This window comes from Hemicordylus capensis, chromosome 2, assembly GCF_027244095.1.
Source record: "Hemicordylus capensis ecotype Gifberg chromosome 2, rHemCap1.1.pri, whole genome shotgun sequence".
Lineage (NCBI taxonomy): Eukaryota > Metazoa > Chordata > Lepidosauria > Squamata > Cordylidae > Hemicordylus > Hemicordylus capensis.
Genome location: NC_069658.1, coordinates 155,163,722 through 155,389,673, shown reverse-complemented (window position 1 = coordinate 155,389,673; position 225,952 = coordinate 155,163,722). Strand labels below are relative to the sequence as shown.

The 225,952-nt window shown below is 46.0% G+C and overlaps 4 protein-coding genes and 4 long non-coding RNA genes across 23 annotated transcripts; 3 read left to right on the top strand and 5 right to left on the bottom strand.

Annotated features, from left to right (window-relative positions):
* The first annotated feature begins 22,508 nt into the window (after nt 1–22,508).
* On the top strand, nt 22,509–55,738 carry ZYX (zyxin). Of its 7 annotated transcripts, none has more exons than XM_053301950.1 (10): nt 22,509–22,848; nt 33,905–34,183; nt 48,426–48,613; nt 49,267–49,359; nt 50,047–50,559; nt 51,850–52,000; nt 52,418–52,587; nt 54,062–54,240; nt 54,410–54,530; nt 54,632–55,738. In XM_053301950.1, the coding sequence occupies exons 2-10, from the start codon at nt 33,928–33,930 to the stop codon at nt 54,740–54,742; spliced, it is 1,782 nt and encodes a 593-aa protein (XP_053157925.1). In that variant the 5' UTR covers nt 22,509–22,848; nt 33,905–33,927; the 3' UTR covers nt 54,743–55,738. The 7 variants fall into 7 exon arrangements, with proteins under 7 accessions (XP_053157925.1, XP_053157919.1, XP_053157926.1 ...); XM_053301944.1 differs by having other exon boundaries at nt 49,261–49,359; XM_053301947.1 differs by lacking the exon at nt 22,509–22,848 and adding an exon at nt 22,971–23,150 and having other exon boundaries at nt 49,261–49,359.
* Nucleotides 25,409–28,772, bottom strand: LOC128347394 (uncharacterized). Its single transcript, XR_008317548.1, has 2 exons — nt 28,641–28,772; nt 25,409–26,603 (listed from the first exon to the last, which is right to left on the bottom strand). It is a non-coding gene; the product is annotated as an uncharacterized LOC128347394 (long non-coding RNA).
* Nucleotides 55,739–61,970: 6,232 nt separating the features above from the next.
* On the bottom strand, nt 61,971–176,718 carry EPHA1 (EPH receptor A1). 8 transcript variants are annotated; one of them, XM_053296145.1, is made up of 18 exons: nt 176,700–176,718; nt 164,558–164,625; nt 111,873–112,148; nt 99,687–100,077; nt 85,380–85,535; nt 84,380–84,715; nt 77,958–78,076; nt 77,690–77,849; nt 74,289–74,385; nt 74,007–74,062; nt 72,797–72,919; nt 72,521–72,706; nt 71,943–72,016; nt 69,317–69,526; nt 66,793–66,942; nt 65,924–66,117; nt 64,973–65,128; nt 61,971–62,905 (listed from the first exon to the last, which is right to left on the bottom strand). In XM_053296145.1, the coding sequence occupies exons 3-18, from the start codon at nt 112,128–112,130 to the stop codon at nt 62,827–62,829; spliced, it is 2,745 nt and encodes a 914-aa protein (XP_053152120.1). In that variant the 5' UTR covers nt 112,131–112,148; nt 164,558–164,625; nt 176,700–176,718; the 3' UTR covers nt 61,971–62,826. The 8 variants fall into 8 exon arrangements, with proteins under 8 accessions (XP_053152120.1, XP_053152117.1, XP_053152118.1 ...); XM_053296142.1 differs by lacking the exon at nt 176,700–176,718 and adding an exon at nt 176,286–176,675; XM_053296143.1 differs by lacking the exon at nt 176,700–176,718 and adding an exon at nt 176,286–176,674 and having other exon boundaries at nt 71,955–72,016.
* Nucleotides 66,686–80,394, top strand: LOC128344971 (uncharacterized). Of its 3 annotated transcripts, XR_008316151.1 has the most exons (7): nt 66,686–66,985; nt 67,142–67,316; nt 69,264–69,325; nt 72,438–72,617; nt 73,437–73,542; nt 73,900–74,545; nt 80,239–80,394. It is a non-coding gene; the product is annotated as an uncharacterized LOC128344971 (long non-coding RNA). The 3 variants fall into 3 exon arrangements; XR_008316152.1 differs by having other exon boundaries at nt 66,686–67,316; nt 74,273–74,545; XR_008316150.1 differs by having other exon boundaries at nt 66,686–67,316.
* Nucleotides 176,719–177,452: 734 nt separating the features above from the next.
* Nucleotides 177,453–179,761, bottom strand: LOC128344972 (uncharacterized). The gene is made up of 2 exons (XR_008316153.1): nt 179,675–179,761; nt 177,453–178,097 (listed from the first exon to the last, which is right to left on the bottom strand). It is a non-coding gene; the product is annotated as an uncharacterized LOC128344972 (long non-coding RNA).
* Nucleotides 179,762–180,621: 860 nt separating this feature from the next.
* Nucleotides 180,622–187,617, top strand: LOC128344973 (uncharacterized). The gene is made up of 3 exons (XR_008316154.1): nt 180,622–182,590; nt 183,559–183,850; nt 186,780–187,617. It is a non-coding gene; the product is annotated as an uncharacterized LOC128344973 (long non-coding RNA).
* Nucleotides 187,618–200,754: 13,137 nt separating this feature from the next.
* On the bottom strand, nt 200,755–201,762 carry LOC128343684 (olfactory receptor 10AC1-like). The gene has a single exon (XM_053293118.1). The coding sequence runs from the start codon at nt 201,760–201,762 to the stop codon at nt 200,755–200,757; it is 1,008 nt and encodes a 335-aa protein (XP_053149093.1).
* Nucleotides 201,763–224,494: 22,732 nt separating this feature from the next.
* Nucleotides 224,495–225,461, bottom strand: LOC128347205 (olfactory receptor 6V1-like). The gene has a single exon (XM_053301486.1). The coding sequence runs from the start codon at nt 225,459–225,461 to the stop codon at nt 224,502–224,504; it is 960 nt and encodes a 319-aa protein (XP_053157461.1). The 3' UTR covers nt 224,495–224,501.
* Nucleotides 225,462–225,952: the final 491 nt, after the last annotated feature.

Below are 225,952 nucleotides of genomic sequence, written 5' to 3'. Positions count from 1 at the left end.
AGGAAGGGAAGAGAAGGGAGAGAGCAAGTAAGTGACAAGGCAGGCAGGAAGGAAGTGACCCTGAGATTAGCAATCTACATTCCAAAGGGATAGTGTCAGAGCAGTAGAGAAGGGATGACCAGTGTCTTGACCCTCTAACCCTCTGACTCACTAGTCTGTCCTCCTATGTCATTGAGACAAGAGACAGCACAAAGTCCTTCACTTCCAACACTCCTGATGATCTCAATGGGCGGTGGGGTTCATGACCAAGAAGATGTTATCTTAAATACCCGGTGCAAGTGTGTTATGCTGAAACCACAGGTGCATTTTTAAGTGCTTAAATTATCACTTAGGAATTTCCCCCCACTCTAGTTAATTTGTTCCTTTAGTTCCCATAGTTACTCTTTCCCCAATTAAAATGGCACAAGTACAACCCCACCTCCAGTTAGTGTGGGAGAAGACACAATCTCAATGTGAGAATGCCACAGAGAGTAGCCCATACGTACTGAGCTCGAACTAGACTTAGATGCAGTTTGAAACATATTGTTCTAGTCTATCTTACCACTATTTATTTTTTCAACTTCTCTGCATCACTCTCCAGTGATATCAACAGGGTTAGGGGGAAGCATTGTCATTTTCACAGGAGAGCAAAGAAGGGGAAGGGGCAAAGAAACCAGCATCTATGAAATTAGCTAGGCTTTCCTGCCAACTTGTCAGTTTTCCCTAGAGAACAGAGAAGGGGGATAGTGGTAGGAATCAGTACTGGTGAAAGTGGCAAAGTTGAAGGGAAAACCTTGCTAGTTGCACAGATGCCAATTGAAGAGCAATTAAAATGGGGGGGGGGGACTGTTCCCAAGAGTGTACAATTCTATGGAAAAAGCTGCAGGTGGATTTAGAATAAATTTCAAATACAAGCACATTTGCTCACACTGGTGAAACAAAGAATGCAGGAGCTTTCAAATACAACTGTAAATCCATCTGCCTGGATGGTCATCAATTAATTCCAAAACATGATGCATTGGAGACTGCTTTTCTGTCTTTCACTTATGCCAGGGGTTCTCAGACTTGGGTCCCCAGATGGCAAGGGCCATTGGGGCTGGGAATGATGGGAGTTGTAGTCCAATGACATCTGGGGACCCATATTGGAGAATCCCTGGCAAATGCACACCAACAGAGGACACTCGAATGCACTTTAAATAGAATTTGTAAAATGTATCTTTCTCACATCAGGGACCAACTAAATGTGATGCAGGCAGTGCTTGAATTGGGGGAGGCTATGCTTGACTAACAAGCAGAAGGTTGCCGGTTTGAACCCCCGCTGGTACTATATTGGGCAGCAGTGATATAGGAAGATGCTGAAAGGCATCATCTCATACTGGAGGAGGCAATGGTAAACTCCTCCTGTATTCTACCAAAGAAAACCACAGGGCTCAGGAGTCGAGATTGACTTGATGGCATACTTTACCTTGCTAATGAAATGCACATGCTTCACCCCAGGCCCAGTTTTAATCTGATTATGGTCATAGGTTTAATCCTATGGTCTTCCAAAACCACTAGCAATGGGAGGTTCCACAGAATGGCAGTAGCAGGAGCTGCCTGGTCTCTTGTAATTCTAGAAATGGACATTGTGCGGTGCTTGGATGTTTTCATCTATGGAGGTGGGGGGTGGATAAGGGAAACCGCATAAGAGGAAAGGGTGCTGAACCCACTTCCTTAGCACCATATGTTCAAAGCCACATTTTGGGACTGCTGATTAGTAAAAGAAACTGGGAGATCTGTGATCACAGATCTCCTGTGTCATGTCTACTTCCTTTGACCCTCAGACCTAATTACAAAACTCTTGTTTCAGAAACAAAACACACTGACCACCAGCAGGGGGCTACAGACTATTGCAATGATTTATCTGCATAAGTAGAATACTGTATGTCTTTTTAACCCTTTACCTAATGCCAACAACAAGTGAGTGTTTTTATTTCTAATCCTAGGCACACCCTTTCCAGGTGTTGAAAAGATTAGGGCAGGAGGCAAAAGTTCAAAAAAGGAGTAGCTAGACTTTAAGAAATGCTTATCTATATAGGCGATAAAAATAGTTTATCTATACTAATTTTCTGGGCAATGCAAGCTCTAAGGCTGCTTATGTTTTAAGGAAATAATTGTCATGGAGATGTTTCATGGCACTGAAGCTGGGGGCGTAGGGAGCGTGTCCCGCTGCTGGAGGACAAAGTCCTCCGGCAGTTTCCCCGCCCCCTAGGATTTCCAATCCCACCTGCAAAGCACATGCCATGAATCACACCTCCTGCATCTGATGTCAGAGGCAAGTGGTGGGGCCAGTACCAGGGATGGGGCCGGTCAGCCCCTGCAGAGCTTCCTCAGTCAGCAGTTTGTGGAATCGATGACTGGGAGCTCCTTTCTCTGCCTCGGGGAGTTCCAGGACTGGTACACTACTTAGATCAGGGTTTCTTAACTTTGGGCCCCCAGATGTTGTTGGACGACAACTCCCAGAATCCCGAGCCACAAAGGCCATGTCTGAGAATTCTGGGAGTTTATTTTATTTTATTTTATTTTTACATTTATATCCCGCTCTTCCTCCAAGGAGCCCAGAATGGTGTACTACATACTTAAGTTTCCCCTCACAACAATCCTGTGAAGTAGGTTAGGCTGAGAGAGATGTGACTGGCCCAGAGTCACCCAGCTAGTATCATGGCTGAGTGGGGATTTGAACTCAGGTCTCCCTGGTCCTAGTCCAGCACTCTAACCACTACACCACGCAGGTTGTTGTAGTCCAACAACATCTGGGGGCCCAAGGTTAAGAAACCCTGACTTAGATTCCAGTTTTCCTTGGAGCAGAGAGGGAAATGATGTCTTTTTAATATTTAGTTTTACAAACAACAAATTGAGCATTAGATGGAACTGAAATAGCAGAGCACTCCTATAAGCACATCAACAGGTTACATTAAATCCCAGAGAGCAGACCCTGCACCCCGGGGTGCCTTCACTTCCTTGCAAGCTTGTATATTGCAGGCTCTCCCAAAATCCCATCTGTCTAGTTCTTTAGCTGCAGTTTTCTTCAAAACCTGCAGTTTTCTGGAACTGACAAAAACACAGACCCACTCACTGAAGAGAGGGAGGGAATCACCTTGCCTTATTGCATCAGCCTCTCCCATCAGGTGAAGGATCAGTGACTCACAGGACAGGCCTTCTCATAATTTCCTCTCAGGCTGAGAGCCATGGCTGTCAGCCTAACAAAGGCTAGTGAGCTTCAAAATCATAATCTCGCTTATTATACCACATTCTATGATGGGACAGATTTCTGATAGCGGAGAACCGCTTTTCTTCTGAGTTAAAAGTGAAGACACACTTCTTTTTTTAATTTTTTAAAAAAAGTTTTTTGACATTTTGCATTTTACATGCATCTTTCCCCATCCCACCTCTCCCTTTCCCCCACCCACCCTGCCCCAACCCCGAGCCCAGACTTCCCTCCTCTAGCCAGCCTTTTTGCACTGAGCTGGCTGGGGGGGAGGTGGAAAAAGAAAGGAGACACAGAGGGAAAGAGAGAGAAGAAGAGGGGGAGCAGCAGGGGAAGGAGAGAAGAAGAGAAGGAGATATACACCATTGCGCCAATAGATGTGGGTAAATCAGAAAGGGTGTTTGGGGTTGTTTTTTTGTTTGTGTGTTTTAATTATTCTAAGAATAGTTCAATAAAGTTGTCCCAGATTTCTGACCATTTATGCAGTTTATCTACTTTTATGAGGGCCCATTTTTCACGTGCCGCTAACTCGAGCAAGTCCTGCACCCACACTTCATTCTTGAAAGGCAAGAAGAGGTTTGCTTTTAAAGGGTGTACTCCCTGCCCACAGAGAACTTTTCCCTGCCCACAGAGAAACTTTGGAATGCCTGTGCTGCATGAATCACTGAAGCAGTGACTTGGGGAAGAAAGCATGTCCAGTGCAGTGATTCATTCCGAGATGCAATATGCAGCTTCTCCTGTGGGACAGTAATTCTGCTGTGTTTTTGCACGAGGAACGATTCAGTTATTGAATTGCAATCTGATACAGAGCTATGGCAGAATTACCTGCCCCCTGCAGACTGGAAAGAGGCAAGGTCAAAAATCAGGAATTCATGCAGGGAATTAGCCTCCTCAGTGGATGGGTGTTTTCAGTGGTGTAGTGCTACAGAAACAAGCAGGGATGCAGTGCTGGTAATTTCCCCCCTCCACAGTTTCAGCAGGGATGCAAAGCCCTTGGCTTCCTACATGGAAATACATGTCCTGATCTTGCTATCCCAACAGTTTGTTACATCAATGAATATTTACCATTGATTTTATTACCGTTCTTCCTATCTTAGAAACATAGGAAGCTACCTTATACTGAGTCAGAGTCTTGGTCTACCTAGCTTAGTATTGTCTATCCTGCCTGGCAGTGGCTTGCCAAGGTTTTAGGCAGGAGATGCTGCCAGGGATTGAACCTGGGAGCATCAGCATGCAAATTCTGGTGGACTAGTGTTAGGGCATCCTGAAATGAATGACTGGGAATGCCCACGGAAAGGCCATTCGGAAATTCCATGCATTCCTATGGCCATTTGGAAGGAACTAGTGCATTTCAGTGGGCATTCCCAGTCATTCATTTTTGTACATTCCCTAGCGGCTACATGATCCTTGATTTCTTGTAACAGAACCCCCAACATTGCATATATCTAGGTGGGGTGTGTGGCCATTGGAGCTGGCATGGCTTTGGGGCATGGCTGTCATGGTTGGTGTGGCAAGGGGGTATGTTATGGAGAGCGCCTGCACTTCTGAATTTGCAACTACATCACTGGGTATTTTGAGCTCATTTGGAGCCTTCATTTATTTCTCATGGTCCATAAGTGGTTCTCTCTGTTTACTGCTCATTTGATAGTACGCTGTCTGTTACTCATGGCACACTAGTTACTTTTTTGCAATGCCCTGGTGTGCCCTGGTACACAGTTTGGAAATTTCAGCCAAGGCTGGCGCTAGGGGTGTGCGACCCATTTAACTGAACAAAGCACTACACTTCGGGGTGCATCTCCCATCCTAGCTTTCACACTGATTACACTGACATCGTGTTGACCTCTGCAAAGCTCCACAATGACCATGTAAGAAGCAGCTGCTGGCAGAAGGTTGGCCATAGTTTGAGGACAAGAAAATGTAGATAGGACTTGGCTAGATTCACTCTCCTCCCCATGTATGGAGGGAGGACAATCTGACCCCTTGTGCATAATAAGCATGAAGAACGTGGAAGGCAGGTAAGCTGACTGCCTTGATATGATGGCTCCTCATTGCTGGAGTCAAAAAAGGAGAGTAACACGCCTGGTAGGGATGTGCACAAAACCGGTTTGCCCGGTTCGGTTCGAATTTGAACCAGGTTAGAACCAGGAGGGGGTGGTTCGGTTTTGGTTCTGCTCGTACCTCCCCCTGGTTCGGTTAGAATTTGAACCGTTTTGAACCGTTTCAAACTGGTTTGGAAATCCAAAAATTGGTAGGATGGTAGCTGGCACCCAGGGGTACCTGCCACCCAAACCCCAAAGCAATCGGACACTCGTACAATTTTTTAATGAATTTTTGAAAAAAAAAAATTTCTTGGTAGGAGGAGTTTACCATTGCCTTCTCCTGCGCAGTATGCGATGATGCCTTTCAGCACTTCCCTATATCGTTGCGGCCTGATATAGGAGTTTCCCATATTTTGGGAAACACACCAGTGGGGTGTGTTTGAACCAACAGCCTCCTGCTCTCTAGGCAGGTTGCTTCCCCGCTGCACTATATGTGAAACAGGACCAGAGCCCAGGAAGGCTTGGAGGAGATCCGTTCTCCGAATGTACAGTTTTTATTAAGAACAGCAACAACTCCACATACCTCTGACCCTTAACAGAGTGAGTCAGAGTATTAACTTTTACTGACCTGCGGATGGTATTTTACCTAATAGTTCAGCAAAAAGTAAATTTGCTCCTGGCTTCACTTGCCGTTGTTATGATCTAGTGACAAACATTTTTTAATTTTTTTACTAAAATGTATTTTTATTTCATTAGGATTATTTAATACATCTCCATAATAAAAGCACAATTTAAACATATTGGGCTTCTTGTATTGTAAGTTTTGCTATTGGGCATTCTCTTTATTTAGCAGAGGGAGAGTAACTGGCCCCATCCACATCCAAGTGCAGTTATGGGGCTGCTGAAACCTGCATTCTTCCCTATGGAGAAAAACCTTAAAGCCACTTGTGGGGTGCTGGGGTGGCCCAGAGTGAGTGGTGGTCTAGTGCAAAGAGGGTGCCAACCACCCCCATGGGTTGCTAACCCATGGAGTACTGGGTTTTGTTGTTTCTGAAGTGTTCTGAGTGTAGATTCTTTGGTAGCATATAAGATTTTCAATGACAAACCATGAATCCACACTCTTCTGCTAACCTTAAAGACACATAAACTTCAACAATCACTTCAAAATCAAGTCCCATTATACCCTATGAGAAAAAAATAATCCCCCCCCAATTCATAAAAAATCGTACGAGTGTCCGATTGCTTTGGGGTTTGGGTGGCAGGTACCCCTGGATGCCAGCTACCATCCTACAAATTTTTGGATTTCTGAACCAGTTCAAACCGGTTTGAATCGAACCACCCCCTGGTTTGGTTCGAATTCGAACCTGCAGCTCGAACCTGATGGCTGGTTCGGTTCGAATTCGAACCTTTGAACCACCCTGGTTTGAATTCGAACCGGTTCGCACATCCCTAACGCCTGGCACTTTAGTGCTGGAGAGTAACATGCTTGGCACTTTATTACACAAAATAATGAATATGTCCATTACACACAGACTATATAATGGACATGCTTTGTTTTATGCCAGGGGTTCCCAACCTGAAATCCTCTAGACGTTGCTGAACTACAACTCCCAGCACCCACTGCCGCAATTGTTGTAGTTGTAGTTCAGCAACATCTGGAGGACCACAGGTTGGGAACCCCAGTTTTATGTAAGAAAATGCATTTAAAGGAGTGAGGGAAAGTATTCTTTTAAAAAGCCTACAAATTATATTTGTATTTTTCATGGGGTGTATGTGTGCCAATTTCAGTTTTCACATGGTCAGCTTAGAACAAACCCAGATTATAGTCATAGGATTAGCATGCAAATGCTTCATTTCATTCTGAAGTATAGCCCACAGGGCATGTTGCCCCTATAATCCACTTCTAAAGATTAATGTGGAATGTTTCTTGAAGCCACAGCCAGAAGCATCATGGTGGACATCTGGTAGGAGGGGAATAGTCATAATCAAAGAATTTATTTATTTATTTATTTATTTAATTCAATTTCTATACCGCCCTTCCAAAAATGGATCAGGGCGGTTTACATAGAGAAATAATAAATAAATAAGATGGATCCCTGTCCCCAAAGGGCTCACAATCTAAAATGAAACACAAGATAGACACCAGCAACAGTCACTGGAAGTACTGTGCTGGGGGTGGATGGGGCCAGTTACTCTCCCTCTGCTAAATAAAGAGAATGCCCAATAGCAAAACTTACAATACAAGAAGCCCAATATGTTTAAATTGTGCTTTTATTATGGAGATGTATTAAATAATCCTAATGAAATAAAAATACATTTTAGTAAAAAAAATTAAAAAGTGTTTGTCACTAAAAAGTGTTTGTCACCATTGTCAACAACGGCAAGTGAAGCCAGGAGCAAATTTACTTTTTGCTGAACTATTAGGTAAAATACCATCCGCAGGTCAGTAAAAGTTAATACTCTGACTCACTCTGTTAAGGGTCAGAGGTATGTGGAGTTGTTGCTGTTCTTAATAAAAACTGTACATTCGGAGAACGAATCTCCTCCAAGCCTTCCTGGGCTCTGGTCCTGGTTCACATATGGTGCAGCGGGGAAGCAACCTGCCTAGAGAGCAGGAGGCTGTTGGTTCAAACACACCCCACTGGTGTGTTTCCCAAAATATGGGAAACTCCTATATCAGGCCGCAACAATATAGGAAAGTGCTGAAAGGCATCATCGCATACTGCGCAGGAGAAGGCAATGGTAAACTCCTCCTACCAAGAAAACCACAGGGCTCTGTGGTCAACACCAACTTGACTGCACATCCTTTCCTTTTAAAATAAACCTTACTGATCTTAAACAAAGAAAGAGATGGACTGCCCAAGATTGATGATAATATCTTGTGTAATAATGTCTTACACTTCTTCAAGTTTGTTCTGAATTGCTGGTGCAGATAGAAAGGTACCATCATGCTGAGAGAAGAAGAATAGGGTAATAAGACAGTTTGGGTATTGTAACCCTCCTTATTGGAGAACAGTTCCCCCACTCCCACCCACCCCCCACACCTTTCCTTTAGGAACTAAAAGGAGAAAATTACTGCTTTCAAGAACTATTCATGTCTTTGTGACATCTGCAGCAGTGGCGTAACTAGGGAAAACGGCGCCCAGGGCAAGCACTGAAATTGCGCCACCCCCCGCCACCCCCCCAACATACATCTGACTGACACACATGTTTCAGAAAACTTTTATTTTAAAAATTTTAAAAAATACAAAACTTACCAATAACATACATGTGGTCAAGCTCCTATCTATTGCTTCAGATTTATTTTTTAAAACTATCCAAATTGTGGGGCTATCATTAATTTGTTTGGATAGCTCAGGTTAAAATGCTGGAAAATGACAAATTTCAGGATGCTGGGGCTCATGAAATCCCCAAATATTATGCGGAGTTGTACTTGGAAAAACTAAAAGAAGTGCCTGTCTAATTCTCTGCTATGCATTATAGCATCACGATTACATAAGTTTTAAAAATAAATGGAGAATTTGACTTTTCCCAGATACTCTAAAAATAATTAAATGATATGCAGAGTAAACTGTGTCACTGCTTGGAATATATTCTAGTATTTCAGAAAGACAGTAAAAATGAGAGAAAGAGCAAGAAACTCCCAGTGGGCCTTAATACTAAGGATTTCACATTGATTCAAAGACAAACTGACCATTAATAGCCATATTATTAAGACATCACATTTAACTCACTTATCATAAGAAGCAAAGTTAGAGCAAATGGATACAATCTTAGCTCATAAACTTCAGCTCAGTATTCACAAGCCCTTATTCTCTGTACATAGTGCCAAACTGAATATGTGTACAGTGACATATTATATTAATTAAAAAAAAATTACCTGTAGCCCCTTCGGGGGACATCTTAAAGGCTGTGGGGGGTCTGCAAAGTTTCCCCCTCCTCCCACTGGCCTCTAGGGCCTCACAGGCACCATTTGAGCATGTGCGGTGGTCATTTTTTAGAATATATATATTTTTTAAAAATGGCAGCTGAAAACAAAATGGCCACTGTGCATGCTCAAATGGCCTCTGTGAGGCGTGGCATGCCCTAGGGCCTCACAGAGGCCATTTGAGCATGCCCAGTGGCCATTTTGTTTTTGGTGGCCATTTAAAAAAATTATTTAATTTTGAGAAATTGCACCCCCCCTTCAAGTGGCACCCGGGACACGTGCCCCCCTGCCCCCCCATAGATACGCCCTTGATCTGCAGACATTTCTCCAGTCTCCACACTCATTTCAACACTATTTGCATGTCTAACAACCAACATACCGCACACTAGAAAAAAGGCAGAGATTGCAATTTATTATAGGCCTGAAAGAAAAGATCAAGACCAAATGTGGGCATATAGAGTGGTGGGCAAAACCTAGTGCTACTATTCCTTAAACATTCCCACCATTCAATGAGCACTTCACCAGTGATAATGAAATTGAAAGCTGAAGTTGAACTTAAAGGACTCTGCATGAGTTTCTGGAGAATCTAGGAACTAACAGGAGCATGTTATTTGCTGGTCAAAGGTTACTCCTCTTCCTCTTAGTACTTCTGTAGGTACACACTGAATCATTTCTGTTTCGTGTTATGCAGATTACAACTAGCACAGACTTTTGTTTTCTAGGTGGAGTCAGTCTTCTGTCTCAGACATTTCCTCTCTGATTCTCAGCTTTGAGGAGTATTGAATCAGGCTGAGGATATCCAATGAAAGCAGCCTGGTTCATACCATTCATTCAGCTCAAAGAGAATGATGTTGTGTGTGTGTGTGTGTGTGTGTGTGTGTGTGTGTGTGTAGGTGGTAGACCAAGGGTGAAGGAGGTTTCCATCAATTTTAGCAAAGAAGAAAGAAGCCATGAAGGACATTCCAATACAGGGGTGGGGTGGGGTGGGGGTGTCCTAACAAAGAAGCCCAGAGCACAATCCAGTTAAAGATAAGTCCATTTAATTCCATTGACAGGAGAATGTGCTTGGAGGAATGAGGCCTAGACAGGGGTGTAGCTATAATGGAGTGAAAGGGTTCAAAGAACCCGGGCCCCCAGCTCCTGAGGGCCCCCAGATCCACCCTTCCCTATTTTCTTCATTATCTCCCTCACTCTGCGGGGCCGCCAGGGAGAGGGGCGAACACGGGCCCTCTTTTTTCCCCAGCTATGCCGCTGGGCCTAGACCTCTTGGGTTTCTGTAAACAAGCCCCTGTGTTGTTAATATTCCCAAGCTTTTTGGGGGGTAAATAGCCCTTGTATTATGCATGAATTATAATTGTATTATCTCCCCAAAACTGCATTATTGTAAATAGGATTTTGTGGTTACAAATCCCTGTGCATGGAGAAGGCTGGCAGGGCCAAAAGTTCAAATTTGTTTTTCTGTAGTTTAACTGTTGGTTTTTGGAGGGAAAAGAGATCTTTTTAAAAATGGAGGGAAATTTTGTTTGTTCCAATTGGATAGCTTAAAAAACTGTTTGGTCCGAGAAACTGTATATACATATATATAGAGAGAGAGAGGGGAGAGAGAGAGAGTGTGTCCTGGAAGTCAGAGTTAAGACAAGTCTGCTGGAGAGAGTGAGAGCTGGAGGTTGCAGAAGAAGGAAGAGAGTCTGGAAGTCTGCTAGGGTGAGTCCAGCAAAGCAGAGAGTGAGCAGCCAGCAAGAAGAGAAGCCTAGCTGAAAGAACTAGAAGAAAAGGAAGAACCAGGCTGGATTTTCTCTATTTATTTATTTATCACATTTTTATACCACCCAAAACGTGAGTTCTCTCACGAGTGAGCCCCAGACCTGTGCTGTAATGAGAACAAGAGACCACCCAGCAAGCCAGAAGCTGGAAAGAAAGCACAGAGGACTCTGAGTGGGGACCAGCATAGTCAGGTAGTGATTGTACTTTTCCAGTTTATATTTTCCCCACACCTGCTCTGTTAATAACTGTTTTGAATTTGTATTTTTTGCTACAAAAGTAATGTTTTAATTGAACCAATTTTTTCTAAAAGTAAACTTCCTTATTATAAAAAAATTAGAAGCTTGTTGATTCGTCTCCACCCCATGCCTGTAAGCCTTTCCACACTACTGAGGTGTTTTGTTTTTTGGTAATTTTTGATAAAGGTGAAGGGCTATTGTAGTGGACCCAGCCATACCAAAAGTCCGCTTGGTGGCAGCAATAAAAAGATTAGGAGGAATAGAGGGCAGTTCCACCACACGTAGTGCCAGTGGTGGGATCTGGCAGCACAGCGAGGCGGTTCCTCCGCATGTGGTGGCAGTGGTAGGATAGCTTTTCCTCCATGTGGTTCCTCCACAGTGCTTAGCTCTCCTATTGAAATAAATGGGCTTAAAAATGCTTATGTTTGGCTGGATTGTGCCTCCAAACGAAAGAATGATGATGATGATCCACAGGGCCCCACACATTAAGCACTGCAAACACTCTAAAGTACTGTATAAATGCTAACAGAGGCGTATCTAGGGAAAATAGCGCCTAGGGCAAGCACTGAAATTGCGCCCCCTATCCAAACATCCAACACCCATCTTTCAGATAACTTTACCATCATATCAGCTCAAAAATACAAATCAAGCTCGTTAATCTTTTCATATTTCAAAAACTATTTAGTAATGGATGTAGCCAGACCAAAAAAATGCTGGAAAACTACAAATTTCAGTATGCTGGGGCTCATGAAATACCCAAATACTATGTGGAGGTGTACTTGGAAAACCAAAGAGAAGTACCTGTCTAATTCTCTACTATGCATTGTAGCATCACTATTACGTAAGTTTTAAAAATAAATGGAAAATTTGGCTTTTCTCAGCTACTCTGAAAATAGTTAAAGGATATGCAGAGTAAACTGCGTCACTGCTTGGAATATATTCTAGTATTTTGGAAAGACAGTTAAAATGAGAGAAAGAGAGCACGAAACTCCCAGTGGGCCTTAATACTAAGGATTTCAGACTGATTCAAAGACAAACTCACCATTAATAGCCATATTATTAAGACATCACATTTAACTCATTTATCACAAGACGCAAAGTAAGAGCAAATGAATACAATCCTAGCTCATAAGCTTCAGCTCAGTATTCCAAGCCCTGATTCTCTGTACATAGTTCCAAACTAAATATGTGTACAGTGACTTATATTATATTATTTTTATTTTTACCTGTAGCCCCTTTGGGGTGCTTCCTAAAGGCTCGGGGGGGGGGGGGTTTCTGCAAAGATTCCCCCTCCCCGCGCTGGCCTCTAGGGCCATTTGAGCATGTGCAGTGGCCATTTTGTTTTCGGTGACCATTTTTAATTTTTTTTTTAATTTTAGAGAATGGCGCCCTCCTTCAAGTGGTGCCTGGGGCACGTGCCCTGCCTGCCCTACCCTAGATACGCCCCTGAATGCTAAGCATGTTTATCTTCGCAACACTTTCCACAAGCCTGTATACTAGGTTGGTATAATCCTCATACCTGTATTGCAAATGGGCCTGAAAAATTAAGGCCAACTAGTGAGCTTGTGGATAATGCAAGATTTGAACTGAGACATTTCTGACTCATAATCCGCACTTTTCCAGGGCTGGCTCTAGGCTTTTTGGCATCCAAGTGAAGTATGACTTTGGTGCCCCCTCACATTCACTTAAAATGATATTCTGTAATGTACAGACCATAATTTTAACTGAATGTGGGGAGGCCCACTGAAGTCATACTTGGCAGCTGGTACTGGCAGAGGGGGCAGAGAGGAAAGCGGATCAGACTTTTAAAAATCCATTGGATGTTCCAATGCTGCCTGCCACCCCACACCACTGGCTAGCTCTGTGCGGAGTCTGGGCCCACTGCATGCCCTACTGATCATGCCTATGCATGGCACCGATTTGAGGGATCAGCCTGCCTCAAAACAGAAACAGCCTGCCCCAGTAAGTTTCTTACCAGGCTGATCCCTCAAAGGGCACCTGTCTATTGGTCAGGTGAGCTGCAGCCACAGGTTGCATGGCAAGCTGGTCTCCACACAGACATTCTCACTGCCCACACAATCAAGTACTGGGAGCGTGCTCTCCTCTCCTCCCCTCCCCCTCCCAGATTTGGTGGCACTTGACCATGAACCAGTCCCTTGTATCTGACTGGCCAATACTCAAGGAGCAGTATCCAGGTGAAGTAACCCATGACTTTCCCTTTGAAATTAATGAGATTTAAGTTCATCATGAGTAACATGTCTCATTTATTTCAGTGGTGCTTAGTCATAGGGTTGCCAACTGTCCCTCATTACATGGGACGTCCCTCATTTCAGGAATGAAATGTTGGTCCCTATAGGGACAGCATTTGTCCCTCATTTTGGTGGTGGGGTGAGCAACTTCTTATTTTGAGAAATTTTTGGTTGAGAAGTGGTATAACTTGAATATGTTCTAAATAATAACAATGCTGGCACTATTCAATAGTATATAATTAATATGCTTAGCCAGCAAGCATGTCCTGGATTTGGCGGCGGAACTCTCGTGAGAGTTCCTGGCATTGGGTGAGAGTTCAAGGCAGAAAATGGTGGTGGATGGTGGTGGTGGGCCACAAAATGGCCTGAGAAAGCAGCCTTTGCTGGCTGCTGGCGGCGGGACGACCTGGCCTGGCCAGGCCAGGCCATCCCTGGTATGGGAGAGGTGGTGGCAGAAAAGCACAGAGAAGCAGCAGAGGGACTGGAAAGGGGGTGAGTGGGAAAGAGAGAGTGGGGCAGGAGGGGGGCAGGAGAGTGGAGCAGAAGGGAGGGAGGGAGAGTGGGGCAGGAAGGAGGGGAGAACAGCCAGCCCCAAATAGCGCACATATGCTCTGTGTGGGTCAGCTATAGCATATAATTCAATTACATATATGTCAATGATACTCAGGCTCTTGATTACCACTGCATATACCTCCCGCCCCCACACCAAGCCCCCCCCCCAACTTCTGTCCTTCATTCTGGCAATGAAATGTTGGCAACCCTACATAGCCATGACTAAATAGTCTGGAACATTTGCTAACAAGAGTTAGGGCACAATTCAATCTGTCTGTGCACCCTCCCCATCCCATTTTAGGGCCTGATGTCCTGCATACAGGGAGTTTCCGACTGCTGACTCCTCACCCCATCAGGAGCCTTCCTCCTGCAAGTGGAGAGCAAGACAACTGTGCGTGCCTACTGGCACATATATGGGACCAACTGGACTGGGCCCTGAAGCATTGCATCCCATGCATGTTTACTCATAAGTAAGCCCCACTGAGTTCAGTTGGATTTAATCCCAAGAAAATGTGCATATTTATGCTCCAGTGAGTGCTATGTAGAAGGGTCCGGTGGTATGATTTTGCCTCAGTACTTGTATGCATTTATGTCAAGGAATAGGATTAGGAATCCAATAAGAAATGGAGGGTTTCCAGCCCTAGCCCCGCCATGAGACCATAATTCTTTCTTGTCCTTTACACCAGCTCCCAACTTTTTATCGTGACCAAAGGTATATCCAGTTGGAGAATTATTTTAACATCATCACTGATTCTCACAGCTATGTCATGGGCTGCCCAGATGACACCCAGCACATCCTGTAATGTCCTTGGGCAATCTGCCTGCCAATTCATGAAATGTGGTCTTTTCATCACCACATTTTTGCTAACTTCCTCGTGGAAGGGGGAAATATTGTGCAAGGAGGAAAAGTGTGGACAGGCCAGAGCACAACCTGTAGAGGAGTTACCTGCACAGGCAGTGACATATGGGAGGGTTGGCTCCCAGTGGTAAACACCCTCCTCCACCCATGCCCCCTCACTCCCACACCTGAGTTCACATTTCTTCCATTCTTGCCTTTTGCAGTCTCCCCCTCCCCTCCACAAAAGCCTGGTGACCAACGTTATAATCATTTGCTCCCTTTTTATTATTATTATTTTTAGCCTACTTTCCTTAAGGAAAGTAAGCTTATGATATCATCCAGCTTTCTCTCTCTGTGTGTGCCCTTATCAACTTCACAATGCCTGGACTGATTTGAACCAAATTTGGTACAGTTGTAGGGACGCATAGGGACACCTCAACAGCATAGTTTGTGATGATGTCATCCCCCCAATTCAAGATGGCAGACATGTGAACATTGAAGCCGGAAGTAGGCTAACTTGTGAACCGCCTTACTGATTTGAACCAAATTTGGAACAGTTGTAGGGACTATATACGGTGTAATTTGCATTTATGTCATCTACCCCAATTCAAGATGGTGGATGCATGAATGTGTGAGGCAGAAGTGGGTTAACTTGTAAACAGAGGCGTAGCTAAGTGAGAAGGTCTGTGTTCACCCCTCGGAGGGAGGGATATAATGAAGAAAATAGGGAGGGGTGGAAGTGGGGGTGCTCAGGAGCTGCACGGCCTGGGTTCTTTGAATTATACCTATGCCCCTGCTTGTGAAGATGGTAAAATTAAGATTGTAGTGAAAGGAAAGTAGGCAGACTAGTCCTTACCAGAACTTTTTGTTTATTGATGCTGTTGTGCTTTTTAGCACTCTTCTTTAGCCTTTGGGGAAAGAAGCTTCCTTCCTTCCCCTTCCTTCGTCTGACCCAAGCAACTCACCTGCTCCCCATCCTCATCCCTCTCTCATCATTTACAGCAATATATAATAGAAGTAGGAGCTATTCAAAGCATGCATTTGCAACTTTATTTCTTCTCACTCCTCTAAGATCATAAAGATTGAGAAGATTTAGCTATTTAAATGGGCAGAAGTCAAGTCTGAAAAACTTTTAAAAGTGCCCCAATATAAACTCTTTGAGCTATTTGGCTCAATTATGGATGGTATAATGGCCTCACAAGGGGTTACTATGCAGCTAGCATTTAACCTGTTGTGACAAGGAACAACCCAGTTATAAGCACGTTTGTGATCTTCCATCATAGCTAAAGGCTGAAGTATTGGAAAAGAGGGAAAACTTCCAAATGTAGGAGTAGCAGCAGTATCCTCTGTGCCTCCCTACTCAGGCTCAAAAAACCAAAGTGATCCACCTCCTTTGCCTCCTCTGCTCCCATAGAGTGTTGCTCCACCCGCCCCATTATTTTTTTTCCAAATACTTTTTTTTTTTTAAAGGAGTGTCTGTGCAATATCATCTCCCTTGGTAATGTGAAGAGCACAGGAGCAGCAGTGTAAAAAAGAGGAAATGGTGTTCTCAGCAGGAGAACAGATACATGTTTACTCAGTACGTCCCACTAAGTTAAATGGAACTTACTCCCAGGAAATCATGCATAGGACTGTGGCCAAGTCAGATGATTGGGCAGGAGGAAAGGGGAACAATTCGGCCCAATTTCAGGAAATGATTAAATTCTGTTTTCTGATAACACTTTCAGCCAATGCTTTACAGGATCTCCATGAGAGTTTCAACAGGAACGGGGTGGGAGGGTGGGCGGATTCTGTGGAAGTGCACTCTTGCACAACAAGAAGTTTAAATACAGTAAAATTGTATACTTTCTGCACATGCACACATCAAACATGTTAGAGAGCTATGAAAGTGGGAGGGATCCAAATCCTGCAATATCTGCTCAGTTGTCTTCAGAAAATAGTGCAAGAATATAGCACAAGGACTGGTATGTCCACCCAACCATAGCTCCTGCAAGCAGCTGAGTTCTGGAGCAAGTCTGCTGAACCTTCGGCAAAAAAGACTCCTCTGGAAACATTCCAAGAAAAAGAATTCAAGAGGGGGATCTACTCTAGTAGGCTTGACTCTCCATGGCACTAAAGGCATAGAATTCTAACCCTCGTGGTGTTCCTCAATGCACTCCTTTGCCCACTTAAGAGAATGGCTGTAATTCATAAGGAGAAGTGAAGGCTTGCACTTGGGGACAAAGTTTTGGCAGGAACAAAAGCAGTCCACTTCCCTGATACTGGGTATGGCTGAGCATCCCATTGACAGGAACATTAGCGCAGGGAAGCAATGTCCATCTTCCTTCTGAAGACAACTCCATGGTTGTGGAGAAGGGGATAATCTATATAATCAATTCTCTTAGCCGGTGCGTGTCCAGGATTTGGCGGTGGAACTCTCGCGATATGCTGCGAGAGTTCCAGCGGAGTGAGGAGGAGAGGGGCAAGAAAGTGCTGGCGGTGGCCAGCCGGCCTGCCGGCCAGAGAACAAAGGAAAAGAAAAGTGGTGGCGGGGAGAGAAAAGCGGCAGTGGGGAGAGAAAGGTGACGGCGGGCAGGCAGGCGAGAGAAAAGCAGTGGCGGGCGAGCGGAGTAGGGGGAGAGAAAAGCCGCGGCAGGCGGACATGAGGGAGAAAAAAACACGGTGGTGGGGCCCTTCTTGGCTGCCTGCCAAGGCTCTGTGTGTGGGGAGGAACGGGAGGGGAGGAGGGATGGAGAGCGTGGGGCCAGAGGGAAGGGGAAGAGAGGAGAGACCAGGGCAGGAGGAAGAGGGAGGGGGTAACAGCCGGCCCCAAAGCGCCGCAGAGATGCTCTGTGCGGGGTCGGCTAGTATGTTTCTAAACTCTTGAAAACTCCTAGGGATGAGATGAAGGCAATATACTCCTTCCTCTCCATCCCAGATGCAGTGTCTGTTGAGGGGAGGTGGGGGAGAAGCATGCCTTACCTCCTCCTTAGAGCCTAGAGTTCATAGTCAGATAGGAATAACAGGAGGAAGATCCTTTGCCCATGGCAATGGCCTCAGTGAAGGACAGGTGGGCAAGGAAGAGGTAGAAAAAGAACTATGTAATGATTTAAAGATAATTTGTGCCTGTGCTATTGAGTTGGTGTCTACTCCTGGTGACCACAGAGCCATGTGGTTGTCTTTGGTAGAATACAGGAGGGGTTTACCATTGCCATCTCCTGCGCAGTGTGAGAGGATGCCTTTCAGCATCTTCCTATATCACTGCTGCCTGATACAGGAGTTTCCCATATTTTGGGGCAAATATCAGTGGGGATTTGAACCGGCAACTTCTGGCTTGCTAGTCAAGTCATTTCCCCACTGCGCCATTAGGTGGCTTAACCATCCCATTAATCATTAAAGCCAGTGGGATGATTCTGACCAGGGGCGGAGCCACCATTGGGCCAATGGGTTCAAAGAACCCGGGCCGGTGACCAATCAGGAGCTGCGAGAGCGGCCCCGACACGCCCCCTGCGTCTGACGTCAGACGTGGGGGCGGTAGTTTAGCTCCCGAGCGGCAGCCGCGCGGCCCCTTCGGGAACTAAACTAAGGCTGGTGCTGCGTTTGCAGTGCCAGCCAGGAGCAGCTCTTCCTTGCAAAGGCAGGGAAGAGTCACTCCTGGCTGCGAACTGCAAACGCAGGGCCAGCCTAACTAGCTCCTGAAGGGGCCACGCGGCCCCTTCAGGAGCTAAGACTGGTGCTGCGTTCACAATGAAAGCAGCACCAGCTGGTGCGAAGCCTGGTGCGAAAGCAGCACCAGCCTTCTTCTAACTGCTGAAGGGGCCGCGTGGCCCCTTCAGCAGTTACAACTGAGCTGACTCCTGAAAGTCCCGAATGGAGCCTCAAGGCTCCGTTCGGGAGCCAGGCCACACCCCCCACATCTGATGTCAGACGCAGGGGGCGTGACTATCCCCTGCGTATGAAATCAGACGCAGGGGGTGGGGCTATCGGGATGCCCACCGCAGCCGCACACGGGCCGCCAGCGGGCTAGCTACGCCCCAGATTCTGACAATCATTGGCCTCATCATGTGACCAGGAAAGGGTCACGCTAAGAGCACATCTGCCCTGATATGACTGAAGGGCATCTCAACATGCTGTCAGGGCATCAGCAGAATCACCCTTCTATATACACTCTAAAACATGTCTCTTGGTTTGACCCCATCCTGGTTGTGTGATTGTCTGAACTGGCCCAGAATTGTGAATAGACCAAAGGGTGGGACCAGGCCAGCTTCTCTGAGTATGTGAGAGTAAAAATGAGATAGGTTGAGAGAACGTTCTGAAACTCATATTCTGCCTTCTCTTTCCATTAAATTCAGTTGCCCTTTAAAATTATCCATCTATTCACCCATCCCTTCAGTTTCATTGCACTCAAAAGGACTCCGAAGGGGACTCCAAGGAGGATTTATGCAGTTTAAGAAGTGGGTTGTACAGAGAGGGATGAGCTCAGTTTTTAATGGCTCCCACTACAGGACAAAATGAATAGGTTGGGATACAGTTAGGAGGGCTAAGCTTGATCTTTGCCATAAGCAACCAATGTTTAGACAAGTATTTCCTCTTCCTGTGGATGGTTCAGCCCTGAACATAGAGAAAAACTGTGCTCTCTTCGCCCCCTAAGTCTCTTGCAGTACTACTGTGGTAATGATGAACTGTTTGCTACTTGAAATGGTCAGGGCCAGTGCGGATGTTTAGGTAGGCACAAGTGGCATCAAATCCTCATACTAATTTTAGGGGTACCAGAAGCAACACCCCACCTACACAAATTCTTCTGTGTGGTTTGGTAATATTGACCCTCAACAATCAAGCTATATGTAGCTGAAGAGACTATACCTTCTTCAACTCAAGCCTTCTAATAAATAGAAGCTAGATTTCTTTATCTAGGAAATTTAGGACCAGCAAACGGAGGTACTTTTTCACACAACGCATAATCCACTTGTGGAATTCTCTGCCACAAGATGTGGTGACAGCCAACAACCTGGATGGCTTTAAGAGAGGTTTGGATAACTTCATGGAGGAGAACTCTATCAAGGGCTACTAGTCGAAGGGCTATAGACCACCTCCAACCTCAGAAGCAGGATGCCTCTGAGTACCAGTTGCAGGAGAGTAACAGCAGGAGAGAGGGCATGCCTTCGACTCCTGCCTGTGGGCTTCCAGCGGCATCTGGTGGGCCACTGTGTGAAACAGGATTCTGGACTAGATGGGCTTCCTTGGGCCTGATACAGCAGGGCTGTTCTTATGTTCTTTGGAGCATTGCACTGATTAATAATCCACTGGAATGTAGCCTCAGCAGGCATACAAAGTGAAATCTGGGGACACTTTCCCTGATGGTGATAGAGGTGTATACATCTGCATCCTCTAGCCCAGGGCTTTTCACAGTATGACAGGTGGTTCTTTGCCCTACTGCCATTAGAACTGCATTGACACTGCTCTACAACACAACACAACACAACAAATATCTATATATTGCTTTTCAACAGAAATTCCCAAAGCGGTTTACATAGATAGAAATCAATATATAAAATGGCTCCATTTCCCCAAAGGGCTCACAATCTTAAAAGAAAGAAGGAAAAGAAACATAAGGTAGACACCAGCAACAGCCACTGGAGGGATGCTCTGCTGGGGCTGGATAGGGCCAGGTGCTCTCCGCCTGCTAAATAAAGAGAATTACCACTTTAAAAAGGCGCCTCTTTGCTCAGTCAGCAGGGGACCTGGCCTAACCCTGCTGGAAACTGATGCTAGGGCGATGTGCACTGCTGGCATGGGCTGGTTGTGAAGCAGCCCTTCCAAAAAGCATGGGCCAGGCAAGTGGGGGAGAAGGGTGCAGAGCTGAGGAGAGATCAAGAGGCAGCAACAACTAGAGAAGATCCTCCCATGCTGCAGGAAAAACGGTGTGGGAGGAAGCTGCCCATTCCTGTACACAACCACCATCCCTGGAGGCAGCGGTACTCACAAAAGCAGTACTAGGGAGTGTGCACTTGCGCAGACACATACAGTCGAAAAGCCTTGCTGTAGGGAATACTCCATTTTCCAGATTCCTGAGCCCCGTATCTACTTCATGGATTTCTAGGCGTCTCATTTCCGAATGGGACAGATTAAACTCTGCATTTTCCACTAAGCTAAGAACTGAATACTGCAAGGAGGACAACAAGGCGATAGCGAAGGAGGCCTTCAAACGAAACTATACCAAGTAACACTACAGGGATGAGAGACAAAGACCCCATGAATTATTTACGGGGGGAGATGTAATATATACATAAGGAAGACCCCAATGCAAACCACAGATCGCCTTTGGGGTACAGGCAAGAGCTGTGGCTGCAACCCAGGACCTATACATCAGACAACTGTGTTGTTGTTTTCTTCCCCTACTGCTGGGTGAATTTCTTCTGTTACGTACATGCTGGAGAGCTACATCACTCTGGATCATTTGAATAGTGCCATTCACACTCGGGTATGGATGGAGGCTCATTATACCATAAGCTTATACCATTATCATTATACCATAAGACAAGGAGCACAAACCCATTTCGGGTTGGGCAGGGTGGCGGTGGGGTTTCTGTATGTCGAAGAAAGTTCCTCACTATTTTTTAAAAGGAAATTCTGAGTCAGAGACTGTTGCAGCTGGTCCGGGGAGGGGAGTGGAGAGGAGGCCAAGGCAGACCCTGACTCATCAAGAGCAGCTTCTTTGAAGGACCTGGGGGGCTCCACAGGAAATTAAGTCACTCCGGAGAGGGAGAAAGGGGGTGAGGGTCCTTGGGCTTCAGGAGCTAAACTCAAGATGTTAAGGACATGATATATATCAAGGTGTTGTGGGATGGGGGCTTAGCAGAAGCATGAAGGAATCCATAAACCTCAAGGCCTTGGGCCAAGGGGAAGGTGGGGTGGGGGGGCCTTGCGAGGGGTGGGGAAACAGCCAAGCCTGGGCAGAAAACTGCAGAGGTAGTCCTTGACCAGCGAGCTGCGAACTTTCCTTCTCCTTTAGCCTTCAATCCTCTGCACTCTGTGTCCTTACTTAAGAGTAAGCTGAGCTCTACCAACGTACTTCCGAATCAACGCTCTTGGAAGACTTGGGACTCTAAAATAGCAATCTTACTTGGAAGTAACAAGCCCTAAAAGAACTCAGTTGGGCATTTCTGAATAAACACCAGGCTGGAATCCTCTGCCCCGTATTTACTCGGGAGTAGAAGTCCCACTGAATTCGGCAGAACCTTCCGAGGAAACGTGCATGCTTTGCGGCTATAAAGTCGCAGTCTTATGTTCATGTGGGTAGACAAGGCCCATTCCCCCAGAACTCCACGCGAGCCTTGTTTTTCTGAGAAAACGTGCAGAGGATCGGGCTGCGATCTTAAGTCCACCGAACTCTGCGGCATTACTTTTGATTAAACCCAACGAGGAGGATGGCGCTGCACACAGTTACTGAGGAGGAAGCCGCGTCGCAATGGGAATTACTCTAGAGTAAATATGCACAGCGTCCTGCGAGGACTGGCCGCGAGACAGACTTTTTGCAAGAGCGGAAGCCTGCCTGCCGCCCCAGCGCCTCCTCCTGCGTCGCCGGCCTCCCCTCAATTGCCACATTCCCCGATGAGTGAGCTCAGCTGTTCGTTCAGAGCAGCCTCTCTCCTTTTATGGTCAAACAGCTTGGGCAGGGCGAGGCCTCCCCCCCCCCCGCTTAAAAAAAAAAAAAAAAAGCAAAAGCCAAGCGATCAGCTAGGAAGTGTTGGGGCTACAACAGCTTCTCTTTCCCCTCCCCTACTCTCCGCCCCCTCTGGTCTCGTCCAACACCCCTCTTGGTTGGCAAACGAGTCAGCTCAGAAAGTTGTGCGCGGGCCAGGCAGGCAAAGCCCTCCTGGCCGCTGGGAGGAGTCGCTAGGGGCTGCGATCCACCGCCTCTGGAGAGAAGCCGCCACCGCCGCAGCACGCTTCTCAGTTAGTCCCTCCCTAAGAGAAGCCTTGCTTTCCTCCGCTCTCGGAGGCTGCTGTTGCCGCCACCTCTGGAACACCCCAACGGTAAGTCTGCGCCTTTCCACCTCCCTCCCCCAGAGAACAGCTTCGCCTTGGGAGGAAGCCGGCTTGTTACAACTCCACCCCCAGTTTGAAGAAAGCTGGAATCCCCGGCTTGGGTCGGAATGGAGGGAACCCTCCCCACCCCCCGGATCCCCACGCGCCGCCCTTGGCACGAGTTGGTTCCTTGCCCTGGCTGGCGGCAGTCTCTTCTGGGCCAAGTTGGCGAGCCACCCAATCGTGGCGTGCCCCTCCGTGTGCTTGCTCGTGAGTGAGCCCCGGCCGAGTTCAGTAGGACTCCCTCCCAGGTGAGTGTGTGTGTGTGTGTCCAGCACTGCAGCTCTCGAGGGACCTTAAAAAAGACAAGAGCAAAAGGCTGCGAACGAGCCCGCTGACTGGGGAATCCGTGTATCCCCACTCGGCGGGGCTTCCTCTTTTTGACTGGGCTGCCTGCAAGTTCTCCGTTGGGTGGCAGAAGGAGGCGATGCTCCCTGAGAGCGCGTCCGCCTTGGGGACGCCTTGACAAACCGCGGTGCGCCGCCGTCCTCTCGCTTGCCTCGCAAACCCAACCCAACCCCGTTTAAAGGAAAGACTTCCAGCAGTCTCCTCCTTTCTCTTGTAAAGGGCTGGCAGTTGGTGAAAGCTGAGATGCGGACTGGGAGTTGTTGGCTGCTCTGAGCTCAAACAAGCTGTGGTGGGTGTGTGTGTCTGGGCCGCCCCCACCCCCGAGCATTTCCCCAGATGTATGCCTTGAGGTAGCGGAAAGAATCTGCAAGTCCTTGTGAGAAGGCAACTGTTGCGTTGCTCCTCCTGTGGCCTCCCCAAGAAGAGGCTTGGAGCTGCTGCTTGCTCAGTCTGCTAGTCCACTTCTTGTCGTGGGGCAAGGGGAGGAGAGAGGCGTGATTTTCTCTTTTCTTGCAGTGGAAAGGAATAAAGGGATGTGTGTATGACCTGCTTGTGAAAAAATGCTAGGCCGATTGCAGAGCTCACTCTTGCTTCTGCCACCTCCTCTCTAGCTTAGTCCCAGGAAAGTACTTTTTTTGCCGGAGCTTTGCAATCCCCCACCCTCACCCCCTTTTGTGCCAAGGAAGAAAATGGTGCAAGATTAGCCAGCAGTAACTTGGAACATATGAACATAGGAAGCTGCCGTATACTGAGTCAGACCATAGGTCCCTCTAACTCAGTATTGTCTACACAGACTGGCAGCGGCTTCTCCAAGGTTGCAGGCAGGAATCTCTCTCAGCTTATACCATCAAGTACTACCACTTAATGCGGCTAAGCCATGGCTCCCAGAGGACCAGCAAGAGTGCCCTAAAATCACCTGCAAACAGAAAGCTAGTGAGCTAGGCAAAACATTCAGGGAAACCCACTCACATTTCTTAAAAGAGTGTGTGGTAGCCAAAAGTGTGTGGCAGGGAGTAAGCAAGCTGTTGGAGTGGCCTGATTTGGAAAAACAGACTTGGGAAGAACTAACCTCGGGTTTGAGCGATAGAACCTCCTTTCTAGGTCCCAGAAAGAAACCTTCAAGGAAATGGGACGGAACGGGTGCCCCCATACTAGGGAATTGGAACGTTCCCCTTCTCGTAATCAGGTTAGTAAACCTGTATGTCATTTATGCAGTGCTCCTGCATAGGAATAGGGAGGGAAGTCGCGACCAAGAGGTTCATGCAGATGAGACAGTAAATCTCTTCTGGAGAAGTTTGTATGGTTATGTGCAAAAAGACAAGAGTATCTCTTCTAAACAGCAATGGGACAAATTGTGGAAATGGACTTCGGATGTAAACCCCCACCCCCCCAATTACCTGATGTGCCTTGAAATCCCCCACCCCTGAGTTACAGTACTACCTGCATATACTTCATAACCTTGTGGGTTTCCAAATCCTTGTGTGTAAATCTTTGTAGATATATCATGTACAAACAACCACTTTGTATATAATTGTGTTTTGGCAACGTACTGTATGCTTTGGTAGTTTGTTGGTTCAATAAAAAAAAATCTTGTCCTATTAAAAATAAATAAATCTTGTCCTATTTTGGAGATGCCAGGGAGGGAACTTGGAACCTACATGCTCTTCCCAGAACAGCTCCATCCCCTCAGGGGCATATCTGACAGTGCTCACACATCAAGTCTCCCATTCATATGCAACCAGGGCAGACCCTGCTTAGCTAAGGGGACAAGTTATGCTTGCTGCTACCTCAAGACCAGCTCTCTTCCTGATGGGGGAGGAAGTGAATGTTTCAAAGGGAATTGTGCAGCTTGTTTCTCCAACTTCTGAAACTGCCAAGTCAATAAAACAGAGCCTCTGTGTTCAGAGACAGTATATCTCTCAATACTAGGGCATCACTTTCATACCCTGCTTATGAGCTACTTCTCATAGCACCCAGCTGGCCTTTTGTAAACAGAATGGTTTAAAACAGTTATTCTTGATCCAGCAAAATAATTATTTGGCTTTTGTTACGTGACATAGATGCTAACCCATCCTGTTTTGTTGCAGGCTTAAAAGGTCCTCTGTTTAAAAGTCAACCAGTGAGGTCACTCATAGTAGGAAAAGGACCTGGACTCCTCTCCTGCAGCCCTCACAAAATAATTACAAGCTTTATTTCGATCAATGACCAGGACAAACACAAGCAAAAAGGAAAAAGAGAATAAAACATCATAAAATAGTAGTACGCAACTTACATGCAACGTAGCAAAACTTGGCCACAGAGTTAGTACTCATACTATCAAATTTAGTCAGTAATAAATCAAGATAAAAGTCATCAATATTTACTCTGTTCTTGTATTTCGGTAGAATAGTTTATGGTGTTGACAGTTTGCTTTGTGATTTTCTCCTTAAAGCTCTGTTATGCCCACAGTATAAAAGCAACCTAGGCGTTATATTTCACACACACACACACACACACACACACACACACACACACACACACACACACCAGTGGAAGGTGACTAGCCTGCTGCTGCAGAAATTGTGGCAGAAAACCAGCAGCCCTTCTCCTTGCATAGATTCGATGGGTGCTAGTTTAGCCTGCAAAGGAACTGGACCCTAACATCACACAGCTGCAGGAAGGGGTGTGGCCCAGAGTTGAGCCACAGACCATAAGCTCCCATTTTAAAGCCAGGACCTCTGTTTGGCCTTACTAGTTTCACTTCCCTACTTGTAGTAGTAGTTTGTGGGCTATGACTCAAGAGCTAGAATGGTGGGCAGTTTGCGTAACTGACCTGCTCAATTCAGGAAGTGTAGGCAAATTGAGTTGCTGTCGTCGTCTTAATAGACAGCAAATATTAAGTTGCTTAATAAGAATATGCACCGCGTACCTGGGCTGACTTGTCCAGTTCAGTGTCTGTTTCTGGGCAGGTTCGCACAACTTGTGACCCACTAATGGCTGCACATCAACCATTATTGTGGTCTGCTCTGTGTGTCAGAAGATCAGCAGAGTTGAGTGATAAATTTGATTATTTGTCCGGGCTGTATCATTTCAGATATTAAGATTGCATTTCTGACTTCTCTGTCCACCTTGCTTACAGAAGACTAGTATGTAAGTAGAAAGATCGGCTCAGCACTGGAATGGAGTGTATACATAAATCCGCAAGAGATGAATTGCAGGGTTACAGTTACCTGTGGAAATCCTAGTGGACCATGAGCTTGTCAGACCTATGGAATTCCATAAAGAAAGCACCACCACAGAGAAGGCTCTGCTCCTTGTAGCTGTCATTTGTCTCTGATAGCAAAGAGATCTGAAGTGCTTCTCTTGATCTTCATGCACTAGGAGAGGGGGACAAGTTCATTAGAGGAAGCACCTCCCAAACCAAGACAGTTAAAACTAGCAATTCCCTAGAACATGTGTCTTGCTAAATCCACCCGCCGCCCCGCCCCCTTCTCAATGGGCATGACCTGGAGTTTTAATTTCTAGTTCACTCGAAAGCATGGGGTACTCATTGTTCTTGAATTGTCTGCCCTCCCAAATAGCTGCAACCTGAGATGGAGCCAGAGCTGTCCTGGAGCCTTCTGGTGTTTTGCAACAGTATATGGGGAACGTCTTCTCTGAGGGCAGGCTTGATTACGCGTTTGGGCCTGCCTGGTTGATGGTGCCTGCCTGTTCTTCGCCCAGATGAACTTTGGAGCCTGGCTCTGTGTTGGTTCTCAGCTGTCTGTTGTATGGTGCATGTGTTTTGAGTTGAGTTGCAGGGTTTGTTTGTGGCTACTGTGCCTGGAATCTTCAACCACATTCGTCTCCTTTTTCATCAGCCAACAGCGTTGTTATTTCAAGCTTCGCTTCAGGGGCTGATTGCAAGTTGCAAGAGGTGGAGTTGACTTGTCTTGGGGTGCAAGGTCACTGGTAAGGCAACTGAGGGATAAGATGAGCAGGGCAGCTGTGAGTGGGAAGCTGCTGAGAGCATGTGAGAAGGGAGGTTGTCCTGGGGTCTTTTAGAGGACAACAGCTGCTCATGCTATGACACCAGTATCTTTATGGGGAAGCTGACTGCCCAGCCTCTGTCTCTGTGTGCTCTTCAAGTTTATATAATCCAATTCTGCCATCCTTTGTTTGAGTTAAGAAGCAACCAAAATCTTGGCTCTGGTAAAGAAGCTGGTGGAGGCGGGGAGGAGGGAAAAGCTTGGTGGTGAGACTCCTGAGTCATAAAACTCCATTGGCAGGGTTCCACACATTTTGGCTGGCCTTGGTAGCAAAGCCAAAATTTGTGGTCAGTTGGAACGCTACCCCTCTTTGGTGCAACTCCATGCATGTTTATTTTGAAGTCAGCCTCGCTGTGTTCATTGGGGCTTAATCCCGGGTGAGCATACACAGCATTGGCGCTACCAATTGTGCCGGGGCATGTCCCTGCAATTGGGCTGTGGAGGGGCCTACAGAACCCAGTGCAACGACAGGGGCAGTCCCCATTCCCTCCAGCTTCAAACTTGGGAGCCAGAGGGTAGCTCCGCCCTCTTATGGTGGTGAGTGGAAGCAGGGGCGTAGCAAGGTTGCAGTGGGCCCAGAGACAAGATTTTAAAATGCCCCCCCCCCCAAAGTCCAGGGTCTCCGCACACCCCAGGCCCCCAAGGATTTAAGTCTGATATTCCAAAATAAGTATGCTGCCTGCAAATACATTTCACTGAATACACACACACACATCACAATATATAGTGATATACATTGAGTACTATACATTTGTATTACTTTTAATGCCTAGAACACACTAGAAAGATGAATTATTAAAATGGGCCCCTCGCTGCAGATTAGCAAAGGAGACTTTCAACCATGCAGGGTGAACCTATGTTTGTTTTCTCAGAATTCTGAACAAATTCAGTCAAATTTGATTGCAGGAGGTTTTTCACAGGAGGCTTTTAAAGCCCTTTAAGACACATCTCCTCTGGAATGGAGGTGCTGCATTCACATGTTGGCCAGATTTACCCTGAAGTCCCTGCAAGTTATTGGGGAGCAGTTCACACACAAGAAAAATAAAATAAAATAAAAGCACAAGACATGCTTCAGAGTTCTCACTCAGACCTTCTGGGTTGCAAAACAACTTGAACATAAGTGCATTTATAAATGAATGAATGAATAAATAAAATTAATAAAATACTGTTCCAGAAGTTTTTGCAATTTTCTGCCATGAAACAAGCCACTTATAGGACTTTTTAGATAGTTTTTTTTAAGTCAGCAAATTTTCCAAGCTGTTTCAAAATAAATATTCAGAGACTTCTCGGTCCCCCCCCCCATATCCAAGCCCTATGGCAAGCAGATCCCTATATATTGGGGGGGGGGGCGGGAAAGGTAACCACAAAAAGGAGTTCACACTCTACCTGGCAAATGCTGGTCTGGGTTAAGCAGGGCAGCAAGGGGTCTTCTGCTGCAGAGAGCAGGGGTGGCCACTCTGGCTGCCTCCTCCTTCCTGGCTGGCTTGGGCCCTACTCGAGTTCAGGCTTCACTGCGGCCTACACGGAGGCCTCCCTGGAAGCCCCGCCCACCCACCAATCAGCTGAGAGGCGGGAGAAAAGGAGCTCTTTGCCGCTTGCCTGCTGCTTCGATTTCGGCCAGGAGAACAAGCTGGAGAGACGGCGAAGAGGGCAAGTGGCTGAGGGGCCTTGGGGCTGGGCAGGGGGCAATGGGGAGTCACATGAGGTGCCCCTGGGGTGCCCCTCCAGGCAGTGGGGCCCCCAGACAACTGTCTCCCCTTGCCCGATCGTTGTTACGCGCCTGAGTGGAAGCCATGCCATGAGTGCCACAGCCAGCTCTAGCCTTTCTCTCCAGCTTGGAGCAGTAGGAGATGAGGATCCCAGGGCCAGCCCTGGGGTCAATATTGCCCTGGGCAAGGAGTGCCTTTAGTCTCCTCCCTCCAAATAGCTTATCAGTATTGCCAAGTTGTGTGGCTTGTGTGCAGCATTTCAAAATTTAGTAGGGTAACAGGCCCTGCCACTGTTCCAGGGTTTCCCCAGTCCAGAACCACCTCTCAGTAATTTGCTGCTTTGCTGTTGCTACTGCTCTGTTCCAAGATTCCACTGAACTCTCATGGACCTTCTGCCGCTTCTTCTGTCATCTTCCACTTTCTCCCTCGCTCATTGCAGATGGTACACTCGGATAAGTGCCCTGAACGACCGTCCAGCTCACCTACCCCTAATGCGGGTCCTCCGCCTTCCCAGTTCCCAGCTAAAGAGAGGAAGGTTTGGACTCCTCTAGTCACCACCTCAGCAGGTGATGGGATGCTCGCCATGATGAGGATGGTGAGTGGAAGTCTAGTGTGGGAACAACTTCATCTAATATATTTCTTGGACATTGGCACAAACTGCCAGGATTCACCTTGAAAAGATCTGGCAGACTCTGCATTGAGTTCCAGTTTGTCAAACACAGGAGAGGACTGTGGAATCATCAGTGGATTCTGCAATCTACTCCAGGCTTTGGAATGGCCTCCATGTGTGTACTGGGGCTTTGGGTGTGGCACGGGTGATGTCATTAATCCTGTGCTGGAGGCCTTGGAGCACACGAGGCAGGGCCTTGCATTATATTGGGAGCCTAGTGCAATTACAGGACACTCTGGTGGGTGTGGGTGGATATGGATGTATGGTAGCCCTGCTCTCACACATGTATGCTACATATGTGCGCACTGGTGCTTTGGGGCTAACTTGGAGGAATTTGCTCAAAACTGACATTGCAAACATGAATAACAAATAGACCATAGTGTAGACCAGGCCTGTTCAGCTTTGGCCCTGCTGCAAATGTTGGCCTACAACTCCCATAATCCCTGGCTGTTGGCCACTGTGGCAGGGGATTATGGGAGTTGTAGTCCAAAAACAGCTGGGGATGGGGTCCAAGTTGAGCAGGCCTGATCTAGACAGAGGCTGGGCAACACTGAGGTACCCCAGAGGTGCAACAGACTCGGAGGCAAGGCTTTTGAAAAGAGAGATGACATTTACTTGTACATTGCAGAAGCACAGTGTGTAATGTGCTTGGCAACCTTGGTACAGTCAGAGTTGCACAGGGAGTGCAGGTAATTCCCAGGATGAGATAAGGAGCGGGGGTGGGGAAGAACAAGGGAGTGAAGGCTCTAATAGCCTGGTTGTTGGCTGGTATTGAAATGTGGCTGGAAAGTGGGGAAGAAAGGGACAGAGGGGAAGACAGAGAACCGAGAGCAGCTTTGATACCTGTCCTCAACCGGATGTTTTGATCATTATTCTCTCCCCCCCCCCGCAAAGGGTGACTTTTCCACTAGGGAAGATTGAGGGGTCCTACCCACAAGTGGTCCTATCAAAGCAGCAGGCAAGGAGAGGCAGCAGGGTGCTAGCTTGGCACGGGACTCCAAGGCCTGTGGCACATGGTGTCCCCATAGCTAAGAAAGGGGAGTGCTGGATGGCCAAGGCAGGTGGGGAACAGGAGTTAGCCCATGGCAAGCGTGGGGGGCAGCCTGGCCTCAGTGGCTCAGGGATTTCACTGTGATGCCCAGAGGACTCTCTCGGGCATCCAGCCACAGGTTTTAGCAAGTGGCAGGCCTGTGCAGAGAAGTGTGTCCAGGGCAGGCCCCTGGAAGGAATGCACAAGGACAGCCGTCTCAGCTCACCCCAGCAATTCTGCACCTTGTGTTCCAGCTTAGTCCAGTGATTCAGCATGGGCCGGGGGGGGGGGGAGGATTGGAGTACACAGGTGGGTACAGGTGGCCAGGCAGACCTCTGGGCAGTAAAAGGCAGCATGGGCCACCAACCTCCCACGACAGGGCTTCGGCAAAGTGCTCTCATTGAATCCTCTTGGAAACCACACACACATCTAGGAGAAAAGGCTTTTTAAAACGGGCACTTCCTCTGCAGGGTTCCAGAACTGGGAGAAGGCAAAAAAAATAAAAGGGGCAAAGGGATGGTTTTATTAGGCTCTGGAGTTTGGAGAAGGCTTGAGTGTGGTAGTAGCCTGCTGCTCAGGTGGCGCCTAGAACAAATGGCCTCTGTTGTGTCAGATCTGTGCAACTGGTTTGGGACTTGACCTTGGTTATGTTCCAGGGTATACTTTCCCTCTTTCTCATGGGTAGTCTTTAAAGACTTTTTGCTATATCAGGAACTTTGGCTTCATTAAGAATGCACAGGATTTGGGGTGTGTGTGTAACACCTTTAGCTTCTGCACTGATTCAGGACTTGTGTGACACAGCTGTTTGAACAAAATTATTACTATTATTTCTTGTTTACACAGTCAGACAGGTGTTATTGACTGGTTTGTTTTATCCAGACATCGAGTCCTTCCCAAGGACCTGGGATGGCTGAATTTTATTGTCAATGGTTATAGATATCGTCGCAGAATATAGGCTGTTCCCAGTAAAGCTGCTTTTTGTAATTGGCTGATGGATTATTATTATTATTATTTAACATTTTATATCCTGCTCTTCCTCCAAGGAGCCCTGAGCGCTGTACTACATACTTAAGTTTCTCTTTCACAACAACCCTGTGAAGTAGGTTCGGCTGAGAGAGAATAGCAATAGCAATAGCAATAGCACTTACATTTATATACCGCTCTATAGCTGGAAGCTCTCTAAGCGGTTTACAATGATTTAGCATATGGCCCCCCAACATTCTGGGTACTCATTTTACCAACCTCGGAAGGATGGAAGGCTGAGTCAACCTTGAGCCCCTGGTCAGGATCGAACTTGCAACCTTCTGGTTACAGGGCGGCCGTTTTACCACTGCGCCACCAGGGGCTGGGTGACTGGCCCAGAGTCACCCAGCTAGTCTCATGGCTGAATGTGGATTTGAACTCGGCTCTCCCCAGTCGTAGTCCAGCACTCTAACCACTACACCACGCTGGCTCAAAAGAGAGGCCAGTTTCCCTTCCTGGAACCATTGTCCAGGCGTCGTTTCACCTTGCTTTCTACTAGACGCCAGAGAGTTCAGAGAGGAGGAGTGAGGGAAGAGGCTGTCTGGCAACGGGGTCTGGTTGGGAAACTAATCTGGCTCAATCAAAACTTGGGAACTTGGTCTAGATTAATTTGGTTGGGGTGGGATGTGGTGGCATAGCTAGCATCTCTCCCTAATCCTACTGTGGGAGGTGATCTCTTATTATTTGGGAGGTAGCATCTTAAGAGGATGTCACGAGGATTGTCTTGTTGAGAGTGGGCTGCTCTCTGAATCTTAGTATAGCCTTTTTGTGATCAATAAACTGTAGATTTTAAAGGTGTGGGGAGGGCAGGGCTGGCTTTCTAGCAAGTCTGAGTTCTGAATGATGTTGGTGACCGTCAAAACCTAACATTCTAAATTATTACCATTAAAAACATTTGCATGTTGATGTGCTTGCCTTTAAAGATGCATGTGTACATACTGCTGTAATTTTTCAGCTGTTAATAAAGTCTTGTATCTAGCAGGGCTCGTTTAAATTTTTTTTAAAAACACAACCCTGTTCTTGTAACACTAGCCTTTTAACAATTTGTGAAAATCTGGGAATGATTGGTTGGTTCTCCCCGAGCTGGCTGCTCCTCCAGTAAGATGCCCTTGTCAGGGTTGTGGCTGGGCTAATGTGCTCCACGCGCTCCCTCGCTCCGGAGAGCCCTGCTTCCTGTGCTTTCCCTCCGCTCTTGCCAGCAAAAAGACCAACAGCGGGATGGGCGGGCTTTAGGGCAGCGTCTGTGGAGCTTGGGCTGGGAAAGGAGGCGTGTGACTCCAGGAACGTGTCAGGGAGGCTGGCTGGGTCTAGGAGCTGCTTCCTGCTGGCGGAGTGGGGTGGGCGGGGGAGCAGGAGGAGATGCTGTGCAGGAACGCCCCGTCTCTGGCCACAGTGACAGGAAGGACCAGCAGGACAGAGCTGCTGCTGCCTGTTGGAGAGGAGGGCGGGCTGTGTGTGTGTGTGTGAGAGAGAGAGAGGAATGCCAGGGGGCTCCTTTGCAGATGACACCACCATGGAATCTGCCCGCTTTCCTTTTGTTCTGCTTCTGCTGCAGCTGTCTGCGCCTCTCTGTTGACTGGCCGGGGCCAAGGGCCTTGAGGTAACAGGAAGCAGAGGGGGGCAGGCAGAGAGTTATTGAAGAGACAGGGGGGGTGATTGTGGGGGCAAAGGGTAGCCATGCTGAAAGCTCTATGGAACTTAGCCCCCGCCCCCCGCTTTAAATCAGAAAGGAATGCTGCTGAGTTGGGCAGTTCCTGCGAAGCTGGCTCCCCCCCCCACTTTTATCTGTATTTTAAAAATAAGATATGTGCAATTGCTGAATTCACTCCCAGGCTTCTCCTCCTCCTCCTCCTTCTCCTCTCCACTGTCTTCTGTGCTGTGAACTTGGTGTCTCCTGTCTGTTCAATTCCCTCTCTCTCTCCTTTCCCCCGTTCCCCAAAGTGCAGCTTCTCTCTTCTCCAGTGGAGAAGTTGAGGCCTGGCTGCTCTTTTGCTGTAGCTGCCCTAAAGAGTCTTTTTGGATCTGGCACTTTAATACTTGCTCTTTGCATTCTGGTTGTCTTTGCCCCGTTTTGATGGTTTCCCCTCTGTCCTCCCCTCCCCACTTTAAATGCCCTCCATATGGTAGTAGCCTGCCCCCTCTTCTGGCACAAGAGCCTGTGCTGCCTCCACTTTCCCCCAATGCTTGATTTTGTCTGATGGCATGTTTCTCTCTTTAGGTGCTGAGCCACTCTGCAGCAAGATGGCCTCCCCTGGTACCCCAGGAACCCGGATGACCTCAACAGTCAGTATCAACATCTCCACTCCAAGTTTCTATAGCCCTCAGAAAAAGTTTGCGCCCGTTGTTGCTCCCAAGCCCAAAGTGAACCCCTTCAAGGCTGGTGGTGCTGTGTCTGGAAATGCCTCGGAGCATACACTCCCTCCCCCTCCTGGAGCCTGTGCTCAGATCGGGAAAGTGGGGGAGATCCCGACAGCAGTGGCACTTCCTCTTGCTGAAGGTGAGTCATATACTGTTTGGAAACCAAAGAGGGTTCTTCCAAAGGTGACGCTGTGCACAGAGCTACGTAGAATTACGAGTGTGCACGGAGCAGTTTGGCTGGTTCAGTTCGAATCCAAAGCGGATTCAAACTGGCCTGGTTCCGTGTCCGCCCAAACTGAATCTGGTTCAGGGGATGTACTTGTAAAGGGGAATCCAGTGAGGAATCCTCTTTATAAGTATGGGGGGGGGTGAGGGACCCTTCCAGGGGTAAGGGGTGGCTGGGCAGGGCTAGCTAGCCAGTAAGGAAGCTGCTTACCTGGTTGGTGCACCTGCCAGCACTGCTGCTCGCCGCCGCTCTCGTGTCCACACAAATGGTGTGGCCACGCATGAGTGGACGTGATGAATATTATTATTATTATTATTATTATTATTATTATTATTATTATTACATTTATATTCCGCTCTTCCTCCAAGGAGCCCAGAGCAGTGTACTACATACTTGAGTGTCTCTTTCACAACAACCCTGTGAAGTAGGTTAGGCTGGGAGAGAAGTGACTGGCCCAGAGTCACCCAGCTAGTTAATGGCTGAATGGGAATTTGAACTCGGGTCTCCCCGGTCCTAGTCCAGAACTCTAACCACTATACCAAGTCGCCACCAAGCAAGCAGCTCGGTCAAAGTGGGGAGCGTGCTGCTTGGGGCCATTGGGAGGGCGAGCAGTGGTGCCGGCAGCCATGCCAGCCATGCAACGTAGCTCGCTTGCTGACTCACTCACGAGGCCCCCTTATTATGCTGAACCTGGGTCACCCAAACTGAGCCTGGTTCGGTTCGTTCACGAACCGACAGACCGCCACTGGTTCGAGGTGAACCGTTTTGGCACAAACCATTTGTGCACACCCCTACACAGGGAAGGGTATTCCAAAGCATTGCTTATTCTCTTCATAGCTGGCTGATGTTTGCAAGGAGGTGTAGGTATTCTGGACTGAGTCAAAATAACGATGGGATAATCGTCTCCATGTGAGGCATGGTTGTCAGAATTATTTTGCCCAGTGAAGAAGTCAAAGGAGCTTTATAAGGTCTTTCTCTCCATGGTGTATTGCTGAACCTTCTGGAATGCTATGTGGCTCATGTGAGCAATGCTAGATTTGTGTGAGGAACAGCTGAGCTGCATAAGATAGCTGTCCAGCTGGGAAGGAAAACGGATCCTTGACTAGAAACATGCTCAGGAGCCTTAAGCAAACCACACTCGCTGGCCTAAGGGCCTCACTTTCTGAATCTGCAGTAGGAGGATAATAGAAGTCGGGTCAGTTATAAGAAATATTAAGATTATATGAAGAGCTCTGAACTTTGGAATGCATTACAGAAATATGAAGTGTTTTTTCTCTGTCTGTACCAATTCAAAAGTTTACAAGTATTTTTAGACTCTGAATGCTGTTAAGGGAGCTGTGAATCCTGCCTAATTTTTTGTTTTGTTTTAATGGGATTGGTGCCAGGGCTGAGGCTGGGTATGACCCAGGGCCAGATTATGACATGCTGAGGCCCTCAGCTAGGTCAAATTTAAAAGGCCCCATAAGATTACAAAATGGTCAGAGGTCCTGCCCTGGCATGTTGCTCACCCGCACGCTGGGCACAGTTACAGCAGCATTCGTCTGTAGAGGTGTACACTGCCTGTAACCATGATGGCGGGCGTCGGTCTAAACTGGTCTAATAACATTTCGACATAATTATTTCAGCACAGATTTATCAACTCAATGATGATAAATGACTACGTAGTCATAAAGGTAAAGTTGTGCCGTTGAGTCGGTGTCGACTCCTGGCGCCCACAGAGCCCTGTGGTTGTCTTTGGTAGCATACAGGAGGGGTTTACCATTGCCATCTCCCGCGCAGTATGAGACGATGCCTTTCAGCATCTTCCTATATCGCTGCCGCCTGATATAGGTGTTCCCCATAGTCTGGGAAACATACCAGCGCGGATTTGAACCGGCAACCTCATGCTCGCTAGGCAAGTCGTTTCCCGCTGTAGCCATAGAAGTATATGTTTGTCTTGTCAGAATGGTAATGTCTGTGTCAATAGTATTGTTTTCCCTTTCTCCTTTGTTTTTCAACCAATTATGTAAAACTTGAAATTGAGTCATTTGTGGGGATTCATAGGCCCCTCATAATGTGAGGCCCTGAGCTGTTGCTTGCTTAGCTTGTGCCTGAATTTGGCACTGGTTGGCTCCCTCTGCCAACTGCCTTGGAAGGAAGTCCTACTACTGTAAGCCATGCTGAGGGTGGCAGGCACTGTCTGTGCTCAGAGACTACTTATGGCCTTTGTTTTAGTTTGTGTGGACCTGGTTAAAGGAGTGGTTCAAGTCCAAGACTAAGAGTAAAAGAGAGGTTTTTCAACTTACTTCTGCTTCTCTGGATGGAAAGAGACAGTTGTCGTGCTATGCAGGGGGGGAAAAAACTAGCAGATAATCTGTCTTGGTTCTCTCTCTCTCTCCCTCCCTCCCTCCCTCCTATTTTAAGGCTGTTTGGCAGCATCAGTGGTGGTCCACTTCACTCTCTTACCATTTCTCTTAGTCGGAGAGTCATCTTCGTTCTTGAGTCCACAGGCCTCCTAGAAATTGAGTTCCCATATTTTCCTCCTGATACATTTGGCAGCTGTCCAAGGATATGTCCTTGACTTCACAAGGGCTGCTATAATGTTACAATGCTTCTCTCTTAAGATATCGAGAGGAAGTGTGTGTACACTTTTTAATCTCCTCTGAGGTAAACCCAAAAACATGTGTGTTGGAAAAAAGCCATGTTTCTCCACCCACTGAACTGTAGGGAAATCACTGGAGGCACTTGCAAACCTAGATCTGACTTTGCATTATACAAATGTAACATCTGGGTGAAATTGCCTTGGCTCAACAGTGGGAATTAATAAGGGAATGATTAGAATGAATTGTGCATTAAGCAATGTGAGGAACTGCTTGCTTGTTCTGAACTGGATCTTACCATTCAGTTGTTAATCTAAACAGGTACTGGTATTGGCTTTCTCACTTACAAAAAAGGCAATTCCTCTCTCTTTAGTTGCTAGTACCCTGTTTCTTGTGATGCAGACTTGCCAGCAGTAACTTCAGGTCTGGAGTAGGTCAGTATGTCTTACCTTGGATGGATTTCTGAAACACTGGCACTCCATAGAAGACTGTGTGGTGTAGCCTTACAAACTGGAGAAAAGAAAATGGCACAAGCCTTTGAATATACTGAGATCAATAATAAGGGAGGGCATGCTTTTGCTCCCCAACCCCTGTGATGAGCCAATGGTGAACTGGATCTTGGCTTGTCTGCACAAACAGCATTCACTTGGTTGAGGACTCTGTGGTTGGGTGCCCTCTGCATGCAGATTATGAGCACATTAAGGGGAAAAGTCTAGCTCAGGGCTGCACAACTTCAGCCCTCCAGCTGTTTTTGGATGCCAACTCCCATAATCCCTAGCCATAGTGGCCAATAGTCTGGGATGATAGGAGGCCAGCATCTGCAGGAGGATGAAGCTGTGCTACTCTGGTCTAGCGTCTTCCCTGAACACAGATTTATGGTTTGTTTGTTTTAACATATTTGTATACCACCCAAAACTCCAGTCTCTCTCCTACTGACAGGAAGCATCTACACTTGTGACTCCTCCGCAGTCCAAAGTGGCCCCATCCAAGAAACAGTTTTTGACCCGCTGTTTTGTATAGGCCTGCCCTCTCTGTTCACTGTATGAGGGACTGAAGGAGTGTCTGTTTTCCCCATGCCTCAGAAAGGATTATATGAGTAAAATGGCAACGTGCATGTAGTGCTTTGCCATTCAGATCTGAGGCTGCAGTACTCCAAGTGCACTTGAGTGTAAGTTCCTTTGAACTTGCTGGGATTTGCTTTTGGGTTGATGTACACAGTGGAATGTGTGGAAGATCTGCTTTAAGCAGTTCCTAAACCATTTAGCACCCACGGTAGGCAAATTAGCTGTTCCTGTTTCTCTGCTCCTCTGTCCTCCACCACCCACCCGTCCCCAAGGGAAACACTCACCCAACAGCTTCACTGCTTCCTGTATTTACATACATTGCTTGTGTGCTCCTGTTCAAGGGTTTACTAGAGCACAGAATAGCCTTTTCTCCTTGGCCAGCTCCTTATTTGGACAATGGTTTTGTGGGCCTCAAGAGAACACTGTTCCCAGCTAATCTTATAAATTTTCAATCTCTTTAAATCTTTCATATTTTCAGTCACCCAAATGCTGGATACAGCAGGGCGGTTCACGAGAAGCTCAGCTGAACTCCTGATTCTTCTCTAGTTCTGTATGGCACAGGGTTTCTCGGTCCAAGTGTCTGCAGAGTTGGTCAGGACTGAGAATAGTGTATGCTTTCTGCCTGGTTCTCCCTGAAGTGGTAAACCTGTGTCTTAAGTTGCACCTCCGTAGGTGGAGGCTCTCACTACTGAATGATTAATATAAGAAATTCCCTCCATGTGGACAGTTAGATATTCTAGTCTAGCCTTATCCTTAGCATGCTAGTTTTCTATGTGAATATTGATATCCTGCCTTTCTACTTGAAAACACACAAGCTGACTAAAAAAATAACCAAAGCAATAAAGCTACAACATCTGGAGAAAAGAGATCAGCTAAAATCAGTAGCAGGAAGCACCCCCCCCCCCATAATTCCAGCTGAATAAAATTGTCTGCCACTGGAAACAGAGGAGAGGAGTCAAATTAACTTTTCTAGGGAGGGAACTTTGAGTCTAGGTGCCACCTGTCTCTAGGTGTTGGGGTCACCAGCATGTCTACTCTTCCAGAATATGCATGAGGCAGCAATATCCATCTTACTGTAGGATAACCTTGTATATTTAACAGTATATAATGGTCTCTTTGACTTGATTTAATTTTTTTTGCTAAGGCCAGATGTGACCTCCATAGGTTCAGGCTGAACCCCCCCCCATGAAAATGTATAGAGGTCCCCAATCCAAGCACTGTAATTTTATTTTTTTGTAGTTCAGACCATTGCTCCCACTAACAGGGGTTGCCAGATGTTGATGACAACTCCCAGAATCCCCAGCTGCAATGGCTTTTCTTTGGGGATTATGGGAGTTGTCGTCAACATCCGGGAATCCCTGTTAGCAGGAACACTGGTACAGGCCCCGGCTGTCAGTATGGCCATCTGCTTTCCAGTGCGCCAAGGGTTGAGGTGGCCTCTAAGAGTTTCTCACCGGGGGAGCTTTTCAGGCTTATGGGCAGGGCTTCTTACATTCACCAGCCCTGCCCTCGCTTAGCTACCCCCACTGCTCAGCCAGAGTCCCAGGGCTCCTTCTGCTCCTAGTCCTCCTCCAGAACTGGCCCCTCATCACTGGCCAGTCTTCCATTATATAGTTCCTGACAGCTGGTGCAAGTCTTGCGAGATCCCATCCCAAGATCTCGGGATCCTGTGAGGCCTCATTGTCTTGCAAGAGAGACCATACCTCCCTGCTGGGGCCAGTGACAACGCCTCTGTGTGGCTGTTTTGGTGTCCATTGCACATCCCTGCGAGACTTGGGTGGGGGAAGCCCCTCCCTTGAGCTCCACCAGTTCTGCCTCTGGGATTCCCTGACATGGGCATGCTTTCTCCTGAACTCTCTCTCCCCCCCGCCCCCCGGCATTGGAGAAGTACTTGAAGGTAAAGTGGCAGCACGATGGCCACTTGGTCTCTGAACTTGGAATTGTCCAATAACTCCTGCTTTGCAAAGTGGAAACTGTGCCCGTATCAGTTGGTGATACTTAAACTTTATGAAGCATTTGGGAGTTTTTTGTTGTCTATCTTACAAAAAAGGAGTGTACACCGGCGAAGTGGAACTTGAAGATTCCTAGCTCTCCGAGGCCACTGACCGCCTGAGTCTCTGAAAGTGTAGGGCAGTCGGCCCTGTGTCATAGGAACATAGGAAGCTGCCATATACTGAGTCAGACCATTGGTCTATCTAGCTCAGTATTGTCTACACAGACTGGCAGTGGCTTCTGCAAGGTTGCAGGCAGGAATCTCTCTCAGCCCTATCTTGGAGATGCCAGGGAGGGAACCTAGAACCCAGATACCCTTCCCAGAGTGGCTCCATCCTCTAAGGGGAACATCTTACAGTGCTCACACATGTACTCTCCCATTCATATGCAATCAGGGTGGACCCTGCTTCGCTAAGGGGTCACGCTTGCTACCCCAAGACCAGCTCTCCTCTCCTATCTCTCTGCTCTCAAGCCAATTGTCAGGTTGTGGGATAGTAAAGGTTTTTGCCAGTGTGCCACACCCAGAGCAAACATGTCACACCTCAGCTCCATCAAATAAGGCTGGGGAGTTCCATTGGGCTGGATGCACGAACCGCCTTAAGCTTCCTACACACGCAGCAGCAGGAAGGGCAGATGCCAGCCTGATCATTGCCTTGATCTCTTCCCAAGGCGGTAGAAGATACTCAGCCTTCTGCCACAGCACTCCTGCTGCTTACTGCAATATCCACCTCCCCCAAATGGAGGGATAGGCAGCTGGCAGCCCAGGTCCTCAATCCAGCCCTCAGGCACTTTCTGTCTGCATTCCAGCATAGCCTCTGATCCCAAGGACTCCCCCCAACACCACACCCCCCCCCATGTGCACCTCGGCTGCTTTCTCCTTGGGAGCTGAAGCACAAAGGCTGCTCTTGTTGGTTCTCTTACTTGGGCCTTAACTCACAACAGGGCATGTGTGGCCATGCCACGGTGCATAAGAGGCGGGGATCTTCCAAAGACAGGAGGAGGCTGAAGAGCCCTGTGCACATGTCTCTGCTTGCATGAGTGAGTATGACGTCTACCAGAGCTGACTCCAGATTTGGGGCAAGATGTCCTCAGTGGGCCCACCTCCTACTTGCTGCTGTCGCCACTACCTGTCTGATTGCTCTTGCACTCTGGGTCCAGTCTGTGCCAGCCCAGTGCCCAAAGGGAGAGGGCACGACGAGTTTATTATTTATTTTCCCCCCTATGTGAACTGGTTGAACAGCATGTAAAATATTCATAGTCAAGTGTAGGCGGCGGCTGCTGCTGCTCTTTCTCTTCTTCCTTGTCACTGCCTTTCTGGGAAGAAGGGAGCCTTTCCATTATTATTAAATGAATGGTTAGCATTTAATCAGTGGTGAAGATCCTCTTGTGCTTCGTTTGTAGATTGTCTCAATGGCCAAAGAATGCATTTCAAGGACAAGTGGTCTTGTGTAGGCCCCCTGTAAAGCAAAACAAACCCTTCACAGATGGGCTCTCATGATCCACCCAGAACACTGTGTGCAAGAATTGGGTATACTACAGATGGTGCCAATCAGGCTAATAGTGCCAGATTACTCATGCAAATTAGCGAAGCCACATGACTGCAGGGGAAGCAAAATACTCATCTTAAAATTCCTTTAGAGTTTCTAAACAGGTGAAGACGACTCTGTTCTCCATTGCTTTTATGTCTTGTCTCCTTTTACCTAAGAAGAAAAATTAAAGGCAGCTGGTCAGAAAGATGCCTTGTAAACTGGTTTTAGGAGATGGTGACCTCAGGCTAGCTGAAAGCCATGGGCAAGGTAGGGCGTGGGAGGAGGGTTTCAGTCCTTCCTTCTCTCTCTTTCCCCTTCTCCCCCCACTCTGCATTTGCCTTGGGCAAAGCAAAGGACAGAGCCAGGCCTGTGTTTGCAAACCTGGTTTGTCCACCCAAACTGCCCTTAGGCTCTGAGCAGTAAAAATACTTCCTCTTCTCCCAACCCAGAAGCTGAATTCAGTTTGAGGATGGGGAGAGGAAGTATTGCCTGCTGCAATGTTGTCCCTCAAGTACGATGCTTGCTTGCTTCCCCCACATAGTCTTCAATGGCAGGTATTTACTTCTGTGGATGCCATTAGGGACACCGCTGGCTGGGAGCTGAACCCGTTGCCTGCCCCGGGCTTGGTGCCCCCTAGGTTTTGAGAACCTGGCTCAGTGTGCAGAGCTCTATCCCAGCGTTGACCTCTTGGCCATGCTGAAGGGTGAGTGCCTGCCTGCCTTTTGGCAACTGGTGCATGCATAGCAGATGTGTCTACAATGAGCAAAAAATCCTCCTTCTCCTGTCCTATAAGTTTATGGGGAAATAAAGGAGTGCGTGGGTGGTGGTGGTTTGAAGAAACATGATGAAGCAACTGTAACTGAGCTGTGTTGCATCCTGGTTATTGTGGTTCACTCTAGAACTTGCATAAGAACATAAAAACAGCCCTGCTGGATCAGGCCCAAGGCAGCCCATCTCGTGCAGCATCCTGTTTCACACAGTGGCCCACCAGATGCCGCTGGAAGCCTACTGGCAGGAGTTGAGGGCATGCCCTCTCTCCTGCTGTCACTCCCCTGGAACTGGTACTCAGGGGCATCCTGCCTCTGAGGCTGGAAGTGGCCTATAGCCCTCTGACTATGCATGATTTTATAGACCTCTATCATGTCTCCCCGCAGTTGTCTTCCCCCCCTAAACTAAATAGCCCCAGGTGTTGTAGCCTCGCCTCCTAAGAAAGGTGATCTAGGTCCCTAATCATCTTGGTTGCCCTCTTCTGCACCTTTTCTAGTTCTACAATGCTCTTTTTTAAGATGTGATGACCACAATTGTACACAATATTCAGGTGTGGCTGCACCATAGTTTTGTATAATGGCATTATAATATTAGCAGTTTTATTTTCAAACCCCTTCCTAATGATCCCTAGCATGGAATTGGTCTTCTTCACAGCTGCTGCACATTGAGTCGACACTTTCAATGAGCTGTCCACCACAACCCCAAGATCCCTCTCCTGATCAGTTCAGATCCCATCAACTCAGATCCCATCAACGTATACTTGGAGTTGGGGTGTTTTATCCCAGTGTGCATCACTTTACACTTGCCAACATTGAACTGCATCTGCCACTTTGTCACCCACTCACCCAGTTTGGAGAGATTCTTTTGGAGCTCCTCACAATCAGTTTTGGATTTCACTACCCAAAAGAGTTTGGTATCATCTGCAAATTTGGCCACCTTGCTGCTTACCCCCACTGGTCTTGTGGTAGCAAGCATGACTTGTCCCCATAGCTAAGCAGGGTCTGCCCTGGTTGCATGTGAATGGGAGACTTGATGTGTGAGCACTGCAAGATATTCCCCTCAGGGGATGCAGCCGCTCTGGGAAGAGCAGAAGGTTTCAAGTTCCCTCCCTGGCTTCTCCAAGATAGGGCTGAGAGAGATTCCTGCCTGCAACCTTGGAGAAGCCGCTGCCAGTCTGTGAAGACAATACTGAGCAAGATAGACCAATGGTCTGACTCACTATATGGCAGTTTCCTATGTTCCTATTTATGAATAAATTAAAGAGCACCGATCCCAGTACAGATCCCTGGGGGACCCCACTTCTTACTTCCCTCCATTTTGAAAACTCTCCATTTATACCTACCCCCTGTTTCCTGTCCTTCAACCATTTAGCAATCCACACATGTACTTGTCCCCTTATTCCATGACCGCTAAGTTTCCTCAGGAGTCTTTGATGAGCAACTTTGTCAAAAGCTTTTTGGAAGTCCAGGTATACTATGTCAACTGGATCACCTTGATCCACACACTCTCAAAGAACTCCAAAAGGTTTGTGAGGCAAGATTTACCTTTTCAGAAGTCATGCTGGTTCTCTCCCAGCAGGGCCTGTTGTTCTATGTGCTTTACAATTTTAACTTTGAGGATGCTTTTCATCAATTTGCCAGGAACTGATGTTAAGCTAACCGGCCTGTAATTTCCCGGATCACCCCGGATCCTTTTTTGAAAATCGGTGTTACATTTGCTACTTTCCAGTCCTCTGGTACAGAGCCTTATTGCAGGGATAAGTTCTATATTTTAGCAAGGAGGTTGGCAATTTCACATTTTAATTCTCTGAGGACTCTTGGATGGATGCCACCCGGCTCTGGCGATTTGCCAGTTTTCAGTTTTTCCAGACAGTTTAGAACATCATCTCTTGTCACTTCTATCTGACTCAGTTCTTTAGCCTCCATCCCCGAAAAGCCTGTTTCAGGAACAGGTATATGCTCAGTATCCTCTGCCGTGAAGACAGATGCAAAGAACTCATTTAGCTTCTCTGCAATCTCCATATCCTCCTTAATAATCCCTTTCACTTCCTCATTATCTAATGGTCCAACTGCCTCCCTGGCAGGTTTCTTGCATCCGATGTATTTAAGGAAGCTTTTGTTATTCCTCTTTATGCTTTTAGCTAAATGTTCCTCAAACACTCTTTTTGCCTCCCTTATTGTCACCTTGCATTTCTTTTGCCAGAGTTTGTGTTCTTTCTGTTCTCCTCATTTGGGCAGACCTTCCAATTATTGCAAAAGCAAAAAATGATGTTAATCTGCTTATAACAGGAAGGAATTTTAACAACTCTCAGACTGGCTGCCCATACTTGGCACAAGCCATAAAATGTTACTTTAAAAAATTATTAATTGATTAAAGATTTTGATACATAGAACAGCAAAAATAATTTTAAAAAACACATTGCCAATACAGAATAATTGCTAGAATGCATGTACCATTCACAAGAATCCCTTCCATATCTCCCCTCTACTCCAATAAGCACGTTAAATACAAGATGCAATTAAACAAACATTAATATGGAGAGCTTCAGCATAGGTGGAGTAATGTCATACAGACTTACTTTGCTTATCTTCAGACCTGAAGTGGAACTATTGATGTTGTTGGACTATAACTCCCATTATGGTGGAAGATGATGGCCATTGTAGTCAAACAACATCTGGAAGCCCAAGGCTGAAAAATTTACAGGGCTGTTATAAAACTGCTTAACAAGAGAATGTGAAGCATGCTTGACACACAGTGAGGCTATGCACATGATATGAGCCGCCTGGGGTAACCCTTGGCTCCCAGCTGCTCCAGAATGTTTTAGCCCCACTTTAACCTGCGGTTGGTTTAACCTTGGCAGGCAATCATGTGCACTGTCGCTGCCAAGTTAAAAAGCTTCTCCCCAGTCCACCGCCATTTCCGGCAACGAGCCAGAGGAAAGGAGCCGCTGCACATGCCAGGGGTAGGGGAGTCCTCCTGCTCCCAGCTCCTGCCGTTAGGAGTGTGCACGGACTGGTCCATGGCCATACAAAAGGCCTCCGGACTGATCCGGAATTCGGCCAGTTTGGCGGTGGTGGGGAGTGAGTCTTTAAGGGGGGGTAGTACTTCCCCCTCCGGTGCTGGACATTCCAAAAATGTTCTTGGGGCGGCAGAGTCCCTCGCTGCTGCCCCTGTCCCTGTTGTCGTCTTCAAAGAGTTAACAAGTAGAAAAAGCTGGCGCCACGCATGCACCCTTCGCAGCGCGCATGCTCATCTTCACTGCTGGCGCACGTGCACCGCAACGGGCGCATGTGTGGCGCCAGCTTTTTCTACTTGTTAACTCTTTGAAGACGACAACGGGGGCAGGGGCGGCAGGGAGGAACTCTGCTGCCCCAAGAACGTTTTTGGAAAGTCCAGCGCTGGAGAGGGAAGAGCGGTGGTGGTGGGGTAAGTACTACCCCCCTTAAAGACACACTCTCCCCAGTGCCGGACCACGCCTCTGTGGTTCCGTGCACATCTCTACCTGCTGTTGCCGTGCCGCTGTTCGTGGAGGGGAGAGTGGCCACTGCTCGTCTGCTGGGGATGGCAGGCAAGCTCCTGCCTTCCCCGCAGCCATTAGCAGTGGCTGTCGGAGGTCATGTGCACAACCTCAGTATGTAAATGCTACATTTTTGGAGGGAGGGGGTAGCTGCAGCATGAGAATATAGCTACCATTGCTCTCTAGAGTCTTGTCCAGGAGAAGAGTACCCAGCTGTCCTGGCCTCTTCCTCTCTCCCTTTTGGTTTCTGATTGCTGTGGTTATAATCTGTCTTGATCTTTTGAGAATAGACAGGGTCAGTATTTGTCCCCACTGTCAAGCCTGCTCTTCCTCCCAAGACAATAAGGAATGTAGCAGGCCTTGTTCTGCTACAAAATCTCACTGGGTGGGTGGGTTGAATGATGCATTCTGGGGGCGTGCAGTGGATTTCTAGGACATCCGGGTGCACCTTGCTTTGCTCATTCAGATTCTTTTGTATGAAACGCTGCATAGTTGTGTTCACTGTTCCCTCTAACATGGATTCCTAGATGTTGTTGACTACAACTCCCAGAATCCCCAGCTTCAAGGGCTTTTGCTTGGGATTCTGGGAGTTGTAGTCGGCAACATCTGGGAATCCCTGTTGGAGGGAACACTGGTTGTGTTGCCTGGTGCATGGTCCAGTTAAGACCTCCTCTATACAAGTTTGCTGCCTTCAATATGCCACATCACTACACTTTTAAAATGTTAGGTTCTCCAATTACACGATTAGATTGGAATTCAGTATTTTGTAAAACTAGGGTAGCATAATCTATGCAGACTTTAAAGAGAATCACTACAAGATATTATATTGCTGGTATTTGATTCCAAACAGGATTTATGAAAGTACTTGCTGCCAGTGTTCTCTCTAATTTTTTTTCATCTGTGTGCAGAATGAGTTTTGTTCTGGGCAGCAGTATCAAGGTAGTGCGTGCGTGCGTGCATTCAGAGTGGGGCTTTTTTGATTCCACCTGAGCGGGATCTAAAATTAACTCAGCAGACATCAGAAAATGTGTGAGCATGCACACACTTTAGAGGGAACAGTGCTTGCTACAGCAGCTGGAGATGCGCATTTTCCTTTGACTTTCTGTGTGTGTAGTGGGTCTGTCTCACTATTAAGTCTTTTGGACTGAAATGGTAGAAGAAATAATTGGTCACTCCATTTTTCAGGAGTACCTAAAGATCTACTTCTTGGACTTGTAAGTGATTTTGTACCAAAAGGGCACTATCCATCTACTTTCAGAATTATTGGCATCTGTAAACAGGTTATTGTTTTTTAAAAACCTGCAATTAAGGGGCAGATTGCCAGGTTATGGCAAATGGAGCAGTCTTCCAAACCGAGTGGAATTCTGAAGCATAAGAGACCCTAGACAAAGCAAGAAAAACTTGATAAGACTTGGCATCTGTCTGTGTATTTATAGTGTTGATGTATGCAACTGCGTTTTGATATTTTAATTTTTCATGAGGCTTACGTGTTTGAAGGCATAGCTGCATATGCCTCTGTTTGTACATAAATGCACTTTTAAAAACAACAACAATACTCCCCCTTCCATGAGGTGCAAGTTGCTTCCTTGTTGCATGCTGTAAAGCTGAACCACATTTGCAACATGGGCAGAAGCCTTTCCACGGTTCCCAGAACAATATGGGAGCAATAGTGGAGGAGGAAGCAGCACCCAGTGTGGTGAGAGTGTTGAGCTTAGGCTTGGCTGTAGCGGAATGGTAGGCAGAGCAGATCCTTTGCATGCAAAAGGTCCTCAGCAGTGTTCCCTCTAACAGGGATCCACAGATGTTGTTGACTACAACTCCCAGAATCCCCAGCTGCAAGGGCTTTTGCTTGGGATTCTGGGAGTTGTAGTCAACATCTGGGAATCCTTGTTAGAGGGAACACTGGTCCTCAGCATCTTCTGGTAGGGCTAGGAAAGACCCCCACCTAAAAACCCAGAGAACTGCCGCCAACTGGAGGTGACAATATTGCTCTGGAATGGACCAATGACTCAGTATAAGGTCGCTTCCTGTGTTCCAAAGCAGGGGCTCCCAGCTTGTGGTGGTCCTGATGTTGCTGACCTAAAACTCCAAGCATCCCCAGCCACAATCAATTCAGCACCGTCTGGAGGACCACAGGCTGTGAGCCCCCTGTCCTAATGGGGCTAAATGCATGCAGTGGGGATTGGCCCTGGAGGAGATGCAAATAAGTGGTTCAGGTCTCTGGATAACACACTAGATATATTAAATGAAGGTGCAATATTTTAATCAACTTTCATTAAAAAAAAAAACCAACCACCCCCTTCTTTTCATTAAGAGGCCCTTGATGAATTGGGCACTGGATGTCTTAAGAAAATATATTAATACACATGCTGAAAAAAGCTGCAGATGGCAGACACCATCTGGAGGCCTTTCCTTCGAAGACGATACCTCCTACACACATGCATGTCATACCTGAAAGCAAAACAAGTCTTCTGCTTGCTTCAGAACTGTCATGTTCACCTCTGTGCAAATCTGCAATCGATGGATTGATTAAGATCCCTTTAACTCGGACGACAGCCCTAGTTAAAAACCTGTGGGGGCGTTCTCTCTGCTGCCATAGGAAAAATAAAACTCTTCCTAGTTTACATGGAGCGAAAGGGTCTTTGCGGTTGATAGGAGGAGCATAGCCTAATGATCAGCATCTCTGTCCTTGTTGCTCTCTTGCAGAGTTTCCACTGCCACCCCCGCCCCCTCCAGGTGAAGAGATGGTTCTCTCCCCAAACAGTGCGTTTCCTCCCCCACCACCTCCCTTTGAGGAGCCGTTTCCTCCAGCTCCAGAAGAGGTCTTCCCTTCCCCTCCACCTCCTGTGGTGGAGGAGCCACCTGTGGCCCTGAGTGGGCTGCCTGCCCCCCAGGTGAGTCCTAGGCACAAGACAGAGTGTATGTGTGTTCAAGGTTTATTGGAGTGGGTCTAGCGTCTCACTGCTTTCCTGCTACCCTGCTACCTTACATGTAGACTTCAGTGATGCCCTGCTATCTAGCCTTTGGGCACAATCCTTACTGGAAAGCAAGCAGTAAGGCAGTCCTAAGAGTGAAATGGGAGGTGCAGTGAGAATGACACTGCCATCTTCTGGGGTGACCGGTGATTGTGTGTGCTCTGCTCTGCCTTTTTAAAAGATAAGTGGAAGTTTGCATAATGTACTCTATGTGTGTGGTTGTTTTTTTTAATAAAACGGTCTGTTTCTGTGATTCATGGGGAGGAGCAATGGCAATCGGACTCTCGCTCCTCCTGATTTTTGAGTCTTCATCACTGTCATCCACATACTTTCAAGCATATCTTGACAACCTGAAGAGCTACAAACTTATTTTTTTAAAATGAAAGCTGAAGCGCTCTCAGGAAATAGTACAGTGCAACCATCACTCTCTGATTAAGTGTCGCTGCCATATGACCGAGCTTCGCTGATGGGTAAGGTTGGGGTTGACTGACCATAGTGGCTTGCAGCCTAAGACAGGCAGTGTGACCTCTCTAACATGTGACTTCCTTTCTCCTCCATGGTGGAAGGGGCAGGCCCGTGGGAAGATGAGCAGTATTGATTTGGAGATTGATTCTTTGTCCTCAATGCTGGATGACATGCAGAAGAATGATCCCTTCAAGTCCCGGGTGAGCTGTGATACAGGATAGCCATTCCAAGGCCTAGGTCCCACGGAAGCTGGAAGTTCCCACTCTGCTGTTCTGTCTGGGCTATACCACTTCTACTGCAAGCAAAAGCCCACATGATGGATTGCTCCTAGACACACACAAACCCGGTATATACATTAAAAGCTAGCATGTTGGGGAGAGGGCTAGGCTAGAATCCTCCTCCCTGGTGTGATAGTTCACGATGTGAAGGGAACTGTGTGTTGTATGAAGCACTGTTCGGTCCTGTGAGCTCCCACTTGCAGTCTGGAGTGGTACAGCCCAGGCCTAGGTTTGTCCCCTTCAGTGAGAACTAGGTCCAAGCCTTGGGGTTTGAGGAAAGAGAACTGGACCAGGCTCACTGTTCTTGCACTTTTGATTGATAGTGGCTTTTATTGAGGACGGAGGAGGGCCGGTACAGATGACCAAACTACTCCTTGGTGAGCGTTTTCATTCCAGGGTAGCTGGACATCTGCATCTGCTTGCCCAGTGATGAGGAGGATTTCATTACGTTTGGGTGCAGGTGCGGGGCCTAACTGCCCCCACCTCTCCATTCCGGCTCTACCCCGAGGGCAGATTGGACCAGTATCATCTGGCATTGGATGGCTGCTGTGACTCTTGGCTTTCCCTCTCCCACCACCTCCTTTCTGATAACCACCTCTGCTCTTGCAGGTGTCTCCAGGTTCCATGGCACCTGCCGGTGTCGGTCCTGGCTCCAAAGGTTCCCCAGAAGCCATGGCTCCACCTAAAGATGTTCCAGCTCCTGCTTCTTTCCCCTCCAATTCCATCTCCAGCCCTAGTGGAAGTTTCGTGCCCAAACCCCAGAGAGAAACATCTCCTGTTCCTCCCCCATGGGTAACCGCCAAGCAGCGCAGAGACTCGCCATCGACACAGCTTCCAGTGCCGCCACCTGCTCCTGCGCCTCCTCCCCCTTCAACTGCACCGGCCCCGAAGTACACTCCACCTCCTGTTGCCCCTGCCCCCAAATTTGTACCTAAGCCAGCTTCAAGTTTTCCGAAACAGGCTACCCCAGCCCCTGCTCAGCCGCGCTTCCCAGCACCTTCCAGTGCAGGCTCGTTCCAGAAGCCACAGCCTCCCACTTTCACCTATGCACAACAGCGGGAAAAGCCCCAGGTTCAGGAGAAGCTGCGCCCTGCTGGACAGCCGCCTGCCCAGCGAGATATGGTGAGGGGATCTATCTAAGTATGGGGGAGGGGCAGGTGGGGCTGGACTAATTGGGCCTTGTCACCATCTTTGGAATCCATTTTAAAGCAGAGAAGGCAGGAACATAGAACATAGGAAGCTGCCATATACTGAGTCAGACTACTGATCTATCTAGCTCAGTATGGTCTTCACAGACTGGCGGCGGCTTCTCCAAGGTTGCAGGCAGGAATCTCTCTCAGCCCTGTCTTGGAGATGCCAGGGAGGGAACTTGGAACCTTCTGCTCTTCCCAGAGCGGCTCCATCCCCTGAGGGGAATATCTTGCAGTGTTCACACTTCTAGTCTCCCATTCATATGCATCCAGGGTGGACCCTGCTTAGCTGAGGGGACAAGTCATGCTTGCTACCACAAGACCTGCTCTCCACTGGAGGACGGTGGTGAAAGAGCTCCACACTCAAGCCCGGCTTACTCGCAAATGACACAGAGCAAGCAATTTTAGGGCTGTGTGCATGCAGAGGCCCATAATTGCCCGCTCTGTGTCATTTGCAAGTAAGCTGGGCTTGAGTGAGGACCTCTTTTGCCACCATCCTCCAGTGCCCAACCTCACCTCCTGTGATGGTTTCGGAGGTGGGCGGAGCCTCTGCCGCTACACAGCGGCATTTTTAAAGGTTGGTGGGGGGAGGATTAAGTTTCACTCCAAGATGCTGCTCCCCAAGATTTGCCGCCATAGGCAGCTGTCTATACTGCCTATGCAGTAATCTGCCATTGAGCACACATCTCATCCCCCCCTCCTCCCGACTACTGTTAGAGAGATGTCTTCTCTTCTGCCTTGGTCTTGTATTGTTAAATCCATGTTGTGCTTAGGGGCCAGGTGCAAAAGGGAAGATAAGCCCTTGTACCATTTAATAGTTCTGTGGAAAAGGGAACGTCAAGGCAAGCACTTAAAAATAAAAAATTAAAACAAACAAACAAAAACCAGGGGCAAAACTGCAGGCTGAAACTTTCTCTTCACCACACTTGCTGAAAGATGAAATGGGCTCCTTTTACCTTTTTCAATAGCCTCTAAGGAGCCCTGGCCTCCTTGTGCATCTGGCCACTCCAGCTGTAGGATGGGGGTTCCAAAGAAGAGGGTGCTGCAGGCCGGGTAGCTTGGGGAGAGGGAGCATTTGTGGGTGTGGCTGGAGGAATCCCTCCAATGCAGAATAACCGAGACTAGTCCACATTATGTCGTCTTGTGGGCATCCTGGAATCCGTGGTGCTTGGGAGGTGGAAGTTCTGTGCTGGTCTCAGTGTGTCCCCATTTGTTCGTCCAGCGCAACCCTGTCGTGCTTGCAAACACTGGACCGGATCCTCCCAGAGGAAACTCTGCTTTGACCATGAAGGAAGTGGAGGAGCTGGAGATGCTAACCCAGAAGCTCATGAAGGACATGGACCACCCACCCCATGCAGAAGCCTCCACTTCCGGTATGTGTGGAGGGGCTGCAGAAATGGGATTTCACTGTGGAGCTGCCATCAGTTTAGGTTTAGTTTATAGAGCAACCTGCTCTGTGTCTTTAGCCGCCATCTGACATGCAACGACTTCGCAGAGGAAGCTTCCCCCACTAGTCCTCCTGTGCCAGTGAAACCTTCAGTGAAAGCTTACACTTTGTGTACCAGATGCAGGGACAGGAAAGGGGCAGCAATCCTATTTCCGTGCAGAAGATCTATCTATCTATCTATCTATCTATCTATCTATCTATCTATCTGATATACTGCCCTTCCAAAATGGCTCAGGGCGGTTTGGGTATTACCGTGCTAATGGGTGTTACTGTGGGGGAGATATGCTAGTTGCCTCGTGGTCTAACATGCCTTCCTCTTTCTTCTTCCCTCCTGCCTTTGAAGAACTCTGTGGCCTGTGCCATAAGGCCTTGTCACGGACACAGCCGGCAGTCCGGGCCCTGGACAAGCTCTTCCATGTGGAGTGTTTCACCTGCTTCAAGTGTGAGAGGCAGCTGCAGGGGCAGCAGTTCTACAATGTGGACGAAAAGCCCTTCTGTGAGGATTGCTATGCTGTGAGTGGAATGAGAGGTGGAGCAAGGGTCATGACTTGGGCATGTAGAGGGAGGCCATGTTGGAGAAGCTGCTGCCAGTCTGCCGCCTCCTGCTGATGTTGGCCTACACTTCCCATAATCCTTGGCTATTGACTGCTGTGGCTGGGGATTATGGGAGTTGTCGTCCAAAAACAGCTGGAGGGCCAAAGTTGAGCAGCCCTGTAGACAGTACTGAGCTAGATGGACCAATGGTCTGACTCTGTATATTTATTTATTTATTATTTATTTATTCGATTTTTAGACCACCCTTACAAAATCGCTCAGGGCGGTTCACATATGAACAGCTTCCTATGTCCATATGCAGCCTTAACTCGCCCATTGCCTTGGCAACACAAGCGTCTATGTCTCTGAATGGTCCAGTTGTTGTGCTACCCTGGAAATATTTGAAAGCACCTGGGACAGGTGCAACTACGGGCTATGTAGGCTAGCCAACCATCCAGAGTCTTATTGGCTTGGTCAGAATTTCCTCCTCTTGGCCAACTGGCAGAACCCAAGTTGGGTATTCATTGTCTTATAACGATACTTTAAAAACACACACAACTGCACACCCTCCGGAGACAGCTACTCTGCATGTTTAGAGGGGCTTTGTTGAAAGGAAGCAACTTCCATTTAAAAAGAAAATATTCAGACATGCTTTATTTGTGCTAGCTTTAACTAGTTAATGTGCGGAGAAGTGATTCAGATAAACATCTCTCCCCCATGTGATAAAGGAACACACCAGGAGAATGTTATGAGATGTCCATGAAAGATAGTGGGATAGGCATGCTTTCAGTGTGTTCGCATTTTAATCATGTGGGCTGGAAGTGCAGCATCCAAACTGGCCTTGTATTTAACTGGGCTCCATAGGAAATACTTCATATGCATTTCAGAAATTCAAAATGCTTCATATTATTTCTGCAGTTCTTAAATTGACCTTGTAAGGTAGGCCAGTATCACAGATTACAGCTGTGAAGGCCATCTTATTAATTTGGGGCTCAGGGGAGACTTGAACCAGGGTTGTCTGGCTTTCAACTCTGGGTTGGGCACCAAGTTACCCTAACTCAGTTGGCTAAAAAATGTTAAAGTCTGACTGATGCATGCTAAAGAGATCTTTACTCTTGTTCCTGGGAATGGAGTTGTGTTCTCTTTTCAAAGTTGGAAGAGAATTCCCTCAGACAGTGTTCTTTCCCCACCCTCTTCTTTCAGTATATGCCTGCTCCTTCCAGCTATATGCAGGGCTAGTTTATACATCTATTAATGTGTATGCTAGCCACTTTCTATGTGGAAAATGGTACCATAGGTTCAAGTGGAGGGGTGGAAAATGACCAAAGGGAAATATCTGGCCCACAGATCAGGTAGCATGCAGACCATTCCATAGGCCTTTCCTCCGACACCGTCCCTGCAGTTTTTATACCTAGAAAGCAGATCCTCTAACTTACAACTTGTTGCTCTTCAGGGCACCCTAGAGAAGTGTTGTGTGTGCAAGCAAACTATCACGGACCGGATGCTGCGGGCCACTGGCAATTCCTACCACCCTCACTGTTTCACCTGTGTGGTATGCCATAAACCTCTTGAGGGAGCCTCCTTCATTGTGGACAAAGCCAACCAGCCACATTGTGTGGACGATTATCACAGGTATAGAGCCTCCCTCCTCATTTCCTGCGTCCCTTTCCCAGCTGCAGTTGTGACCTTCATGCTTGACCAAGGCAGCTCTCGGTTCCCTGAAGCTCTCATCTGACTGGTCTGCTGCTGACACGGAAGGTTCTGAGTCACCCACGCTTCCTTCTGTTCTGTGCTTTTACAGAAAATATGCCCCCCGCTGTTCTGTGTGTGCCGAGCCCATCATGCCAGAGCCTGGGAAGGATGAGACTGTTCGTGTGGTGGCCCTGGAGAAGAATTTCCACATGAAATGCTACAAGTGTGAGGTGAGCAAATTCCCTTCTGTTCTTTCTGCACCCAGGTTCTCCTTGACACCACAACCTTGTCAGCATGGTTGAGCCTCGCTCTCTCCGCTCTTGTCTTTCAGGACTGTGGGAAGCCCCTCTCCATTGAGGCAGATGATAATGGCTGCTTCCCTCTGGATGGCCATGTGCTGTGTCGGAATTGTCACACCACACGTGTCAAAGCTGCCGCCTGAGGGCCTTGGATCAGAATGTCCCCTCCGTGTACTCCTTCCTTCTCCCTCACCCCCACCCTGACTCCCAGCCAGTGGACCTGATGATCTCTGTGGTCTCCTGTGATCCCCCGAGTTCCCTCCTTGGTATCCTGTGCATTTCTACCTAAAAAGTGTGTCCAGCAACGTCTCTTCCTTCCCATCCAAGGGATTTCCCCCCCCCCCCTTTTATATATATAAATTGCCCTTCCAAGATGGGATCTTCCTTAACTCCTCACTTACTGTGGCTGCAATATATTCTTCTAGATGCAGTGGAAAGTGACTTGGAGGCATATCTTGCTGTAAGCCCTGCAATACTCCTTCCTTCCTTACTGAGTAATAAAGTAATCCTGGAGAAAAAGGCCTCCCAACCTGCTGTTTTCTCCTGACCCTGCCAAGTAAAGGCACAGATTGTTTCTGCTGTCCTGTGTGCAGGTTTGGAACATGAAACTGTTCAGCTGGTGGCTTCTTTTCTCAGTTTGGGAGAACAAAGTCTTTGCTCTACAGAGTGATGCTATTAATCCATCTGTTAGGGTCTTCAGTTGTGGGCCTACTTGCCTGCGTGGAGCTCCTCTTGGCTCCTGGGTTTTATGGACCATTTGCCCTTTTTCTGTCCCCCAGAGTTCCATGTGGTCCCAGTTTTTTGTCCTGTGTGGTGCATAGGCGTCACCATTTCCACACAGCAAACTATCCAAAGGACTTGCCTGTTTGAGGGGCTTGTAAGGGTTCGTTGTGGAGTAGTCCTGCTTGGTGCTGAGAGAGGTGTCCTCATCAGGGCTTGTTTTGTTCACAGCCTCTGTATGGTGGGTGCCTTCCACGTCCTGTTAAGCCACTCCCTTCATAGTCTGTGGGACTGTTTCATATGACTGTTCTGGAGTTCTGTTTGACACAGTTGGTCGCTGGGCTGGGCTGAACATTTTGGATATTGTCCTGCCTCAGCCACTGTTTGCATCTAATAAAACTATGTGAGGTTTTGTTTTTGTCCATTGTAACTTCGGCTTCTTAATGGGTGTGTGTGTGTGTGTGTGTGTGTGTGTATGGGTGTGTATGGGTGTGTGTGTGTGTGTGATTAAACGGTCTAGAACTCATCCACTATCCAGTCTTCTCCTACCTTTAAAGCTCAGGGAGATGGTTCTCTCTTTGTGTCTCTACCTTTGCTGTTGGCACTGGAAACGGGGCCCCTCAAGGCTTTCTAGAACTAAATCGCCCATCCACATGACTTGCATCTTTCCAGTCTGAATGGGTATCTAGTTAGAGCAGGGCTGCACAACTTCGGCCCTTTAGCAGTTGGACTACAACCCCCGTCATCCCTTACTCTTGGCCACTGTGGCTGGGAATGATGGGAGCTGTGGTCCAGCCACAGCAGGAAGGCCCAAGTTGTTCAGCCCTGAATTATTAGAGGCATTGTTTTGCTGAGAGAAAATGGCTGCCTTTTTGTGAGCCTTTTCTTTTCTTGCTTCTTGGATTCTTGGCAACATTCTCTGTAGTGTTTCCTGTCTAAAAATGTTACTTTGACTCAATACCATCTGGGGATGGAATCTTTCTCCTTCCTCATTTGCTCCTTACCCTCTCCAAGTAACAAAGCTTTAACCTGTCAGGACCTCAGATAGCTGGCACTTTGGAACCCAGCTGGCTTCTTTCTGTCTCACTTCACTGTTTGCCAATAGCATCAAAGATGTCAAAGGGTCTTCAAGGCACGTGAAATGTATTGGTTCCCCATTGCTGTGGCTGACGGATTCCAGCCTTCTACTGCATTACAGGATCAAAAAATGGTGAAAGTGGGATCCTGATGCGTGTGCAGTTTCATGACCACTCCCTCCTCTGGCCAGAGAAAGGCCCACTAGACCTTCCCCCTAAAGGTATTGAAGGTAAAGTTGTGCCGTTGAGTCGGTGTTGACTCCTGGCACCCACAGAGCCCTGTGGTTGTCTTTGATAGAATACAGGAGGGGTTTACCATTGCCTTCTCCCGCACAGTGTGAGATGATGCCTTTCAGCACCTCCCTATATTGCTGCTGCCCAATATAAGTGTTTCTCATAGTCTGGGAAACATACCAGCAGGGATTCGAACCGGCAACCTCTTGCTCCCTAGGCAAGTTACTTCCCCTGAAGGTATTACTGTTCACCAGATTTGAAAAATCTGTTCTTGCTGTGTGTGTCTCTTTCCTAAGGCACCTTTACTTGCCTTCTCCATATGAAAGGTCCACTAGGGGCCTTGTCATAGTACATGTTTAACAGCTTTAGAATCTTACAGCTGTGTGTTGTCCTATTTGTTTGCAGTTGGGCAGAATGTTTCTCAATGTGTACAAGTGCAGAAAGCCCACAGAATGTGATACTGGGTGCAGAATTCAGCTTTCTAAAAAATTTCTGCTTTTTTTTTTTTAAAAAAAAAGAGTAGGCTTCTAGCTTTCTTGAAATGTCATATAGACTGGCACAGGACAATGCTTGGTGAAATATTAGAATCCAGAGAGTAGATTAATCAGATTTGCAGAGGTTATGGGAAGGACTTTAGTGTCTCTAAGCTTCCTGCTCCTTGGCAGAAACAGCAGAGATATCAAAACCCTGTAAACCACATTAATATGCTTATAGATTGTGGAGCTTGGCTTTTTGTGGTTAACTTTTTATTTTTTATTTTTTTTACAGCCTTGCATCTTAACACATTTATGCTTTCAGGTATTGGATGTGGGTTCAAGAAGCTAAAGTTAAGTTAAAGTGTGCTCTGCCCAAAGCCTGCCTCCCACATATGCTTAGTGTATTATGAATAGCCAAGGTTCAAAGCAGAGCAGGTTACCAAATGTTTGCCTAGTTCTAAGCTTGTTTATTCAGGCGAAGTGGAGTTTCGCTCAACAGCCCTTTGATCTCTTTGCTACTTTTAAGCATGCTGTTGGGAGGTGGGGAGAACATTGGGTTAGCCAGCTGTGTCTCACTGCTGTAATGCTATCAGGGGCTCTGTCCTCACTTGAAGCAGCTGAATGAGACTGTCCTAAAGGTAAGTGTGCCGTCAAGTCGATTTCAACTCTTGGCACCCACAGAGCCCTGTGGGTTTTTTTTGGTAGAATACAGGAGGGGTTTACCATTGCCTTCTCCCACGCAGTATAAGATGATGTCGTTTAGCATCTTCCTATCTTGGTGCTGCCCGATATAGATGTTTCCAATAGTCTGGGGAACATACTAGTGGGGATTTGAACCAGCAACCTCTGGCTTGCTAGTCAAGTCATTTCCCCGCTGTGCCATTAGGTGGCTCTGTGAGACGATCCTACAGGTGCAGAATTTCTGCTCTCTCCCGGCAGCCTTTTTGGGCACCTCGGCTTGTGCCATATGCCACAAAGATCTTCCAAGTGGTTTGCTTTTGAGCAGGAACTTTCTCTAATGCTCTTGTCCTTTTTGAATAGCTTGTTGTCTCTGCTTAATCTGGAGTCCTTCAGCTTAGACAAGAGAAACCATATAGCCATTTCTAAGAAATGTGGTTTCGAGGGAAACAAATGTTCCTTTTGAAGGACAAACTTCACATTTGTGGAGACTGGGGAATGGGCTGGTAACAAAGTCAGAACAGGTCACAGTGTTCCTTTATGCAGCATAGGCAATTGCTTGCCCTGGACACAGGCCTGACTTTCCAAGCTTGGGTCAGGTCCTCTGCCCTTTATCCAGTGTGGGGGTGGATGGGCTGGCACAGACTCCCTACCTTTTTAAAAATAGAAATATATTTGTTAGCATTCTTACTTCTGATTTGGTTATGTTAAAAGATTTGCAGAAACCAGATCAATCTGCAACATTTGTCAATGGCAGAACATCCATCAAGAATGTTTCCAACTTGTTCAACTCACAGGGGATCCTGCTGTTGAAACTCACACGTTTGTGGTGGAGCTAGATATGTGGGTGGCCATTTTTGAGGGACATTGTGTTGAGATGAAAGAAACTGGCCCTTGAATATGAAATAGAGTACTCTTAAAGTGTGCCGTCAAGTCGATTTTGACTCCTGGCGATCACAGAGCCCTGTGGTTGTCTTTGGTAGAATACAGGAGGGGTTTACCATTGCCTCCTCCCGTGCAGTATGAGATGATGTCTTTCAGCATCTTCCTATATTGCTGCTGCCTGATATAGTACCAGTGGGGATTCTTAGTGGCTACTTAACAGCAAATGCAGTACCATCATCTTCCAATGAGGTCCTATGCATTTTTGCCACGAAGTAACTCTCACTTAGTTCAGTGAAATTTACCTGGAGTAAATATGCACAAGTGCCTCTGTCTTAAAACACACATCACCTTCTGCCGAAGTACTGATTCTTGACACACTCTTGCATAGAAGATTTGCTTTGTCTCTATGCAAGGACAAGAGATCTTGCAGAATCTGGAGCAATTCCTCTAGCTTGGAAACATGGTTCTCATATTTTCTTTTGTTCTAAATGGCATCAGTCTAGCTGTAAAACCAATCTTTGATTTATTGTGGCATGTGCTTTCATGGCAAAGATCTTTCTGTTCTAAGGTTGGAGACTGATGGAGGTGTTAAGTGCATATACAAATTTGGAGGCAAAGAAGAAAGCAAGTAAATATGGCCATCCAACCCCCCCGCCCCCCCCCAAAACCAACTACACTACTGGCCATCTCTTAATCCAGTCAATGAAAATTGCAGAGCTACTGGAGCATAGGCAGGGCTGCCATATTCTGGCTTTCCAAATCTGGGTGCCTAATTTGCATATTATGGTAAACTGGCTTGAAAATAATTTTTGAGCCTGCACGTTTTGTGACTGCACGTGTTGCTCCATCACTCCGCTTCTACAAGGGATAGAGCTTAGCTTGCTTTCTTTAAAGCTGAAATCTGGTCGAATCTGGGTGAGATACTTAAAATCCAGGTAAAACCTGAAATTCCGGGGGGCATGGCAACTCTAGGCATAGGCAACTCCCCCACTGCCAGATTAGTTGTTTGTTTGTAACACCACATTAGTGAAGTGGTGCAGCAGGGAAATGCTTGATTAACAAGCACAAGGTTGCTGGTTCGAATTCCCACTGGTGCTATATCGGGCAGCAGCAATATAAGAAGATGCTGAAAGGCATCATATTGCACTGAGCAGAAGGAGGCAATGGTAAACGCCTCCTGTATTCTGCCAAAAACCCCCACAGGTCTCTGTGGGCACCAGGAGGTGAAATCGACTTGACGGCACACTTTACTTGCATTTTGTAGTAAAGAAATAGTCCTAGATCAAGGGGATGCAGTAGCAAGTTTTGTCAAACTCCAGTGCAAGACTTCTGAAGTCACTTTCTCACCCATCTATGTAGGTTTATTTATACCACCCCCCTTTCTGTCTTTTCAGTGCGTCTTGGGAAGAAGTTTGTATTGCAATTAAGTCAGGATACTTGAAGGGTCTTGTTTTACTTCATTTACTGTAAAAGCTTAGTGTTGCTGTTCTGGCATCATTGCAGCCATGATTTGTTGCCTGTGCCCAAAGTGTCACAAGCATCTGTTTCTGTTGGAAAATTCTTAACACCTTTTAATGAAGAGGAACACAGGTAGCTATTTACTATGGCTGTCATACAATTCCATGAAAAGCTGCTCTGGTGTCTTGCGAGAAATCTTCTTTGACTTGTTCACAAACCAGGAGAAGCAAGGGTGTGAGAAACGATTTTCTACCACCCTGTAGGCATATGCTTCAGGCAAGGTTGGTTGTACACTCATTGCAAGAAGCTCCCACTTGGTAAACAATTGCCTATAATCCTCCTAAAATGGCTGTAGACACTGATTAGGTAGTGTTACTATGCCTGCCCCAGGATCCTCTGTCTACCATAGAAATGAGGATCATTTTCTTTCTCAAGCAAAGAGACGGGCTTTCTCAGCATGACTTTACTGAATTTGATCCCACAAGTTTGGAAACGTGCTCTTGTACATAAAGAGCATACAGATCCTTCCCAAGTAAGGCCTTCCTGAATAATCTCCCTCTGCAAGCATCTTGATACTACACTGTTCCTTCTTGTTCATACTAAAATCCCTTTCTGTCTCCTGTACCTGGAGCTTCATGCCAAGGCTGGTGCTAGCCTATGCCTGTTAAATTTCCTCCTTGCATTTGGATCTGGCTGTAGGCTTCTAGGCTAGATGAGGTTTTGGGCTGTCTAATGCTCTTTATGTTCCCAGTCTCTCTTCTCCCCCACCTCAAGTTACTGTTGTCTTGCATATCAGTGGCTCTGCTTAAAAGCACTGAGTTCCTTTTTAACCAGCCCTTTTCTTTGACAGCCCCAGGCACAGGAGACAGACAGAGTTGCTTGCTCATATTCTGCTGGTTCTGCATAACCTTGCCCAGAGCAGTTTATTCCTGGGCCTTTTATGTTGCCTACCTTGGCAAATTTAGGGTCTGTTCACATGATTCCTTTATCTCTCTGTCCTTCTTTCCTAGAATTGACAGAGAGAGGAAGAGGTACCTGAGCCAAGAGTATAGGAAGGCTGAAGGCAGATTTAGAGTACTGTCATGCCAAGTTCTTCACCCTTGTGGTGAACCTGGATTTGCAACTTGCCAGCATCAGTTTTAAGAGGGATGCTGTTCCTGATTACAAGGCAGGATGTAATGAAGGAGATTCAGAATGAGGATCTCCCCCAGTGTTTGCATGTTAATTTGCCCCCCATGATGGCTTTAAAGAGCTGGGAAGTAGCACACTGGGAGAGGGCTTTGAGCCCCACCTCATAATCAACCAGCCTCTCCCAGCATGCCTTTTAATAGCCCATGTGGCTACTTCAAAGATTTTGGGAAAGTGGCATGGTAGAAGAGATGTTGGAGGGATTAGTGCCGTCTCCCAGAGTGCACCTTTCTGTAGCTTTCAATCAGCCATCTGGATCTGCTAACTGGTATAGGAGTGTTAAAAGACCCTATTCCTGGATCTGCCGCATGATGCTTTAGCCTTTAGTTCCTAGCAAAACTACTCATCCAGATGTCTCTCCTTTACCTTCCTTCTGACCAAGGTTCTAGCCAACAAGGTTAACATGTTCAGGGTTATGGCTGTTGAGCACCCTTGCCTTGACCCTGCCATTCTTCTGCTTGCACTTATCCTCATGGCTACTTTTAGAGCCCTTAAACGATGAATGTGAGCATTACAAGGCTAGTGTTCACCCTTCATGGCCCCGTTTGTTAAAGAAAACTGGTCATGCCCAAGTCCCATTGGAAATAGGTGGAGGGTGAGTTTGTAGGGGGTGAGGGAAATGGATGATCTCGGAAGAAATGCTGCACGTCCTCCTCCTCTGTGCCACGAGTTTATTTACAAAACTATATACATAAAACACAACAGAATTCTAAGCCTGGGTTTTCTCTCTGAGCCACCCCTTTCCTGACACTTTAAATAGATAAGCAGGTCCTCAACTTGAGGAAGTGAAGCTCTCAGGAGCACGTGATGCCCTGCTGTAAACAAGCATTTCTTCTGCTCTTCGGACAAACTCCAGGAGAGAAAGCACACATACAAGGAACAAGAGTGGTGAGAGCAGTACTGACTTGACCCTAAGCCTCTGCCGGATAAAGTCAAGTCTGAGCTATTGCACCAGGATGGAAGGTAGAGGATCCCCCTGCCCCCAGGAGCTGTGCAAATGACAAAGGCAGGGCCCCTCTCCTCCTCCAGACCCGGGGTTCCTTTATGGCTAGATATGGCTTTACTGGCAGGATGTTTTCAACTGTTTCCTAAGATCTGTGTACACACATTGCTGCTTTGTATTTATGAAATGAGATGGGCAGAGTGGCTGCTACAGGAGTGGAGAAGCGGGAACGTGATGGGCGGGTAGAGAAGAGGCGTGAAGAGTCAGAAATGAGTTTTCAGTGTGTGCTGCTTCCTCAGTGGGTGAAGGGAGTCTCGTAGGGTGTCCCTCTCCGACGGCTCAAGTCGTAGCCCGTGCACGGTGGGGCACAGGCTGATCAGCCTCTGCAGCTGGTTCCAGGAGCCCCATGTTGGTGTTCACTGCCAAACGAGCAGCTGCAGGCTTGATGCAGGGTTGGTTCAGTCAGTTTCCCCTCCTCCTCCTCCTCCTCCTCCTCCTCCATGCTGTTGGGCACAGCTCCAAGTCCTCCTCAGTGGGGTTAGGCCCCACTTGGTGGTGTGGGAGACCCATCATTCTTTGAACCCCTGGATGCTGCACAGGATTCGCTTCTGGTGTCCTGGAAGAGTCACACCCATTTGCTTCAAGTCCCTTTTTAAATAAACAGGGAGGGGAGAAAAATTAGCTTCCTTGTTTGACAGAAGGTGGAGAGATGGGGCAGGGACTGTGCTACAAAGACAGGAGGAGTTTATAAAGCTCTGAAGTCCAAGACGTTTGGTCCTTTTTTCCTGGACCTTGTCATTTGTGGTCCTGGAATTAAGGATGGCTTTACTACTGGTCATTCCTGGCAACTTCATTGAGGTCAAGGAATGAAAGTGGCTCAGAAATGTTCCTTCCACCTGCTCATTCTCAGATGAGCCAGACTCTAAAGGCAGACCGTTTTTCATAGTTGAACCTGTTATGGCGGATTAAAAAAATCCTAATCCACAGGAAACGGGGGTGGGGGTGGCGGGGAAGCAGTCTAGGGAGCTGAACGTGTAAGCAAATAGACACATGCACACTATTCTAACAGAATGACACTGTGTGAGTGTAGTAACAAGCATGACTTGTCTGCTTAGCTAAACAGGTTCCACCCTGGTTGCATATGAATGGGAGACAGCATGGTGTAGTGATTAGAGTGCTGGACTAGGACCAGTGAGACCCGAGTTCAAATCCCCATTCAGCCATGAAACTAGCTGGGTGACTCTGGGCCAGTTACTTCTCTCTCAGCCTAACCTACTTCACAGGGTTGTTGTGAAAGAGAAACTCAAGTATGTAGTACACCGCTCTGGGTTCTTTGGAGGAAGAGCGGGATATAAATGTAATATTTAAATAAATAAATAAATAAGTGTGAGCATTGTAAGATATTCCTCTCGGGATGGAGCCGCTCTGGGAAGAGCATCTAGGTTCCAAGTTCCCTCTCTGACTTCTCCAAGATAGGGCTAAGAGAGATTCCTGCCTGCAGCCTTGGAGAAGCCACTGCCAGTCTGTGAAGACAATGCTGAGCTAGATAGACCAATGGTCTGACTCACTATATGGTAGCTTCCTATGTTCCTATGATGTTGAAAGACCAAATCTACTAGATACAATTATTTTTATAGGTATGCAACTTCCATAGGATTGTGATGCACCTCAACTATCCCTTGAACTCGTTAATTTTTATATACAGAGGGAATTATTTGGTTCCATGTTTTCATGTGTGTCTAGTAAATTTGGCATGTCTTACCGATATGTCTTGCTATGCCATAACAGGATTGTTTTACCAATTCTATAAATTATTACATACTCAGCTTTCTAATATTTTGGGCAGAGTTTTGAAGTACTGCTGAAATCCTGCAGAGCCTGTTTGGATTGGAGAGGATAGTGGACCAGGAAAATTGCTCATAAATCAAACGGTACCACTTCTAGCTCTCTGGAACAACAAAACCCTGCCCTTTGTCAGCTTCATGAACATAAAATAAGAGGGAGCTGGCTTGAATACCAAGCAGCGCTGGAGTGCCACTGCTGCTTTGATGGGTGGTGACCCAGCTGTTGGTCTTTTGCCTGCCCCCCCCATCCCCCAGTAGAAGGCACTTCACAAAGACATGCATGGGACATAGTGCAAGTCAGTGGAGACCTCCCTCCCTTGCAGCCTAAGTGCTCCTTCCAAGGGTCTCTCCTACCCTGAATATACAGGCAGCGAGGTTACAAGGGATGTGGCCTTTTCGTGGCACTGCTCCTATGTGTTGAATAGCAGCCTGGTTACCCTGGAAGTTACACGATGGGAGAAGCTTTACCGGCTGCCTCCATGCCAGGAAAAGTTTTGCACTTGTTAAGCCGCTAGGTGTCTGCCTCCTGCTCAAAGCGCAGGAGCAGGACCAGTAAGTAGGCAGCATGCCTAAGAACAGATGTGACAGCACATTCATGAGGATCGGATCACAATAGGGCCCAGAAGGAGCAGCGTATGAGCTAGGGTGTTGCTTCCAGAGAGAGGTGTCAGTTTGGGGGCTAAAGTGGGGTGGGGTGGGGAGGGAGAGGTGGTTACCATCTTACAGATTCCACATCTGTAAATGTATTTTTTTTTTAAATAAAAAAATGCCAGAGGTCTGATAGCCACAGAGGCCCTGAGCTACAGTTTCCCTTCCCCCTACTCTCTCAGTGCAGAAGCCCAGAGCCCATGTGCCAGTGTCACAGGCTTACTCAGCAGAGAGCTCCAGGATGGACTCCATAGTGTTCAGGCCAGCTGTGCGGAAATTGATGACGTAGCGTTTCATGCGGATGGATTCTAACCACTCTGGGATAGAGCGATAAGGGATCCCATCAGACCCACTGCAGCTGGGGAGACGCAGCGTTGCCCTAGAGATAAGACAAGCACAGTTTGGACCAAATATGATTTTAAAAACGGCAGTGCATGAGAAAGCTAGGAGTTCCCCCCTGCCCTGTTGGGATGAGTGAGAAATGCCTGCCCTCTTTATAGAGCTAGGGTGCCCCAAGCCACCTTAAGTGGCGCAGCAGGGAAATGCTTGACTAACAAGCAGAAGGTTGCTGGTTTGAATCCCCGCCGGTATGTTTCCCAGACTATGGGTAACACCTACATCGGGCAGCAGCGATATAGGAAGATGCTGAAAGGCATCATTTCACACTGCGCCGGAGATGGCAATGGTAAAGCCCTCCTGTATTCTACCAAAGACAACCACAGGGCTCTCTGATCGCCAGGAGTCGACACCGACTCAACGGCACAACTTTATCTTATGGTGCCCCAAGTCCACTGACAAACTCCTGGGCTGTCACAGAGATGTTGCCACCAGCCTGCGTCTAGTACTGCTTTTCCCCCTTAAGCTGTCTTGGAAGAGGGTCTTGTTTCCTGTGTGTATTTAGGGAGGCTACCATAAGCAGTGCTGTGTATATAGTATGATTTTGCAGAACTGCAGAAATCAATTTGCACAGGTTAAATTGTGAAAAGTATTAGAGTACAGACTAAATTGCAAAATAAGATTATACAGCCCTGAGCCATTTTTGCAAGGGCGGTATAGAAATAAATGTTTACAGTCTCTAGAATTCATGCTTTGTTAGTGTAGCATTTCCTTTCCTTTTTTAAAAAGTGAAGTATGTACATAGCTCAGGACTGTAAACGTCACCTTCCGCACCTACCTAGGGTCAAAGTCAGCCACAGTTCGAAGCAAATGTGGGCTGGATAGGAAATGCTCCAGCTGAGCATGAATCTCCCTGAAACGAGGCCTCCGTGTCCGATCGTATGACCAACACCCTTTCATGAGCTCGTAAAGGACAGATGGACAGTCCACAGGTGGGGGGAGCCGATACCCATCTTCTATGCTCTTCATCACCTGTCATCCAGATAAAAGAGGAAAGATGAGCAAATTGCCTAGAAGAATAACTTGGCAGAGAAGCTGGAATTCTAGACAAGGGTGTGGCCCCTTTCTTATGAAGTTCTTATGAGAGGAGAGCTGGTCTTGTGGTAGCAAGCGTGATTAGTCACCTTAGCTAAGCAGGGTCCACCCTGGCTGCATATGAATGGGAGACTTGATGTGTGAGCACTGTAAGATATTCCCCTCGGGATGGAGCTGCTCTGGGAAGAGCATCTAGGTTCCAAGTTCCTTCCCTGGCATCTCCAAGATAAGGCTGAGAGAGATTCCTGCCTGCAACCTTGGAGAAGCCGCTGCCAGTCTGTGTAGACAATACTGAGCTAGATAGACCAATGGTCTGACTCCGTATATGGCAGCTTCCTATGTTCCTAAGTTCAAATTGTGTGAAAACTGGAATGCAGGTCAGCATCATAGAAAAGACATGCAAATAATTGATGGTGGGCACTTGTACACTGCCTTCTATGGCTACTCCTTGAGGAAAGGAGAATGGGAAGGATGTCTCCTAGAATGATGGGTGCTTTGTGCACTGGGGAAATTTGAAGCACATGTCCTTCATTAGGGCCAGTTCTACTGTAGCTCCAATTCTGTTTAGGAGATGGATTTTTGGACTGATAGTGCTTCCTTTTACCCTCTTACCTCCTGATTGGTCATCTCCCCATATGGCTTGTCACCATATGACAAGACCTCCCACATGACAATGCCAAAACTCCAAACATCACTGGCCGAGGTGAAGATTCGATGGGCAATGGCCTCAGGAGCGGTCCATCGGATGGGGATTTTGCCACCCTGCGGAAAGAGTGCTTACAGCTGAAGTGGAAATTATACTCCTGTAAGTTGTGGGGCCTGATGCCCCCTACTGAGATATCATCACTGGTTAACATTTACTAGCAAAATGCCAAAGGAGATCTGTGCTTTAAGAACAGGACATATTTCTTCCAATCCAAGGTGAGCTTTAAAAGAAAAAAAAACTTGTGTTCATTTTCAGTGTGGTGAAGACTGAATATAAGGAAGATTCACCTGTGCAGGACATCTACTGGTCGGAAACTATGATGTTAGAAGTTCTGCAGCTTTTTCTTCTTCTTTTTTTAAACAAGCAAAGGATGAACATAGACACGAATTTTTAAAAATGTGGTGTCTTCAAAGTTAAAGTAAAAAGAAAGGTGAGCAGCCTACTGGAAGCATGGGAGGGGCAAGCCTGAATGGCTGAACTAGAGCTCAGTTGGCTAGTATGCATATCTGCTGCTGTTCAGGTTGCAGAGCTGGGAGGAAGTCAGGCTTGCGTTGTGGTTAGAGAACTTACAGTGTGTTTCTCTCTAATTTCCTTATTTGTATGCAGCATATGTTTGACTTAACCCTCAGTGTGCTTGTGTGGTGACATGTGGAGAGAACCAGCGTGGTGTAGTGGTTAGAGTGCTGGACTAGGACCGGGGAGACCAGAGTCCAATCCCCATTCAGCCATGATACTTGCTGGGTGACTCTGGGCCAGTCACTCCTCTCTCAGCCTAACCTACTTCACAGGGTTGTTGTGAGCAGAAACTCAAGTATGTAGTACACCACTCCAGGCTCCTTGGAGGAAGAGCAGGATATAAATGTAAACATAATAATAATAAAATAAATAAAAAATAGTTGTGGCCCACGGAGCTAAAGAGATGCTAAACGTGGATAAAACATAAGCTGTGTGATCAGTTGCTATGGACCATCAATCAGTCTTCAGGATGGACTAAACAGGGCAACCTCCCCATCCCCAGCAACTGTCAAACTCGGCAAGGTTTTTCTCCACCCTTTCTCACGACCCAGTGAGAGGGCTTGAGGGCAGCCGGTGGGGAAGGCAGCAGAAGCTCACCTTCCCTGCAGACAATCCTCTCGGAGTTGCCGGATGTACTAATCATGTGCCCAGATGTTCTGCAGCTGCCACAGGCAGCACGTAGCTGCAGGGGTTGGGACGCATTGCCCTGGCCCCCGGAAATCCGACAATGCACTGCACGAGTGTGTGGTGCATTGTGTGGCTCCCCGTCCCCCAGTGACGGCTGGGAGCAGTTAGCCCTGGGGTAAGGGTGCTCGCGCCCATAACCTCAGACAACCGGCAGGCTCCCTAGGTGGCTTTGCCTAGGTTTGCAGCTACTGGCAGTTCTCATGGGCAGCTAAGCCCAGTCTTAGCTGCTTGTGAGAACAGCCTCACTGTTAGTCACCAGATTGTGCTTTTAATATCCATTTTGTAACATGTTGTTGTTTGTGGTATGTTTCTTTCTCCCAGTCAAAAGGGAGGCTAAGAAAGGTCCCCCAGTCCAGCTTGGATGGGCTCCCATGCTGTTTATGCTCCAATTGTAACAAGGATGCTGATCAGGAGGAAGGATGGACCACATAAACTGGGCATATCCTCAGCTGCACTTAGGGCAAAAGCATAATGAAACCACAAAAAGTAATCATTAGCCTGTGTTTAATATAGTATGAAAGAAAAGGGGTCAGAATTTATGGCAGAGCAAATACTTGGCCTGCTGAAGGTCTCGGCTTCAGTTTCCATTAAAGAGCTCTTGGGTAGCAGGGAGGGAAGAGATCTCTCTCTGCATGAGACCCTGGGAAGCTTTTGCCAGACTGGACTGAAGGGTCTGACTTGGGTAAAGGCAACCTTGTATGTTCAAAAGTGACATCAGAATTGTTTGTTTCTGAACATGAAAACACTCCCCCATGAACATACCGGGGACTAGATACAGTAGCATACATGTTCTGCATATGACATATAATCGCCATCTAACTGGAAATGAATCAGTGGAGCAGCTTCCTCGTGGGCCTTTCTTGTAGGTTAGTACAGGGCTTCTCAACGTTGGCTCCTCAGATGTCAGTGGACTTCAACTCCCATAATCCCCAGCCCCAGTGGCCTTTGGTTGGGGCTTATGGGAGCTGAAGTCCAATAGCATCTGGGGACCCAACGTTGAGAATCCCTGTGCTAGAAGACCAGACTCTCTCTTCACTTTCCAGGTTGTGGTCCTGGAAAGTTGGTCTGAAATGACTGGTCTCTCATTAATACGTCTGCAGTCCTGTTTGTCAGTCCTGGCTTGTATGTTTGTCATTTACCCTGGCATATGTTCATGCCACCATTTTCCCTTTAGGAAAGAAACGCCCTCAGCAGCTTCCGGCTTTTTTCAGCTTGTTTCTACGTTACCTTGGTTTCGTAAGTTCCTTCCACGTCATTTTCCAATATCCGAGAAAGGCCAAAATCGGACACTTTGCACTGAAGATTATGAGATACCAGAATGTTACGAGCTGCCAGGTCCCGATGTACATAGTTGCGATCCGATAGATAGGTCATCCCTGAGGCAATGCCCTGCATCATCATCACTAGCTGCACAGTGCCAAATTTGTCCATGTTTTCCTGCAATGCACACAGACACAAAGATGAATCTCTCTCTGCACAGCTAGGAACTCGGAATTATTGTATTATACTAAGTAACCCATATTGTGCCATGAAATGTGGCAAGAGGTGATAAGCCTCTAGTCACAGCCATGAACCTGCAATTGGAGGGACATAAAATACTATAGGGCACCTGTCCTCACTAAGGTTGAGGAACATGAGTTGTGGAAGACTGAAAAAAAGTCAAACCTCCCCCACTTCTCCAGAGTAATTTGATCCCATTATCTGGATGAAAATTAAAACATTATATAAATCCTGTCAACATAAAAGCTACCAGCTAACAACAGATGATCTACTATATATATATATACATACATACACATACTCAAACTCTAAAATAAAGCAGCAGGACAAGCAGACAGAAACCTCAATTTTAAAAAGGTTTTTCTGGTCCGAGACTATAATAAAGAAATCAACCCGCCATCATAGAAGCATAGGAAGTTGCCTTCTACTGAGTCAGACCATTAGTCCGTCTAGCTCAGAGAGGCTGCAGCTTCTAGGGATGTTTCAAAGGCAGTGGGGTTCTACTTTAAGAGTGGGGGAGGGTGTACCCCCCGCCTGCTGCTCCCCCCCCCCGCCTGCTGCTTTCCCCCCACTGGTGCCTTTTATTTAGAAAGCTAATCAGGGCAGCAGCATACCTCCCTGCTGCCCCGTTACCCCCATTGGCTGGATACGGCTGGAAGTCCCCGACACGCTGGTGCATCGGGGACTTCTGGCCAACGGGGGCAATGGGGCAGCAGGGAGGCCTTCAAACCGCCTCACTGCGGTTCCGTGCACATCCCTAGAGGCTTCTCCAAGACTGCAAGCAGGAGTCTCTCTGCAAGGTGCTCTTCCCAGAGCAGCCCCATCCCCTAAGGGGAATATCTTACAGTGCCCACACGTGTAATCTCCCATTCAAATGTAAACCAGGGTGGATCCTGCTCAGCTAAGGGCACAATTCATGCTTGCTACCACAAGACCAGCTCTCTTCCCATCATCGTCAAACATCGGGAGGGAATCAGATTGTTTTAACCTGGTGCCTAATAGTTAACAAAACAAGTGCCTACCAAATGTCCCTGGGAAGAGTGCTTTATAACTGGGAATCAAGAAGAAGGCTCCATCTCTTGAGAAGGCGCCATCTCTTGTTGCTACCCACCTAACCACAGAAGAAGTGGGCACCCAGAAGAGGACCTCTGAATAAGCTCTTAGAGACCAGGCAAGTTCACAAGGTAGCAGGCAGTCCTTTGGATACACTGGACCCAAGCCAGGATGTTATTGGGAGGTCTCTAGAAATCCAGGTGCCAAATCCAGAGGCAAGCACCCCCAACCCTCTGACGGGCAGAGCATCCAGCACCACACATCTCATTTCCACTGCTGTTTTGGAGAAGGAAAGAAACAGCGGGAATCCTTTCTGAGCTTCATACCATCTCTATTGTCCAGTGCAAATGACAGATGACTTCTCTCCTAAGACCTCTGCCTGCCTGCCAGAAAAGGATCTGAGGAAAGAGACGGGATTGGTGGTGATCACAAATAATGGGGCTAGTCTCATGATCGAAGAAAATCGGGCTAGCATTCGCTAGACCGACTTTCTGCGATTGTGAGAACCACCGGGCTTGGCTGCGAGCCCGGTGGTTCTAAAGTGGGTAACCTGCTCAAGTACACCTGCCCTAAAACCAGGTTTGCGGAGTAAGTGCTCTGCAAACCTGGTTTTGAAGATCGTGAGTAGCTGCAGTGCGGCTTTGCGCCATGCCTACTCACGAGGAGACCCCTGGAGGGGAGACAAAAAGCTGCCCCCTGGCTCCGGGGGTCTTGCCAGCATGCTGGCACAGGGTATGCTGGAGCTTGTGGGGGCCGATCGGCCGCTGCTCCCCCCCAGCCCCTGCCGGCTCCGTCACGGAGCCGGCAATTGTGTGGGCGGCCGATACGGCCGCCCAGGGCTCCCTCTCCACTCTTGTGTGGGGAGAGCGTGCTTAGCCCGCTCTCCCCACACACCCTGCTGAACCAGGTCTCTGATCGTGAGACCCGGTCCAATGTCTGACTAGTGAGCTAAGCCTAAATCTGTGGATCCCTGGTTACAGGTCATAACAGCCTTTGAGTAGAGTGGGGGAAATGGACCAGCTTTTTCTCCTCTCCTATCACTGATGTGATAAAATTGTGTCTGGACTGAACCACTTCATAGTGGAAATGAGAGCTGACATGACGGTATGGTCTTCTAAACGGAACATTCTGTGTTTCTGGAAAACTAGTTACCAGGCAGGAGGATTCCAATTTCACCCTGTCCCTGACATGCTAGTTTTCTAAGTGCAGGAGTATGTATGGTGTGTTTTTTGGTATGGAGTAGCATTCTAATCATATTCCTTTTGCCTTAGGAACTAGTATAGTCCTGCACCAAACATACCCAGTCCCTCACCCGTAAGAACGTATCCAGGGCCCCATTTTCCATGTACTCTGTGATAATCATCATTGGGTTTCCTGGAAAGTAAAGAAAAGAAATTAATGCTGCTCTCTTGCTGTCTTACATTGTCCTCACCTCACCTTCCATCTATCTGACAGTAACTGTCTCAGTCAAAGAGGTGGTCATTTTCATCTTATGAACCCATAAAGCTGATGTCAGACCTAGCCTGGCAGCAGCATTGCAAGGATATCAGCAGGGATCATTCCCAGCCCTGGTACCTAATATGCTTTTGACAGAAAGGAATTTAATCTGGAACTTTCTGCAGGTAAAGCGTGTGTTCTATCACTGAGTTATGGCCACCTTCACCTGCAGTAACCTCAGACTCAATGGGCGATTCCCTGTTGTATAGACCATCTAGCCTACCACTGCTCTTCAGAGGAGTTTTCCCTTCCCCCATGTCCCCTGAGATTACTATCCTGGCTTCTTTCCTCCCTGCAGGCTATTCTGAGAACCTTTCCTTGGTAGAACTGCTCCAGACACTATAATCTGAGCTGCTCTACCAGTCCCCATTGAGTTCTTACGTTTTGTGACGACTCCCTCTAAACGGACGATATTGTGGTGGTTGAACTGGCCCATGATCGTTGCCTCACGCAGGAAGTTCCACCATGTGGAGTCTGAGTAAGTTGACTTCAAGGTCTTAATAGCCACGACAACGCGTTCTTTCCCTGGCAAGCGCAGAGTTCCACGATAAACCTCTCCAAATTCCCCTGTGGAACATTCAAAGAAAAACAGTGGATACAGGGAAATGGAGTAATGGGTCTCCCAAGACTGAGAGAGCAATGCCCAATGACACTCACCTTCACCAATAACATTCTCAATGTTGATGAAAGAGGGGTCCAACTCCTTTGTGAATTCTAAGACGCCCCTGCTGGGATCCTCATAGGGCTGGAGATCTACATAAGGTTTCAACCAGATCTCATCTGTAACGAGAGCTCTCTCTATAAGCAATTTCTTCACAAACAAAGAGATTCTGAATTCAGCAAAAGTTCAGCACAAAAACAGACAGATTCCCTGCCCCCGGCATCCCAATCCTTAGCATCATGACCTGGGAACAAATCTTACTGAGGTAAATGGAACTTGCCTTCAAACAGCTATGCTGAAGAATATGGCCAGATAAACTAGGCAGAACAGAATAGGATCTCAGACTGATAATTGTGGGGGGAAATAGCACCATGGAAGAAGTTTGCAGACTCAGTAGGAATATCCACAGGCATACCCCAGGCCTCTTCCCTGAATTTTCAGCATTTATTTTAATAAAAGGTCTCTAGACCTACATGTGGACAATAGTATACTCAGCTGCTCAGTAAGAAGTAAACTTGATTTTGGCTTCCAGTATAATGGCTGCAAAAGTACTAGGATGATTGAGAGTATGGTACTTCATGTTTTAAGAATGCATTACATCAACATTTCATTGTATTACATTCTTTAATAATATAGATAACCCACCCCTGCATCTCACATGGTGTATCCTTAGGACACCACCAGCAACATGTTTGGCTATGGATCTGGATGCAACACCTCCACCCCCAAATAGCTCCTTCAGGTATATGGACTGCTCCTCCCTGCCTTCCTGCTTGTACTGCTGTGTAGATGAGTATGGGCTGGTGAATGATGTCCTCTGCCTAGGAAGAAAGGCATGTCTGGATTGAGCACATGATTTCCTGAAAATTTCCCTGTGAAGGGGAGCTTAATAATATTTCATCTTGTCCATTTCCCACTCCAAATGGCACCTTCCCCAGGTTTTTTCCTCGGCAGGCTTTCAAATACATGTTTGTCCTGTCAAAAATGTGTCTGGAACCCTGTGGGATGGGCAGGGAGCAGCTCTGGAGCAATTTGGAGTAGAAAAACGACAATTGGGAAAGATAAACCATCCCTCTTCCCCTTTTCCTCTTCCAATCAGCTGGAAATGACTGGTCAGATGTCTCCTACAGAGCCTGTTGCCTGGACCTCAGACTGCCTAACCCTGTGGTCCACTCCTTTGCTTTTCTTGACTTCTGAGAGTCTCACCTCGGTCATAGCCAGAGTGGTTTTGGCATGGTCGTGCTCGACGATGACGAGTCTGCCTAAAAGGGATAATAAACTACTTTAATGCATTTGTTTTACTTTTGCATTTTGTTGAACATGTCAATGTTCTAAAACCCTCAGAACAAACAAAACCCCTCAAACAAAAACAATCGGAAAGAATAGAGCTTTCCACGCAGTCCGATCTAACAGCACAAAGCAGGATTCCTGAGACAGAGAAGACCCTGCCACCACACTCTTTCCTCCCTCAGGAACTGCACACTCTACCTTCGCCGAAAAATCATGAGTCCCATGACCAGACCGAAAAACAACAAGACTCCAAAGATGATGGAGACGATCACTCCTCCAGAGGGCACTCCAGTGTCTGAAAAGCAAAGGACAGGTTAAGACATCATTCTGGAAACAGGGCTACCTGATCAGGGCTTATCTCTTCAGATATATTACAACTGGATTCCTTTGAGGATTTGGAATAGTCCTGCTCAAGGCACAGTGGGACAGTGGGATTGTGACCAGCCTAGCACCAGGTATGTTTTGCCTACATGTGGTGAATGTAAGTTGGAAATTGTCCCTATGCATAAAGACCCAGAGGCGTAACTAGGGAAAACGGCGCCCAGGGCAAGCACTGAAATGGCGCCCCCCGCGCCCCCCAACATACTACATTATACTTAGGTTTTTCCTCACAAGCGCCTGCTGCCGCCGCCAAGCCAGGCCACTGACTGGCCACCAGGCACCAGCAAAGCAATGGGGGGGGGGCGCGGGGGGCGTGGTAGGGACCGCTTGTGGGGGAGGGGGCACCGACGCACTTCCTTGACTGCTGCAGCGCTGCTGCATTGAGCAGGAAACATTTGTATTAACAAAAAAATTTTAAAAATTTTAAAAGTTTTTTTTGTCATGGCGGTGCCCCCCACGTGACCAGAAAAGATGGCGCGTGCCCCCCCTGCCCCCCTATAGTTACACCTCTGTAAAGACCACTATACATAGTCCCAATAAAAATGTAAACATTACCTTACATTTTGCAAAGTGTGGATGGATCATGGATTACTGGGCTCTTGGATTATGAGTTATGAGTTTATGATTACAGAGTTATGACTCTGTGCATATACTGTAGATGTTACTCATGTTACATGCAGTAAGTAAGGCAGGCCTTGGGGGATGTGTAAATTAGTTATTTTATTTTATTTATTTATTTATATCCCTGCTTTATAAGGTCATTCAGAAGTAGGTTGGTTGGTAAACAGGAGGAAGGGAATGGTGGAGATTGACAGTTATGAAGTGAATGTCCAATATATTAATGCTAAATTTATCCCAAATGTTATCTTTAGTATTTAAGAAGGGGATGGAACTGCTTTTAAGTAGATGGTTTGGCTGGATCCCAATAAAACTCAATACTGAGTGCCATTTGGATCATTTTTCAAGTACATTTTTCACTCCTGCACTCTATTTGGCTTTCTTTTTCTTCTTCTTTTAAAAAAACCACAGTTGGCTTTTTCTTCCCTTCCTGTCCCCCAAATGTCTTTTCTGACCTCAGCTGACTTGCCTAGTAGTTGCCACATTGGGGATCAGAAGGATGTTACAGAAGCTTTAAACTTGAATCGTGTTTCCTATGGATCACTGATGTACCTTGCAGTAAACACAAAGTGTAAGAGCAGATGAACAATATGCAATGGGCAGGCACCGGAAAAACAAAACAAAACACAGGAAGTCTCCCTGATGGATGTCCCAGAGATATCTGGGATACGTGCGTGCCCACCCTTTATACATGTAATGTAATGTAATGTAATGTAATGTAACCCTTTATGCATGTAATGTGGGAAACTCCAGTGTATCACTGGGCCAGGTGCTGCAAATACAAATGTCATAAAAAAGAGGCTCTATTTTGCCAAAGGGAAGGGTGTGTGCGCACATACCCAAAACTGTGGTTCGGTTTGAATTTGGATCGAATTTGAACCAGAACACTTGTCCCTGAACCAGTTCAGTAAAATAGTTTGAACCAGTTTGGTGGTTCAGGGGGCTATAATTGTAGAGGGGAATCCAGTGAAGATTCTCCTTTACAAGCAAAGGTGTGGTGCGATCCTTTAGTGTTCCTGGTGGCTGTGGGTGGGTGGGGGTGGGGTTGAGAGTAGTTTAATGTTCTTACCGGCCCGGTGGCTGCTGAGCCAGTAAGAACATTAAATTACTTCTCTCGCCGCCCCCTTGCCATCCTTCTGATTCCAAACTGGTCCACCCAAGCAGGGCTTGGTTCAGTTTGACTGCGGACTGAACTGCCTCTGGTTCAGTTTGTGATCAAGCCGCTGAACCAGTTCAGGATCCAATGGTTTGTGCACACCCCCTAAAGGGAAGGTATTTGTAATGCAGATCTGAAGACATTCATAATTTCTCTTATTACGCAAATTGTGGTAGATGAGGAGGGTATCCAGCACTTTGAAATCACCCACCCTCCAAAAGTACCTATTACCTTAACAATCCCATCTGTTACTGTATATTTTCTTAATCTGCTGCCACTATTTACCTTCCCCAGACAAAACAAACCCACTTAAATATCCCCGCTAGCTTGGTCTGGCATAGGTGAGAGACAGAATGCCAGAGACCAGAGGTAACAGCATTTTAAAAAAAGTGTTTCTCTTGTAAAGTTAAAGTTGTGCTGTTGAGTCGGTGTCGACTCCTGGCACCCACAGAGCCCTGTGGTTGTCTTTGGTAGAATACAGGAGGGGTTTACCATTGCCTCCTCCCATGCAGTATGCGATGATGCCTTTCAACATCTTCCTGTATCGCTGCTGCCCGATGTAGGTGTTTCCCATAGTCTGGGAAACATACCAGGAGAGATTTGAATCGGCAACCTCTTGCTCCCTCGGCAAGTTACTTCCCCACTGCGCCATTAGCTTGTAGGTAAAAATTATTTGTTGGAATGTACTAGTTTTGTTTACTACTTTTAATTACTTTAGGTTTTCTCCTAGTATTCTACAGGCAGTGATAATGGTTTGTCTGTAAATGAAACTCTGCCCTAATTAACCATACCTTTCTCCTATCTCTATGGTGGTTCACACGGCCATTAAATGGGACACTTGGAAGGGCTGGTGGGGAGGCAAGCTCCTCCCTGCCTCCCCACAGATGATCGTGCTGATTCCCATCCCTCTGCTGCTCACGCGAGCACCAGGGTGATGAGTGGTAGAGCAGGGGTCTGGAGGAGGGAGTCCTCTGTCATCCCTCAATGCACTGCACAAGGACTTGCGGTACACTGAGGGATTTCCTTGCGGGCGGGTGCTCCTGCTGCCCAGCTCTGTGGCTGCTTGAGCTGCAGGCAGCCCAAGCAGCCACAAGCCTGGGGATGGGGTAGAAAGGTGTGCCCGCATCCTTATACCTCAGTATTAGCCTGGGTACAAAATCTCGGCAACGCTGGAGCTGAGTGCCGGGATCGGGATGATTCTGTGCTCCACATGATCAGCCCTACCTGGGTAGGGCTAGTTGTGTGAATGACCTTTCTATATTTTTCAATTCAATTCAATTCAATTCCTTCCCCAGCCAATTAACCCTAATGTAAGCGCTACCATAACAGGACTCACAGAGCTTTGTTACTGGTCTTGAAGTGGGCAAGTATACAAATATATTAAACAAACAAACCAACTATGAAAGGGGGGTGGAAATACCTCCACCGGGGCATCTGGCCTTACCTTGTGGGAGAGTGGAGAATTCCTGCTCCTGGGAAAATGGTCCTTTCCCTAAAGGTGTGACGGAGCGCACACGCAAGAGGTAGGCTGTGTTAGGCTGCAGGTTTACTAAGGTCACCTGGGGTTCCTGAAGGTGTTGGACAGTGTAGTGCTTTTCATCTCCCTGTAGGGCATGAACAACCAGATAGTTTGTCAGGGTTTGATGAGCTCATGAAACACAAGGAGAACATTTATGGAGTGCCCAGAAGAAGGGCAGAAGGGCGCATCTCACCTTCTTGAAGTACATGACATCATATTTCACAGAACTCCGAGGTGTTGGGGTCAGCCAAGTCACAGAAAGGCTGCTGTGATTCCGCCTCTCCAGGCTGAGAGAGGGCACCATGATAGGGGCTGCAAGTGCAGAAAGGGGAGAGAGTCAAAACAGACCTTGCCTTTGCCATTTCAGACTTCAGATTCCCTCAGCAAGACTGCTGGGATGCCATTACTGTTTCTGGCTCTCTGCAGGCAGCACTGACTTGGTCCAATCTTTTCCAGCAAATTCTAACCAAAGATGACTCTGCTACAAGGCCGAGGCGAGGCAAAATGGCTACCTCAAGTGGCAGATTTTGGGAGTAGCAGAGCAGGAGACAGACAGATCTGACCACAATTTGCCAGGATCCTTCACACACCCTTCCACTCCGGTTTGATTTCCTTCAAAGCTAAGCAGCTTTGGAGCCAGTTTCTGGAACAGTGTGTGACTGATACTGACTCACCCAACGAGAGCTTCCCAACTCTTAAAGGGATGCGCAGGGTGCAGCAATTCAGTCATTATGACGGCTGCAGGGCCAGCCCAACACACAGTGCTGGAGACAGAATATTTGAACAAAACACCCAGCCCGACACACAGAGACCACAGCACACTGGGCCACATTCTACTCTAAGGACGTTTCCTTATGGAAGCCTCATTAAAATGAAGGGGGAACTGTGCAGGACACTAGGAGATTTTCTCTAGAGTGAGTTAGTGTTTGTTCTTGTGTTGTTCATATGTTCGTGTGTTTGGATGTTTCCACCTCCAACAGAGAGCTACAGTTCCTGCCTCTTCTCTTGTTTTCTTTTTTTATGGGAAACAGCCATCATGACAGGAAGACAAGCCGCTGCTGGTTACCTACTAGGCTCCGAAAGACAGGCGAAGATGTGGTTTCAAAACCACATTTCCACTGTAAACAAACTATGGTTTCATTTAGCTGGAGGGCTGGAGTTACCCCCATGGCTAGATCATTCATTAAACAGAACTAGGTTTATAGCAGCAGGGAAACCATAGGACGGATTGTTTCCAGGGGGATAGGGAGATGGCGGTACCGACCAGATTGCAGTGTCGAGCTTAGCCTCCCTTGCTTGGGGTCACCTCCAAAGAGGCCCACTGCCTGCTTGGATTTCCCCAAGAATAATGCTGGTACGTTAGCTAAGCTGAAATATATCTCACCATCCAGTTCTGATGACTGAAAGCTCAACTGGGATTGGAGAGAGACTGATCCTTGATATGCTGCTAGGAGAACATTATCTAGTATGAAGAAGTTTACAGTGTTGCCTTGGATTAGAGACCCTGTTCAAATCCCTCACCAAGCTGTTAATCAGATATTTTCTCCAGGGCAGAGTCTGAAGGTACATGATGCAGCCAACTTGCTGAATCTAAGCAGGTCTAAGTCTGGTCATTGCCAAGATGGGAGACCATCTGGCCAGGGGTGGTGCCACCACAGCATGAACAAGTTCAAAGAACCTGAGCCGCCATGCTCAGGGACCACGCCTCGTGCCCCAGCCACTCCCCTGTGCCTGACGTCAGATGCAAGAGGTGTGGTTTTGCTTACAAATGGGGCCTCATGCTGGGGTGTGAATGAAACTGGCTGGCCCGGTTCAATTCGAGTCAGAACTGGACTCGGTTTTACCTGCATCGAACCACCCCGGTTCGGTCTGGTGAGGGTGTTCATGAACTCTTAAAAACAACAAAACCACAACTCACTTATTCCCTCCGGGAGGCTTCTCCAAGGCCGTGGGTGTGTGTGTGTGTGTCTGCGGAGGCTCCTCCTCCCCCTGCTGGCCTCTGTTTTGCCTTAAATCGCCCAGTTTGGGCAATCTTTGGCCTTTTCCAGGCCTTTCCCCCATTGCAGTGGCCATTTTGAATGCTTCCATTCATGTGCAATGGCCCCTGCATGGCCATGTCATGGGAGGCAGGGAGACCTGCTCCTGGCCGCACTGCAAACACGGTGCTGGCTGGATTTTGCTTGTAAATGGAGCATGCGGCCCCGTTTGCAAGCAAGATCATGCCCCCTGCGTCTGACGTCAGATGCAAGGGGCATGGCTGGGGGGGCTCTGGTGGCAGGCTGAACCAGGGCCGCCACTGGCCTCCCTACATGCCTGCACCCAATGTGTGCTTCCTTGAATTCCATGGAAAAAAGGCAGTATATTAATGTATAAAGAGGAAGGTATAAATAGATACCTTTCTCTTTTTGCTTACTCATATTATAGCTTTGAGGCATAGTGTATGAGCATGTTCATTTATATGATTTCTTCTGCAGGGATTTTGTATACAAAGTACTGGAGGACCGAATGAAAGCAGAACTTTCAATGCAGTCCGAATGAAAGTGGAACTTCACAGTAAGGACTGGGCTGCAGAATAACTAGTTATATTTGGGCTAAAGAAGGAAGACAGAGAATAAATGTTTCTGATTGTTGTTGGTTGATTTGTCTATAATTTATTTTAAACTGATAGGTTTTGTTCCTTTTATTAAAAATAAATATATATTTATTTTAAATTGCTCACCTAGCCATGAATCCCACAGTATGACCTGGGTCCAATTACTCTCTCTTAGTCTAACCAACCGCACAGGGCTGTTGTGATAATAAAATGGTATAATGCCATGTATGCCACCCTGAAATCCTGGAGGAAAGGTGGCATTCAAATGTGGGAAAGACTGGAAAGTCTTGTTTCTAAGGAGCATTTGGCAGGTGACACTTCTTGTTCCCACAAGGAAGGAGAAGGTGCACCACTTTTGAAATCCAGGTTATTAAGAGTGAATGAGGGGCATGGTAATGTTAGGAAAGGGCTCCTTTTTTCTTTTTGAAACAATCTACCATTTGGAGGTAGAAGGGAGAGATGTGTGTGTGATCAGGTGGATTCTCCCAATCATTTTCCTCTGGGGAGTCACACAGACTTTAGAGAAGAAATCTGCTGCAGGGAGGTTCTGCAAGAGCTCCAGAGATCAAGTGCCCTTATACACAAACACACAGTGGGTGTGTTTGCAAGGGAAATGACTTGGCATAAAGTTTCCTCCCTGCCGCTGCTTGCCTTGGGTATAAGCACTGGGCTGCTTATACTCTGTTCTCATATAGATAAAACATTTTTGAAAGCCCATTCTTGCAGCAGAAAAAACTTGAATCTTCAGAAGAGGCAAGGGGCATGAAGTTTTTTCACACCCGGCTTTTAGTTCGCATCTTCTCTAGAATGGAGGATGTGTGTTCACATTTCGGCTAAATTTACCCCCAAGTCCCTGTGAGCTATCAGGGACGAGCTTCACAGACAATTCAGGTTTTTTATTGCAGTGCACGTTAGAGTGTAGCCCAATTTATATCTGGGATTAAAAAAATCCACTTTTTGCGTCGGTTTTGGGGGGCAACTTTGATTTCGCAGTAAAGCCTCTCAGTAAACCCATGGTAAAGCCTGTTGTCTGGGAAAGCTCCATGTCTTGCATTTATCACAATATTTAATTTATTTATTTGTCGTATTTATATACCACCCTCAGGGCTGTCCTTAGGGTGGGGCAACCGGGCAATTGCCCCGAGCCCCGCACTGGAACAGGCCCTGCTCTGAGCACACTGCAGTGCAGCCTGCCCTCCTCTCTCCCCCAGTCCCGGCCACTTATCTTTCCCCGCAGCCCAGCCAGAGCCGATCTTTTGTGCCTGTGTGCAGCTTGAAAGACTCCCAGGCAAACTGCTAGATCTCCGCCTATCAGCTGTTCGGCGGTTGGGGGAGATTCCAGAGAGGCCTCCATGCAGGCCTCCCTGAAGCCTGAATCTCAGGAAAGAAGCAGGCAGGCAGGCAGGCAGAGAGTGTCCAGCACCAGAGCTCTCTGCAAACCCTCTGCCCAGCCCAGCCTTAGTAATGGAGGCATGATGTGATTTCCTTTTTGGGCTTATCTCCCCGCACTTGAATATTTAGGGATTGGCTTGCCATAGGGCTTTGCTATTGAGCAGAGATGTAGGGCATAGTGGGAGGAATATGGATATTTAAACTGAAGTGGATTGGACAAATGGTTGGTTTTTAATTTTTTCCTTTAATTTAAAAAACTTCACCCAAAAGGTCCTATAAGTGGCTTGCTTCATGGCAGAAAATTACAAAAATGTCTGGAACTGAAGCCCCCCCTTAGACCATCATTCCACCCCCATGTGGAAGAATCTGCCCTTTGCCTTCATAAACAGGGCAAAACGCCCCCCTTTCTGCCCCAGCCTTTAGATCACCTGTCCTGGAATGACTTGGCATAGGGCTTTGGTATTGAGCAGAGATGTAGGGCAGGGTGGGAGGAATATGTATATTTAAATTGAAGTGGAATGGACAAATTGTTGGGTTTAAAAAAAACAAACCATCCAAAAAGTCCTATGGTCACCTTGTTTCATGGCAGAAATATGGCTTGTTTCATGGCAGAAAATTACAAAATTACAAAAACTTCGGGAACAAGCAATATTTTGTTTGTTTGTTTATGAATGCACTATGCTCAAGTTGATTTGCAACCCAGGAGGTCTGAGAACTGTGAAGCATGTGTTGTGCTTTTTATTTCTATTTCTTTATATTATATGTCCAAGCTGGTTGGACGTGTCCAAAAACCTCACTCACACTGTTTACACTGTATGTCATCAACCAGTATGATTCTGTAATGATATGAAATGTTAAGGAGGCCCTGTGCATGCTGATTCACACCCAGCCCCGCACCCCACTAGGGACGGCCTTGACCACCCTATACAGAATCTCAGGGCGCATTACAGCTTAAGCAAACAGTAACTAAAACCTAAAAATCATATAAACAGTTTAAGGTTACCATAGAACAAACAGTACCATGAACTATGATGCTCAAAGAGGTTTTTGCCATCCTTGGCAATTCTTTGATCCTAGGATCACAATTTTTCTCTTTTCCTAATGTACCAACAATAAAGTTTGGAAGGTGAAATATACTGCTTGTGATAGTGGCCCCTAGTGGAGCTGGGAAGGCATAACAACAATTTAGGAAACCATTCTGTTGGCTCTGTGTGAGCGAAAATAAACTTCAGGTGTCCCCACTTCACTCCAGAACTGTATAAATTCCACCAGACAGATACAGTCCTGCCAAAGGTGACCAAATGCAAAAGTGGTTTGCTCTTGTACTGTTTATAGTGGTGTAGTAGTTGGAATTTCAGTACATGTAGCTTTTCTCATGTCTATGGGGTAGGTTGACATTTGCACCCTTCGAGATAACTGCTGTTATTACAACTCTGGATATTTATATGCTGCTTTTCAGCAAAAGTTATCAAAGAGGTTTACGTAGAAAAATAAATAATGAATAAATAAGATGGTTTCCTATTGTAAAAGGGCTCACAGTCTAAAAAGAAACAAAAGGTAGACACCAGCAGAAACTGGCATGTGCGCAAAACTGGTTTTGCCAGTTTGGCTCGAATCTAAACTAAAATGGCCTCCACGCATACACAGAGGCCCAAACCGGGCCATGGAAGGCCTGAATTGGGCTGCTGCCAGCCTGGGATTCTCTGGGGGAGGTCAATGCGGGTGGGGAAGCCACCCCCCCCCATGGCCACCACTGCAGCCACTAGGACTTGTGAGTACTGCCTTCCCGCCCCCTCTACACTTAGGACAGCCCCCTTTACTGGTACAGGGGAATCCTCAATGGATTCCTCTTTACCAGTAGAGTTATGAGCCACCTTGGTTTGAACTGGACTTGGTTTGGTTTGGACCCAGACCGGCCAAGGCTGGTCCCGTTCAACTCCAAACCCATCAAGCTGGCTTGGCTCGACGTCGAGCCCAGCTCAAACTGAGCTGGCTAGCACACCCCTAGCAGACACCACTAGAGGCATGTTGTGCTGGGGCTCGATAGGGACAGTTGCTCTCCCCCTGCGGGGGAAAAAAAGAAGAAAACCACCACTTTAAAAGGTGCCTCTTTGCTCAGTTGGCAGGACTAAACCATTGAGGGTTGAGCATGGGAAATAGATTACATCATCACAAGAGAAACACTTCCTTGAGGAAGGATATCACACTGCAGAGCATTTACATAGCTCTTCCTTGAGAGTTCAAGGTGTTTTATTTACATTATCCCAACAATCTTTATACCAAATGTGTAGACTAGGGCAGTACTACTAGGCCCATATTATGTGGGGGCGGGGTGGGGGAGCGGGCTGAGGTTAACAGCTACTGCCTTGCTTCCGTCGTGAGTTCCTGGATCAAGTCAGATTTGAGCCAGAAATTCCATGGTTCACAACTCACACCCTTGGCCCCCACACCACATCCAGAGGCCTCCATCACCACTGCAAACTTCCCACACACGTCCAGCTGAACTCAGCTCATGCGTGTGGCACAAAACGAAAGACACGGCGACCACTGCTCCGTCTTTGATTTGCTTTGGCTGCTCACTTCCAGAGGCCAGAAAGATCTCTTCCCCCACATTCACCCCAGTGACTCACCTGCATGCCCCACAGGGACCCAGATGGAAGAACTGGTGTTACTGGGCCAGGCAGGGCTCAGCCCTGACACACCATTATGAGCCCTTACAGTGAAGCTATAATTGGTGTAAGCCTCCAGGCCATCCACAACCACAGACGGCCTGGTAAGGCCCGACGCGCTGGGGGAGAAAACCACGCTGCTGTCACAGGCTTCACACACCGGGGAGCGGCAGCGCTGGCAGGAGACACTGTAAGCGAGATCCTTGCGCCCGCCCTGTTCACTGGGCGGCTGCCACCCAAGGGAGAGCTGAGTCCCCGCAAGGGAGAAGCTGACATCACGAGGAGCAGAAGGAGGGCCTGGAAAGGCAAAGGGAGAGCATGTTAAAATTCGGACCAGTGCATGTTAAAAGTTAGGACTTCTTTGCACCTGCCTTCAAGACAGAGCATACATTCAACGCATGGTGACGAGATTCTGTATTGGGACCTACTCACCCTTGGGCAGACATTGCTTCCTCCTGGGACTAGCTAGTCTACATGCATTAGCTATAACATGCAAAGGGCACATACAGACATTTGGCCCAACTTATAGAGGGTTGATGCAATCTTTATGTAGCACCACACATGGAAGAGGGGGTCTGAGAGTGGATAAGGATCTATTGGATCTAGATCTAGTGGATAGATCTAGTGGATAGATCTATTGGATCTATCCACATTGGACTCTGTACTCATCTACACCTATGTGACACCATCCAAGACCAAGCTGAGGCTGGGGAGTGGGTGCCACGAGTTGAGAATATGCCACTTAAGTCCAGTGTTCCCTCTAACAGGGATTACCAGATGTTGTGGACTACAACTCCCAGAATCCCCAGCTGCCATGGCTTTTGCTTGGGGATGATGGGAGTGGTAGTCAACCACATCTGGGAATCCCTGTTAGAGGGAATACTGCTTAAGGCTGGTGTGAACAAGCCCTTATGATTCACAGTTCAAAGGAACAGTTTCCCTGATGTGCCCCAAGACTTACGGGTACAGGCAACAGTTTGGGGCTCAGCAGGTGCCCGGAAGAAGCCTCTGAGGCAGGGACAGGCTGTGGCTTCGGAAGAATCGGAGAAGCTGTTTGGGGGGCATTTGAGGCATCGCTCAGCCTCCGGTGTGTGACGATAGAATCCCGGCTGGCAGGCTGTGAAGAAAACAAACCAAGCATGACATTGCAGACCTCCCAAGTCAGTGGTGAATGGAAGTCACCTTCTCCTGCATTCTAGTGATCAAATGCCTTCACTATACACAAGTCAATAAAGCTCCCAGGTTAGGAGTAAAGGCCAACATCCTCACTTGCAAAGCACCAGTGCTGTGGATGAATTCCCAACTATTATTATTTCTTGTTTACACAGTCAGACAGGTGTTATTGACTGGTTTCTTTTATCCAGACATCGAGTCCTTCCCAAGGACCTGGGATGGCTGAATTTTATTGTCAATGGTTATAGATATCGTCGCAGAATATAGGCTGTTCCCAGCAAAGCTGCTTTTTGTAATTGGCTGATGGTGATTTCTGTGGCCCCTATGGTGTTGAGGTGCTCTTCAAGGTCTTTTGGAATTGCCAATTACCACTGGGATTATTTTGGTCTTTTTCTGCCACAGCCTTATCATCATCATCATTATCATCATCATCATCAGCCTTATTATTATTATTATTATTATTATTATTATTATTATTAATATTATTATTATTTATTAAATTCATTTTCTATACTGCCCTTCCAAAAATGGCTCAGGGTGGTTAACTAACACAGACCCTGTGCTTCCTGGGGGCAGGGAAAAGTCCAACAACCGCCCCCCTTCCCCTGAAAGCCCTCTGTGTCACCCAAAAAATATATCCCCGAGGACTGCATCAACAGCCAATTTTCTCTCCCCCCTGCCCTCCATTTTCTTGTTCGCACCTTTCAAATTACGTCTTCCGCATCCTCAGTTGTTCTCGAGCCTAGGCCCTCAACATTCCATTAAGTTCTGAGCACTCAGCAGCCGTTTGAGTTTTTTCTTTTAAAAATATACATATATATAGTTTCTTAACATACATATATACTTCTTTGTAGCGATGGAGTTCCCTGCACATACAGATCTTTTCCAAACTTTGCTCCATGAGGGCAAATCAGGTCCCTACCACAGCACTGAAAATCAGCACAAAGACCTAAGGCGTTCCAATTATTTCGTCCCCATCCCAAAACGTTTCCCAAGGTTTTCCCAGACCCACCCATCCTCGAAGGTCACCTTTCCTTGGCCTCTTGTTCTGGGAAACGTATTTCCTCATCCTCTTCCCCACTTCCCCGAATGTCCTAATGTGCACTCCCTGCACCTTCTGAGCCACCGTGCGAGGCACAGCTGGTTCTACTTCCGCAGGCAGGAAAAAAATGGGTGGGGAATGGTTGCGTGGGTGGCATGAAGGGTGTGTTGGAGACATGGGGAAGCAGCAAAGACCAACAAGGAGCATGGGGCAGCAGGCACCAAGTGGATTATGTCACCATAAGAAGGGAAGGGAAGGAAATGGAGATGGGCAAAGATTTCAGAAAGGAAGGAGAAAAGGCGACAAAGGTAAGAAGGGACAGCAGGTGGCAGCATGCACTGTAAGAAAGTTGCTTTTCTAAATCCTTTGTCTCTCCAGATACACACACACACACACACACACACACACAGACAGAGCTAACTTGGCAAAGAGGCACCTTTTAACGTGGTGATTCTCTTTACTGAGCAGGGGAGAGTAACTGGCCCTATCCACACCCAGCACAGTACCTCCAGTGACTGTTGCTGGTGTCTATCTTATGTTTCTTTTCTGATTATGAACCCTTTGGGGACAGGGATCGATCTTATTTATTTAATACTTCTCTGTGTAAACCGCCATGAGCCATTTTTGGAAGGGCGGTATAGAAATCGAATGAATGAATGAATAAATAAAATAAATAAATATATCTCCCTATCATTTCAGCTTAAATATACACACTTGCCCCAACGTCTGGGTGTACTCGATTGAAATAATCAGTATCCCTTTTATTGCAGAGGCATCCAGATGGGATCCAAGTCAAACTGGATTGTCCGAGTAAAGCAGAATGTGGGTGATTAATCCTCCCCTATCTATCTATCTATCTATCTATCTATCTATCTATCTATCTATCTATCTATCTATCTAAAATATACCACCTTTAATTAAAACAATCTCAAGGTGGTTTACAAAACATTTAAAACAATATAAGACTCTAAAATAGTTACAATTAAAATATTAAATTGAAATATAAAAATACAAAGCCTGGGTAAAAAGCCAAGATTTCACATGCTTTCTAAAAACCTGTGATAGAGTGGATGTCCACCAGGAGGGCATTCCAAAGTCTGGGGGCAATAACTGAGAAGGCCCTGTCCCACATGCATGGCAGCCAAGCCGGCAAACAGTTTGGTTATGGGAGTCCTCAGTTGCAAGGTGACCTACAGTACAGACAGCAGTTTCACCACCTCATTGAGACTTAGGCCTGAAGGATTCCAACATGCGATGGACACAGATGATGCCACATTTTGGACAGCCTGCAAGAGCTGGAAAAAAAGTCATTGCAAGAGGCTGCCTATAGTTCGACTCCTCCTAAGGATTATTCCAGGGTAGACAGATCCCAAGTTTCTGGGATCTGTCTAGCTTGGAACATAGGAGATAATTACTTCTGATTAAAAAGAGATGGATTATCTTGTTTAATTCAGAGCAGACAGGTTGATTTCCTTGGAGGAACATATAAATTGCTGGGTGTTGTGTCTATGCTTAGTCAATTTGCCCTGAGGTGAGCAATGCCTCTTATAAATCAGGTCTGTTTTGCACACTGTATGGTGGCCAGCTGGGGTTTGCCACTAACTGCATAGTGAGCTGCAGCCAGTCTTGGGTTCCTAACATCCATACCTGCACAACACACATCTTTCAAACATCTGTTTGTTACATTCACACTTTAGTGTGTGTGTGTGTGTGTGTGTATACCCTATGCATAAAGAAGGCCAGAGAGATCCCTTTGTGGCCAAATGGGACAGTGAATATCTGCCTATCGTGGTTTTCCACTTGACCTGACAGGAGGTTTATGTAATGAACCACCATATCTTCTCGCTTCACTGCAATTGTTGGGCAAAGGGGCCATATCCTGTGAGCTGCAGAGGAATCAACTTTGTCATTCCATCCTGAGACAGTCGGATGGGAAACTAGTTGCAATTTGGGGAGAAAAAACAGTAGGCAGGGAGACACCCCTCCCCTCTGTGGGGGTGGCAAACAGTGGCACCAGCTCAACCTCCACCACCCAGCAATTATCTTTAATGAGGCCTGCCTAGGCTCATTAAAGAGAAGGGAGCTTCCACCTTGAGCTCACTGAAAGCAGCAGAAAGCTCCCCGTTAGGGAAGGCAAGCCAGCTGGAGTATTTTCTGTGCAACTTCCACGCTGGTCCTGCACTTTCACAGACGTCTGCTCCTATCTCCAGCCAGGCATGCTTTGGGAAAAGAGGAAACATATGCTGGATGGGGAAAACCTGGTCCTCCCTCAAAAGTGGTCTAAAGGGGACCTGGTGTGGTAGCAAGTGCTGGTCTTATGGTAGCAAGCATGACTTGTCCCCTTAGCTAAGCAGGGTCTGCCCTGGTTGCAAATGAATGGGAGACTAGAAGTGTGAGCACTGTAAGATATTCCCCTTAGGGGATGGAGCCGCTCTGGGAAGAGTAGAAGGTTCCAAGTTCCCTCCCTGGCATCATTCCAAGATAGGGCTGAGAGAGATTCCTGCCTGCAACCTTAGTGAAGCTGCTGCCAGTCTGGGTAGACAATACTGAGCTAGATGGACCAATGGTCTGACTCAGTATATGGCAGCTTCATATGTGTGGTTAACATAACTAAAGCCAGGCACATCTCCACCTGACCGGTGCCCTGGATAGGATATTCTGAAGAGCCATCTGTAAGCCGCTCTGAGCTTCCCTAAAGGAAGTCAAGATGGAAGTGTAATTACAAATACATTTGCAATTTATTTTAGACAAAGCTCTGTTCCAAACTCTTCCTCCCAAGGAGCTGACTATTGGGCACAACTGGGCATTCCTGGAACCAAAACTGGGACCAAAAGGCATGCAGCCACTGCTGTGCTGGGGATGGAGTAAATATGGAGCCAACATTCCTCATTTAACTGCAGTACCACAGAGGCACTGACTCAGCCCCTCACTCTCTCATCCTGGTCTTTCCTGTTCCAGCAGAAATGTGACTGTGGGTATTCGGAGCCAAGCGCAGAAAAGCCATTGAAGTTAGTAGAGGGCATGGAATTCAACGCTCCATGAATGTTCCACATATTTGAAAACGACAAGTTTCTAGCCCTCATGCTTGTGAAGAAAGGCTTGATAGCCAGTGGGCAATGCATGTCAAAACGTTTAAAAGCAGAGGAGGATTCAGGAGCCCTAGCAAGTCTGCAGGCAGAACCTTTGTAGGAAGAAGCCCCTAAGGATACAAAGGGGGGATATTATAGCATAAATGTTGCCAAATGTTATTGGTTATCCCAGTTGCCTGGCCTCAATGACCAGAACACAAGAAGACAGGAGCAGAGTTACGCCATTCCATCGAAACACCACTCGCAGGTTTTTCTACCCCAACATGTCTGACGGTAAATGGGCCAGAGATAAACAGAGAAGAGGCCCAGAATATCCCTGAGAGGGCTAGACTCTCTCTGCCTCTTCACACCCAGCTCATGGCTACAGTCAGCAACCCTCCCCAGTAGAGCTTCCAGAGATGGCAGGGCTTCTGGATCTGACCTAGCCTAGTGCCTCCCCGCATGACAAGCAGAAACAAAATAAATCATGTAAGCCAAGGACATATATTTTCATAATTTACACAGGTTACAGAATCCAGTTTTTCCAGGCACAGAATGTAAGTGCATTCTGTGCACTTACAGAAAAAAGTATTTTTAAAAGTATAAAAACAGTTTTAACTTTTTCTTGTTTTAAAAACACAGAATGCCCTTCGTCGTGATTACAACCCACCCGCCTTATTAGAAAACCACTCAGTGGGCTAATTTCCACTATGAGCAATAGGAAGAAAGCCATGGTTAGGTGGCCTTCCCTCCGTCCAAGGTCAATCCAAAGGTGAAAGAAGACACCTCTCTCCATTCACAACTTCTCTTCCCAAGGCCTGTCCAAAGATCAGACCTGTGCGACACATGCACCTATCCCTCGTAGCTCTTTTCTTGGTCCCTTTGAAATGGACCCCACCCTCATCCTGGAACAAAGGCCAACAGGTGTATCTCTGGCACTCTCCCAGCACTGGGTGGGTACAGCAAAGGGTTTGGATCAAGCCCTGATCTTGAAAATACACTCCGGTCTGTTGCCAGCCTCAGACACCTGGGGCACAGATTGCCAAGGAGAGCTGCCAAACCGAACAGGCATGGTTTTTATGGCGAGTCTTGGGAGCTGAGAAGCTTCAGAGTGGCCAGAAAGACAAGGGCCCGTTTCACATGTACAGTTTAACCGCACTTCGCACTAACCGGAGTTAAAATCCCTAACTCTAATTCGCAACGCAGACGTACAACTAACCGCCATTATCCTAACTCAAGGAGAGGGAGAGGGGAGCCCCTCCCTGCCACTCGGCCTCCCAGCCCGATCCCAGCCAGCTCCGTGGCCAGACTGAGAGCAAAGCGTCACTGCGTCAGCCACTCGGCTGCCATTGGCCGTGATATCCAGCAGGGCATGACAAGCCCGATCATGCATTTTCGGAGCACCCCTCCCACCCTCGGCAGGGGAAGTGCATTGAACGCCCTTTAAATGCCCTGCGATGCCAGTGCAGCTTCTGCCAGCCCTGGCATTGTCCCCACACCCTGAAAGCACCGCTCAATCACCAATTCATGGGGGTGGGGTGAGCAGAGGGGATAGAATCCTGCTTTCTTTGCATGTGGGGTGGGAGGGGAGAACCCACATTTGCCATAATGGGATATGCATATGCAGTTTGGCAAAGGATGCTGGTGTGTGTGTGTGTGTGTGTCCCATCATGACCAGAGGAGATGTGCTAACAGAGCACTCTGGCCACAGCCACTCCAAAGCCGCTGCAAGTAGCTTGCTGCCCAGTGGAGTGACAATCTCCTGAGAGGGCCAGTCGAATGGGGATATGCCTGAGCCCGCGAAGGTGCTATCCCCACCTGCAAACTGTGAGCTCATGAGCTGAGCCGGCCACTTAACCACCAGGGAATCCAAGAGCCCCCCCCACACACACACACAGTGGTCCCCCGACTATCCTTGTTAAAAAAGAGAACAATAACAAGAAGACTTTCCCTCTCCCCTCATCCCTCTTCTGCATTGCATGCACCCCAGAGGACATCCCCACACTCCATCTTCAATAGCCTGGCCGCACGCATGGCCGTGGGAAGGTCCAACAGGACAGCACATCCACTCAAAGTTTTTAAGTTCCCGGGTCCGGTCCATCTGTGTGCCGTATGCAGATGAGCGGACGCAGGGAATCGTGGGAGAGGCCACTTTCCTGTGCTCCCTCAACCCCAGGGCAGCTGGGTGGCATGCAGGGGCCACTGGTGATGGTGCACCTGTGCACAGGTGCGGCTGGACGGGCAGGGGGCTGGTTTCCCTGGCACCTTGGCCACTGTTCCCAGGGGCAGGAAAGTAGCCTCTGGGACACCGCTGCCCATCGGATCTCAACACATCTCAACTTCTCACACATCAACCCATGGATTGACACTCTCATGAGTGACAGTGTATAGAGCAGATGAGGGTGGCATATCTCATGAAAACTCAAGAATATAAACGGTGGTGGTGGTAGTAGTGGTGGTGGTGGTGGGGAACCCCTCTTTAGCATCTGCCCAGCAGGGTGCATGTTTATATGTAGGAGTCTGCAGAGACTCTGTGGTGGAGTAAAGGAAAGACTGTGCCGTCAAGTCGGTGTCAACTCTTGGTGCCCACAATGCCACGTGGTCCTCTTTGGAAGAATACAAGAGGGGTTTACCATGGCCTCCTCCTGCGCAGTATGAGATGATGCCTTTCAGACCCTTCCTATATTGCTGCTGCCCGATATAGGAGTTCCCCATTGTCTGGGAAACATACCAGCGGGGATTCGAACTGACAGCCTCTTGCTCCCTAGGCAGTTGCTTTCCTGCTGTGCCATTAGGTAGCTGGCCATTGATTCAGTGCTGCTTTGTGCTTTTAACTATTTTTTCCCCATGGCACACTGCTCTGCCTATTTTTTAAATAGAAAAGCAGCCTAAAGCATCTTGTCAATAAATAAGCCAGCTACATATTAGACCTCGTCATGGCTTTTCTATAGTTAGTGGCTGAGCCACCCGTTAACAGCAGGGACAGGCAGATTTGGTGCTCAGTGGAACACTGTGCCCAAGTGCAGCTCTTTGGTTTTCCTCATATGAGTGAAAGGTGACCCCTTCGCCTTTGTGGAAGAAATGAAAGAGGTGGGCTCCACTGGAGGGGTGGTGTCAGGGCTGCAGGGGAGGTCTCATCCCCTCTCAAGGACTTTCCAGACTGCAAGCCATTTATGTTGTCCCACAGAACTCAGTGCGGGCCACTGAGCGCTGAACCAGCCCCACTCCGCATAGGCACATTTTTCTCAGTGTGACAACAGAGTGTGAAAAGAGCCCTTGGCAACTGGCTTTTATGTATATGGACTTAAAGAAGACAGGTGAGTCTCCTGAAAACGCTGCACCTGGAATTGATGGCTGCTTAGGGTCGCCACATTCTGGCTTCCCAAATCTGGGGGCTTAATTTGCATATTATGTAAATAGGCTTGTAAATAATTTTTGAGCAGAATAGTGATTGCATGTTTTGTTCCATAACTCCTCTTCTACAAGGGCTAGAACTTAGATTTTTTTTAAAAAAATGAACTCTGAAATCTGGGTGAATCTGGGTGAGATGCTTAAAATCTGGGTGGAACCCGAAATCCCGGGGGGCATAGCTACTCTATGACTGCTGTTGTTCCAGACATGCCTTTCCTCTCAAAGAGAAGGCCTCCATTTTGATTTCGCCTTTCAGCTCCACTCCTTCCTCCCCATCAGGCTGAGAACCAGGAAGAGATTTCCTTTGGGCCTATTGTTTGAAGAGACCTCTGTCTCTGTCTCTGTCTCAGCTGGGTGAGGGAGCAGCTAGCGTGTCAGCTACTACTTGGATGAGTGCAGCAAGGGCCTGCCTGGGCAAGATGGGTTCCTTATCCCATTCCAAGGGATGGCTCACAACCCAGGAGGGTGGGGAGGAAACAGTCATCATAGCAGCTAAGTGGAAAAACTGGCTGAGCTGTGGAAGAAGAGGAGCAGGGAGGGGCAGAATCTAAGGCTGGAAAAATGTTTCAACCCTTCACCTGATCCCAGGGACAGGGGAGGCAGCAGGCAGCAAGGACTGCCAGTGTCAGGCTTCAACACTTGCCCTGGAGGAGTTGCGAATCATTCTCCAGAACAGGCCAATGCCATAGCAAATCCAGAGATGAACATCCTGGGGGATTCTGTCAGGCTTCCTCATCCACACATCTCTCTACAGTGGTTACTAGACCTGAGCTGAAATTTCAGAGAGTTCAAATTTCAAGATAAGGCTTGCATGGAAGATGTTTTCTATCACAGCATTGACCCAGATCCCCCAAATCTGAGTTGTTCTGACTGCCACTTTGTAGGAGATTTGGGTGCAGAGACTGTTTTTAGAAATGGCAGCCCCTGAGATTTAAAACAGACCAACAAAACAAAAACTACAACAAAAGACAGCACTGAGTATTCTAATGGCTAAGGACATGTATTTTTAGAGGTTTCTAGGGCTTTCAGAAGGCTAATAAAGTGACTGCTCATAGGGTTTTTAAAGGGGCTTAATTAATTAATCATGTCATGTTTTAATCATTTAATTAAACTAATAAGTGTGCATGAATTTGCATATAGACAAAAAATAGTGGTAAAGGAAAAAAGGCATACTTTTTGAGGATGCACATGTATGTCACAGTAAGCATAATCTTAGGAGAGGCACTCCCTTCTGTGTATGAGAGAATGCCTCTTCTAAGATGGTGCCTGTCACTCATAGATCGGTAAGTATTGGTATTAAAAATAATTACACTTGATTTTTAAATGGCAGTAAGAAAAGACCCAATCTTAAGATGCTCAGAAATGTAGACAAGCTTCTTTAATAACATGCATAGATGTGCCCAACGCGTTTCAGCTGTAAACTTTCTTCAGGGGCATTTATCCAATATTCTTAGATCCTCGTTAAAAAAGAGGACTGCTTCTTCAAGTACCTTTATTCTCCCCACTCAGGACTAGTCTTAGCCATTCCATCTGATCAGAAAAGTCTAAGGCCTGGTTTACGCATGCAGCAGATGAGGTAGGAGAATCCTGTTACAGTGGGTGGCACTGATTCAGACTCTAGAAAGTGGGGTACTATTTTGAATATCCCCCCCAAGCAAAAAAGCCCCCACCAAAAACCAAAAAATAATCCCACCTCGTTGCAAATAAAAGCTATCACACCAGGAAGAAAGTCTTTAGCTCAGCCTGTTCTATGCCATATTCATTTTCTATTTGGAGGGAGTTGGGTTTCTTTGCATTTTAACACAGAGAAATATTGTAAACTCTGATCCTCCATCTGCAGTCTGAAGGGATAATCTGTTTTGCTGCCTCAGGTCTCTACTACTACATTCCTGCTTCCTTCTACAGCACATATGGGCCGTGTTAAAAATCTGACCCCCAACTGGCTTCCTCTTCTTCCAGCCCCTGCTGCCTGACTGGTATTCTCCGGCACTGGCAGCAGAGAACACCTGAAAGCTTCTGCTGGGCATGTGCATTGTGCACAGCTGTCCAACCAGATAGCATTGTCCTAACTACTTTAGGAAATATGCTGGCAATGCCCATGGCTGCTCCATCATGGAGGCTCTTGTTGCCTCCCCTTGCCATACCACAAAAGGCTGGACCTAGTGAGCTTAGGCCAATGGATGACATCTTTTGGACAACATTTGAACCCCAAATTCACCACCGGAGTTGGCAGATTTTGGCCACCATTACAGGTAAGAGTTGGAAATGGATAGAGTTGACTTATGGGGTACAATCCATATTCTAGTTAGGACTGCATTTTTTAAAAAAACGATTTTATGGTAAATCATTTCAGGAATGCAAATGTTACAGGTATGCAAATATTGGAATGCAAATGTCACGGGTTGTGATTATTACTGCATTTCTTATGACCAATGGTCCAGACAAATACATATATACCACTATGATTACTGCTATTATTGTAAGGGGTGTGATTTGGATTTTCTCCATTTAGTACCCAGAAATCTTGGGCTGGCCCTGCAGGTGGCCTACATGGTAGTTTCCACCCTGACCTAACTGCTGCTCCTCACAGGCCCAATCATTGGGCTGGCCTTATGTCCGACCCCCATTTTGGAACAATTTCAGCATTGCTGACTCCAATCCAGTACTCACCACCTTCAAAAAACTCTGATGGCCTATCTTCTAGGATCAACCTTGCATTAGATTGCAAGGCAGATCCCCCTCCACCCACTCTGGATGTGAGCTCTCACATCAACTCTGTTCAACTACTTCAGCCCTGCCCTTCTGGAGTTGCAAAAGAATCCTTTACTCATCCAACTAAGGATGGAACAATCATTGTCTCCACCCCTCCAATATCCCCCAACCCAGATGATGCCAAAACACTGAGTCCATCATCTTTCAATAAAGACGTTTCCGCACGTGATTCCCTCACCAGCCAAGTGATCAATCCTTTGGAATTTGCTTCTCAGGCGGAGGAGATTTCTGATGGGGTGACTCAACTCCCATCGGACTGACATTTAACCTCCGCTGATAAGATACGACTCCTTGTGTGGAATCTTGCTGGTTGGGAGTGTAAACTTGGAGACCCCAATGTTCATCACTGGGTTTGATATCCTCCTTTTTTAAGAGACCTGGTCTGATAATGAATTATTCTTATCCGGATACAAATCACTGTCTTTGGATGCAATTTCTGGGGCAGGCTTCGAGGGGGTCTGGCAGTGTTGATTTCCACCTCACTCCATTGTAAGTCACTCCCCCTTGGCAATTTAGATCACCTTGCCATGGCGGTCTTATTTAGTGTTGGAGACATCTCCCTTGCGCTGGTAAACATATATATCCCCCCCACCAGAACCCATGCCCAGATAAGTTTAGTTTGGTCAAGACTGGAGGCCTTTATTAATGGAATCCAGTCCACTTATCATGAAGCCTACCTAAAATTGTAGCAGGAGATTTTAATGCCTGGATCGGACCCTATGACAATGCCATTTTTGCTAAATTCCACCGGTGCCCTCCTGCACATGACATCTCTTTTCCACTTCTTTTTAGACAATCCAAAGATGCTCTGGAGAACTATTCTGGCTTAAACCTCCTGCAAACTTTTAGTAGGGCTGATCTCCATCTGCTTAATGGGGCAATAGCGACAGACTTCCCAGCTGAATTTACCCACTGGGTGGGATCAAACCCATCGCTTATTGACTATACAGCAGTTTCCTGTAATTTAATATCATATTTTGAGGATTTTCATATAATCAGCCGGCCAGAAAGTGACCACTTTCCAGTGGCTTTGACCATTGGCTGGAAGGGATCAGTGTATCTAGATTGTCGTCAGGCTCTTGCCAGTGAGGAGGAGACTGGCTTGTGTAGAGTGAACTGGACTCCCTTTCAATATCATTGAGTTAATACACTTTTAAATTCACCGGAAGCTTGCAATTTACGGGCTGCCCTAATTGCTGGGCAGTTTGATGCTTCTGAATCTCACATGTTTGAGCTCTATGACCGCCTGATTCAGTTATTACATCCTATGCTTGTTAACACATTACCCATAACCAGCAAGACTACTAAACCAACTTCTTGCACTTGGTTTGACTATGATTGCCAAGCGGCGAAAAGAAAGCTAGCTAATGTGTTTAAAACATATGCTGAGGTCTCCTCTGTACGTTCTGTTCAGACTTTACTAGAAATGAAAAATCAATATAAGACATTATTAAAGAGCAAGAAAATATAGGCCACCAAGGCGGCATGGACCAATTTAACTGCTGCCTCTAATCGTAGGAACTACGCTGGTTTTTGGCACCTTGTCATGCAACCCATCGCAAAAGCCCCCTCCAATTTTACCTCAGTTATTCCAGCTAGGGTGTGGGAGCACCATTTTCAGGCATTATATAAACAAGAAGGCTCCTTTAAGGAAAGACTGGAATTCACAGTTGATCAATTGCCTTGTTGGAACCCCATCACCTGTTCTGAAATTGAGGGATTAGTCAAAAAGTTTAAGACGGGAAGGCTCCAGGAATTGACTTTATCTCAATTGAGAACATACGTACCAACCTGGATTGGTGGGCCCCTGTATTAGCCTCTCTATTCACCTCTATTGACTCCACTGCTAAAATTCCCAAAGACTGGGGCATTGCCACAGTTATCCCCATATATATATAAAGAGAAAAGAGACAATCTAGGTAACTATTGGCCAATTAACCTGCTTAACGTCATTAGCAAATTATATGCCAGACACCTTTTTGTGAAACTACTGGACAGCATTCTGGCGACTGAGCAGGCGGGTTTCCGTGAAGGGCGCTTCCCCCATTCATCAAGCCTTTACTTTGCACCATCTGGTTGAAAAATACACCCATAGACCAAAGTCTACCCTCTTTGCTGCTTTTTTAGATTGTAAAGCAGCCTTTGATTCTATTTCAAGGGATAGACTCTGGTTAAAGCTAAGGGACTCATCTATTGATAAGCACCTATTATTATTAATTCACAACCTCCGCATCAATACCCGCCTCAGGGTCCGTTGCAGTGCCAAAAGTCACCTATCAGCTGAAATACCAACCTTAAGGGGCATCAGACAAGGCTGTATTTTAGCTCCAATCCTGTTCAACCTTTATATCAATTCCCTGGAACCCCACTTAAACGATCCTGATTTACACCCCCCCAAAACCGGCAAATAGACATCTGCTGATTTTGCTTTACGCTGATGACATAGTCCTACTGTCACTGACCCCAATGGGGCTGAGGTATGCGCTAACCTCACTAAGCACTTATTGCGCTGATGAGGCTTTAGAAGTTAATTATACAAAAATGAAGGTGATGGTATTCGCTAAATGTCCCAAGACCTACGTACGGCACATGAACGGCCCCAAAACTGATCAAGTTAGAATTTTAAAATATCTCAGTGTTGTTTTTCACTCCACCGGAGGCCGCAAAGCACACCTCAATTTTGTATCTCAAAATGTGCAGCAATCGGCCAATGCAGTCAAGTCTTTCCATTTTTCTAGGGTGCTTCCTTTATCCCTGCGGCCATCAAACTTTTTACAGCCAAAGTATATCCCCAGCTTTTGTACGGCGTACAATTGGGCCCTTATGACAATTTTACTCCACTGGAAGTAATCCAAACAAAATTTCTAAGAGCAATCTTTCAAGTCCCTCGTTGTGTGTCAAACACTGCCCTCAGAAGGGAGGCCGAGGTCACCAGGTTAGAAATGAGACATTGGCTGAGCATCATCATTTTTTGGCTGAAACTGATCTTTCCCGCTGGTTTAGCCCCTTTAACATTAGTCAATAGTTACATCTCGAAATGGAAGATAGCTTTAAAGTCTAAATTACAACTATATAGCCTTCCTCAGGAAGAACTTATTAGGTTGGGGTTTGACCAAGCCGCTCGGTCCATCAAACAGCGTGCTTTAGACATAGAATTGCAGGAAGAAATAGCAAAGTTGCCTAGAGGGCTATGCATAGGCATCCAGCCCTTAAAAGTTAGACCAGCTGAATATTTAAATAATTTACTCCGGAAAGTGTTTGTTACTCAATTCGATTCTATTGCGAACTGTTGATTTTATGCTGGTCTATGACTGAGATAAAGTATGACTGACTGGCTGCTCCCCACAGATGCATTTATCAATTGGGAACCTCCAGGATGGGCAAGTCAGTATGAGTCACATGTTGGTGGTTTCCACCCTGACCTAACTGCTGCTCCCCACAGATGCCTTTATCAATTGGGAACCTTCGGGATGAACAAGTCAGTATGAGTCACATGCTACTGTGTCCATCCCAGTCCCAGAAACCGACTCCAAAACTGGAAGGAAGCAAAAAGGGAGTGGATGGATATGTGTGCCCAACTAGGATACTTTACAGTATGAAGGTGAGCAAAACAGAAAGATGTCTTGGGAGCCAGGAAGAAGGAGGGAGTCTGACACAACCATGGGAGTCAGATAAACTGATGTGCCCAGTCAGGCATAGGCTATGAGTAACTGCCCACACCTTCCACCTGCAACTGCTGAGGTTTCAGATTCTGAGATCTCTTCAAAGCCCCACTCCCCAGATTGCCTCACTACACACCTACCTATACATCTTCCTTCAGAATCTTCATATCCAGTGATGCATACACACTGACCCACTGGCACCAACCATTCTCCTTCAGCACCACAGTACATCCTGGGTGGAAACCCCACTTCCTCGACTGCATGATCCAGACAGACGCCAAACACTTCAACCAGTCCCTCAGAGCCAGTTAGTGTCTCTGTGAAGCGGGCCAGTCCATGCACAGTGGCCAAGCAGATCTTGTAGTAAACTCGCACAGAAACCAGTGCCACGCAAGCCCCAGAGTTCTGAAAGGCCAGATAGAACCCACGTTGTTTCAGCTTCCCTATAGAGCTGACTTCCGTGTTCAGCTGCAAGATACCCTGCTCGAGGTCCCGGTTTGTGAAACTGCGGTCTCCTGCCACGGTGTTGACCTACAACCGAAGAGAATGAGCATCAGTTTAAACAGTCAGCAGAAGCAAGTGGCATGACTTTTCTTGAAATGGAACATAGGAACATAGGAAGCTGCCATATACTGAATCAGACCATTGGTCCATCTAGCTCAGTATTGTCTACACACTGGCAGTGGCTTCTCCAAGGCTGCAGGCAGGAATCTCTCTCAGCCCTATCTTGAAGAAGCCAAGGATGGAACTTGAAACCTTCTGCTCTTCCCAGAGTGGCTCCATTCCCTAAGGGGAATATCTTACAGTGCTGACAGTTCTAGTCTCGCATTCATATGCTACCAGGGTGGACCCTGCTTAGCTAAGGGGACAAGTCATGCTTGCTACCACAAGACCAGCTCTCCTCTCCCTTTTCCTCGCTCTTCAAAATGTACCATTCTGAGCTCTAGGTGAGGAACTACATGCTTGGATGCTCCCCAGTATTATGGAGAGTGGCCATAGTTCAACGGTAGAGCACATGCTTTTGCATGCAGATTGCCCAGGTTCGACCTCTGACATGAAACCCTGGAGAGCTGATGCTACCCTGAACAGACAACACTGAACTAGGTGAACCAATAGTCTAAGGCAGCTTCCTATGTTCATTTTATGTATTTCCCTGCATATAGAAAACTAGCATGTGAGAGAGAAGGGTTCAGCCTAGCCTTCTCTCTGATATTCTGCTTTTCTAGATGGAGGGATTTTTTTTCTGGTCATGTGAGATTATTCCACCACGCAAACCTGCACTTGTAGCCTTCAGTGATAAAGCTCAGGAAAAGCATTGCCACTCATTTCCGTAGCATGTACTGCATAAGCTGGCCCTTAAGCATTTCAAATCTTGCTTCAAAGACAGATGGACCAAACTACACCTGACAAGAAACCCATCATTGTCTAGTTTAGATTTGTCTGATGGACAAATCTGGTGTGGTTTTGTGGTTAAGAGACTGAGCTCCCAACCAGGAAGTCCCTGGTCTAAGTCTGACCTCTGCCCTGAACTCACTAACAGCCGCTTTGCAGCTGCAATAAGAGGATACTGATTCTTTCTTCCCTTAGAGGGTTGTTGTAAGGAATACGTCACAATAAAACACGCAAAGTAGTTTGCACTACTCAATGGGTGCTATACAAATGCTGAGCGTTAAGAGTTCCAGAATAATCGGAAATATTATAGAGAAGTCCAAGAGAAATTGATTTGAAAAATACACCAGAGATTAAATAGCTTTAACAGGGCAATTTAAGACATAATTAACAAAATAATGAGGTCGTTCACATGACCAGGTCTACCCAGGCTAGCACAGCCATACCTGGGTAGACCTGGCCATGAAAACCGCTGGGATTGATCCTGATCCTGGCACTCCTCCATGGAGTAGCCTGGGTGGTTTTTTTTAAAACCCAGACTAAAAATGAGGCAGGAGGGCATGTGTGCTCCTAACACTGCCCGGTCGTGTGGGTACCCAGGTTGCCAGCTGCTCCTTTCAAGCCGCTACAGCAAAAATGTATTAAAAGATCATATATTGCAATGAAACAAGTGAAAATATATGCTGATAGCCATTGAGACAATGGTAAGAAAATGAATAACTGAACCATAAATACATGCATACATTTCCGCTTTAGTCACGGGTGGGTTCTTTTCCCTCTGTTTTCCTTAGTTGTGTCCCCGTGACCGCCCTCGCTTTTGTCCTTTCAAGCCACTGGCAGCCATTAAAATGACAGAGGATGGGGGAAGGAGCAACCCAGCCTCTGGCTTCTTTATAATGCACTGTGCTGCTTGCACGGTTCATTGTGGGATATCTGGAGGCCAGGTTTTGTTCTCCTGGCCCGCAGTTGGCTGCGCTGCTCGCTGCAGCCCAGATTGTGCGGGCACACAAGTGGCGTGGCTTGAGAGATCAGTGGTTGTGTGTGGGAAGGTAGGAATGATTCGGTCTCCCCCTGCACTGGCCCCACATGAAGTGGTTGCGTGAACAACCTTAGAGATTATCTTATCCTATATCAGGGGTTCCCAATGGGAGTAATAATACTCTTAGGTTCCCTAAGAGTACTAAGTGTTCCCAGGGGGTACTCAGTGCCCTCCTGTGTCCTAGGGATGTGCATGAAATGGATTTTGCATTTTGTTTCAAGCTCAAAATGAAATGCAAATTGACCGAAATATTTCATCAAAACAATGGTCGAACCGATTGTTTCAATGAAACAAACTCGAAACATTTTGAATGTTTTGGCCACAGGGAACAATGGGGAAACCCGAAACACCTCATTGTTCCCTATGGGTAGTTCCTGGGACACCAAAGTGGGTTGGGTGGGTGGTAGGGCATGATGAGTACTACCTATCACCCAACCTACAAAAGAAATGAGCAAGTGGCTGATTTTATTTATTTCTTTAACATATTTATATACCACCCAAAACCTACATCTCTGGGCGGTGTATAGCAAAAACAATACTGTGAATGAAAGAGGCCTAGACCTCTTGGGTTTCTGTAAATAAGCCCTTGTATTGTATCGTGTATTAATATTCCCAAACCTCTTCTTGTGAATAAGCCCTGATAAAAGAATTGTGTTAGATTATATTCCTAAAAATCTCTGTATTATTATAAATAGGATTTCTGTGCTTGCAAATCCCTATGCATGAAGAAGGTGCAAGGTCAAAAATTCATTCTTGTTTTTCTTTAGTTTCACATTTGGTTTAGCATTTTGACAGATGATTTTTGGAGCGAAAAGAGATTTCAAAAAAAATGGAGGGGCTTTTTTATCTATTCTGATTGGCTGGGCTGAGGAACTGGTGGGCCAGAGAAACTGCATATATTGGTAGTGTTTTGAGAGGGAAGCAGCAGTGAAGTGAACAGTTTTTTTCTTAAAAGTAAACTTTCTTGTTATTTGTTTAAAAAATAGAAGCTTGTTGATTTGTCTCCACCCCATGCCTCTAAGCCTTTCCACACTACTGAGGTTTATTTTTGGGTTTTTAAAATCAATCAATTAATCTTTATTACGGTCACAGACCAGTGTAAAGTACATTTTAAAACCTAAGTAGCAATAGATTTCACTTTTATCATAAGATGATTTAAAATATACAATGAGAAATATAAAAGATGCCAACATACATTATTAACATACAATGATTTAAAATATTAAAAAATAGGCATGTGACTGCACTAAAAATCTAGCTATGGCTCTAATAAGTAGTAGGAGACATAGTAAACTTGATGAACTACGTTACATTTTGATTTAACTATGGCTGCAATAAGAAGCATAGGAATAAACCATATAGCAGTACCCTAGATCACGTTGCCTGCTTATAAAGTAAGAAAAGGTTTAAAAAGATTTAAAACATATAAAATCATGACAGTCATCATTTAAAATAATTAGAGCTAATATATGTGCTAAAAGGATATCATATAATATACACAGAAATGTAACCCAGTAAAATAGTAGCCAGGAAGTTGTGGGTCTATAGGTTGTTGGGCTGCCACACTAAGGCAGTAGCCATGGCTGTCCTCCAGCTCATAGAGGTGGGCTCTGGGCCACGTCTGCCGGATATTAATTGCTGCGACACAGAACCTGGCAACACTGTAGGTAGCAGCAGGGTTGTTATCGGAGAGCAGCAAAGAGGTGTAAAACTGGTCTGTTCACCAAGGATAGCTATGTAATAGTGGTAAGATGAGGGAGGCACGGATGTCCCTGTAGAACTGGCACTGCAGAAGAACGTGTCCTGCTGTTTCTACCTGCCCTGAGCCGCAGGGGCACTTGCGCTCTGAGATTGGGATCTTCCTATAGTGACCTTCAAGCACAGCTGAGGGAAGCACATGACAGCATGCCAATATAACGGCCCTCCTATGCTTTGGGACCTCCAATTGGGTTAGGTTTGGCAAGGGGGCACTGACATATCTGAGTCCTTCATGTACAGGGAAGTTAGAGGCCTTGCCTATGTCAGATTGGCGCTCTATATCCATAATTCGTTGTTTGACAAGTGCCTTGGCTGGGTCGTACCCCAAGTTAACTAAGTGAAGTGGGAATAGGCCCAGGGACTTTATTTTATTCATAGCTGTCTGTTTCCAACTGGATTGGAAGTCATCACATAGCATTAGTGGGGCTAGGCCTGAAGGGGAAAGGGAAAACTTTAACTAGTAGTTCAGTATGGTCATCCATACCCTTGCCTCCACTTTAATTTGCCCTGTCTCTAGACATAGGATAGCTTTAGATATACATCTTTGTACTTGAAGAACTGCTCTTAGGATCTTTGATTGCACACGTTCCAGCGTGGAAAAGTTGGGGAAGGGGCCAAGCTGGGCACCGTAGAGTAACTGCGTTATTGGCTTAGCTTCATACAGTTTTAGTGCTGTGGGTATATAAAGGCCACCTCTTGTTCGGAGGAACTTAAGAATAGCGGAGGAGCTCCTGTGTGCATTTAGTGCTGCATACTCCCCATGTGTTTTTCTAGAGCCAGAGGAATGCAGGATTATCCCCATATATTTAAAGCAAGGGACCTGTTCTATCTTGTGCCCATCTATAAACCAGGAGCGGGTTTGGGGCCTTTTGGCAAAGGCCATGATTTTGGTTTTGTGGTAATTAAGCTCCAGCAGATCTTCCTTGCAATACTGGGCCAATGCCTTCAGTGCTTGCTTAAGGCCAATTGGGGTCCTTGAGAGTATTGCTGCATCATCCACATATAATAAAGTGGAGATGTGGGCTCCTGTGAATTTAGGGGGATGGAAGTCTAATTTGCTAATTTGCCCCACCATTGTATTGATGTAGAAGTTGAATAGTTGGGTTTTTTGGGGGGTAATTTTTGATAAATGTGAAAGGCTGTTATAGTGGACCCCGCCATACCAAAAGTCCACTTGGTGGCAGCAGTAAAAAGGTTAGGGGGAATAGAGGGCTGTTCCTCTACATGTGGTGGCAGAAATGGGATCTATCACCAGTGGTAGCACAGTGGGATAGCTGTTTCTCCACAAATACAAAATAAACAAAATAAAAATGATTAAAACATTAAAATAATTTTGAACCCAACATTAAAAGTATTAAAACTATGAATCTAATTAAAAGCCTGGTTGAACAAATATGTCTCCAGTGCCTTTTTAAGAGTTGCCAGAGATGGGGAGGCTCTTGTTTCAACAGGAAGCACATGCCAAAGCCCAGGGGCAGCAACAGAGAAGACCCGTCCCTGAGTAGCTACCAGACAAGCTGGTGGGAACCATAGATGAACCTCTCCAGATGATCTCAACAGGCTACGATGGTGCTCATGGCAAAAATGACATTCTCTTAAATACCCAGGGCCTAAGCTGTTTAGGGCTTTATAGGTAAAGCACCTTGTATTTTGCCTAGAAACGTATTGGCAGCAGTGTAATTCTTTCAATACAGGAGTAATATGGTCTCTGCTAGATGACACAGAGACCAACCTGGCCGCTGCACTCTGTACCAACTGCAGTTTCCAGACAATGTAAAAAGGCAGCCCCACATAGAGTGCATTGCAGTAGTCCAGTCTAGAGGTTACCAGCATATGTACCACTGTTCTGAGGTCGTTCATCTCAAGAAATGGACGCAGCTGGCATATCAGCTGAAGCTGATAGAAAGTACCTCTGGTCACCACCTCAACCTGGAACACCAGGGAGAGGTTTGGATCCAGAAGCAGTCCCAGACTGTGTACCTGTTTCTTCTCGGGGAGCATGACCCCATCCAGAACTAGCAGATCAAAATTGTCTCCCGAGTTCCGACCCTGTACAATAAGTACCTTCGTCTTATCTGGATTCAGCCTCAGTTTGTTATCCCTCATCCAGCCCATCACTGCCCCAGGCAGGCATTTAGGGAGGTTATGTTTTCTCCTGTTGAGGTTGACATGGAGAAATAGATTTGGGTGTCATCAGCATATTGATAACACCTTGCACCAAATCTCCTGATTATTTCTCCCAGTGGTTTCATGTAGATGTTAACATCTGAGGGAACAGCCCTGATGGATACCATATGGAAGTTCAGATTCTGAAAAACAAGTCTCCAAGAGACACCATCTGGAATCTGCCTGTGAGGTAGGAGCAGAACCACTGCAATGTGGTTTTCAACAAATTTTAAATACATTGTTAACCTTTTCCCCAAACCCCCATAGGATCCTATGGAGGTTTTGGGGAAAGGTTGACAATTTGTTTAAAATTGCCTGCTTGCCCATTTCTTTTGTGGGTTGGGTGGTAGGTAGCACCCATCATGCCTTAACACCCAACCCACTTTGGTGTCTCTAGGAGCTACCCATGAGGAAAAATGGGGTGTTTGGTGTTTCCCCATTGTCCCCTATGGCTGGAACAAGCTGCACTCACAGAGTGCACACAAAAACACTGCGGAAGCACACAGTAACAGGGAATCTGTCCCTCCCAATACAGTACAGTTGCTCATGACAACACTTGATTTGCATGATAACAAGCTAACCAAGAAGCAAGATCGCAAGCCAATCAGAAGCCAATGCTAGAAAACCCATCAGCAAGGGGAACAGGCCTCCAAATTGGCGCTCAAAACATCAAAACTTTTCAATTGAAATGGGGTTGTTTTGTTCTGAGCTCAAAATAGGCCCTTTATTTAGATGGCATTTTCCCCAAGCTCAAAATACTTGAATTGGCCTGTTTTGAGTCAAAACGTTTCAACCTCAAAGGGTTTTGCACATCCCTACTCCCTATGCTTCAGCCGTGTTTCGCATCTGAGGACACCAGCTTTAAGCTAACATGTCCTCAGAAATGTGCCCACTGAAGAATAGGGGTGTGCACGGAACCGCCACACTGCGGCCCGGCACTGGGGTGGGGGGTAGCTTTAAGAGCAGCGGGAGGGTTTACTTACCCCTCCCGCCGCTTTCCCGCTCTGTCGTCGTAATCCTAAGAGTAACTGGGGTGGCAGGATACCTCCCTGCCGCCCCTTCCCCAATGTTGCTCTAAAAAAACTCCCAGTAGTCCTTTGTGCGCACGCACGTTGTGCGCGCGCGCAAAGGACTACTGGGAGTTTTTTTAGAGCAACATCGGGGAAGGGGCGGCAGGGAGGTATCCTGCCACCCCAGTTACTCTTAGGATTACGACGACAGAGCGGGGAAAGCGGCGGGAGGGGTAAGTAAACCCTCCCGCCGCTCTTAAAGCTACCCCCCACCCCCGAACCGAACCACCCCGGTCCGGACCAGTCCGGAGGCCTTTACAATGGCCTCCGGACCGGTCTGGGCCCATCCCTACTGAAGAAGGGGAGGGAGGAGGGGGAAGACCATTTTCCTCTACTCATGATTGGCTGTCTATGTGTTGAAACTCAGTGTGCCCCTCCCATGAGCCTTAATCAGAGGCGTCAGAAAATTAGCACTGAGTACTTCCATTGAAATTAATGGGACAAGTAACCTTGTCCCATTATTTTCAGTAAGGATGCTTATGAATAACAGTGCAGATGTGAGCCAGTGACTGGAAGAGCCTGTCTCCTGACTCTACCACTTATATTTGTACACACACACACACAGTGAGAAGAGCTCTGGGGCAATCTGCAGGGATACACTTACCCTCCCTGCAGACGGTTATCCTTGGTTCCCTGGGTGGGACTGGCGGCTACTCCCTGCAGCTCTGAGGGTCGGGGTGCCAGAATGTACCACTAGTGATGTGCCCGGACCGGTCCGGAGGCCATTCTACAGGCCTCTGGACTGGTCTGGACATGGGCGGTTCGGGGTTCGAGTGGATTGGGGTGGGTGTTCCTTTAAGGGAGGGGAGGGTTTAATTACCCCTCCCGCCGCTATCCCCCCTCCGACGCACGCATTTCTGTCAGTAATTGGGGTGGCAGGATACCTCCCTGCCGCCCCTCCCCCCGCTTGGCTGCAAAAGGCTTCAAGAAGCCTTTTGCGCGTGCGCACATCGCGTGCACGCTTCTTGTCTCCATGATGTGCGCGTGCATGTGGTCACACATGCACACGCACGTCAGCGGCGTGCGCACGTTGCACGTGCAAAAGGCTTCTTGAAGCCTTTAGCAGCCAAGCAGGGGAAGGGGCAGCAGGGAGGTATCCTGCCGCCCCAATTACTGATGGAAATACGTGCGTCAGAGGGCGGAAAGCGGCGGGAGGGGTAAGTAAACCCTCCTCTCGCCCTTAAAGGAACCTCCACCCCAGTGCCGGACCGCAGCTCCGCGGTTCCTTGCACACCTTTATGTACCACTGTGCATTGCACCCTGGAGCTCCAATAATGCACCGTGTGAATGCACAGTGCATGACTGGGACCCCCCACAAGTTTGCCAGCTGCAGCTGACACACCAGCAAATGAATGAGGTTAAGGGAGTGCTTGCTCCCTTAACCTCATTTTAGAGGGAGGCTATTTAGGCAGGTTTGCCGCTGTGTAGCCTCTGGGATTGGGCCCGATCCTGGCAGTTCACACACTCCCTTAGCCCGGTTTTGCACACATGTGTGAGTAGCCTCATTCTCTCTTAAATGTTACAGTTATGAAATGGGCAACTCCAGTCATTAACTTACATCCAGATTAAGTTACTCATAAGCAATCTTATTGAAATGAATGGGACTACTTTACTTGTCCCATTCATTTTAGCGAGAGTAGTCATTAGTATCTTGGTCTGAATGTAAGCCAGTGACTGGACTGAAGTAGCCTGTCTCATTTAACTGTGTGTGTGTGAGAGAGAGTGTGTGTGTACGCAGTGGCGCACCTAGGCAATCTGGGCACCTGGACTGCCCCTGCCGGGAGGCTCCCCCACCTCTGTGAGCATTACTCCCTGCCCCCGCGAGGCCAAACCACCGACATTCTAGCTGCTGTGTGTGCAGCTGGGGGGTGGGGGTGGGGGTGAGGCAAGCAGGCCTCCCCCCCTGTGGTGAGGGAGGAGTGGCAAAGAAGGAGTGTCCGCTGAGCCTGACTGTCTGGCTCAGTGGCCTCTGAGAACTGTGAGGCACTCCGGTGCACCTGCACAGCTAGAATAGCGTGTCACAAGCCCGTGACATCACAGGAATGCAACACCCTATTCTAACTGCGCAGGCACACCGGTGTGCCTTGGTGTACTCGGAGGCCGCTGAGCTGGACACTCAGGCTCAGCCGCTGCTCCCGCTCCGCCTGCCGCCATGGTGGGGGGAGGCCTGCTTGCCTCACCTCCCACCTCCAGCCGTGCACATTGCGGCTAGAATATTGGCGATTTGGCCACTCAGTGGCAGGGAGAAGGGTTCGCGGTGGTCGTGTGTGTGTGTGGGGAGGGCTTGCAGCAGCAGCAGGAGCCCCGCCGGGCCTTTGGAGGCTCCCTCGGGCCATGGAGGCCATGGGGTCCAGGGGTAAGAGCACCTCTCTGCATGTGTACAGAAAGGGTACATGTATTAAAAAAAGATTTGGAATCCTTGTGCTATATCAAAGATGATCATCTAAACCACATAGAACAAAAGTACTTGTCAGACCTAAGGCCCACAGGTCCTGACAGGCACCTTGCCTGACATAATGGAAAAATTCAAAAGAAAGACACCAGTGGGATCACTAAGTGACTTACTCATAATTGTTATATACTAGTTTTTACTGGCAAAACCCACAAATGTTCTGAGACACACACCTGGCCTCGGACTGGAGATTCATAACAAGTTGTGGTTTTGACCCTCAGTCAACAGTGTCTGATAATCTTCAATACTGTACTCTTATTTAACTTCCAATAAAAATGAGTGTTGGAAGGCCAGATTAAAAGGAGATGATGGAGATTCATGATTGGCTCGCCCATCTCTAAATTTGTCAAAAGAAGCTAGGTATGTGTGTCTAAGATTTTTTTTTTAAAAAAAAAAATTAAGAAGCTACTTTAAAAAATATTCAAAGCAAAATACAAAAATGAACAAATCAATAATAAACAACAAAAACACCAGAATAATCTATAATTTGTACAAATTATACTGTGTACATGTTTTTAAAACTTTTAGATTTGTATTATTATATTCAAATGTAATTTTTATTGTGCTTTTTAAATAGTTTTATGTTGTTTATATTTATATTGTTTTAAATGTCTTGTAAACTGCCTTGAGATTATTTTAGTGAAAGATGGTATAAAAATTTAACAACAAATAAATAAATACAGTTTAAAAAAAATATTAAAAGCAGAAACTAATTTAAACAATACCATGAAAATCCGCTATTTAAAGTACCAGCGGTTAAATAATATCACAACATTGAAAAGCTGTTAAAAGTTTTTGTTGACCTGTAGTTTTTAACTTGTTTGCTAAAGATTAAACGTTTAGTGCCTTCCTTACTTGTCAGGCTGTGGTGTTGGGTGTGGGGGGGTTAACCCATCCATCCACCATTTTCCTGATAAAAATCTCTCTCTGTTTGTATTTGCCCCTTTAGGAAAAGTGCATGTGCATTTGTATGTCCAATTTTCACATGCTATACAATGCAGATAGCAACTATGCCACCCAAATACAGCAAACAGCCGTGTGCCTAGTTGCCTTTTTTGCCCCAGGACAGTTCCCTGAACGAGGATTTTAAGGGTCAAACTAGATGTGATTTTAAGCAAGCCATCATCTAGTTAGGGGCTTGTTTGTTGTATTTAACCCTGAATTTGCTGCACTGGTACTTTAGGAACATAGGAAGCTGCCATATACTGAGTCAGACCATTGGTCTATCTAGCTCAGTAATGTCTTCACAGACTGGCAGCAGCTTCTCCAAGGTTGCAGGCAGGAATCTCTCTCAGCCCTATCTTGGAGAGGCCAGGGAGGGAACTTGGAACCTTCTGCTTTTCCCAGAGCGGCTCCATCCTCTGAGGGGAATATCTTGCAGTGCTCACATGTGGTCTCCCATTCAAATGCAACCAGGGCAGACCCTGCTTAGCTAATGGGACAAGTCATGCTTGCTTCCACAAGACCAGCTCTCCTCTACAGAAAACATTTACTTTCTGGGTAAATACCCACTTCTGAGAAAAGGAGGAGGTGGCCGGAGCTAAATTATAGATCATGCTTGAGGATACTTATGCATACTTATTTCCCTGTGTTTACAGGGTGCTCAGATCTGGTGAGATTTGCTGGAGCCAATCAGGAGTGTTAGAACAGAACAGAGACCTGAGAGAGAGGGGGAGGGAGGGAGGGAGGGAGATAGAGAGATTGGGGATTGTACAGAAAAACCTAAGGGTCAGTTTACGTTATATGTCCACCGGCCTCTCTATGCACATCTTCCCCACTTCTGGTATGACATCCCATCACCACATGATTGCACATATTGGGGGTACACTTCATCTGAATGCTTTCTCAATGTACAGATTAAATACTAAATAGTATTTTCCAGTTTGGAGAAAAGTTTCCCTCGCAGAACTAGTGCACACAATACACCAAGAGAGTGTCTGTGGTGACCTTTTTTGTGGAGGCCCTGATGCACTTCTGGTGGGTTCATTTATTGCAAGTTTGTGTGTGTGTGTGTGTAAAGATGCTGTCTGGACACAATAGCATTTAAATAGTATTTAATTCACTTGCTGAAGGTAGTTTGTCCAAACCGACCCCTATGTGATACCCCTATGTGATAGCCAGGCAACCATAGCAAGATGGTTCCCTGGCTGGGGCCATATGTGCACACCCACGTTCCTCCCATATATAATGCAGAGCGGACATATCACCTGAACTGGTTCACAAGGCATATTCTGAGGGCCAAACTACACATTACCTTAAGCCAGTCTTTAAGAGACAGGCTTAAAGCAGGAAGTGGATTGTTTTCTTCCCCACTTTCACACTTGGGATGGGTCAAGAACCTTTCCTTTTCATGTTTGTGACACTCTGTAAACTCTGCACATGGATGGTGCTGCATAAACACATGAATAAAACAGATTTTGAAAAGCTTTCCCACAACACCAGCCTTGCTGACCTTGGTGAAAAGAGGGCGACGGAACTGGATGCCAACATCCTGCTCCGACTCCATATAGTAGAGGTTGAAAGTCTCCTTGCAGCTCACGGCCTCTCCTCGGAAGCTCTTGCAATCCCGTATTGTAAATTTCAGTTCCACGTAGATGGGGGAAGAGGCCTCACCCCGGAATATCCAGTTGGTCCGAAGCCAGTTGTCAGTGTCACCGTCAGAGAGGACACTGCAGTCCTGGTACATGTACACAGGAGTGTTGTTGATCATCTGCTGTACTGCACCCCACTGCACAGAAGGAGAAAAGTCTCATGTTAACCAGGACTCTTTCCAGATTATTAAAATGAGAGTCATACTTTTTCATTAGTGGGCTAAATGGGGTGCCTTAAAGATGAAAAATGAATACCATGAAGGGCTGCTTTGGACAAAACTTCCCCTTCCAGAACCAGTGCACACAATTAATAGGGGTGTGTGCGCCCCAAGAGTGTGTCTGTGGTGACCTCTTTTGTGGAAGCCCTAATGCACTCATGCAAGTTTTTCACACCCAGCTTTTAGTTTGCATCTCTTCCGGAATGGAGGTGTGAGTTCACTTATTGGCCAAATTTATCTCATAGTCCCTGCAAACTATCAGGGAGCACTTCACACGCAGTTTGGGTTTTTCACTGTATGTTAGAGTGTAGCCCAATTTATATCCGGAGTTTTTTTTTAAAATCCACTTTTTGTTTCATTTTTTTCTTGGGCAACTTTGAACTCACAGTAAAGCCTTGCAGAAAACCCGCGGTAGAGCCTGCTGTCTGGGAAAACTCCTGGTGGGTTCATTTACAGTATTGCGTGGGGGGTGTGTGTGTTTGGATACAATGAAGGAATGTGCCAGGAGTGCATCAGGATGCCTGCAAAAGACGATTATCACAGGGTGTTCTCGGCATGTCCCCTTTTTAATCACATGGGCTGGAAAAGTACAATCCAAACTAGCCCTTAGACAAATATAATCACCCTGACACTCCGCAACACTCATTCTTCCTCTAATTACTCTTCCCTCCATTTCCCTTCCCCCTTCTCTTGCCTCCCTTGAGCCAAATTTTATTTTGTAAGTTCCTTGAGGTGGGGGACCTGTTTCTTTGTTGTTGTACTGTAAATCACCATGCATATTAATGATGTGATGTAAGAAAATAATCGGCAGCAATAGCATCCAGTGTAGGCAGCACAGTACTATAGGAACAAAGGAAGCTGCCTTATACTGAGTCAGACCCTTGCAGCGGCTTCTCCAGGGTTGCAGGCAGGAGTTTCTCTCAGCCCTATCTTGGAGATGCAGCCAGGGAGGGAACTTAAAACCTTCTGCTCTTCCCAGAGCAGCTCCATCTCCTAAGGGGAATATCTTACAATACTCACATGTAGTTTCCCATTCAAATGCAAACCAGGGTAGATCCTGCTTAGCAAAGGGAACAAGGCATGCATGCTGCCACAAGACCAGCTCTCCTCAGGCACAGGCTGAAGTACACATGCACACATGCAGGGATACACTGCAACATGTGGGTGTGGGTCCACACGTGCTTATCAAAAGCCACCTAAGAGAGTGGCCATCTCCAAGTATTACGGTGGTGTGCTTCCTCAAGTACTTCCTTTCATCAGTCTGAGCCCACTGCTAAAGGCAACTTCTTTCAGTGCCTCTGAGTTGTGGACAGACGGGCCATTTCCCTCTGGCACCCTCATGCCCCGCCCCCGAAGCTAACCCATGCCCACATAATGGTAGGGGATGAGAAGCTACTTTATATTGTCACACCATTGGTCCCACAGTATAAAGGCACTGCTTTATATGGAGGGACCAACATACCAGTCTTGCCTACCCTGAAGGGCTGGGCAATGGCTTTCCTGGGCCTCAGGCAGGGGTCTTTCCCACCATTTTTAACCTGACCCTTTTAACTGGAGATGGTGGAAACTGGATTCCCTGCATGCAAAGCATATGGTTTGCCACTGAGCTACAGCTTCCCCCCTAATAGCCTAGCGGCAGGACACAGCTTTGCCATTCAACACACAAACATCAAGGAAGGTTCCACCTGCCCCCTGATTTTCAGCTAACTGCAAAAGGGGCCAACTCAGCTAACCTGGCTTTCTGTAAAAAGAGCCAGCGTGGTGTAGTCGTTAGAGTGCTGGACTAGGACCGGGGAGACCCGAATTCAAATCCCCATTCAGCCATGATACTTGCTGGGTGACTCTGGGCCAGTCACTTCTCTCTCAGCCTAAGCTGCTTCACAGGGTTGTTGTGAGGAGAAACTTAAGTATATAGTACGCCACTCTGGGCTCCTTGGAGGAAGAGCGGGATATCAAATGTGAATGAATGAATGAATGAATGAATAAATAAATAAATAAATAACTTGGTCACTTAAAAGCTATTTGGGGCTAATCAGCACTTTACATGGCAAATCCTTGATTAGAACTCCCAGTGGTTTTGTTTTTACTTCAATACAGCTCTCAGTTTGAGATGTGCAGTGGCACTGAGAGAGGGAGCATTTAACTTTTTCCCCCATGCCATTTTCCATTGCTCTCCAGGGAGTTATTCGCACATGGCCTCATGCTTCGGGGTAAATGTTGAGCGAAGCCACTTTGAACTACACGTGTGGCATTGAGGGAAGCAGCCCCTCCCCTCTGCTCTTGGGTTTTGTTTTGAAACAAGTTCACATGGCATGTGTCCATATTTTCCGTTTAGCCGGGGGGGGGGGAGGAGAGCTTCCTAAAAGAGCGATATCTGCATCTCTAAAAAGAACATCCCTCTTATCAAGCTAATGATTCTGTGTCAGTGCCTTCCCTATTTGCTCTGGCCTTTTCAGAAAAAGTAGCTTAAAACAAGCATTTTAAAAATCCAGAAATATGTTGAGATAAGCTACAATTTGCATCACAAAGTCCGATTTGTGTGTGGAGTGGGTCCAAGGATCTCGAAGGGACTTCGGGGTAAGTTTGGCTGGTGTGTGAATGCACACACTCTCTTCTGAAGGAGATTCAGGGTAGAAGCCCTGTGCGTAAAGCCTCCTGGGTATTTTTCACACAGGGCTTTTTAGCTCACTTCTCTGGAATGGAGGGTGTGTGCATTCATATATCGGGCAGATTTACCCTGAAGTGCCTGCGAGCTATCAGGGAGCACTTGACACACAATTTGGGTTTTTCATTGCGCTTTAACCCGATTTATATCAGGGTTTTAAAAAAACCCACTCTTTGCATTGGTTTTTTGGGACAACTTTGGGTTCGCTGTAAAGCCTCACAGCAGCGATATAGGAAGATGCTGAAAGGCATCATCTCATACTGCACGGGAGATGACAACGGTACCACCCCCCCCTATTTTACAAAAGACAACCACAGGGCTTTGTGGTCGCCAATAGTTGACACTGACTCGACGGCACACTTTACTTTTACTTTACCTGTGAGCTATCAGGGAGCACTTCACACACAATTCGGGTTTTTCATTGCACTTTAGAGTGTAGCCCAATTTATATCAAGGTTTTAAAAAAATCCACTATCTGTGGCAATTTTGGGGGACAACTTCGGGTTTGCTGTAAAGCTTTGCAGTAAACTCGCGGTAAAGCCAGCTCTGTGAAGAAGCTGCTGTTAGATGCACAGCAGAGGGTGGGGGAAGTACTTTTACATTTTTATCTTGGGGTAACACTATTTCAGGGAGGAGGGCAGGTTTTGCAGTAGCAAGCATGACTTGTCCTTTTTGTTAAGCAGAGTCTGTCCTGGTTTGCACTTGGATGGGTGAGTGCTGTCTACTGTAAGACATTCCCTATAGAGCAGGGATTTTCAACGTTGGGTCCCCAGATGTTGTTGGACTTCAACTCCCATAATCCCCCAGCCCCAGTCGCCTTTGGTTGGGGATTAATGGAAGTCCAAGAACATCTGGGGAGCCAACGTCGAGAACCCCTGCTTTAGAGAATGGGGCTGCAGCTCAGGGGTAGAGCATCTGCTTGCATGCAGGCTCACTCCCTGGTAGGGCTGGGAGAGACTCCTGCCTTGCACCTTGGAGAGCTGCTGCCAGTCAGTGTACACAGTTCTGAGCTAGACACACCATAGCGCAGCTTACTATGTTACATGCAAATATGTGTGCATTGTAAAAAATCCAAAATCCTGGATAGCTGTTTTGGAAGGGAATAATTTAGAACAGAGAAACAGCAGAGGGTCCTTAGCTGGTTTCCTTCCTACCACTTCTCTTCTCTCTCTTTCCCACTCTTAGCTGTTTACCCTGCACTAAATTCCAGATATGTGTTTGCAGGGCTCAGTGTATCTGGAATCTGAGGGAAATGACTTGCTTAGTGAGCATGAAGTTGCCGGTTCGAATCCCCTATATTGGGCAGCAGCGATATAGGAAGATGCTGAAAGGCATAATCTCACACTGCGCGGGAGATGACAATGGTACCACCCCCACTGTATTCTACCAAAGACAACCACAGGGCTCTGCGGTCACCAACTCTACGGCACACTTTGCTTGACAACCAGCTTGGGGAAGGAGAGTTAGGTAGGGAAAGGGTTAAGCACCACAGACCCCAGCTGCCACTTCTCCACTCCAAATCCCCACCTCCCAAAGAAGATTTTCCCCCTAATAAAAGTAACATTCAGGGTTGTTTTTTAAAAATCATACATGCACATTTAACGACACACCCTCATTGATCTCACATAGCAACCCTATGAGGGAAACCACAGCCATTCCCATGGTGCAGATGAGGAGGAGGAGGAGGAGGAGAAGGAGACAAGGCTCAAAGTTCCTGGGGGAGACTTTCCCAAGGCAGTCAGAGAAATGCTTCAGCTTATCCTACTGCTGCACAAAGATAGTCACACAGTCCACAGGTGAAAACCCTCATATTTTTGTATCTTTGATTTTCAAACTGGGGGTGGGGTGGGGTCATTTTCCTTTGGACTTAATAACCACACACACATTTTGTTTTGAAAATCAGCTGGGGGCAAGATTTCCAATATAAATGTAAGCTACTGAGCATCTTTAATTGATGCCATGGACGTTTGGACTCCTTTTTGAGGGAGGGGCAATGTCTAGTCCCGGTTTTCTCTCATCAGACCTGATATTTGGGGATAAGTGTATTTGTTCAAGGGGTGAGGAAGAGAAAATAGAATGGAATGAAGAACTGGGAGGGCCCAAATCAGAATAATGGAGTGACTGTGGGATTTTTGTTTTTGTTTTTGTTTTTTGCAGGAATGGGGAAAGACTGGAGTTTGGCAACCCACAAGAGAGTTTGATTTACACTAATCTTAATCTTTTAATCCGTGGCTTTTTAATCCATTGTGGTTTTTTTTTTTAAACACCTGAGGTATGTATTACAACATTTTTCGTTGAAATAGTCTATGCACATCTGCTCTTCTTTAATCTGTGTACATTACGGTTGCCAACATTACACTGGCTGAAATCAGGACAAGGGGGGAGTTGGTTGGGGAGTCTTGGGGCGGGGCCATCTAGGGGCAGAACTTGGCCCCAGGTGGCAAGGTTGCAGCCAGGTCCTCCAGAGCCAGCTCCCAGGCAAGTGTGCTTACCAGTGCTGGCTGCCCCTGCATGGCAGCGGCAGAGCGGGGACGGCAGCGAGAGCTCTGCCCGCCTCTCAAACTCCGTCAGTGGAGGGTGGTTCAGGGTGGGTGCACGGAGGCCTGAAATCTGCCTCATTTGGGAGGTAGGTCGGCCAGGTGAGGAGCTCTTTTGCCTTCTCTTCCACCTGTCTCCAGCACGCCCACCCCGCCCTCAACTGTTATATTTGGGAGGCAGGCGGAGCTCTCGCGGCCGTCCTCGCTCTGTCACCGCATGCAGTGGCAGCTTTGAAAGGTTTCTTTAAAAGTTATAAAAAGAAGTCAAAAAGCATGAGAAATTGAGCCCCAAACAGGACAAGCATTTCTCCCCAGGAAATGGGGACATCCCACGCAATGTGGGACAGTTGGCATCTCTAATGCACACGGAAGCATCTGTTTAGAAACATTAAACCTGGATAGGCTGTTTTTGTTTTTAAGTTCAGCATAGAGCAAGATATGTGGGTTCATATCATATGTGGATTTGTTAAGGATCTAATTTTTAGTATTACCACTAATAATAGGAAACTGATTATCCAGCCCAGTGGTACCCAACCTAGCTTCCTCCAGATGTTGCTGAACTACAACTCCCAGCACCCCCAGCTACAATCTATTATGGCTGGGGGTGCTGGGAGTTGTAGTTCAGCAACATCTGGGGAGAACCCAGGTTGGGAACCACTGATCTAGACCCTTCAAACTGGTTTCTGGGCGGGCTATGGGGTGGAGACTGGCTTGGTCAGCCTGATGTATGATCTCCAATTAGCAATTGACAGCTTTTGATACTATCTACCACAGTAGGAGAGGAGAGCCGGTCTTGTGGTAGCAAGCATGACTTGTCCCCTTAGCTAAGCAGGGTCTGCCCTGGTTCCATATGAATGGGAGACTTGATGTGTGAGCACTGCAAGATATTCCCCTCAGGGGATGAAGCCGCTCTGGGAAGAGCAGAAGGTTTCAAGTTCCCTCCCTGGCTTCTCCAAGATAAGGCTGAGAGAGATTCCTGCCTGCAACCTTGGAGAAGCCGCTGCCAGTCTGTGAAGACAATACTGAGCTAGATAGACCAATGGTCTGACTCAGTATATGGCAGCTTCCTGTGTTCCTATCCTCCTAGAGCGTATGAGGGGGGTTGAGGGTGGGAGACACTGCTTTGCAGTAGCTGTGCTCAAACATCTTGGGCAGATTCCAGATGGTGTCTCTTGGAGTCTGTTGCTTTTCAAAATCTGAACTTTTATATGGTGTCCCCCGAGGTTCCATATTATCTCCAATGCTTTTTAACATCTACATGAAACAGCTGGGAGATACCTTCAGGAGATTTGGTGCAGGGTATTATCAGTATGCTGATGACACCCAAATTTATTTTTCCATGTCAACACCATCAGGAGGAAGCATAACCTCCCTAAATGCCTGCCTGGAGGTAGTGGTAGGCTGGATGAGGGATAACAAAATGGGACTGGATCCAGATAAGACAGAGGTACTTATATAAGTTGTTGTTGTTGTTATTGTGTGGGGTCGGAACTCAGGATATAACTTTGATCTGCTGATTCTGGATGAGGTCACACTTCCCCAAAAGTAACAGGTATGCAGTCTCAGGGTGCTTCTGGACCCTAACCTCTCCCTGGTGTCCCATGCTGAGGCGGTAGCCCGAGATGCTTTCTAACAGCTTTTGCTGATATACCAGCTGTGTCTATTTCTTGAGATATATTGATTGATTGATTGTTTGATTGATCACATTTGTACGTCGTCCCAAACTTACTTAAAACAATTTAACAATTTAAAAATCATCCACAAATTAAAACATTAAAATGTTAATGTTTTAAAACCTCCAGACTTGACTATTGTAATGTGCTCTATGTCAGGCTGCCTTTGTACACAGTCCGGAAACTGCAGTTGGTCCAGAATGTGGCAGCCAGGTTGGTCTCTGGGTTATCTCTGAGAGACCATATTACTCCTATACTAAAAGAGCTACACTAGCTCCCAATAAGTTTCTGGGCAAAATACAAAGTGCTGGTTATACCCTATAAAGCCCTAAACAGTTTAGTTTCTGGATACGTAAGGGAACATCTTCATCGCCATGAGCCCCACCACCCATTGAGATCACCTGGAGAGGTTCGTCCGCCATTGATACCGTCTGGAGAGGTTCGTCTGCAATTGCCACCAGCTTGTCTGGTGGCTATGCAGGGACAGGCCTTCTCTGTTGATGCCCCGAGACCCTGGAATGCACTCCCAGCTGAAATAAGAGCCTCCTCATCTTTGACAACTTTTAAAAAGTATTTTAAAACTTATATTGTTACCCAAGCTTTTTAACGCAACTGTAGTTTTAAATTGTTTTAAAGTTTTCATTTTTAATCTGTTTTATGTTGTAAACTGAGATGGAAGTTTGGGGCAGTCTACGAATCTGGAAAATAGATAGACAGACAGACAGATAGATAGATAGAAGCATACACATATACTGCTTTTCAACAAAAAAGTTCAAAAAGCAATTTAGAGAACTAAAGGTGTCAGAAGCTAGTTCCATGCATGATCTAAAAAGAAGCACACAGGAGACATCAGCAATAGCCACTGGGGAGTGGGATGCCATGCTGGAGTGAACAGTGACAGTGGATCTTCTTCTGCTAAATATTAGAGACCCACAAACATGCCTTTTTACCCACTCCACTCATGCCTATTAAATCACTTACTAAGTTTTCTGATAAATGGTTTGTGTATTTTTATAGGACTCTGTGACCCTCAGGGACATATTTCTGGAAGCCAAAGAGTACTTTTGGAGTGAGGAGAGAGCAGCAAAAATCACTCCTCCCCTGCTGCATGTGCAATCAGCTGCAATGCACGCCTTTGGCTGAGCTCCACAGCAGCCTCTCTGCAAAGGTTCAGCTCTTGCTCTGTCCTGCTGTGGAACATGTCGACCAATGGGATGTAGTCATGACTAACTTAGTCTGAATCCTGCCCCATTTTCTTAATACGAGTTAACGATTGACAGTTCTGCAGAGAGGGGAAGACACAAGAATTTGGAAAGGTGATACATACTTTTCCTCAGCTGAGGAAAGAGGTTGATGTGCGAGTGTACAGGAAGACAAAATAAATGACTAGCGACAAGCAGCTTTGGGGGTGAGACAGAGAGTGACTAAGAGACTCCCTTGGCCCCAAGCTTGGAAATTTACCCCAGGCTTTAACCTGGGTTTAAGGGTGCAAGTGCACCCTTAACCCCAGGTTTGGGGTGATGTGTATGTGTGGGCTGTAGCAGTCCATGCACACACAGAGCCGGGCGGCAAGAGCTCCTGGTTGAAGGAGGATCCCTCAATGCACGGTGCTCAGCGGTGTGTTGATGGATGCTGGAGGACCTCCTCCTCTGGTTCCCCGTGCTGCCACATGCTGTGGTGAGGAGCAGAGCAAAATAGGGCGGGAGATCGTGTGAGGCACACCAGCCCTCCCCACCACTGGCAATTATGGTTGTGTACACAGCCTCTAAATGTAGAAGCTAAGACAGTGCTGAAAACACTGACGCGAGGCACTTTAGAGTGCAGACGGGTGTCTCTGGGGATCTGGTATCATTTCTGGTGGACTTAGAGGTGCCTATGAGGTTGTCCTCATGATCAGCCCTACCCGGGTAGGGCACTGCTAGCCTGGATAGGGCTGGTCGTGAGAACGGCGAGGATTGCTCCGGATCCTGGCATGCCTCTGCTGGGTAGCCCAGGTTTGAAACCGGGGCTAAAAGCGAGGTAGGAAAATGCACATGCACACCTCCTACCTCACTGCTGGCAACTCCTTTCAGCCTGCTGGCAGCTAAACTAACTATAGAGCCAGGGGGAAGATACACCAACGCACTGCACTGCTCGCACAGTGCATTGTGGGTGATCTGGTGGCGGGGCTTCACTCCCCCACTTGTTTGGGCACGTGAGCCGTGGAGCCCAGATCAGGCTCTGGATCGTGTGGGGGGAAGGTAGGTTGTATCCTCCAGCCCTCCCCAGCTCCAGAAGTCACATGAATGACTTTTATAAGTTTCTTCCTTTCACTTGATGACATATATTGACATAGGTTTGTGTTTTATATTTGTAAATAAACCAAATATTACAAAGACATCATAAGCCCCTATCGATCTCTTCTTCAGAGGAAGCCAGAATCCAAGAAGTTCTGAACTCCTGAAACTCCTCACCATTTGGGGAAGTGGGGAGCATATGAAACCAGATGGAGAGGTTTGTGTTTTGGTTTTAAATATATATATATATATATATATATATATATATATATATATATATGAAGGAATTGTTATGTGAATTCCCACCTGCAGTCTGAAGTGGTTCAGCCCAGACATAGGTTTTACCATCGTGGTAAGAACAGGGCACACTGGGTCCTAAGCTGCAGTCAAGAGAAGAAGACTTCTATACGAAGTGGCCATTGGAAAGCAGAATCCTTTTGCCTGCCGTTCACAAGCCTCCTGCCTCCTGCAGCAGCTTCAGCTGGCCTCTTGCCAGCAAAAGGGCGGGTGTCCCACACAGCTCCCTGAGCCCCACAGACACACCCTCCAGTTCTGAGGGAAAGGATTGCTAGTCACCTAGCCTGCCCTTCAGGAACCAACAAGCTCCCAGGAAGTGGTTGTTGCTGCTGCTGCTGCTCCCTTAACTACACCATCTCCAGTTCCATCCTGAGTTAAGAAGTTCAGAAAGGGAGTTCTTCCCAGGGTGTGGGGGGAAAGACTGTGCATTTAGGGGTGTGTGTGTGTGTGTGTGTGTGTGTGTGTGTGTGTGTGTGTGTGTGTAAATGCATGCGTGCGTGTGTGAGATTTTAGCTTTTTTGCATGTTCTTGGGTTTATGGAGTTTCTTAATGAGTGGGTGTTAAACCAAGCACACCATGCAGATTTCATTATGTCCTTTGTCTGTAACAAAAGACAGGAAGCACAGCTGAGAAGTGGGGCATCCTTAAAAGAAAGAAACATACATATTTTGTATATGTGGTGGTAGGTTAAATACCCAGAGAATCTGCTCAAAGGCATTTGCGCGATCTCGCTCTCTCTCTTTCCCCCTCCTTCCCCCCCACACTGTTGCATAGTCATATGAGAGCTATGGGTTTCTGAAAATAATAATTCTTCCTCTACAAGGGAAAAACCATAGTCTGGTTATTATTTTTAATGGCAGGCATCCATGTGGGAGATTTTTTCTCTTTAAAGTACAACTGTTGAAGGAAAAGATAACAGATAACTATCTGTTAACAGAAAAAAGATAAATGTAATAACAGCACAACAAATTTCTTTCCTCTGTGTCTAATTCATATTTGGCTTCCATTGGAGACAAACAAGTTTATGCGTATTAGCACCGCTGAGCCACTTACTGTAGCTGTCGCTGATAGGAGGAAACCAGACTCTACTCTACAAACTTTTATTGTTGGTATAAAACTATCATGACATCCCTTGAAGGATACTGGGGATTGTAATCTGGTCTGGGTGACAAAACAAAGCACTAGAAAAACGATCTTAGCTCAAGTGACTGATACCAGGGGCGTAGCTATAATTGAACGAAAAGGTTCAAAGAACACGGGCCCCCAGCTCTAGAGGGCCCTCCAGCTACATCCCTCCCTATTTTCTTCATTATCTCCCTCAGTCTGGGGGGCCGCTGGAAAGAGGGATGAACACGGGCCCCCTCTCCCCTAGCTACGCCCCTGACTGATACATTTTAACACATTTTCCCTACACGCAGAGGCAGACGCCAAATTCAGATGTAACCCTTCACCTCCGGTTTCCTTGGACGCACATCCAAATTTGGGAAAGCAGAGTTGAAGGAGAGAAGGGACCCAGCTGGCCTCTTCCAGAGTAGCTTGGGCCACCTCTGGCCTGGGCCTTCTCCGGTCCTTTGTGGGGCCACCAAGTTGTGTGGTCACGCAAATGGTCGCCGTGCATGCATGGAGGTCATTAGAATGGGCCGGAGAAGGCCTGAACTGGGCCGCTGCTGGCCCGGGCTACTGTGGGGGAAGCTGGCAGGGATGGATGGGGAGCTGCTGCCACCTCCGCTGCTTCTGCCAAAAATTGAGTTGAGTACCCCTGACTCCTCTCCCACCGCCTCTCTAGGCTTATGAAAGCCCCACTACCACTTTACTGGCAAAGGGGAATCCTACCAGATTCCCCTTTACCAACAGACCCCCAAACCGGTCCACGAAAGTTAGGCAGCTGAACCAGACTGGGTCCGGTTCGAATCCAGTTCATATTCAAACCAAACCGGCAGAATCAGTTCTGTGCACATCCCTATCGCTGATTGTAGAGAGGCTGCGCCCCTGCATGTCCAAAAGTGGATGGGAGAGCAGGGCGAGGGGGTGCGGGGTCCAGTGGACCCACGGTTCTGCATTACAGCTACAGGGGGCCAGAATTTGTGTTTGGAGGCTTCCCGCAGCCTCTTACAGATGGATGAGCCATGGCTACTATCCGGAGTCTTTTCCAGAGATTACACTCTAGTTGTCTTTCTTTCTTAATGCCAGTCTAAGGTAATTTCTAGATAAGAACATGCTGCTCTACTTGCAGAATGCAAAGACACAGCATGCTATAAGGCTGAAAAGTTATGGATGGCATGCTGAGGGAAGCTGGAGAGGAATTCATTGGCAGAATAAGCAATAGATCCAGTGACTCAGTCTAAGATCATTTGTTTAGTTTTATCCTGCAGAAAGATTCCTTTGCCCAGCATGGCCAGGGCCATGTTGTCAGACTGTCTAATTAATATTAGGATGTTCAATGAGGCAGAGCCCATAATCTGGCAGCAGAGCACATCCTGTGGGCATGCAGATGGCGCCAGGTGAAATCTCTGGTATTTCCAGGTAGGAAGCCTGGGAAAGACCTTTGCATGACACCTTGGAGTTACAAGGCACCAGATTAAGCTCCTGATAGTTCTAGGAAAGGGATTTCAGGTGGTGATGCTGGGTCAGGTAGACATTGGCCTTGCTCAGTACAAGGCAACATCTTATTATTATAGTTACGGTAACATGTCTGTAGTGCAGGCATTTTGACAGACCTGTTCTAGACTGGAAAGTGGGGTACAGATTAAACGAAGTGTTTAAAAAAACCCAACACCAAATACCTTTACAACAGCCCTTTCATGCAGGCCAGTATTATTTTTAAACTCCCTATTTCAGATGGTGAAAAGCTGAGACTAAAACAAAAGAGTCTTGCATATCTCATTTTGCAGCTGAGGGGTCATTAGAGCCAAGGACTTGGGACTCACCATGTTAAATATTTATATCCTGCCTTTCCATCAAATAAATAATGGTGAAGCAAGTTGTTTCACCACAGTCTGAGTAAATAAAACTTGGAGCAGAGCAGAGTTCTTTCTGACAGGGATGAGAAATGTGAGTTCCCTGTAGTTGCCCCCTTCTCTGGCCAAGAGGTATAGCTGGGCTGGTCTTCGCATTGTCAAAGTGTTCTTCTTGGGAGGCATCCTAACATCCCTATTATCCAAGCCTCCTTTTCCACCGATCAAAGGCCACAACTGTCACTTGCTCCATACGTCTTATCCTTTGGTTGCAAATGCCAGCACTTGGCAGATTACTCCACACACTTTGGTACCTGTGCTGCAACTTTCAGCTGCATGGAGAAGAGGCTGATGCTTTGGCAGGCAGTGGCAGCCAATGCTCGGCCAATCCCTTTGCTAGGGCATTGTTCCAAGGGCATTGTTTCCTAGCCCTGAAGATGTTAAGTTATTTACATGGCATGTAGCAGAGGTGCCATGAGCCAGGGTCACACTGAGGATCCCGAAAGGCCTGATAAGACATTGGACTTACCCTAACCCTAATACCAGGAGGTTTCCCAGAAAGCAGGCTTTACTGCGATTCAAAGTTGCCCCCCAAAACCAATGCAAAAAGTGGAATTTTTTACTCTGGATATAAATCAGATGGGCTAGACTCTTAATGCGCAGTGAAAAACCTGAATCATGTGTGAAGTGCTTCCTGATAGCTCTCAGGCACTTCGGGGAAAATTTGGCCGATATGTGAAAGCACACCCTCCATTCTGGAGGAGATGTGAACTAAAAGCCGGGCGTGAAAAACTTCCTGGAACCTGTGCTATACAACTCAGTAGCTGTGCTGTACAGACTCCTTTGTGCTCCTGATAGTCAAAGCCAAAGTAGAGGTGAGGGAGACATCCACATTTGCTAATTCATGCCCAGTATAAAGCAGGCATTTATCTACTTTTTATACCTAGCTTCAAGAGAGTTGAACCCTCCCTCCATTCACTGCTCTGTCACTTGGCTCTTTTCTCCCCAGACTGGCTCAGTTCACAGCTGCCTGTAGAGCAGCCTGAAGAGGAAGAGCTCAAGGAGTTATGGTGATGGAGCAGGGAAGGCTCCCTTCACACAGCTTTTGTTATTAAAAGTAGACACACCCACACACACCCACTCCATCCTCACTTGACATGTGAACTGGGCAGAGAAGTGAGGAGCAAATGTGGCTGCTTCCATCATATCTAGTTTGTTCCTCAGTCAGTGGCAGCAGGTTTAGGAGAGTCATACTACCCCCTAGTTGAAGACCACAGGGGTCACATCTGCATCGAACATTTCTCTGGACTATATGAATAACCTGAAGACAGGGGTACAACCATTTAGGGAAAGGGGTCCCCTTCAGTTTTTCAGACTCTCATGCTTTGGAACATAGGAAGCTGCCATAAGTACTGAGTCAGACCATTGGTCTATCTAGCTCAGTATTGTCTTCACAGACTGGCAGCGGCTTCTCCAAGGTTGCAGGCAGGAATCTCTCTCAGCTCTATCTTGGAGATGCCAGGGAGGGAACTTGGAACCTAGATGCTCTTCCCAGAGCAGCTCCATCCCCTGAGGGGAATATCTTACAGTGCTCACACTTCTTGTCTCCCATTCATTTGTAACCAGGGCGTACCCTGCTTAGCTAAGGGGACAAGTCATGTTTGCTACCACAAGACCGGCTCTCTATGAGACTACATGTCTCTATAAGACTCTAGTCTTATAGTCTAGTCTAAGTCTCTATAAGACTACATGACTATACCTCAGGAGCACCTTGTATTATGGCAATATGATGCCCTGTTGCTAGTGGGGGATTTTCTCCTATAGCAGTGATGATGAAGTTACAATTAATTGGGTATGTTTTCCCCATGTACCTTTTGTCATTCAGGATATGGGCTGGAGCAATAAGCCACTGAGCTTGTGGCTGTGGAATGCTCGACCTCCATGATGGGTTTGGATTTCCGGCTTGTGCAAGCTTTGCTGAGTAATGACATCAGGTTTATAGTGAAGCCTTCCAATTGCTTCACCACAGTACAAATGGGCAAACCTGGTCCAGGTCCTTGCATGACAAAAAGGTCACATGTAACTATTTGGGCATATGGTAGCCCCTGGAAATCTTCATGAAATTTATGTGTTAGTGGCCTTTGGAAAACCAGGCATATGGAAAAACAGAGGATCATACTCAACGAGGTCGTTCTCATGACCAGCTCTGCCTGGGCTAGCACAGCCCTACCCAGGTAGAACTGCTCATGAGAACCACTGGTGCTCCTCGACACCCTTCAAGGGATGTTTTTTACCCAGGATAAAAGTGAGGTTAGAGGAGCACACCCCCTTCCCTCACTACCCGGTCGTGTGGGCAGGCTGCCGACAGCCATGTAAACTATAGAAGCCAGGGAAAGGAGCGACTTGACCTATAGCGTTCCCCTAATGCATGGCACTGCTCATGTGGTGCATTATGGGATATCTGCAGGCTGAGTGTCCTCCCTCTGGTCTAAGAATCAGATCACTGCTTGCTACAGTGCTGATTGTGTGGGTGCATGAGCAGCGACACCCGCAGGCAACCAGCAATTGTGTGTGTGTGTGTGTGTGTGTGTGTGTGTGTGTGTGTGTGTGCGGCGGGGGGGGGGAGGTAGGTAGGCTCTTGCTTTCCTCCCAGCCCTCCCCAACCCCTGTATGATGGTTGTGGGAACAACCTTAATGTGATCTAGCTAGAGCTGAAATAAATTTGCTCCCCTCAAATTCTCCTCTTGAAACATGCACCACATACTCTCTTGACAAATACCGAAATATTTGAAACATATTGAAACAAATACTGAAATATCTTGAAACATGCACCACATACTCTCTTGAATATTTGACAAATACTGAAATATTTGTCAAATATTCTTTGAATCTTTGCTATTTGTATTTTGACATTTCATAATATTTGGTTTCAATATTTGAATTATTAGTTATTTGATTTCATTCACTGTTATCTGAATGCTGATATCTGACAATATTTGATAGCTGTCATGCAATAGTATTCCCATTTGACAGTATTCTGATAACTGATTTGAAATTGTGTAGTAGAAGTCATGAGTAGTATTTATCATTTGACGGCTAGTAAGATTTTATATTTGATCCTTGTCAAACCAAAATAATCAAGGGATGCCAGTAAGTCTACAACATCCAAACTTTAACAGGGTGGGTGGGGGTGGAATCATATCAAGAACTTGAATTTGAGATTTTTGTATTTGAAACCTGACTGATGAATTAATAATGTTTACCAATTTTGAATATTTATGAATATTTGCTTCAGCTCTAGTACTAGCTATGGCACCCTAAATTCATGGTCTTATGCCTGCTGCCACCTGCACCCAAAATGCTTCCCATGGGAATGCATGCAGCAATTTCAGGTGGCCACTAAACTGTATAGCCAGCCAATTGTGAGAGTTGATCCTTGTGCCTTATCCGCATGGTAGTGAGAAGTACCCCATCAGAAAACTGAAGAGGTTGGTTCACATCACTAGACGTTCCTCCATCCCACCCCTCAAAAGTCCCTCCACCTAGAAAAGCAATGTTAGGAGTCAGAGTGCTCAGACAGAACTCTTCTAGGAACATAGGAATATCGGAAGCTGCCCTATACCGAATCAGACCACTGGTTCTTCTAGTTCAGTTTTGTCAGCTCTGACTGGCCGTGGCTGCTCCCACACAGGCTAGTTTTCTAAATGCAGGGGAAATATTTATTATATGTATACTTCTCTTTTGACTAAAAGATCTTCAGATTTGTTTGGTATGGAGGGGCACTTCATGAAGTGAACTCCCCGCTGTATGGCAGTTTGCAGTCCAAACATGTTGACCATTTCAGTGAAGATTAGGCCTTGGTTTCTGTAGACTGCAAGACAGGGCAAGAAGGGCCAGTGGGTTTTGCACTGAAATCAGTTCAAGTGCCCTCACCTTTCCAGACTGGGCATGGAGCCCAGAGAAGTTGAGAAGCACAGAACTGGAAGCAGCCATATCACAGACCGTGCGGCTAGGGGATAATCAGATAACATTCGAATCGGATGTTGACAGTAAGTGGCAGTGACGGCCTCCCTCTTTGGCAGCCTCTGCCCTATGCAGCAGCATTCATTAATCTGATCCTGATGTTTGTGTAGGTGTGCACACGCTGCATAGGAATTAACCGGCAGGACAGAACGTTTGCTGTTTTCCATGTCTCTTGCCACTTCTGCCCGGAAAAACCAAAGGTGGAATGGTATAATGCAAAGGTATAATGCCCTCATACAAAACTATGGTGTGGCCACACCTGGAGTCCTGCGTACAATTCTGGTCACCACATCTAAAAAAGGACATTGTAGAACTGGAAAAGGTGCAGAAGAGGGCAACCCAGATGATTGGGGCCTAAAGCACCTTTCTTATGAGGCAAGGCTACAACACCTGGGGCTATTTCATTTAGAAAAAAGATGACTGCAGGGAGACATGACAGAGATCTATAAAACCATGCATGGTGTGGAGAAAGTGGATAGAGAGAAATTCTTCTCTCACACACATAACACTAGAACCAGGGGTCATCCCATGAAATTGATTGCCAGGAAATCTAGGACCAGGAAACGGAAGTACTTTTTCACACAACACATAATCAACTTGTGGAATTCTCTGCCACAAGATGTGGTGACAGCCAACAACCTGGATGGCTTGAAGAGGGGTTTGGATAACTTCATGGAGGAGAGGTCTAACACTGGCTACTAGTTGGAGGGCTATAAGCCACCTCCAGCCTGAGAGGCAGGATGCCTCTGAGTACCAGTTGCGGGGGAGTAACAGCAGGAGAGAGGGCATGCCCTCAACTCCTGCCTGTAGGCTTCCCGAGGCATCTGGTGGGCCACTGTGTGAAACAGGATGCTGGACTAGATGGGCCTTGGGCCTGATCCAGCAGGGCTGTTCTTATGTTCTTATGGAAGAAGAGCTGAAGACAAAGAAAGTTGTCAACAGACAGATAGAAGCTCCTGCTGTACCTACCTATGGTTATACTAGCAAGAGAGTGATGGAGTAAGCTACTACTACTACTACTACTACTACTATTATTATTATTACATTTTATATGCCACTCTTCCTCCAAGGAGCCCAGAGCGGTGTACTACATACTTAAGTTTCTCCTCACAACAACCCTGTGAAGTAGGTTAGGCTGAGAGAAAAGTGACTGGCCCAGAGTTACCCAGCTAGTATCGTGGCTGAATGGGGATTTGTACTCGGGTCTCCCCGGTCCTAGTCCAGCACTCTAACCACTACACCAAGCTAGAGATCACCAGGATGGGAAGAGGAGCTGGTTATTAAAAGTATTGATACACTGCTTTTCAATAAAAAGTCCTTAAAGTGATTTATATGGCACACAACATAATAAGCCACCAACAACAGCCACTGGAGAAACACCATGCTGGGCTGAGTGCCCTCTCCAAGTGCCCTCTCCCTGCTAGACATGAGAGCCCCGGCTTTAAAAGGTGCCTCTTTGCCCAGTTAGCAGGTGTTGATCTGGAGATCACTTGTTCAAGCTTGGAAACGTGACTTTACCATAGTGGCTCCAGTTCACTGAAGTTCCCTGGTAGAGATCCTACTTCAGTCATGGACTCACAAGACAGGCCACATGAACTCTCTCAGTTCCACCCCACCCGCATCTGCAGTAAAGGGTTAATTAAACAGGCCTACCTTACAAGACTGTTGGAAGGAATTTTGAGATAATAAGGTTTTCACACGACCATTGTGAGCGGGGCTGGGGAGGGCGAGGGAAAGGCAGGAGCACGCCTACCTTCTCCCACATGACCTCTTTCCCCTCCTTGCCACACTGCTCACACACTACATGATTGCCGCTGTGGTGAGCGTTATGGCGAGGTGGATGCTGGGGAAATGAAGATGGAAACGAAGAGACAAAAATCCCACAAGGCTGTGAACAGGTTTATTTGAGCCCAACGTGTGTTGGCTGAAGCCTTCTTCAGGGGCAAAATCTCAGAGTAGCCAAAGCTAATGAAGCACATTTGTTGCTGATACCTCATTCACTTTGGCAACTCTAAGATTTTGCCCCTGAAGAAGCCGACACACGTTGGACTCAAATAAACCTGCACCGTGGGACTTTTGTCTCTTCATTTTCATCAGTATTTGGTGTCTCTCATTTTTCTTCATCTATTGGGGAAATGAAATCAGTCTCCAAGTATCCCATTATGCACCGTGTGATGATGTGAGCAGCACAGTGCATTCTGGAAATGCTAGAGGCTGGGCTGCTCCATCCCCCGGCCTCTATCATCCACATGGCTGCTGGCCGCCCAAAAGGAACTGCCAGCAGCCCAGCTACCCACACAGCTGGACAGTGAGGCAGGAGGGTGTGTGTGCACTGTGCAGGCCCTCTAGCCTCACTTTTAAAGTAAAGTGTGCTGTCAAGTCAATTTCGACTCCTGGCGCCCACAGAGCCCTGTGGTTTTCTTTGGGTAGAATACAGGAAGGGTTTACCATTGCTTCCTCCCACGCAGAATGAGAGGATGCCTTTCAGCATCTTCCTATATCGCTGCTGCCCAATAAAGTACCAGCCGGGATTCGAAGCGGCAACCTTCTGCTTGTTAGTTAAGCATTTCCCTGCTGTACTATTAGGTGGCTTTTTAACCTCACTTTTAGCCGTGGTTAAAAACCTGGGCTACCCGGCCGAGGAATGCCAGGATCAGTCCTGATCCCGGCAGCCCTTATGAGCAGCTCTACCTGGTTAGGGCTGCTGTAGCCCAGGTAGAGCTGCTCATGAGAATGACCTCAATGTCTGTGAAGTGTTTTGAGCATGCTAAAGATAAGGGCCAAGATACTAAAGCTGTGCTTGTGCCACGAACAACGTTGCACTAGCACAAGCAGATTGCACATCCGCACAAAATCATGGGGTATTTTGGAACTGTGCTATTGCACAAAAGTGCAGCATTAGGATGTCAGGCAACAATACTTTTATATAACTAAATGCATAGCTGTTGTTTTAGATGGAGTAATAGCTAGCTCTTAACTGATTTAATGAGTAGATTAACCAATTTATTAAAGGCTGAGTTGATTAATCGAGAGGGCCAATTTTAAAGGTGAGGGCAATTTTAATTAGTGTACCTGTGAGGTTTAGGCCCATACTTATTCTTGATGCTCTTTTTGATTCTTGAGTGTCATTGTAACAAGAGATGAAAATGAAAATATTAACAATGTCTTTTCCCTATAACAATGAGTTCTAGTCCATTAAATTGAAAGTTATTTTACACTTCTTCAGTATCCCAGAACACACCATTGTTAAGAAGCTGGTAATAGGCATATTGGTTAAAATTTCACTCACTCCCTCATTCATTCAAATGGAGGTAATAAATCAAGGGAATATTCTTTAACTGGTTGGCAATACTAGTAATAATTGCTGAGGAGAGCATTTGCATGTCTTAGCCTCTGAACACGGAAGTTGCACTTAGCTGACATGGTTAAGAGGCATTGTTAAGACCTCTCCCTCATGAATTGGTTTGCCTTTCTGAAAAGCCACTTATAGGAACACATGACTCTGTCGCAAGTCACAGAGGCTATTCTCATGAGCAGCCTGGGTTGGGCTGCTTGTGTGCTGCGCTGGGATCAAGGCCGATCCTGGCACAGCCGCCCGGCCTAACCCGCCCTTTTACCCTGGCCTTTAGCCAGGGTTAAGGGCGTGATTGTGCTCTTAACCCCGGCACCGGGGTCATGCAGCCCAAGCACACACAGGGTCGGGCGCCTAGAGTGCTCAACTCACAGGGGAATCCCTAAATGCCCTGGGCTGCTTGCACGGTTCATTTAGGGATTCCTGGAGGCTGGAACTCATTTTCCTGGTCTCCAGAGATCCACACTGCTGGAAGCAGTGTGGACTGGGTGACCACACGAGCAATGTGGCCCACACATCAAGCGGAATCATCCGGGGGTGGGGGAAGGTAAAATCGATCTTGCCTTTCCCCCATGTCCTCCCCACCCTCAGAGAATGGCCATATGCACGGCCTTACTGTCTCTTAGATATTTTCACTGACTTAGTAAATACATATGCCAGTGTTTCCCATCTTTTGCCCGAGACACACTTCTAAATAGAAAAGTGTGTCTGTACTGCCCCTCAGTATGCTCTCTCTCTCTCTTTATTTCTGGCACCACCAGCAGCAAAGCTGCTGCACAATTTTTATTTATTTGCTTGTTATGTGCCAGGAAGGATGGGTCCCTCCCAAGTGCATTATGGGGCAACTCACCTGCAAAGGTTTTGGAGCTAACTCAGAGAGGCGGAATGGTGCATTGGCAGTGTTCATCCACACACCCCGGTTGGGGAAACCCTGACATGTGCAACCAGCAGCAACAAAACAAATTCTAATGACTGGAGCAGTTCAGATCACTAAGGCCTGAGGAGTCGGGGAAGAGATCTAGATCTTGCTTGGCAGTCTGCCACATGCAAGACTCTAACTAGATAGGTGCAACTGCAGCATCTCATCACTGTGAAAGAGTACAGGAACTCCACCCTGATGGATGGCACAATTCCAACCAACATTGCTGCCGGGTCACATAAATTACAGTGAACCCATGACCCACGGCAACTCCTAGCTCCACTTGGAAGTTGATGATGTGGAATGAAACTGTACTGGAGGAGGAATGTAGAATAAGCCATCCCCCAAAAAATGTTAATTACGTTTTTGGAGTTGCTAAGCAATCGTGTCATGTCCTTGGAGTAAGAAGCCCGCCAAATTGCCTTGCAACACTTGTTGATTCAGTGCCCTGACTGGAATATGATGGGTGAGGTTTGGCTCGCTTGCTTTGAACTACCAGCCTTTCCAGCTTCCTGAGAGTACAAAAGAAAAATTATGGAAACCAATTCAGTAGCATGGTTAAGAAGATCTAAATGAAATAGTTCTTACATGGCCTGAAAACATACAGAGCGATTAAACTAGTAAGTTAATGTGATGACAAACTAATAACTCTGATTAGTCAGTCTCAGACATATCTGCATAGCTGTGATCCTGTTCCCTGGAGAAGAGCCCATAAGACAAGAATAATGTCTGCAGTGCTGATGTCGCCTTGTGGAGCCAGACATTCTGCATCTGAAGATGGTGGTTCAGTCCTGTTGCCAGAAGGGAATGGAGGGAATCTTTTATCCCCTTTTGATGGAGGGCTCACAGCTAAGAAGCAAAGCATATGCCCTGCATACATAACGTCCCAGCAGGGTGTTACGACATCTAGGGCAAGACATGTGAACATTGCAGCAAAGACCAACCCCGAGCATGGACATGGGAATTATACAAATGGGGACAACAAGCTCTTAATGCAAATTATATAACATTTATTGAATAGCAATCAAAGCACACCATCTCATTAAATAAATATCTAATTGTAATACTAATAAGTCAAATAATTAACATAAGGAATGAGAGACACTAAACTCGCTTGCATGAATATTAACGCAGAAAAGCAATGCATTCGAATAATAACAATTGAAATGAATGGGGTAACCATAGAGTTTAGGGAGGCACACTCCTAGCAAGTCTCCTTGAGGTTGAACTAGCTGCTAGCCTGACAACCCTATGTGGGGATGATTTCTGAGAAAGGAGGGGAATTAATTGACGAGTTAAACAGCGAATCGGAGAACCAAATGGTTAAAAAAAGGAGGGAATAGGCAAAACAAGATAATGCAATGCAGCTGCTATGGAGGCAGACCAGGGCGTTTTTCACACAGGACTTTTAGCTCATATCTCTTCTTGAATGGAGGGTGTATGTTCAAATAATGGCCAAATTTACCCCCAGGTCCCTGTGAACTATCGGGGAGCACTTCACACATGATTCAGGTTTTTCATTGTGCATTAGAGTGGAGCCGAATTTATATCCAGAGTTTTTTTAAAAAAACCACTTTTTGTGTCGTTTTCTGGGGGCAACTTCCAACTCGCAGTAACGCCTCACAGTAAACTCATGGTAAAGCCTGCGGTTTAATGAATGTCCTGGGCGCTTTCCAGATTACACCCTGCAATGGGGTCATGACGTATCTCTGAAGTGTGCTTGCACACTTCCTGTGTTGTGACACCGCAGTTTCTATGCTGACAGCAGGGTGCCGTTCACATTGCCAATGCCTTGTTTCGAATTTAATTGCTGCAATATAGTTCTATGACGTTGTATATCCAGCATAAAGAAGTTGCTATTTGGGTGGTGGTGGTGGGGTTGTTAGTTTTCGCAAGACTGCTCCCCCTGCTGGGTGCTTTGCTATTTATGTTTTGAATGCGATTTGCCTGAATGGAAGCATTTTGCCACTGTTGAGCTCCTAATTTGGAAAGTGCTCTGGTGACTTAAATTGCCAGCGGCTGCACGTTGTTTGAAAAGAGAGAGGGGAGGCTAGGTTTTGAGAAAAGACAAATATGAGAGGACAATTATATCAAGTTGGTCACTATAATTTAGGTTGTTAGCAGAAACGGTCAGGATGGAGATTTGTAGAGAACAAATCTAGAGATAGAAAAGAGATAGAATGAGGAAAAAAGACTCCCTGTCCTAAAGTGGGCAATTGCGGGAAGGGGCTATATCTACCTGTCTTGCAGCTTGGGGTGGAATGATGAGGCTGGAGGTCCACTTGGTGAGGGGTACTCCAGGCAACTAGGCTGAAGTTGCAATGGGGGGATTGAGAGACCCAAAAGTAGTGATTTCAGTTTAAGAATAGAGAGAGCAACCCTTTGAACCAGAGATTCTCAGGATCATGGATTTCTGGGAATTATCCATTGAGCATGAACTCTATCTGGGCTTTGCAATGGGGTGGGTGGTCAAAATAACGAGATTCAGGGTGGCCTCAATCCCAGGGAACAGAACGACATGAAGATGGGTGAATCTTGAATCCATGAGCTGTACAAAGTATTAAGGAGGGGGGTTTATACCTTAAAGACTGAGCATTTTTGACAGAAGCGTTCAGCACCTTCCACCTTATGCCTATTCAGAAAGGTGGTGGTGGTGGGTGGGTAAGATTACTTTTTCTGAAGTGAGAATTCTTATCTGAGTATCATGGAGGGGTAGAGAGGAAGTCTTGCAACTGCGCTTACTGTTTTGGGAGATTCTGATAGGCCGAATTGGCTAAGAACAAAGAACAGAGGCCACTATAGGTGTGAGGCTCATCCAAGACTGAATCTAATCATGAGGTTCTAGTCCACAGGGCTAATTCAACCAGTTGTAGGAAATCCTGAGAGGGGGAGATTGCTCTGCTGAGGAATTCCTTTACTTATGATTATCTTTAATTTCCTTGAGGAAGGCTCCTCATTATATACATACCAAACTTATTTGGGGCTGTGGTCAGTTTCCTCCTAGGGACTTCGCAAGTAATTGGATTTACCCAAAGACCTGTCCAGTCCTTTTGTGCTTAGTATCAAGCATCAGGGCCAACCCTTCTCTCACATTTCATTGCAAAATAACTTTTCCCCATTTTGACTTTGGTAATGCCAATGTGGATCTGGAAAGTCCTGGTATTGCCTGGGAGACCCATACACATCTAGTTCCAGCTGAAAAGGGGTTTGATCTTCATTCATTCATTCATTTCTATACCACCCTTCCAAAAATGGCTCAGGGCTCTTAGCAAGGGCAAGGGAAGAGCCCTGCCTGAATGCTTAGAATCCAAGTGGGTGAAATGGCCCCCAATGTTCTAGCTCAGGAGAAGCTAGCATCACATGTTCAAAGTCAAATATTCTCTGTGACTATAGTTGTGCATCATGAGGAATCAAAGCTCTTGAAACTGAGTGTGAAATTGTGTGGGAATGGGGCCATAGCTCAGTAGTAGAGCATCTCCTACAAAAATTATGTGGGAATGGGGCCATAGCTCAGTGGTAGAGCATCTACTACTACTACTACTACTACTACTACTACTACGATGACAAATATTTATATACCACTCTTCAACCCAAGTTCTCAGAGCAGTTTACATAGAAAAATAAATAACACATAAATAAGATGGTCCCCTATCCCCAAAAGGCTCACAATCTAAAAAGAAACATAAGGCAGGTGCCAGCAATGGCCACTGGAGGGATGTTGTGCTGGGGTTGGATAGGGCATGCTGGAGTTCCCTGATTCCATCCCTGGCATCTCCAGAAGCTTTCCTGGACAGCAGGCTGGAGCAGCGGGGAAGTAACTTGCCTAGGGAGCAAGAGGCTGCTGGTTTGACTCCCCGCTGTTATGTTTCCCAGAAACACCTATATTGGGCAGCAGCGATACAGGAAGATGCTGAAAGGCATCATACCAGACTGTGCAGGAGATGGCAATAGTAAATCTCTCCTTTATTCTACCAAAGAAAAGCACATGGCTCTGTGGTCGCCAGGAGTCGACACTGACTCGACGGCACAACTTTAAGAGGGGTGAAGTACTGCGAGTTACAGATATTTTGAATTTGCCTAAAAAACTGATGCAAAAAGTGGTTTGTTTGTTTTTTAACCATGTACATAAATTGGGCTAAGCTCCAATGAGCAATGAAAAACCCAAATTGTGTATGGAGTGCTCCCCCATAGTTCACAGGCACTTGAACTTAAAGCTGAACAATATGTGAATTCACACTTGCCCTTCTGTGGCTAAGCAAAGTAAAATCGCCGTTTGGGAACACTCTAGGTAGGGCTGGGAAAGACTCCTGCCTGAAACCTTGGAGGGCCACTGCCAGTCAGTGTAGACAAGACAATACTGAGATGTATGGACCAATGGTCTGACTCAGCATAAAGCAGCTTTCTATATTCCTATGCCAAATTATTACAGTTACCATTGACAAATTGCCTTTAGTCTCCATGATGCATTACAGAGTAATAAAGCAAAGAGATAGCGAAAGAGAGAAAGAGAGAAAGAAAGAGAAAGAACAAAACAGAAAAGGCCAAACAGTGCCCATCATCCTCTCAAAGGGAAAACACCGGTACAAAAACCAAGCATAATGATCCTTGCTTTAGAGAGGCAAAGGAAATGTCACATGGGAAAGAAGCATTTGAGTCAAGTGCCAAGTGCTAAATATACAAATTTGAAAAGGAGATGATGATTGTGTTATGCTTGGCAGGAACTGAAACAAAAAGATAAATTTCTTCTACTGTACGTTTGAATGACTGAATCATCTTTGGAGAAGCCTAAATTAAACGTTGACATGTTCCAGCCCAAACCTGCCTGTCTATTTTGGCAGCTGTGAACTTTCCTCATGTCAACCTCAGCTTATGCAGAGTGCTGAATGTGCCCCTATCCCCAACCTCAACCGCATACCTTCTGCCTGGAGTTAGAGACCTCACAAATCAAACCACTCCTCCACTTGATGAGAGAAAAGTACTTCTCCAAAGAAAGGCGCTCCTTTTGAATCACTCTTCCCTCCTTACAATTCTCTGTGGAAGTGCACCGCAGTATCCTTGGGCAGAAGTACACATTGCCAGACAAGAAAAATGGCGTCCCCACTCCTGTGTTTCTCTCTCTCATAACACTGATGTGGGTGGAGGAGAGGGAAGGGGAGAATCAGTGGGTGGGAGGGAGATGTGTGCTTATCTCTTCCCCTGCCCAACGATTCATCCCCACAAATGGGGAGTTAGGAGACCGCAGCACATTTCCCCCCCACAGCTGGGTTCCAAAATAGAAAGGGATGGCGGTTTGGAGGGAAGGATGAGCAGAGACAGGTCCTTCCTCCTCAACACCTGCCAGACTCCTTTGTAGATATTCTGCTGCCCTTGTAGAGACATGAATGGAGGAGGAGGAGGAGGAGGAGGAGGAAGGGCTGCAGTTTAATGGGAAAGCACATGCCTTGCATGCCTAAGGTCTTTCGTTCACTCCCTGGAATCTCCAGGTAAGACTGGGAAAAGTCCCTGTCTGAAACCATGGAAAGCTGCTACAGGACCTCTCCATTTAGTGTTGACAATAGGAGCAAGACAGACCAGTAGCCTGACTCAGTATAAGCTTCATGAGTCTATTCTGCCCTTTGTGATCTTCAATAAACTTTCAATAGCCGGCTATTCATTTTATAATATAAATAACATTTAAATGATAACACCTCTCCTACAACCTGACTTGTACACGGTTAAAGGCGGCCCAATTCAGTCACTGAAAAATGTATAATCCGCAGCTGCAAGCTCTCAAAAACGTGTGAAACAAAGGACAGAGGAGAATGGACTGTGTGTGTTAGTGTCGGAAAGAGAGGCAGGGGACAGTGCTGAATCTAAGAAGGAAGGTGACAGGGCTCAGGCCTGCATGAGAGTCTTCCATGCCCTCTGGAAGAAAAGTCTGCTCCTAGGTTCATATCCAGCCCTGGCACATAGGTTGTCCGTGTGAAGCAAGCTTTGGGTTCACACGTCCTCTTCTCTCACACGCAGAGTTCAGTGTGACTCAGAGCCCACGCACATATACATGAGAAGGCCCTCATACCATCCTTTTTATTTTATTTTATTTATTTAGCGTATTTCTATACCACCCAAAACCTGCGCCTCGGGGTGGTTGACAACTAAAATCATTTAAACATTAAACATCATTACCATTACAATCATTTAAAACCCAACATCAAAAGTATTAAAAACTATAAATCTAATCAAAAGCCTGAGTGAACAAATATGCCTTTCTAAAAGTTGACAGAGACGGGGAGGCTCTTAATTCAACAGGGAGTGCTTCCAAGCCCAGGGGCAGCAACGGAGAAGGCATTCCTTGGACTCCTATTCTGTGGCAGGCTTTTAGTTTATACAGTTTTAAAGCTTCAGGTTTTGGAGTTTTTATTTGCATTTAGTGTTGTTAATGGTTGTTTTTAGATTGTGAACTGCCCAGGGACTTCTGTATGGGACAGTATAGAAATGTACTAAATAAATAAAAAATGCATGTGTGCAATGCCCGCTTGGGCAGGCTTTTGTGTGCATAAGCCACTGTTCAACATGCAGCGGAAAGAGGCGTTTGAGTCTGAGGATCATGCCCACATCTTATCACATATGCAGCTTACTTACATGCTGGGGCCATGGGGGAGCACTCAATAAGTGTGTGGAGATAAGCTGCAGTAAGGGAAAAACACTCTGTACGTGCTCAGGGGATCTTTGTTATATAATCCTTATATTACTGTGGGCTGTATCCTGGTGAACTATGACACAAAATAAGCCCTGGGTGGGGAGAGGTCAGGAATGGACTATTTGTGCAGAGGGCTGTGGTCAGGGAATGTAAAAAATGTATTTCTGTTCTTATGAAACACTTCTGGAGCCAGAGGTCAGTGGATGGAGGGGAAAGTTAACTATGAAGAGTCAAGACAAGCCTTTTCTATTCGGAAAGAGGCTGGAATGCATTTATATTGCACAGCACGCTAGCAAGGAAGACAGAGGCTGGGCAAAAGGTGCCAGGACTCACACTAGCACAGGAGCTGCAGAATCTCCTCTGGAATCCCTCCTCTTTCATTCAAAGTGCATTGGGCACAGGCTGCAGTTGGCTCAATAAAAGGCACTCCGCATGTGCTCAAAGGAACTCTTAACAGATCCCTTATTTTTGCTAAATTTTGTTATATTTGTGGTGTTATTCGGAATAAAGTTGTTAATTCTAAATGATTTTATTCTTGTAATTCTGGCCATTGGCTGTACTAATAAAGACATATTCCTTCACATATCCGAGGACTCAGCCCAAATCTCTGTGATTTGGGCTGGCTGCATGATCAGTGGGCCTCATTTCCACTCTGCTTGGAAGTACTGAAACAATGCATTCTGCAATAATGGAGTTAAATTAAATCCCTTCCCGAAATGCACCTTTTCACACCGCCCTGAGCCATTTTTGGAAGGGCGGTATAGAAATCGAATAAAATAATAATAATAATAATAATAATAATAATAATAATAATAATAATAAGGCCATTGGCTCACAGCTTAATGCACACCCCCAGCTGTAACCTTACTTAAGTATCGATAACTGCACTTGCTCACCTTTACCCCTTGCTACCCTTGTGCCTCTGCCTTTCTCTCCTTCCGTTGTCTCCCCCACTGTCAATTTTAGACTGTAAGCACCTTGAAGGCAAGGAATTATTTTGCTTTTCTTTGCTTATGGCCCTCTGTAAAAAGTTGTGAGTCATAGTAAGTAAGTAATCTTTATTACAGTCGCAGACCAGAGAGGAAAGGGTTGAGTACATTGCTGATGCTTACATAAAACATAAAATTGTCTGCTTTAAAGGAGGGCATAGCCAAAAAATGGGGGGGGGCAGTGCATGCAAGATGGACATAGCTAAAGAGGAGGTGTGGGGTGATATATCTTGCAAATATTTGCAGGCATCCCCCCCGCCCCCCAACTTGGACCAAAAGTCCAATCTGAACTTCATATCAAATATTTTATTATAATTACTTTGCTAATAGCATGCTTGTGATTCTTCCCCAGGAGACCTCCTTGTCTCAAAGCCTCATCTCTGCATAAATAATAATGAAATAATAAATATTTACTTAATAAACATTAAGGAAAGCACCTAAATCCCCAGGCACTCTACTAAAATTAAAAATATTAGAGGTCATAGCCATAGGGGCTTGGCAGCTGTGTATCAAAGGGATTCAGGATGGGAGTCCAGAGAGCGGGCGTGGGGGGGGGGACTTATCCAGTTGTGCCCAACCCAGCTCCCACCCCCAAGATGCTTCTGCAGGTCAGTGAGCAAATGGCTGCATCACAGGACTGAAACAAGGAGAATCAGAGCAGTTCTGTACCATCTGACACTTGTCCAAAGCCATATCTTCCCCAATAAAGGCTCCTGAAGCCATTTGAGACCACTGACCTTTGCCAAATGAACCTAAGAATCACATCTTAATCTAACCAGGGTAAGATTAGAACCCTTTCTCTTAAGTGTGTCACACATACACACACACACACACACACACACACACACACTGCACTCTCAAATGTTCTCCTCTGCTTGGTGTCATTGCAGGCAGATTTCTAAAGATTATTAAAGGTGTGTTGAGATGCCCTGGCAATTGCCCTTAATGCCATTCAAAGCAAATAGATGAGTGAGGGAAACAAAGAAGGCAGTGAATAAACTCACATGCACAACAGGCAAGCTTAGCTGGCAATGTAATTAAATGAGTCACTTAAAAGCAGGCTGGATCTTAGTATGTGGTCACATAGTCCTTTCTGTGGAAAGGTGACTACTACACCAGAGCACCTTAAGTAATTCTCTGTGGGATTGCCCTCATGATGGTACATGTCCCCCGGATGTAAGTACTTTCCCCCTGCTTGCAGAATACTGTCACTCATACATTTCTTTATTGTATGGAAATTATTGGTGGGTATCAGTAAAGACAAAGCCAAGCTACACAAACAGCGGCCTGACATGCAGCATCTGCAGCTGTCGAATGTAACAATTGAGACTCGGTGAGGAATAATAAACGTCCTTGCATAAACAAAACTAGCATGTCATGAAGAACCTCTTCTCTGACATGCCATTTTTTTCTGTGCAGAGGGATGTTTTGTTTAATATTTAAATATTCAGCCGCCACTTCCCACGGTCTGAAATGACAGTCAGGCAGCAGAGACATCATGCAAAGATGCTGGTCATCTATTTTGTCTTTTTAGTGTGACACTACATTTCCTTTGCGTATTCTGGGATTTCAGAGCTGTTCCAGATCTCTCATTACGAATCATGTTATATTCAAGATGGAATTAATACTGTCCTTCCATGAATCCAGAAGCCCTTCTCACAATCCCCTTCCCTTTACTGACGTTCTCACTAATTATGCACGTATGAACATATTCTTCATTTCTCTCTCAAATCCTTTATAGCAGGAACCTTGGGTCCCCAGATGTTGTTGGACTACAACTCCCATCATCCCCAGCCACAATGGCTTTACACCAGCATTTCCCAACAGGTGTGCTGTGCTAATTTGTTCCAGGTCAACTCCAAAAGATTGGATCTTAAACTCCCCACCTTTGTAGCTGAAGCTGAGTCAATCCAACACATCACTAATTGCTAATTAGAGTGGCAGCATGGAGGCAGAGTCTATACTATTTGTGTCCAGCAGCGCATGCATGGAGGAAGAAAAAACCAAACAAATGAAAAATTGTGCAGTGGCTTTGCCTCCACAAAAGTGTGTGAGTTAGGGGGCCAGTGTGCACCAATCGTTTGTTGTTGTTGTTTAAATGTAAGTGTGCTTCCGGATGAAAAGGGTTGGGAAACTGCTTTACAAATATGGATGTTGTTTATGACAACACCAATTTAACCAGCAGGGGAACATATGCTGCAATCATACTGGATGGAGCTGAGTTCTCTTCAGTCTGATACTTTTGAAATTCAACCAAGCTATGCATTTTAGTCCCCAGATTCATCTTCTGGAAGAGTACTTCAAATTCCCAAGGGACTGGGTGATCAGAGACAAATGCTGAATCATAGGGCTGAAGAGTTGCTGTTTTCAATAATCATTTTTATGTATTATGTTTGCAGCACTTGCAGTCTCCAAATGTAGCTTATAGACTGGATGGGCATTATGAAGCAACTGAGGATAACTGTTGCAGAACTACTGTTGGAGAGGAGGCAAACTTGTCCTTGGATTGCTAATTTTCAGCATAAAGATTAACATATCACAACCCTGTTTAGATAGACTAGCACCTGGTTGCACTGGCAGGGGTCACAGCTCAGTGGTACATTACATACTCTGCCCATATATGGCCCTGGTTCAATCCTGGCCTCTCCAATTAAAGCAGGAAGGTGCAGGGGTGGGGAAAACCACAGATCTAGATAGAACTGCCAGATTGGAATCAAGATTCCATCTGTCTTGGAACAAACTACACAGTAGGCCTGTTCACACAATCGTTTGAATCTAATTTTAATATGGGCTACCAACATTGAAGTGATTGTGTGAATCCATGCAAGGGTGGTTTCTGGCTTGAGATTCCCACCTTGACATGGGTCTACACAATCACACTGATGTTGGAAACCCACATTAAACCTAGATCCAAACAATTGTGTGAACAAGCGTATTACCAGAAAATGAAGTTAGTAACCTTTTGCTGTAGTTTGGCTCCTGCATATTTGCTTTTCTTATTGCTTTGTTCGCCTTCCTCCCCAGCAAACAGGACTCTGAGTCCTGCATATTCCACAGCAGACAGTGGAGGAGGGTAGGCAAAGGTGAAAGATCTGGAAGGAACAGCAGCTACTTGATCTCCTGCTGCTTTGGAACTCTTATCACCCCTGGATTGCCACCAAGCATCCTGACTTAGGATCCCAGCACAGTCGGAGGCCCCTGTGGGTGCGGGTGAGACAGTGCAGCTGGTGATTGCAGGAGCCAAAACCCAGGAACTCACATCTAGCTGGTATGTAATGACTATGTCCTGGCAGAAAAACAGGAAGAAGCAGTCTCCCAAAAGAATCTCCTTGCAAGACACTGGGCTGGATCAGTCATTTCTGGGGAAACAAAGAGTTCGGGTAGCAGAGCTGACATGGATTGAAGGCTTAGTTCCAGTTGGCCCCTCCACCAGTCTTGACCTGAAGTGTCCTACTTCTAACCTCCTTCTCTGGGTCTCCAAGGGAAACACTAAAATCTCCAGGTGGAGAGGAGGCCAGTAAGATGTCATCATCGACTCACCAGGTGCCACTAGGCTCTGCCCTTACTGTATGTGGCTCTCCTCCCTGATCTGCTAGGCACCATACTTTACTAGGCTCCATCCCTGGGTCGCAGAAGACTTGGCAATAATCATTCTCAAGACTCTGAGAAAGATGTGTATTTTGTCCCTGAGCCTGTTGGTATCCAGCTTCAGTGAGTGTCAAGGTTAGGATCGGGAGGGCTGAGCAGAGAGCCAGGAGTGGGGAAAGCAGACCAGATACCAGGATCAGGAAGCAGCTGAGAGTCAAGGCAGAGCTAGAGGCGTATCTAGGGAAAATAGCGCCTAGGGCAAGCATTGAAATTGCGCCCCCTGTCCAAACATCTGACACCCATCTTTCAGATAACTTTACCATAATATCAGCTGAAAAATATGTCAAGCTCGTTAATCTTTTAAAATTTCAAAAACTATTTAGCAGTGGACGTAGCCAGACCAAAAAAAATGCTGGAAAACTACAAATTTCAGGATGCTGGGGCTCATGAAATACCCAAATACTATGTGGAGCTGTACTTGGAAAACTAAACAGAAGTGCCTATCTAATTCTCTACTATGCATTGTAGCATCACTATTACATAAGTTTTAAAAATCAATGGAGAATTTGGCTTTTCCCAGATACTCTGAAAATAATTAAAGGCTATGCAGAGTAAACTGTGTCACTGCTTGGAATATATTCTAGTATTTCAGAAAGACAGTTAAAATGAGAGAAAGTGAGCAAGAAACTCCCAGTGGGCCTTAATACTAAGGATTTCACACTGATTCAAAGACAAAATCACCATTAATAGCCATATTATTAAGACAGCACATTTAACTCACTTATCATAAGAAGCAAAGTAAGAGCAAATGAATACAATCCTAGCTCATAAGCTTCAGCTCAGTATTCACAAGCCCTGATTCTCTGTACATAGTGCCAAACTGAATATGTGTACAGTGACTTATATTATATTAAATTATTTTTTTTAACCTGTAGCGCCTTTGGGGCGCTACCTATAGGCTGTGGGAGGGGGGACATATGCAAAGGTTACCCCTCCCACTGCTGGCCTCTAGGGCCTCGCAGAGACCATTTGAGCATGTGCTGTGGCCATTTTAAAAAATAATTTTTTTTTAAAAAAAAATGGCTGCTGAAAACAAAATGGCCACCGCGCATGCTCAAATGGCCTCTGTGAGGCCTGGCATGGCCTAGAGCCTCACAGAGGCCATTTGAGCATGTGCAGTGGCCATTTTGGTTTTGGTGGCCATTTTTTTTAAACAAATTAATTTTAAGAATTTGCACCCCCCTTCAAGTGGCGCCCAGGGCACGTGCCCTGCCTGCCCTACCCTAGATACGCCCCTGGGCAGAGCCAGAGGTTGACTCTGTTGAGGGTGTGTGAGGAGAAACACTAATTGGTCCTCACACAGCAGAGTATGCTCTGGTGGTAAAGAAGTTCCACCCAAGAGATTATCTGGAGACATTAGGTTGAATTAAAAAAACACAAGGATTTATTAAGAAACTAAAGATCATATACTAAGAGAGAGACACTGAACAAAATAAGCAAACAGGCGCTAGCCTTCAACAAAAACTGAACAGTTCTGACTACCTGACCAAGACCACATTAACATCTCATCATGCCTCTAGAGGCCAGAAGAGATTGCTGCAGTGCAAAGAGCAATGCTTTAGAATTCTCACTTCTAACAGAAGCCAAGCAGACAAACCAGGAATTGGTTTGGAACGGCAGGAACTGCAGATAACACCACTCCATGGCCAAGAAGACTTTGATACTGAGGCAAAGCCTTCCTCCAAACAGCCCAAGGCATTCCTGTTCTGGAAGGATCCAATGGTCAGCCTGGCTGGGCACCGTCTATATAGGGCCTGAGAGCTCAGTGGGACTATTCATGAATAATTTAGTCTGGATGTCAGCCGGAGATTGATTAGGTACATTAGATCGTGCAGCAACACACATATAGTTTGCAAAATTCACTTACTTCTGTGTCAAATCAAAACAAAATTCAAACTCACGGCTTAAATCTATAATAAAACTTATCAAAGATTGATTGTAAGAATAATATAGAATTGTCTATTCTATGAAAATAGCAGTCCAGCACTGAACTAAAGCTAGCCTGATGATTGGAACAGTATGCTGTGTCCCCACATAAACACAAACTCCATAACTGCCAACTGTTTGGCTTATGCACCATAGCATGGTTTTAGTACTGCTGTTGAGCAGTGATTGTGAAAATGCTGTTCATACAGAGGCATAGAATTCATTGCTGCTTGAAAGTAATGTTTGCATGAAATTCCTTTCCACAGCATTAGCTAGCAATCAGTTACTGCAGCATCAGGAGGCCAAGAATAAAGCAAGCTGTCTGTTTTTATATCTGTACAATGATACAGTTTCAGGTACAAAGCTCTAGCCTCAAAGCCAAGTCTGAAGCTAATACTTGATGCAAACTTTATATATAGCTAGTTCTCTGAACTGAAACTGTTCAATTTTATGTATTACAATTTGGCACATTTCAGTTTCTGCTCAGATCAAAGAAGCCACTTCTGCATCAGTGTCATCTTCTCTCTATTAAATCCACCATATATAAAAAAGACACTCTTCATAAACTGCCAGAGGACTGGATCATTCCTAGCACACTATTTCACATATGGTGGCCCATTCTGCGGTTTCAGGATTTTGAAATCTTATTTTACAGGAAGTAGGAACAATCACCAGTCAATCTACAGGTCCTAAACCTGAATTGGCACATGTGAATATCTTTCCTATTTGCTACAGCACTTCTCACATAAAGACCTCACTTACTCCTTGATCCGTACAGTAGAGAAAAATGGAAAGACATCCAGCTGTATTTGCTTGGTGTTTGTGAGTGTAAGGTAAAGTAAAGTGTGCCGTCAAGTCGGTGTCAACTCCTGGCACCCACAGAGCCCTGTGGTTTTCTTTGGTAGCATACAGGAGGGGTTTACTATTGCCTCCTCCCGTGCAGTATGAGATGATGCCTTTCAGCGTCTTCCTATGTCACTGCTGCCTGATATAGGTGTCTCCCATAGTTTGGAACTGGGTAACTATGGAAAAACTCACCCACCAAATTCTGCTCTCTAGATGAATGCCAAACCTGAATGTTTTTCAGTCTAAGTCAAACTTGGGTCCCCAGATGTTGTTGTTTTTGGACTACAATTCCAAACTACAATTGAGACCAAGGTGGGAACCAAAAACAAGAATTGGGGGATTAGAACTAACAAAGGTCATCATCCACCCCATCTCAATGTAGGAACCTTAATACATAAGCCTTTCCCCCTTCAAATAATCTCCATAGGTAAAATAACCCAAACTGCTGAGAGCCACAAGGAAAGAACAGGAACAAAAGATATAGCACTCCAAGGTGCCTACAGGTAGACTCCAAAGAACTCAGTTAAATCAGTTACGCCCCATGTTACAGTGGAAGGCCAGGAAAAACAACAGCACAAAACAAATAACAAGAAAACCAGGATCATCTGGACATAGATATTTTCCCAGCTGCAAAAGCTATGAGTAATAGGTACTGGCCAAACAACATACGATGCTAATGACATCATTTGGCCCTACGTGTTTGGCTTCTTTCAATGGAATTTTTAAAATTTCTACTTTCTCCCTACCAACGCTTGGTGATCGCTACTGCTAGATTATTAGAGAAGTGCAAGGGTAAACACCCTTTAGGAAATCACTCCATCTCATCAGGAAGTCAGCTCCTTAATCCCAGATTCATTAAGGCTGGCTGAGGTTAAGTGGTGATGAAAAGAATGCTGTCTGCACATAATCTAAAGCACTTTTCACATGTTCCCAAGTAGAACTAGAGCATCCATAATAGAATCGGGGTGTGAGCCCTGAGCAATGTTTTAAAAAGACTGAAATGAAGAAACAAAAGAGCCAACAACAACAACAACAGAATAAACCTCTCACCGGGGCTGGCTCTATGGATTGTGGCATCCTTGCTGATGTTTGACTTTGGTGTCCCACCCTCACTCCAGTCGAGAAGTGTGGAACTCTGGCTTTAAGATAGAGTTCCACTCCCCTACCAACTGAGCAAAGCGGCATCTTTTGAAAGGGGTGATTCTATCTAAGCATAGCATGCCTCCAGTGGCTGTTGCTGGTGTCTGTCATGTTTCTTTTTTAGATTGTGAGCCCTTTGGGGACAGAGATCCATTATACACACACACCCCGTTTTGAGAAATTTTGTTAAGGTTCGCTGGGTCAGGGGAGAATTTTTTTTTGGGGGGGGGGGAGAGAGAGACCACAAAAGAAAGCAAGGCAAGGCTCTTTCTTCACTCCCAGCAAGTCAAACATGTCACTGGTTGCTTGGGGAAGGAAAACAGGGCTTGTAGTTGCTGTTGCTGAGGAGGGAAGTGGCAAGAGTGTTGGAGATGGAGTTCCAGTGCATCAACCTTTTGCACCAACTATCCTAATGACCACTAGGGGCATTGGGGGTAGAGAAAGTGCGTGAGGGTCTCCCTCCTTAACTGTTCTACCTGTCTCTACAATATGATCCCTGACCTGACTCTTCCGCACTTCCTGTCCTGAGTCACAATCCTTCCTTTCCTCCTAGAGAGCAGATGGAAACATATCTTTCTCTCCTTACCTATTCATTATGTAGTCCTTTTAGATTAGGTTTAGGTCTTTCCTATCCAAGTGTAAAGGTAAAGTGTGCCATCGAATCGGTATTGTCTTTGGTAGAATACAGGAGGGGTTTACCACTGACTCCTCCCGTGCAATATGAGATGATGCCTTTCAGCATCTTCTTATATTGCTGCTGTCCAATATAGGTACCAGCAGGGATTTGAATGGACAATCTCATGCTTGCTAGGCAAGTCATTTTCCGCTGCACCATTAGGTGGCTACGTATCCAAGTGTACTTATTTCTCTAAATAGCTGCAACAACTAAACCATCCTCTCCTACCTACTCTGTAACTGGAATGTGCGCTCATTCCTTAGTGCTCTGCTGTTTTACCTACTGGGGGTAAAAAATAACAACAACAAAGAGTGCCTAGTCAGCAAGTCAGCAAAGGCACCCAGAGCCACCACTTCAGCAGCTGCCATCACAAGGGCCATTGCATGCATTATTTATTTATTTTATTTATTTCTCAAATGTGTATGTTGCCCCAAACTTTCATCTCTGGGTGGCTTACAACAACATAAAAACAAGCCAAAACACAAAAAGTAAAAAAACCCCAAAAACTTATAACAATTTAAAACCACAATTAAATGAAAAAGCTTGGGTGAAAAGGTAAGTCTTTAATGACTTTTTAAAAGTTGTCAGACTTTTAAAAGTTGAACTCGAACCGGCCCAGCCCCCACAAGAGGCAGCTGGTCAGAGTTTTAAACTTTTAAAAAGTTCAACTTTTTAAAAGCTGCACTTTTAAAAGTTAGAAGTTTTTTTTAATGACTTTTAAAAGTTGCCTTCCTGGTGGCCCATTTGCAAAAGGGAAGTCCCAACACAGGCTGCTTGGACTTACTTAAAATAATAACAACAATAACAACAACAACCCCCAGTGAGGCACTACCTTGGCGTGGTTGTGGGGCTTGCATGCTCTGAGGAAGGTGAGAGCTATGCCAGAGGTCCAACCATACTGGACAGGTCTCACCAGAGGAGCCAAACAAAGAGTGCCTCTCCCATCAACAATATGGTGAGACGTAACTTTAATAAATCTATACTGGATCGGTCGTCGCCCGGGTCAACAAGGACCGCGCCAGGTGCTATAGTCCCTGGACATCTGGTGGCAAGTGGGCAACAGGACTCAGGATCTTCACTTGAGCAACCAGGGCTGGAGACTGCAAGGTTACTGGAAGAAACGTCGCTTAACCAAAAAAAATACGAAAAATGCCAACAAGGAAATAATGATCTGCTATTACAAGTCTAGTCCAACTAGAAGAGGTTATTTAAAAAGAATGTACCAAATTTGGAAAGAGAAGCATCCAGATACAGAAATAACAGAACAAAGGCTAGCAGACCAGAGAAGATTCATAATAAGAAATAAAGTATTCACAGGAGTTGGGCTGGAAGAACTGCAAAGAGCAACACAGGCTCAAGAGATGGAAGAAAAATTACCACCAACTGAAGCAGTTGCTCAGGCGCAAGTGGAGGAGGTGTGGGAAATAGAGGATGCCACTGTTGCTGAACTGTTTCAAAATCAAAACCAGGCAACCTCCCCTTTGCCTTCACCTCAAAAACCCGAATGCCGTTTAACAGAAAAGCAACAAGAACTAAAGCAAAAAATAATTGAGCATATGAACCAAACAACCACCAGGGTTCGATTTCCAGCTCTAAAAACAGTTGTCAAAAAACAACTTGCTCAGACATTAAAAGATGTCAGTGCTGCACTTGCAGAAATAACAACCAATAATTTGCAAGAAACAAACCAACTAATGTACAGTGCAGCAACAATAACAACACAAGAGCTCGGATATAAGATCAGTGGACCTGTCAAAAAAGAAAGCAGTACTTAACCTAAATGGAAGATTAGATTAGAAAATAAAATCTCCAGGCTTAGATCAGATGCTAGCAAACTGAAAGATATAAAAGACAAGAAGCTGAAGAATGAAAACAGTATCTGTTCCAAAAATACCACCTAGATTCAAGGGAAATTAGAGAAGTCCTGGAAATAATAAAGCAGCAAATAACAGCAGTGTCAAAGAAGATTAGCAGATATGAAGCCAGAATTACACAACACAGGCAGAATCTCCAATTCCAGTCGAATCAGAGACGTTTCTACCAAAGCATAGAAGGAGAAACAGCAAGAAACGTAGAAACACCAAATAAAGAAGAAACAGTGCAATTCTGGGGGAAATTATGGGACAATCCAATAGATTATAATACAAAAGCAGGCTGGATGAAAGAGGTCAAAAAATGTAACCAACAAATGCAAGATCTAAAAATAACACCAGAATTAATAAGTGAAAGAGCAAAGAAAATTAAAAATTGGACTGTACCAGGCGATGAACTACATGGCTTTTGGCTTTAACACTTAACAAGCCTTCATAAATAACTATCAAAACAGTTCAATCACATTTTGCAAGGAGTTGATATTGAACAATGGCTAACAACTGGGAAAACTCATCTCATTATGAAAGACCCAGCAAAAGGTGCAGTTCCAAGTAATTATAGACCGATAACCTGCCTGCCAACCATGTTTAAACTATTAACTGGAATAATAGCAGATGAAGTGATGCAACACTTATTAACTAACAAACAGCTTCCAGTTGAACAGAAAGGAAATTGCCCGAACACCAGAGGCACAAAAGACCAGCTGCTGATTGACAAAATGATTTTAGAAAATTGCAAGAGAAGAAAAACAAATCTAAGTGTTGCATGGATTGATTACAAGAAAGCCTTCGACTCATTGCCTCACACATATTCTAAAATGTTTAGAAACAACTGGTGTCAGCAAAAACATTCAGATATTTATTAAAAAAGCAATGAGCATGTGGAGTACACATAACAATCAATGGCGAGACACTTGAACAGGTTAGCATTAGAAGAGGTATTTTCCAAGGGGACTCACTATCCCCCCTGTTGTTTGTAATTGCCATGACTCCACTTTCAGAAAGAGTAAACAAAACAGGCCTCGGATACCAAACATCTAAAACATCAAGTCAAATCAACCATCTGCTGTACATGGATGATCTGAAGTTGTATGGAAAGTCCCAGTCAGAAATCAAATCACTGCTAAACACTGTCCATATATTCAGTAGCTATATAGCAATGGAGTTTGGACTAGACAAGTGTGCTGCATTAATAATGAACAGAGGAAAAATAAGAAAAACAGAAGGAATAGAACTGCCCAATGGAAGCAACATCAAGAACCTGGAAGAGAAAGAACATTACAAATACTTGGGCATTCTCCAGGCAGATAACATCGCACACAATGAAGTTAAAGGAAAAATTGGAAGTGAATTCATCAGGAGAGTTAGAAAAATCCTCAAGTCCAAACTCAATGGTAGGAACACCATACAAGCCATAAACACCTGGGCTATATCCATTATCAGATACTAGACAGGGATAATAGACTGGACCCATAATAGGGATAATAGTCTGGACCCAGGCCGAGCTAGAGATGCTAGATCATAAGACCAGGAAAATAATGACCATCAATCATGCTCTGCACCTCCGCAGTGATGTAGATAGGCTATACCTCCCTCGCAGCTCAGGTGGAAGAGGAATGCTGCAAGTCCATCAAACAGTAGAGGAGGAGAAAAAAGGCCTTGAAGAATATATCAAGGACAGTGAAGAAGATGCACTTCAAATGGTCAATAACGAGAAACAATTCAACACCAATCAAACAAAGCAGGCCTACAAGAAAGAACAAGTCAAGAAGCAAGCAGAAAAATGGAAAAATAAGCCCCTGCATGGTCAATATTTGCACAATATAAGTGGAAAATCAGACATCACCAAGACCTGGCAAAGGCTTAAGAAAGGCAACTTGAAGAAAGAAACTGAGGGTTTAATACTGGCTGCACAAGAACAGTCACTAAGAACAAATGCAATAAGAGCAAAGGTCAGAAAATCTACAACAAACAGCAAGTGCCACCTTTGTAAAGAAGCAGATGAAACAGTGGACCACCTAATCAGCTGTTGTAAAAAGATCGCACAGACTGCCTAAAAACAAAGGCATGACAAAGTAGGAGGATGTTACACTGGAACATCTTCAAAAAATACAAGCTACCTGTAGCCAAAAATTGGTGGGACCATAAAATTGAAAAAGTTGAAGAAAATGAAGATGTAAAAATATTATGGGACTTCCGACTGCAAACAGATAAACATCTGCCACACAACCCACCAGATATAACTGTAGTCGAGAAGAAAGAAAAACAAGTTAAAATAATTACAAAAAGCAACTTTACTGGGAACAGCCTATATTCTGCGACGATATCTATAATAACAGCAACAGCACTGATAATAAAATTCAGCCATCCCAGGTCCTTGGGAAGGACTCGATAAAACAAACCAGTCAATAACACCTGTCTGACTGTGAAAATAAATAATAATAATAATAAAAGGTAATTAATTAGATTTTTATATCGCCTCACCCAGATGACTCTAGGCGGTTCGCAAATATCAAAACAGATTCAAAATCCAAACAAATTAGCTCATTAAAACAAAATTTAAACTGGTTTAAAATCATCTCAGCACTCACAAAAGTGTGATTATTTATTAGGTTTATTAATAAATAGATAGATAGATAGATAGATAGATAGATAGATAGTCCGGGATGGGCACTTCCCTCTTGCTGCTGGACTTGGAGCTAACTTGCCTTGTCGTCTTTTGTGTGCTGCTTTTCTCCCTCTCCCTGCCTCCTCCTTTCTGCCCAGAAGGTGAGAGAATGCTTCATGCCTACCTGGCTGGGAAAAAGGCTCTCTTACTTCCCCGGGAAGCAGGGCTGGCCTTGCTTAGCCCCACCTCAGCCCAAAGGCCATGAAGATCGGGGGGGGGGCACAGCCTCCCCCCCCGCCACCAGTCACTCACCTCCACTTCGTGTCCTGCTACACCACAGAAATGTCCTGGTTGGTGTTGCCAGGCTGCTGTGGAGAGGGCCAGGAAGGCCCCAGCCCAGAAGCAACAGCAGTAGCAGCTGCCACTGACAAGGGTGGGGCAGGCCCCGGTGGCTCCCTGTGAAAGGGCAGGTGTGGCAGCAGCAAATCTCCAGTTCCCCTGTGACTCCAGGGTTGGCAGCCATCAAGCTCAGACATGGCCAGCCTGAACTGAGTGAGTGACAGTTTTGGCTCCCCTCCCTCGGCAGTCTTGGTTGCCTTTTCCTCTCTCTCTCTCTCTTTCTCTCCTCTCATGGAATCAGATTACCCAGCAACCCCGGCATCAAATGCAGTCCGGCGGCCTCAGCTGGCCACTGAGATAAGAGGCCAGAGGCCCTGCAATGTGACCCTATTTGGAAAGCCACTGTTGAAGAGGATAGATCTGCCTCTTGCCCCCAAAGGAAGCATGCTGTGCTCCCTAGAACTTGGCTAGCTGGCTGGTATACTGTGCCGTGGGGAGGTGTGGTGTCTGTGTTTACCAAAGCTTGATTAATTTACTCAGGCGGGTGGCAGCATTTGCACCCCCACCAAGAATATGTGCCTTAGGGAGACTATCTCAGCCTCTAACTCCATTTTGTATCCAACTGAAATTAATCCATGACAGCTTGTTCTTGATCCAGTCAAGAAGATCTTAGAATGCTTTTAAGAAATGACCAGAAAGGGGAAGACTAAAGGGGAAGACAGTCCCGAAGTTATGGTTAGCCACCATGAATACCCTTGTTTTGAAAGCAATTCAGTGATCTATACCAGGCAGGAGTCTGGAAGGGTACACAGAAGCCCTCCACTCAGCAGAGCTTCCCATTCACTGCAGTGGACGGAGACACTCTGTACTTACAGATCCCTCTGGATAATCTGAAGCAAATATTAGAGTCCCCATATTCTAAGTTCCAACCAAAAAGGGAGACTTCAGTCTGAAGTCACCAAACTGGAACTCATTAGCAAATCAGAAACAGAGAACAAATCCTGGCAATTTCTGGCTCACACCGGAAGCACATTCCTCTCTTTAGGTATTTACTTAAAATATTGATCTTGCTATGCCTATTCATCACTAATGGTGAATAACTGGAAGAGGGGCACACCCATGCTGACTGGATCTTGCATTCACTTTACTGGATTTTGTATTCATGTGCATTCTGGTTAAGACTGTGGCACACTGGCACACCTACTTCGGTCTCCTTGATTGCCTGACCTTTTGGACTCACTTTGCAAGAAGAAGAAGAAGAAAAAGACACCACCCAGTGTTTTCCTTCTCTCCATACTTTAAGTATGGAGAGAAAGTGACTCCTTCATGACCGCTTTGTGCATCTGACAAGGTGGGATCCAGCCAATGATACAACAATTTTGTTAGTTTTAAGGTGATAAGAATTGAGGGCAGACTCTCAGAAGCCTCACTGCAGTCTTTAATAGATCCAGTGCATTTGGGATTAAAAATCTTTTGGCAAGGACAATGGCACAACTTCATGAGCTTTCCCAGACAGCAGGCTTTACTGCGGGTTTTCTGCAAAGCCTTACTGCAAGTTTGAAGTTGCCCCCCACCCCCAAATGATGCAAAAAGTGGATTTTTTACCATGAGTATAAAAAGCGGGCTACACTCTAATGCATGATGAAAAGCCCAAATTCTGTGTGAAGTGCTCCCCAATAGCTCGCAGGGACTTTGGGGTAAATTTGGCTGATATGTGAATGCACACTTCCATTCCAATTAAAAGCTGGGTGTGAAAAACTTCCATAATAAGGAGGTTAAAACCAATCAGTCTCCCCATAACACTACTACTATTGATTCAGACTCCTCTCATTTTTTGTCTCTTCGGTGGTGCCTCCATCCTCCTCTTACCCTTTAGGTTTAAGGTGACCCAGAGGAATGGCTCCCTCCATAAATTGGCTTTCCCCATTGAAACTAAAGACTACCAACAATACCATACATGGAAAACCACAGATGATATACAATATACAGGTGATATGATTTTCCAGGGCTCTGGAATAAGCTTCCTGCTGAAATAAGAGCATCTCCTTCTCTGTTTGTTTTCAGGAAGAACCTCAAGACCCTCCTGTTCTCTCAGACTTTTAATTAGAATTCATTTTAATAATTTTAAAAAAACTTGTTTTAATAATTTTATTCTATTGTTTTTATTGTCATGTATTTTAATTTGTGACTTTTAAATATTTTAAATTTTGTACACCACTGACAGATAAACATATCAGGTGGTATAAAAATGTGATAGATAGATAGATAGATAGATAGATAGATAGATAGATAGATAGATAATTTAAAATCAAAAACAATTCGGAGCTGCGGTGAGTGGCAGAGCTGGGAGATGGAGGTAGAAGTCCTGCCGTATCCCACAATGCACCAAGACAGGAGCACAGTGCATTGGGGGAAATCCCTCACTGCTGGGCGCTCCTGACACTCAACTCTGTGCTTGCAGGCTGAGTGCACATGACTGGGGACTGGGGTAGAAGGGCATGCTCATGCCCTTCTACCTCAGTAAAAACCCAGGGGGAAAACTTGGGCTACCAGGCCCAATCCCGCGACACTCCATATGAACAGCCCTACCTGGGTAGGGCTGTGCCAGCTCGGGTAGGGCTACTTGTGTGTATGCCCTCCTAGGGTCTACTGGGCAATTGTTCGTCCTAGAAAGTACTCGTCTATGCAGGTGTTCAGATTCTTCTTTTCATTTTGAATGCAAGAAATGTCAAAGGCATCTTTCTTTTGGTTTTGTTATTTCCTGGCATTTGCAGGGGTAAACAATGTACTTTTAACACAACATAGATTTGTTACAAGTCATATGTAATTAATCATAGTTCAAATCCTAACATGGACATAGGCAGGGGCGTAGCAAGGTTGGAGTGGGCCCAGAGACAAGATTTTAAAATGGGCCCCCTCCTCCACAATATACTATCATCCTAAATTAATTTTTTTTAAGGTTTTGTAAATTGTGGATGATGCGAGTCATTTAATGGTACTAGAGAAAGACAGGCTGTTCTGGTAGCTCCAGGTCTTCACACTCACATCAATTTCGGAGGATGGGTACAACTGAAGGAAGCCCTGGTGGGTGCGTGGCTGGGGGAGTCAGTCATATGACTTGCCTCAGGGGGCCCCCCAAGGCAGTGAGCCCCCAGACAACTGTCTCCCCTGGCCCTATTATAGTTACGCCCCTGGACATAGGGTGACTGCAACACCCATGAAAAGGTGAACATCTAGGCAACCAATTGCTAGGAAGCAAAAGTTTTTTAAGTGCACAATTAGCAATAGATAACTGGCCTTATGATGTCATTACGTGGTGAACTCACAAACCACTACAGACTCTCTTTCCTCAAAGTGTTGTTTACGTAGATGATGAGGTCATAATGGCAGTAGAGACTGTCTGGATGGAAGCCTCCCATATTGCAATGGCTTCTTGGGAATGCAGTGCAGATGTATATACTCCCCACTATCTGTTTGTAACACTGTCAGTGAGGTTCAGGCCACCCAGAATCAGGAGTGGAGGATAGGTTTTGTCTTCACCTTAACAGTTTTCCTAAGTGCAGTGCTTTATTGTTACTCATAGAAGCATATCTATACTTTTATATGTATAGAAATATACAGAAGTATACGTATACCCATATTCAGCAACACAACACAACTGTATGCAAGGGAAGACCCTTAGCTAAATGGTAGCACGCAAGCTTTCCATGATGAAGATTTCCGGTTTAGTCCAGTTCAGTCCCTGCCATCTCCGAGTCACTTAATGGCACAGCATGGAAATGACTTGATTAGCAAGCCAGAGGTTGCTGGTTCGAATCCCCGTTGGTATGATTCCCAGACTATGGGAAACACCTATATCAGGCAGCAGCGATATAGGAAGATGCTGAAAGGCATCATCTCATACTGCGTGGTTGATGGCAATGGTAAGCCCCTCCTGGATTCTACCAAAGACAACCACAGGGCTCTGTGGCCGCCAGGAGTCAACACCAACTTGACGTCACATTTTACCTTTACCCTGCCATCTCCAGGTAAAAGATCTCAGGTCCATGGGCAAAGAGCCTTTGCTAGAAACCTCTGAAAGCTGCTATCAGTCCACTCAGTAGGAAGTCCTGGGCTAGATGTACAGTGTTCTGGCTCAGTATAAGGCATGTGCAGAATTAGAGTCCAAATCCCACAAAAGTAGATTCAGAAACTATCAGACACAACATCATAACCTTCCAGTTGGCAGTGGCCTTCCTTTTCGACTGAAGTCAGCAAGTGCTACAGTGGCTATTTTCCTGCCTTAAAATCCCATAATGCTATCCAATAATTATCGGACATAGGGCAAAAAAATATCATTCTCCGAAAAGCCCCTCTTTAATCAAGAACGTGGAAAGGAAGGCTAATTACGTGTGCCAAAACAGAGAGAAACGGGGTTTATATTCATCTATGCTTCCATTAGAAGGAAGCTTCTGAGCTATCTTCACTTCTGATCTTCCATATAATTGTGAGAAGGAGCGGAGTCTGCATGCAAGGCTATAGCCATATTTCCCACAGAGCAGGCAAGTTCTCATAGCTGCCCCTTGACTCCTTTCTGAATGGCCCGCAGCTCCAAATTCTCCAAGAGCCTGCACTCTTTACTTTTGTCAAGGCCAACAGATGTGTAAACTATGTTGCAGGCTCACAGGTATCAAAGGCTGATGTCCGGCCCTGAATGCTGTGCCTTTGTCCACAAGGAAATCATTGACAACATTTGCAGCTAGTGCATGCCTAAGGCTGGAAAGCCTGTTAGAGTAACGGGGCAAAGACGAACATTGCACAATATTTGTTGAGATGGTTGCCAGGATACTATATCCAGTAATTACAAAAGTCACTAGATAGTGACCCTAATCCGGCAGGAACCACGTGCTGTCAGTCACACCCTGATGCAAAAGAATGTTGAGTGTTGTTTGACTGTAGTGTTATCAGACATGCTCATGCATTCAGATGAGGAGGGCCTTGCTACTGTCATGCATGCCCCAGTAACTTCTACAGACTACTGTAACGTGCTCTGTGCAGGGCTGCCCTCGAAAACAGTTTAGAAACATCACTTGATTCAAATGCAGCTGCATGATCACCAGCTGGCTACACTGCCTTCCAGTTTGTCTCTAGACAGGGTGCTGGTGTTGATCTTTAAGGTCCTACATGGTTTGGAACAAGACTCCCTTACAGAACACCTTTTCCCATATGCCCCCATATGTCACTTAGACCATCTGGTGGGTTGAAGTGAGACTGGAACCCAAAAGGACCAGGGCCTTTTCTGTGGTGGCATCCCAGTATAATGTGGAAGGCTCCTCCTGCCCCTGCAAAACCTGTCTTGCTACCTCCCTTCTGGCCTTCAGAATGCAGGTAAAAACTTGTTTTGTTTCATCAGGCCTTTAGGGGTTCATTTCCTCCCCACTGCTGGTTTGTATGCATGTTGGAACTGGCTTTAAACTGTAAATATTAGATATTCAGGTAATTTTGTATGAAATGTCCCAGCTGTTAGTCACCTTGTGAAGATAAAATTGGGAAATTGGGTAGAAAGATGAGACATACTGTAGATGATACTATACAATAATGAAAATAGCAACATAAATTTTTTTTGGCTGACATCCTGATTAATGCATTGTGGGCGCACCAAGAAGATCTGTCCATGCTGTGGAGAGATTTCCCGCTACGGTTGCACCAGCACACATAATGGAAGGGGCGAATTTCACCAATCTCCTCTGCCCCTGGAAGTGCCCTGAGTCACTGAAAAACATGTCCCTGAGGGCTACACAACCACCAGGGATATATTTTTGGGTGGCGCTGAGTACTCCTGGAGGCAGCGGAGATTGATGGAATTCACTCCCCATCGCATGCCCAAAGCTATGCTGCTAGGAAAGTTCTCCACAGTTCAGATGTGTCTTCCTGGCACACCCATGCTGCATTAGGCTGTCATCCATTATCATTAAATGACGAACATGTAGCAGAGATGCCCCAGAAGCACAGGCAGTGTGGGCACTTCTGGCATGCCTGGACAGGAGCAGGAGGGCCCAATGCTGCCCTGTTGACGGTATACAGCCATGTTCCTGCCTGCCTCTCTGGTGCTGCACCCCATACAGGATGGGGACTCAAATAGGTGTTCTACTTGAATGTGTGTGTGCCAAGAGAATGGAAACCAGAGGAGGAAAACAGAGACTGGCTGCAAGAAGCAGTCTTGCAGAGCTGCACAAGTATACTGTTTCTTTTGGGGAGCTGGTGTGGTGTTGAGACTAGCAGTGCCTGACTGTGTGCCTGCCTGGTCCCCTCCTGTTGAATTTGTCTATTTGTAAATACACACATATTGCAAAATCACCGTAAGTCTTCAGGCCTCTCTTGAAATGGACCTTAAAAAAAAAAAGAACTTAATGTAAAAAGAAGACTCTGGAATGATTGCTTGAGGACACAGAAGGCACAGACTGACCTTCATCCCTCTGCATGGAGGAAAAACACCAAACTGGAGAGCAAGAGGCAGCATAGCATAATGCTGAAGGTGAGCATGCTGCATTGCAGGAACATCAAAAGGGAAGCTGAAATGGATGTGACAATCCCTAGAGGCCATGGAGATTTACAGGCATTCCAAAGAACAGTTCAAAGTATAACCAGGTAATCTTACACAAAGCCATTTAAAAAAGAAATTAGGAGTCTGTGATCTGCTCAAAAATTTCATTTGGGGAAATCTCTTAACAGAAACAGTGAGGACCTAGCCGCAGCACGAGACAAGTGAGCATTGTCAAATTATAGATTTCTGCAGAGGAGGCTCCTCATTCGGGATAGAAAGGGATTTGCCCCCTCCCCTCCACCCCTTGCCAGCCCCATATTCTTGCCAGCCCCCCATTCTCTCACCAAACATACCAGCTCTTCCTCTCTGTCTTTCCCTTTGCGTGTTTCTCTCTCTTGCTTGAATACTGCTTTTGAATTTTCACTGATGCCGGTAGATTGCACTAGCTTTTGGTCTTTTTTTCTAAATTCCTCTGTAAAACCATTTCCTTCCTCTTAGGGTGTTCAGTGGGATCTGTTGCCCCCAAATGCAATAATTACCATCACGTTAAGTGGCGCACTGGGGAAATGCTTGACTAACAAGCAGAAGGTTGCCGGTTCAGATCCCCATTGGTATTATATCAGGCAGTAGCGAACTAGGAAGATGCTGAAAGGTATCATCTCATACTCCGCAGCAGGAGGCAATGGTAAACCCTTCCTGTATTCCACCAAAGAAAACTACAGGGCTCTGTGGGTGTCAGGAGTTGAAATCGACTTGACAGCACAGTTTACCTACATATTACATATTTAGTGCCTCAGTGTCAATCAGGATGTGCCTTTCTGCCCCCACCCCACCCCAGGATGGGCAGGGACTAGCCCAGCCCCTAACCAATCAGAATAGCTTACAGGCACCTATTCTGACCAATAGCCAGCAAACAAGGCCGGCCCAGTCATTTTATTTTCCCAGGATCCTTCTAGAGCATTCTTTCTGGATAGCTGCATGCAAAATGGAAGCACTCATTCTGCAAGCAAATGGAGTTCAGAACAGGTAGGAGTCCTGGCTAACTTTCTCCAGCCTCCCCTACTCCTGAGGGAAGCCAGCCCTTTCCCCCTCACACAGTACCCCGACCAAGCCCCCAGGAAGCATCGGATTTCTCCAGCATTTATGGGAGCTCTTTTCCTTTTAGAAATGCCACTAACAAATCTGGCAAAATTCAGAAATCTAAAGAATAAGAGGCATATGGTGGACTGGCACTCCTATGGGTAGTTCTTTTACTAACAAGCAAGCAGCACCCCACCTTTCCTCTTTGGGATTTTAAGCAAAGCCTTGTGTTAGCTCTTTTCTCTTTCTCTCATCTCTCCTGAGCGTGAAAGAGAGGGAGGCGTTATAGCTTCCAAATAGAATAAGGCATTTTAACTCAAACTGCTAATTGGACAACTCATCATCATCAATATGCCTTTATTAGTCTACAGACCATAATACAATAACCAACGAATACAATAACAAAATACAATTAGTGACATAGTAAAAATCTACTGCGGCCCCTTACAATTTATACAACTTCAAACTTATCCTGTTTGAAATGTGTGTGCCTTTAGTGCAGAGATACGTGTTTTGTTTTGTTTTGAAAGAATGCTGACATATTGCCTTCTTTTCATGGGCAGCCTAACAGGCACAGCTTGGAAACCAGGCCAGTCCAAAACAGTAAAGTAGATCCACCACTTTATAGTCCTTATGCCAGTTTCTGTTTGCTGTTGGTTGGTTATTTTGTAATAATTTTCAAAATCTGATACCAATTCAGAACTGCAACCAATTCTATACAGTTTATTCCAAGTAAAGCCTTGATGAACTCATTGGGGCTTACTCCCAAGCAACTGCTGTGTACATAGGACTGCAGCCCAAGGACATATTCCAGAAATGTTTATATTATGAGAAAGGGAGAAAGAAGGCTTTTTTTAAAAAAAGTATGCATGTCCACATGTGTGAGAAAAAGGAAACCAGTGGCCTCTGGGTGTGGCCAAATACATTGTGGTATTTTCAAGTGATGTGAAACTGATGATGTTCTACCTGCAAATAGGTATTCAAGATTAAAAACCTCCCACCCCCCACTAAGTTGATCTTTTTAGCCTAGTCCTGCATGGGGTTAGGAGAAGAGGGCTGAGATTGCAAGGAGGGGGAGAAATGGAGACAATGCTGATAGAAGAAGGGATGAGCTACCGAGGGAAGAAGAGGCATAGGGACTTGAGAGAGAGAGCGCCTTCGGACATAATGCAAAACCAGAGGCAACCGTGCCAGAGGTTCAAGAATTTTCGTCATCCAGATGCACAAAACTGTGGTTTTGTTACTGAACCGCAGGCCAGTTTTAGCCCCCAAGCCTTCAGTCTTCTCTCAGTTTCACTGCTGAAACCTCAAGTTCAAAAGCAGTGTTGTGTCATCCGAATCCTGTCACTGTCTCCTCTGGTTTGTGCAAGCTGCACAAACCAGAGTTGAGGGTAGGAAGCTCCTCCCACTCTCCTTCTATATTGGCTGCTGTGGCTTTCCTTCATGTGAAGGAGAAAGCCTGCACAGCCAGTTCTTCCCCCCACCTTGCAATCTTCCGCCAACTGCATTTTCCGGACGACGTGAAAAGGCAGCCCCATATAGAGCGCATTGCAGTAGTCAACTCTGGAGGCTACCAGCATATGCATCACTGTTCTGAGCTCGCTTATCTCAAGAAATGGACGCAGCTGGTGTTTCAGCCGAAGCTGATTGAAAGATCTCTGGCCACCGCCTCAACCTGGGACACCAGGGAGAGGTTTGGATCCAGACGCAACCCCAGATTGCATACCTGTTCCTTCTGGGGGAAGTGTGACCCCATCCAGAACAGGCAGATCAAACCCATCTCCCAAGTTCTGACCCTGCACAATAAGTACTTTTATCTTATCTGAATTCAGTTTCAGTTTGTTATCCCTCATCCAGCCCATCACTGCCTCCAGGCAGGCATTTAGGGAGGCTATGCCTTCTGTTGACATGGAGAAATAAATTTGGGTGTCATCAGCATACTGATAACACTCTGCACCAAATCTCCTGATGATCTCTCCCAGCGGTTTAATGTAGATGTTAAAACAGCATTGGAGACCATATAGATTTTGGAGCCCTGAGGGACACCATACGAAAGTTTAGATTTTGAAGAGCAACAGTATCCAAGGGACACCATCTGGAACCTGCCCGGGAGGTAGGAGTGGGACCACTGCAAAGCAGTGCCTCCCACCCCCAGCCCCCTCAGATGCTCTGGAATGATACTATGGTCGATAGTATCGAAAGCTGCTGAGAAGTCCAAAAGGACCATAAGGACTCCCTCTGTCAATTCCTATATTAGCCCTGCCTATGGTAACTCCTGGCTTTGTCTCAGCTGCCACTGGATTTCTGTGCTAAAAAGAGAAGGCTTTGGACAATTCATGTAGGTCATCAAAGGGCCTCTGGCTTTCCTCCCCCTCTTATTAGAAAAAGAAGCCCCCCAAAACATAACTAGGAAGTCAGGAAACAGAACCAGAAAATGTGAATCAAGGAAAACCTATTAATAAATACAATCACATTTTCTTGAGCAAAGTCAACCAAAGAAACAATATTTTCCCTAAAGACCATATCATGGACTCAAGAACCACACAAAAAAGTATATACAGAAATGAGTGATCCACAACTGCCAGTACAGCAAAAAACAAACAAACTTGAAATCATTCTCCATTATTTAGAATGGGATACCCAACAACAAGCTTCTGCTTCTAGAGATGAGGATTCAGACAAAGGGAAATTATAAGGAACTGTGACCACACACAGAGGCTGTGTCTGTATAAGTAACTGAGGCCCAATATAAGGGTGTCCTTGAAGAACTGGGTTGGTATGGTTGCAAAGAGAAGCTGCTCTGTCTGGAGTTCACCTGTAAAGTTCTGCTGCCAAATATTTGGCTGGTTGCTTCTGGTCAATATATGAACTTCCATATTTTTAACCTGTGCAGTTTCTGGCCTTGTGCACCTCTCTGCCTATTCTCTGCCAATTTCCCTTTCCCTTTCAACCTGATCCCTCTAGCCTTCACTTCTTTCTTCTAGACTGCACCTTTTTCAGTCCCACGGTTCCCAGCCACCTATCACTTTCGTTGGCTGGTTGCTTTCTCTGGTCCCTACCTCCTCCTTTATGTGCCCCCCTGCTTTTTCTGCTCCTCATTTTCAAGACAATTCTATCTGCCTTGCCCCTCAGAGCAATTCAGCCAATGGCAGTCAGGAATCCAGTTGCCTTTTCCACCTCTTCATGACATTAAAGATGCTCAGTTAATTACGACCAGAGTGTCACCATCATCATCACAAAATCCCTCAATGCATTACAATATAGATAAGCTTCCAGTACCATGACAGGACATGCAGTGGCTACTCACCCCAGATTCTGGTGGATCTGGCAACCATCCTAGCTCGCTTTCAGCAGTACTTGTGTCAAGGAGATTCACTGAAAATAAGAAAATAAGCTCTTGAATTTCATGCCAACATATGAGACACTACAGTTTTCTTCTCCCTTCTCCATTGCCACTGAAGAATAAGTTGAGTTGGTGTTGACTCCTGGCGACCACAGAGCCATGTGGTTTTCTTGGTAGAATACAGGAGTGGCTTACCATTGCCATCTCCTACGCAGTAGGAGATGGTGCCTTTTCCAGCCCCTTCCTATATTGTTGCTGCCCATTGTCTGGGAAACGTACCAGCAGGAATTCAAACCAGCAACCTCATGCTTGCTAGGCAAGTCATTTCCCCATTGCGCCATTAGTTTGTATGTTTGTTTGTTTGTTTATTTGATTTATATACCGCCCTTCCAAAATGGCTCAGGGCGGTTTACAATTAAAACAATAAAAAGCTAAAACAAGTTAAAAACAATATAGCCACAATTAACAATGTAAAAACATTTTAAAACAACAATTAAACAATTTACAGTAATTAAAAGCCCCAAAATTGGGTTAGAATTTAAAAACCCTGGAAAGCCAGGCCAAAGAAATATGTTTTAAGGGCTCTCCTGAAGGCTAGTAGAGAATTCAAATTACAGATTTCCGCAGGGAGCGCATTCCACAGCCCCGGAGCAGCTATAGAGAAGGCCCGCCTCTGAGTCGCCACCAGACAAGCTGGTGGCAACTGGAGACAAACCTGTCCTTTATTCTAGTGAAAGGCTGCTGCATGAAAAGCCACTTGTAAAATCATAGCATTTGATAGGCCTAGCTGGTCCTCAGAGGCAAGATGCCTCTAAATACCAGTTGCAGGGGAGCAACAGCAGAAGAAAGAGGGCATGCCTTCACCTCTTGCCTGTGGGCTTCTCAGAGGCATCTGGTGGGCCACTGTGAAAAACAGGCTGATGGACTAGATAGGTCTTGAGAGAGATTCAGCAGGGCTGTCCTTATGTCCTGTGAACCATATAATCTCAGAGAGTCAATCCTGTGCCATGGCCTGTGTTCTAGTATAGCTCTGAGATCTGCTACATTCCCTCAGCCTGGGCAGCTTGTTACTAATGGAGGTCAATAGACTAGAGGTTCTCAAACTGTGGTCTGCAGATCACCAGTGGTCTGTGAGCTCCATCCAGGAGGTTTGGAGAAAGGTAGCAGAACAATTGAGGATATCTGTAGTTCTCAATGCATTTGATGATTTATTTTTTAAAAATTTCACATGAGTTATGTGCTTTGATTTGTAGGAAGGAATGAAGGTACTCTCTCTACATTTCTCCTGTCTGCCTGTGCCGCCCTCTGCTCCAAGTACTTGCCATGGGGACTGGACCTTGCCAGCACTTGGGAGCCATGACACTAAGAAGCTGCATTCCAAAATGAATGATATGCATAAAAGAAGGCTAAAGGGTAGACTAGAAAAAAGATAATTAATGTGGTAATGAGGAAGAATACACTCTGTCCATTGAAGGTAAGACAAGGAGCAAAGGCCTCACCAGTCACCACAGTTTGTTGGTTGGTTTGTTTGTTAGATTTATATCTCACTTTCCCCTACAGGCTCAGTGTTTTTAAAATTTTAATAATTAATTTTGTTTTTAATAATTAATTTAATATCTAAAGGAATAGTTATTAAATCCACATATAGCACATTCCCCAGCATGCCAGCTGCCCAGGTGCTCTGTACAGCCCCGAAGACTATAAACATAATACTTTCCTGTTCCCTGTTCTACAAAGCATTTGTACAAGCACAGCAAAAGCTGAAAATGGCCACTCCTTGTCTCTAATGACTAGAGCAGAAACTAATTAGCTTCCCCCAAAATTTTCCTTTAGAGATTTTGTACTTGACTATCACTACAGCAGGGGTAGGCAACTGTGGCTTTCCAGATATTGCTGAACTACTATTCCCATCATCCCCAGCCACAATAAATTATGGCTGGGAATGATGGGAGTTGTAGTTCAGCAACACCTGGAGAGCCACAGTTGCCTGCCCTTGCACTAGAGTCCTTGAATATTTGACTACTCACCAATGACTGTGAATTGCTGTTTAAAAAATGATGACTTCTTAAACATAAATTTGACAACCAATATGCAATGATATTTTATAGCTCTCACGCAATGGCTGACACGCAGTGGTATTTAAAGAGCTGAAAGTTGATGCGATTTCCTAATTTGACACCTTATAACAACAGAAATCAATATCTGGGACTGTGTTTTGGAAACTGCCTAGAATAAACCGTGGTTGTCCATATCATGCATAATGAGAGATCCTGACGTTTTCTAAGCCAGAATCAGAAGTAGAAGCCTTCTTCCCCTTGTGTGCAAGGGGGAGTGGGAAGTGTGTGCCCCTAAGACTAGGGAACATTGTGTAAAGCCAAGATTGGATCCTGGCTCTGTGTTGTACCTGAACTGGGTCATAGGAACATAGGAAACTGCCATATACTGAGTCAGACCATTGGTCTATCTAATTCAGTATTGTCTTCACAGACTAGCAGCAGCTTCTCCAAGATTGCAGGCAGGATCTCTCTCAGCCCTATCTTGGAGAAGCCAGGAAGGAAACTTGGAACCTTCTGCTCTTCCCAGAGCGGCTTCATCACCTGAGGGGAATATCTTGCAGTGCTCAAACATCAAGTCATATGCAATTCATTTCATATGCAACCAGGGCAGACCCTGCTTAGCTATGGGGACAAGTCATGCTTGCTACCACAAGACCAGCTCTCATCTCCTCATCATTATGCTTCTCACAAGAATGATGATCCCACAGAAAAGACCACATGAGTTGTCTACTGCTGTAGCATCTAAACCATTCCTGAATAAACCTAAAACCACCAGGGATTATTAGGATAGAAAAGTGGCGTATTGACATAAAAGCTAGTAGTCATTCCTTCAGCACAGAGGAGTCAGAGCTTTCCAAGGAATGAAAAGTGACAGGGACAAATTATTAGAACAAAAGATCAATTAGTATTGCCTCAGGGAACTAAGTAGAAGCAGGAATGAGAGAAGCCAGGAACCATGGGAAATACCTCACAAAGAGAAAGGAAGTACACATGCACAACATTCTGCACAAAACTTTTCAGCTTCTATTAATCCACTTTTTGTGGTACTGTAAGGTTCCATGGCATATAAGGAAGTTGAATGCCACTTAAGCTTCGATCCCCCCAAATCTCCAGTTGGCAATCTTAGGACCAAACTATACATTGAGTGAAAGGTGTGCTATGGCCCTTATGTTGTATTATTATTATTATTTACATTTAATATCCCCCTCTTCCTCCAAGGAGTCCAGAGCAATGTACTACATACTTGAGTTTCTCCTCACGACAACCCTGTGAAGTAGGTTAGGCTGAGAGAGAAGTGACTGGCCCAGAGTCACCCAGCAAGTCTCATGGCTGAATGGGGATTTGAACTCAGGACTCCCCGGTCCTAGTCCAGCACTATTCGTAAATATCAGCTGTGGAGGGGGGCAGACAATCTATATTGATACTGCAGTGGAGGTGTAATGTTCTCACTCCATCATGGTCCTGATCCACACTGGGTTCCTTGTGGCTTTTATTCTCCAGGAGGGAAGCACTCTCCAGGAGGGAAGCACTCAAAGGGAATTTCTCTCCTAAGAGAAATAGTCACAGGGGTGGGTTGGGTTAGGGTAGATCCAAAATTGGACTACCACAGCGGGAAGGGGTTAAAGCATCCCTTCACTTTCACTGTGGTCCCAAGCCAGGGCAACCCCCCCCCCCCCACCATTGCAGTTATTTAACAAAAAGAACCCAGGCATGCAAGGCCAAATTACACATTTAATGTAACGTGCAGTTTGGCCCTTATTTGGGCCTGATGCAAGCACAGCACTGGTTAAGAGATCAGTGCTCTGTGGGCTGCACTCTTCCTCTCCTTCCAGCTCCCCTCTTACATAGGCATCCTCCCCCCTCTTTCAGTTTCAAGGATATAGTTAGCATTATGACTGCATCTATATTTTCGATACTCATTGTTAGTATCAAACCAGGGTTAATCATGATTCGAAGCCAGTTTGCAAATGGTGGTTTCAGCTCACTCTGGCGCACTGGTATAAGATGTCTGAGACAGCCTGGGTTTGGCCTCCACTTTCACCCACCCCCAGCACCAGAGGTTCTTCACCACTAAAGTTCTTTTGAGAAATTGGCGGGGGGGGGACACCCTGCCACCACTGCTGCCCCACCAAGCCTCCTCTTCCTCTTACCAAGCTGCTGCCTCTGCCACTGCTCCTCCTGCCACTGCTGTTTTTCAGCCGGCTCTCACAGCAAGCGAAGGCTGAATGGGAAATGAAATCCGGCTGGGGAAGGCAGCAGCAATGGCAAGAGGAGGAGGAGGAGGAGGAGGAGGAGGAGGAGGGGTGGTGACGGTAGCAGGAAGGCCGGTGGGCTTTGAGGAGCAGGTGAGGGGCCCTTGGCGGTATCCAGGTTGGCTCATTTTCTTCAAACACGGCTGCACAATTAATGTCATGCCTTTGCTCTGGTGCATTCTAAACATCAGAGTCCCACTTTGGGAGCTGCTTTTCCATGGTCTGGCTGTAGCATTTAAAGACACATAATTCTGTGGGCAGGGCTAAGCATGTGGGCCTTTCCTACCCTATGACCTCAGATGCCCTTACATGTGGCTCATCTTTTTTCTACTCTCCCCACTTTACTGGTTGTGATGGGGGCACAGGCTTTATTCTTCCCTTTTGTGTCACTTCCATATATTATCTCAGTAGTGCTTATCACAACCCTAAAGTAGGTCAGAATTATTATCCCCATATTGCAGGTGAAAAGCTGAGAAAATTGTGGCTTGCTCAGCCTGTTGAGCATGGCTGAAGCAAGGACTGAACCAGGAACCTCCCACCGCATACTCTTAGCCACTACCTAACTTTTTACATTTACAAGCAGTTACATATATGGCTTGTGGGATGTTGCCTAAATGGTTAAGCCCCCGGTGCTAACCTTTGTACTGCTGTGACTTGCCTGTCAGACATCTGTGTGTTAATACATTACTGCACTTCACAGGACCACAACACATTTCTGTAAAATTCACACAACGCCGCAAGGCAATTTATTTGCATTAAAAGGAGACTATAGAACGATTGTTGGGGGAGGGGAATGACAGTGCTGTTTTGGCCATGAAGTATGCTTACAATTTACCATATAAAAGAACAGGGCAATGTCTCCCCACCCGCAATGGCTTTCAAACCAGCTCCACACTTTTGACAGACTAGAGCAGTGGTTTTCCAACTTGGGTCCCCATATGTGTTTGGACTACAACTTCCATCATCCCCACTCACCCTGAACTAGAGCTAATCCATGCATTAGAATTCTTGGAGGATATCAACATTACATCCACACATCTCTGTTGTCGTTCCTTCCTGCATCTCCTATTCCCCAACCGAGTAGGGATGTGCACAAGCTGTTTTGGAGCTTCCTCTTAGAAGCACTGAACTGGCTTGGGCATGGGTATTTGAGTCAGCTGGTCAGGCTGGGGACTGGTTCCCTTGAGGAGTCGGTAAGGAGCTCCTTACCTGCTCCTTCCCGCCCTGCCATTTTTCCGGGCGCAGCGTCCAGTTCCCAACCAGCCACATGCGACTGTGGCGCTCTTCCTTGCAGTGTCCGTGTGGCATCGGCACACACAGTTGCCTGGTCAGCATGGTGTTACTGGCCACACAAATGGCCAGCATGTGTGCATACTGGCCATGTGTGTGCCAACACCGTGTGGAGATTGCAGGAAACAGTACTGCAGCCCCGCGTGGCTGGTGGGGGACTGGGCGCCGCACCCGTAAAAGTGACCGGGCGGGGAGGAGCAGGTGAGGAACTCCTTAGCGGCTCCTTAAGGGAACCCCTCCCCGCCCTCCCAGCCCATACACGAGCCATTCATGCACCTCTCTACACCTGAGCCCCATTTCCTCATGACTCACACATCAACTACAGTACAAACTTCTTCCCATGGATATGACTGCTGTAAAATCAGAGCATGCCATGGAAGCATGAGAGAAAATACCCCAAGAATTAATTTGCTTTGTGCTCCTGGCTACTTTAATGTTTCTGAAGAGTCTTATCTGCCTATGTTGTGAAGGCCAATAAAGTCTTCTTTTAAGGTAGGAGCATCATTGCCCCATGTACTCTAACACATCACAGGTGAAAACCAGGGCAATCTACTGTACTTTTAACACCACCAGTGTTATCAGACCAAGGATCACTGCCTAGCGTTGCCCGTCCTCACAGCTAAGCATCGCTAAAGGCTCTTCTCAATAACTTTGCTCTTAACTACACTGTGCTGATTTTAAAGGCAGGATGGTGTGCATTTTTTGGGGTGAAAGATATAAGAAAAAAACATAATGACCCCATAATATGTTGCCAGACAAAACAGGGCAAAATGAACCTTGCCATTCGGTGCTACAGTTTTGAATTCATAGATTCTTCTAGCAACAACATTTGGTGAGGTTTTATTGGTTGTACATTACATTTACGATTACTTTGCTGCTTTCCCTCATTTTCATTTATAGATGTGCTACTCTCACTCTTACTACTATTTATTAAAGTAATTTGTTCCTCTTCTTCACCACCAGGAGGTTATTCCCACTTGGCTTCATGCTGCGGCGTAAATGTTGAGCGAAGCCACTTCGAATCATACTCACAGCATTGAGGGAAGCAGCCCCTCCCCTCTGCTCTTGGTTTTTGTTTTTGCAAGTTCACATGACATGCATCCATGTTTTCCTTCTAGCCAATGGGGTGGGGGGAGAGATTACTAAAGAGCTATATCTGCATTTCTACAGAGAATATCCCTCTTATCATGCTAATAATTCTAGGTCAGTGCCTCTCCCTATTTCAGAAAAAGTAGCTTAACATCAGCATTTTTAAAACCCGGAAATACATTCAGATAAGCTAGAATTCTCACCACAAAGCCCAACCTGTGCGTGGAGTGGGTCCAAGGATCTCATCAGGAATTTGGGATAAGTTTGGCTGGTGTGTGAACGCACACACTCTCTCCTGAAGGAGATTCGGGACAGAAGCCCTGTGTGTAAAGCCTCCAGGCAAAGGGCCATGGGCGTCTGCTGGACTTTTTCCAGAGGGGAGCAAAGCCTGCAATCCTATACCTACTTACCTGGGAGTAAGCTGCACTGAATTCAATGGGACTGGCTCAACCTGTGCCCCCCTCCCCCCCCAAGTTCAGACGCTTTCTCTCTGCAGTCAGTAAGACTACAGAAAGGCGGGGAAGCTGGCTGTGTGGGCTTCCTTCTTCACAGAAGGACAGCCTGCACAGCCAATTGGGCCGGAGTGAAGGAGGAGCTTCTTCCCTCAACTCCAGCTCCAGGGGTACAAACTGCCGTGCCGGCATTCGTACGTAATGCTGGCACTGCAGAAATGGAGTTACCTTTAAACTAAAGGTATCATGCTATCATGGACACCCAGAATGTACATCTGGTGCAGAATGTGGCTCATCGGGGTCTTAACTGGGGCAGGTGACATGGAACATATGATGCTAATTTCAAAGGCAACTTCACTGGCTCCCAGCTGGTTTCTGGGCCCAATTCTAGTGTTGCTTTTTATCTTGACAGTCCCCAGAGGTCTGGATCCAGGATACTTGAGGGACTATCTTCTCCCGTATGCGTTTTCTTCAGGGGCCTTCCTCTTGATTGCCACTTTCAGGCCTTGACCTGACTTCAAGCCAAGTTGCTGCTAAAGGGTGTGTGTGTGTGTGTGTGTGTGTGTGTGTGTGTGTGTACACGCTTCTGAATTTGCTGTTGTTTGTGCTGATTTTTGCTGCTGCTCAATTCATTTTGAGGTCTCTGCTGCTTGATTATTGTTTTGATTATTTTAATTTCGTAATATGAATTGTAAGCGTCTTCTTAGCTGTCTTGTCGATCTTACTGACCAAAGGCAGGGGTAACATGTTTTAAACAAACACATATACAGTGAAAAGAAATGGGAGAAATATCAGCCCCTATTCTTCAACCAGAGAATTATGTGAAAAGGATTGCATTTCCAGCTTTAAAATAGAATGACTGGAGTTGGGAAAACAAGAAAAGAAAAAAGGTGAATACCATGAAAGATGATATCTGCATAGAGAAGATAACGATGCCATATAGAAGCAGGACAGATGGGTTAGAATGCAAATGGTCAAGCAAAAATAACTTAAGAACTGCTTATGAAGAGTTTTTGGCCCAACACTGTCTCCAACCAGATGCCTCTTGATAGTTCATAAGCAGTAAAGTGTGCCATCAAGTCGATTTTGACTCCTGGCGCTCACAGAGCCCTGTGGTTTTCTTTGGTAGAATACAGGAGGGGTTTACCATTGCCTCCTACCCTGCAGTATGAGATGATGCCTTTCAGCGTCTTCCTATATCACTGCTGCCCAATATAGGTGTTTCCCATAGTCTGGGAAGCATACCAGTGGGGATTCGAACTGGCAACCTTCTGCTTGTCAGTCAAGCATTTCCGTGTTGCGCCACTTAAGCAGAGCTAGGTGGAAATAACTATCCACTGTTGCCTGCCCCCCAGTATGTGGTAGTCAGAATATATTGCTTCTGAATATGGAGGCTCCACTTAGTTACCATATCTAATATGTCTTTATACGCCTATCCCTTGTGAATTGTCCAGTCTTTTTAAAGGAGTGGACTAATTATGGGTGAACCCCTCTCCACTTGGATCACATTTGGGCCACTAATTATGATCTTCCTCTGTGTGTGATTACAAAACAATCAGCTTAAAAAAAAAAACATCAGTCCATAGGTTTTGATACATGCACACTCTTGCAAAGCCAGTTGGGAACAGTACTGTGGGGCGGGCAGGTAATAGCACATTGCCTAAGTTCATGTTGATTGTGTGCTTTTAACCCAGATGCCCTGGCCTGGGACACAGAGGAGGAGGAAGAGGAGGAGGAGGAATCGGCAGCTCTGGAAGCATCAGTGGTGGTGGACGTCTTACCTGCCAGATGGCAGGCTGCTGCCACTCTGCGGCAGAGTGGGCTGGTCCAGTGGGCTGCACCCTCCACTCCTCTCCTTTCCTCTTTCCCATGTGGAAGTGGAGCCTAATCCCAGCAAATGATAGTGTGGGTTCCCAACAGAAGCAGAAATTCCATGGGTAGGTGGCGAGAATTTTGAGTTGCGAAGCCACCGGCGCCATCACCAGCACCAGCCGCCACTACCACCCAGAAATGAAACTAACACTGGAATAAAATGTAGCTGTCAAAAAGTTTCTCATCGAGCCTGAGTATGCAGTTAACGGCATCAAGTTCTGAATGGCCACCAGCCTCCCGAGCCTGGACTGATGAATGCCAACTGCACAGACAAGGGCAAAAAACAGGCCATCAGCTCAAAATATATCTTGTTATTAATTGCAAACAGAGCAAGAGTTTTAGGGCAAGGGTTCCCGACTCATAATATGAATGACATTAGGAGCATTGAAAATTGATATTACAAGCCTGTTATTTGTAAGAACAAACGTCACCATCAGCTTCACTATTGGACAAGGAGAAGGTATAGGCCAAACAGAGGGGCAGGCCAAATGGAAGGGCATGAAGGCTAAAAGACATTTCATGAAATTATTTATTTTACATGAAATGAGAGCAGTAGCTGAAATACTGAAACAAGTACTTGAAGTGCATGTGAATTCTCAGCCTCGAAGTTCTCTAGAAATGTGTGAACTTTGTACTTGTAGTGGGCAGAGGAAATGTATTCATCAGCTCCTATACCCACGATTTGCTGTTCATTGTTTGCAGATGTCTTTCTAAATCCAGCATTTAATCATTGGTTCTGTCAATATTTTAAATCATTTAGGTTTAAAGGTCATTCTAGTACATGTTGCCAGTTTCTGAAACAACCATGCAACTTGCTTAGTCTGCCCCATAAACTAGTTTAGCTGAAGTCTTCTGACTGAAGTGCTCTTAATCACAGTCATTGTGACTAATGGCGTCAATTATTACCCAGGACTTCAGTTCCCTTCACAATTTTCAGTTGTGAAGTCTCTGGGTCATCTCTACACCATAAGACTTCTATTAGCTTGGCAGTCATTCCTTTGCTCTGGGAACTATAGTTTTTAGAGGCTGGAGCTGGAAACGGGGATCTCTTGTCAGCACCCTAATCAAACTTGCCATGGTCTCCGTCTGGTCAGGGATGCAAAAAGCATCAAAGCGAATGTGTAATTAACATCTTGACAGTTACCAAACTGATATCAAACTATGTCATTATTATTTTCTTTTTTCAGTTTGGAATAATCAGGAATGCTTTCAAGGTAGAAGACGGAAAGTCAGATATCAGCTTGCGGGGAGGCTTAGTGAGAGCAGCAGCCTAGGCAGAGTAGCACTCTTGCAGCTTCTCAGTGGTAGCAGCCTAACACAGCATAAAGCATATTCAGCCACTAAATCCTTCTGGCTGGGGTTGCAGTGGTAGGAAATCAGAGAGATGTGACGATAGGGCACCAGCAGGCAGCAAGATTCTTGCACATCATTATCTGAGTAAGGGAGCAGTCTATCTGAATAGGAAGAACTCTGGATTTCTTCAGGGCGATCCTTAAAGATTGCCACAAGCATCCTTGCCTTCTTGCAGATTCCCTACACGAAACAGTTCAAAGAGAACTACTATTTTACACTTTTAACTATTCATTCATTCATTCAATTTATTTATTTAACATATTTGTATATTGTCCAAAATGCAAGTCTCTGGGCAGTTTACAATTTATATGTTTACTAATTACATATAATCTCTAGACTTGGGTCAGGGGTAGGGTGGCGACGTAGAATTGGGAGCCAACCCCAGCTGCAGAAATTACTAGTTACAACCCTCAGTTCTCCAAACTTGACTGCCACATGCAAGAAGATAAATGATTCGGGTTTGCATTCAGATTCGAATACAACCCACTTCATAAGGTTCTTTGGAGTAATGCCCTCCTTCTACAACTTGCTTACCAAGAATCCCATTAATGTCAGTTTTGCTTTTTAAAAACACCTAAACTCAGGAAGCCAAAGGCAAAGAAAGACCTCATTTTTAAAAACAGCAACTCAGGGTTTACAGCCAATAACGTGTCATTTGGTGGAGGTTTTCATTTGTTGGGGGGTGCCAATGTCCATTTAATAATAATAATAATAATAATAATAATAATAATAATAATAATAATAATAATAATACTTTGTTATCCGCCCCATAACAAATTGCTCTCTGGGTGGCTCACAGCATTTCATGCTATCCTAAAGGTCGGTAGATAACACAGTGGGGCTCAGAGTCAGAGATGTTGAATGGTGAATTTGAACTGAACTCCTCAGTCATGCCCCTCATTGCTCTCGGTAGCCACCTCCACTTAGGGCTCCTTCCATGCATTATTCTGCAGCACACCCATGTTTGCCACTGAGTGCCACATCCAAGTCCAGGTCTCTGGTGAATAAACCTGTGTGAGACACAGCTTTGCCCCATTCGTTCTTTATATTCTTAGGTGTACGCTTACACACAACACAGAGTGTGAGGAGACCTTTACTGAACTCCTCATCCATCCTCCCCACCCAGCTGCCAAAACCCGCCACCTCACATACATGGCAACCGTCTATGCTCCTCTGAGCCCCAGGCTTCTTGTAAAATGTCTCACCCTGTAGTCTTTCTTCTACAGCTTCTGAGCATAAAATGTCCCTCCTTGCTAACTTCCAAAGGAGTTTGTCCAGCTTAAAAATTCAGACCAAGGAGCCTTTCCCCCATGTGAGATGCCCTTACCTTCTTTCCCAGGTACCTCATGAGGAAAGGAAGCACAGAGCAGGAGAAGGAGCTCCAAGGGGAAACCTGTCTTCCTGCCAGGAGATCTCCGCTCCATAGCTCCTGTGGAGGGAATCCTGCTCCCAGACCCTTGCAGCACTGCTCCTCAGCTCTGCCTGTCTACAGCTCCCCAGGCTCCTTAGCCAAGGCCCTAGACATCTGGGCGTTAGTGTGGTGCCCTTTGCGTGAGGCTCTCCCCAGAGCCTACTGACTGGGACTCGTGCATTGCAAAATCTGCTTGCCTGGCCCTGACTTATGATGAAAGACTAAAGCAGAGGAGTGGTGAAACCAGTTCTCTCCCAATCAACTCCCTTACTTTACTAGCTTTAAAGGGGCTGGCCCAGAACTTCCTATCTGGCAGACAAATAAGCTCACCTTAAAGGTAGCCACCTTTCCCTGGGATCGCCTCTCTGTCTTTACTTCAGTCATGCCCTGTTTATGGGTCCAGAGTGCCACCTTGTGGGCAACTGCTGACATTTTCTGTCCCGTTCCCATTGGGTCCTTTCACCCGTCCTCCCGACTGCCACAGAAGTTAGGCAGTGTGTGCACAGACTACAGGTTATCCTGGGCTGCATAGATAAACACAAGCTACGTACTTTAGAACTTCTGTAGGGGTATTCAAAGGGTAATCCTTCTGTCTGCACGATTCACATGCATCTTGAGAACAAAACTGAGCAGAGAGGCACCTTTTAAAAGTGGTGGTTCTCTTTATTTAGCAGGGGGAGAGCAACTGGTCCTCTCCATCCCCGGCACAGCATCCCTCCAGTGGCTGTTGCTGGTGTCTACTTTCTGTTTCTTTTTTTAGATTGTGAACCCTTTGAGGAAAGACAGGGAGCCACTTTATTTATTCATATCTATGTAAACCACTTTGGGCACTTTTGTTGGAAAGCGCAGTATATAAATATTCATCATATTTGTAAAAGCACCTTATAGCAGTTGCCTCCCCTCACCCCTGAAGGAGAACTGAAGTTATGTGGAGCCCCAAATTCTCAATTTCTATGACTTGGGGTGGTTTGTATGGCTGGGATAGACAGTGCACTACAGGTGATAATCAGGAGTTGATCCATGAAAGGGGAAAACATTATCAGAGGAGAGAAAAGAGATTGATGGTCAAGAGGAAGAAGAGTCTGTGGCTAAGCAGTTTAATAAAGGCAATTATTGTTGCACTTGTTCTCAAGAATAAAATACACAAAGCAGGAAAGGGATTTCTGTTGAGATTAAGCTATTGATTTCTGTTGAGATTGAGCTATTGATTTCTGTTGAGATTGAGCTATTGATTTCTGTTGAGATTAAGCTTTCATATTCGCAAAAGACAGAACATTTCATTCGTCAGAATAAGAAACAGCTAATTCTTTCATATATTAGCATATGCAAAAACTTAGACTAACTGAGGAGGAGATGGTTTAAATTTGCAGTGGTTTTCACGGTGATCTTCTTGATAGATTCCCTGGTCTTCAATTATCCAAGTACAACGCAGCGGAGTTAAACACGTAGCAATTCTGCCATCTGACTTTCTCACTACAGTGATGTTATAAAGCTTCCACCCATTGCTTCCGAGTTTGTAGGTGATGACATTCCAGTTGGTCACTTTGTTTACCGGCTTGCTCTGCTTTGGGCCAACATCTGTGCCGAATGCAGACAGAAACCATTTGATCCAGAAGAAAATCACGTTGCCATCCAGCAGCTTGAACAGTGGTCTGGCACTAACTGTGACGCTCACATCTTCCCAGCCCTTGTTGTCGACCAGAATTATTAAGTCATCCATTTCCAATTCTGAAGGAGAAGTTAAACACAGAAAACATTATTCCTCATTTCTATCTCCAAGACATCATAAAGCAAACAAAGGACTCAACGACGCTATGGATTTAATAGCCATTAGTCTTCGACTACTTCCATCTTTATTCTGAAGGTGACCTAGGAATGCATGGTTTTCCTGGGATTCAGATGTGCGGATTTCATTGAGCACACAGTATCCCCATAACTTATCTGGTATCCATGCACAGCCCAAACTGAGTCCACATTGCAAATCAGAGCAACTGCAAGGTTAATTTTGAGTGGGTCAATCCAGGTTTTCTTTTTTCTTTTACATTTTTTCTCAATGCATCCAGTTTTGCACTAACAGCTTAGCTGGAAATTATGGGAAATCCCCAAGTGGAATTCCCTCAGATCATTCACCCTTCTAATATGCTTTTGATGTACATTCCATCTTCATCACTGCAAAATCCTCATTTATGATGACATTTACTTGGTCAGATATTCTCTGAATACCACTGAGAAGGAGACCGCCCCAGTGTCAGGGCTCCCCAGTGTCAGGGCTAAAGTCTGCAATGGAACTTGAACTGGTGATCTGAGAGGTTTCAGGCAAGGATTGAATGACTTTGGCTGCTTATGCCATGGTACTGCGTTTTACATGATTTGCTCATGTAAAGCATGAATTGTCTCCTTTACTAAGCAGGGTCTGCCTTGGTTGCATATGAATGGGAGACAAGAAGGGTCAGCACTGTAAGATATTCCCCTTAGGGGATAAAACTGCTCTGGGAAGAGCAGAAGGCTCCAAGTCCCCTCCCTGGCATCTCCAAGATAGGGCTGAGAGAGATTCCTGCCTGCAACCTTGGAGAAGCCAAGCCGCTGCCAGTCTGTGTAGACCATACTGAGCTAGATGGACCAATGATCTGACTCGGTATATGGCAGCTTCCTATGTTCCTATTGTAGCTGTTTTAATCTTTAGTGTACACTACCCTGAGATTCATCTTATTGAAGATACATACATTTTCAGAACAGACTAGCCGACCCGCACAGACCACCTGTGCACTCTTTGGGGCTGGCTGTTTCCCCCCTCCCTCCTGCCCCACTCTCCCTCCCTCCTGCCCCACTCTCTTATCCCCCTCCCCCTCCCTCCTGCCCAACTCTCTCTGGCACTCCCTCCCACTCCCACTCTTCTCTCTTGCCCTTCCTCCCCCTCCAACCTCCTCTCTCACCCTCCTTCCCTCTTCTGCCCCACTCCCTCTTGCCCTCCCCCTCCTGCCCCACTCTCTCTTGCCCTCCCTCCTGCCCACTCTCTCCTGCCCTCCCTCACCCTCCCTCTTGCTCCATTCTCTCTTGGCCTCCCTCCTCCTCCCTCCTGCCCCACTCTCTTTTGCCCTCCCTCCCTGCCCTCCTCCCGCACTGAGTATTTTACCTCACTGGGAGGCAGGCGGCCATTTTCGGCCGGACCTCACCGCCGCCACAGGCCCTCCTTACTGGGCAGCGGGTGGCCGAAAAGGGCCCCCTTGCCACCGTTCCTCCTCCCGGGTGGTGAACAGCGAAGTCCCATCACCCATTTCCCTCCCGCCCTGGCCTCCAACGGGCACCTGGCCTCCGCTGCCTGGCCTCCACGGCTGGGCCCACCGCCTGGCCCACCACTGCGGCTGGACTCGCTGCCAGCCAATCCTCCTGGGTGCACCTCAGCCAATCAGGCTGCTCCGCCGCCCAGCCAATCAGCTGGGCGGCGGGATGCACATTCTAAGGTGCACCCAGGAGAATTAAATATATAGATATTCATTATGTGTGCCACAACCCTCCACCACCCCCACATCTGTGGTCAAAGGAAGGCACGACTACTCAAAGAAGCCTCCTCTATCAATAGGCCAGAGAGGAAAGAGATGATATTCCCTGGCAGAGGCGCTCTCCCCTCTGGACTTCGGGGCTGAAGTCCAGGGCCTCCACAGCCCCTGGGGCCCCCCAAATCTGTTTAGTCTGTTCCGGGTGGTGTGGTCACCCGTTGGAGCATGATGATGCTTAATTTGCAGGGGAGGGGGCCCCTCCAAAGGCCTTTTGGTTGAGGAGCACCTCTGCTCCTTGGCCTCTTTAAAAACTTCCATGTCAGACTTGCTCACTGTTCCAAGGAACTAGAGCCCTGTTCTTAGGCCTAAAGGCGATACTGAGTGCACTGAGGAAGTGTGATCATAGCAGCAGTCCTCCAATCCTGGCATCTAGGAAGAAAAGAGTAGGAGCCACAAACTCAACGAAGGAGCTGCAGAACCAACCAAGGCGGGCTGAACGTGGAGGAATCATGTAGGAGCCAGGAGTCCCATCCCTTCCGTGAGTTCAGCCTAGCCAGAGCTGGCCTTCCTCTCCTCTTAAATAGGCCTGTTAGGAGGGAGGCCCTGAGCAGCCAGGTAGGTACTTGTCCTCCACTGTTGGGAGTACAGCCTTGGCATGGCATAGCTGCTGCTTTTGAGGTCCCAGGGATGATGGAGGGGGCTTGGGGACAGGAGCCTCAGTGTGTGGGTGGGTGGGAGGGATCTGAAACTCTAGGGCTCCTTCAAGAGGGTGATGGCAGCAGGGGCAACAAGCTCTGGCTGCTCAGGGTCTGTCAGATCTAGGGGCTGTCCTCAGGACCAGGGGGCTTGGCTGGGGTGTGCTCATCTCCTCCTCTTCCTCCAAGAGGGCATCCTCCAAGTGGGACTCTGGGTGGGTCCTGATATCACTACTCTTTCATTGGCTCTTTAGTACAGAGACTACACAAGCACAGTTTGATTGTAGGCTCCATGCAGAAGAGCCAGTGAATATGTGGAGGTCTGGAGTGGAACAAGCTGCTGTGATCTTGCACACTGTGTTCAATATTTCCTGTTTGGCCTTTTGAAAAGGGTTCAGGAGTTCAAACCAGTTTCACCTTTGTCCCACAGCTTCCCTCTGCCATGCCCACTATGTTCAACTCTGCCCTCAATTTCACAAGAACTGAGTCTGATTTTAACCTTGCACAGTATAATAATTAGAAATAACCAGTGTATACTATAAAACACCTAAGGTTTTTCTCCCAAGACTATCAGACCAAACATGATTTTCTCATTCTGATCACACACACACAACTTATCTCTATCATAATATCTAACCTCTCGCTCAGATTACTGCAATGCATTGTACATGGGGCTGGCTTTGAAAACGTCCCGGAAACTGTAGTGGGTACACAACAGGGCTGCCAGATTATTGATTGGGACTGGATGTTTTGAGGATATTATGCCAGTGCTTTGTCAACTGTATTGGCTCCCAATCCATTGCCAGGCCCAATTCAAAGTGCTAGTGTTAATCTTTAAAGCCCTAAATGGCTTGGGACCAGGTTATTTGAGAGAGCGCCTTGCCCCATATGTCCCAACCCAGACCTTAAGATCTTCGTTAGAGGCCCTTGTCAGAGTACCCCTGCCAAATGAGGTGAGGTGGGTGGCTACTAGGGAGTGGGCCTTTTTGGTGGTTGCACACCATTTATGGAATAGCCTCCCCAGTGAAGTTCACCTGGCTTCATCACTTTGTTCTATTAGATGCAAGGTGAAGACCTTTTTGTTCACTCAGGCTCTTTAAATTTTTGTTTAAAAGATCTGATTTTAACTGATTTTTTAAAATGTCATTTAAATTGTTTTGTATTGTATTTTCTTCCCTCCCCTTCTTCGTTGTTTTTTGTGATTTAATGTGTTGTGTGCTTTTATCTTATGTTTTAACACTGGGTTGTAAACCGCGCAGAGAACAATTTGTTGTGGGGTGGCTAACAAATAAGGTTTATGATATAAGTTTATTATTTATTCCAAAGTTTGCAGGAGGAGTACAGCTGATCTGGCACTGATCTCCCCCACCCCCAAGTGGATCCCCAAATATCTGTACTCATGCAGTCTTATCATAATTTATTGTAGTGCTTTTAAGAGTAAAATATATCCTCCTGACAGTATGTTTTTTAGACCAATACAATATCTTTCAGAACAATGTCCCTGCTATGAAATTACATAGGCTTTTTCACATAGCCTACAGTTGCAAGCCTATGCATGCTTACTTGAAAACTAGTTTAACTGAACACAGAGGAAGTTACTTCTGAGTAAACTTGCAAAGGATTGGGCTGTACAGGTCTCTTAATGCCAGCGGGCTGGGGTGAGCCAGAGGAAGGGGAGCAGGGTGAAAGTTGTCTGTAGCCAGGAAGAGATCTCCTAAGCTCATGGTAGTTTTCACAGAAAAGCAAAAATGTGATGGGGCTTTCCCACACCAGCCACTTTTATAAACACATTCCTATTAGACAGCCTGAGCAGACTAGACAGACTGGAGCTTTTCTCTGAAGAGGAATTCACAATGCTGTTGTTGCACTGATAAAATTTGCTTACTTTTTTTTGGACCCACGCTTCCTGTTTATGGAGCTGGAGTTTTGATCCTAATAGCATCTCTACCCAATAATCCCCAAGGACTACAATGGGAATGGATGCATCCTTTGATTTTTCAACACCTGGACTGGGGGATTTAATCCTTAGGTAGGTATCTGAGTGGGTGATACTCTGGCTCGTTCATTTGAAATACAGTATATCCCTGTGTTTGAAACTTCAGACCTGTATATTTAGTTCAAAGATGTTCCTACAAGTTCATAAGTTAACCCTCAATTGAACTAATGCTGGACTTTTGTTTGGAGTCTTGTGAAAGTGTTTGTATTTAGCATTGTCCCTGTTGTTGAAGATCTCAGAAAACCTGTTTCTGTAATTAACATCCCAAGAAAGTCTGTCTTTGATTATTTCCTTGGAAGCATAATATTTCTTTCAATGAGACTTTCAGTCTCTGCCCATCTTCCTTGGCTACATACAGCCAGAAAGGATTGTTGGGTGTATTCTAAATTCCACAATCAATTCTTATGGGGAGATCCTGGGACTTAATATGAACTGCATGTGCACCCCAGAACATGCAGAAGCAACAAAAGAGATATATTTTGCTGTGAAATTATTGGGGAAACAATGGCAACACCAGCAATGTGGACAGTGTCTTTAATACATAGCACATTTTGACTGCCAGTCTTTCTTAAGGCAGAACTACTTCACAAATAAGTAAGGCTGCTGGCTTCTCTCACCCATTCACCATCTTCTGCCTTACACATACTTCTCATACTCTTGGTAGGCTACAGTAATGTTAACAGCTCAAATCCATTACAAAAACAGTCATTAACCGGAAGACTGCCATTCAATGTATAGTGGGAATTAAAAATCCATTTTGGGCACTAAATATGTTTTAGTCTGCACAGTCAGCTGGTGGAGTCATTGTTTACCCAAGATGTGCCCCAGAATCCTCTGCAGCACCCAGGGTTTCTGTGTCAGATGCTTAGGGGTTCCTCAGCAGATTAGCTGGTGAAGAAAAGGTCCCCTGAATGTAGAATTTTTGAAAAAGCATTGGTTTTGGAGGCCAGGAAGTGTAACTCTGTTCTGCATGCATCATTACATCATACCTATGTTCACAGGAGTGTTTCTTCTTGAATACTGTCAAACTGCTAACAAAGATCTGCAAGGAAAGAAAATAGGATCTTTTTCAGAATATCTTCTCATTGCATCACAATGTCCAATGTCCAGTTTCAGAGGTGTCTAGCTCCCACAGACCTTTACATGGATGTTGGCCTCTTTAGACTGTTTCAGATGTTATCCAAAAGCCAGTTTGGAATGGGTCTAGATAATCTGTGTCATCCAAAACTGCCTGGAGCTGAGAAGTGACCACTTGCTCAATCACCTTACCTGACTAAGGAAGAAGAGAAACAGGTATGTAATTAGCCAACTCTTGAGGGGTCCAATGCAGGTTTCTTCAGATAAGGTCTAATAATAGCATCATTAAGACAAGCAGGCATCCTGGCAATTCTTATGGGTGGGGCATAAATAGTGTCAGAATATAGCCCTGCTCCATATCCTTTCTCTACCTTTTGTATTGCCCCCCTGAAGTACTGCACAGTGGTGTAAGAATGCAATATGTAATACTACATCCTGCTCCCCACAGGGCCAGCACATTCTGCACCCCAAAATACACAATCTTCTTTGCTTATTTTACCTCAGCCTCCAATAAAGAGCTTGTCTAATAAACTGCCCCACCACCCCTCTTGAATATGAATTGCCTGCCTCAGCACTGATCTTTAAAAAGAAATGGTCTCAGACTGGATTTCCAAATTAACAGCAGGATCTTTTCATTTCTGAAGTGTTAGAGCCCCCCCGCCCTCCGCAAAATCACAGACTGGGAACTTCCTCCCACTGTATCCCCAAACCAGTGTGAGCGGGTAATTCACTGGGCATCCTCACAGTTGGAACTCCACGCTTCTCAGCTAATGGGAAGTGGGGCACCAAAGTCAAACTTGGCCTAGGGCACCAAAAACTCTAGGGCCGGTCACGTGGGTGTGCCTGCTTGTGCTGGACAGCAAGATCAACCCATGTTGGAAAGATTCCGTACCTAGACAAAGTGTCAGTGTGGCACGATCAATCCAATTTGGACTTGTGGAGATTTAGCCATTTGAGGATTCTAGCTGTATTGAAAAGACACCATTTGCTCATATTGTAGAATGGTGAAAGCTCAGTGTGGACCGGAAGCTGAATGTTCCGGCTTTGGCCTCTCCTCTCCTCTGAACCTCAGTTAATGCTCTCCCTCCACACATTAGTTCTCCTCAGCTAATTGTCCCTTCCCTTCACTGCTAAGCTCTGCTGGCAAGGCATAGCAAGGAAGGCTTTGCAACAGGCTGCTGGATTCAACAATACAGTCTGCTCCTTGCCCTCTTGTTTATCAATCAGCCTTGACAACAGCAAGGGTCTCCTTTAGGTAATCATGCCTAGAGTGGGTCTCAGTCTTCCTGGGCCCACTTTCTGGGATCCATGTTCTGACTATTGTTGAAATATTGTTTCTGGTGGGGTAGCGTGTTGAGATGATAGTGCTTCTTCTAGGGCCTCTTACCCTGCCTTCAAAGTGTTTCCAGGTGCTGTCTGAATTTTGTCTGTATTAATCATGCCACTGTTGCATAATTGAGAGTAATTGACTGTGTGACTTCCTCCCAAATTTAACACTCAATTTAATTTTTATTGTATGTGTGTATTTTTAAGAGCATCTCCTCTGAACCATGCAACTGGGAAGCCTCAGTGCCTTATTACATCACAAAGAAAGAAGCCAAAACAAGAGGACCTGGCTCTTGCTACTTTTATATTATTTGGTACGCCATCATAGCGTAGTGGTTAGAGTGTTGGACTAGGGCCGGGAAGACCTGGGTTCAAATCCCCATTCAACCATGAAACTCACTGGGCGACTTTAGGTCAGTCATGTATCTCAGCCTAGCCTACCTCACAGGGCTGTTGTGAGGATAAAAATAATCATGTACCCTCTGAGCTCCTTGGAGGAAGAGTGGGATATGAGTGTAATAAATACATAAATAATAAATGGCAAGGGAAAGGTTCAAAGCTTACATGAAACATCTCCATTTTTCAGGTGGGTTTAAAAAAAAACAACAGGTGTAGGGGACCCTATCCAGATCAGGACTGTGGTACTGGGGAGTGGGCAATATCCCCTTGCCCATGCCCTGATATGGATCAGCCCTCCTCCCTAGGCTGCTGTTTGCTCCATGAGAGAAGTTGCCACTGGTGCCAAAGGCAACTTCCCTGCCAGGGCAAAGAGCAGCTACCAAGGAGCTCCAATTCAGACCAGGAGGACCATACTGAGGGCCAAGAATGGACCTCCCTCCCTACACACTGTGGTCTGTTGGAAGTAACAAAAACGATGCATTTAATGTCATGTGTAGTGTGGTCCAAAGAATCTGGCAAAAGGGATCCCAGGAGAGGTGTCATTAATAAGGACGGGGCCCTAGCTCAGTGTAGAGCAGGCCTGCTCAGCTTCAACCCCCCTCCCCAGGTGTTTTTGAACTACAACTCCCATAATCCCCAGCCATAGTGGCCAATAGCCAGGGATTATGGGAATTGTAGGTCGACATCTGCAGGAGGGCTGATGTTGAGCAGCCCTGGTGTAGAGCAACTGCTTTGCATGCAGAAGGTTTGCATTTCAATTCCTGGCATTTCCAGGTAGGGCTGGGAAAGACTTCTGCCTGAAACCTTGGAGAGGGTCGCCGCCAGTCTAGTCAATCTACACAGTACTGGGCTAGATGGACCAATGTTCTGACTCAGTAAAACGCAGCTTCCTATGTTCCTAGGTACCAGCTCTAGAATCCTTCCAACATGGCTTGATCTTACTGTTTATCACAAACAGGCTTCGACTCCGTTGCAGGGGAGTGAGGGAGGCGAAGTTGGGCACTTTGTCATCTGGCCTTTTTACACCTCTGGCTGTGAGAGGACTTGCTGCGGTTTCCTCTCTGCTCTGGCTACTATCTTCTGCTGCCTGCTATCCTCTGATATGTAACACCCACTGGAGGGAGGCCACGTGTGAGAGGCATGGCTGGCTCTCCTGGGAGATATTCACACATGCCTTCATGCTGTGGGGTAAATGTTGAGCAAAGCCACTTCGAATTACACTCGCGGCATTGAGGGAAGAAGCCCCTCCCCTCTTCTTTCATGTTTTCTTTTTGTGCAGGTTCACATCTCATGCCTACGTGTTTTCCTTCTAAGGAGAGATTTCTAAAGCCTATATCTGCATTCCTAAAAGAGTGTATCCCTCTTATCATGTTAATGATTCTACGTCAGTGCCTCTCCCTATTTGCTCTGTCATTTTCAGAAAAACCCGCTTAAAACCAGCATTTTAAAAACCTGGAAATACATCGAGATAAGCTAGGATTTGGAGGACAAAGCCCAATTTGTGTGTGGACTGTGGAGTGCTTCCAGGGATCTTGAATGGACTTCGGGGGTAAGTTTGGCTGGTGTGTGAACACAGACGTTCTCTTCCAGAGGAGATACGGGATAACAGCCCTGTCTGTAAATCTCCTGCTGATAAGAGAAAGGCAGGCAGGCTTGCTTAGGAAGGGAATCCTTTTGCTCCTTGTTAAAGGTAAAGTGTGCCGTCAAGTCGATTTCAACTCCTGGCGCCCACAGAGCCCCATGGTTTTCTTTTTGGTAGAATACAGGAGGGGTTTATCATTGCCTCTTCCCACACAGTGTGAGATGATGCCTTGCAGCATCTTCATATATTACTGCTGCCTGATATAGGTGTTTCCCATATTTATTTAGTTAGTTAGTTATTTAACATATTTTTATACCGCCCAAAACTTACATCTATGGGCGGTTTACAACAAAAACACAAAAGTTAAAACATTAATCAAAACAGATAAATGACAACAAAGAAATTAAAACATTGGTTAAAATAAATGACAACAAAAAGTTAAAACATTACAACAATTTAAAACCTTAAAACAATATATTAAAACAAAGCTAAAACTATTAAAACGGTATTTAATTAAAAGCCTGGGTGAACAAATATGTCTAAAGATTTTTTTAAAGTTTTCAGAGATGGGGAAGCTCTTATTTCATAAGGGAGCACGTTGCGTTCCAAAGCATCAGGGCAGCAACGGAGAAGGCCTGTCCTCGAGTAGCCACCAGATGAGCCAGTGGCAACTGCAGACGGACCTCTCCTGATTATCTCAGTAGGTGGTGGGGTTCATAACAAAGAAGACGTTCTCTTAAATACCCAGGGCCCAAGCCATTTAGGGCTTTAGAGGTTATAACCAGCACCTTGTATTTTGCCCATAAAAAGGCAGCCAGTGTACCGATTTCAATACAAGAGTAATATGGTCGTTCCGAGATGACCCGGAGACCAACATGGCTGCCACATTCTGAACCAGCTGTAGTTTCCGGACTACATACAAAGTCAGCCCCACATAGAGCGCATTTCAGTAATCAAGTCTGGAGATTACCAGCATATGCACCACTGTCCTGAGATAGTTTATTTCAAGAAACGGACGCAGCTGGCATATCAACCAAAGCTGATAAAAGGCACTTCTGGCCACCACCTCAATCTGGAACACCAGGGAGATGCTCGGATCCAGAAGCACTCCCCAGACTGTGCATCTCTTCCTTCTAGGGTAGTGTGACCCCATCCAGAACAGGTTGATCAAAATCATCTCTCGAGTTTTGACCCCGCACAATGAGTACCTCCATCTTATCTGGATTCAGTCTGTTTGTTATCCCTCATCCAGCCCATTACCGCCTCCAGACAGGCATTTAGGGAGGTTATGCCCTCTCCTGATGATGCCGACATGGAGAAATAGATTTGGGTGTCATCAGCATACTGATAGCACCCTGCACCAAATCTCCTGATGATCTCTCCCAGCAGTTTCATGTAGATGTTGAACAACATTGGAGTCAATATGGAGCCCCGAGGGACACTATATGAAAGTTCAGATTTTGAAGAACAACTGTCTCCAAGGGACACCATCTGGAACCTGCCTGAAAGGAAGGAGCGGAACCACCGCAAAGCAGTGCTTCCCACTCCCAACCCCCTCAGGTCTAGATAATCGATTTCCTCCAAGACTGTTTGGAGCTGGGAAGCCATGACCCTCTCAATTACCTTGCCCAATCACGGAAGGTTGGAGATAGACCTGTCGTTACTCAACGCTGAGGGATCCAAGGCAGGCTTCTTTAGAGTGGTCTAATAATTGCCTCCTTAAGACAAGGAGGCATCCTTCCCTCCCTCAGAGAAGCATTTATGATCTCTATCAGGCCTCCTACAACAATCCCCCTGCTAGATAGTATAAGCCATGTCGGGCAAGGGTCAAGAGAACAGGTAGTAGGACGCACCACTACAAACAGCTGTTCCACGTCCTCAGGAGTCACAAACTGGAACTGATCCAACCTAACCACACAAGAGGTGTTGCTGGACACCTCCAGACACTGAAGTAACTGTGGAGACTGAGTCTGTCGGCCCGAATACGAGAGATTTTGCCCACAAAGAATTCATTAAACATGTCCAATGGGTAATTGATGGTTCCAGATTCTGATTCAAAGGAGGAGGGGCACATACTAGTCCTCTCACAACCCAGAACAACTCCCGCCTGACGTGAACATGTGGATGCAATACGGGCAGAAAAGAATCTCTTCTTTCCCACACGTATCACCTGAGCATAAATCTTCAAATGTACTCTATGCTGCAATCTGTCAGATTCAAGTTTAGTCTTTCTCCACTTGCGCTCCAGTCATAAGAACATAAGAACAGCCCTGCTGGATTAGGCCCAAGGCCCATCTAGTCCGGCATCCTGTTTCACACAGTGGCCCACCAGATGCCACTGGAAGCGTACAGCAGGAGTTGAGGGCATGCTCTCTCTCCTGCTGTTACACCCCTTCAACTGGTATTCTGAGGCATCCTTGCAACTGGTACTCAGAGGCAATCAATTTCATGGGATGACCCCTGGTTCTAGTGTTATGTGAGAGGGAGAAGAATTTCTCTCTATCCACTTTCTCCACTCCATGCATGATTTTATAGACCTCTATCATGTCTCCCCGCAATAGTCTTTTTTCTAAACTAAAAAGCCCCAGGTGTTGTAGCCTTGCCTCATAAAGAAGGTGCTCTAGGCCCCTGAACATCTTGGTTGCCCTCTTCTGCACCTTTTCCAGTTCCACAAGGTCCTTTTTTAGATGTGGTGACCAGAATTGTACGCAGTACTCCAGGTGTGGCTGCACAATAGTTTTGTATAAAGGCATTATAATATTAGCAGTTTTATTTTCAAACCCCTTCCTAATGATTCCTAGCATGGACTTGGCCTTTTTCACAGCTGCTGCACATTGAGTCTACGCTTTCAACGAGCTGTCCACCATGACCCCAAGATCCCTCTCCTGGTCAGTCACCGACAGCTCAGATCCCATCAACTTATACTTGAAGTTGCGGTTTTTCATCCCAATGTGCATCACTTTACACTTGCAATATCTTTTGCCACTTTGTTGCCCACTCACCCAGTTTGGAGAGATCCTTTTGGAGCTCCTCATAATCACTTTTGGATTTCACTACCCGAAAGAGTTTGGTGTCATCTCCAAATTTGGCCACCTCACTGCTTACCCCTACTTTTAGACCATTTTTGAATAAATTAAAAAGCACTGGTCCCAGTACAGATCCCTGGGAGACCCCACTTCATACTTCCCTCCATTGTGAAAAATCTCCATTTATCCCTACCCTCTGGTTCCTGTCCTTCAACCAGTTAGCAATCCACTTAAGTACTTGTCCCCTTATCCCATGACTGCTAATTTTTCTCAGGAGTCTTTGATGAGGAACTTTGTCGAAAGCTTTTTGGAAGACCAGGTATACTATGTCAACTGGATTACCTTGATCCACACACTTGTTGACACTCTCAAAGAACTCCAAAATGTTTGTGAGGCAAGATTTACCTTTGCAGAACCCATGCTGGTTCACTCCCAGCAGGGCTTGTTCTTCTATGTGCTTTACAATTTTATCCTTGAGGATGCTTTCCATCAATTTGCCTGGAATGGACGTTAAGCTAACCGGCCTGTAATTTCCCAGATCGCCCCTGGATCACTTTTTGAAAATCGGTGTTACGTTTGCTACTTTCCAGGCCTCTGGTACAGAGCCTGATTGCAGGGATAAGTTATATATTTTAGCAAGGAGGTCAGCAATTTCACATTTGAGTTCTTTGAGGACTCTTGGATGGATGCCATCCGTTCCTGGCGATTTGCTAGTTTTCAGTTTTTCCAGACAGTTTAGAACACCATCTCTTGTCACTTCTATCTGACCTAAAAAGCCTGTTTCAGGAACAGGTATATGCTCAGTATCCTGTTCTGTAAAGCAGACGCAAAAAACTCATTTAGCTTCTCTGCAACCTCCATATCCTCCTTAATAATCCCTTTCACTCCCTCATTATCCAAGGGTCCAACCGCCTCCCTGGTAGGTTTCCTGCTTCTGATGTATTTAGAGAAGTTTTTGTTAGTCCCCTTGATGCTTTTAGCTAAATGTTCCTCAAACTCTCTTTTTGCCTCCCTTATTGTTACCTTGCAGTTCTTTTGCCAGAGTTTGTGTTCTTTTCTGTTCTCTTCATTTGGACATGTCTTCCAATTTCAGAAGGAAGTTTTCCCTTTTATGGCTTCCTTGACAGTACCTGTTATCCATGCTTGCATCCTCCTGGACCTAGTGGTACCTTTCCTCCTTTTGGGTATACAATCTAGCTGGGCTTCTAGTATTGTGGTTCTGAGTAAACTCCATGCATTCTGGAGCGAAGTGACTCTCCTGATTTTCCCTTTCAGCTTTCTTTTCACCATCTCCTCATTTTGGAGAAGTTTCAGCTTCTAAAATTCAAATTGTCTGTGTTAGACTTCTTTTGGTGATTCTCTCCCCACATGTATGCTGAATTTGATCACACTATGGTCACTATTCCCTAAAGGGTTGATGACACTGACATCCCGCACCAGGTCCTGGGTGCCACTCAGCATTAAGTCCAAGGTTGTCTTCTATCTGGTTGGTTCCAAGACCAACTATTCTAGGGCACAGTCATTCAACGTTTCTAGAAATTTGACCTCTTTGTCATGACCTGACTGTGAATTTATCCAGTGTACATGTGGGTAATTGAAGTCACCCATTATTACTGCCCTGCCTCTCCTTGACGCCTCCCTGATTTCCTCCTGCAACTTCCAGTCACTGTCAGTGTTTTGATCCAGAGAGCGATAAAACGTCCCCAGTAACACATTTCATTTCTGGCCTTGTATTGTCACTCACAGGGTTTCTGTGGAGGACTCCAGTCCACTAGGTTTTCTAGCTTGTTAGATTCTATCCCTTCCTTAACATACAGTGCTACTCCACCTCCAAGGCGCCCCTCCCTGTCCTTTCAATCGTGTTTATATCCAGGGATAACAGTGTCCCACTGGTTCTCACTGTTCCACCATGTTTCTATTGTGCCCACTATATCTATTTCTGTGTTAGCAAGCAAGCACTCCTGCTCACCTATCTTGGCTCAGAGGCTTCTGGCATTGGCATACAAGCACCTATATGCTGAATCTCTTCCCTGGTGTCTGCTATCTTTCTTTTGACTCTTTGACCAGCTGGCACAGCCTTCTGTCTGCTCTTTATGTGGTTCTGCTCTGTCCCCTTCTGTTTTATCTGAATCCTCTGCACCCTCACATTTTAAGGGATGACATTTGCCAAACCAGATACTGTCCAGCTCCTGTCGGCTATTCCCCAAGCGTCATTTTAAAATCTGCTCTGCAACCTTTTTGATTTTAAGTGCCAGCAGTCTGGTTCCATCTTGGTTCAAGTGCAACCTGTCCCTTTTGTACAGGCCTTGCTTGCCCCAAAATATGTCCCAGTGCCTAACAAATCTAAACCCCTCCTCCTGGCACCAACGTCTCATCCACGCATTGAAACCCCTCAGCTCTGCCTGTCTCACTGTACCTACGCTACTTATCAGCCTAAATTTGGCTTCCAGGACCTCCCGACTACATTTCCCCACATTGTTGGTGCCAACGTGCACCACGACAACTGTCTCCTCCCCAGCACTGCCTAGGAGCCTATCTAGATGCTGCGTGATGTCCGCAACATTCGTACCAGGCAGGCATGAGTTGCAATAATGTTTGTTTGAGACTTTGCTTTGTTTTTCCCCCAACCAAGGATTCTGTGACTGACTGGAGCGGCAACACAAACAGACACATATACACCCACCTACCCCAAACCGCCCCCGCCCCCAGCTGTGGCCACTGATGAGCTTGATGCTACTGGTGCCCCCTCACAAATGTCTGTCACACAGACTTAGAGAGCACCACATAGCATCCTGAGGCCACAGCACAAATTTTTACCCTAAATCCTCTCTAACCCTCGCACAGAGCACGCAGCCATGCACACACAGCTATAAGATGCTAATTCACACACACACACACACACACACACACACACACACGGTCTAGCAGACAGTAATATATAATGAAGATTGGGTCATATAGTGAGTTGTTGCATCTTCAGCATTGTTATTGACAGATTGCTTGAATCCACAAATGGGTTGTGCTGCTGTTCTGGTGCCACAGGCTCCGGCCCGCTGCAAAATTCTCAAATAACTGTGCCAAAACCAAAGATGAGTGCTGCTGTTGTTCATCGTTCTTCACTCTTTCAACTTGTTTATGTGGGAGTATGTTGTTTTGCATCCTTGCCATTCTCTGCTTCACTTGCGTCACATGTTCCGGAAGTCTCAGTTCCTGTCTGTGGATGACAAAGGCTTGGGTGGGGGATGGAGGGCAGGGAGCATTTGATGCTGCTGTTGGCTAGTCTGCTGTGTATATAATGTTTGCTTTGGAAACCTGGCTCTTTGCAAAGCTCTGCTGTCGTCGTCGTCGTCGATGTGTGTGCTGCCTGGTGATGTTCATCTTCATCAGTGGGTCCTCCATGGCTGGGGGGTTGGGTGGCATGGGAGTGCCTGCCACAACCCAGTTTCCAAAGGAATTGGCCTAAGGGCTGATTTTTTTTAGTAACTGTTGAAGTTTGCCTGTCTTCGGGGCAGATTTGGAGTAGAAAGGGGGCTGCAGGGGCAAAACAGTGGCTTGGGTGGCAGTGCCCCAAGGGGTGCCTGCCACCACCCAGATTCCAAAGAAATAGGGCAAAGGGCTGATATCTTAGGAATTGTTGAAGTTTATGCGTCTTTAAGGTTTCCCCCCATAGGAAATAATGGAGGTTTCAGCAGACCCATAACTCCACCTGGGGGGCACTGGGGTGGCCGGGAGCGAGTGGTGCTGTAGAGCACATAGGGTGTCAACCACCCCCATGGGTTGCTAACCCATGGAGTGCTGGGTTCTGTTGTTTCTGAGGTGTTTTGAGTGTAGATTCTCTGGTAGCATATGAGAGTGGATTCATGGTTTGTCATTGAAAATCTCCTATGCTACCAGAGAATCTACAATCAGAACACCTCAGAAACAACAGAACCCAGTACCCCATGGGTTAGCAACCCATGGTGGTGGTTGGCACCCTATGTGCTCTACACCACCACTTGCTCTGGGCCACCCCGGTGCCCCCCAAGTGCAGTTATGGGGCTGCTGAAACCTCCATCATTCCCTATGAGGAAAAATCTTAAAGAGGTGTAAACTCCATCTTTAAAAATCAGCCCTTTGCCCAATTCCTTTAAATAATTCTGGTTGCTTCCTTGCCTCCACTGGGCACTACCACCCACCAAACTCCACTCTGGGCCACCCCTTTCCCCCTGACGTGAAGCTATTACTTTTGCTGAAACCTCCGTTATACCCTATGGGGAAAATCTTAAAGACGCTCAAACTTCAAAAATTCACCAAAAATCAGCCCTTTGTCCAATTCCTCTAAAATTTGGGTGATAGCTTCCACCCATTGGGCACTACCACCCCCACCCACTCATTTTGTCCTGAGGCCATTTTTAAAAATCCAAAATGTTTCAGATTTGGATTTTGAAATTTCGGATTGAAAACAAAATTGGGGTGTTTCGGATTGGTTGATTTCAAACAAAGAACAAAATAGGGGTGTTTCAGATTCGGTCCGAATCAAAACAGAAAAAAACAAAATGCACACCCCTAGCCCCGAGCAGGCAGCTCTAGGCAGATGGAATCCAGGAAACTGCCAAGTAACTCCCCCCCACCCCTGGGCCCCAGTCTTGCAAAGCCTCACCTTAGTACAGCAGCTAGTCTGGGGGGAGGCACATAACAAGGGGGCAGAAGGAGAAGCAAACAGGCAGGCACCCAGTCTCTCACCCTTGAGTCTGCCTAGGAGCAGATGTTGTCCCTTCTCTTCTCTCTCTCCTGCAGGCTTCTGTTCTGGGAAACATACCAGTGGGGATTCGAACCGGCAACCTTCTGTTTGTTAGTCAAGTATTTCCCCACTGCGCCACTTAAGGTGACTTTGCTCCTCGTTAGCGCCCGGCTAATTATAGTTATGTGTCAGGGCTCTGGTACAGACGAGGGAGTAGGGAGCACTTTTAGGAGTTCAGGAGTGGCTATTACGGTAGTAATAGGGAATAGAAGATTTGGCGCCGGCAGGTCATCAGGCTATAGGGGAAGGGAGATCAGAAATTCCAGCGGCCCTGTGAGCTCTCAGGCCTTAGTGAGGGTGTTTTCCACACTGGACGCTGCAACCTGTTCACAAATTTTCTGTTGAGGGCCTGTCCAGATTGCCCTCGGTGTCAACGTGTTGTAAGAAGAGGTGCCATCTACATTCCCTACACCTGGGTTAGAATCATAATGATGTAATTTTGCCCTGCAACGCCGTTAATACGTCTCAAGAAACAAGCTTTATTTTTCCATATTAGGGAGGCTATGTGCGTACTTAACATGCTGCAATGTGTGGCAGTCTGGACAGATTTTTATATTCTGAAAATGACATCTGCTTCCTCCTGCCTCTTTAAATGTTCAGCTCTCATGCGGTGGAGGGGGGGGGGAAGCACACATTGCATATGGAGAGAAGGGCCACAGTCTCCCTCCTCCCCCCCCCACTGGAGGCTAGATGGGGCAGTGCAGGGGAATAGTTTCCCTTCTTCCACCTCCCGATTTTTGGTTCTTGCAGCCCCTCTCCTAACCAATCCCTCCGAGGACTAGGAGCTCCCAACAGCCTCTTCTCTCATCTCCCTTTTTCAAAGCAGCTCAGAAATAATTCTGTGCTTCCAAGTCTCCACTGGGGGGCGGGGTGTTTCTCGGTGTTTTAGAGAAAGGAGAGCGAGAGGAAGCGTCTCAAGCTTTTTCTTCCTCCCTGAAGATGACTTGACGGGGGCTGAGAAAAATGAAAGAACTGGGGGAAATAGTCTACAGAGAGATTGCAAAAGCTGCTTGGTAACCAAGAGAGCAGCAAACACACTTAATAATTGGATGAGAACAAAACAAGCCAGGAGGAGGCGAGAGAAAAGAGCTTTGGATGGTCAGTAAACTTACGAGCGGCTGCTGGGATAAGGTCATTGTTGTGAAAATAAACTAATTTGAAGCCATTGAAACTAATCCCAGTGAATGAACTCAGTACAAGGGGAAAGGAGGGTGGGGGACAGAGATGGAGTGGTGGAAGGTGAGAAATTACTGTAAACGTCTCCCACCTCCCTCCCCAACCCCTGTTTCAGCCTTCTATTGTTCAAACATACCAACATGAGCAGGCAGAAAGCAAAATGTTTTAAGCAGAACCCTCACCCACCTCTTCAGACTGCTCGCCTCCTCTCCTCCTCCTCTCTCCCTCTCCACCATTGGATTATTGATAAATCTTTGTTTGTCTTGCAGAAGGTACTTCCCCCTCCTGGTGGATTTGCACAAGTTCATAAGCACATAAGAACAGCCCTGCTGGCTCAGGACCAAGGCCCATCTACAGGTGAAACTCGGAAAATTAGAATATTGTGCAAAAGTCCATTAATTTCAGTAATGCAAATTAAAAGGTGAAACTGATATATGAGACAGACGCATTACATGCAAAGCGAGATAAGTCAAGCCTTAATTTGTTATAATTGTGATGATCATGGCGTACAGCTCATGAAAACCCCAAATCCACAATCTCAGAAAATTAGAATATTACATGGAACCAAGAAGACAAGGATTGAAGAATAGAACAATATCGGACCTCTGAAAAGTATACAGTGTACTGTGCTTGATTGGCCAGCAAACTCGCCTGACCTGACCCCATAGAGAATCTATGGGGCATTGCCAAGAGAAGGGTGAGAGACATGAGACCAAACAATGCAGAAGAGCTGAAGGCCGCTAATGAAGCATCCTGGTCTTCCATAACACCTCATCAGTGCCACAGGCTGATAGCATCCATGCCACGCCGCACTGAGGCAGTAATTGCTGCAAAAGGGGCCCAAACCAAGTACTGAATACATATGCATGCTTATACTTTTCAGAGGTCCGATATTGTTCTATTCTACAATCCTTGTCATCTTGGTTCCATGTAATATTCTAATTTTCTGGGATTGTGGATTTGGGGTTTTCATGAGCTGTACACCATGATCATCACAATTATAACAAATTAAGGCTTGACTTATCTCGCTTTGCATGTAATGCGTCTGTCTCATATATCAGTTTCACCTTTTAATTTGCATTACTGAAATTAATGGACTTTTGCACGATATTCTAATTTTCCGAGTTTCACTTGTAGTCCAGCATCCTGTTTCGCACAGTAGCCCACCAGATGCCACTGGAAGCCACAGGCAGGAGTTGAGGGCATGCCCCCTCTCCTGCTGTTACTCCCCTGCAACTGGTATTCAGAGGCATCCTGCCTTGGAGGCTGGAGGTGGCCTATAGCCCTCCGACTAGTAGCTGATGATAGACCTCTACGAAGTTATCCAAACCCCCCTTAAAGCCATCCAGGTTGTTGGCTGTCACCACATCTTGTGGTAGAGAATTCCACAAGTTGATTATACGTTCTGTGAAAAAGTACCTCCGTTGGTTGGTCCAACATTTCCTGGCAATACATTTTATGGGATGACCCCTGGTTCTAGTGTTATGTGAGAGGGAGAAGAATTTCTCCCTATCCACTTTCTCCACACCATGCGTGATTTTACAGACCTCTATCATGTCTCACTGCAGTCGTCTTTTTCCTAAACTAAAAAGCCCCAGGTGTTGTAGACCTGATTCATAAGAACAGTGCTCTAGGCCCCTGATCATCTTGGTTGCCCTCTTCTGCACCTTTTCCAGTTCTACAATGCCTTTTTTAAAATGTAGTGACCAGAATTGTACACAGTATTCCAGGTGTGGCCACACCATCCTTTTGTATAAGGGCATTATAATATTAGCCGTTTTATTTTCAACCCCCTTCCTAATGATCCCTAGCATGGAATTGGCCTTATTCACAGCTGCTGTACATTGAGTCGACACTTTCAACGAGCTGTCCACCACGACCCCAAGATCCTACTCCTGGTCAGTCACCGACAGCTCAGCTCCCATCAGCATATACTTGAAGTTGGGGTTTTTCATCCCAATGTGCATCACTTTACACTTGCCAGCACTGAACCACATTTGCCATTTTGTCGCCCACTGACCCTGTTTGGAGATATCCTTTTGGAATTCCTCACAATCCGTTTTGGATTTCACTACCCGAAAGAGTTTGGTATCATCTGCAAATTTGGCCACCTTGCTGCTTACCCCTACTTCTAGGTCATTTATGAATAAATTAAAAAGCACTGGTCCCAGTACAGATCCCTGGGGGACCCCACTTCTTACTTCCCTCCAGTGTGAAAACTCTCCCTTTGTCTTTACCCTCTGTTTCCTGTCCTTCAACCAGTTAGCAATCCACTTATGTACTTGTCACCTTATCCCACGACTGCTAAGTTTCCTCAGGCGTCTTTGATGAGGAATTTTGTTGAAAGCTTTTTGGAAGACCAGGTAGACTATGTCAACTGGATCACCTTGATCCACACACTTGTTGACACTTTCAAAGACCTCCAAAAGGTTGTTGAGGCAAGATTTACTTTTGCAAAAGCCAGGCTGGTTCTCTGAGAAATTGTTAAAAAAAAAAGAGTCCTTGTCAGTGACTCCACCTTTCCGAAACCCCATTGGCCCGAGATAGAGGAGGACGAGGGGCGAGTACGTGCCTTCTAGGGGTGGAGTAAGGAAGCTCCCTGACTGGGAAAACTGATGCAGTAATCAGACAGATTAGTGCCTGAGAATCGCTGTGCTCCCAGATTCAAACCAATACCTCACTCACTCTGTTTACACTTTGCAACCGTTTAAGCGTTGCAAATTCCGTAGTGCGGAAAACGCCCTGGAGTCCTAATCAACACCACCATATATCCCCCCTCCTTAACAAATTCTAGCTTTTAAAAAATTAGACAAAGTTCAAGATCAAATGATCCAGTTTAAGCAAGTTTTTAAATGTACATATCTGCCTGTTGGGGTCCACAACCAGGAGCAGAGCCAGGCTGGGGGTGGCCCGTGTGTGGCCCCCGCAGCGGCCCCCTGGCCCTGCCCCCCCGCCTCTGATGTCAGACGTGCTCGGCTAGCCATGCCCCCCACGTCTGACGTCAGACGTGGGGATGTGGTGCCGTTTCCAGATGGGGCCACGCAGCCCCGTTTGGCAAGGAGAATAGCCCATGCTGCTTTGAGCAGCGCGGGCCGGAACGACTCTCCCTGCCTTAAAGGGAGAGCCGTTTTGGCCACGCTGCCAATGCAGTGCGGGCCGATCTCTCTCCTAAACGGGGCCACACGGCCACAATTTGGAAATGAGACCACGCCCCCACGTCTGATGTCAGACGGGGGGGGGCATGTCTGGAGCTGCATTTGCGGCCCCTGATTGGGCACGGCACGGATTCTTTGAACCTGTTTACCCAATGGTGGCTCTGCTCCTGTCCACAACGTCTGTTCATTGTAATTTTCAACAAGGTTTTGTTTTTTAATTTTATTAAAAAATAATTAATTTCATTTTAGATCTCTACAGACATTAAGCTGCACAACCGATAATTTTAAAGTTATGCTGAATATCTTAATACATATCCTACCATGACAGCTGGACCAAATAAAACCAATTTCACTTACCAGCCTTATCTGCCTTTCCCCCAGCAGAGACGTTCCTTGTTACCACAGAATGAAGTGAAAGGAAACTAAAGTTAAAATGGGGTGGGGCAAATGAAGGGCTATGTCTCTGACGATAAGAAACTAAACCGAAGAAATGAAACCGAAAGATCAGGGCCCAGGCTGTTGCCTTTTGCGTGAAACAAGCACATAAAGGAGAAAATGCCCATTCCAGGGTGTAACTTTCTGAATTACGTATGAACTTGTAGGAGCTTGTTTTAACAAATGGTCAAAATATGTGTTAATTTAAGTACATGCTTTGCAAGTGAGTGCTTAAAAAAAAAGGGCTTTAGGACCAGCGTTTTGCTAATGTGCAGAGAGCTGCAGGAAGGCCCTATACATATCACACTCTTGAGGTGGTTTTATGACGTGACTTCTAACTTAGCAAGTTGAATGCAGCCTTCCCGCCCCCAGCACATAGCAAGGTCATTCACATGACCTAATGGTGTGGGGCTGGGGAAGGTGGCAGCAGGGTGGTGGGAAGGCAGGATTGCACCTACCTTCCCCCCGGACAATCCTCATCTTCTTTTTGGCCGTGCCACTCGTGCGCCCACACGAGTCGCACTGCCAGGAGCAGAGTGGCCATGTAGAGGCCAGGAGAAATGAAGCCCGACCCCCAGAAATCCCACAATGCACCGCACTAGGAGTGAGGTGTCTTGGGGGATTGCTCCACAGCTGGGTGCTCTAGCCCTCTGACTGGGCAGTGGGGTAGAGGGCACGCTTGCGCCTATCTACCTTAATAAAAGTCCGGGTAAAAAACTCAGCCTACCTGGAAGTTTTTTACACCTGGCTTTTGATTTGATTTGCATCTCCTCCGGAATGGTGGTGTGGTTTCACATATTGGCCAAATTTTTCCCAAAGTCCCTGCAGGCTATCAGGGAGCATGTTACACACAATTTTGGTTTTCTTTTTTAAAAATCGTGCATTAGAGTGTAACCCGACTTATATCCGGCGTTTTAAAAAATCAACTTTTTGCATCTTTTTTGTGGCAACTTCTGACTCGCAACAAAGCTTCACAGAAAACTCTCAGTAAAGCCTGCTGTCTGGGAAATCTCCTGGCACTGCACATGAGCAACTCTACCCGGGTAGGGCTGATCATGTGCATGCCCTCATTGGCTGGAGCTTCACGACCGAATGAGAGAGAGAGAGAGAGAGAGAGAGAGAGAGAGAGAGGAGCAACCCAAGCTGCCTCTTTTGCCCCCTCCCCCGGACAATTTCTGTTTTTTGCAGTCCTAAGGAAGTAGCAAAGACCCGAGCTGAGTTGACCCTCTGGTGGGCCACATTTATGGCTGCTGGGCCATAAACTGAGAAATGAATTGTGCAGGTTTGCTACTGAAGGTGTTCCAGTGCGGATGAGCTAATCTCTTCCGCAACAGCTTCCTCATGGCTCCTTTGATTTCTTTGTTCCTGAGACTGTAAATCAGAGGGTAGAGCAAGGGAGTGATATTGGTGTAGACAAGAGATACCATCTTGTCCCGACCTGGTGAGTAACTGGACTTGGGCCGGACATACATGAAGGTGGCACAACCATAGTGCAAGAGCGTGACAGCCAGGTGCGAGGCACATGTAGAGAAAGCTTTGCCTCGGCCAGCCGAGTTACGGATCTGCATCACAGCTACTGTGATGCAGGTGTAGGAGGTGAGGATGAGCAGAAAGGGGAGCAGGAGGAGGAGCACGCAGGCTGCGAGAAGGGGCAGCTCGCTGGTGTAGCTCTTTGTGCAGGCCAAGTGGAGCAGAGCAGGAACATCGCAGAAGAAATGATCAATGTGGTGGGAGGTGCAGAAAGGCAGGCGGAAGACCGCCACCGTCAGCCCTAGGGAGACTGCAAAGCCCCCAAGGCAGCACAGCATGGCGAGCTGAAGGCAGAAGGCCTGGCTCATCATGACCGTGTAGTGCAGGGGCTGGCAGATGGCCACATAGCGATCATAAGACATGGCTGCCAGGAGGAAGCATTCGGCCCCTCCCAGAGCCACAAAGAAATGCATTTGGGCAGCGCAGCCAGCAAAGGAGATGGTGCTTCCCCCTGGGTTCGCAAGGTCAGCCAGTGTCTTGGGAACAATGACAAGGGTGTAGCAGAGTTCAATCGCAGAGAGTTGACAGAGGAAAAAAAACATCGGAGGGCGGGAGGGCTCAGTAGTTACAGCCAGCAGGATGAGGAGGTTTCCTGCAAGCGTGGCCAAGTGCACCATCAGGAAGATGAAGAAGAGGAGGGCCCGCAGGCAGAGCAGGTCTGAGAAGCCAAGCAGCAAGAACTCCATGGTGGCACCAGCTGTGTGGTTACTCTTGTCCATGTGGTTTCCACATTATACCTGAAACACAAAAAACAGAGAGCCCAAACTTATGCCAGGAAAACAGAGGCCACCAGCTCTCGCCTCTCCCCATACGTGATCCATGAACACTGGCTGTCATTCCCATAAGTAGCAGCCCCAGTGCCAAGCCCATTTCCACAGAAAGCTGGCTGGTAAAGGTAAAAGGTAAAGTGATCTGTCAGATTGATTCCGATTTCTGGCGCCCACAGAGCCCTGTGGTTTTCTTTGGCAGAATATAGGAGGGGGTTGCCATTGCCCCCTCCTGCGCAGTATGAGATGATGCCTTTTCAGCATCTTCTTATATCGATGCTGCCCAAAATAGTACCAGCGGGGATTCGAAATGGCAACCTTCTGATTGTTAGTCAAGCATTTCCCCGCTGTGCCACTTAAGGTGACTTGGCTGGCTGGTAGCCCTGTGGAAATTGCACCAGGTCCCTGCTGGCTGTTTGACCTGTGCTGTGTGTGAGATTGCAGTGGAAAAGATCGCAGGAGTCTGCAAGAGTGTCTGGATGTTGAGTGAGCTCTCACCTTCGACTTAATTGCAAGCCCTTTCCAAAGGACTGTGGCCATCTGGAAGAGCCAGTGAGATGCATTTGTCCCTGAAGTGGCTTTATCTGTCCCTACCAAAAGCTAAGCAGGGTGTGAAACAACATTTCGCTCAGTTTCATTGGCAAAGAAAAGCAGCAATGAGTCTCCAGGACCATTTCCAGACAGCAGTTTTAATTTGCTTAACCATGGATGGGCAAGTGTGCATTCACATATTGTTCAGTTTTAAGTTGAAGTCCCTGTTTGCTATCGGGGAGCACTCCATACACAATTTGGGTTTTTCTTTTAAATTTTAAAAGAGTAAAATTTTAAAAGGGTTAAAAAATTAAATTTAAAAAATTAAATTTTAAATCTAAAGTAAATTTTAAATTTAAAAATAAATTTTAAATTTAAAAATAAATTTTAAATTTAAAAATAAATTTTAAATTTAAAAATAATTTTTAAATTTAATTTTTTAAATGGTAAAAAATTTTAAATTTTACACTTTGAAAGAATTTTTAAGGCAAATTGAAAATATCTGTACCTCACAGTATTTTGCCCCTCTTAATTCTGTGGTCAAGCCTGCTGTCTGGGAAAGCTTCTGGGTGCTTTCCAGATTAGACCCTGCAATGGGGTCACGACGTATCTCCGAAGTGTGCTCCCTCACTTTCTATGTTGTGACACCGCAGTCCCTACGCGGACAGCAGACTGCCATTCACATTTCTGATGCCCTGTTTCGGATTTAATCGCTTTAAATTATTGCTATAATGTTGTAGGTCCAGAGTAAAAAGGTTGCTGACTGCTCCTCCTGCTGAATACTTTGCTATTTACATTTTGAATGTGATTTGCCTGAACTGAAGCATTTTGCTGCTGCTGAGCGGGTAATCTGGAAAGCGCCCTGGTGTACCTGCCCTTCTGCAGAGCCTTCTGGAAGCACAGTTGCTCCTCAGCTTCCTGCCCATAAGGGAACCCATACTGACAAAGTACACATGCTCTGTGGCTGTGAAGCCTTACTGCTAGGTCTTTCATCCCTCCGACAAATGTCTAAATTAGCTGCACCCATTCCTTGAAAAGGATGACCTGAAAACAGTGGTGCATCAGCTAGTAACCTCCAGGCTTGACTACTGCAATGTGCTCTACGGGAACATAGGAACATAGGAAACTGCCATATACTGAGTCAGACCACTGGTCTATCTAGCTCAGTATTATCTTCACAGACTGGCAGTGGCTTCTCCAAGGTTGCAGGCAGGAATCTCTCTCAGCCCTATCTTGGAGAAGCCAGGGAGGGAACTTGGAACCTTCTGCTCTCCCCAGAGCGGCTCCATCCCCTGAGGGGAATATCTTATAGTACTCACACATGCAGTCTCCCATTCATATGCAACCAGGGCAGATCCTGCTTAGCTATGGGGACAAGTCATGCTTGCTACCACAAGACCACCTTTGTTCGTAGTTTGGAAACTTCAGTTAGTGCAAAATGCAGCAGCCAGATTGGTCTCTGGGGCAACCCAGAGAGACCATATTATGCCTGTTTTGAAAGAGTTACACTGGCTGCCGATATGTTTCTGGGCAAAATACAAAGTGCTGGTTATTACCTTTAAATCCTTAACAGATTAGGTCCGAGTTATCTTAGAGAGTGCCTTCTTCTACATGATCTCCACTGCATGTTAAGGTCATCTGAGGAGGTCCGTCACCAGTTACTGCCAGTTCGTCTGGTGGCAACTCTTAAAAGTTCGTCTGGTGGGCCTTCTCTATAGTTGCTGCTGGGCTGTGGAATGCACTCCCAGTAGAAATCTGTAACCAAAATTCATAGCTGGCCTTCAGGAGAGCCCTTAAAATCTATCTGTTTGGCCTGGCCTTCCAGGGTTTTTAATTTGTTGTAAATTGTTTTTAACTGCTGTAAATGTTCTGCCTGGTTTTCCAGAGTTTTTAACTGTTTAAATGTTTTAATTGTTAATTAGTTTTATGCTGTTTTTGTAGTTTTGTTTTTGATTGTTAATTGATTTTAATTGTTTTATTTTGATGTAAATTGCCCTGAGCCATTTTTGGATGGGGTGGTATATAAATCGAATAAATAAAAAATAAAATAAAATAAATACATTTCCACCCATCTGCAAGAATATAAAATTGGCCCTCACTGGTCTAGAGACCACATGCCAACTTTTAAAGTAACCACTGAACTACCATACAAATATTGTTTGTACTATATTTAGCCACGTAGATAAATAATTTTGTGTTTATTTACGTACTGAAAGCATGATAAAGCCAAATGCAACATTATTAAAAACTGCATATAACATACTAATTAAAAAAGCAACAACAGCCAGCCAGTCTCAGACAACCTAGGAAACTACCTTATCAACAGCAACATTTTTACAAGGCAGCAGAAGGAATATGAAAATATAGGTAGGTCTCTCTGGGCAGAGAGTATGAATGGGAGTAAATCAGGGCTGTTCACATTGCTGCCTTTTACTATGTATCAGTACGGTTTTTCTTACTTTGATTCATTCACTTGGTGGGCTTCCCCTCATCTACCCCACCGTGTCTACCCCCACGGTGGGGTAGATGAGGGGAAGCCCACCAAGTGAATGAATCATAGTAAGAAAAACCGTACTGATACGTAGTAAAAGGCAGCAATGTGAACAGCCCTGATAGGGCCTCTTGACTTCCCCCCACCCATCAGCAAGGGAAGCTGCCTGTACCACCTTCCGTGCCCCATAGCTCCTCCAAATCCCTGTGCAACAGCTGGTCACTCCTCCTAATCTCCAGGACCCCCCCATAAGGAAGTGGCATCTGGCTCCAGCTGTTCCTCTCTAAAAATTATGTTGTATCCCCTGCACTCATTTATATCAGTGTTAGTTGGAACTCTGGACCACAAGTGGACTGCAGGGCATAGGAAGCAAGTCTGAGTGGAAATTAGGGGTGGCAGGCTGAACTGACACTCCCCCACACATGTAGCCATACTTCCATCTCATACTTTATCTCAGAGGTCTTTCCATAAGGTGCAGCAAAAATGCTGGAGTATTCCACACTGCCATTTTCAGCACTCTCCAAAGTGCAACTTTAAAAACATTTATAGTGTATTAAGGGCCAATTGCCATGAATCATCAAGAAAAAAAGGAACTGGCTGTATGAATGACACTTTGCTATTACTGTACTGAAGTCACTGTCAATCCCTCCCTCATATGAACCCCCCCTCCCCCAAGCATAGAGAAGCAGGAGTAGGTTGGTAAACCAACTGAGAACAAGACTTTCCTTGAGTGGATGCAGAATCAGCCAAGGTTGAATGGGTTAGCTGTGGGAGTGCCCCCCTAGGGCTATGGTGAGTACTCAAGTTCCGTGAGGGCGATGAAATACTGGGATGAATATCAGTCTGCACACAAACATCAGCAAGATTTCCTTAGATCCCACAAAATCTGCCTATGGTGGTGGGGGTGGGCGGGCTTAGGAACCCTCCTCAGTTCAGTAACCAACACATCTAGATGTTCTGTTATTAATGATAGGCGATGGAAGAGAAGTTTTAGGGACTCTTGCACCAAAAGAACCATACTGGCAGAGATTCCCTCAGCAGGATCCAAAGAAGGTCTCTGGTAGGGAATTTGCTTATATGCAGGAGCAGGGGAACTGGTAGAATTGTCCAGCAGGATGAGGGAGGGTTCGCTCACTGCACCCTCTTCACTGTTGCCATCAGAAGTTGCATGAAAATCACAAACCAGAGGGCATTCCAGTGATTGATTGCAAGTACTCACCTCAGGATTCATTGAGGTGTTAAGCAGCACAGAAGAGACCTTGAAGCAGGAGTAGACCACCATTTGGGAAAGCTCGAGGTGACATGGTTAAATGTCTAGGTGCTAAGCCCTGCCCTACCCATCCTGGGTTATATGTAAACAGGACAGATGTGGGCAGACGCCCCCTCATTTCTAGTTTGGCCAACAAAAAGAAATCTAAAAGTTTGATTAGCTGTAGATGTATGTACAGTTGAACATCCCCCCAACCCCAATGCAATTAAGTGATGGTCCTGTCATTGTCATGGGCATCTACATGACTTTCCCAGGGAGGTGGGCAGAGCCAATACCCCCTCCCTAGGATTATGCTCCATAGAATTCAATAGGGACTGGCTCAATCCAGGGGAAGGCAACCGGATGCCCATGCTTCCTGTCATGTCAGGGTGGGCATATTTTTGGTATGAACTGCCCTGATCACTTGGATTGGCAAACGTCTTGTCCAAACTGGCTCTATGAGTTGCCTGACAAAGTCCTGCCTTCTGTCAGCCATTAACTTGAATGCTAATTAGTTTTTCTCAAGTTATCACAAATTCTTGTATTGGGGAAGAAAGCAAAATGTCTCCCTATCTGATATCTCCACACAATTCATATTTTTAAAAGCCTCTCACATCTCCCTCTAGGCTCTTCTTAAAAAAAACCCCAAACCCTAAGAAGCCCAAAACAACAGTACACAGGAACAGAAAGTGTTGGGGACATAGAATGGCGATAAGACTGGCTGCCTTCACCTGGAACACTGCATCTGCAACAGGAAAAAGGATCCAGAGAGACCACGACAAATCAGGAGAGACATGAAGATAGCAGACACTTGATAAGATTCTGTCTAGACAATTTGACAGCTGACAGGAGATATACAAGTATATATGACATACAATGTGGTGGAATTAATTTAGCGAGAACATCTGCAACCAAAAAACAAGGGGGCATACAAGAGTGATAAAATCAAATTCCAGCATTTCAGCTGAAAACAAAACAAAGCCAAATATATATATATATATATATGGGGGGTGGGGGGGAGAGATTTATGTAGGAATAAGAAATGATGAAGAAGATTATTAATGTACCATTTTTCAGTTAAAAAGAAGTTCTCAAAGCTGTCCACAGAGAGAAAGAAATGATATAAAGGGGAGAAATGGAATAACTCATTAGACCACCATGTCTGTGAGATCCAGACCAGAAGTCTGGTCATATTATTAGAGTAAATATTGTACACAGGATTGAAGCAAATGGTCAGAAATGGCCAATGAAAGGAATGGACCATCTAGGTCTCTAAGCCCACCTCTCATGGTGACAAGATCAAATGTCAAAAAGTCACAGAAAAAAGGAGCTGATGATGCTGATTTCTCTGCAGTGAAAGTCCAACAATTTTACAAAAGATTCCATCAAAGCAAATGCTGGCATGGAACTGATCAAAATGCACAGAGTGCAATTCATTTACATTCTGGCTTGATGTCCATGTGTTAATAAGGAGCTTAGTATGCTGACCTTGGCTTTACTAAGTAAAGACGACCCCCAAGCAGAACTGAGTGATTTGTTGAGTTTTTCCTCAGTGCATTGTACGATTAGGGTTATTCCCCCCAGTGGCATGGCTAGTGGGGAGGGGGCCTGTGTTCACCCCTCTCCCTTGGAGTGAGGGAGATAATGAAGAAAATAGGGAGGGAGGGATCTGAGAGGCCCTCAGGAGCTGGGGGCCTCAGGTTCTTTGAACCCAGGAGAGGAGAGCTGGTCTTGTGGTAGCAAGCATGACTTGTCCCCATAGCTAAGCAGGGTCTGCCCTGGTTGCATATGAATGGGAGACTTGATGTGTGAGCACTGCGAGATATTCCCCTCAGGGGATGAAGCCACTCTGGGAAGAGCATCTAGGTTCCAAGTTCCCTCCCTGGCTTCTTCAAGATAGGGCTTCCTGCCTGCAACCTTGCAGAAGCCGCTGTCAGTCTGTGAAGACAATACTGAGCTAGATAGACCAATGGTCTGACTCAGTATATGGCAGTTTCCTATGTTCCTATCTGCTCAATTCCTATCTGCTCAAACTGATCCCCCCCACACCCACCAGATATTCCTTCAGATGTGATACTGTTAAAGCAGCAGCTGTAGGTATGCATGCATTACCTGAGCTCCTATGCAGATTTGCACAAAGGACTCCTTGACTCCAAACACTTTCTCATGAAAGATAATTTTACTTCATTGGAACTGTAATTATTTATATTTCCATGTAAATAAAAAACAGACAATAGCTCAGTGGCACTATCAATTGGGACAATTTTATTCCTCTCATGCAACTTCCTTGATCAAAATGTCTCCCTACTCCTCATATGGGTACTTCTCCAGTATGGCTAGTAGCTGCTTTGCCAAAGGGGCTGAGTGGGGTGGGTGGGCAGTTGACTGAGAAAATTTTGTGTGTGTGTGTGTTGGGGGGGGAGAGTTAAAACTCACCACCTCCTGCAGCTCCTTTGATGTAAAGAAAAATACGTTAAGAGATCTCATCACATATATCTAGACTGGCCCCAAAGACTTCCAGCTGTGTTTTCCAATCTATAGCTCATTCTAGGGCTGAATTATGTTAAGTTACGTTATTTATTAGATTTATTGGATTATAAACTGCCTGATAGAAAAACCTCTCCAGGGCGCTTTCCAGTTAGCTGCTCAACAGCAGCAAAATGCTTCCATTCAGGCAAATCACATTTGAAACGTAAACAGCAGGGGGAACAGTCTCGCGGAAACTAACCACCTGAAAAAAACAGCAACTTTTTTACAGTGGATACACGACATCATAGCACTATATCGCAGCAATTAAATTTGAAATGAGGCGTCAGAAATGTGAACGGCACCCTGCTGTCAGCATAGGGACTGCGGAGTCACAAGACAGGAAGTGTGGAAGCCCACTTCTGAGATCCACCGTGACCCCGTTGCAGGGTATAATCTGGAATGTGTCCTGGAGCTTTCCCACAGGTTTACTGCGAGGCTTTACTGCGAGTTTGAAGTTGCCCCCACAAAACCAATGCAAATAGTGGATTTTTTTACCCCAGATATAAATCGGGCTACACTCTAACGTGCAATGAAAAACACAAATTGTGTGTGAAGTGCAATAGCTCATAGGGACCTCAAGGTAAATTTGGCAGATATGTGAACACACACCCTCCATTCCAGAGAAGATGTAAACTAAAAGCTGGGTGTGAAAAGATTCAAAATATTTTAAAACGACCAACAATTAAAACCATTAAAAAGCAAATAAAACAGTTAAGACAACATAACAATACAGGAAGTGTTCTGAAAACTGGACAGTTCTGTTTATTTGTTTTTAATGAAAAGCAGCTTTGGAAGATGACAATTTGCTGCAATGGAGAAGCAATATGTCGGAGTTGTTGACCATTTGTCCAGCCACTGTTTTTGTGCTGCAACCCACCCTCCCTCCACAATCCCAGTTCTTGATGCATTTTTTGCAACCTTACCTTAATCACTTCTCATATAGGAAGAAATAAGGACTTTGTCCTATCGGTATTTCATCCCGTTTGGTGTTGAGAGGATTGAACACAGCAACCTAGGCCCCATTCTCTTCTTCCTGCTGTTTCATTGCCACAAATATTACTCTTTGCATTGCAAAAGAGCCATTTCCTTCTTATTTCTCTTTCTTTCTACCTTTATATCCAGTTAGTGAAAGAGGCCTGTCCTTTCCCTTTCCCTAGCTTGTGCTGCCCTCCCTTGAGAACCCTGTGCAGAAAAAGGTATGTAACTCTGAAGTAAGCGTGGAAAGAAAGTTTTCTATTTTCTTGCTAATAGGGAATTAGGACCCAAGGTGACTGACAATCCTAATTTCTCAACTGCGTGTGAGAGTTTTGTCCAAAATATCTGCACTTGGGCTGCCATTATTTTAATATATTAAGACAGAGGGTTCATTTTGTCATGTCTCTGGGAAATGTATAAAGCCTCTTAAATGTATTTATCTTCTGATTAGCTAAATTAAACAACCCTCCTTATAGGGCTATTTTCTAAAGCACTTCTGTCAGCAGATAAAAGCCCCGCATTTTCTATAATGATGAAATGTGGTAATTGAATAATCCTCAAGTACAGATGTACTTGAGGATAATCGAACAGAGACATTAGAACACTCAGAGCAATAAAGAATGGGTTATAATTCGGGTCAAAGACACTGATCTGCCACGACACTCAGCAATAGAATAAAATAAAGCCAGCTGAAGTGATCACTGGATGATATATCTCCAAGCACTGAAATAAACATATCTAGAAAACCACATGGCTCTGTGGTCGCCAGGAGTCGACACCGACTTGACGGCACAACTTTACCTTTATGATATGGGCAGATAGGTAGGGCTTTGAGAGTTATGGGATCAGTTTGAGGAATACATTGTTATTATACAGGCATAGTAGTGCCTGCATAACTAAGGGAAGACACAAAAACAGCATTCCCTGAAAAAATGCTCTGAACATTGTATTGGTCATATGACCCAAGCCATCTGTTCAATCTGCCTGAAATCTGTCACAGAGTGACTAGGTGAGAAGCTCCACCATCTCCCCGAATTTGATGCAGCTCCACTGAGAAATGACTAAGATTTTGAAAATAGACCTGTAAGAAGCTCGTTTTCGTGGGCAAGTGATCTATATTCATCCAAGGGTACCAATACCTTTCTTTCTTATGTGAACTTGTCCTTTTAAATGTATCAAAAATCACAGGTCCATAGAGCACTAAGTGCTTTGGGTTGGTGGTGGTGGGAATCCATTGAGTGCCGTATTTCCCAAGTTATTTCCTTTGGAGTCCCCATTATAATAGAACAACCAAGTGAGGACACCCATCATATGTCAAGTGACCTGATTGATTCCTCCCAGTAACAATCTTTCCCTTCAGTAAAGATGGCTGTCACCTGCCTTTCTCCTGTGTGACTAACTTGACCCTCATTCAGAGCGGAGGTTGTTGACTTGCTAAGCCTCTTAGTATCTACAGCAGCTGACCTACAATACAGTCCTTAGGGTCCTTAGGTCCTACTGCTAATAAGAGGAGATCCCTGTAAAAACAGGGAGAATAATGAAAATTCTTTTTTTAAAAAAAATTGAGCTGTGGGAGCTGGAAAAGAGAACAATCCATGTAAAAATGGGTGGGGGTGGGACATAAGGGAAAGATCTCTGTTCACAATGTGGGAGGGTGATAAAGGAAATATTGTTTTGGGAGGTTGATAAAGGAAAGATTGTTTGGGGAGGGTGATAAAGAAAAGATTGTTTTTAAAATGGTGGGAGGGAATAATGGAACAATTCCTGTTAAAAGGAGGAATAAACTCACCTTCCCCATGGCCAGTATATATATTGTACTTACATAACACTCTTATATTATCCACAGTATTCCACAGGGGTTGGGATCTCTTCGTTTTTTGTTTGTTTAATAAATGCTAAAGCCACTTCCCTCCTACTTTATGGGCAGTACAGCAAGAAAAAAGCAACCATTAAGCAAGAACCTGTGGCTTAAAGGAGAGAAACATACTCTGCATATACTCAGAAGTTGTGACTTCTGTTGACAAAATTTACTTTGTGTCTCTCTTTTTGTGTTATCTACAGACAGCAGTGGATGGTGGCCTCTTTGTATCTTTGCCCCCATACGGTCTAGTGATGAGAAATGCATTCTGTGTATGCTCAGAGTCTATGCTATTTGACAGTTCTAAAATATATTACTTCATAGCCATTGGGGGAAGAAAGAGACAAACACTAAGAAATGCAATTCAGCATGTTGCAACTTTATTAAAGCATAAACTTTGCAACTTAATACCAGTTTGGAAGAGATACCTATACATCCTTCTTAAAAGTTGCTAATCCAGGTTGTCATTGATAGCTATCTGCAATGCACCTGGCAGTAGTCCTCTGAAACAAATTTATAACTTTTGAATTACTAAACTATTTTCCTTCTGAGGAGCACTACATAAGAGCAGCCTTGCTGGATTAGACCCAAGGCCTGTCTAGTCAAGCATCCTGTTTCCCACAGCAAGGTAAAGTGTACAGTCAAGTTGATTTCGACTCCTGGCACCCACAGAGCCCTGTGATTTTCTTTGGTAGAATACAAAAGGGGTTTACCATTGTCATCTCCCGCTCAGTATGAGATGATGCCTTTCAGCATCTTCCTATATTGCTGCTGCCTGATATAGTAGCAGCGGGGATTCAAACCAGTAACCTTCTGCATGTTAGTCAAGCATTTTCCCCGCTGCTCCACTTAAGGTGGACACCTAGCATTTATCTCTGGGAAGCCCACAAGCAGGAGAAGGCATGTTTCTTCACCAGCCATTGCTCCACTGCAACTGGTATTCAAAAGCATCCTGTTCTAATGTCCTGCCAGTCAATTGCAAGGGATGACCTATAGTGCTAGTGCTGTGAGAGGGCAGGGAGAATCCTCTCTCTCCACACCATGCATGACTTTATAAACCTCTATATTGTCTCCCAGTAGAGTTGCCATGTCCCCAGAAATTCTGGGTTTCTCTTAGTTTCCATTTTTCTAAACTAAAAAGCCCCCAATGCTGAAACTTTTCCTCATAAAGGCTCTAGCCCCTTGCTCATTTTGGTCACCCTCTTCTGCACCTTTTCCAGTTCTATAACACCCTTTTTGAGAAGCGGTGACCAGACTGCACACAGTATTCCTAATGTGATTGTACCATAGATTTATATAAGGACATTTTAATATTAGCACGGAATTTGCTTTTTTCACAGATGCCATACCCCACAACTCCAAAATACCTTTCCTGGGTTTTCACCAACAGCTCCGACGGTTGTAAATGAAACAGTGTAAATGTTGCTGGAAGTGAAGAACTTTGTGCTGTCTCATGTCTCTATGACAGAGGGGGTCAGACTAGTGAGTCAGAGGGCTAGAGAGGTCAAGACATTGGTCATCCCTTCTCTACTGCTCTGACACCATCCCTTTGGTATGTAGATTGCTATTCTTAGGGACTTCCTGCCTTCCTGCCACTTCCTCTTCCTCTCTTTCGCCTTTCTTCTCCCTTGCAACCACCATGCTCCTCTCTCCCTGCACCATGTGTGCAGAGATGCATCCATCTGAATCCAGCTAGCTAGACAGATTAGAGATCCTATCTCTCCACTTTACTATCTAGAATGGAGTTCACTAATAAATACTCCTTATATTGATTGGAAACTATGAACTGGCTCAAAGTTATTTTACTCTCAGCATACACGCATGCCTGGGCAGACTCCGCTGTGTTTTACCTCTGTGCACTCTGCTATATTAGAAGGGTATCTCTTACAAGAGAGAATTCCCAATCCCAACAAATGTGAAGTTGGGATTTTCCCCACAATGTGCATCAATTTACATCGAACTGCATTTGCCACTTTGTTGTCCACACACTCAGTTTGGAGAGATCCGTTTGGAGCTCCTCACAGTCCATTTTGGATTTCATTACAGTTTTCATTCATTCATTAATGGTGTCATTCACAGATTAGGCCACCCTGCCTCCCCCCACCCTTTTTTCTTTTCATCTTCACTGTTGTTGTTGTTTATTTATGTAAACCACCTCAGGTCTAAGGAAGTCAGGCGGTCAATAAATTTGCTAAATAAATAATAAATAAAATTTACTCCAACTTCTAGAGCATTTTTGAACAAATTAAAATTGCTGCTCCCAGCACAACTGTGGGGGGCCCCACTTCATACTTCTCTTCATTGTGAAAGTTTCCCTTTATTCCTACCCTCGGTTTCTTGGCCTTCAACCAGTTGCTAACCCATAAATGGTCCAATCCTCTTATCATATGACTGCTCAGTTTACTCAGGAACATTTGATGAAGGACTTTGACAAAAGCTTTTTTAAAGTTCGAGTATAATGTCAGCTGGATAACTTCTATCCACATGCCTGCTGACAACAGGCATGTTGGAGTCTTACACAACTCCAAAAAGTGCAAAGCCTTGAGATGTTATTAGGGTAGGAAAAAACTCAATATACACATTTAAAGTGGTGCAGATATTGGAGAAGATGTATCTAAGATCTTGGAGAGGACATTGTATTGCTTGGCATTTCAAATCCTCTCCAGTATCTAAGATGTGCATGTGTGGTGCCTAATGAAACAAGATATTTCAGGGAGCATCCAGGATTACTAATCAAGCTATTGCTGTCAGTCCTAGGTTAACTCCTCTGAACCTCTGATGAGTTGCAGCACTTCTCTCGCAAGGTTTCATTACCTTGCCTGTTGGAGCTATTCTCCACTAGCTAGCTTTGGGCTGACACTGGAAGGGTCAGTCTCTGTCTTTTGTTTCTTTTTCCACAGACCTTTATCATGGAGAAGATAACTCATCATGTATAACTGATGCAAGGGTTGGCAAAACCAGAACTTGTTTTAACATAATGGCAGCACCTCATCATGTCACATGTGGAAGAAGGTTCTCTCAGGTAGCATAACTCACTGGCTTGTTTTATTTACTTGGCAATATGGTTTTGTTGGGCATTCATAAATCAAATTAAAAACACACACAACAAAAACCATGGAATCAAGAGCAACAAATCAGAATGCCCCCAGACCGAACCTTACCTCTGCTATAAGCGCAGGGCTGGTTTGGGCGGGTCAACACTGTTGGGCCTCTGAAGGGCCCATTGCTGAGCCTTGAGACCACTTCTGAGCTTCAGGTGGTAGTAGCAGAGTGACTTTCTCAGTGTCTACTCAGGTAAGTGGGGTCCCATCGAGGGCAGTTTGCCCTGGGTCCTCTGAAACCTGGAGCTCAACCTGCATAAGTTCACGAGATGCACTCCAGCAAGTATTGTCTCAGCCTCAGCCCCACCTACAATATGGAGATCATAATATTGGTCTATGGCTTCCTGGTTGGCTTGATGGCTGTTCAGCCTGCCAGAGCCATTTGCTGCAGGAGTGGGAAGCTGGCTCTAGCCCTGTGGCCAGCAGGGAATGGAGGGAGCGGGGGATGTATCTTAAAAAAAAAAAAAGTTGGCATTAAGTTACAGGAGAGAAGATTCTGGTGATGCATTAGGAGAAGTTTCTTAACAGAGCAATTCAGAACTAATTACCTATGGGGTGGGTGGATGGGCTCTCCTTTGCTGGAGCCCAAGGTCTTCAAGCAGAGGCTGGAGAGGGCTGCCAAGTCATGATTCCAGAAATAAGGACCCCCAGACTTGATCTTAGTCAGTCAGGAACAGAGCCTGATAGAATTGGGTGGGTGGGTGTACGGAATATCAATCAATCAATCAATCAATCTTTGTTATTGTCTTTGACCAGCATAAGGTAGATTATATCAAAGCAGCTTTAAAACAGCATTAAAACAGGCTATGCCTGGAACTATGAATACAAAGGCTAAAAGCTTTACACTGTGATACAGCTACTGTTAGACTATGGTGAGCTCTCTTAAACTGTGGTTAAAATGGGTAAAATTAGTATTAAAGGCATAAAATGGATGAGGTTATATAAAAGCTTTAAATGGCAAAAGTCTTAAAATCTGGACATCTTAAGGTATAAAACAAAAAATGTGAGATAACTATAAAATGCTATATAAAATGCTGGAACTAAACTGTGAGACCATGTGCTGTGTCGGGCCTGCTTAGGTCTTGCCACCTGTCAGGACCTAGTGAATTTACTGTTGTGCAAAACTTGGCAGCATTATGTGTGATAACAGGGTTGCAGTCAGAAAGCAGACATAGAAAGACATAGAATTGGCTTGTGCGACCTGGGGACTTGCTTAATAGCAGAAGGATGAGGGTGATAGGAGTGTTCCTGCCCAATGGGCAGTGGAGGAAGACTTCCTCTGCCGTTTCAACGTGTCCAGAGTTGCAGGGGCAGAGGCATTCTGGGAAGGGGGAAGCGGGGACAGAATAGACCAAGAAGGGTAGAATCTGGCACTGGCAGGCCATACATGAATTTTGGCAAGAGTAGGCTTAAGAGCAAACAGTCTGTCTGGCCAGCTCTGAAGTTCTAAATTTACAGTTGTGCACACCCTGTAAATTTTATAATCTGATAGTGATTATCTGACTAAATGTGGTTTTGCTAGTCAGACTATTGAATTACTAGCTTGATGGCAGCCATTGCACCATATTTCCCCCCTGCTTACTGTCCAGGCCTTGCCAAGACAGATTAATTTACTAAACCGTTTGATCTCTCCTAGCTCCTGTCTGGTGATGGACTGAAAACAGGCCAAGATTAAACAAGTTGTTCTAGTGAGCACTAATCAGCCTACTTTCACTGTCTCTACATTTGGACTAAATTTGGTGCAAATTGAGGTCCACAGATCAGATCTCTTGTGCCTCAAATGTTAATGTGTCCGCCATCTTGGATTGGGGTGGATGTCATCATTACAAACTGCGCCATTGAGGTGTCCCTGTGTGTCACTCACTACAGCTGTTCCAAATTTGGTTCAAATTGGTTAGACAATCCTCAAGTTAGTGCACTTGCACCTCAAATGTTTATGCATCTGCCATCTTGGGGTTGGTGACATCATCACAAACTACACCATTGGGGCATCCCTATGTGTCCATTCAGCTGTAGCAAATTTGGTTCAAATCAATTAGACTGTGTGGCAATCAGCCCTTCCTTACCCTAAATTGTTAACCGGAAGTGAACCCTGTCCTGTCTGTCAGGCAGTCAGGAAGTGAACCCTGTCCTGTCTCTAGGGATCAGCCACTCAGCACACAGTGACCGGGACCTCAAGGGACCTTGAGGCAGGAAGTGAAAAGGTTCTTTGTTCTCATCAGTTAGAGCCAGGCAAGGGAAGCAACAGGTTGGCTGGCCAAGACATGGCAGCAACCAGGAACTCTGCAGGGGCCTGAAGTCTCTACCATGGTTTTGGTTAGTTCAGGAAAGAAGCCAGGGCTTGGCTTTGGAGAAAGGTTTAGCCAGGGAACTGTGTGTTAGGTAGCTGCCGTCAGGTTTTTTTGAATTTTATTTTAGTGCTTTGCAGTTCCTTACAACTGGTCTATTGTGTTTTATTTTGTAACATAACCTTCTAAGAAACCCTAGCCTGAGCCCTTTTATCCAACGAGGGCTCTGTAGAAGCCTCTGTACCCCGTAAAGGGTCTTTTAAAGGTTCCTTACAACTGGGGGTGTTTTCTTTTGTATTTTCTTGCATATGTTCTATGAAACTGAGTAACCAAGATCTTTAAAGTGTGCAACTCCAGATACCAGCAGAGTGTTCTTTGGAAGTAATTTTGTAAAGTACTGAGTGTTTGTTGTTACCTGTAACTGAAGCTGAGAGAGAGCCTCAGACTGAAGCAGTCTGCAGTATTTTGAATAAAGGTTATTTTTCTTTTTGGTCCTTTACCATTTTAACCAGCCTCTTTGAGTGGATTTTCAACTCAGGAAAGGGGCGGGGTCTATAAAGGGGTCTTCCTCAGGTGCAAACATGCCTCGTTTGATTGCTCAGCAGCACACTACCAAGTTTTCTCACCAGGTGTAGGCTGCATGTGGGAGGTTTTTGTATTTTTCCATTGGTAAATGAGGAGAGTTCCTTGGACATTAACCCAAATCCAGGGAGGGGGGGCAAACTCTGTAATAATTTGGGTATAGTGGTAGCAATTACCAGAGGGATAGCCCTTGTTGAGCAAACATGGAGGGAATTAATCTGCAATTTTCTTTTCCCCACGTGGACTTGCACTGAGACAAAGGCTGGGCTTAAATCTGCCATTCGCTAGTCCCTATTCTTTACAGACTGTCCAAAAGTTAGTGCACTTGCACCTCAAAAGTTTACATGTCTGCCATATTGTATTGGGGTGGATGACATTGTCACAATCTTCGCTGTTGAGGTGTCCCTATGTGTCCCTACAACTGTAGCAAATTTGGTTCAAATCGGTTAAGTGGTTCACAAGTTAGCTCACTTGCACCTCAAAAGTTTATGGTTCTGCCATCTTGAATCAGGGTGAATGACATCATCACAAATGACACCACTGAGGTGTCCCTCACTACAACTGTACCTAATTTGGTTCAAATCAGTTAGACAGTCCACAAGTTAGCCCACTTGCACCTCAAAAGTTTACTTGTCCTCCATCTTGGATCGGGGTGGATGACTTCATCACAAACTAGAGGAGTCCCTATGTGTCCCTACAACTGTACCAGATTTGGTTCATATTGGTCCAGGCGCTACGAAGTTGATAGGCGGGGACACACGGACACCAATGCCGGGTGATCTCATAAGCCTACTGGAAAGTAGGCTAAAAATGGCAAAGGGGATTTTTTGTAGCATATGAATGAAGCTTTGAAGCGTAATGAAGCATCAGACAAACCCAGAATCGTCCACTGAGTGTTGCCAGTATTGCAGAGTCTAGCCCTTAGCTTAGGTACGCTTTTGTGAAATTAATTTAAACAGGGAACAATGGAGATCAATTAAGAGAATGCCATAAAATCCTTTTGGGTCTAATTAAAAAGTTTGTCTCTGAAAAGAAAACTGTAATTGCAAACTGAGGGCTTGATTTGAACAAGTGTCGTGTCTCTGCGGTCCTCACTGATTTTGCTCTGGATGAGGCTCCTCCGCTTCCAGGACAAGGCTCTGAAGACTCCAGAGTCTTGTTTAGAGCAACTGTTGTTGAAGTTTACAAGTGCTGCATTTAACCGCCAGCTCTTTTCCTATTCTCAGTGCAGCCACTGCTGAGGGAACCTCTAATCTAAACTCTTCTTCTAGGAAACTGCTGTGGATATAGCCTGGAAAATATCAGCACAGTGCAATCAGAACATGAAGGCTTGTGCAGTTCCAGTTAGGCAATAGGCCCATAATAATCTTCAGCTGAAGTCAGTCAATAAATAGGTTCCAGACTACAGATACTGCCCAGCTCCTGTTAGCAATCCCCCAGGCATCATTTTAAAATTTGCTCTGCAACCTTTTTGATTTTAAGCACCAGCACTGGTTCCATCTTGGTTCAAGTGCAGCACATCCCTTTTGTACAGGCTTGCTTGCCCAAAATGTATCCCAGTGTCTAACAAATCTAAACCCTTCCTCCCGGCACCAACGTCTCATCCACACATTGAAACCCCTCAACTCTGCCTGTCTCACTGTACCTGCGTGTGGAACAGGTAGCATTTCTGAGAATTCTACCTTGGGGGTTCTAGACTTCAATATGCTACCTATCAGCCTAAATTTGGCTTCCAGGATCTCCCGACTACATTTCCCCACATTGTTGGTGCCGATGTGCACCACGACAGCTGTCTCCTCCATAGCACTGTTTAAGAGCTTATCTAGATGCTGTGTGATGTCTACAACTTTCGCACCAGGCAGGCAAGTCACTGTGCGGTCAACACGCAGGTCACAAACCCATCTCTCTATACCTCTAATGATCGAATCACCCACTACAAGGAGGTCCCCACCCCCCGTATGAGTATCCCCTGTGCGAGAGGATATGGGCTCATCTTCCACTGAAGGGGTCCCTTCTAAAGGAGCATTTTCCTCTTCCTCAGACCAATGTCCTCCTTGCCCGAGACCTTCATTCTCCTTGACAGCAATCAGCCCTCAAGTGGGATGCCTCTACCACGTCCCTGAAGGTCTCATCCACATGCCTCTCTGTCTCTCTGAGCTTCTCCAGATCCGCCACCTTGGTCTCAAGGGAATGAATTTGTTCCCTGAGAGCCAGGAGCTCCTTGCACTGAGCCCCATGACTTTTGCCCATGGGGCAAATAGACATACACATGGCACTCTGTGCAATAAACTGGGAAGTGCCCCCTCCCTTGCTGACTTTCTATCTTCATACTGGTTTTGTTGGCTGTTTACAGTATTTAGAGATAGTTGATTAGGATAGGTCTCAGCTGTAATGGTCAGCTATTTAACTGTCCAAACAGCCTTTCTCAAGAATATGAGGGAGGGATTTGTATTTATGTTCTCTTCTCCACCTGGCTCCTTGTGATCTCAGGAGCTTGTTCCAGGCTCCCCTGCACACTTCCCACTAAACTCCTGAAAAACTCCAACGTCCTGTTTGCTATGCTCTCGGGCCTTCACCTCTTATATAGAGAGTAGGCTTCCAACTGAGACACAGTATGTGGGTCAAAGGAATGTCAAAGGAATGTGGGACCTCCCACAGCACTGGCTGACTCCACCCTCTCCAGGCAGGGACAAACAAAAACACTGGAGTTTGCTAGCCCTGGCAAATCACCTCCCCAACACACGGACTTATCCCTTAAAGAGAAACCAGCCCCTCAAAATCTCCCCTCCTCCTGTTAGTTAGTTTGAAGGGGGGAAAGGCTAGATGTTGTTCTGTTTAGAAAAGCTTGCTCACCTCCTCAAGCTGAGTCTGCTCTTCACAGAGTAGGCCTCCAACTAAGTTCTAAGTACTAAGTTCACTAGGATTCTTTTGCTCATGCTATCTGCAAATGTGGTTCAGATATGAGGAAGAGAAGGCCCTTTCTCCTATTTTTAAGAACAGGATTCATTGGGAGGTCCTTGGAAAAATATGAATCAAGTAGAAGCAAATATAACACTTGTGCTGTAGAAATTTATGTTCAATGTAGAGTGGAAGTGAAGGCAGAATCTTCTTGTTTATTTCTTGCTTTTGGATTTGCTATTATAAACTGCTTTAGGTGTCATTCAGTAGGGGCCGGGTGGCAAGAGGCACCTTTAAGCATAAATCAGTAGGTGCTTACCCCTGCTCTGACTGCACCTGCACACTGCTCCGAGCAGCAGTGTGCTGCCTAGCACTTGCTGTGGCAGGCGATTGGCTCGGCCACACACCTGCCACACACCTCGCTTCTGCAGAGCTGATCCCCTGCCGGAGGCCAGGTGAATGACAGAGCCAATCCCCACTGCAGGGAGTCCTGAGCAGTGCGCTGCTTCTCAGAGCACCTTGCGGATGCAGCTAGAGCAGAGGTAAGCACCTACTAATTTATGCTTAAAGGTGCCTCTCTCCACCCTACCCCCTTGGCGGCACCCACACTGGCCGCTACTGCTCCACCACCACACACAAACACACACTTTTTCAGTGGCTTGTCTTCTCTCCTCCTTAGCTCAGTGCTCCTGTGAACAAAAAATGGCAAGGCAGCCTGGATTGGACAGTGCAGTGTCCACCTCTGGCTCCCCTCCAGTATTACGGGTTTCTTGAACATTGGTGCGCATGCATGCATGCTCTTTCTCCAACATGCACTGCCCTTCTACTGGCTTTAGCTGCTGCATCCACCCATCACAGGAACTCCTGGCAGAAATCCTCTCTCTTGATTTCCCAATGGCTGTTAGGGAGCTTGGGGAGGAGGAAGAGGAGGACAGGAACTGCTCCTAAGCACAAAGCTGCTCTGAGTCAAACTTAAAAAAAATAAAAATTAAAATCATCCAGCTGTCTCCTCTGAGAACTTCAGTTCCCCCCCACCAACAGAAAAATTGTGCCAGGGAGTTTCCATTAATTTCTGAACAATCCCAGACAGATGGCTTGCCTAAGCATAATATACACACAAACCCACAAGTCCTTCATACTAACCCATAAACATCTCTCCCCCTCCCCCTCTCTCTCCCCATCTCCCACCTTCCCTCCCTCTCTCTCTGTCTTTCTCCCCACCCCCACCCCACACATACACACAGAGAGATGCCATTCTTCCTTGGTACCACTTGCTCCAGTATCTACAAGCGTCCTCCTCACTCTGGCGGCAGCAGCCACCCTTTGGCGATAAGAACCTCTATCCAAAGAGAGACAGTTTGGCACTGCGCATGTGTTGTGAGATGACTTGCCCTTAAGTGCTTGACTTAAACTTGGGTTTTTCAAAGCTAATAACTTCACAAAGACAGTAGATTTTCCTGGAAATAGGAGGGGCAAGACCCCTGCACCTTCCTCTAATTTTTGAACCCCTTTATAGTAATAAAATAAAAAAAACCATAATACAGTGTAGTGCATGAAAAACAGTTGCAAACACATTAAAATTGCACATCAAAGTAAAAAAAATTAAACTGCTGTTGTTACTAGGGGTGCTTTGTGCTCTTTTGGGGACCTTTTAGGCTATGGTTATAGAGCAGGCAGTTTCCCAGAAATTCACAACCACTGGCTTAAAATCTGAATAAAAACATATTATATTGAGGATGGAGTGAGGCTTGGATAAAATAGATCATGCAGGGCATTCCCATGTGACACAGAACATACAAGATGGTTCACCTGTGTGGACACTAATACTTGACCTTTGCTATATTGACTATTTAAATGTACTGAGGAATGGGGGAAGGGAAGATGGTGAAGGATGCTAAGAGAGAAAGATTTGGGTCAGGTCAGGGAAAATGGGAAGGTAGGATCAAAGGGAACAGAGGAAAGAACAGGAGAGACTTGAATGAGTTCAGGTAGAGAAAGCAAATTAGGCTCAGTCGGGAAGACTGGAGAATGAGTAGAGGGAAGGAAGGGAAGGAAAATCCATATGAGTTTGGGTAGAGAAAGCAAATAGGTTTGATCCAGAGGACCAGAGAAAGAGCAGAGGACAGACCATGACAGATCCAAATCAGTTTGGCGGAGAAGAGTAGATTCAGTCAGTCCAAAGGACCGGATTAGGTAGTGGGGCAAGGAATGAGAAGAACCCAAATGAATTCAAGGAGAAAAAGTAGGTTGGGTCTATCTGGAGATTCAGAGAGGGCGGTGATAGAAATAAGAAAGCTTGGAACAAGTTCGGGTCGGGGAGCTAGGAAAGAGCAGTGAGAACGGGCTTCGTTCTAGGTTGGGAAGGCTGTGGCTTGGCTTTCCAGCAATTAAGCAAATTTCGAGGTGGAATTATGTAAATGAAAGGGGACTGTTGCAAACTGGGACATGAGATTAAAGGAAATCATGGTCCCTGTGTTGCCAGGGGGCCACTAATGGGAAAATGCATGACAGTATTGGAACTAAACAACCGGGCACCATGACGTTAAAATCTGGGTGGGTGGAGTTACTTGAATCTAAAGGAATACTGGAGAGACACCCTTGACAGGGAAAATTGGCTGGAATTCATTCCCCAATCATGTCTGTAAAAGCCTAGGGGAGAGCCTTTCTGACTGCAGCTCACACTCTCATGAGAGAGTGGTCTGTAGGAAGGTCTGCTTTTATTTTTCTCTTCTATTTCCTTTGTGGTGCCTTTGCCATGGACTTATAAGATCCTCCTAAGTAGATCCTTCCTTCCACTGGACCACTCTCACATGAGCCTGTGGGCTTCAAGGCGGACCTATGGTTGTAGGTCCCTACAGGAACTCTATTTTTTAAAAAAAAATTCCGAGGAGGAGTTGACCACCCTCCCAGGGGGAAAGGTGATGTACCCCTTTCCCACCTCTTGGTGAAAAATAGATCTAAATAAAAATTTCTCGCCTTGCTAGTTGGTACCTTACACATTCACACACACACACACACACACACACACACACACACACACACACACACCTAGACTTGGGAATGGAAAAATAGAAAGCTCCTGGAAAGGAGAGGAAGGGAATGGGTGTTCCTTATATTTACCTGTCTGATGTAAAGAGGAGAAATGTGGGTTCTCAGTGGAGAAAAATTGGGAGCTATTGTGACAAGCAGAGGGGCTAACAGTCTTTAGAATGGGACCCAAGGACTGTACAAATTGGGAGATTTGGGCCAGGAGTTTTATAGAATAAAAAAGACATTAAATGAGTCCTTTTCCCAGATTATAATTTAATGAGGATGGTCTTCAATGTAGAACAATAGAACAATGTATTCAAAGGGGCTATACTGCACAATGAAATTCCCCAGGAAGCCAAATATTGAATTTACAGATCTGAAAGGCTTATTTATTCTAAGGCTTAGGCAAATCCGGAGAGAATAACTGGGTGGTATTGCGACCTGGATGTAAAATGAGGACGTGGGAAAACAACCACATTCATGGATGCCTGGTTTGGGGTCTCAGGGAAAATGCTTCAGGGCCGTTGAGAAAGTCTATTTTGGAGTGTCGGGGAGCCTTTTGCAGACCCCTGTAAGGATAGAATGTGATAGACCTGCTTCCTTCCTTGCTTGACTTCCTAGGCTGCCCTTAGTTTCAGTATTATCCCTTCAGTTATCACGCCTGCACTCAGGTTAGCCCTAGCTGCCAAGTTCCCACAGCATACACATGTCTTGCCCTATGTATCATAACAAGTCTTTAAAATGGTAGTACATAACAATACAATGGTAGTACATTAACAATTCCACTGTAACTATACTGGTGTTGCCATGATTGCATAATAGTGTTTTAGTCAGTTTACCCCAAAACTCAGATAAACTCAACCCAACCCCCAAAGTAAGCACAATCTTTGAAGCCTGGAATTTCTGTATAATAATAAAGCTGAATGTTTCCAAAGCACCTTTAAGTGACAGGCTTTGAAGCACTGTACTAGATTATATGGACCTTGGTCTGACTGGGAAGGTCTTCTCAGAGCAATGTTTACATTTTTGTGATTCACATCAATCACGGTTCTGTTTTTCTGCAGTGTTCCCTCTAACAGGGATTCCCAGATGTTGTTGAGTACAACTCCCATAATCCCCAAGCAAAAGCCACTGCAGCTGGGGATTCTGGGAGTTGTAGTCAACAACATCTGGGAATACCTGTTAGAGAGAACACTGCTCTTAGGTACTCCAACCTGTCTCTAAAGACCTCCTTGACTTTCTCATTCCTCAGTGTAAAAATGAATGGATTCAGAAATGGGGTAATGATAGATGTCAACAAAGACACCAATTTGTTCATGTCTGTAGAGTAGCTTTTGCTGGGCCTCACATAGGTGAAGATGGTGGTGCCATAGCCAATGACCACCACAACAAAGTGTGAGGCACAGGTGGAGAAGGCCTTCTGACGGCCAGTAGCAGAAGGGATCCTCAGGATGGTGGAGATTATTGCAATGTAGGATGCTACTGTCACCATAAAAGAGCTCAAGATAAACAGAATTGCGAGAAGGAAATCCCAGAGCTCGATGAAATGAGTGTCTGAACAGGAGAGTTGGAGCAAAGGTGCATTGTCACAGAAGAAATGGTCAATCCTATTAGAGCTGCAAAATAACAACCTAGCCCTGAAAACTGTTGGTGGAAACATCGAAAAGAAGGAAGTCACCCATGATGCAAATACAAACTGAATGCAGACATTGTTGCTCAGGATGGTGGAGTAGCGCAGGGGATGGCAGATGGCCACATAACGGTCTATTGACATAACGGCCAGTAGAAGGAATGCTGTGGTCCCCAGGGAAAAAAAGAAATAAAATTGGGCCAGGCACCCTCCAAAGGAGATAGTGTTCTTCTCAACTATCAGATCTGTCAGCATTCTGGGGACTACTGTGGATGTGACCAGCATCTCAACCACAGAAAAATTACAAAGGAAAAAGTACATGGGGGTATGAAGCCGGGAATCTGAACAGATCAAAATGACAATAGTAGCATTCCCAGCTATCATTAACAAGTAGAGTACTAGGCATGGTACAAATAGAACATTCCGCAATTCCTTCATCACTGAGAATCCAATCAGGATGAATTCCATGGGGTGTGTATGGTTTCCCATCATCCAGTGCTTTTCACACTTCTTTCTGGAAGAAAAGATATGTGGATTGGTCTCTACTGGAGTCTAGAATGGCAAGATCCTATATTTCCTCTTATGTCAGATATCAAGACTAATCCAGAGCATGTATTGTATGTAGTCTTGCAACCATGTAAAATATATCAGGAGAATGAACAAGAGGCAATGGAGATTAAAAGTTATAAGATCATCTATGTTGTGTTTTCTGTGGCTCCTTCCTTCCCACCACCACGGGAGTCAAAGACACAATAGGAGAACTGGTGTTAGGTTTGTCCAGCTTGTTGGAGCCAGCCATGCTGCATTGCCCACCTGCTTATGAGATTCCAGTGGATGGGAGAACAAAAGCCACATGCATGATATTGTTATTAAATGTAAGGTCAGATAGATACTATGGTGGCAAATATGTACACACAGATTCATTTTCTGTCATTGCCCTGGGGCTGTGCAATGCACTGTTGGAGATACAGCTCCAGTAG

Bases quoted from the DNA above. Each gene is read 5' to 3' on its own strand.
- ZYX (XM_053301944.1), top strand. From the start codon at position 33,928: ATGGCCTCCCCTGGTACCCCAGGAACCCGGATGACCTCAACAGTCAGT. The intron at 50,560-51,849 runs GTGAGGGGATCT...TTGTTCGTCCAG, and splicing joins CGCCTGCCCAGCGAGATATG to CGCAACCCTGTCGTGCTTGC. The intron at 54,531-54,631 runs GTGAGCAAATTC...CTTGTCTTTCAG, and splicing joins TGAAATGCTACAAGTGTGAG to GACTGTGGGAAGCCCCTCTC.
- EPHA1 (XM_053296142.1), bottom strand. From the start codon at position 176,382: ATGGAGCGGAGATCTCCTGGCAGGAAGACAGGTTTCCCCTTGGAGCTC. The intron at 100,078-111,872 runs GTCAGCAAGGCT...CTTCGGTTGTAG, and splicing joins GTCGCCCTCTTTTCACCAAG to GTCAACACCGTGGCAGGAGA. The intron at 72,017-72,520 runs GTAAGAACTCAA...TTTACTTTCCAG, and splicing joins AGAGGGAGTCGTCACAAAAC to GAAACCCAATGATGATTATC.
- LOC128343684 (XM_053293118.1), bottom strand. From the start codon at position 201,762: ATGGACAAGAGTAACCACACAGCTGGTGCCACCATGGAGTTCTTGCTG.
- LOC128347205 (XM_053301486.1), bottom strand. From the start codon at position 225,461: ATGGGAAACCATACACACCCCATGGAATTCATCCTGATTGGATTCTCA.